At 43.3% G+C, this 288358-nt stretch overlaps 3 protein-coding genes across 16 annotated transcripts; all 3 read right to left on the bottom strand.

The window, feature by feature from the left end:
* Nucleotides 1–17460: 17460 nt before the first annotated feature.
* LOC121281814 (type-2 angiotensin II receptor-like) lies at nucleotides 17461–21041 on the bottom strand. The gene is made up of 2 exons (XM_041194828.1): nucleotides 20962–21041; nucleotides 17461–19228 (listed from the first exon to the last, which is right to left on the bottom strand). The coding sequence occupies exon 2, from the start codon at nucleotides 19214–19216 to the stop codon at nucleotides 18056–18058; it is 1161 nt and encodes a 386-aa protein (XP_041050762.1). The 5' UTR covers nucleotides 19217–19228; nucleotides 20962–21041; the 3' UTR covers nucleotides 17461–18055.
* A 23192-nt stretch (nucleotides 21042–44233) lies between these two features.
* LOC121281896 (U2 snRNP-associated SURP motif-containing protein-like) lies at nucleotides 44234–109106 on the bottom strand. Of its 10 annotated transcripts, XM_041195040.1 has the most exons (28): nucleotides 108970–109102; nucleotides 97102–97271; nucleotides 95670–95888; nucleotides 92049–92135; nucleotides 88869–88949; nucleotides 87898–88012; nucleotides 86774–86898; nucleotides 84147–84214; nucleotides 83892–84013; nucleotides 83506–83585; nucleotides 83228–83393; nucleotides 81870–82078; nucleotides 76618–76661; nucleotides 74297–74401; nucleotides 74138–74204; nucleotides 73621–73790; nucleotides 66670–66832; nucleotides 66269–66348; nucleotides 66089–66176; nucleotides 64141–64269; nucleotides 61573–61738; nucleotides 57151–57246; nucleotides 55715–55778; nucleotides 51866–52016; nucleotides 48415–48525; nucleotides 47837–48093; nucleotides 45010–45174; nucleotides 44234–44795 (listed from the first exon to the last, which is right to left on the bottom strand). In XM_041195040.1, the coding sequence occupies exons 5-28, from the start codon at nucleotides 88944–88946 to the stop codon at nucleotides 44648–44650; spliced, it is 2967 nt and encodes a 988-aa protein (XP_041050974.1). In that variant the 5' UTR covers nucleotides 88947–88949; nucleotides 92049–92135; nucleotides 95670–95888; nucleotides 97102–97271; nucleotides 108970–109102; the 3' UTR covers nucleotides 44234–44647. The 10 variants fall into 10 exon arrangements, with proteins under 10 accessions (XP_041050974.1, XP_041050977.1, XP_041050970.1 ...); XM_041195043.1 differs by lacking the exon at nucleotides 95670–95888 and having other exon boundaries at nucleotides 44234–44783; nucleotides 108970–109106; XM_041195036.1 differs by lacking the exon at nucleotides 95670–95888 and having other exon boundaries at nucleotides 108970–109101.
* A 20701-nt stretch (nucleotides 109107–129807) lies between these two features.
* Nucleotides 129808–276803, bottom strand: LOC121281903 (plastin-3-like). Of its 5 annotated transcripts, XM_041195062.1 has the most exons (17): nucleotides 276674–276761; nucleotides 245996–246070; nucleotides 210918–211029; nucleotides 209250–209413; nucleotides 199808–199937; nucleotides 189145–189277; nucleotides 184255–184336; nucleotides 180920–181085; nucleotides 176609–176751; nucleotides 174552–174647; nucleotides 157501–157696; nucleotides 154858–154936; nucleotides 152481–152595; nucleotides 152258–152391; nucleotides 133916–134039; nucleotides 131488–131612; nucleotides 129808–131085 (listed from the first exon to the last, which is right to left on the bottom strand). In XM_041195062.1, the coding sequence occupies exons 3-17, from the start codon at nucleotides 210982–210984 to the stop codon at nucleotides 130953–130955; spliced, it is 1887 nt and encodes a 628-aa protein (XP_041050996.1). In that variant the 5' UTR covers nucleotides 210985–211029; nucleotides 245996–246070; nucleotides 276674–276761; the 3' UTR covers nucleotides 129808–130952. The 5 variants fall into 5 exon arrangements, with proteins under 5 accessions (XP_041050996.1, XP_041050991.1, XP_041050992.1 ...); XM_041195057.1 differs by lacking the exon at nucleotides 245996–246070 and having other exon boundaries at nucleotides 276674–276803; XM_041195058.1 differs by lacking the exons at nucleotides 245996–246070; nucleotides 276674–276761 and adding an exon at nucleotides 276490–276644.
* Nucleotides 276804–288358: the final 11555 nt, after the last annotated feature.

The raw sequence follows: 288358 nt of genomic DNA, 5'->3' as shown, positions 1-288358 counted from the left end.
ATTGGTCAGGACCAGAATCACGGGTTTAAACAATGCAAGTTTAGGAATGATCTGTTCTGATGAAACATCATCTCGACCTGAAATACAATCTCGGTCTTCTCTACCACAGATGCTGCCTGACCTGCTGACTATTTCCCGCACTTTTTGTTTTCATTTCAGTATCTAGATTTTGTTTTAAGTTTAGAAATATAGTGGATGTTAGGCAGTTCTTTTTCCAGAATGTAATAAGGCCTTGGAATACATTGCCAGCAGGTGTGGTGGTTACTGACTCTCTGCAACCCTTTGAGGGGAAGCTGGAGCAGTTCTTGACTGGGGCAGAAACTGCATTATATGGAAGCATGTCTCTTCAAAAATAACACACGATCCACATCATCTCCCAGGCTGGCCTGATCACCTGCGGGAGTCAGAATAAATCTCCAGAATAGTTTTTCCCGAATTGTTTTTTTTCTGTTGTTTTGCCTCTCCCAGGAGATCACTAGGCTCAGTTTTTGAGGAAGGGAATGTGTTTGATGGTGATGCTACAGCCATTATGGAGTAGGTCAGGCTTGATGGACCAGTTGGTCTTTAGTTGCCCATCAATTTTGAAAGCTTGTATTGTTAGCAAAAATGACCCGAGTAAAATAACGTGGGTCCCTTTTGATCAGGGTTAAACCAATTAGCCTCAATTTGATTGGCAGGCCATTGAGCTAATGCTATTGATGAGAGCCATAGAATTAGCAGCTTTTCTGATTTTGATACAATCATTTGCATTTAGATAGCATTGTTGCTGTAGAAAAACATCCTAAGGTGCTTCACAGCACCCTAAGGAGGAGATATTAGGCAGCATGGCCAGAATTTGTTGCCATCCCTAATTGTCCTCAAGCTGAGTGGCTTTTTAGGCTATTTGAGAGGCCAGTAATCAACCACATTGCTGTGGATCTGGAGTCACATGTTGGCCAGATTAGGCAAGGACAGCAGATTTCCTTCCCTAATGGACATTAGTGAACCAGATGGGTTTTTACGACAATCGATGATAGTTTCATGGTTACCATTAGAGACTAGCTTTCAATTCCATAATTATTATTTGAATCCTAATTCCACCAGCTGCCCTGATGGGTTTGAACCCATGACCCCAGAGGATTAACCTGGGCCTTGGATTACTAAAGAAGGGTCTTGAAAGAGATGAGAAAGGTGGAGGGATTTAGGAATTGAATTTCAGAGAAGAAGGCACAGCACCCCCAATGATGCAGTAAAGACTGGGAGAATACACGTTAAAATAATGTTACTATTTCTACAATAACTGCTGCTTCCTTTTTTGGGGAGAGGGGTGGGAGGGGGAAACTGCAAGGACAATGAATGACAAGGAAACATCTTAATGGTCATTGGTAGCTATGTAACCATAACATCACAATGATAAAGTGACATCAGAGCAATTGCAATTGAGTTTTGTTATAAATATATAAAATAAAAAACTTCCAACTTATGTTAGTAAAGTGAGAAGTAGACTATAAATTGTTTGAGGAGAGTTCAATAATTGATATTAACTATAAGTAATACATACATACTATCTGGCCAACGATCAAACGATGGCACTTTGTTTCCACAGCCCACTGATGACACTTCAAAAACGTTATATACAGTTAGTATGAAAACAATGTACCTTAATATTGCTCTATAGTTGTTAAAAAAAACTTTAAAAGTTGTTTCCTATTAATTTGGGAGGGAAAATGTCACATTCCATTATAAAATTAACAGGGCTGGTGCAGAAAAGGATAGTAAGCAGCAAATGGTAAAACTCGACTTAAATTTTCTTCTGACTAAATAAAGATGGATAGAAAATCAAGTGCACATTAATCTGCTCTGAGATTTTAAAAATAAGACTCAAAAGTATTAGCTCAAACCTAAATTATCCTCCCCCCCAAAAAAAAACAATTGGAAGATTGGCTTATTCCAATTCAGCTTATTGAAAACACAATCCAAACAACACACACTACTACTAACAATTATCAGCCTGAAAAATGGCTTTAACCAAAATGGCCATCAGTCTTAATTTATGAGACTTGAGATTCCTGCAGGAACATTATAAACACCATGATAAAAGCAAAATACTGCAGTTGCTGGAAACTTGAAACAAATCTGAAGAAGAGTCATACGGACTCTAAACATTAACTCTGTTTTTTCTCTCCACAGATACTGTTAGACCTGCTGAGTTTTTCCAGCATTTTCTGTTGTTATAAACACCAAATTGGTTGATTGGCAGTGTTGGATTTTCGTATAGGTCAGATGGTATGTTTGCTCCTGACTCTAGGACCCTGCAAATGAGCACAGTTCATTCTCCATTTTGAGTACGTATTCTCATGTTCCTTTTGCTTTCTATTAACTCATATTTCTGTTCTGGCTGGATTCACATCATTGTAGTCAACTCCTGCCATTGTACTACAATTCACAAAAAAAGCTAACATTCCCACAGCACTGAGATTTCAACGCACAGGGCAATGTCCTCACTGAGTCAAGAAGGAAGAGATCAGGAACACAAAGGAAGCAAATACCTTTTGAGGCAATTCAGTAAACCAGAAAACTAAACTGCTGTGGCAAGATTTAACTTCTCCCAAAGAGATACCTTTGTGGCAAGAAGCTTATTTTGTCAGGAGTTTCTGTTGTCATAAGCACAGTAGGTGAACTGTTCTGTCATTCCAACATCACAGCTTACAAAAATCATGAGTTAATTAAGCAGCTATCCAACACTTGACCTTACTCTCCAACCCACCCACCCCCCAAAAAAACATCGAATCACAATTCCCTTCAGAGGAAGGCGCTTCTCAGCCTGTCTAAAATACCCTGGGTTTAACACAGACAAGCCCGAGTTTAAACTCAAGCTTAAAGAGAAGGGGAAAAAACTGCAGGCCATATAAATCTAAAATGAAATCAGAAAATGTTGGAAGTATAGAGCAAGGCAATGTTTGGCCCCGAAAAGAAAAGTATATTGTAGTGTCACAGGGGTTGCATCCTTCATCTCCACGTAGTGGAAGTATTTGGAGGAGTTGAATGGTATAATGTGGGGACCTAACTGGATTACCACAAACTGCCTTTTTTCCCCTCTCGCCAGACACTGACTTGAGACCTTACTGCCCTGTTCGGGTTCTGCTAGTTTGATTTCTTGTGCTACAACAGAACGTGAGGAGTTCCACCCCCTTCCCTCCTGTGGAAACACACTTACCTCCACCGTCTTCACCTGCCTTCGAATCAGGAAGAGGAAAAAAACTAACAGGCCCATGCCAGTTAACAGCATAACTCGGCCAGGCAAGAATTCGGGAGAACGATGGTTTTCGCCCGTTGAGTTTTGCTCGAAGACATTTGGCGAGCAGTATGGAGATTTAACCAACTCGTTACTTATATTGAAAGTGAGATCCATCGCCACACTGAGCAAAGTGTACCGGTCAAGCCTGTATCGCTGGGGCAAGTAGTTAAAACACGCGGCTAGTGTTAAACGGGGTTTCAGGCACATGCAACGTCACAAGTGTTGAAACTGCACAATAATAATGTCATTTGAGATCAGGTCATTTTCATGTGCTGGCTATAAGCCTTGGTTGAAGACTCTGGCTTATACGTGTTTGTTTCATACGTTTGTTGTCAATTGCTGCAAGCTAATTCTAAACCACCACCTTCCCTTCTAAATGAAACTGTATTTCTCTCCAATGAGTAAGATATTTGCAAGTAATGGAAGCATTTACAATACAGAAACATCTTCCTTTTTAAAAAAAATGTCAACCTTGGTCTGTTGTACCCAGACGGAATGCAGAAGGTGTGATTAACATCATCCAGAGTTTTGTGAAACCAGCAGAGAGACTGACATACTTTAATTGTCTCTTTAATCAAGCTGGAGCGAGAGTGGCAGGTGTCTGAACAAGTTAGCAAGGGACCAGTCAAAGAAAGCAACAAGTTTCGCCTGCCTTTATATATCCTTTGATATCCTCGGAACATCCTAAAGTGCTTCACACCCCACTGAAATACTTTTGAAACTGTTGTAATGATATTAATCAGGTCAGTCAGCCTATACACAGCACGATCTCACAACTCAGATTTTTTTTAATGATGCTGGTTCAGGGATAAATATTGTTCAGGATTCTGGGGAGAACTTGCTGCTTTTCAGGGGAAAAAACGCTACCATTGGATAATTTCTCTCTACCTGAGAAAGAAGACAAGGTCTCAGTTTACAGTCTTGTTCAAAAATGGCATCCCTGTGTTATGGTATGGCAGGTGTTATTTGTCAGGCTGACCAAACCCCAAAGCGAAACTTGGCCAAGCTATCACAATGATTTGCAGTTTGTATTTTATTACAAGAAGGTATGAGTACTGAAGTCAGAAGTAAAGATGTCCACTACCACTTTGGGAGATTTAAAATATTAAATTAAAACATTTTATTAAGAAAAGAAAACTTAAACACTCAAGATTACAGTTACACAGTTAAAGTTGGTTTTATAACATTTCTCAAAAGATTTCTACTTAGCTAGACTCACAAATGAACACCTTTTTCAGACAACGGTCTCAATAAATTCTTAATCTATAAAACATCCAGTAATATTACCATAAGGCACCCACTGTTGCTACAGCGGAGGTACAAGCTTCTCTCACCCTCTCCCCCGACAATGGGATCCCAAGGCTTGTAAACAACCCTTGCTTTCTGGAACAAGCAAGCATTTCTCTGTGGTAACTAGAAACTGCTACTTCACAATACTCTCTTCAAGATCTCACATGACCACTCATCTCATATAGCTTTCAATCTTTCCTTAAATGCATTTCTTCTCTTTCATCTTTACCCATTGTTCTTGATTGTCTTTTGAAAGTTACCTTTCCCAGAATCTAAAATCCTTCATGTTATCTTTATGGCCACTACCTTCAAGAAAAACAACCTTCATAACTTTGCTTTATTTATTTATGATCTTTGCCAGTTGTAAAACCTCCTATTATGAACTAGTCCATAAATCCAAACTCCTTTTCCATCATCCCCATAAATCCAAGAAGAATAGAAGGTGGGAGGGTGAAAGGAAGGCAAGTAGGCAGGGAAGAGAAGGAACTGTTTAGAATTTCCCAGGAAATTTCTCCTCAGACGAGAAAGGAAGGTGATGAGGGTGGAAGTGAGATTCAAAAGCCTAAGTATTCCCATTGCAACAAGGTGGGACACGTTTGGGCAGATTGTTAAAGACTAAATGGTAGACCTATTGCAGTAGTAGGAACGCTTAAGAAATCCACAGAAAAGGTTGCATCAGAAAAGGAAATGGTTGTTAAAACTGTATCAGTGTTACAGGGGAACCATGTCCCCTCAGAACAGGAAAGGGACTTATGGTTCAGGATCGTCCAGAGAATTCTTCTTTGATTACTGGTGAAGGAAGTCAGGCTATTAGAGTATCTGAATGTTTCATCTGAAAGGGAGAAGTGTGCCTACATTCCTCCAACAAAATAAGTAAACATTAAAATTTTCAGGGATACAGGGTCAGATCAATCATTGATGGTGACTGATGATACAATTTATCTTCTGGATAGTTTTATGAAAGAAAATGTATTAATAAGAGGTATTATTGGAATTTATGAACATGTTTCTTTGTGTAAAGTCAACTTACAAAGTCACTTTGTAAATGGAATTGTTATGGTAGGAAAATGGACAATTTTCAAAAGACCATTCAATACTTATAGAGAAGAGTCATTATATAATTTGTGGATTATGCAAACGAGATTCCTAGATCACCTATTGAAGAAGTGTGTTTTATTCTGGGTAATGATTTGGCTAACGGAGACAGTAATGGGGCAATGATTGTTTTGCAGCAGGCAGTTGACCATCTGATCCTAACAAACTCCAGAAAACAACTGTGGTCAAAAATGAAACACTTATTGTCAATAACAAGCAATTGAAGGAAGCCCTGACTAGCGTAGAAAACTAACTTTCACTTATGAAAGAGGAGTTTGCTTATGAAAGAAGAGAATTGGTGAGATCAGTTGAGAATCAATCATAGAAAATGGAACTCTTGACTAAGAACTTGAAATGTCTGAATGATAAATTTGTAGAAGGAAATTTAACAAAGGTCAATGTTCAGTTTAAACTTGATAAACTTCAAGCATCAGCAGTCTCGATGAAATATCATGGAAAATGCCTTGAACAAGAAAAGGAATTGTTGGTAACTCAGAATAATTGACTAAATGCAGAATTAAAAGCCAAGACTAACGAACCGATAGAACTTGGTTGGGAAAAGAGCAATGAGATTCTTGAACTTGAATGCAAACTGAAGAAGATTAAAAAGGAGATGTGTGGCATGAGTGTCACCATTCTGAAGTTGTTCCTGTGAACCAAAATTTCTTGCCGAGTTGTGCTCCAGTTGAGCAAAGAACTTATTCAAGTAATATTATTGATGTATCAGCTTCAGTAATGGACAATATGAATATGACTGAGATAAAAGTAAAATACTGCAGATGCTGGAAATCTGAAACAAAGATAGTTGGAAAAACTCAACAGGTCTGACAGCAACAGCATCTGCGGAGAGGAATACAGTTCACGTTTCAAGTCCGTATGACTCTTCATCAGAACTAAGGAAATATAGAAATGTGGCAAAATATAAGCTGGTTGCGGGGGGTGGGACAGGTAGAGCTGGATAGAGGGACAGTGATAGGTGGAGGCAAAGAAGAGATTGCCAAAGATGTCATTGACAAAAGGGCAAAGGGGTGTTGACGGTGGTGATATTATCTAAGAAATGTGCAAATGGTGACATTAAGGGTAGAAAGCAGGACAAGTAAGTGACAGATGGCCCTAGTGGGGGTGGGGTGGGGGGAAGGGATCAAAATGGGTGAAAAGGTGGAGATAAAATGATAGATCAAATTAAATTTAAAAGTAGGTGGGAAAAGAAAAATATATTTTAAAAACTATAAATTATTGGAAAAGGGGGATCCGAAAGGGGGTGGGGGTGGAGGAGAGAGTTCATGATCTGAAGTTGTTGAACTCACTGTTAAGTCCGGAAGGCTGTAGAGTGCATAGTCGGAAGATGAGATGCTGTTCTTCCAGTCCGCGTTGAGCTTCACTGGAATATTGCAGCAGGCCAAGGACGGACATGTGGGCATGAGAGCAGGGTGGTGTGTTGAAATGGCAAGCAACAGGGAGGTCTGGGTCATGCTTGCAGACAGACGGAAGGTGTTCCGCAAAGCGCTCACCCAGTCTACGTTTGGTCTCTCCAATGTAGAGGAGACCGCATTGGGAGCAGCGAATGCAGTAGACTAAATTGAGGGAAGTGCAAATGAAGTGCTGCTTCACTTGAAAGGAGTATTTGGGCCCTTGGACGGTGAGGAGGGCGTAAGTAAAGGGGCAGGTGTTACACTTTCTGCGGTTGCATGGGAAGGTGCCAGGGGAGGGGGTGGAGGTGTAGGACACTCTAAGGAAAACAACCCCAGCCTATACAGCCTTTCTTCATTGCTGAAATGCTCCAGCCCAGGCAACATCCTGGTGAATCTTCTCTGCACCCTCACCAATGCAATCACATCCTTCCTATAGTGTGGCGGCCAGAACTGCACACAGTACTCCAGCTGTGGCCGAACTAACGTTTTATACAGCTCCAACATAACCTCCCTGCTCTTATGTTCTATGCCTCAGCTATTGAAGGCCCATATGCCTTCTTAACCACCTTACCTACCTGTGCTGCTGCCTTCTGGGACCTATGGACATGTACACCAAGGTCCCTCTGATCCTCTGTACTTCCTAGGGTCCTACCATTCATTGTGTATTCCCTTGCCATGTTAGTCCTCCAAAAATGCAAGACCTCACGCATTTCAGGATGAAATTCCTTTTGCCACTGCTCTGCCCATCTGACCAGCCTATCTATATTGTCCTGTAATCTAAGGCTTTCCTCCTCACTATTTATGACAGCACCAACTTTCGTGTCATCTGCGAACTTACTAATCATACCTCCTATATTCACATCTAAACCATTAATGTACAATACAAATAGCAAGGGTCCCAATACCAATCCCTGTGATACACCACTCATCATAGGCTTCCAATCGCAAAAACAGCCTTTGACCATCACCCTCTGCCTCCTGCCACTAAGCCAATTTTGGATCCCATTTGCCAAATTGCCCTGGATCCCATGGGCTCTTACATTTTTTATCATTCTCCCATATGGGACCTTATCAAAAGCCTTACTGAAGTCCATGTAGACGACATCAACTGCACTACCCTCATCTACACAACTAGTCACCTCCTCGAAAAATTCAATCAAATTTGTTAGACATGATCTCCCCCTGATAAAGCCATGCTGACTATCCCTGATTAATCCTGTCCCTCAGAACTTTTTCCAATTGTTTCCCTACCACAGATGTTAGACTGACTGGCCTGTAATTACCTGGTTTATCCATCGAGATCTGAGCACCGTGTCACATATTACAAGCTTCCACACACAAATGTATCCATGAGGTCACAGGCACCATCTTTGCGAAGGCACACAGCTTTGTGCATTTGGCCCAGGATCAGGAAAGCCAGGAAGTAGGAGCACTAGGAATCATCCAGATCTCAGGTTTCCCACAGGTACAGGATGCCATAGACCGCACTCACATGGCAGTCAGATCTCCATGGCAATAAGCAGTCAACTACATCAACCGCAAGGCTTTTTAAAAAACTAATCCTTTATATGTGGGTGTCGCTTGCTAGGCCAGCATTTATTGCCCATCCCTAATTGCCCTCATTCAGAGGGCATTTTTAAAAGTCAACCACATTGCTGGCGGTCTGGAGTCACATAAAAGCCAGACCAGGTAAGGACAGCAGATTTCCTTCCCTAAAGGGCATTAGTGAACCAGATGGCTTTTTACGACAATTGTTTCAAGGTCAACATCAGACTTTTAATTGCAGATTTTTATCAAATTCAAATTTCACCATCTGCCATGGTGGGATTTGAACCCAGGATCCCCAGAATATTACCCTGGGTCTCTGTCTAGTCCAGTGACAATACCACTATGCCACCACTTCCACTCACTGTTCGGCTGGTGTGTGACCACCATAAATGTATCCTGCAGGTCTGCGCACAGTTCCTAGGAAGTGTCCACGACTCCTACATTCTCAGTCGGTCTCAGATCCCTGACGTCTTCCAGGATCCACAGACGCTGCAGGGTTGGCTCCTCGGGTACAAAGGCTACCCACAGAGGAAGCAGCTGATAACACACATGCGACGGCCTCAGACAGCAGCAGGGAGGAGGTACAATGAAGCTCATGCTGCAACTCTCACCTTGGTGGAGCAAACCATCGGGATGTTGCAAATGAGGTTCTGGTGCCTGGACCAGTCAGTCCATAGAGGGTATCATGCATCGTTGTCACCTTTTTATAAATTCATTTACGGGATGTGGGTGTCACTGGCTGGGCCAGCACTTATTGCCCATCCTTAATTGCCCTCAAGAAGGTGGTGGTGAGCCGCCGCCTTGAATCGCTGCAGTCCATGTGGTGTAGGTACACGCACAATGCTGTTAGTGGGGGAGTTCCAGGATTTTGACCCAGCGACAGTGAAGGAACAGTGATATATTTCCAAGTCAGGATGGTGAGTGACTTGGGGGGAACTTCCAGTAGGTGGTGTTCCCATGTATCTGCTGCCCTTGTCCTTCTAGATGGTAGTGGTCGTGGGTTAGGAAGGTGCTGTCTAAGGAGCTTTGGTGAGTTCCTGCAGTGCATCTTGTAGGTGGTACATACTGCTGCCACTGTTTGTCAGTGGTGGAGGGAGTAAATATTTGTGGAAGGGGTGCCAATCAAGTGGGCTGCTTTATCCTGGATGGTGTGAAGCTTCTTGAGTGTTGTGGGAGCTGCATTCATCCAGGCAAGTGGGGAGTATTCCATCACGCTCCTGACTTGTGCTTTGTCGACGGTGGACAGGCTTTGAGGAGTCAGGAGGTGAGTTATTCGTCGCAGGATTCTTAGCCTCTGACCTGCCCCTGTAGCCACAGTATATGGTTAGTCCAGTTCAGTTTCTGGTGAATGGTAATCCCCAGGATATTGATAGTGGGGGATTCAGCGATGGTAATGACATTGAATGTAAGGGGATGATGGTCAGATTCTCTCCTACAACCTGGCGCTGCAACGGGGAGAGGAGCTGGCTGAGGAGGAGATGGAGGAGCCGCACATCTCCTTCGATGAGGAGGACATCGAAGGGGATGAGGGTGGGAGGTCCTCAAAGGTGAGGATACTAGAGATGAAACCATCACACTAGCTAGACGAGGCAGGTGCACTCAGGAGGCCCTCACAGCTACTAGATTTGTGGAGGATGATGACAACATGCAGTGAGGTGACCCCATAAATCCTCATATTGCATCTGTGAACATTTGACTCCAGCCTGGCTTTTGGCAGCACAAATACCCTCTGTGATATGGCTCCTGTCATGGGGATGTAGCGGAGGCCCTAATAGTCACTCGTTTGCAGGAGGATATGATGGTATGCAGTGAGGACACACCGGAGATCTTCACACAGCCTTTGTGAATGTCTGACTCCTGTCTGGCTGAGGGCAGCTCACTTGCACTCTGTGATCAGGATCATATCATGGAGACACAGACGTGAAACTTAAAATGCACCTGATCCTTTGTCAGCCTTCAGCACCTGTCCCCTTCAGGAGCACAGCGTCACCAGTCACAGATGCTGAAGAAATGGGAGACCAACCCCATCTCAGAGGTACTGAGAACACACAGTGAGAATGACGGTTCTATGACACCTACCCACGTCATTCTGGCAGCAATGACAAGCACCATTGAGGTGCAGACATCACTAATGTGTCCAATGAGTGTGAGGCTGGACCAACACTTTTGTCTGAAGGTTACACAGAGCACAGGGAAGAGGCCCCGGACTGAGACACCTGCCTTTATCTTGTGCAGGAACCAAGGTTTCACATCTCAGTGAACATTGCTCATCAGAGCAAGGAGCCATAGGCAGGGAGACATTCTTGGGAGTTTATTTATAGTCGTGAATATTACGTACAAGTGATTAACACCTGTGCACAAGCTGTGCAACTCCATCTTTGGTCAAGACTTTCAGCAGGGGTGAGAACAGAATGTCTGGTCATGGTAAAACCAGAGGCAATGGGTGTGCCAAGGCCAAGACTCACTGCTCCAGAGCCGGGCTCTAGTTCCCTGTCGGCCGTAACCACTGGCTGCTGCGCAAGGGTCACTATGCTGAGTGGGTCGGGGCCGGAGCCCCTGTCTACCTGGCCGCTGTCCTCGAGTACCTGACGGCCGAGATCCTCGAGCTGGCCGGCAATGCGGCCTGGGACAACAAGAAGACCCTCTTCATCCCTCGGCACCTGCAGCTGGCCATCCGCAACGACGAGGAGCTCGACAAGCTGCTGGGCGGGGTTACCATAGCCCAGGGTGGGGTCCTGCCCAACATCCAGGCTGTGCTGCTGCCCAAGAAAACCGGTCACCCCAGCAAGGTTTACGCCGGAAGGGGCAACACCAGAAAAACATCAAATCCACCTTCTTAATGAGCTTGTTGCACTCGTTGTAGCCTCAGTTGGAGCTAGGGAGTAAGGAGAGCAGGTTGTGTGTTGCTGCTTTTCCTGCTGTTCCTGTGTCCTTCGTGTTGCTGCTGCTGCTCCTGTGGGGCCGAAGGAGAGAGAGGGAGAGGGAGAACAGCTACTGCTGTTGCAGTTTGTGCTGCTGCTGCTGCTGCTGCTACAGGACAGAAAGGCCGGAGGCCAGGACTGAGAATTACAACATCCTAGGTGGGTGTCTGGACTTTCTATTTTTTCAGGTGGGGGCTGCTAAAGACTGTTTTGTAGGGGGAGGGCAGAAGACTGCCCAAGGACATGGGGAAGAAAAAGAGGGGTGTGTGTGTGTGTGTGTGTGTGTGTGTGTGTTAAAACCATCTTGCTGCCACCCCTCCCCCACCCAGCCTTTTCCCAGTGGCCAGTTCTGACTGGTGAAGAAATCGCCCTTCCCCTACTGGAAGATCATCGAGGCCCCCACCCACCATCCATCTTCCACCCAGAGACACCCACCTAGACTTTCCCCTTTCCCTCCCTGTCCTCTACCCCTCTCCCTTCTCTCCCCTCCTCTCTTTTATTTTGAACATCTCAGAGGGGGAGGTTATTTCCACCTTTCTCCCCCTTCCACACTGCCACCCCGCACCCCCCCCCTGCCCCCCCACGTTTCCCACCCCCCCCACCACCAAACCCACCAGGGAGGAAATTTATTAAAAAAATATAAATTAAAAAACAAAAAACAAAACAACAAAGTATGTCCAATCCTTCTCGGGGTGGGTGTGGCTCAGGCCCAAAGGCCAGCTCACCATCACCCGTGGCCAGGCCCTCAGGGGCAAATGTGGAGGGGGTATTGTCACTGGTGGCGGGGCCTCCTAAAAAGTCCCTGCCTCCGCCTGCTGTGGATCAGATAGTGCGATGTGCTCACCAGATTGTGACCCTGAGGCTACTTTAGAACTAGGTCCCACCAATGTGGGTATCTGTGCTGGTTGAGGGTGTGGTTGAGCACTGTGACAGGTCTTGAATTGGAGTTTCAGCAGATTTGTCTTCCGAGGTGTCTTCAGGGCTTGAGTCGAGGACTCCCTTGGCAGTTCACTGGGACACATTGCACTGGGACATGTTATACTGGGAAACAGCCAGGTGTTCAGCACTCAGAGGACTGCTGGAGGCCAGAAATTTGCTGAGTCCAGGTCAAATGAGGAGCCCCTGGACTCGGCCATGCCTCAGCTGTTGGGCGCAAAGGCAAACTCGGCAACATCAGGAACGGATGTCTGCTGCACGCCTGGGACCACAGCCCAGGTGTGCCTATGAAAGCAATGGGAGATAATTAGTGCTTGGCAGTAGCCTGTGAAACAGGACACATCACTCACAGTATTGTCATCTGATGGATCCTCACTTGGTAGGCCACTGCTGGCCTCACCATCAGCACAGCAACGGCTGGTTGTATGACTATTTTCAGAGTCCGTGAGGACCTTGATTTCAGGCATTCCTCCACTGGTCTGTGATCTCTCCCTGTTGTGTGCCAGCTTGTTCTGCATGAATAGAGATGGAGAGAGTGTAAGCAGGATGCCTGCCAGGCCAGATGATAAGTATGCCTGGCACGTGTGGGTGATGAGTGGTACCATGGACGTGATGACGACAATGAAATAAAAACAAAAAATGCTGGAAAAACTAAGCAGGCCTGAAAGCATCTGTTGAGAGAGAAACAGTTAACTTTTCGAGTCCATATGACTGTTCTTTAGATGTACCTGACATTTTATTTCAGATTTCCAGCATCTGCGGTGTTTTGCATTTATGAGGACAATGAAGCCGTGTGTGAAAGAGTGAATGGCTTTGTCCCTTGAACCGACAGTGAGTGTTGGCCCTGTGGATGTGTGAGTTGAGAGTGATGAGAGGAGTGATTTACCCTGACAGAACAGAGGGGATCATTCATCCTCTTTCAGCGCTGGGAGGCTGTCCTCTTTTGCAGGGTATTGGCACTGACTACCACTGCCACCACCTCCCAAGCCAGACTGGTGATGTTGCTGGCCATCCTGCAGCCAGAATGGGGGTAGAGGCATGAGGAAGCGGCAAGGTGATGGCATAGGGGGCGAATGAGAGCCCGCCTGCCCTCAAAACGGCGTGTTTCCCGGGAATGCATGATTAATGAAGCAGGATTGAGATGATATAGAGTGAAAAGCTGCCTCTGCGGACGGTGGGTAAAACGTTCTTTTTCCTGCCAACTACCGCACTTAGTACAAATCTGGGATGATTCCGCCCAGAGATTGACACAGAAAGACAGACAGACATATTTCAAAAGAGATAGGGATAAACTGAGTGAGAGATTGTAGTAGAGATGAAGAGAGAAATGAAGAGAAACAGAGATAGAGATGGAGACAGTAACACAGATGGAGAGAGGCAGAGAGAGGACAGCGTAACCCACTTTCAAACAATGAGTGGAAGTTTTAACTTTGGCAGGGATGTAAAATAGACAAAATTGGATGGTTGCCCACTGTACACCAGGTCTGGATGTTCCTTTGCATTAAAGGGAAATGGAATGAGGTATCTCACAGGCAGCTGATCAGGTATTACCCATTCTATAGTTCCACTGAAATTGAAAGTAGCAGATATTATTTCTACAAATCATTGGTTGCAAACTAAGGTGCAAAGGTCAAAATAAACTGTATGTTAAATATTTTAAACCAACATGATGCAAATTATGATTTCCAGTCACAATTATTTACGATCAGATTTTTGGATCTCGTTCCTGTATCACATTTACTTGCCAAGTCATTGTGATCATGGCATTTATAGGGAAACCAAGCCAAAGCGATCATTGCTTTACTTGAGGTTTAGGCAGCGTTTCCCAAACTGTGGGTGGGGTCACAAGCCGAGATTTTGGGGTCAGGGGCTCTGAAGCAGTGCTGCTGCAGAAATAGACCTGTAAAAAGGTAAGTGTTTTTTTTTGTAGATACCTTGCCTTTTCATCAACTATCCCAGCTCATTAGCCAATGCCAACACTAAGCCATATCCTAGGGATTGAGATAACAAGCTTGCTACCTCTTCTGTCAATGTAAAGGCCAAAGCTTGTGCAAATACACATACGCAATTTTTAAAAAGTATATATTCATGCTTTCTATAAGTTTTAGGAGCCATAATATTTTTGCAGGGGAAGACTATATATCACACCGATATTTTCTGTTGTGTACAACTAAAACCTATCGTGGTGTCTACCATGAAATCTTGTTGTGCGTGTAATTTGCAGTCATGTGTATCAAATTTCCTTTACATGCAGAAATGGAACTTCAAGGTTTCATGTAGCTATGCATTATAGCAAGTTATAAAAAGAATTATAAAGAGTTTCTTATGCATGAGTCTAAGTTACGGTGAAGATTTTACACTATCAAATTTTAGTTGAGGTTATTGGAAATATTTAGCTGCTTCAAGTGCTCTGCATAATAATTGTCTGCATAATGATTGTGTAAACTGCCTGTCTGAAGCCTCCCGTCACCTGTGCACCGCATCCCACTTGCCCACCCCCCAAATTTTCACTCTGGGGTCACAGGTCACATGAATTCTGAGGCTTTAAATGGGGCAACACCAGGAAAAAGTTTGCAAATACTGGTTTAGGATGAAGAAGGCTGGCTATGCTCGCAAGAAATAGTTTCATTGATAAGTTGCTGCCAACAGCTGCTGCCCCTCTTCTGAACAGTGATACTCTCTGATTGTACTAATAGCGCCATCTAGTGGAGATTTCTATTCTTATGCTTTATTTTTCTATGAATATTAAATCTGGTTTAAAGTGAGATTTTGGCACATAAAACAAGAGCAGGTGTGAGAGGTTTCTAATCATTATCCCTGGCCATAACACTTTAACCACAATTAGAGCTGCGAAATACAAAATTAATGAAGAAAGACTTGCATTTATGGGGTGCCTTTTATGACCTCAGGAAGTCCCACAGCACTCTACAGCCAAGGAAGTACTTCTTGCAATGTCAGAATCGAACAGAGGTGTCTTCTTGTACCCCTATAACATAGACCCTTGCCAAAGCTGCCCCTTGTAACTTAATCGATTGCTCACAGGTTATTTTCGGCTACACTGCTGGACAATGATCTGACAGAGTGGATTGACCGCCTGTTGTAACAGTCATCCGATTTTCATCCCATGAGACCGATCAGGTGAAAATGGGATGGGTTCTATAATGAGCGGCTGATCCAGAGTTGCTGGCTAGGTGTCAAATTTTCCCCCACATATCTCAACAGTTTGTACCAGAGGGCAGTGAGCCTGTGAAAATAAATGATGCCTGGCATCCAAACTAACTCTCTACCAATAGATTTAAAACTCTGGCCTCTAGTCCTACAATTCTGATTTATTTCAAATACCCATCGAACTTAAGTCTAACCATCATTTTAAAATCTCAGTCGTATTCCCTGTAATCCTGTTTCTGCAAAGTAAATCGTCCCTAATTCTTGGGGCTTAGCTTCAAAACTAAGAGCTCTAAGATGTGGTGTCTTCCGGGTTGCCCTCCTCCCCAGAACCCAAATGTGCTCAACTGCTTGGATTAAAATTGAAAGCAATACTCCATGTGTGAACATAAGTGATATATGGCCCAAACACAGTTTCCTTCTATCTATATTCAACTTAATTTTGCACAAGACAACCTAAAATACTTTGGCACTATGACTGCAACAAGTGATTGGCTATTAGCCCAAGTCTCTTTCATGACCTATGTGTTCGACACTTCATAACCGAGGGCTTCCAGTCAGTGGCAATGCTGGGTGCATTTCTGCTGCTTGCAAAGGTTTTACTGACCCACTTTACTGCACACTTCTTCCGGGATCTTCAAATCTCCACTGGCAGAGAAATGGGCAGCGCTGTGTCTCTCATCCAAGTCCAACAAATCAGAGGAAGGAGGAGGCACCAGCTGCCATATTCAGATAAGTTTTTAAAGGTCCAGTCTTTTAATGAATGAGTGTGGGTAGTGAATGGGTGAGTAGATGAATGAGTGAATGGGTGAGGTGGCTAGGTGGGTGAGGTAGGTAGGCAGGCAGGTAGATGAGTTGACTGAGTGGGTAGTTGGGTGAGTGGGTAGCTCGTCAGGGGATACCTGACTGGACCAGGGGGATATCAGGTCGGGGGCGTATCTGGGTCAGATTGGCAGGTAGTTGGGCGGTTAGGGTGTTATTGGGTCAAGTCAGGGAGTAGTCAGGTGTTCAGGGTGGGGGGGGGGTAGTCAGGTCAGGTCGAGGGGGTCGGTTAATTCGGGTCAGAAGGTAGTCGGGGGTAGTTGGGTGGTTGGGGGATAGTCAGGTCAAGGAGGGTAGTCGAGTCAAGTTGGTGGGTATTCCAGTGATCTGGAGTAATCAGGTCAGAGGGTAGTTGGGGGACCAGTTGGGTGGTCGGGAAGTAGTCGGGTGGTGGGGTTGTAGTCAGGTGGTCAGTTGTGGAGTTACCTAGCTGACAGATCAGGTATTAAACGATATAACATTTCCAGGAAAAGTATGTGGGTTAAGTCCCACCTATCTGGGCCAAGTCTATACCCCAAGCTCAGGGTTTGAAACATTCATTGAGGGTCCCAGGCAGCAGGAAGTCAACCCATCTGAAGATTAAATCTCCTAGGAAATTCTCACATATGTCTGTGCATGAGGACTTCCACAAGATCCTGACAAGCATCTCCCAATGTGCATCCCATCTCTGACGAGCCACAGATAGGAAGATTTGGACCAATGTGTTCACATTAGAATGACATTTCGCTAACTTGTCTAAATTGGCCTGCAGCCAATGAAATACTAAACCCAATTTTTGTAGCATCCATAAATTTAAGAATGGCTCTATTTGAGATCTTTTCTAGATTATTAACAAAATTGTTGAACAGCAATGGTCGCAATATGGAACTTTAAGGAACTCCACTTGTTAGTTACTATGTTCCAACCAACAACCTTCTGCTCACGTGATTTCAAAGGTTAAATAATTTACAGCATTAAGAGGTGAATCCAGGCAAAAAAACAGTGAAACTTAACCTGAGGAAATGAAAGCTTTTATATAAACCTGTCTTCCTTCCTTGTGCAGTTATTAAACTCTAATTGCCCTCATCTTCTTCCTCTGTTTACTTAACATTGATTAAACTTTAATACTGCAAGGAAACAAGTTTCTCCTGAGTAACAGAATAATATTCCATGTATTACATAATGCAGCAGATCATACATTGTTAGTTACTGTCCATTACAGAGAAAAAGGAAACTTCATACAGAGGAACATCTTACAGAAATACATAAAATCAGTGAAAACAAAAGGCTCAACGCGTATGGGCCGTGATGCTGGGAATTCAGCTGCAACACAAACTTGGTGGTTGAATATTTCCTGAAAATTCCCAGTTATCATCTAAATCATCTATTATTCCATAGAAAAGTTTATAATTTTAAGCAATCTTTAAAGACAAGTTTATAATTATCATGATGCTGTATTTCCAATATAGGTGGAGGCCTTAGATTTTAACATCAGATGCACACTTTTTTGGCACCTTTACACCAATAGAAATTAAAGATTAAAATGCTATGGTTATCAGTAGAAACTTGGCTGGGAGGCAATCCTGGCTTCACTGAATCTATTTAATGCCTCATAAATTATTAAGATCAATACACCCTGTATCACAGTTCTTGTGAGAAGGGTTGCTGATTCTGGTTGATGAGCTTCCCCGGCTGTAGAGTCTGGAGGGCCCTCTCTGAGCCTTGTCGCATAGCTGTACTTGAAAGTGATCTCCCAGAAAGCAGTAAATAAAAGGGTTGATGCAGCTATTTGCAAAACCGAGGCAATTGGCGATTGGCATTGCAATTTTGATCATAGTGATAGTTTGACAATCAGCAATGAAATTCAGCCTTGACAATGCATCCATAAATGTTAATACATGAAATGGCAACCAGCAGATGAAAAAAGCCAACACGACTGCAATCACCATCCACAATGCCTTGTCTCGTTTACATTTATTTTTTTCTGGTACTTCTATTCTCATCAGATGATAGGCAACAAAACTATAGCACGTGCCTATTACTGTGAAGGGAATGAAGAAGCCCAGAGTATTTTCCATCAAAGACATGGCCGCAGACCAATGATTGGCATTACTTGGGGGGTAAACCATTTCACACACCGTGTTTCCCATCTTCTCAATATAATGGGCACTTTGAAAGTAGATGGCTGGAAAGGTTGCAACCAAAGCCAAACTCCATACAAGGATTATGACGCAGTGAACATGGCATAGAGTTCTCTTCGACTGAGATCCAAAAGGGTGCAGAATTGCCATGTAACAATCAATACTCATGCACATAATGAAATATATACTGGCGTACAAATTGAGAGACACAAGAGAGCTGCATATTTTACACATCACTGAACCAAAATGCCAACTGTACCCAGTAGCATTATAGACTGCCCAAATTGGGAGAGTGGATAAGAAAACCAGGTCAGCAATTGCTAGGTTGATGATGTATATGTTAGCAACAGTTTTCAAATGACTGCGATGACAAAGGAAGGCGATTACCACACTGTTCCCAATGTATCCCAAGATAAAGATGACACTGTAGACAGCTGGGATGAAATTGGAAATATATTGGGATGGTACAAAAAAGTTGCATTGTTGGTCAGACCCGTTATGTAGGGAGGGTGTAATAAACTGTGAATAAGATGTATCATCAACAATTTCTGTACTATTGTCAGTAGAGGGGGTAGAAAGTATTTGGTCCATCTCTGTTGAGGCAAGGTCTTGGCTGATAGTGTTTTCCATTGGTCATTGAACCTGTGAAACATTTAAACCCACACTCTTAATACAAGGAGCAAAGATTTAAAACATCTCAGCTCTGTACTCATGTTCTCATTTACAAAAACACATCTAGATGATATCTGGATTTGCAGTGAGCTATGCTCATTAAACAATGCTTAAAATATTATGTGCTCCAGTAATCTGTTTGTGAAAAGCACTTGATCCGACTAAGAATGAAACTCTAGCGAGGAGGTAGACACAAGTACAAATATGCTGTTCCAGTTTATGTTTGCATCTTTTTCACTGAAATATTTGAGGACAGGAACTTTACTCCTGAGCTGCTACAAGCAGCAGCAACATGACTCGTTGACGGATCATGGGTTGATTTTCTGATTCATGAAAATATTATTTTGGGGTTTCCTGCATGTTTAATTAAGTTGAGTGAGATGCTCAACTTAAACATAATCAGGTTATCAGAAACAAACCCCAGGCCTTTGAGCGGAGATGGGAGGGCACTATATCTGCTGTTCTCAATGCAGTGTGTGAGAAGCGGGCATGTTAGAATTACATTGTTGGCTGCATATCTTACTGTGATCAGCAATGGAGGAGCTCTCCTCCCTGTACAGACATATTTAATGCCATGAGCATGTTCACACTATGAAATTTGAAAAACCTGCTTTATCCAAATCTGTGCTGGCTGTCCTTGATTGTCCCAGGGCTCTTCTAAATTCCCGCTCATTTTATCTTGATTTATGAATCTTAAGAGTTTTACCACAACTAACATTAGACTGACTGATCTGGAATGGCCCAGTTTATTCTTCACTCCTTTCTTTAGCGGAGGCTTTACAATGATCACTCTACAGCACAGTGTGTATCTTTAAGGAGGTTCAGAGTAGTGGTCCTGAACATTTATCCCCTCTCTGACTCCTCACAACAGCCGACAGGGCAGCCAACATGATTTATCCTCTTTGATTTCTTTCCTTTCAGTTGTTCCATGAGCTGCTCCAGTATATGTATGTTCTCACTCCCACCAGTACTTTGTAAGAGCCAATGTCAAGTTTTTATTAAATATCTGCACATTTAAAAAGGAATGCCAAATTGCAAGGGTTGTCATCGAGGCTACTCATCTGCTTTTCCAGGGGAAAAGGAAAGGACAGGTTAAAAAAAGATCCCATAAACTCCAAATATAAAACACAAATGATTCTGAAATCCCATGTAATAGAAACACCATTTATCACAATCTAATATACTTAATTATAAATGAACAGACTTGTGGAATGACACCTCCAGAGAATTAGTTAAAATTGTGCAATCCCATGTAACAGAAAGGGAATTAGAGTCACCATAAAACATGAGTTCAGCGCAATATCCAATTGCTTTAAAGACCCAACTAAGATTCATTCATTACTCTGTTTCTCTCTGCAGATGCTGCCTGGCCTGTTGAGTGCTTCCAGCATTTTCTGTTTTTATTTATATATATAATTGTTTATAATTGTTCAAATGAAGCCAGACCATCGTCAGATTCGCTCTCAAAATATTGACCCTCATTTTTGTTTGTACGTTAAATATTTTGGTAAAGGCATACCCTGGCAACATGACCGATAATATTAAATTAATGGCCGATTTGAAATATGAAATTCCAGATATTTATTTTCATTATTCTATTTGTCTCAAATCTGTTGCCTAACAACTTTATGTTAAATGCTCGAACAAGATCGCTTCCAAAATCAGAACTGTTTTAAAAATCTAAACATTTTACTTAAGCTTACCAGTAACCGGGAGCTTGGATGAGAGTCGAAGCTTTGTTCTGGATTTGGTCGCAGAATCCGAGTCCAGCGTCTTTGTGTTGTCCTTTATATTCTCACAGCAGGAATCACATGGTGTCCAGATGGAATTTTACAAAGCATGAGACAGAAACTTTGGCAGCACTTATTTTGACAACAAAAATAACTTAGTCATTCTGTTCCTCCTGGAGCCTTCCCTAGTGACAAGAGTTTAGAATTTCCAAAAAAAACAATGCAGCATGTAAACACATTTAAGATAAATCCCAGCACATTGGCACAGTCATCCTATTCCATTTCAAAGCTTCTCATATGTAACTCATAGTAATTGTTCATGTTTCAATGTCCCACGATAGATTTCACTCTACAAAGTAAAGATATAACAGCTTTTGGTCGCTAGCGAACAACTCAGGCAGGTTACATTTGTTTATTATTACATTGAAAGAAAGTACAGTTAGTGTTGCATTGTTTCCTGATATACCCATCCTACACATACTCCAGTCTGTAGTTAGGTAGTTAGCTAAGCTTAACAGTATTAAATAGTAATTCTACTGAATAGAAAAAAAAACTTGCATTTATATGGAAAACACAACAGTGATGTTCAGCTCATTATGCAAATGACCGGATCATCCTGTCTATAATACTACAGCAAAGATACAAGGTCATTCAGCCCATCAGGCTTCTCCTGGATTTTTTCTCCATGGCCACCTAGTCTAAATTTTACTCTGCTGCCTACTCTTCTCACACAATATTCTTCTTTAAGAAACTATCTATTAAACCACTTCAACAATGTTTTGTGACATAGAATTGTCCCAGATTTCCACTAAGTGCGGTAACAGGTGGGGGAAAAAATCATTTTAGCTGCCATCGCACATCCACAGTTCACATTAAACAGGTCTGTTGAAGAGTCATGCGGACTCAAAATGTTAACTGTGCTTCTTTCCACAGATGCTGCCAGACCTGCTGAGTTTTTCCATGTATTTTTGTTTTTGTTTTCGATTTCCAGCATCCGCAGTTTTTTGCTTTTATCCTTCTCATTGGGCCTTACAGACATCCTGATTACACTCTCCATCTGTATTCATGCAGGACAAGCTGGCACACAACAAGAGGAAGAGGTCACTGACCGGTGGTGGAATGCCCAACATCAAGGTCTTCACAGGCTTTGAAAACAGAGCCATCTAGCTGGCCGGCAATGATCTGGACTGTTCCTGTGCTGACGGTGAAATCGACAGTGATCAACCAAGTGAGGATCCAGCAGTGCAACATCTGTCAGACAACCATGCTGTGAGTGAGTTCCCCTGTTCCGCATCCCCTGCCATGCACTAATTATCTTTTTTTGCTTTCACAGGCACATCTGGGAAGCAGCCGAGAGGGTCCATAGTCCTCAGCCCAAGCCTTGAAGGCACCTTGGAAGAAGGATCTGATGACAATTGAAGTCCTGTCATGATACTCACCTGCACCCTCCACTAGTGCAGAGTGACACACCTTGGTGGGAGCTAGTTCTAGAGTAGCCTCGGGGTCACAATCTGGTGAGCACATCACACTGTCTGATCCACAGCAGACAGCAGCAGGGTCTTCCCAAGTTTCCAGCACTCAGAGAACTGCTGGAAGCCAGAAATTTGCTGAGTCTGAGTCAGATGACGAACCTCTGGACTCGGTCATACCTCAGTTGCAGGAGCTGCAAAGGCAAGCACGGGAACATCAGGAAGGGATGTCCGCTGCACATTGCAGATTGCAAGGCATAATGGAGGAGTCTGTCCACCTTCAGTCTGAGGTGATAGCGCCGGCATACCAATGCACCAACACTGGTAGGATGGCAGCTGCCAAGGTCCCCTGGTCCAGGACATCGGTCCAGCACTGCTGTGTGGGCTAACCTCCATTGCTGGCCTCCAACAATGTCAATGCAAGAGGGTGAGGGCCAGTTGGATCTCACTCCAACATCCCCCTCTCCAAAAGGAGTCAGCCAGAGGCTATCGGGTACCCATAGGGAGGAGGACTAGCAGGTGTACACCCTGGGGCCATCTACCCTGGTGACTGCAGGAGTGTCCGGCCCATCTGAATCCCTTCCTGTGACCCCAGCAACTCCAGCTCCACAGGCCAAGGAGGGTTTGATTGCCCACCAAAATCATCACCGACAGAGCATAGCAGTCGGCTGTGGAGGTTGGGCAGACTTAGGAAGGTTCAGAAGATATGGAATTCATTACAGACTGTGGAATTCGTTACCAGAGAAAGTAGTTGAGACCAAAACATTGTATGTTTTCAAGAAAGAGTTAGATATAGCTCTTGGGGTGAAAGGGATCAAAGGGTATGAGGAGAAAGCGAGAGCAGGCTATTGAGTTGGATGATCAGCCATGATCATAATGAATGGCGGAGCAGGCTCGAAGGGCCGAATGGCCTACTCCTGCTCCTAGTTTCTATGTTTCTATGTAGTTGCACAGCCTGGGCATGGGAGTTCATTGCTTGTACATAATGTACATTATTGTAAATAAACTCCCAAGAATGTCTCCCTGCCAATGGTTCCTTGTTATGATGAGCAGTGTTTGTGTTACTCAGATGTGAAACCTTGGTTTCTGCTCAAGATAAAGACAGGTGTCTCAGCCCAGGGCCTCTTCTGTGCTCTTTGCAACCTTCAGACCAGAGGGATGGTTCAGCTTCACACTCACTGGACGGTGAGTTAGTGATGCCTGCAGCTCAATGGTGCTGGTCATTGCTGCCAGAATGTCGTGGGCAGATGTCACAGAGTTCTGTCATTCTCTCTGGTTGCTCTCAGCACCTTTGTGGTGGGGCTGGATTCCTGTCTCATCAACCCATGTGACCAATGATGCTGTGCTCCTGAGGAGGTCAGGTGCTGAAGGGTGACTAAGGGTCAGATGTATTTGAAGTTTCACGGCTGCATCTCTATGACATGACCCTGATCACTGAGTGCAAGCGAACTGCCCTCAGCCAGACATTCACAGAGCCAATTTGAAGATCGATGGAGAGTCATCACTGCATGTCACCATCATCCTCCTTGAATCGAGCAACTATTAGGGCCTCTCCTGCGGTTTCCATGACATGAGCTTGAGTACTGAGTGTATGTGTGCTGCCATCAGCCACATAGGAATCAAATGTTCACAGATACAAAGTGAGGATGTCAAGACTGTCCTCACTGCATCTTGCCATCGTTTTCCACAAATCTTACAGTTATGAGGGCCCCCCGAGCCTGCCTCCTCGTCTGGCCAGTGCGATGGCCACGTTGCTGGCACCCTCGCCTTGGAGAACCTCATCATTGTCATCCCCTTTGACGTTCTCCTCATTGGAGGAGACACACAGCTCATCCATCTCCTCCCCAGCCAGGTCCTCCCCCCATTGCAGCACCAGGTTGTGTAGCACGCAGCAAGCTACAATAATGTGCGACACCCACGATGGGCTGTATTTCAACATGTCACCAGACCTATTGAGGCACCGGAACCTCATTTTCAATATGCCTATCATTTGCTCCACCAAAGTCCAGGTCGCTGCATGAGCCTCATTCTTTCATCGCTCTGCTGCAGTCTGAGGCTGCCGCACGGGCATCACCATCCACGTCCTCTGTGGGTAGCCCTTGTCCCTGAGGAGACAACCCTGCAGCCTCTCTGGACCCTGGAAGATGTCAGAGATCTAAGACCTGCCAGGGATGTAGGAGTCGTGGACGCTCCCTAGGATTCGTGCACAGACCTATAGGATGCAATTGTGGTGATCGTGTGTGTGGAAGCTGTTGCGGTTGATGTAGTTGACTGCTTGTTGCCACAGAGATCTAAACACCATGTGAGTGCAGTTGATGGCACCTTGCACCTGTGGAAAACCAAAGATATGTGTAAATCCCAGTGCTCTTGCTTTCCGGATCCCAGGCGAAATGCACAAAATGCCTTTGCAAAGATGGTGTCCATGACCTCCTGGATGCACTTGAGGGTGAAGGCTTGTGAGATCCTGCACAGGTCACCTGTGGAGCCCTGGAAGGAACCACTGGCATAAAAATTGAGCACCACAGTCACTTTCATGGCCACTGGCAGTGGAAGACCTCGTGGTGCCAAATACTGCAGCCGTTGGCATATGTGACCGACCAGTTCCCTAGATGTGCAGAGTCTTTGGTGAAACTGGTTCTCAGTCATCTGCAGGAATGACAAATACCGTCAATAGACCCTGGGTCTAGCAAAGTACCTACGAGCAACAACTGTCTGTGGATCCTCAGCTGTAGGCGCAACAGGCCCTGCCCACCCTTCACCTTGAGGGAGGTGTTTCTCCCTTTGCCGAGCCAGGCACCTCCGCTGCGCTCTTCTTCTTCCACTCTGCTCTTTATGAGCCATGAGGCCTAATGCTCTGGGGACCTGGGTTCGAATCCCGCCAAAGCAGATGGTGGAATTTGAATTCAATAAAAATCTGGAATTAAAAGTCTAATGATGATCATGAAACCATTGTTGATTGTTTTAAAAAAACCATCTGGTTCACTGATGTCCTTTAGGGAAGGAAATCTGTCATCCTTACCTGGTTTGGTCAACATGTGACTCCAGACCCTTAAATGCCCTCTGTAATGGCCTAGCAAGCCCCTCAATTGCATCAACCACCACAAAATCACCAAAAAGGAATGAAACCAGACAGACCAACCAACATCGACCTAGGCATCGGAAACAACAACGGCAAACTCAGCCCTGTCGACCCTGCAAAGTCCTCCTTACTAACATCTGAGGGCTAGTGCAAAAATTGGGAGAACTGGCTCACAGGCTGGTCAAACAACAGCTTGACATAGTCATCCTGCGGAATCATATCTTACGGATAATGTCCCAGACACCACCATCACTATCTTTGGATATGTATTGTCCCACCGGAAGGACAGACGCAGCAGAAGTGGTTGCACAGTGGTATTCAGTCGGAAAGGAGTTGCCTTGGGAGTCCACAACATCGACTCCTGACTCCATGAAGTCTCATTACATCAGGTGAAACATGGACAAGGAAACCTCCTGCTGATTACCATGTACCGCCCTCCCTCAGCTGATGAATCAGTCCTCCTCCATGTTGAACAGCACTTGGAGGAAGCACTGAGGGTGGCAAGGGACAGAATGTACTCTTGGTGGGGGACTTCAATGTCCATCACCAAGCGTGGCTCAGTAGCACCACTACTGACTGAGCTGCCCGAGTCCTAAAAGACATTGCTGCTAGACTGGGTCTGCGGCAGGTGGTGAGGGAATCAACAAGAGGGAAAAACATACTCGACCACATCCTCACCAACCTGCCTGCCACAGGTGCATCTGTCCATGACAGTAGCTGTAGGAGTGACCACTGCACAGTCATTGTTGAGGCGAAGTCCCACCTTCACATTGAGGATACCCTCCATCATGTTATGTGACATGACCACCGTGCTAAATGGGATGGATTTTGGACAGATCTAGCAACTCAAGACTGGGCATCCATAAGGCGCTGTGGGCCATCAACAGCAGCAGAATTGTACTCGAACACTATCTATTACCTTACGGCCTGGCATATCCTCCACTCTACCATTATCATCAAGCCAGAGGATCAACCCTGGTTCATTGAAGGGTGCAGGAGGGCATGCCAGGAGCAGCACCGGGCATACCTAAAAATGAGGTGTCAACCTGGTGAAGCTATAAGAAAGGACTACTTGCATGCCCAATAGCATAAGCAGCAAGTGATAGATCTAAGCGATCCCACAACTAACGGATCAGATCTAAGCTCTGCAGTCCTGCCACATCCAGTTGTGAATGGTGGTGGACAATTAAACAACTCACTGGTGGAGGAGGCTCCACAAATATCCCCACCCCAATGATGAGGGAGCCTAGCATGTCAATGCAAAAGATAAGGCTAAAGCATTTGCAATAATCTTCAGTCAGAAGTGCCAAGTGGATGATCCATCTTGCCCTCCTCCAGAAGTCACCAGCATCATAGGTGCCAGGTCTTCAGCCAGTCTGAAGAAGGGTCATGCTTCTCAAAATATTAACTCTGTTTCTCTCTCCACAGATGCTGCAAGACCTGCTGAGTTTTTCCAGAATCTTCTGTTTTGCCAGGAGCAGCACCAGGCACACCTAAAAATGAGGTGTCAACATGGTGAAGCTATAACACAGGACTACCTGCGTGCCAAACAGCATAACAGATGCCAGTCTTCAGCCAGTTCGATTCACTCCACGTGATATCAAGAAACCGCTGAAGGCACTGGATACTGCAACGACAATGGGCCCTGACAATATTCTGGCAATAGTACTGAAGACTTGTGTTCCAGAACTTGCCACACCCTTAGCCAAGCTGTTCCAGTACAGCTACAGCACAGGCATCTACCCATCTATGTGGAAAATTTCCCAGGTATGTCCTGTACACAAAAAGCAGGACAAGTCTAACCCGGCCAATTAACCGCCCCATCAGTCTACCTTCCATCATCAGTAAAGTATGGAAGGGGACATCAACAGTGCTATCAAGCAGCACCTTCTTAGCAGTAACCTGCTCGCTGATGCTCAGTTTGGGTTGCGCCAGAGCCACTCAGCTCCTAACCTCATTATAGCCTTGGTTCAAACGTGGACAAAAGGGCTGAACTCCCGAGGTGAGGTGAGAGTGACTGCGCTTGACATCAAGGCAGCATTTGATCAAGGAGCCTTAGCAAAACTGGAGTCAATGGGAATCAGGGGAAAACTCTCCGCTGGTTGGAATCATACTTAGCACAAAGGAAGATGGTTGTGGTTGTTGGAAGTCAATCATCTGAGTTCCAGGACATCATTGCAGGAGTTCCTCAGGTTAGTGTCTTTGGCCCAACCATCTTCAGCTGCTTCATCAATGACCTTCCTTCCATCATAAGGTCAGAAGTGGAGATGTTTGCTGACGATTGCACAATGTTCAGCATCATTCGCGACTCACCAGATACTGAAGCAGTCCATGTCCAAATGCAGCAAGGCCTGGACAATATCCAGGCTTGGGTTGACAAGTGGCAAGTAACATGCGCACTACACAAGTGCCAGGCAATGACCATCTCGAGCAACAGAGAATCTAACCATCGTCCCTTGATGTTCAACAGCGTTACCATCACTGCATACCCCACTATCAACATCCTTGAGGTTACCATTAACCAGAAACTGAACTGGACTAGCAATATAAATACTGTGGCTACAAGAGCAAGCCAGAGGCTGGGACTCCTGCAATAAGTAACTCACCTCCTGACCCCCTAAAGCCTGTCTAACATCTACAAAGCACAAATCAGGAGTGTGATGGAATACTCTCCACTTGCCTGGATTAGTGTAGCTCCACCATCCAGGAGAAAGCAGCCCACTTGATTGGCACCACATCCTCAAACATTTACTCCCTCCACCACCGCCGCACAGTGGCAGCAGTGTGTACCATCTACAAGATAAACTGCAGGAACTCACCAAGCCTCCTTAGACTTCACCTTGAAAACCCATGACAACTACCACCTAGAAGGAAAGGGCAGCAGACACATGGGAACACCACATCCCATGAATGAAAAAAAAGGTTGATCTGCTGATTCCTTTACCCAAGTTTTAAAACACGTCTGTCGCACTTCAGGCGTCACACTCAGTTGCACATGTCTTACAAGTAAGAGTACATAAAATTACAAGAAATAAGATTATTTCGCGATGGTTATTTCTGACTTTGGGGATGTTCCAGAAAATTATAAGTTCTACAGAGCAACTTCTCCAGCAACAGAAAATACCCTTCATTTATCCTCAAGATTTGCCTAAGGCGTTATTTGACATCAGGCTGTGCCTATTTAAAGCACTTTGATTTGGCAGCTTTGGAGGGAAAGGCTAATTTATTCTCATATCTACCTTAGCAGCATACATTGCGCACTACATGGTGTAAACACCATTAGAGATCAATTCATTCATTACAGAAAGATTGAGCTGGTCTACAGCCGAGTGTTTACATTTCAAGTCTTGTTTGAAGATATGGGAACCAGTTCCAATTTAGAAAGAGAAAAGCAGCCAAAAAAACTGCGTGGGGTTCATGCAAAGTTGATACAATGCATGGGAAAAGCTTAATTCAGGCAAAATTCCAGAAAGTACAGTACGCTGCCTTCATATGTAAAAGCTGGTTATTTTTATATTGAATATAAATATAATAATTCTGCTTGAGAAAGGCCACATTATACCTCAGTCAAAACCTGCATTGGCATAATCCAAGCCAACCAACTCAATCAAATGCGGGAAAGAGGGGTTCCATTTCGTGGGGCACTGGCATCAATATTGGAATAGGAGGGATCTATACCATTGGGATGGTCTCCACCTGAACCGATCTGGGACCAGTGTTCTAGCGAAAAGGGTAAATAGGGTGGTCAACAGGACTTTAAACTAAAAAGTGGGGGAGGAGCAAAGGGTAAAACTCCAAGAAGTATAACTAATGGGAAATAAAGCAGCAGGTTAGAGTGTAGGGGGGTGGATTCAACTTCATGGAAAATTATGAAAAAACTGAAAAGAAAGGAGAGCCCAGGAGAGTCTATTAAAGTCTCCAGAACACAAAATAGGACAGAGTGTTTGGAAAGGGCAAGGAATCTAACTTCAAGCACATCAGATAAAGGGATGACAATGAGAAAGGGGACAGGAAATACAGGACTGAAGGTGTTTTATCTGAATGCACACAGTATACGAAATAAGGTAAATGAGCTTGTGGCGCAGATTAAAATTGGCAGGTATGATCTGGTGGGCATTACGGAGACATGGCTGCAAGGAGATCAGGACTGGGAGATAAATATCCAAGGATATACATCCTATCGAAAAGATAGGCAGGTTGGCAGAGGGGGTTGCGTTGCTTTGTTAGTAAGAAATGAAATAAATCAATAGCAAGAAATAATGTCGGGTCAGATGATATAGAATCTGTGTGGATAGAGTTGAGGAACCGAAAAGGTAAAGAAAACCATAATGGGAGTTACGTACAGGCCTCCGAACAGTAGTCAGGTTGTGGGGCACAAGGTACACCAGGAGATAGAAAAGGTGTGTAAGAAAGGCAAGATTACAGTGATCTTGGGGGATTTCAATATGCAGGTAGACTGGGAAAATCAGGTTGGTAGTGGATCCCAAGAAAAGAAATTTGTGGAATGTCTACGAGATGGCTTTTTGCAGCAGCTTGTGGTGGAGCCCACTAGGGAACAGGCAATTCTAGATTTAGTGATGTGTAATGAGACAGATTGGATAAGGAGCTTAAGGTGAAGGAACCCTTAGGAGGAAGTGACCATAATATGATAGAATTTACCCTGCAATTTAAGAGGAAAAAGCTGGAATCAGATGTAACAGTATTACAGTTGAATAAAGGCAACTACAGAGGCATGAGGGAGGAGCTGGCCAGAATTGACTGGGAGATGAGCCTAGCAGGAAAGACAGTGGAACAGCAATGGCAGGAGTTTCTGGGAGTAATTTGGGAGACACAGCAAAAATTCATCTCTAGGAAAGAAGAAGCATACTAAAGGGAGGACGAGGCAACCATGGCTGACAAGGGAAGTCAGGGACAGCATAAAAGCTAAAGAGAAAGCATACAATGTGGTGAAGAGCAGTGGGAAACCAGGAGATTGGGAAGCCTACAAAGACCAACAGAGGACAACTAAAAAAGAAATAAGGAGGGAGAAGATTAAATATGAGGGTAAACTAGCCAGTAATATAAAAGAAGATTGCAAGAAGGTTTTTTAGATATATAAAGGGTAAGAGAGAGGCAAAAGTGGACATTGGGCCGCTGGAAAATTTTGCTGGAGAAGTAGTAATGAGGAACAAAGAAGTGGCGGAGGAATTGAATAGGTACTTTGCGTCAGTCTTCATAGTGGAAGACACGAGTGACAATCCCAAAGTTCAAGAGAGTCAGGGGGCAGAGGTGAGTATGGTGGCCATTATCAAGGAGAAAGTGCTAGGAAAACTGAAAGGTCTGAAGGTGGATAAATCACCTGGACCAGGTGGATTACATCCCAGAGTTCTGAAGGAGATAGCTGAAGAGATAGTGGAGGCATTAGTGGCGATCTTTCAGGATTCACTGGAGTCAGGAAGGGTCCCAGAGAACTGGAAAATCGCTAATGTAACCCCCCTGTTTAAGTAGGGAGTGAGGCAAAAGACGGGAAATTGCAGGCTGATTAGCCTGACCTCGGTCGTTGGTAAGATTTTAGAGTCCATTATTAAGGATGAGATTTCACAATACTTGGTAGTGCATAGTAAAATCGGGCAAAGTCAGCATGGTTTCATCAAGGGGAAGTCATGCCTGACAAATCTGTTAGAATTCTTTGAGGAGGTAATGAGTAGGTTAGACAAAGGAGAGCCAATGGATGTTATCTACTTGGACTTCCAGAAGGCCTTTGACAAGGTGCCACACAGGAGGCTGCTCAGTAAGATAAGAGCCCATGGTGTTAGAGGCAAGGTACTAGCATGGATAGAAGATTGGCTGTCTGGCAGGAGGCAGAGAGTGGGGATAAGGGGGTCCTTCTCAGGATGGTGGCTGGTGACTAGTGGAGTTCCGCAGGGGTCAGTGTTGGGATCACAACTTTTCACTTTATACATTAATGATCTAGATGAAGGAACTGAGGGCATCCTGGCTAAGTTTGCAGATGATACAAAAATAGGTGGAGGGACAGGTAGTACTGAGGAGGCAGGGAGGCTGCAGAAGGATTTAGACAGGTTAGGAGAATGGGCAAAGAAGTGGCAGATGGAATACAACGTGGGGAAGTGTGAGGTCATGCACTTTGGTAGGAAGAATAGAGGCATAGAGTATTTTCTAAATGGGGAGAGAATTCAGAAATCTGGAGTGCAAAAGGACTTGGGAGTCCTAGTCCAGGATTCTCTAAAGGTTAACTTGCAGGTTGAATCGGTAGTTAGGAAGGCAAATGCAATGTTGGCGTTTATTTCGAGAGGACTAGAATATAAAAGCAGGGATGTGCTGCTGAGGCTTTATAAGGCTCTGGTCAGACCACATTTAGAATATTGTGAGCAATTTTGGGCCCCGTATCTCAGGAAGGATGTGCTGGCCTTGGAGAGGGTCCAGAGGATGTTCACAAGAATGATCCCAGGAATGAAAGGCTTAACATATGAGGAATGTTTGAGGACTCTGGGTCTATACTTGATGGGGTTTAGAAGGATGAGGTGGGGGGGGGATCTGATTGAAACTTACAGAACACTTCAAGGCCTGGATAGAGTGGACATGGGGTAAGATGTTTCCATCAGTAGGAGAGACTAGGACCCGAGGGCACAGCCTCAGAGTAAAGGGAAGACCTTTTAGAACAGAGATGAGGAGAGACTTCTTTAGCCAGAGAGTGGTGAATCTATGGAATTCATTAGCACAGAAGGCTGTGGAGTCCAGGTCATTGAGTACATTTAAGACCGAGATAGATAGGTTCTTGATTGGAAAAGGGATCAAAGGTTATGGGGAGAAGGCGGGAGAATGGGGTTGAGAAACTTATCAGCCATGATTGAATGGCGGAGCAGACTCGATGGGCCGAATGGCCTAATTTCTGCTCCTATGTCTTATGGTCTTAAATGCCTGCTGAAATAATGATGAGTTTACCTTAAGAGGGCAACACACTTAAAACCCTCACTTGTTTTAATTTGGTGCAATGATGTAAGCATTTTTTGGATCAACAAGTTTCCCATTTTCCCACAGTCTTCACTAGAAGTCGATTGGCGTTTGCACTCTCTCTCATGGAAATTCCGATTAACCACTTATGTAACATATACACAAAACTGGGTCCCTCACAGCCCCAGGCTAAAGCTTCAGAGGAACTCAAGAGGTTTGTCCCCCAGGGATGCAGTGTGCATGCCCAACAGCATGTGGACACACCCTAGCACTCATGAATTAAACTCCCAGCTATGGGCAAATCGCCCTACTGCCTTATGGATGCCATGGCAGAGTTGAAGGTTAAGGAAGTAAACCCTGACAAAAATATCTAGAGTGGAGGCCAAAGGCTAAATTGCCATCTTTCTGTCAACTCCTGCAACCAAGCTGGTGCCAAAAGTAGTGCTGTGCATTCCTTTGGACTCAACCAGGGAGGCCAAGAGGGGGACCCTGACACTAGGGCAGCCCAAGGTCTCCATTAGTTTTGCCCAGGTTTGTGCCCTGAAGAGGACACTCCAGTTTTGCTGCAGGACATTAACACAACACAGGAGACAGCAGTTACGGGCAATTAGCCCAAATTGATTGCCATAGAGAACAGGTGCTTCAGGCTGTCTCCAACTGTGGGAGGGGATATCATGTCTCACTGGTCAGCCAGCCCCTACCTCAAGTCAGGAAGCCCCTGACTAATAAGGTGCTGACTGCCATGGGTCCATCTGCTTCAGTGGGTTCTTGGAACTTAGAATCTCTGCTCAATAAGTGGATCCAATCCACCGCACAAGGCAACTAAATGAAAAGAAAATTTCTGCTTCTCAGCCCACTGCCTTCCTCTGCAGCAAATGCAGCAGAGACTGCCTTGCCACAGTGGGGTTCCTAAGCCACATTAGGTGATGCTGAACAGAGTTGACCACCACCGCGCAATCCATCATCTTATGAGATGGAAGGTTGCCATCACATGAATATTACAGCCTTAAAGCTATATATTACATTTTTGAATGTTCAGTGAACATTCCGCTGGTGTTCAGTGTCAAAAAGCAATTCAAAGTGAATCTTCACTCCCTATGTGATCTTCTACCCACAATATTTAGTGATGTAGCATTGCTCTTGGTACAGCCGTTACCTCACTGGAAACAGCACAAGCTCCCTCATGCTCTCTTTCAAGTAATAGGATAGCCACCATTATACCTCTTCTGGTGTTGTCCTTCTCTTGGTAAAATCTGCTGTCATCACCCCTCTCCTCAAAAACCAACTTTTGACCCCATCATCTTTGCAAACTATAGTCTCATCTCCAATGTCCCTTTCCTCTCCAAAGACCTTGAATGTGCTGTTGCTCAAATCTGGTTCATCGATCCTAGAGCTCCAAGTCTGAATCCCATCAATCAGATTTCTGCCCCTATCACAGTACCAGAAGAGCTCCTATCAAAGTCACAAATCACATCCTATGTGATTGTGTCAAAAGGTAAACTTCCCCTCCTCATCCTTCTTGATCTGTCTGCAATTTTTGACAAGATTGACCACACCATCCTCCTCCAACATCCCTCCACTGTCAAACAACTAGGTGGATCTGCGCTCACCTGGTTCCATCCTTATCCATCTGATCATAGCCATAGTACTATTTGCTCCCACACCATTACCCCTGGTATCCCCAGGGATATATCTGGCCCCTTCCTACATGCTGCCTCTTGGTAATATCTTACAAAAGCAGTGTGAGTTTTCATATGTTTGCTGACAACACCCAGCTCTGGCTCATCACTACCTCTCATAACTCCTTCATTGTTGCTAAACTACAAGACTGCTTATCCGACATCCAGTACTGGAAGAGCAGAAATTTCCTCCGATTAAATATTAGGAACACTGAAGCCGTTCTTTCAGTCCCCGCTCCAAACTCTGTGGCCTAGTTATCGACTTCATCCATCTCCCTGGTAACTGTGTACAACTATTCCAATGCACTCCTGGCTGGTGTCCCATATTCTACCTTCTGTAAATTTGAGGTCATTCAAAACTCTGTTGTCCATGTTTTAACTCATACCAGGTCCCATTCACCTATCACCCTTGTGTGCACTGAATTCTATTGGCTCCTGATCGACCAAAGTCTTAATTTTAAAGTTCTCTTCCTTGTTTTCAAATTGCTCCATGGCCTCTCCCCTCCCTATCTCCATAATCTCCTCCAAGCCCACAACCCTCCAAGGTATCTATGCTCCTATAATTCTGGCCTCTTGAGCATCCCCAGTTTTAATCGCTTGACCACTGGTGGCCATGCCGTCAGTTGCCTAGGCCCTAAGCTGTGGAACTCCATCCCTTCACCTCTCCATCTCTACCAACTTTCTTCCTTTAATACATTCCTTAAAACCTACTTTTGTGACCAAGATTTTCGTCATCTGTTCTATTATCTCCTTCTGTGGCTCAAGTTTTATAATGCTCCTATGAAGTGCTTTGGGATATTTTATTCTGTAAAGGTGCAATATAAATAGACATTGATGTTGTATTATCAGGCTGAGATATTCAGTCAGATTTATTGAAAGTAGAAATTAAGCAGTAGCAGAAAGTTAGTACAGTGGATTTTACATTAATGAAGTTCTTGTGTACAGAAATAGTTTAGAAGAAATTAAACTTTACTGATCTTCCCAAATAATATTAAGTATAGATCAGCACCTGTAATATAATTTATATGTTCAGTAAAAATGAGAACATGGCTACTTTTGCAGCTTCTGGCTACATTTCAGCCAGCCTCCCCCTCAGAAATAAGTCTCAAGTCCCTTTTTTAACCTTGACGTTTGGCATAATTTAATGGAAATCGACGAGATGTCTTACATTAATGCTAACTGTCAGATTTGGTCTTTGCTATGGTTGAATGGGTAGCACTCTTGCCCCAGAGTCAGAAGGTTGAGAGTTCAAATTCAACTCCAGCAATGCAAGCACAAAATCTAAGTTGACACTTCAGTATAGCACTAAGGGAGTGCTGAGCTGTTAGATGAGGCACTAAACTGAGGCACTAAACTGAGGCCCCAAAGGTGATGGTCAATATTTCATTCAGGCAGGTCCTTGGCTCGACTGTCTGCTGATGCTTCATCTGCTGCCTTTTCTTGGCTGTTTTTTTTGTCAGTGGTGGTTTGCCATTGCCTTCCGCTCTCAGGGGCAGGGCAACGAGGGAGGTCCCGAGTGCACCTCAGCAGGAACAGAAATCGAATCTGTGCTGTTGGCCTTATTCTGAACCACATTAGTCATCTAGCCAACTGAGCTAACCAGCCCCACTCAGATCAATATTTATCCCTCAATTATGATCAAAGCAGATTACCATGTTATTGTTACATTGCAGTTTGTCGGGGCTTGCTGTGTGCTATATAGCTGCTGTGTTACCTACACTGCAACAACAAATACATTGTAAAAGTATTTAATTGCTGTAAAGCACTTCGCCACATTGTGAAAGGTGCTTATATATGTAAACTTTTCTTTAAAATGGAAGTTAATTCACCAATTCTTTTACCAGCTGCATTATGGATTCTTATACTCATAGCTGAGAGGGCCTCAGTTTACCATTTCATCCAAAAGACAGCACATCTGACAGTGTAGCACTTGCCCAGCACTGTACTGAAGTGTCAAAACCTAGATTGTATGCTCAAATCTTTGAAGTTGAGCTTGAACTCATGAAGTCCTGGCTCTGAGCCAATGTTCTACCACTGAGGCAAAGCTGATATCCAAGGAAATAATTCAATTAATACAAAAATTGGCACAAAAGCTAAGGCGCTCTTCATATCAAAAAAACACAGTAGTCTCAAGATTTTGGTATTCAACTGTTACAAAAGAAAATTGGCTTCTATATTTATCTGCAAAACAAAGAAGACTACAACTTAACATGATTCATTGGCTGTAAAATATTTCAGGAACATCTTGAGATCTGAAAGTCAGTATAAAAGCAAACAGTTTCTTTTTCTCTTGATGTATATTGCAACATATCTATGCTTTTCATATCACACCAGATGCTGTGCCATGGGACTATAACTAATTGTCTTGTATTCAGCAAAATAAATATTTTTTTTGGCTTGGGAAAGTTTGTGGAAAAGCTTTTTAAAATATTATATAAAGAGCCTCAACATACTGGTATAAAAATAAAAATACTGAGTGAAAAACAGACACAAAATAAGACACCCGTGACTTCTGCAGCAACAATGCGAAGACCTGATCCAGATTCTGCAGCATGAACTCAGATTCATCATCTGTTAAGGGGATATCTCAATACAGCATTATTTAAAACAGTGAATACAACAGGGATGTATTGGAGACTTTTGTTTTGAAAAGAAGCTTAAATTTGAAGCAGTTTAAATGTAAGTTAGCTTAAGCATCTGCTCAGCTGCTGACTGGAATAAACTGTTTTTGCAGCTTTCGGCAGCTAGTTACCTCACCTGACTCTTCAACTATCTAGCCGAGACAGTTGGATGTTAAATAGGAGAATCCTCCTTGGTGCCCTGGTCAACATTTATCCTTCAAACTACATCGAAAAAAAACTTCATTATCTCATTGTTGATGTTTGTGCACAAGGTCACTTGGAAGCCAATTATGTAGATTGGCTACTATGCTTTCTCTGTTGCCACACCAAACACACTTTAAAAATACATTGGCTGCAAAAGACTTTGGGAGTGTCCTGAGGTTCTAAAAGGTGATACATAAATGCAAACTATTTCTTTCTAAGTTTTAAATAACTGGTACGTGCTATGCCAATACTTTACAATCACTAATGGGAACACAAAGGAGCATGCTTTGAAAATGATGTTTCCAAATGATGTGTCAGTTCTGACACCTCTGACATGCTGGAATTTTCAAAAGGAGGTGGGTAAGCAGGTGGGGGTGGGGGGTGGGGGGTTGGTATGGAAAAATTGCCTCCAATTACTAGCCTGCTAAGCTCCTTGAGGAGCTTGTTAACAGGCTGGGAAGGGCAAGAAGATGATTTTCAATTTGAAAATTATCAAACCTGAACATTCTAATACACATTAGTGTATCTCTCACTCTTCAAAGTGGAAAGTGCAAAGTATGGCTCAAACATCATTCGGCAAAAAAAGTTACTCAACTGAACAATACCAAAAAAGCCTGAAATATTATTGAGCAGTTAGGGAAACCATGAATAAGCAGCAAGTATAAAAATTAACAAATGGCAACATTCAATAAAACAACTAGTGAGGTGGAAAACAGGAAACAATTAAATAACTTAAATAATCTATACAATTGTTCTTGGTGAAGATTCCCTTTTTCATTCCACCTAATAGCTCAGAGTAAACACAAGTGACAATCACATCAAAAATGCAGTTCTGTGCAAACTTACCCAGAAGAGTAGAAATATTGGAAAAACATTTCCTTCAATCAGGTCTACCTTGTTTATGGCCTGAAGCTTAAACTCTGCTTCAGTCAAATGTGAGAATTTTCACCTATGCCTTATTGCTACCAGCTACCATGAACAAATTCTGTATGTGAAACAAATGCATCACTGGGGGAGGCTATCTTGACCCAGTAGAACTATAACACCCAGGGTAGAGCATCTGTGGCTCTGAAAAAAGATTTTCTATTTGTGGAATGTCAAATTTCTCCACTACATGATAGACATTCTAGTTTCTTTAAATTCTTTTTGAAGTTTATGATCTTCCAGCTTCTACCTTAATCCCATGTGTGTCCCAATCCTTACTTTGCTCTCTCTAAAATTATATAATGTAAATGATAAAACCTGCTTACCTCTTATTTGCTGTCTGAGAGAATCCTTCAATGTGATTGGCTGCTTAGCTTGTTTGATATTACTATTGCTGGATACTGGATAACTGGTGTCAGAATGAAACTAATGTTGAGAAAGATAAAATCCACAGCAGAGTTCGCTAGGAGCAGAATTTTATGGTCCTGCTGAATTCAATGGACTTTTGAATGGTTCACCACATTTTACGACCCTGCCCCCAATGCAACAGGGCCATAAAATTCCACCCTGGGTCTTTGTGGGCTAATTTACTCAAGGCGAGGGCTGACTGTAAAACTTCGATTTTTATGTGTCACTGAATTCCAACAGATGCAAGCTTTACTTAAAACCTTAAAGCTGAAAGAGGCAGAGGTCAGTTTCCTGGGTGTCTGGTAGACTCACCTTTTAAATAATGAAGACAGAATGATCCTATCTACAAAGCACCCAGTTAAGCTGCTTCCATTTTTAGTAAACATGCATTCAACCACATAACATGTGCATGTGTGAGGGACCAGACTACAAAATTATAAAGGCACAAGACATTATTCTTGCTTCATGGGATGGGAGGGAGAAAGAACTTCTTGACATTTTCCAAACAAACAGTTAATTCTGTTGATGAATTGATCCTTTTTGTTGAGCTAGTATCCGAGGTTCACGTACATGAAGCATTTGATGAACATTATTCTTTTATGCAGGGTCTTCGTTCTGTGAATTTACTGTTCACAGCAATTATTTAACCTGGAATAGATGTAGTCTCTGGAAATTTGAAATAGTAGAAGTTTTGGGATAATTAATTATCAGCCAAGTACACATACCTGGAGTTGAAACAGGCTTCTGCTTAACATAAAGATAAGCCCTGTCAGTAACAGTATAGACAAAAATCAAAACGAAAAGATATTATAAAACCAGAAATCATTTTTCACAGACTTAAAGAAGTTGAGACAAAAAAGTCAGAATTTAATAACTTCAAAAATAAATTTCAAAGTACAAAATTATAACTAGCATCAACTTGGGGTGGGGGAGAAATTAGTTGTCATGTTGAATCTTAATCTCATGTGCCAAGTGAACTGTTACTTATGCAGAAAAATAACTGAGGTACAATCTTTGTAGAAAGTCACAAATAAAATTAGTAGGGGAAAACATGACATCTATGGTTGATGATCTCAAAGGGACAATATTCCAGTGCTGATCAATTGGCCCATGCACATTACATAAATCAGGACAATCTATTAACATGGTTGCAAACTAGGATTCAAATTGACTCTAGAGAACCTCACACAACACAATCCAGCATTGGTTGAACTGTTGATTATTGCCCAGGCCCCTCTAAAGTCTCTCCACTTTGTAATCAGGACATTCATCCTAAAAATGTACCAGATCAGAGTGAAGAATATCCCCATGATATAATTGACATTCAAATGTTCAAAAACAGACAAGAATTGGGCTAGCACTAGAAGAGAATTTTAAAAGTTACTTACTCTTTTGTAACACTTAAGGATGCATAAATTAACTTTTCCCTCAAAAAAGTGGCTTGGAACTATAGACAGAAAATTAAGGTTAAAGCAGGAAAACAATTTTTTGTACAGGCTAGGAACTGCCAATGGGTCCAGGAATGATTGCAAAGGAGCAGATGCTGCCAAAAAAACTTCCTGGATGTGGCACCACATTGACTTTTACTTATAATTACTGTCACCAGAACAACAATCCTAAAATTCTGAAGTGAGGGGTTAACAAAGAAAGTAAATACAAATATGTAAATATTTGTGAATGAGATAGTAACATTTCTTTGTGATAATTCAGCTTAATACACTGCTTTGCTTATAGATGCAGCAATCCAGCGCAGTATGAAGATATTAATTTTTTTTAAAAAAGCATTCCTTTTAAAATAGACCCTGATGAACTGTTGTCGAGGAGTCACCTGACTTTTGCAACTTCAACAGCCTAGCAAGCTTTCTGGAAAGTTCCAAATTGTATTATAAGGGCAAGGGTGTCCCTTGAACGGACATGCCTAAACACTTCTGTGGAATTTCACACCTGCTATTGTCGAGGCTTATTCCAAAAACAGGGACAATAAACTCTCAGACACTGAGCGCCAACAATGAAGGGCTAAAGATCACTATCTACCTTCTATTGTATATCAATGGTGTTTGACCATGTGATTGAAACTCCATGATGAAAGACTGCCTTCCATTGTGCATCGATGGCCATTGTATCATGTGATCTAAAATCCCCTAATTTTGAAATCACTTATCCAAAATCTGAGGTCGGACAGTGTGTAGAACACGAGCGACAACATTGCAACTGCCATCTTGCCTTTTCAAGACCTGTAAGGCCTTAAGTCTTTTAAAAAGCTCCTCCAATTTGTTTTGAACAGCTCCAAGTTCACCTGTAAGGAATTGAACTTCAGCTTACAACAGCCATCAAGGCTTGTCGACACCTTTACTTTGAAGCTATCTTCTAAGGAACCCTGCAGATAATCTAAGTTTGACCCCAGCCATCTGAATTTACCAGAACTTCAATTCCAGAGTGAGAAAAGTTCCCTCCTTCACTAGACTCCCAAAGACACATGAACAGTTAATTATTCTGAAACAAAAACAGAATTACCTGGAAAAACTCAGCAGGTCCAACGGCATCGGCGGAGAAGAAAAGAGTTGACGTTTCAAGTCCTCATGACCCGTCAGCAGAACTGGGTGAATCCAAGGAGAGGGGTGAAGTATAAGCTGGTTTAAATTGGGTGGGGGGGGGGGGGGGGGGGGGTGTGTGTGTGTGTGTGCGGTGGGTGGGTTGGGTGAGGGGGAGAGAAGTGCAGGGGGTGGTGTGGTTGTAGGGACAAGCAAGCAGTGATAGGAGCAGATAATCAAAAGATGTCACAGGCAAAAGAACAAAAGAACACAGGTGTTGAAGTTGGTGATATTATCTAAACAAATGTGCTAATTAAGAATGGATGGTAGGGCACTCAAGGTACAGCTCTAGTGGGGGCATAAAAGATTTAAAAATAATGGAAATAGGTGGGAAAAGAAAAATCCATATAAATTATTGGAAAAAACAAAAGGGGGAAGAAACAGAAAGGGGGTGGGGGTGGAGGAGGGAGTTTAAGATCTAAAGTTGTTGAATTCAATATTCAGTCCGGAAGGGTGTAAAGTGCCTAGTCGGAAGATGAGCTGCTGTTCCTCCAGTTTGCGTTGGGCTTCACTGGAACAATGCAGTAAGCCAAGGACAGACATGTGGCAAGAGAGCAGGGTGGAGTGTTAAAATGGCAAGCGACAGGGAGGTTTAATTATTCTGTTTGGTTTTAATACTTGTAGAAGTGCACCACCTTTTTTAATTGTACCTTTCTTGGGTGTGAAATGTGTGATTTACATAGCATTAGACCTTTCTGGAGTGTGAGAGAGAATAAATAATAATCCTCGTTTAAATTCATGAAAGTCCACTGCTGGTGACTTAAATTGATCGCACATAAACGGGAGTTTGGGAACACACATCAGCCTTATCAAAATTAAACTACACTGATAATGAACAAAAGGGAATTAGGTGTTTCAGTCTCTCTCTCAACTCTCTGTCCGTAACGGTTTGCATTATATAAAACGATAAAAGCATGTCCTAACAGGCAGTGAAAAGATGCATGTTAAGTGAAAGGTCAGGATGCTTACATCATGTATTTACATAATTATAACTTCAAAATTGACAAATTCTGACATGACAAATAAGGTCTTCTGTAACATCAGTGGTAGATTACAATGGGAAAACATCTGTTCAATTTCTCACTCTAAGCTGCCACTGCAGTTGTACTAATATAAAAAGGGAAAGAAAGAATGGAGACGTCCCCTGGCAGTATCCTCATGAGACAAGCCTACCTGCCCTCCTTTTGGTCATAAGTGGCACATCCCAAGGCCAGGGAGAGAAATCATGGGCCCTGGTGCTCCAGTTCTGTTGAAGGGTCATGAGGACTCGAAACGTCAACTCTTTTCTTCTCCGCCGATGCTGCCAGACCTGCTGAGTTTTTCCAGGTAATTCTGTTTTTGCCCTGGTGCTTCTCCTTACCCCCCCCATCCCCTCTAACCCTATTCCTCACATACCTTGAGTGGCCAGAATTGGGAACCATCGTCACAGTGCAGTCTGTTTTATATAGGTTTAGCAAAACTTCTTGGATTTTGTATTCTATGCCTCCTATTTATAAAGCCCAGGTTTCAGTATGAGGTACACTTTACAACCACGGCTTTGTCAGAAAATTACACACAACTTGGTCATTCATATTATGCAAACGGCTCTGCTTCTTTGGGCCTGGCCCTACACACTATCCAGACAGCAACATCCAAAAGACTTGAGCCTCACAAGCAATGCAAACAACAATCCCATGTACAAATGAGGATATCTTGAATTAATAGTGACATGTTCTATTGGCACACGACTCTTGGTTTCACTTCCAAGTTTAAAAATGGCAAAATCTTCCAGAATTAGCAGCAGCCAATTCACCTGCAATAATGTGCTAATTCTATCCACACAACTGTGCTTTGTTAACAGAAAAAACACATTTTGCAATGAGTGATCAATATTTTCTCATTTAAATTGAAACTAACCACACTTACAAATGCCAGCATGGAGCACATAATAGCAGCGCAAAGTACTTCTGATTCTGGAAATATGAAATAAAAACAGAAATGCTCAGCAGGCCTGGCAGCATCTGTGGAGAAAGAAACAGAGCCAACATTTTAAGTCCACTCTGCACAGATGCTGTCAGATGAGCTGAGCATTTCCAACACTTTTGGTTTCTATTGGAGCAAAAATAACCCTTTTTGCAAGCCCTCCAAAAAACAATCAGACTTCCTGTGCATTTCATTCCTCTTTAGCAAGAAAGCCAGCCACAGTTGCCTGGGATCTGGTTTAGCACATTAAACATGAATTTCAGAAAAAAAATTGAAGAAAACACGCTGAGCAAAAAAAAAATCAATGTCAAAGCAATAAATTGAAATTTTACAAAATGAGTAATTAATAAAAAACGGCGATTAAAGTGCCAAGCAAAGCTAATAAAACCTTTTTTTGCCTTTTCACTTGAGATAGAGAGAGGCAGACAAGGCCCTAAGTGCTGGTCACCTGGGAAGGGGGAGGGGACCAGAACCAAGCTAAGGAGTTTGGTTAAACACCAACATTGTCTTCACATCTGGTGGCACACACTCCAAGCTGGTCTTGGCAAAATTCATACAAAAGCAGGGGTCAGAAGCAGGTTGCCTTTCAGCCTGAGCTTTCCTCTTTTCCCAGCCGTGTGGGGATTGGATTTTGGGGTGGCGGGCATGGGGTGCGTGCGCAGATGAGATAGTGAGCAAGAGCAATAGACCCCCCCATACCAAGCATTCTCTTGTTGGTGTGCATCAGGGTTCTCACACAGACACCCCTCACTCACTCCCCACCGAGACCGGGGGTGGTTTGAAGACTAATATCGCTGAGGAAGAGTTTGGGACAGCTGTGAAGTAGCAAAACACACTTCCTCTCTGCCCTATCGCTTCAGCTGCCTGGGCCTCGCCGCTGTGGCAACCGCTGCTCCTCCTAGCCTCCCTGGCCTGCTCTGCCATCTTGGTGTGAAAGCGACTCCTGTAGTTCGTGAGCAGGATGGTACCTGCACAGGAGGGTGAGCGTGCGGCCAAGGGCAGACTACGTCAGCCAGAATGGACTCTGGCTGTCAGAAAAAATGGCCTCACATACTCGGGCTCTCGCTCCAGGGCATTCAGATCTGGAGTGCTGGAACTTGGCTCCAGAGCAGAGACCCCATTGCACGGTTGTATGCTAGCACATGGAGGCATGAGGTGGCCAACTGAGAGAGGGGCGGTGCTACCTGTACAAGTAAAAGCAAAAGCTGCCTGGACGCCCCGAAGACACAGTCCTTGCCCACACCCTCACAGAAAGCTGGCCAGGAAAAGCAATTACTCACTGTGATAAAACTATTTGGATCCATTTAAGTCAGAAAGATTTTATTCTTTAATACAGAAAATAATCAACATCATCAAGAAAGGAGCCACAAAACTTTATTTAAATGTTGCGATAATTACAGAAACTGAACAGAGATGCTTATGGGTCACAAAACAAAACAAAAATACTGGCCCTGCAGCTCTTCATCGGTGTAAATAAAAACCACAACACTTGTACTGAAGCAAAAGCAAAACTAGGCAGGGGTGCAGAAGTGAATTCTTTACATTGACAAGAACAACAATTACACAGATTACTTCTAACTGATCACCATTTTCAGATCTGAATCACATTCCCATTTTAAACATGAGTTGCAGTTATCCAAATACAAAAGCAAATATTTATTCCATCTATAAAACAAATGGAAGAGAGTAACAAAGGGGCAAAACAAAGTACAAAAAAATGCTGCATCATCCTTTATGTACACAATAGCGCAAAAGCAAACCTAATGGATTGTCAGCGTTTGCTCTTCTTTGACTTTTTGTGAGATCGGTGAGGAGTTCTTGAGCGTGACCGCGATCGCCTTGATTTCTTCGGAGAACTCGAACGAGAATGCTTTGACTTTTTAGGTGATTTAGATCTAGACCAAGACCTACCAAAAAGACTGGGATAAATAAATGCAAGCATAAACATTTTCAACAGAATATTCAACTTGAAATTAGAATCCTGTATATTGATGGATCAATTTGAAAACAATTTTGGTGTAGATTTCCACTCCAGCCTACATGCTAAGAAAATTATATATACTTCACGGTAGTTCATCCAACCAATTGGATAATGCGCCTTTTTATATTTTCTTCATTGATAAATGTACCCACCTTTTTTTTCGTTTGCTGCTCTGTCTTGGGGAATCTTTATATGCAGGGGATGGAGACCTGGACAAGGTATTTTCTTTTAGCTGGGACCTCTCAGACCAAGGCGACACAGATATTTCACATCTGATGCTTCTCGAGGGACTTGGGGAGCTTGTACACCTCCTTTTTCTGAAACAATGCAAACATCAAGTATTTCCAAATAGACTAGTCGGGCATGGCTAAACTTGTTTTTCTAAAGGCTATGAAACATATGTGCATGTTCAACAATGCTTTCTTTTCTACGAACAAGATGAATTTGAATTAAGACAAACCATTATGTTATTGCCTGAGCTGTGAAGATGTTCCCTGGGCTAATGCTTCCCCATTCACCCTGTTTTTATTGAAAATCTTAAATGTTTGGTTTAAACTAAGAGTCAAAAAGTTCTGAGCCCCAAACTACTACTATCCGACTTCACCAACAGAATAATGTCCATGTTATACACTCTATATAAGTGCAGGTCATATCTGTACAGACCAGGCACCATGGAGATAGGATATTTGCTGTGGCAATCATTAGAAGTCTTCAACTGAGATAAAGGACAGCTTCTTCTACCCAAAGTGTTCGGATCTACCTAATTCAGTCTTCCCCAGTCTCAATGCAACTAGTGGGACAAACACCTCTCCTGCCAATGGCAGGTATTGATTCTGATAGTCACATATTTAATATATTAACTTTATGCTTACCAGAAACTAAATTGAGACTGCCCAACTTTCTTCACAGAACCACCATACAACAGAAAAGAACAGAACAACAAAGGAGCAAACTTTCATCCTATTCAGTCTAAATCCCATATCTGGTTCCACATGTGAAAGCATAGTGCTCCATGTTAGTGAGAGATTCACACTTAAAAACCTAAATTCTGTATGTTAAGTTGCATTAAGAAAATTGAGATGTCCACACTGACATGTTTAATGCAAGGCAAAGCCTCATAAGAATTGAAATCCAAACTGACTGAAATTTCATGACAGCAGCTAAACAGGAATAGGGATTGCAGGAATAGGGTTAAACGTAAAAGCAAAAAACTGCAAATACTGGAAATCCAAAACAAAAATAAAAATACCTGTAAAAACTGAGGAGGTCTGGCAACATCTGTAGAGAGGAACACAGTTAACGTTTCGAGTCCGTATGACTCTTCAACAGAACTAAGTAAATATAGAAAAGAGGTGAAATATAAGCTTTTTCTTGGACTCGAACTCAAGTTCTGTCGAAGGGTCATGAAACGTCAACTCTTTTCTTCTCCGCCGATGCTGCCAGACCTGCTGAGTTTTTCCAGGTAATTCTGTTTTTGTTTTTGATTTCCAGCATCTGCAGTTTTTTTGTTTTTATGAAATATAAGCTTGTTTTGTGTGTGTGTGTGTGTGTGTGTGTGTGTGTGGAGGAGGGGGGGTGGGTGGATAAGAGCTGGAAAGAGGGCCAGTGACAGGTGGAGATAGCCAAAAGATATCATAGACAAAAGGACAAAGGAGGTGTTGAGAGTGGTGATATTATCTAAGGAACGTACTAATTAAGGGTAGAAAGCAGGACAAGGAACAGATAACCCTAGTGGGGGTGGGGAGGGGTGAAGGGAAGGGATTGAAATAGGCTAAAAGGTAGAGATAAAACAATGGATGGAAATACATTTAAAAATAATGGAAATAGGTGGGAAAAGAAAAATCTATATAAATTATTGGGAAAAAAAGGGGGGGGATCGGGAAGGGGGTGGGGATGGAGGAGAGAGTTCATGATCTAAAATTGTTGAACTCAATATTCAGTCCAGAAGGCTGTAAAGTGCCTAGTCGGAAGATGAAGTGCTGTTCTCCCAGTTTGCGTTGAGCTTCACTGGAACAATGCAGCAGGTCAAGGACGGACATGTGGGCATGAAAGCAGGGTGGAGTGTTTTGGAGAGACCAAACACAGACTGGGTGACCACTTTGCAGAACACCTTCGGTCTGTCCGCAAGCATGACCCAGACCTCCCTGTCGCTTGCCATTTCAACACTCCACCCTGCTCATCTTCCGACTAGGCACTTTACAGCCTTCCGGACTGAATACTGAGTTCAACGACTTTAGATCATGAATTCTCTCCTCCATCTCCACCCCCTTTCCAATACCCCCCCTTTTTTTCCCAATGATTTATATAGATTTTTCTTTTCCCACCTATTTCTATTATTTTTAAATGTATTTCCATCCATTGTTTTATCTCCACCTTTTAGCCTATTTAAGTCCCTTCCCTTCACCCCACCCCCACTAGGGCTATCTGTACCTTGCTTGTCCTGCTTTCTACCCTTAATTAGCACATTCCTTAGATAATATCACCACCTTCAACACCTCTTTGTCCTTTTGTCTATGACATCTTTTGGCTATCTCCACCTATCACTGGCCTTCTATCCAGCTCTACCCCTCCCCCCCTTAAACCAGCTTATATTTCACCTCTTTTCTATTTTTACTTAGTTCTGTTGAAGAGTCATATAGACTTGAAATGTTAACTGTGTTCCTCCCCGCAGATGCTGCCAGACCTGCTGAGCTTTTCCAGGTATTTTTATTTTTGTTTAGGGTTAAACGTACATCTTTTTCATGCATCTTGCTCCATGGGCCAAAAGGTAAGAGCACCACAAAACTTTCTTGATCACTTGACTAAAGTTATGTGAAAAATTGCAGTCATTTGTAGAACGCTGTTGCAGGATTCTGAGCAGCATGTGAAATTTGACGGGAAGTGAGATGATTTGTGAATGATTTCAATTCTAGTTCAGCTTCAGATATCACCAGAATTCCAATGGTTTCTTCCATTTTACTACTCCTTATATTTGCTCACCTGGATGGTGACAAAGAATTCCCCTTTTCCTTGTGTTTCTCTTTAGTCCGTGCTCGATCCTTACTGCGCTCTTTTTCCTTGTTCTTCATCTTATTCTTGTCTTTTTCTTTGCTCTTGACTTTATCTCTGTCTCTGTCTTTGCTCCGTTCTTCAGTTCTCTCTTTTTCCTTTTTATCTTTCTCTTTGCTTATATCTTTTATTCTCTCAGGATCACCTACTTCTTTTTCTAATTCTTTATCCTGATCTTTTTCCTTTTCCTACAGAAAAAGAAAGGCTTATTTTGGCCTCATGTTTATGTAAGTATTTAGACTTTGTATAAAATGTAAACATTAAATTGCAATAACATTTTCTTTTCTGGTTACCAAATTTTATATTAATAATCATGCAAAGCTTGATAATTAAAAAAATAGTGAATGGGCAAGAACAATTGCTTTGATACATTGTCTCTGCCCTCTATCCTTGTGTCATTTACACTTCCTCATACCTTTACGATGTTACAATTGATTTACTGTGCAGAAAGCCAGTTGTTGATTCTGCTCAACCTCAGGAAACCAGCCAACTACAGTTAACTGTCTTACCTTTTGTAATAGTTTACTTCTATAATGCTCAACCTGTTGTTGAAAAGTCATTCCCGATTTCTTAGTCCTTTTACCCGATTCCAATTCATCTTGAAATTTCATTACTTTTAGCTAACAAGAAAGAAATGGAAAGCTTCAATTTAAAACAAAGTTGTCATTTAAAAAGAGGAAAACAAGTATGTTTATGGATAAAGCAGAATTTTTTTATATGGTGAAACTGGAAAATGTTGGTGGTCAGAAGAATTGAGGTATCCTTATACATGAATCAAAGTTAGTTAACCTGCAGATACAGCAAATAATCAGAAAGCTAAACGGTATGTCAGTCTTTATTATAAAAGGACAGGAGTAAAATAGGTAAGAAGTCTTACTACAATTACACAGGGCCTTGGTGAGACCACACCTGGGGTACTGTGTAGAGTTCTGGTCTCATTAACCTATTAAGAGTATATATGCCTTAGAGGGAGTGCAACAAAGGTTCATTAGACTAATTCCTGGACGAGGGGATTGTCCCATGAGGAGAGATAGAGTAGAATAGGCCTTTATTCGCTGGAACTTAGAAGAATGAGAGGTGATCTAACTGAAAAATGTAAACCTCTTAAGGATATTGATAGGGTAGGCGCTGGGAGAATGTTTCCCTTGACTGAGAGTTCAGAACTAGGGAACACAATCTCAGAAGGGGGTTAGCCATATAGGACTGAGATGAGGAGAAATTTCTTCACTCATGGGTTGTGAATCTTTGGAATTCTCTACCCCAGAGGGTTATAGATGCTCAGTCACTGGTGTATATTCAAGAGCAACATCACACAGTCAACATGATTTCACGAAAGGAAAATTATGTTTGACAAAGTTAGAGTTTTTTTTTGAGGATGTAACTAATAGGGTAGATAATGGGGAACTAGTAAATGTAGTATACTTTGATTTCCAAAAGGCATTTGATAAGGTGTCACACAAAAGGTTAATATGCAAGCTAAGGGCTCATGGAATTGGGAGGTAATATTAGCATGAACAGAGGACTTGTTAATGGAAAGGAAGCAAAGTGTGGCATTTTCAAGTTGACAGGCTGTGAATTGTGGAACGCTGCAAGGGTCAGTGCTGGGGCCTCTGTAATTTACAATCTATATTAATGCTTAAATGGAGAGAGAGTGGTGTATTTAAGTTTACTGATGATTCAAAGCTCGGTGGGAATTTAAGCTGCGGGGAGGACAAAGGGAGATTGCAAAGAGATATAGACAGGTTAAGTGAGTGGGCAACAAGGTGGCAGATGGGATATAATGTGCGGAAGTATGATGTTATTCACTTTGGCCATCCAAATAGAAAAGCAGAATATATTTTAATGTAAAACTTGAAGTGTTGATATTCAGAGGGACTTGGGTTTACTCGTACAAGGAATAAAAAGTTAGCATGCAGTACAGCAAGCAATTAGAAAGGCATATGGCATGTCAGCCTTTATTGCAAGAGGATTGGACTACAAGAATAAGGAAGCCTTGCTATAATTGTACAGGACTTGGGTGAGACCACACCCATACTATTGTAAGCAATTTTGGTGTCATATTTAAGGAAGGATATACTTGCCTTGGAGGGGGTACAGCAAAGGTTCAACAGATCGGTTCCTGGGATGAGAGGGTTGTCCTGTGATGAGAGGCCTCAGTTAACTGGGCCTATATGCTCTGGAGTTTAGAAAAATGAGAGGCGATCTCATTGAAAAATGCAAAATTCTGAACTCAAGACACGGAGATTGTTCCCTCGGCTGGAGAATCAAGAACAAGGGAACACAGTCTCAGGGTAAGGGGCTCATCATTTAGGGCTGAGAAGAAGAGAAATTTCTTCACTCAAAGTGTTGTGCGTCTTTGGAATCCTTTACTTCTGAGGGTTGCTCCATTGTTTAGTATATTTAAGGCTGAGATAGACAGATTTTTGGTCTCTCGGGGAATTAAGGGGTATGGGGAGCAGGTGAGAAAGTGAAGTTGAAGCCAAAGATCAGCATGAATGTGTTTAATGGCAGTGTTGGCTCAAGAGGTCAAATGGTCTACTCCTGCTCCTATTCTGTATGTTGCATGATTAATTTTTCAATACTAAGAGAATTAAGGAATGTGATGATCATACGGGAAGGTAGAGTTCAGGTAGATTGGCCATGATCTTATTGGATGGCAGAACAGGTACAAAGGGTCAAAAGGCCTATTCCTGCTCCTATTTCTTTTGTGCTTATTATGTTCTCTCTTCAATATTCTCGACTGGGTAAAATCACACTTTGAAAAATTATTGTAACATTCCAATTTTGTTATACTTCATCATCAATGTAATTCCTAATGAAATATAATCAAACCGGATGTGTTATCCAGAGCAAAAACAGAATTATCTGGAAAAACTCAGCAGGTCTGGCAGCATCGGCGGAGAAGAAAAGAGTTGACGTTTCGAGTCCTCATGACCCTTGAGCACTCGAAACGGCAACTCTTTTCTTCTCCGCCGATGCTGCCGGACCTGCTGAGCTTTTCCAGGTAATTCTGTTTTTGTTTTGGATTTCCAGCATCCGCAGTTTTTTTGTTTTTATCTCTGTGTTATTCAGAGCACCTGGTTCAAAAATGTTAATAGGTCTTACATTAGCATGGTGTGGCCAGACAGCTGCAGTACGAGACACCCAGAGAAATCCATGCCCCCTTACTCCTCTCCTCCACCACCAAATCTGCTACAAAGTCTCCTTCATTTGGTCACCCAATGAGGTTAGTCCATAAAATATTGTTCCTTCCTCCTGCTCTTTTACAGCATGATATATTCCAAGATGCAGCTAGGAGCCAGAGCTACAGGGCCAGTTCACAGTATGTGAAGAGCTAGGAAAGCCATGATTACAGGAGCATCTTCCAAGTTGCTCACTGTCTTAGTAAGAGGAAGCAAATGTTGTATCACAGACACACGAGGTAGAAAGAATGGGAGACATCAAACAGGAAAGATGGATAACAAAATTGATAAGATGGTTTCCTATTCCTTATTTAAAAAGCTGTCTTTTCTTTCTATGCCACCAAAAATGCACAGTGGTATTGCTAAATAATGCCGTTAACAATAGATGGTATTTCAACACTGGGCTAGCTACAACACATCTGTATGCAGTTCAGAACAGTAAACAATTGTCCCACTTCAAAGCATGTTTTCTACTTCTGCAACAGTTAAAACTATTTGACAATTCAGCAGAATACTCTTGCCTTTTAATTACTGAAATATTAGTTTCTATATTCAGGCACCTTCACAGTCTTTGCATCTCTCCATCCATTAATTCTATACCTATATAAGAGACAGCTTTAAAAAAACAAGATGACAAGCCATGAAAGACAGCACTGCAATTAATAAACTGATTCTTCAAATGAACTGCACATATTCAAATGACTTTTTTTCAATGATTTGCTGCAAAAAAGCATCTATTAAAACACACGAGATTTAGCACAAACACAGTCAATACTACCTCAATTTCTCGCAGTTTGGCACGTTTCTCTTCAGACATTTCTAACATTTTTTGAGATTTTGAATCACAGGGCTCTTCCTTCTGTCCTAATGATTCTTCAGACTCAATACCATCATCTTCCTCCTCCTCAGATTCCTCCTTTATTTCCTCCCTGCACACGAGAAACACTCAAGAGTTAACTGCTTTATGAATGTTAATTGCTACAATGCGCAGAACTGTGTTTAGGCATAAGTGTACATTGCTCCAAAATTCTGCAAAGTTACACCTATTAACATTAGACTGGCCACATTGATGTGCATATTTTCTAAGCTACTGATCAGCACATACTACAACTTAAAATGCTGTAATCAAGAAAGGCTGTATGGATTAATGTACTGTTCAAACTGATATGTTTAAAACACAATGTAATTCACATGGATGGCAAGAACCAAGATTTGGAGCATACAGCAACAGAACACAATTTTCTCCCAAGTGCATCAGTCTAAATAGCTGTAACCAGTTATGCTTTCTTTCACCATCTGCAGTTAAATTAAACTTTCAGTTGCAAACCTTAAGCAAAGTTAGATGACTTGTTTTGCTGGGTCTTCATTCAATAAAAGAAACCTGCACAGATCACAGTTCATCGAAGCCAAATGGGAAAATTACAAATGATGCAGCGACTTGAAGATTTTGACCATTTGCATTATCTAATATGGCCTTGCCTGGTCCATCCCCCACCTCCTCTCATTCATTGTATGCAAATGTTTCCTTTGCATGTTTTTCAGTTCCCTCTTTAAACCACAGAAATCAATTAATAATATTTGAAATGTTATAATATAACTAAGTAACTGCAAAGAAGCATGTCCACTTCTGAAGAACGGGAGTGATGAACTGATCAGAAGGATCAAGGCATGTGAACAAGCTTCCTTTCTATGAAGACCCTAACTACACAAGAAACCTAACATTGGTCTTCTTTATTGCATCTCCTACAAAGTACAGAGGTCTGAACTAGCAATCATTTAAAAGGAACTTGATCTAGGCAAAAGGCCTACGCAGTAAGAGTAGACATGCCAAATCACAGATCAGTCTTGGATATCAAATCCAAACAATAGCATGTGGTGAAAATAAGGTCATTGTCTAAAGACCTTTCAGCCATTGTACACTGAGGAGCTGGAAACTGGTTAAAACTACTCAGTCTGTATGTTTGACATATAACAAATCTTGTAATTATTAATTGTAATTGTAAATGTGGTGAGGGCAGTATTGGAAGAAACTGATGTGGCATTAACCTCATGTGATGTCAACTTTGAACTGTGATGTAATGTATTTTTATAAATTTTACGAATAAAATATATATTTGGAAACAAACCAATAGCACGTGCTGAAGGTATGTGAAATAGAACATCTCTCCAAGAGGTTTCATCAGGTGCTCTTATACTTCTACATCTTGGGCTAATTACATCGTGAAATCCTGACTTTTGATGAGGATTTCTTATCCAGGAGTGACAACAATGGAGAATACATTGAATACATTCTGCTTCCATTTTTAAAAACACTGGTGTTAATGGTACGACCCCATGAGTCAAAAAGCTGCCCTAGTGGTACCAGTAGGATTATTTCTGTTCCAGTAAGATAATATGTTAATTTGTCAGATATTAAATGCTCAAGGTTATGCAGTAATAAATAGAAAGCGGAATCTTTCTAGTTGTACCTGAAATTTACTGCAACCTGGAGAAAGGATTACTGCTTGGGCAGCCAGCCATAATAAGAGTTTACCTTCCTAGGATATTTCAAATGAGACCAATGATGTCAAGTCTACAACTTCCATGAAAATAATTTTATATCCATAGAATATCTACGTTTGAAATAATTATGTACATTTTATGGGAAATTAAATTCTAGTCGCAATAAAAATCATTTGAACTAGGCAAGTTCCTTTACTACCCAGGAAACTGAAAATATTCCCAAATGAATCTTTTGGAAAATAAATTAAATTGTGCACTTCAGAGCTTGATTTCAGATTCAACATATGCTGGGAAGAACTCCACAAATAACTCAGCACAGATGTCTGGATGAACACCAGAGAACAATTTTCTTCCACTTAACAGTTTAGGCCTTTCTTAATGGAAAGCTGCCTGTAAACCAGTAGCGTTTATATTAAGGGTAATAAATCTATGGCTGGAACTCTAGACCAAACAATCAAGAACAAGTTTGTCAGAAGAAATCTGTCAAAGCTTATGAGCTAAACAGACTGCTGTATTTAAAGTAGTTGAGCTATCACATCGCCCATCTAGCTTCCATATAAAGAGTCTATCACAAGTAGTTAATGTCGCAGACAATTACAAGACAAAGCAGAGTAACATCTTAAACTTTTTTCAAGAACTTTATTCAATTATTGCAGATCTGCAATAAGAAGGAAGCATCACAAAGTTTGGAACAATGAGAGTCAGGAATAAAATTATTTCCTTTCTTGACCTGCTAGAATATCCTTTCTGGTCCAAGCGAAGTAGACTGGTGAATTGGCTGACAAAGCTCCAGTACGGAGTCCCCACACGGACCATTTATCTGAATCAGCCACTCCGAAATCAAAACAGAAGTGCTTTAGCAGCTCTCCAATTCAAACAAGTGAGATTCTCATTCTTGAGGCACACAATAACTGCAATAGGTCCAGCCACTACGCAGACAAATAGCACCCTCTAATTAGAGCATAAATGAATGGCCAAAAAGCCTACTGGCATCAAAGTGGATTTTCAAGCATCCTGGCTTGCAGCACTGCAGAAACTGAGGCAAATAGGCTGGCGTACCAGATCATCAGCACGACCTCAATAGTAGAATTGCACACCTAAAACTAGGTGATTTGCTGTAGCTTACAGTGAATGAGCTGTACAAGGTTGGCACCAACGAGGCAACATCCAAGGCAAGCAAATGGCTGGCTGGACTTTATCTCAGCAGAAAGCATCGGCCCTCACTAGTTTTCCAAGTTTAAAAGCTGGTGTAAGCAGCAAGGAATGTACATTTTAGAAGGGATGATTCTGCCACTCCCAGTACTGTGAAAACAGACAACCAAAAAATAATCACCCTAATTTGGTATGACTCAACTATAGACTCCGCAAAGGTTTTCAGCCTTCAGAGCTTAACTATCAGGGATAGTGAGTTGATGTAACTCCAAACATGCTGAGAGCTCCAGGATAGAGATTCCTTAACTCTTATCAAAACTGATTCTACATCTTGCTTTTTCAAGCTAAGGTAATCTCACACCACTGTACTATTATCCTTAATTAACGGCAATACCCCACCACTTTCCTAGCTTCCCATCTTTGCAAAAGTTAAAAGTCCTTCAATATTCAGGTCCCAGCCTGGTTGGAGATGGCCACTGCCAGACACTTGCATGGTGCGAATGTGACTTGCCGCTTATCAATTAACCCTGAATGTTGTTCAGGTCCTGCTGCATATAGACATGGACTACTTCAATGCCTGAAGAGTCACAAATCACACTGAACATTGTGCAATCATCAACGAACATCCTCACTTTTGACCTTATTATGGAAGGATTAGTGCCATGGATTTCTTCATTATTGTTGCTTTGCTTATATTAATTTTGGTGAGCCACTGTCTTTGATTCATCATTGCTTTTTTTTGGGATATCAAACATGCTGACCTCTTCCTCTACCGTAAATACTGACACAAGGTAATTATTGATTGCAGTTGTGAAGGAAACAAATTTATTCATCCTAAACGATCGAAAGGTCATGTAAATTTGCACTCACAGGCACCTACTACTTTGCTCCTGAGTAACGTGGTACAGCGCACTAACATTCTTAAAGAAAGATGGTTATTAGCCCACAATAAGGGTAGTTCAAAGCAACTCACTTAATCTCAATCTTTTCTTCTGATCCTGGGTGGTCAAGAAGATCCCATTTTGACATGGTAATTGCTGCAAAATTAAAAATTATATCTCAACACTTCATTAGAAAAAACAGAATTGTTGACTGAAAGTATTAAATGCCTCAGATAGTTATTGGGAACTTAGCAATGTGTGAACTTTAAATCATTTCACTTTAGAAAAAAAAGAGAGCTGCAAGATATAATACCAATTTTTCCTCAGTTATCTATCCAGCACATTGGCCAGGATTGTCAGGTAGCAGCAGCCCCATCCACAAGCTGGAAAATTACAGGCAACCCTGCCTCAGCTGTTTCAGGGAGCTCTGACTGTACTTTATGTCCATTAGGCAGCTAATGAATTGCAGTCTGGGCTCCCATCCCTTTAAGGGTTGAAATCCTGTCTCAAAAAGCTACCGGTCTGAGAGCTGACAGCTCTTCAGTCCCGGCAGCATTACAGGAGCAGTGGCCACTGCTGACATTGCACCCAGTTGGGAGAAGCAGCATCGATGCCACACTTGGAACAAGGCAGGTGGAATCAGGGGTCGCCAGGGCCAGTCACAGAGGCCCTAACAAGGGGAGAGAGGTGCTGTCACATGGGTGGTGATTGCCACTGGAGAGGCAACCAGCAGGACCCCCATCTTGAGCTCGTAGGGAGACCACCTGGGTGTGACACGCTGTTTCATCACACAGCGAGAGCCCAAGGTGGCAGTGAGAGACCCTTAATTGTCCAGTTAATTGTCTCAATTTACCCCTGGGCAGAAGAGCCATCTACCTCCTTCCCTACCACTGGCAAAATGCAACAGGAGCAGGAAGGGAATATGAAACACCACCCCTCTTTCCTTCCTCTCAATCTTTTGACCACTGCCCCCACTGTCTCCTATCCCACTCCTAAGGCACCGCAAAATCCCACCAATTAAGTGGCAACGGCATACATACACCATGCTATTGGATCTCTGGCTACAGATTTCCATTTGCACATCAATTTCATCTTTTCTAAGCTGAAGATTAATTTGTTTTTTATGACCCAATTTATTTTCATGCATTTTTTAAACTTATAAAGTAGTCTCAGCCACATTTTCATACAACTGATAATGCACTTGTGCAGCTTTTTGGTTAAAAACTATACTATCCGCTGTTGCTTAATTACAAAATCTCCTTGAGCAATTAGCTTTGCACCATCATCTACAAACTTCAAAATTTGAGAATATCTTTAAGTTATTCAATAAGGTGGTTAGGATTACTTAAAATACACCTACTTATATTGGGATCTTAAAATAAATACTTAGCTGGGAATTTTATTCAAAAATCTAAATTTCTGATCAGACAATAGATAATCAAAATATTAACAAACGCCTGAATTGGTTCGAAATAGTGCCCAATGTAAGGTAGTGAGTATAAAAATTAAAGTCAATTGAAATTCATACCATGAGATTCCAACTCAGATTCATCCACAGTTTCCCATTTTGAAGGTGCAATCTTTAACAGTGGTTCTTCCCTTTTAATAACCACCAGTTCCTCCACTAAGAAACAAAATAAAATACATACATATTCTTCAAACTGCCATGAACAGATTAACATTGATTTATACTAAAGGCAATTTTAAAAAAAATTCATTTTTACGGGATGTGGGCATCACTAGCTAGGCCAGTATTTATTGTCCATTCTTAATTGCTCTCAAGATGGTAGTAAGCTGCCTTCCTGAACCGCTGCAGTCCACGTGGTGTAGGTACACCCACAGAGCTGTGAGGAAAATAGTTCCAGGATTTTGACCCAGCAACAGTGACGGAACGGCAATATATTTCCAAGTCAGGATGGTGAGTGGCTTGAAGGGGGACTTCCAAGTGGTGGCGTTCCCAAGTATCTGCTGCCCTTGTCCTTCTAGGTGGTAGTGGTTGTGGGTTTGGAAGGTGCTTCAAGGAGCCTTGGTGATTTTCTGCAGTGCATCTTGTAGTTGGGACACATGCTCCCACTGTTTATCAGGGAGTGAATGTTTGTGGATGGGGTGCCAATCAAGCCGGCTGCTTTGTCCTGGGTGGTGTCAGGCTTCTTGAGTGTCATTAGAGCTGCATTCATCCAGGCAAGAGGAGAGCATTCCATCACACTCCTGACTTGTGCCTTGTAGATGGTGGACAATCAGGAGTGAGTTACTCGCCGCAGGATTCCTAGCCACTGGCCTGCTCTTGTAGCTGCAGTATTTATATGGCTAATCCAGTTCAGCTTCTAGTCAATGGTAAACCCCGCAGCCCCCCCAACCCCGGGATATTCACAGTGGGGGATTCAGTGATAGTAATGCCGTTGAATGTCATGGGGTGATGGTTTAGATTCTCTTTTGTTGGAGATGGTCATTGCCTGACACTTGTGTGGCATGAATGTTACTTGCCACTTGTCAGCCTAAGCCTGGATATTGTCCAGGTCTTGCTGCATTTGGACATGGACTGCTTCAGCATCTGAGTCGTTGCAGATGGTGCTGAACATTGTGCAATCATCAACAAACATCCCCACTTCTGACCTTACGATGGAAGGAAGGTCATTGATGAAGCAGCTGAAGGTGGTTGGGCCTAGAACACTACCCTGAGGAGCTCATCCAGTCATGTCCTGGAACTGAGGTGATTGACCTCCAAAAACCATAACCATCTTCCTTTGTGCTGGGCATGATTCCAACCAGCGGAAAGCTTTCCCCTGATTCCACTGACTTCAGTTTTGCTAGGGCTCCTTGAGGGCAAGAGCAGTCACTCTCACCTCACTTCTGGAGTTCAGTTCTTTTGTCCATGTTTGAACCAAGACTGTAATGCGGTCAGAGGCTGAGTAACCCCAGCGGAACCCAAACTTGAGCGTCAGAGAGCAGGTTATTGCTAAGCAAGGGCCGCTTGAAAGCGCTGTTGATGACCCTTTCCATTACTTTACTGATGAGAGAGCAGACTGATGGGGTGGTAATTGGCCGGGTTGGATTCACAGTGCTTTTTGTGTACAGGACATACCTGGGAGATTTTCAACATTGCCAGGTAGATCCCAGTATTGTAACTGTACTGGAACAACATGGTTAGGGGCACGGCAAGTTCTGGAGCACATATCTTCAGTACGATTGCCGGAGTATTGCCAGGGCCCATAGCCTTTGCAGTATCCAGTGCCTTCAGCTGTTTCTTGATATCACGTGGAGTGAATCGAATTGGCTGAAGACTGCCATCTGTGATGCTGGGGGCTTCCAGAGGAGGCCAAGATGAATCATCCATTTTGGCACTTCTGGCTGAAGATTGTAGCAAGTGCTTCAGTCTCATATTTTGCACTGATGTGCTGGGTTCTTTCATCATTGAGGTTGGGGAGACTTGTGGAGCCTCCTCTTCCTTCAGTGAGTTGTTTAATTGCCCACCACCATTCAGGACGGGATGCAGCAGTGTATAGATCTGATCCGTTGGTTGTGGAACTGTTCTGCCTATCACTTGCTGCTTATGCTGTTTGGCATGCAAGTAGTCCTGTGTTGTAGCTTCACCAGGTTGACACCTCATTTTTAGGTATGCCTGGTGTTGCTCCGGACATGCCCTCCTGCACTCTTCATTGAATCAAGGTTGATGCCCTGGCTTGGTGATAATGGTAGAATGGGGGACATGCCAGGCCATGAGGTTACAGATTGTGGCCAAGTACAATTCTGCTGCTGATGGTCCACAGCGCCTCGTGGATGGCCTGTCTTGAGCTGCTCGATCTGTTCGAAATCCTTCCTATTTAGCACAGTGGTAGTGCCAAACATCATGAAAGAGGGTATTCTCAATGGGAAGGCGGGACTTTGTCTTCCACCGATACCGCCATGGTCAGATGCATTTGTGGCAGGCAGGTTGAGAGGATGAGGTCAAGTATCTTTTTCCCTCTTGCTAGTTCCCTCACCACCTGCCGCAGACCCAGTCTCGCAGCTATGTCCTTTAGGGCTCGGTCTGAGGTAGTGCTAGCAATCTACTCTAGGTGATGGAGAGTGAAGTCCCCCACCCAGAGTACCTTCTGCAACCCTCAGTGCTTCCTCCAAGTGGAGGTAGTACATGGTAATTAGCAGAAGGTTTCCTTGTCCATGTTTGACTTCATGGGATACGGAGTCAATGTTGAGGGCTCCCAGGGCAATTCCATCTCAACAATATATCACTCTGCCGCCACCCATGCTGTATCTGTCCTGCTGGTGGGACAGGACATACCCAGAGATAGTGGTGGTGGTGGTGTCTGGGACATGATCTGTAAAGTATGATTCCATGAGTATGACTATGTCAGGCTGTTGCTTGACCAGTCTGTGAGACAGCTCTCCCAATTTTGGCACAAAGCCTCAGCCGCAGAGTCGACAGGGCATGGCTTGCCTGTGTCGTTTCAGGTGCCTAAGTCAGTGCTACTTTTTAGCAGCCTGACACAACTGAATGGCTTGCTAGGCCATTGCAGAGGGCATGAGCCAACCACCTTGCAGTAGATCAGATGGGTTTTTACAACAATGGTTTCATGGTCATCATTAGGCTTTTAATTCTAGATTTTTACTGAATTCAAATTCAATGGTGGGATTCAAATCTGGGTCCCCAGAACATTACCAGTCCAGTGACAATGCCACTATGCCACTGCCTCTCGCCTCCCACCAAGGGGCTGTCATGATATGAATTATCATGAAGTTTTTCTCTGGCATTCGTGACTAAATTGGTAGCACACTCGCCTGAGTCAGAAGGTTCTGGGTTCACTCCAGGACTCCAACTCAAAAATCAAAGTTGACACTCCAGTACAATACTGAATGAGTGCTACACTGACAGAGATACTTTCTGTCGGATAAGGTCCTATCTGTCCTCTCAAATGGACGTAAAAGATCCCATGGTACTCTTTCAAATAAGGGCAAAGGAGTTATCTCAGTGTCCTGATCAATATTTATCCCTCAATCAACATCACAAAGATAGTTTGTGCGAGCTTGCTGTGTGCAAACTGGCTGCCTATATTACAACAGTGACTGCACTTCAACTGTTCTTCATTGGCTGTCACACATTTGGGAACGTGCTGTGGTTTTGAAGGGCATTACATAAATCTAAGTCTTTTGCTCTCTTTCTGTGTCTTATATCCCTTTTGGCACTTGCCCTGGTGGCCTATTATCTACTGGTTACCTCATTCCTATCTGTGGGACATTGTTGTGTATATATTGCCTGTGATGCTGCCTACATTACAATAGTGGCTACACTTCAAAAGTACTTAAAATACTTTATAGCCAATCGAGATGACCCAAGAAAGGTGCTATCTAAATACAAGTTATTTCTTTATTGAAAGCCAGCAACTAGAAATGAAGTCAACTTTCGAATGAGAGTATGTATGCTCCTCTAATTTGGAATGACAGAAAATGAGCTAGAATATAAGGTGGGTCCCACAGGACAAACTCCAATATTACTGAACCTTTCCTTTATGAAGCTTCCTATCAATAACATAGAAGACAGTAAATGTCCCTGAATACAAAAATGTACAAGGATTTAGTTTCTATTTGAATTTGGCTAAGCATAAAAGAGTGAGAAAATTCCAAACAAGTTTTTTACATCAACATACACTACCTGGGAGGAATCTTGAAACTTCAGTAGTAACATACCTTAGAAACATCCCTTCACTAAAATAAACTGACATAATGGCTACAAGTGCTGCTTAGTTCACGCATACAAATTATCTTAAAACAAACCTTAGGTTTTAAGTATAATAGATCACCGTGCTTTGAAAAAAAAAACTTTTCATCTTAAATTCAAATGTTTCCAACATTGGGTTAAAAAAAAAATTACCACCACTACCCTGAAAATTAAATCTGCAATTGCTAGTCTCTTGCCACTGTAAATCAGCTTTGTTAATGTTGTTAATGTGCTTACTTGGCATTCCATCAAGGTCATCCTCGACTAATTTCAAAGGAATCCCATCAATATCATCTAACGGTGCTCCGTCTAGTGGGATTCCATCAATTGGTAATCCATCGACATCATCTAATGGAGCAACTTGGTCACTGTCAATCGGTGTACCATCCACATCGTCAATTACCTGAATAAATATACAATATAGGAACACAAGGAGCAGTTAATTAAAATGTAATACTGATACATCACACACAAATATCCTAGGTGGTGCTTACAACTAAGCAGGTATATTATTTTAGGAGAACTAGGGAGTTAGTGGCAACGATCGATTCTTCAAATGCAAATTAGATAGATTTCATTCAGAAAATAATATTTTAGGATCCAATGGTAATTTGAGGCCAGAGATATAATGAATATGCTTAGGAAGAACAAATGACTTTGTACCTATGGTTGCCAAAGCTTTTCAGTACTGGGGTAAAGCTTCCTTCTGGCATGTCTGAGTCAGCTGCAGACTACTGACAGCCATTAATTTATGCAAAAGTGAAATTGTGTTTATATTAAAACATAATGGGAAATTTAATGGTATTTTCCAGGTGAAATTATGTAACTTTACTACATTCATGGACATTTTAAAATCAGTGGCTTTAACTATTACAGGTGTATTTATTTAATTAGTTTTGTTTGTTTGCTTTGTTTAAAAGCTCAGGCTTAGGATCTGATATTAAGAATAAGTTACTGGTTGATTAAAGGTTACAAGCATTTAATAGATTCATGTGGCTTGGTAATGTTGGGAGGCTGGTTAAAGGTTCTGGGAACTATGGGAGGAGGCTGTTGGGAGTGGTAACAGTACAGAAATGTTGGGGAGTGAGGGGTCCCAGTGTCTAGGGGCTGCATCTTCTGGTCGGCGAGCGGAGGGTGGGATCCACTCGCCGACACGTAAAATGACGTGGGCATTCCAACATCACCCCAGGTCATTAACATTTTCAGGTTGGCTTGGCTGCACGCCCACCAACCTATCAATGGCCACTGAAGGCCATTAATAAGGTAAAAGAATCAATGGACCTACCCCTCCAACCTTAAGGTTGGCAGACAGGCTGGGAGCCCAGGCGGGCTTCTGAGAAAACATGAACACTCATCCATGGGCAGGATGAGGTTTCATGAGGATATTAAAATTTATATTAAACATCTAAATAAAAGAAATTGACATGTCCAGCTCATGTGACAGTGGCACATGAGGGGACATCAGTAATTTTTTTTCTAATCTTTATTCAATGTTTCAAACTTGAGCCAATCTCCCTGAGGCAGCACTTTGCCGCAGGGGGGGTCTGCGTGCCCTTCTGTGCGCATGCATGAAAAAGCGTACTCCTGGTGCAGAGAATACCCCCCCCCCCCCCCACCGGAGCGCTCCCTGGTGGACATCATGCTGGGCGGGTCTTAATTGGCCCGCCCAGGTAAAATGGCAGCACGCCCCCACACAACCCCCTTCAACCGGGGAGGCGGGGGGCGGTGGGGGGGTGGAGATCCTGCCCTAGGAATACAGGAATGGTGATGGTGGGGTGCCAGAGTGTGTGGGAGATTAATCTGGGTGCAGAATCAAGATGATGATGATGACAGGGCACAGGAGCATTGGGGAAGGGATTGCTGAATGTGAGACTACTTGATTGGTAATTCGACAGATTAGAAACAGTGAAATTGGAGTTTCAGGGTTTGGCAATGATTAGAGTGGTGTGTTAGGGATCTGGGGGTAATAAGGGATGGATAGTGGGGTATAGGAGCAGCAGACAGGATAACCTAGTGGAGTATGCTACCGTCTGTGACTATTGATAAGGTGGCAGGGTTATGCATGGTTACATAATGAAGAGCTGCAGAGAAAGTGAGAGAGTTTGTGACAATTTCATACATGGCAATTCAAGTTGTGGCAGTTGCACATCAAGTCCAAGGCTCTATTACTTGAAAACTACATCACGAAACCAGGAAATAGAACTGAAAGTCTTAAATTGAAATTAGTAGAAATTAAATTTGGGACGAGTCAGGAAAAGCTCCTTTGCTTAACTGCCATTAAGGTAATAGAGGTAAAAATGCTGGAACGTTGCAAGTACAAATAATGTCACAGTGGGAGAGAACATAATAAAAGGAAGAGCTTTAGTGAATCAAATGGCAGTTTCCCATAAATTACTTATTTTATGTTCCAAACTTTCATTTTGGTTAGTTTTCCAGTATTTTCTTTTACTAACAATCTTGCCTAGTTTTTCCCATCACAGAAACCACAACAACAAAGTCAAACTACCAAGCTATCAACATCTTACTTCACAGTCACTTGCAAAATGAATCACCCACTCAGTGGTGACTGGTTGATCACAGCTGAAGTTCAAGTGTTACAATTGCCTTCAGTGTCCCAGGGTACAATATTGGGCTTAGCTGTTGTGCCACAGCATCAACCACCACTAACTAAAGTTATACCTAAAGATCCATTGCTTGTGACAGCAGCTAACATATCCAGAACTGAGAAAGCAAATTCAAACATAAAAAGCCAAGTTTTATTCGCTGTCTAATACCATTAAAGAGTTAAGTAATATTAATACATACTACAGGTCTTTCTGATAAATCGTCGTCCAGTTTCATTAGTCCAAGGAATATATTCTGCAGCCTAATAAGGAATGGTTCTGGATACACAGCCCAGTCTTCCCATGCTCTAAAACACGTCATTATCCTTTGCTAACAGAAACAAAGTAAAGCACAATTATCATTTTAAAATATGTCATGAGACATAATCAAAATCAGTTGATGTCAAACATTTTAATTCCGAGCATTGTTAAGTATGCATACAGGAAACACACAAGTTAAAGTTCATCTGTACAGAGACAAGTACTATATAAAGCACCAGATGTCTTGATAAACAGCATGCAACACAGACCTTCGGTGTACAATTATTGTAGAATAAGTAAACCAACTTAAAGGAAAATTAGAAATTCAGCAAGAAAAAGCAACAATTGTTATTCTTATCAAAGGAAACAAGCCACTGAAGGCTATTAAAAATTGATACTATGTCATAAATGTACCATAAATTGAACAATTCTGGCAAATTAGATCCCACACATAATGAACAATGCCGATGTTTGAAAGTAGGGCAGATGGCACAGAGAATTAATGCATGGTTATTCCATCTCAAACCTGGACATGAATCCAACCAAGCAATTAAAACTTCTGTTCATCAGATAGCTCTGTTAATAAAATCTGCTTGTAACTGGGATATATAGATCAGATGGGGTCAGTTTCGCAGTCTGTGCACTTAGTCTAATGCAGCCAAGCAAAAGTAAGGGGATGCTACAAATGGTCCTGGCACTGCTAGGCTACAAAATTCAATCAAGGTTCGTGCTCTGTGTCTCTCCTCAGCATTGTCAAGTCCATGTATTTGGAACAAGGCTAGAGCTCGTCCATGATATCACCCATTGTCAAATAACCTCTCAATGTTCACCGCTTAGGTTCATGCATAAAAGAACTCTAGTGAGTTATCAGAGGATAATCAGTAGTTATGGAACTGGGAGTTAGCTGGAGTCAAAACTGCCAGGAACGCAGGCAGCTCAAAATTGGTGAAAAGGCGGGTTTAAAAAAGAAATTCCTGTTCATATTTAAAGTTCTCAAGTAAAATCAATTTGTGGACTGTTAACCCAATTTCTAACAGCTCACGAAGCTGCTGCCTTGGCACTAATCTTGCTTTTAAGATAACCATGTTGACATGGAAACTTGAAAAAAATCAAATATTGGTACAATAATCGTATATGGTTGGGGTGAAGCAGATTAGAGAAATCTTAATTCAGCATCCAGCATGTGCTATTCCTAATCTCAAAGTGCTCAATCCTGACAATATATCGCAAGCAGTAGGACAACCACCAGCTTTGCTGAATGCCAAGAACAACAAGATTATATAAACCTAAGCAGCAATCAGATCTCAACAGTGAAAATTAGGTACACACAATAATGAAATCTAAACAGGTAACAAAGCAAAGCTACTGAGATTTCATGTAATGGTCCTATACTGCATGACAAGTGGTCTCAATGAAAGAAAGCCTGGTAAGGAGACCATATAATGTACTCCTCTCAATTTATAGGGCAAAATATTCATGAAATTTCCTTTCAGTTTGTTTATGAAGTTCTTTTGGAGACACTCTATTGGAACATCCTTCCCTATTTAGCCAATCCAGGGGTGTCTATTTCTCGGAACATCCTTATTCTGGGGCAAAAGGCAGTACGATAAAACTGGTCCAACAGCTGCAGCTAAGCATGCCTGCCTCAGAAATTGAGTTCCAAGGCCATCCTGCTCTCAGGGTAATTTAAAATGAAGTTGTTGCCATGTTCTGTGAAATTTAAACTACAGGAGCCATAGAGCAAATTGAAGACAGGAAGAAAATAATTTTTTTCTAAAACAGATAAATTTAGGCAAAATTTTGTTCTACAAAAAAGGGTAATGCTTTGTACAATGAGAATAATGCCCTGTACTTTCATTCAACAATAAACTCTTTGTTCAAAAACATACCTTGAACTGCTCTGCCTGAAGTCTCGCTTGAATCACTTTATGGGCCTCATGCATATCAGTAAATATTTGAGGAAGCCTGGTTTCAAAACTGTTAAAAGGAATGAAACACTTCAAATTTCACAAGCTTTGCCTTTCCAGAAATAAGTTTAAGAGTTTTATACCAAAAAGGGTGAAACTTACTATTTCCTATAATAAGATGCATTGGCTACTTTAGCACAGGAATTATACAGAATATCAGACACCAAGTATAATCTTGCTATCTACAATGAAAAGTAAATAGAAAGCATTAGTCTCAGCCTTTGGCTTTCAAAAACAGTCTCCTAATATCAGCAGTTTCTAAGTAACAAGTGCAAGCGTTAATGTTAAATTTGAGCAACGTCCCACATTATTAACCCAATATATAAAATTATATATTAACCTCGGTGGGGGGCTTTAAAAACAGCATAAAACACTATTAAACCCGACAAGATTTCACATTACACAGTTGATGGTAGACGATATCTGCACTAAACAATGACCAAACGTTTACATCTGTGATACTTTAAATTGTGTACGCACAACTTTAACTTTTGCAAGTTTACCTTTTTCTGCAGTGGAGTTTGTAAAATAGACAGTGATTCTGCAATGCAATCCACTATTTCCTCAGCAGCCTCTGCATTATTCAAACAGAAGACCATAGCGTCACCTATATCATTTCGATGAGGTGCCAAGCCTCTCAAGATATTCTCCAATTTATCTCTTTGCCTGCAAGTTTTATATTGTGTTAGTTATATATTACAACTTGTACATTAACACATCTACAGCCCAAATTGAAATTTACCAAAAAAATACCAAATGCTCAGAATTGTCCTTTCCAAACAATTTTCCTTAACACAGTCTTTGCATCAAATAAATTCCTGGTTCTGTATCACAAAATCTACAATAATAATGTCTAGCCTGCTACTCTGTTAGCAAAAGGAAAAAGGATTTGGCCTTAAATGGTCAAAAACTGGAACATTGATATAAATATAGCAATGGCCAGGATATTTTACATTTCAGGAAATGATGTTCAAGCTGCATTAATGACAATCTTTACTGTTTCACGTGGGATTTAACCTCATAATTATCATCATTGGACACTAATATTTTTGATATTTTACTGCTAAATTTTCAAGATGGTAGGGAATTTTGACTGAGCACAAGAATTATGAACTTAAATGAGCTAAAACATGTATTTCACTGAAAAAATAACGGCATCTGAATGATTCAGGCGGTTATTAATATGCAAATCCGCCACTAAGTTGTGATGAGGATATAATACTGCTTAAATTGCAAATCGCCACAAGTTCCTGGCTCATTTGCATCAGTTATCTGCCCTGTGAAAGTTGTTGTATTTTCACATTAATTGCCCATTAAACTCACCAGAGAAAGCCAATTCTAGTAATTATCAGCATAAGTATTCTTTTACAGGTGTGATAATTATTAATGACTGCCAATCAACCTCTCATGGCCAGAAAGTAAACAATTATAAGTGTGGTGTAGATCTTACTTTTCCTTTGTCATTTTTTTTTCTCGCTTAATCCAATCTTTCTTTTCCTTATCAAAGATTACTACACAAGATAAGAGCACATGGTGTAGGGGGTAACACATCAGCATGGATAAAGATTGGTTGGCTAACAGGAAGCAGAGATTAGGGATAAATGGGTCTTTTTTGGGTTGACAAGCTGTTACTAGTGTAGTGCCACAGGGAGCAGTGCTGGAGCCTCAACGATTTACAATCTATATCAACATTTGGATGAAGGGGGTAAACATAGCTAAGTTTGCCGATGATAGGTAGAAAAGAAAGCTGGCAAGAGGAAGCACGTCTGCAAATGGATATAGATAGGTTGAGTGGCAGATGGAGTATAATGTGGGTAAATGCAAACTTGCCCACTTTGGCAAGAAGAATAGAAAGGCAGTACACTATTTAAATGGAGAAAGATTGCAGAACTCGATGGTACAGAGGGATCTAGGTGTCCTGGTACACGAACCACAAACTTAGAAGGCAGAAGCAAGTGAATGGAAAGGCAAGTAGAATGCTGGCTTTTACTGCAAGAAAAACGGAACATAAAAGTAGGGAAGTTTTACTACAGCTGTACAGGGCCTTGGTGAGACCACATCTGGAGTAATGTGTAGTTTTGGTCTCCCTATTTAAAAAATATATAATTGCTTTCGAAACAGATCAGAGAAAGGGCACTGGAACAAAGGGGTTGTCTTATGAAGAAAGGTTGAACAGGTTAGGCCTATACCCATTGGAGTTTAGAAGAATAAGAGGTGATCTTATTGAAACATATAAGATCCTGAGGGGACTTGATAGGGTGGATACCTAGAGGTTGTTTCTTCTTGTGGGGGAAGACTAAAACTAGGGGACATAGCTTAAAAATTTGAGGTCTCCCTTTTAAGACAGGGATGAAAGGATTTTTTTCTCCCAAAGGGTCATTAGTGTGTGGGATTCTCTTCTCCAGAAAGTAGTGGAGGCTGGTTCTTTGAACTTATTCAGGCTGAGTTAGACAGATTTTTGTTAGGCAAGGAGTTCAAGGGATATGGGGGGCAGACTTGAAAGTGGAGCTGAGACCACAACCAGATTAGCCATGATCTGACTGAATGGTGGGGCAGGCTCGAAGAGCCAAATGACCTACTCCCGCTCTTACGTTTCTTAATAATTTCTCTTTGTGTCTGAGTTGACTTTGAATTCATCTGCACTATTCTGTCTAGTAAACACAAAGAGGTGGCTGAAACACACAATATCTTCAAGAGCTTTATAAAAATAACATATGTATCCTAAATTTAGACATTAAATAGGGCACAATTCTGCTGTGTGAATGAGGTGTATATCAAACATCTAAAAAAATTTGATTTTTGTTTTACTTGTCATCGTTACTTGGTGATGAAAAAAGTTTGAATTGAGATGGCACAGCCTATTATAATAGCTTGAATAGCCCAAAAGAATGCTTGGATCAGTCTTAAGCAACTATGCTGAATTCCAGTGTTCCTTAGAGATGCCATCTCATAGAAGCCTACAAAGTCAATAGTACACCAGTAAGCGCAAATCACTCTTTCATTGAAACTGACAGATGTCTGTTTGAAAATATGAGTTAATAGAGCCAAATATTCTCTCTTACACTTCCTGCTATTAGAGAAGAAATGTGCTGATTTTTTGCCTGTGATAGGTGTATCATTCTAAATGCACTGTTGAATAAAGTTTCCAGTTCCCACAACGACTGTTTATCCTGTGAGTAGAAAAGGCATAATTATCAGGACAATGCCAGGTTCAATCACAACTGGAGCAGTGACAAAGGTGCTACGGTGGGTCTCAGCACTCCGGTGTTAGGAAGAAGAAAATGATCCAAAATGATCCAACTCCCAATTACTAACTGGGGACTTCAGTTGGAAGCAAATATGAGAGAAAACGAAGTAAAGACAGGAATTGGTTCAGTTCTGATAATCTCTATGGACAAGCAGTCTACTAACATAACTATCCAGGTACACACATCAACATTAGTGCCTTTGCAAAGTATTATCAGTTAGTTGACACCTATGAGACTGAATTCCAGCAAAAAGTCATGGGCGTGGAGGTTCGCCTCATTCGAGGAGCTATCAAAAAATTGTGCCTAGAATGAACTCAGCACTGAGCTGGATTTGATGATGTGAAGTTATCAGCAAGTTTCCGTGCAAACTTATTAGCATAAACCCAAACACAAAATCTACCATGAATCAATGAGATCTCTCCCCCTTTTCGAGTACCATGCCCTCAGGATGGACTTCCATCTTCCCATGGAATGAGAGTGTTGTCTTATGAGGAAAGGTTGGACAGACAGGCTTGCAACTGCTGGAGTTTAGAAGAGACAGAGGTGACTTGATCGAAACACATATGATCCTGAGCAGTCTTGACAGGGTGGATGTGGAAAGGATGTTTCCTCTTGTGGGAGAATCTAGAAGTAGGGGGTCGCTGTTTAAAAGTAAGGGGTTGCCCATTTGTTAAAGGGGTGAGGAGAAATTTTTTTCTCTGAGGGTAATGAATCTTTGGAACTCGTTTCCTTGAAAGGCAGTGGGAGCAGACTCTTTGAATATTTTTAAAGCAGAGCTAGACAGATTCTTGATAAGCAAGGGGGTGAAAGGTTATCGGGAGTCAGTGGGAAATGTGGAGTTGAAGTTACAAACAGATCAGCCATGATCTTATTGAATGGCGGGGCAGGCTCAAGGGGCCAAGTGGCCTACTCTGCTCCTAATTCATATGTTAATCCTATCTCGAGACATGGATCTTCATCGTTCGTGGTACATTCATTCAATTTTCGAGGATCTTTAAAAAGAACATTCATTGTCTACCTCGATCTCTTTTACCATTGATCTTTCCCATCAGCGTCAGGCTTTATAAATCATAAGCTCTTATTACATGCCCAAAAGGTTCCAACTGCTTTTTCCTGACCTTGGTCAGCAGCGTTCTTTTGGTCTCAGATTCTGCTCGCACCCCTTCACTGGTAGTGTGACTTGCCCAAGATATGTTCATTATTCGCTTTAAAGACCACAACTTTGCAGCCTCAATTCTTCTCTGCATTGTTTCACTGATCATCTAATACTTGCTGCCATATGTCAAAATTGGTGTGACATAGTATTCCAGCTTAATTTTTGTGGCTAATTTTACATCAATCAAACTTCTTCGGTTTTTGAAATGAATGCTTGGCCATTCCAATCCTTTCGTCTTATTTCTTGTCGCACTTTCCATCCAATGTTAACATGCTTCCTAAGTAACAAAATTTGTCTACCAGTTTGATCTTTTCATTCTTTAGTGTGATCTTGCTCAAGAATACGGGCTCAATCATTATGTAACGAAGCAGGGTTAATTCGTAATGTCATAGTAAAAGATCCACAAGGAAACAGAGATCATAACACCCTTAAATTCCATGTTAAGTTTGAAAGTGACATACTCTAGTCACAAACAAGAATCTTAAACTTAAACAAAGCCAAATACATAGGTGAGGGGAGAACAGCCTAAGGTTAACTGGGTAAACAGGCTAAAATTTATGGAGTTAAACGAACAGTGGAAAATATTTAAAGAAACAATTCAAAATGTTCAACAAAAATACATTCCATTGAAAAATAGAAACTCAGCAAGACAGACCCAACCATGGCTCATTCAGTAAATTAAGCAAAATAACAGATTAAAAGAAGAGGCTTACAATATTGTAAAAAAAACAATAACAAGTCCAAGGATTGGGAGTGTTTTGGAAACCAGCAAAGAGCCACCAAAAAAAATGATAAAAAGGGGAAAAACTAGAATATGAGAGTAAACTCCAGAAATAGAAAATCAGGTTGGAGCTTTCATAAATATATTAAAAAGGAAGAGAGTAGCTAAAGTCAAGGTTGGTCCCTTAGAAGCAGAGGCTCGAGGATGAAGAACTACAGGATGGATGTTTCGCATGCTACCGCTACTCCTCCTTGCAGGGAGCCTCCTAAATATTCACCCCTTAGCGACTCCAATCTGTTGCCACTTTAAGGGATGGCCTCTCTGCAGCACAGTTATGAGTTGCCCCTTTAAATTGTGGGGACAGTACTCTGGGTTTTGAATTTCCTGCCTGAGGTTCCAACCCTCAGAACGTCAGCTCAAAAACATCTCCAAGATCAATCGAGTGCCTGTGACTCAGTCTCCTGGAAGTTCAAATGACTCTACACAGTGAGTCAAGGGAGCCACATGTAAGTCGCAGTTTTCACTGAAAGCATGAGATACTACAGGCCAAGTGCTGGAAAATGGGATTAGAGTAGATAGGGGCTTGATGACCGGCATGGACACGATGGGCCAAAGGGCCTCTTTCCATGCTGTAAAACTCTATGAAAGAGGAAATGGCAGAGGCACTGAACAAATATTTTGTGTCTGTCCTCACAGTAGAAGATACAAGCTGCATACCTGAAACAGATGTAACCTAAGGGCTAAAAAGTGAGAAATAAGGAAATTAATATCAGTAGAGAAAAAGTATTGGAGAAACTTAAGAGACTAAAATCCAACAAATTCCCAGGGCCTGATGACCTAGACTGTAGGGTTCTAAAAAAGATAACTGCAGAGGCAGTGGATGCACTAGCCATAATTTTCCAAAATTCCTTAGATTCTGAAACAGTACCATCAGATTGGAAGTTGGCAAATGTTACACTGTTTTTCAAGAGAAGGCAGAGGATTACAGGCTAGTTAGCCTAACAGTTGTTGGGAAAATGTTGGAATATGTTATTAAGGAAGTCTTAACAATGCACTTGGAAAAGCATAGTATGATTAAAGTAAGTCAACATGATTTTACTAAAGGGAAATCCTGTTTGACATATTTATTAGAGATCTTTGAGGATGTAACTAATAGGGTAGATAATGGAAAAACCAACAGATGTAGGATATCTGGATTTCTAAAAGGCATTTGGTAAGGTGCCACATAATAGGTTAATGTGCAAGATAAGGGTTAATGGAATTGTGAGTGATATATTAGCATAGATAGAGGATTGATTAACAGAAAGAAAGCAGAGAGTGGGCATAATCGAGGTTTTCTTCAAGTTGGCAGGCAGTGAATAATGGAGTGCCGCAATGATCAGTACTGGAGCCTCAGCTACTTACAATCTATTTTAATGACTTAGACGAAAATGCAGAGAGTAATGTATCTAAGTCTGCTGGTGATACCAAGCTTTGTGTAAAGGTAAGCTGTGGGCAGAACACAGAGAGGCTAAAGGGATATAGCCAGGTTAGTGAGTGGGCAACATGATGGCAAATGCAGTATAATGTAGGGAAGTTTGAAGTTATTCATTTTGGTTGTAAGGCTGTGAAAGCTGTAAATGCTGATGTTTAAAGAGTCTTGAGTGCCCTCATACAAGAAATGCAGAAAGTTAGCATGCAGGTGCAGCAAGCAATTGGGAAGGCAAACGGCATGTTGGCCTTTATTGCAAGCGGATTCGAGTACAAGAATGCAGAAGTCTTGTTACAATTGTGTAGGGTTCTGGTGAGATCACATCTGGAATAGTGTGCGCAGTTTTGGTCTCCACATTTTTAGAAAGGATATGTCTGCATAGGAGGTGGTATAGAGAAGGTTCACTAAATTGGTCCCTGGGATGTACAGGTTGTCCTATGAGAATCTGAGTAAACTGAACTTATATTCTCTCACGTTTAGAAGCATAAGAAGCGATCTCATTGAAACCTACAAAATTCTGAAAGGGCTTGACAGGGTAGACACAGATTGTTTTTGCCAGTCAGAGAATATAAACCATGGGGGCACAGTCTCAGGAAAAGGGGTTGATCACTTTGTGATTTTTTTTTTAATGCCATTTCATTCACATGAGATTTGGGGATTCCTGAAGGCACTTCCATACTAGTTATTTAGAGATCGCTGCAGGGAATTGATTCCTACAGCAGTTATATACAAGAGATTCCTGCAGGTAGTTCTAGAATAGTTATTCAGGTCTCTACAGTAGTTAAATACTTTATACTTAGAAATCCCCGCAGGCAGTAGATCAGATATTCACCACCTTATAAAGACAGTAGCACTCACTCATCCTTCAGTTGCCCTTTCTTCACTGGTTCCTCTTGTTCAACAGGTACTTCTATTTCTCCATCCTCCGGCATGCCGTGCAAATAGGGATTCATAGGTGGAGGGTGCCACACTGAACCACATTTAAATATTCGGAAATCCTCTGTTCGCCATTTAGTTGGAGAATCACCCTAAGTGCACAGAAACAGCACAAGCAATTTGGATTTCAAAACCCTATCTTGGATTAGATTTCTCAGACAATGAAGTAATTGGGCAGCACTTAAGGAAATTTTGAACAAATTAAATAACTTATCTTTTAGCATTGACAGTTTTATATTTAAATATGGCAATAGGATATAAAAACAGTAAGTAGCACAATAGCAGTGAGAATATACTACTTTTCCTGAATATAGCATCTTCAGCTGAAGATTAAGACACAGCAAATTAAGTTAACCAATTGTTAACCAGGCACACCAACACCAAAGCAAAAGCTATTAAAAGGAACGAATTAATTGAAATATTTGTAACTTTAATTTACCTGCAGAATAGAAAACAGTTTCCATCTATAGTATACATGTGCCGGGTTCTTGTTCTCAAATAGGAATCTGGCAAAGGAGTTATGAAAAGAATCATCACACCATTTTACTATATGAATAAAAAAGTTGATTAAAACCATAAATATAACATTAACTTTTACCTAAACTGGGGATTATTAATTTCTCGATTCATAATTAAAGCTTCAAAAACTGGTCCCTCACGCACCACAAATTCGATCATTCGATGAATTAGACACAATAGGTTCCTAACAGAACAAAAGAAAATTAAACATTGTTCAAAAATACCCAGTTAAGCATATCTTAAATAGTGAGGAATTACAGAAGTGCTTTCAAAAGTGAAGGCCATAATAGAATTTGAATCAACAGAAATAAGACAAGAGAAGTTGATGCTGTCCCCTTTCTCAGTGAATCCACAATCTCAAAGCAATTGGTGCAGTGTTTCAAGATACATAAAGCAGATCTCCAATCCAACAGAAAACTTGCATGACTACAACCACCTACATTTTTACTGCATTGCTTACTACTATCAGCTACTACAGGCAATATTTTTGCAATTGCATTTAGAAGTTCAAACTTTAAAAAAAATTTTGTTTGAATTTTGTACTCTTCAGTGTGAAGGATGTTGGTGTTGGCGAATGGAACATTTTTCCATTTTAGGAACCCAAAGCATCAAACACAGATAATAGGAAAAGTTAGATGTGGAGTAAAGCTCCCTCTACTCTGCTCCAACGATGGGTCTCAGCCCAAACCTCGAAAGAGCACTCCTATTAGACGAATATGATTTTTTTCCATTTCCCGCTTGAGTAAGACTGTCAGTTTTCTGTTCTAGTCCCACGTTCACTGGGAAATATATTGATACTGCCCAAATATATTTTAATTGTATCTTGATTATGGCTAATAAACAGGTGAGGCTGGGCCAGATTTAAATTCAGGTTTCTTAAGGAGAAAGGCTAGTTCTAACCCACTGCACCATCCAATCGTCCTCCCCACTCCCGATAAGTAAAAGCTAGCTATTTTTACTGCATACTTGTACATTACCAAGATTTTGGATGGTACATTTTCCTACAGTTATGCTTATTTTCACTTTATATTAAAACCGAAAAAACACAGAAATGGTACTGTGCACAAAATTCAGGAATAATGACAAATATTGATACCAAATTAGAATTCATAGTTCAATATTTTAACCTTTTAAAGCCACAATATACAGTGGGACTTTCCTTGGCACTAAGCTAGCTTGTAGAGGTGTAGCTACAAACAAGTGATGTGCAATATTTGAAAGCATTAATACATTTGTGCACTGGAAGCCTCAATTTAGCCAGTCCTTTATGATACTTGCTGCTAAGTGTATCAACTTCAACAACAATTTGTTTTACAACAGTTGCAAGTCATGAGACACATGATGTGCTTCGAGGAACATACAGGAAATGAATGGATCGATGCTCTGAAATTGAAGTTCACTAATTTTGATTGCATTTTCATTCTGGTGCATGTAGTTGTGACAAAATATTCTACTAGTGTACTAGATGTTCTTGGTGTTTTATGGACGTATATTGCAGCTTTAAAATACAACCTAACATCCACAAAGTTTTAGAATTTGTTACAACAAAATAACAATATCTGAAAATAACAAAACAATGTTATAAGTTGGGTTCACAAATCCATTGCAGCTGGTATACATAAGTATAGAAGCTATTTGTAGTGTAAGTATTACCTGAAAGTACCAAGTGTCCATAATTCAGTGGCCGAGTTGATTACTAATAGTAAAAACTACCAAAGAGTGAAGAGCTAACAGGCTCAAACCGTGGTTCGCATCCTTGTTATCCCGCGAAGCCCTGGACATTCGCACGGAACAGTGAAAACCAGCACCAGGCTCCACTCAGTTCAGCGTCCTGAGGCATCAGCAAGCCGCCACTTCAGTCCCCTGTTCCTCTGGTCCGTTCATTGTGCTGTGACTAAGGCACACTCTATCCACGAATCTATTTATTTGGGGTTTTTAAGCTATTACGTACCAAGAGTCCCCATTCCTCTGAGCAAGACATCACAGCATAAGCTCAACCAAGTTCATTACTAAGCAACAGCGAAGTATATATCAACACTTCAACTACATTTTAGTAACAAAGCGCAAAAAAACTCTGCCAAAATTAGTTTGTAAAATCCTCCACAAACTTCTAGCTCTAGTTAATTAAGAATTGTTTCAATATAGATGTAACAGTTAGCTCTAAATAGTCTGTCAGTTTATTTTAAGCCACTTCTAGGACTAAATATTGATAAGTCTACTTTCAGATCATGAATTAATGGAATATTTCTAGAACTATATGGTTGCTCGCAGAAATGGGGCCCATCCTTTAAGGCACGTAAGCACATGTGGAAAAAAATCCTTTGGTCTACTAAAAGTCTTGTCGCAAATAGGCTGCTTAGTCGTAGTAGCAGTAGTAGTAAGAATGAACTGAAAGTGTACCTTTCTGTTGGGATAACCACTTTGACTACGGCTTCGGACAGAGTCTGCACATGAAGTCACATCAAATAGTAAAAATATAAAGAATGTGAGTATTTGCTGGTGAAACACTGCAGGACATACAGCATCAAGTACAAAACAAAAGCAACAGTTGGTATTTTAATGCTATGCCTAGCTGGTGTTTAATCTGAAAACAAAGAACCTACAGAAACAGACAAAGCACTAAATACTTGAAAGCAGCTTACTCACCAGGGCATTTGGTCTAACACACAAAATCTATACATCTGGAGTATGATATAAGTTTGCTCTCCCTTGATTTTTCTGTAACCTGCACTACTGTAGCGGGTACTACTAGGTTCAATCATCAGTTGCTGGGTCTCGGTGCAGAAACACTCTAAAGTATCACTACATGGTTGAATATAGAGTATCACAAAATGCAAAATATAATAATTTTGGTGTTGTGGGGACCAGAAAGTCTATAAAAAAAAACTTAGTTTAAAGCACAAGTTCGGTTTTAACTTGCATTAAAGCAACAGCATATTGTAGATGTCAGTATTAACAGTATCCCGCAGTACTGAGGTTACCTTGTTATTTTACAACATCTCAAGACTTTAGAGGTGGGTAATAACATGTCTGCACTCCAGAACAAAGCAAAAAAAAAAGTCCACTGCAACAATGGCATATCATGACTACCTATTACAGGGACATAATGAGCTGAAACACTTGGTTCTGGAAGTTCTGTACATTATACGTTTGGCTGAATCTGTTACTGAATTAATAGTGCAGCAGACGGCCAAGATTTGCATCAATTAAAAAGGCTGGAACTGAGAAAAAGTTGTGCCTCTTCCATGTGGGAATGAATCTTAATTTTACGAATTGTAAACAAACATTTACACTACATAATTAACATATTAGAATATAGTTAAATTCTACATAGAGCGCAAAAGTTCATCAGTAAAAATACAGACTTCAATTTTGACAGTAAGGAAATTTGAAGTTTTTTTAAAAAATTGTTTGGGCTTTCAGTTAGCATCTGAGAAGATACTTATAAATAGGTTGTGATCATTGTGATTTCAAATTGTTGGCTGATTCCCTATTTTGAAAAGCTAATGTTCTTGAGGACCCGCTCACAAATCGTTGTTCCATTTTGGAGGCTGATTAGGCCGCTGGTTCCTCCAGCGAGTGCAGACAGAGCCAAGCTTCTGGCACCACAAGCAGCCTGTCTGTACAGGAAGGGAGGAAGAGAGGAAGAGCAATAGTAATAGGGGATTCTATAGTCAGGGGAACAGATAGGCACTACTGTGGCCGTCAACATGACTCCAGGATGGTGTATTGCCTCCCTGATGCCAGGATCTGAGATGTCACTAATGGCTGCAGGGCATCCTGAAGGCAGAGGTCATGGTACATGTTGGTACCAATGACATAAATGGAAAGAGGGATGAGGTCTTGCATCAAGAATTCAGGGAGTTAGGCAGTAGACTAAAAAGCAGGACTTCTAAGGTCCCAGTGCCACGTGCTAGCAAGCTCAGAAATAGGAGATTAGCACAGATGAATACGTGGCTTAAGAGTTGGTGCGGGAGGGAGGGTTTTAGATTCCTGGATCACTGGGACTGTTTATGGGGAAGGTGGGACCTGTACAAGCAGGACGGTCTACATCTGAACCAGAGTAGGACTAACATCCTAGCGGGCAGGTTTGCTAGTGCTGTTGGGAGATGTTTAAGCTAATTTGGCAGGGGGAGGGGACACAGAATGTTAGCAGAGTAGGGACACATCATAATACAGTAAAACAATTAAGTCAGAGGGAGTACAGCTGCATTAAGTTTCATGGAACTAAGGCAAGGCTGGATGGCCTCTACATTAATGCCAGGAGTATTACAGGTAAAACGGATGAGTTAAGGGTGAGGATTGACGCGTGGAATTGTGATATAGTAGCCATCGCAGAGACGTGGTTGAGGGAGGGGCAGGACTGGCAACTCAACATTCCGGGATATAGAATCTTCAGGCGAGACAGGGGAGGGGGTAAAAGAGGAGGCATTACATTATTAGTTAAGGAGTCAGCTATGGCAGTAAGGAGAGATGATATCTTGGAGGGGGCATCGAATGAAGCTTTGCGGGTAGAGCTTAGGAATAAAAAAGGGGCAGCCACATTGTTAGGTGTTTATTATAGACCTCCAGAGAGTCAGTGGGAAATTGAGGAGTAAATATGTGCACAATTCGCGGAGGTGTGTAAAAACAATAACAAGAGGGTAATTATATTAGGTGATTTCAACTTTTCCAACATTAATTAGGATAGACATAGTGTTAAGGGCTTGGATGGGGTGAATTTCTTGAAATGTGTACAGGAGAACTTTTTAGGTCAATGTGTAGAGGGTCCAATAAGGGACAGCGCAGTGCTGGACCTAATTCTGGGGAATGAAGCCGGACAGGTGGCTGAAATGGTGGTGGGGGAGCATTTTAGTGACAGCGACCACAACATGGTACAATTTAAGCTTGTTATGGACAAAGAAATAGACAAGTTGTAAAAAAATGTTATGGATTGGGGGAGAGTGGAATTTAGTAAAATAAGGCAGGATCTGGCCAAGATAGACTGGAAACAGCTACTTGTGGGGAAATCTACAGAAGAGCAATGGGGGGTGTTCAAAAAGGAAATGGAGAGGGGACAGGCTCAACATGTTCCCTCTAGGGTGATGGGAAGGAGTAACAAGCCCAGAGAACCATGGATGACCAGAGATATTCAGGATATTATGAGAAGGAAAAGAGGCTTTTAGCAGGTACATGGGGAGCAAATCAGTGGAAGCATTAGTGGAGTACAGAGAGTGCAAGGTGGAGCTTAAGAAAGCAATTTGGAAAGCAACGAGGGGATATGAGAAAGCTCTCATAAAAGTGGGGAAAATCCCAAGGTATTCGATAAGTATATCAATGGGAAGAGAATAACCAGGGAAAAAGTAAGGCCCATTAAGCACCAAGGGGGCAATCTCTGGGTGCAGCCAGAGGACATCGCTAGAGTGTTGAACGAATACTTCACATCCGTCTTCAACCAAGAGAATGAGGATGAAGGTATGGAACTCAGGGAGAGAGACCTCGAGGTTCTTGAGCAAATTGATATAGGGAGTGACAAGAGATTGGAGGTGTTGGCAGGCTTAAAAGTGGACAAACGTCCAGGTCTGGATGATTTGTGTCCCAGACTGCTGAGGGAGGCAAGGATGGAGATCACAGGGGCTCTGATCCAAATTTTTAATTCCTCTCTGGCCACAGGAGAGGTGCCAGAGTACTGGAGAACAGCTAATGTGGTTCTGCTATTTAAGAAGGGTTGTAGAGATAAGCCAGGAAACTACAGGCCAGTGAGTCTCACGTCAGTGGTAGGGAAACTATTGGAGAAAATTCTGTAGGAGGGAATCTATCTCCACTTGGAGAGGAAAAGTTTGATCAGGGATAGTCAGCATGGCTTTGTCAGAGGGAGGTCATACCTAACAAATTTGATTGAATTTTTTGAGGAGGTGACCAGGTGTGTAGCCTTTGACAAGGTCCCACATGGGAGACTTATAAAGAAGGCAAATGCACAGGGTAATTTGATAAGGTGGATTCAAAATTGGCTTAGTTGTAGGAGACAGAGGGTGATGACAGAAGGCTGCTTTTGTGATTGGAAGCTCATGTCCAATGGCGTACCACAGGGATCTGTGCTGGGTCCCCTATTATTTGTCATTTATATAAACGACATAGATGATTATGTGGGGGGTAGGATTAGTAAACTTGCGGATGACATAAAGATTGGCCGGGTGGTTAACAGTGAGGTTGAGTGTCTTGGGCTACAGAAAGATATAGACGGGGTGGTCAAATGGGCAGATAAGTGGCAGATGGAATTTAACCCTGAAAAGTGAGAGGTGATATACTTTGGAAGCAGTAATTTCACAAGTATTTAATGAACAGCATGACACTAGGAAGTTCTGAGGAACAAAGGGACCTTGGTGTGTGTCCATGGATCTCTGAAGACGGAGGGGCATGTTGGTGGGGTGGTGAAAAAGGCATATGGGACACTTGCCTTTATCAATTGAGGCATAGATTACAAAAGTAGGGAGGTCATATTGGAATTGTATAGAACCTTGGTGATGCCACAGCTGGAGTACTGTTTGCAGTTCTGGTCGCCACATTACAGGAAGGATGTGATTGCACTGGAGGGGGTGCAGAGGAGATTCACCAGGATGTTGCCTGGGATGAAACATTTAAATTATGAAAAGAGGTTGGATAGACTAGTGTTGTTTTCGCTGGGGCAGAGAAGACTAAGGGGCAACCTGATCGAGGTGTACAAGATTATGAGGGGCATGGATAGGTTGGATAGGGAGCAGCTGTTCCCCTTAGTTGAAAGGTCAGTCACGAGGTGATACAAATTCAAGGTGAGGGGCAGGAGGTTTAGGGGAGGATGTGAGGAAAAACTTTGTTACCCAGAGGGTGCTGACGGTCTGGAATGCACTGCCTGGGAGGGTGATGGAGGCGGGTTGCCTCACATCCTTTAAAAAGTACCTGGATGAGCACTTGGCATGTCATAACATTCAAGGCTATGGGCCAAGTGCTGGTAAATGGGATTAGGTAAGTAGGTCAGGTGTTTCTCATGTGTCAGTGCAAGCTCAATGGGCCGAAGGACCTCTACTGCACTGTGTGATTCTGTGATTATGAAGGACTAAAAGAATGCAGAGCACATCTGAAATGTTTCATTCCTACTATATGCATATCAAAATTGACACCTTGTCAATTTTTTTATAACCAAGAGTTCCAATTCTGCTTAAACTGGCTACTAAGTGGCTCTGCCCTTAAAAGACCACAAAAACAAAGTGCTATAGTTCCATGCATTCCAGCTTGCTCGGGAAAAAAAAGTACATAATAAATATAAAATAAAAATTAAAAATAATAAAAATAAAGTTATTCTTAGTCAGGTCATCATTCAAAACTAGAAGTGTCAAATTTGGGTTGAATTGAATTGTTAACAAGGTCCCAAACACACTTGTGCAAAACCAGTTCCAGGCTGATTTTATATACTCTTTGACATCTCATGGTGACAAGATGTTACTTGCAAGAGCCTCAAAATGTATGCATAACCTCACTACTATCTACAAAAGAAATTTAAAGAACGAGCAATGGAAGGGAAGTCAACCTTCAAACATTTAAGCAAAGACTCACAACACTAGGCCTACAGCAAGTTTTATATTCACATTTAATTTTTGATTCTCTAGCATGCACAGAAATCATTCACATCATTTTACCTTCTCAAATTCCTCCTTGGATTTTGATGGTGGCAGTGGCATATCAGGATTCCTTAGTCTCGCTCTAGGCTGTGCATTAAAAGGTAAACCCGATGGAGGAGGAGGAAGAGTCAATTCCATCATAGCTGGTGGAATGTATATAGGGTATGGAGGGGTGGGCACTGCCTTCCCCCAACCCAGCTTCATTTCATAACCCATTATAAATTTCCCTGTAAACATGACACCACACCTGATCTTTAGCACAGCGGATAATTTGGTAGCCCTTTTAAGTATTAGTCAATAAATTAATTTAAAACATATTAACAGAAAAAGCACCATAAGTGCTCAAAAGAACACAATTTCAAATTACATTACATTGAAAAAGTTGCATCTAGATAGTTTTTTGCAATTTGTTAATGTTTAATTATTTTAAGACATCATAAATATATATACTAAATCTTTACAACTAAAACAATGGTCCAGGAACTGAAAAATAATAGTGAGTTCATGGTGTCCCCATTAATCGTGCTGAAAAAGCCCACCTATTTGCAGCAAGGAAGAGAAATGCCATGAGTTATGAATCGCCACAAATTGTTGGACGATTTGCGGCACTCCACCATTAGCCTCACAAAATCAGGAACTCACCATGAGTGACAAGAAATCGTTGGATTTGTGCCATAAATATGAGTGAATTGCACAGATGTTAAGGGCTGGTCTTTCATGTTTTAAGGGCCCCAATAATAGCGTAATTTATGGCCGAGGTGAAACGCAAAAAAATGGAATAGTTGAAACCATAAAGTCTCAATCTTGCAGATGTTGTTGAGTTTTTTTGCCTTCCATATCACTTTTTTCTCTTTTTACCCTGTCTTAGTCAAATCTTTCTTTCCCCCACAATTTCTTTTTATGTATCTAATTCACCCTATTTCATTCTCTGTCGTTCCTCCTGTTTCTTGATCTCCCCCCACCCCAGATAAAATTGGTTAGTGAAATATGACCATTGGACCTATTGATCTTGAGGCGTGGTGACTCCCCACACTGTCATCAATTCGCAATTGCAAAAATAAGACCAGAAAGGTGAGGAAAAAAATACAATCCACAACACTCACCACAAGGCACCGTTCCACCAATTTCTGGGCAATAATTTATCTACTTTAACTTGTCAAATTCAAAAAAGTACTCTCTCTGAAGCTTGAAATTAAACTAATACGAGCTAGACACAAAATTTAAATTAAACTGGGTTTTTGTCAACTGCAGCTCATCATGATATAGCCTTGAAGTTAATGGCAGGTTTGCAAGAGATGACCGATATTACCCAGAGTCAGATAATATGCCTGACTACCATATCCTGCAATCTAACACCTCTACTTTGATTTACTTACCATTGAGAGATTTAAGGGCTTTATCTGCATGTTTTCTGTTCATGAAGGCAACAAAACCACAGTTCCGAAGTCTAGCTCGCTCTTCCTCTGTTCTAGGCCACATGATTTTTACGCTTGCCAAAGGGCCAAACTTGCCAAATTCCTTGCAAAGCATCTCTTCATCCATCTAAAAGTACAGAAAAATCTGTTAATGATAAACTGTCCCATTAAAAAATTAAGGCACCCAAAGTATCAAGAATACTAAAATATGACAAGCTACAATAAAAACTTGAAGATACCTGTGGGTTTATGTTTCCGACATACAAGTTTGTAGTATGAGGGTCCCCTGAATCATATGATCCTGGAGTATCATCAAGCACTGGATACAATGTAAAAATAATGAATTTATCAGAAATTTGTATTTTTGCCATGCATAAATAATTGCTCTCTCTGTGTAATCTTAAGTATATCTCACTTCTAATGCCCTTCGTGTGAACTAGGCATATATATCAGATATATTGCACCAGTTAAAAAAAGTAAAGGAGAGCAAAAGATTTTAATATCTAGAGTACAGATCTGTACAAACTAGCAAGGGATTAATAAAATCACTTTGCTTTCCAATTAATCGTTCAATGTGCACTTCGAACAGTTTATTGTGAATCAAAATGATGAAATGAATGCTTACAGACACGTCTGTTTATCTGCTGTTCCAGTTCGGCAGGCATGGGTTCAAATCTACTTGGTCTCAAGTTTCCTTCTTTATTCTTTTTTTTATTTTTATGTCTCTCTTCACGCTCTTCCTGAATCCTGTAGGAACATTAAAAAGACACCATCCTAAATAATGCACCATAAGTGCTCAATTCTATTTTTATAAGAAACCCAATTTCTGTATTAATTTAAGAAACTGTGGTCTATATTATGCACTTTGCAGTAGACTTACTGTTTGAGCTCCTCTTTGAATATTTCCAGATTACTCTTCTTTTTTTCATCTTTGACTTTTTTGATAGCCTATTTTTGGTGAAAGGAGGAGAAAAGGTTAGCCTATACAGAACAATTATGCTAAAACACACACAAACCCCCACTGCAAATTTTTTTGCCAAAAGCAATTTAAGCAATTAGTTAACTGGTATGCCCAATTAGAAACAAGCTTAAAAAAATTCCAACATATTTCCATAATTCTGACCTTGAAATGCATAATTTCTTTCAAGTTCAACAGCCATATAATTAATGCATTGGTGGAAGCTTAACCTTTTGCTTACAAACGTGCAGAGTTTAGGTCATTGACTGCTCTGAAAGTTGATATTCTTGATATACTTTCAACATATTTTCCCATCTACTTCTGTTTTAAAAAGGTGCAGAATTGTTTCTGCCACCTTACAGGAAATGGTTAAAGCTTCATGCAACTTCCCACCTTCAGAACTCCTCTATTCCAGCTCTCAACCTTCCCATAAAACTGTTATGCTGATGTCGACAATGGATCTCTCAGCAAATCAACCCATAAATCCAATGAGAAATGGAACCAATGTTTGGTCTTGAATCCTGACTGAGAAGTATCAGTGTTAAAAAACCTCAAAGATAAACACAATGTACACCAAAACAAAGACATAACTAAAAAAAACCTTTCATAGAAGCTGACAAGTTGATTTCTTGCACAGGAACACAGTTTGGTGAGCTGCAAACAATCGTATGATGAGGGCAGTGTGGTCAAAGTACTGTTTACTTTCAAAGTACTTTCAGATAAATGAGCAAACCGAATGCTTGAATTTCTTTTTAAAATACTGGAAATTCTCTATCAGGATGTCACTGGCAAGCTTCAATATTATCCCAAACTAAATTGAAGGTATACATGTTTTGAAAAATCAGGTGCAGTAGCAACATCTAAAATAGTTAGGAGATTGACCTTCCTTTAAACACAATCTAATCTCAAATCCCTTTAGGAAGTTGCTTTTAATTTAACAAGGGCCCCTCATCCAGCCCTCACTTCCTATAGGTTTCATCCTCTTCTTGGTCATAACGGTTCCTACATTCCTCCAGTATCTCAGCCTAGTAACCAGTCTCCACTTGTTAGCCAAGGCTCCTGCAGACTATTTAAATGTAAAGGCATCAAAGCCAAGGCTGATCCTGTGCTCACCAACTATTTGTATACAAATATCTATGGTAAGAATAACTGTGCAGCCATGAGGACGACTAATTTTCTTGTCCCTTTGTAGCCCAGATAACTTAATACAGATCAACTATAGAACATCGGTGAGCATAACTGTTTTAAAATTCAGATACTAGATTTTTGACACAGTGAGCTGAATTTTTAAACTGCTGCAGAAGGACAGGAGCCAATGAGCCTGCAATTTCTTGTCATGGCCGGTATACCAGTCTCCTGCCTCTGGGCTGCTTTTGATCTGGGAGAATTGGGGTGGAGCAGGAGAAGTGACGGTGCACCCGCAAATGGCAGCCTATGAGGGCCTGGAATTTTCCAGCCAGCGTTCAGAAAAGGGACTGAGGATGCCCCCACCACAGCTGCGGCTGCTGGAGTTCATTGGGAGGTTACCTATCCATTATGATCATCTGGTAGCTCTGGCCTTTTTTACTGCAAAAAGTGTTTAAAATCGCTTCAGAGGCTGCCTCCAACTTGAGGCATCCCTTCTCTCACTCCTACCTGCATCGGTAGCTCCCAGCTCTGACAGTGGGGCTGCCAACTTGAGGGTCCAGCTTCGGGTACCCGCCCCTCCAACATTAACTGAATGGGGCTCCCAGGGGTGGTCATTTAATTGATCACTTCCTCAAAAATCACCCTCTGGGCCCTCTATTTAAAGACTGAGTTCATCATTTTGAACCACTCCAACCACCCTCCTTCCTTCCCCTGCAAAATGTTCATTTCCTTGTCCACTATTCCATCGCTCTGCTTGAACAATGAACCAGGCTTCACAACCTCGTTGCCTTTTTTGAACTATGCTAAGTTTTTAATATATCCTGGACGTCATAAAGACCACCCATTTCCACCACCATAACATGGCCCATCTAAGCCCCTAACTCAACTTAGCCTATTGAAACTTAGCACTTTTGTTACCTACAGGCCTGATTATTCTTCCATAAACTTGGGCTCATCCATAACTCTCGTGCCTGTATCCTAATGTGTACCAAGTCTCGGTCACCTACAACCATTCGATCACTGATCTACATAGGCTCCCGTTTGAAAATGTCTTTATGTTCAAAACCCTTCATAGACTCACTGAACCCTATCTCTGCAACCTTCTCCAGCCCTATAATCCTCAAATAACAATGTGTTTCACCAACACTGGACTATTGCGCATCCACTGCTCCCTTCATCCCACCACTGGATGCTGAGATTTCATCCAAGTAATCGCCAAGCTCTGGAATTCCGACCCTATAGTCCCCTGCCTCTCTTCTTAAATGCCACCACTTTGACCAAGCTTTTAGCCACTCCTCTAAATATCTTTGCCTTTGGTCTGGTGTCGCTCTTTGACTGCTTACAATTCTGTGAAGGACCATCACATAAATTACAACAGCCCACTTCATATGGGTAATTATAAATTATATATCCTTACGTACAGGTTTCTTCGCTTCAGAAGGTGCAGCTGGTGTAGAAGGTACTTCTTGACGTGACGTTTTTATTTCACCAAACCTAGCTTTAGGCTTATACAGTTTAGTCCTCCGTTCATCTCTTTCCTTCTCATCTAAAAAATTAACCCAAAAGAGAACAATTACCAAAGGAGTGTAATATCCAAAAGCAAAATACTGATGCTAGAAACCTGAAATAAAAGCAGAAAATGCTGGCAGTGCTCTGCAGCTCAGGCAGCATCTGTAGGGAGAGAAACAGAGCTAACATCTGATGAAGGGTCATCAACCTGAAATGTTAACTCGGCTTTGCTCTCTACAAATGCATCCTGACCTTAAATTTAACTACCAAACTGCTAAAGTGACGTTCGGGTCTAATGCTGTAGCTATCATTAAAGCTGGGATGTGCCTTTAGAGTGGTGCACCTGGGCAGCAATAGTTGTACCAACTCTTGGCACATGACTCCCTAATCTGGGAGAAACATCTCAGAACATGCACGCTTAAAATGCACGGAGAGTCTTGTTAAACTGATTGCTAAGGTCTAGAAGAAAATTTTGCTAGAAGACAACCAAAAACGCATTAGGCTTTTCAATAACAAGAAATTTACAGGTGGTCTCTGTCTGGCAAGAAAGAATCAATCTCTAGAAGGCTAAAGTAATTTATAATTATTATTGAAGTATAGTCAGCATTCAAAACTCATAGCTATTTATGGTGATATCAGATGAAGGGGCTTGCAAATATATCTTAAAAAACTGGCAATTACAAAATAAACATGCATTGCTGGAATGAACATATATAAAATGGTTATAAGCAAGGAAGTGTATTACATTACTTTCGTCACTAGAAACCTTACAAAGCAGTACATGTTTCTTTACTGTTGCTGTATGCTTGCTACAAGAGATAATGCTCAGTTATCACGCAAAATTACAGGTAAAACTAATATTCATTATTAGAATTAAAGCACAAAGACAAATAGAATACATTTGTTATATGATCTTCAAAGTCTTAATAATTGTCTCTAACTCGCTATTTAAATATTCATATATAGTTACATTTTTAAAGAACACTATCACTACATTTTGGCACATACAATGTGAAGTACAATTTTTAAAAATTACCTTTAGCTGCATTGACAATGCCACCTCTTACAAAAGTTTTTACATTGCCTGTACCACCTGAGTCAAAGGAGGCTAAAAATTCTTCATAGATTTCAGCTGCTTTTAGTTCCTCCTCCTGTAAAAAGAGAAGTAGTTTATACTTTTGCAACTATTATTTACACAACTCAAAGCAAGAAATAAATCAATAAGTGAAACAGCTTTCTAACTGGAACTCAGAATTAAAGCTATGTTGTACTATTGCTCAAAACAACTTGTGGAACTGAAAAGATACCTACGACTGAGAGACAAATACCATTCCTCATATTGCTCCATAAAGTAATGCGTTTGAAGCAAAAACATATTAGTGGCACTCTATTTGTCCACTCACTTCACAAATTTCGTTCTTTATGCAATTTTGAGCATCTACAACTTAGACCTGCCCCACAGCAAATTGCTGGTGCTGAAGCTTTTCTTTACACTGAGTTTACAGACAAAGTATTTCAATTGCTCTTTGAATCACAAGGATGCACGCCATAAAGTTCTACTTGATCAAACTTGTTTTCCATTTGGAAAATGCTAAATATTGCTTCTACAGTTTAAAGCTGAATTACAGCACAAAAACAGCATTTAAAACTTTATCAAGCACAGGACTTTTGGCAGATTATGAAAACAATAGTTTGAAAATTATCCCTTGATTTGCAATGATTTACACAAATCATATTTTAGCTCACATATGCCATATTTGTTTTTCCTCAATATTAAATGTAATAAATGTCTCCATATTTCCCTCACCTACAAATTCAAACTCAATGTTCTTTTCCAGATAAAAGTCAACAATAGTTATTGTATCATTAATTCAAAAAGCATTCCGAATTATATGCACAAAGCCACTAAATTTCAGAGCACGTTCGATTCAAATTTCAATGCACCTCAATTCCCAGCAGACAGACAAAATCCACAAAACATTATCAAATGGAAACATAAACACAAACCTTCTTTCTTAGTTCCTCTTGCCCCTTTTTGCTTAAGGTCCTTTTTGAAGCTAAGCTCTTCAGTTTGCTTTCTGCCATTTTCTGCCGATAAATGAAAGCATAATTTAACCTGGTTCACACTTGGTTTAACTCCAGGCCAGCAAAAAGCTAAACTAGGTAGATCATCGGGTGCTCCAATTCAGTGTCCGCTGAGGTCACACTTTGGCACAGCTAAAGAAAGGCTGCAAAATAGCTCTGCCCAAAATATTATAGTTGCCCACTTTTAAGGCATCAAGCTTGCAGGGAAGAGAATTGTGGAGAAGAGGTTGAAAGATTGCAAACTAAAAATTTCCAATGCAAGTTTTTAACCATCCAAGGAACAAAACACTCAGATTAACATTTTTTTTCAGTGCTACACCACTTTATTGCAGTTATAGGAAAAGCTCAGTCTGCAGTCCTGATAGACAGATGGCAAATTGTTCATTTTGTGAACAGGGCAGGCAGGATGAACTGGATGGTCTTGCTCCATGGTGCATAATTCTAGGTACACAGAATTGGTGCATAATTCTAGGTACACAGAATTCTTAAGTAACATAATATGTTAATCATTACTATTTGTCCCATAGTGTTTATACTTGTCCTTGGCACAAAAACTATGACTGAATACACTTCAAGGCTGATCCTTGGCATGACCATACTTTCCCTAGAAGACCAAAATGGAGGCCTGCAACTTACAAGGAAAGGTTTCAAAAGAACTTATTTATTAAAAAGTACTTTTATTGATCATTAAATTAAAAAAGAACAGTTACCAATAAATTTGCAGATTTGTTTTCTGGTTAATTGATAGGTTAACAGAAAAAAATCCTTGCAAATTTGAGAAAATGTTTTTTTGTATTTTCTTACCAAAATTCAGGACTGGAGATGTGCATGCATTTGATTCATGACATCTGCACACACGTTGCATACTGAGCCTGCCTGCTGACATCACCTTTGCCTCTGCACTCAATTTGTGGCAGAAAAAGAGACAAATGCTGTGCAATCTGGATCTTTCTAGTGGTCTGAATCATCAGATCAGGTCACAGTCATAGACGTCTACTGCACAGAAAAAGGCCCTTTGGCCCACCGAGTCTGCACCAGTCAAACAAGTACCTATTCTAATCCCATTTTCCAGCACTAGGCCCATAGCCTTGTATGCCATGGCATTGCAAGTGCATATCCAAATACTTCTTAAATGTTATGAGGTTTTCTGCCTCTACCACATTTTCAGGTAGTGAGTTCCAGATTCCCACCACCCTCTGGGTGAAAAAAGTTTTCCTCACATCCCCTCTTAACCACCTGCCCTTACCTTAAATCTATGCCCCCTGGTTGTTGATCCTTCTACCAAGGGGAAAAGTTCCTTCCTGTCTACCCTATTTATTGCCCCTCATAATTTCATACACCTCAATCATGTCTCCCTTCAATCTCCTCTGCTCCAGGGAAAATAACCCCAGTCTATCCAATCTCTCCTCAGAACTAAAACTTTTCAGCCCAGGCAACATCCTGGTAAATCTCTGTACTCTCTCTGGTGCAATCACATACTTCCTATAATGCAGATTCCAGAACTACACGCAATATTCCAGCTGTGGCCTAACCAACTTTTTATACAGTTCCAGCAAAACCTCCCTGCTCTTATATTCTATGCCTCGGCTAATAAGGGCAAGTGTCCCATAAGCCTTCTTGACCACCTTATCTACCTGTTCCGCTACCTTAAGGGACCAGTGGACATGCACACCAAGGTCCCTCTGATCCTTGGTACTTCCCAGGGTCCGACCATTCATCGTGTATTCCCGTGCCCTGCCCAAGTGCATCAGCTCTCAGTTATTTGGATTAAATTCCATTTGCTATTGATCAGCCCATCTGACCAGCCTGTCTATATCCTCTTATAACCTAAGGTTATCCTCCTCACTATTTGCAACCCCACCAATTTTCATGTCATCCGCAAACTTACTGATCAACCGTCCTATATTCAAGTTTAAATCGTTTATATATACCACAAACAGCAAGGGGCCCAACACCGATCCCTGGGGAACCCTACTGGATACAGGCATCCAGTCACAAAAACACCCCTCGACCATCACCCTCTGCTCCTGCCACTCAGCCAATTCTGGATCGAATTTGTCAAATTACCTTGGGCTCTTACCTTCATTATCAGTCTCCCAGACAGGACCTTATCAAAAGCCTTGCTAAAGTCCAAGTAGACTACGTCAAATGCATTGCCCTCCTTTACACACCTGGTCACCTATTCAAAAAAGTCAACCAAATTGGTCAGACATGACCGCCCCTTAACAAAACCATGCTGACTGTCTTTGATTAATCCCTGTCTCTCCAAGTGTAGATTAATTCTCTCCATCAGAATTGTTTCCAATAGTTTCCCCCATCGCTGAGGTTAGACTGACTGGCCTGTAGTTCCCTAGCTTATCCCTTCCTCTTTTCTTGAATAATGGTACCACATTGGCTGTCCTCCGGTCCTCTGGCACCTCACCTGTGGCCAGGATAGGTACTTTATATCCACCCAAAGTCATCATATACTGCAATCTTCAGTCTTTCATTCCCTGTTAGGCAGGCAGCAATAATAGCTGTGAACTACTACAGATATACTGATAGCCCTCTGAAGGTTGAGATAATCAATCAAAGGCCAGCTCTGGCCAGACTCCAAAGGATTATTTATGAAAAGCCAAGTTTGCAACTTTTCCCCTGGGTATAATCGCAAATGTATTTGTTATTGCACCAGCATGGTCATGAGCAAGTCTCTGGAGACAACAAAAAACAGGTCCTTTTAGATTTAATTTAAAAAAACACCATCTACAGGCTCACGACACCTTCGCAAGGGCAACTAGGGATGAGCAACAAATCTGGCCTTGACAGTGATACACACATGCCATGAAAGAATTAAAAACTGATGGAATGTCCCATGTTATGCCCGTGAACTGCACAAATAAGCTTCACTATACTTTTCTCGTCAAAAAAAAAGGTTTCTTCATTGAACATTGCTGAAATGGAAGAAGCAAAGTAAAAGCTTTACCAATTTTCCTGAGTGGATTTTGGAGTTTGGTGAATTTCTCCTATTTTAAATTAAAAATAAAACCTGACAATAAAATTACAAAAATGATTTTTAAGGGTGTTCTCATGCTGTTGAACAACAAAATGCAATGAGTTCCTCACCTTGGCAGTGTCCTAAAGAAGGCCAATGATTTCAGTCCCAAACACCTCGCATCAGGGAGGATCACTTCGGTAATCCAGGTACACAATCTATTGAATAGCAATAGCAGGAAACTGAAATCAGTGTGCTTGTTCACTCTTATTGCTCAAAATACCCTAGACACAGACCAAGAAATAAATTGCCATACTGCCATAGTATATATTTTATATATTATTTTAAAAACTCAACAGTAAAATGGGTTCAGTGTAGTAATAAGATGTGCTAAATTGTTGCCACTGTCCTTTGGTTGTTAAATGAAAGCTCTACATGATAGTTAAATTGACTTGTTCAAATTTGATCTAGGATCCTATGCCATTGGTGAAGGACAAGCTCTCTTGGCCAATATTACCTCAATCAATGAATTAACTTTGCCTCATGAGTCATCCTTCTGTGCCATAATGACAATTGTTTACAGGACTTTACTGTGCACAGATTGGCTGCCACATTTCACTAAGCAATACCAGCTTCACTTCAAAAAGTAATTCTTATATTCTTTTATGGGATGTAGGCATCACTGGCCAGGCCAGCATTTGTTGCCCATCGCTAATTGCCCTCAACAACGGTGTTGGTGAACCACGTTCTTGAACTGCTGCAGTCCATCTGGTGTAGTTACACCCACAGTACTGTTCGGCAGGGAGTTCTAGGATTTTGACCCAGAGACAGTAAAGGAACAGGAAATATATTTCCAAGTCAGGGTGGTGTGTGGCTTAGAGGAGAACTTGCAGGTGGCGGTGTTCCCTTGCATCTACTGCCCTTGTCTTTCTAAGTGGTAACAGGTCATGTGTTGGGAAGGTGCTGATAAAAGAGCCTTGGTGAGTTTCTACAGTGCATCTTGTAGATGATAAACACTGCTGCCACTGTGTGGCAGTGGTAGAGGGAGCGAATGCTTAAGTTGGTGGATGGGGTGCCACTCAAGCGGCCTTTGTCCTGGATAGTGTCAAGCTTCTTGAGTGATGTTGGGGCCGCACTCACCCAGTCATGTGGAGAGTATTCCATCACACACCTGACCTGTGTCTTGGAGATAGTGGGCAGGCTTTGACAAGACAGGAAGTGTATTGCTCAAAGCTGAATTCTTAGCCTCTGACTTGCTCTTTTAGTCACAGTATTTATAGATATATAAATCAGGTATACCTGGTGCTGCTCCTGGCATGCCCTCCTGCATTCCTTATTGAACCAAGGTTGTCTACTGGTTTGATGGTTACGGCAGAGTGAGGGATATGCTGGGCCATGAGGTTACAGATTGTGCCTGAAAACAATTTTGCTGCAGCCCGGTTTTGGGCTGCTGGATCTATTCTGAATCTATCCCATTTAGCACAGTGGTAGTCCACACAACACACTGGAGAGTATTTTTAGTGTGGAGACAGAACTTTGTTGGTGCCACAAGATATACCTAGGGATGGCGATGGTGGTTTCTGGGGCATTGGCTGTAAGGTATGATTTGGTTTGTATGATTAAATCAGGCTGTTGATTGACCTATTTGTGGGACAACTCTCCCAATTTTGGCACTAGCCCCCTGATGTTAGGAAGAACAAGTCTGCAGGGTCAACAAGGTTGTGTGTGCCACTGTTGGTTCCAATGCCTAGTTCGATACCAGGTGGCCTGTCCAATTCTGTGTGTGAAGTGCTTTGGGGCACTTCTAAGATATTAAGATGCTATTTAAGTATAGGCCTTTTAATTATTTTATATTTTTTCCTCTTGTCCTAGTATATTTATATCTAGATCAATGTCCGGTGTTTCTTAACAGACTCAATAGTAACTTTTAATGGAAATTAGATACCCACTTCAAGAGGAATGACTTACACAGCTACAGGAAAAGAGCAAAGGAGTGGGATTAATTGGATAGCTCTTTCAGAAAGCCAGCACAGGCATAATGGGTTTGTGTTCTATGATTCAAAAACTTTTCAAATAGTGAACAGGCTGTGAGATTAGGCTATGATCAGCATGAAAAACAACTGGTGACCTTGATGTTGGGTTGCTGTCACATACCGGCAGCCCTAAATGAATTTTTACTAAATCATATTTTCAACTGCACAATGTACAAGGGTAAATAATATCAGTGTTTTTTTTTTGACTGTGCTCTTGAAGCTGAAGAATGTTTTTGTTCAGCATATAAATACTTTGCCATTTTGGGTGTTGAATCTCAACTTAAGGCTCCCACTCTGAGGGACAATAGCCTGCCATCTACTCCAATCTTGCATATATGGCAAATCTACATTAGCAAGATTGCTTATCCTCCAAAGATGTGGCTTGCTGAACATGCATTTGATTTGGAAACATAATGATATTAACCAGTTAGCTTTCTCAGCTTATAGAGCTGAGAAAGGAGCACAGCTGAGCATGAATACAACCAGATTGATCATTTCAGTGGGACAGCAATGGAAATTGTAAGCACCTCTAGAAATATAGTCTACAATGTATTATTTATTTGTTCACAGTGTATGGGTGTCCCTGGCTAGGACAACATTTATTGCTTGTCCCTAATTGCCCTTGAGGTGATGGTAGTGAGCCACCTTCTTGAACTGCTGCAGTCCACATGGGTACACCCGCAGTGCTGTTAGGGAGTTCCAGGATTTTGACCTAGTGACAGTGAAGGAACATCAATATTACTCCAAATCAGGATGATGAGTGACCTGGGTTGAACTTGTAGGTTGCGGTGTTCCTATGCATCTGCTACCCTTCTTCTAGGTGATAAGAGGTTGCTGGTGTGGAAGGTGCTAAAAAGGAGCCTTGGTGAGTTGCTGCAGTGCATCTTGTAGATGGTAAACACTGCTGCCACTGTGTATCAGTGATGGAGGGAGTGAAAGTTTAAGGTGGTGAATGCAGTGCCAATCAAGCAGACTGCTCTGTCCTGGATGGTGTTAAGCTTCTTGAGTCTTGTTGGAGCTGTACTCATCCAGGCAAGTGGACAGTATTCTATCACACTCCTGGCTTGTGTCTTATAGATGGTGGACAGGCTTTGGGAAGTCAGGAGGTGAGTTGCCCTCCACAGGATTCCAACCCTCTGACCTGCTCTTGTAGCCACAGCATTCTCTGGCTAGTCCAGTTCAGTTTCTGGTCAGTGGTAACCCCCAGGGTGTTGATAGTGGGGGATTCAGCGATGGTAAAGCTATTGAATGTCATGGGGCGATGGTTAGATTCTCTCTTTTTGGAGATGGTCATTGCATGGCACTTGTGCGGCACAAATGTTAATTTCCACTTACCAGCCCAAGCCTGAATATTGTCCAGGTCTTGCTTCATATGGACATGGACTGCCTCAGTATCTGGCTAGTCGTGAATTGTGCTGAACATTGCATAATCAGCAGCAAACATCTCCATTTCTGACCTTATGATGGTAGGAAGGTCATTAATGAAACAGCTGAAGATGATTGGGCCTAGGATACCATCCTGAGAAACTCCTGCAACGATGTCCTGGGACTGAGGACAACTGACCTCCAACAACTACAATCATCTTCCTTTGTGTTAGGTATGACTCTCAACCAGTGGACAGCTTCCCCCCACCTGCCAAAAATTCCCATTGACTTCAGCTGTTCTTGATGCCACACTCGGTCAAATGCTGCCTTGATATCAATGGTGATCACTCTCACCTCTTGAGTTCAGCTCTTTTGTCCATGTTTAGACAAAGATAAACTTTTGGGCTGGATCTTGCTTCAGTAGGGCATTGGGCAGGGGCGATGTTTCAGACCTTTTCCTGCAATCTGCAGCTCAATATCTTTTAGCACCCCAGCTTGCTGGAAGTGGCACTGCGAGGACAACAGGGCACCCAAGCTTCACCTTGATGAACAGCAAGGCCAACGGTCCATTTCCTTAACATTAGATTTAATTGAGAAATAAACAGATGAATAACTGAGATGCAAGGGAGAATTAGTCAAATTGGGTATAGAAAGAGAAATAAAAAGGGAAAGAAAGATTGGATTAAAAAGTGATACTTAAAATTTAACAGTTTAAAATCTTCAACAATTTACGATCTGAAGGAATGATGCTCCACAGTTTGAATTGTTCATGTTCTGGGTCAGAGAGGTGGCCAACAGTCATGGTCACATCGTTGAAAAGTTACTACACTACAAAACTACTAGACCTAACTTTCTACAGCAAGCTTCATGAGCAATTGATGTGCAAATAGGAAATTCTTTAAAATAATGGCAAGGCTAAGAACAAGATGCTATTTGTGTGAAGCAAACAGCAAAGCAGCATAAATCATCCTAATGAGTTCTGCAGACTTGTAACTCTCACTGCATCTCTTCTTCCCCTGAATTTGCTGCCCTATTTGTACATTAATAACAACATGCACATTTACACACTGTTATTTTTCAGCAAGTGTCACTCTATTATTACTAGTTTCTGATTGACAATAACTGGGGCTACCAAAGCAATAGCCTGTGTTTGCATTAACTTGAAATCAGCTGAGCTTACAGTACTATTTAAAAGCTTACATCAGTAGCTTATAACTTTTGAGTGCGCATTTTCAGTTAGCACCAGTTGAAATTCATTTTAAATAGAAGCAATTAAGGGTTAACGTAAACACAGTCTACATCAGTGATGTAAGATCACATGACAACAGAGTACACAGAGATAGTTCTATGTGAAGCTTGATGCTAAGCCTTATCCTGTACATATTTAGAAGAATGTTTAATAAAAGTTAAAGCTTACCAACAGCCCTTCCTCCAGCAGTTCCTATCACAGAATCACAGTGCAAAACAGGCCCTTCAGCCCATCGAGTCTACACCGACACGTGAGAAACACCTGACCTACCTACCTACCTAATCCCATTTACCAGCACTTGGCCCATAGCCTTGAATGTTATGACGTGTCAAGGGCTCAATCCTAATCAAGGACAACCTAAGCTAAGATTCACAACAGCTATAACAGATGGTGACAGCGGTAAGGACAATGGAAAAAGCACCAAGTAAACAGCCCAGCAGGCAAAACAACTGCAAGGAAAGGACTGTGTGGGAACAAATGCCAACAAAACGCAAAGGCTAGAGAGAAGAAAAACTATTGAGAAAATCTTACCCTTACCAGAATGCTTTTAACAGCTAGAAGGATCAAGCCAAGGAGTGGCAGAATTGGTGTTGTCAGGTGACCGGATACAGAACCGCTTCTGGGCTAGCAAAGAAGCCTGGCAAGGAACAAGAACCCTTCTTTATATCATAGGCAGTAGTGCAGGTAACATGATGGTCAGACAGGGCCTAATTGAAGAAACGGCAACATACAAAGATGTTATAAAACTTTTTGATACATATTTCAGCCTTAGAGAGAACACAATCATAGAAAGGTGAAAATCAATAGGCGTACCCAAAGATTGGGAGGGAGCACAGATTCCTTCATTAATGATTCCTATCAACGAGCTAAGAATGCACTGTTGTGGCAGTCTTAGATGAGGCTCACTCAGATTTTCTACAGTCAAGGAAGAATTTAACACTATACAGGCTGTGTAGTTAACAAGGCAGGTAGAAGTGAGAAAGTAAAATTATGTATTTATTTGAGGCGACAGTGAAATTTTGTGGAGAAAAACAACTGAGAGTGCAGTTTGTAGGACACAGAAGTAGCAGCATACCTACTCAAAAGCAGTGAAAAGGCAAAGAGGGTGCAGGGTGCTCGCTGTGGTGAGAAAAGGCTACATCTGCATGAAGAATGCCTCACCAAAAATGTGGAGTGCCATTCCTCGAACAGGAGAGGACATTTTACAGCTGCATGCCACAGCAAAAAGCCCCTAACACAGAAATTTGAGAAACCAATTAAAGCTGTAACATTCAAGAAACTTTTTTTATATGGGATGTGGGCTGCACTTGTTAGGCCAGCATTTATTGCCCAACCCTAACTGCCCTTGTTCAGTGGGCATTTAAGAGTCAACCACATTGCTGTGGGTCTGGAGTCACATGTAGGCCAGACCAGGTAAGGACGGCAGATTCCTTCCTTAAAGGTTATTAGTGAACCAGGTGGGTTTTTGCGATAATCGGCAATGGTTTCATTGACATTATTAGACTTTTAATTCCAGATTTTTGAGTCCAAATTTCCCCATCTGCTGTGGTGGGATTTGAACCCAGGTCCCCAGAGAATTACCCTGGGTCTCTGAGAGTACCAGTAACAATACCACTATGCCACATCCTCCCCATAATTGAAGATGTAAAAGGCAATGAAGACGTAAAAGACATGGGTGAAATTACAGGATATAATGGGAACTATTGGAGCGCAGACATTGTGGTCAATGCACACAAAACAAACTTGAGATTAGACACTGGAGCAGGGGCTTCAGTTCTTTCAGACACAGAAGTGGATAAAGCAAGACCATCTCCAGCTAACGACCATACAACTCCATGGCCCAGGAGACATTCAACTGAAGGTCAAGTGACAGTTCAGCACAACACTACAGTACAAAGGAAGAGAAATCACAGAAACTTTGTACATGCTCCAGAACCATGAATGTTCACCATTATTTGGCTGGAAAGCTTGCGTAGATGTACAACTCATCTATAAAGTAGACGAATTGGGGAGCCAAGACAAACCAAAAGAATTTAGGACAGAATTTCCCAACTTATTTAGGGCTTCTGGGAAGCTGAAAAAAAGCCTATCACATCACACCAGATGCCAAACCAATGTGCTTGTTCATCCCAAGGAAAGTTCCACACCCACCTTTACAGAAGGTGAAGTAAGAATTGAGTAAATGCTGCATCAGGGAGTAATCTCACCTGTAACGATACCTACAAGTTGGTGTTTAGGCATGGTTCCAATACTGCAACCAAATGGCTCACTGCAAATCCATGTTGACCTCACACAGTTAAACATAGCTGTAGAAAGGGAGGTCCACCCAATAACAGCTGTGGGTGAGAATCTGGAAAAGCTAGCAAAAAGTACCATTTTTACCAGACTAGATGCAAACAGTGGCTTTTGGCAAACTACCTTTGGACCAGGAATCTAAATTATTGACAATATTCATCACACTGCTTGGGAGATATTGCTTCAATCGACTATCCTTTGGTATTATTTCAGCACCAGAGATTTTACAGAGGACAATAATGGGCATTTTACAAGGATTAGAAGGGGTCACCTACCACATGGATGACAACCTGAGCCACAAGTTCACTACATCGGAGCATGATGCTAGAGTGGGAACGATGTTGCAATGCTTGCAAGGAGCAGGACTAACTCATTACAATAAATGTGAGTTCTTGCCACCAACCATTAACTTACTGGGACACGCCATTCTTGCATCAGAGCTAATTCTCAAAAAAGCCAAGGCAAACAAAAATTTTCCACTATCTCGCAATGTCACTTCATGGGAATGGTCAATCAAATAGGAAAATTCTTACCTGTAAAGATGTAAATAAACCACCTTGACAACTGCTTAGGCAATCAACAAATTTCATTCAAAAGGAAAGAGATGCCCATTTCACCAGACACAATGGCTCACTATGATCCAGAACTGCCTATGATAGTTGCCACAGATGCATCATCGACTAGACTAGGAGTAGTACTCTTTCAAATTCAGAGAGACAGCAAACACAGACCAGTGTATTACACATTTCGATCACTGACTGAAATGGAGCAAAGGCGTGCTGTAGTTGAAAAAGAAGCACTGGCAACCACATGGGTTTGTGAGATGTTTGCCAACTATGTTTTAGGTCTAAAGTTTACTTTTGAGACTGACCACAAGCCATTGGTTATAATTTTAAATGCTAAAGAATCAGCAAACATGCCACCAGTCCAGAGATTTCACTTGAGATTGATGAGATTTGATGCAACAACCGAGTATCTCCAAGGAAAACAAGATGTTTTATCACACATTCCTGCTGACAAGCCTGAACAAAAGGACATATATTTTGCTGAAGATGTGGAGTTCTATACCTCATTAGCCACAAAATTTCTAGCTGCAACAACAGAGAAACTAAATGAAATTCGAAAGGCATTATAAGCAAATGAAGAATGTGCTCAAATTCAGAAATATTGCAAAGCATGGCCAAGACACATTCCAAATAATCTTATCCTGATGCAACACTTCGAGCAACGAAGACAAACTGAACAGCGAGTTGGTAGTCTCTGATGATTCACATACCACTCTGCATTCGAGAGAAAACATGGAGAACTTGAATCCTATACATCCTCCGAGAGAGCGAAGAACAAGGTTAGGGTGACTGGTGAAACCACCATAACTGTGAACCAGGGATGAAGGCAGAAACTTCAGGGGGTGATGCAGAATAATGTAAGTAATGTATCTGTTGGAGTGAGGGGCTGAGGGAAGATGTAGTTTAACGGGTTAATGTAAATAGACAGTCAACACCATCAGGGATGTAAGATCACATGACAGTCAGCTGAAATAATTCTAGGTGAAGCCTCGTACTAAGCCTTATCCTGTATACATTTAGAATGTTTAATAAAAGTTGTTTACCAACAGCCTTGCCTCCAGCAGTCTCTATCAATCCTAATCAAGGCCAACTAAGCTAAGACCCAACACCAATAATAACAGAATATTTATTTTCATTTGAAAAATATATTGAGGAATAGCTTAAATGTGGTAACATACTGACTGGAACTACTGTGCTTAATTAAAATTTAAGGAAAATCATCCACTTTGAGGATGTTCACACATTCTTTCCAAGGAGCAATATATAACACATACAGCCATGCTTCATAATTTATTCATTCCCAACCCCATTTGATCCTAAGTCACCTCCATATTCTCTCCATCACAAAGATAGCCAACTTCCATCTCTATAACGCTATGCTCGTCTTAACACATCTGCTGCTGAAACCTCAACCATAGCTTTGTTATCTCTAGATTCCATAATTCCACAGCTCAACTGTTCAGCACCACATCCACTGCCTCTCAACTTTCACTGAGCCAAAATTCTAGTTGCTGTATTTTATCTAGTGCCAGGTTCCACTCGCCCATTATTACTAACCTGGCCATCCTGACCTACATTCACTTCAGGTCCCCCAATTCCTCAAGACTTAACATTCTCATCCAGTTCTGAATTCCTTCATGGCTTCATTATTCCATCCCCAGTCTCTTCCAGTGCTAAAACCGGATATATCAAATTCTTCACCCTTCTAATTTGGGCCTTTTGTGTACTCCCCTTCTCTTTGACCCAGCACTGATGACCACACATACCGTCAACCGTCTAGGTCCCACACTCTCAGTTCCCGAAACTGTGCATCCTTTAACACCCTCCTTAAACCCACTGGTTTGGCAATCTTTTGGATATCATCCTAACATCCTCTTTGGCTTAATGTCCATTTTTTGTATGGGAAATGCCTGAGGCATGTTTCAATTTGTTTACTGCTGATATCCCTATGTCAGTTTTGGGATGTTAGTGGCTTTGTATGTGTGCTAACAAATGTCACATCATTTGGCAGGTTCAATTTGGCATTACCAGACAGTGGTCAGGATCAGCTTTACAGAAACTGCAGTTTGATGCTAAAACAGCAGTTTGATGCTATAAAAATCTTTGCAATCAATATAGACAGTAAGTGACTAAATGCTACAGTTACAAGATTTATTTTTAAAAGTCAAATGCCATACTGTATTAAGACCTTTCCAGCTCACTAACCACATGCCCTTTGCACCTCACCTGTGGCTATTATTCATGCATGAAGCTCAACATTGAGTACAACAAGACTGGTCAATCATGGATGGCATAATAATCAAGCCCAAGCCAGATGGCTCAGGAACAAAACTACTGTACTGCTACTAAGCAGTACAGAACATTCCAACACAATACACTGGGTAGTGAAAAGCAGTGGAAAAACTGAACTTTCCCAATTCCTACTACTAAAGAAGCCAACTACAGCAGCTATACTATAGATCTAATTTGTTAAAAGTAAACCATGTTTGATTGAGTTAATTAAATAAGAGAGAGGGTTGGCGGATAGCGGGGTTAATGTATATATGGACTTTCAAAAGGCATTAGATAAATTATGAAATAATAGTCTTGTGAGCAAAATTGATGCCCCTGTGAAATTGGCTAAGGGACAGAAAGCAGAGAAGCAGCTGTTTTTCAGTCTAGAGGGTAGTATACAGTATTGTCATACATGGGTCAGTGCTGGCATCACTATGCTTTCTGATATATATTAAAGAGCCAGGTTTGGTATAAATCACTGGTCAGGCCCCAACTGCAGTATGTGCAATTCTGGGGACCAGCAAGGATGCCAAGCTCTTAGAGGTTGCTGAAGACCAGAAAGGTACATGGACTTCAGTTACATGGAGAAAGAAAAGTTTGAATTGTTTGCTTTCAAAAAGTTTCAGAGGAGATTTCATACAGGTTTTCAAAATCGTGAACAGTTTTGATAGCGTAAATAAGGAAAAACTTTTCAGGGGCAGAGGGTCAGCAACAAGAGGACACAGATTTAAGGAACTGTCAAAAGAACCAAAGGTGACATGAGGGAAACTATTTACAATCTGGAATACACTGTCTGAAACAGCACAGTCAATAATAACTTGCAAGTGATAAATACTTAGGATTGGGAAAATTTGCAGGGTTACAGGGAAAGGGACTAATTGGATAGTTCTACCAAAGAGCCATTACAGACACAATGTGACAAACAGCCACTTCCAGTGTTGTACCATTTTATGATTCTATACCACTGGAAATTGTGAAAAGAGATCAGTCTAACTCTAGCCTTAAGAGCATAAGAAATAGGAGTAGGTTGTTAAATAAATGCTTCAAGCCTGGTCCACTAGGGCAATCTTCTGGGGAGGTGGTGGCATAGTATATTGTCACTGGGCTAGTAATCCAGAAACCCAGGGTAATGCTTTGGGGACCGAAGTTCGAATCCCACCATGGCAGATGGTGAAATTGAATTAAATTAAAATCTGGAATTAAAATTCTAATGATGACCATGAAACCATTGTCATAAAAACCCATCTGGTTCGCTAATGTCCTCAATAGGCCATCATTAACTGGTCTGGCCAACGTTTGACTCAAGACCCAATGTGGTTGACTCAAATGCCCTCAAGCCACTCAGTTGAATCAAAACGCTAAAAAGTCACGAAGGAATGAAACCAGAGGGACCACCCGGCATCGACATGAGCACCGGTAACGACAGCCCTCCTTACGAACATATGGGGCTTTGTGCCAAAATTGGGAAAGCTGTCGCACAGACTAGTCAAGTAACACCCTGACATAGTCATACTCACGGAATCATAATGTACAGACAACGTACCAGACACCACCATTCCTGGGTATGTCCTGTCCCACCAGCAGAGGTGGTAGCACAGTGGTATACATTTGGGAGTTGCCCTGGGAGTCCTCAACATCAACTCCAGACCCCATGAAGTCCCACGACATCAGGTCAAACATGGGCAAGGAAACTTCCTGCTGATTACCACACAATACCTTCCCTCAGCTGATGAGTCAGTACTCCTTCATATCGAACACACTTGGAGGAAGCACTGAGGGTGGCTAGGGCGCAGAATATATTCTGTGTGGGAGCTTCACTGTCCATCACCAAGAGTGGCTTGGTAGCACCGCTACAGACCAAGCTGGTGTAGTCCTAAAGGACTGGGTCTGTGGCAGGTGGTGAGGGAACCAACAAGAGGGAAAAACATACTTGACCTCATCCTTACCAATCTGCCTGCCGCAGATGCATCTGTCTATGACAGTATCGGTAGGAGTGACCACCACACAGTCCTTGTGGAGATGAAGTCCCGTCTTCACATTGAGGATACCCTCCATCATGTTGTGTGGCACTACCACCGTGCCAAATGGGATAGATTTTAAACAGATCTAGCAACTCAAGACTAGGCATCCACGAGGTGCTGTGGGTCATCAGCGGCAGCAGAATTGTACTCGACCACAATCTGTAATCTCGTGGCCTGGCATGTTCCCCACTTGACCATTACCACCAACCCAAGTTCAATGAAGATTGCAAGAAGGCATGCCAGGAGCAGCACCAGGCATACCTAAAAATGAGGTGTCAATGTAGTGAAGCTACAACACAGGGCTACTTGCCTGCCAAACATCATAAGCAGCAAGTGATAGGCAGAGCTAAGTGATTCCACAACCAACGGATCGGATCAGAACTCTCCAGTCCTGCCACATCCAGTTGTGAATGGTGGGTGGACAATTAAACAACTCACTGGAGGAGGCTCCATAAATATCCCCATCCTCAATGATGGGGGAGCCCAGCACATCAGTGCAAAAGACAAGGCTGAAGCACTTGCTCCAATCTTCAGCCAGAAATGCTAAGGGTAGCACATCTCTGCCTCATCCAGAGATCCCCAGCATCACAGATGCCGGTCTTCAGCCAATTCAATTCACTCTATGTGATATCAAGAAACGGCTGAAGGCACTGACAATATTCCAGCAATAGTACTGAAGACTTGTGCTCCAAGAAGTGCCATGCCCCTAGCTAACAACACTGGCATCTACCCAGCAATGTGGAAATTTGCCCAGTTCTGTTCCGTACACAATAAAGCCAGACAATTCCAATCCAGCCAATTACAGCCCCATCAGTCTACTCTCCATCATCAATAAAGTGATGGAAGGGGTCATCAATAGTGCTATCAAGCAGCACTTGCTTATCAACAAACTGCTCACTGACGCCGAGTTTGGGTTACGCCAGGACCACTCAACTCCTGACCTCATTACAGCCTCGGTTCAAACATGGATAAAGGAGCTGAACTCCAGAGATGAAGTGAGAGTGACTGCCCTTGACACCAAGGCAGCATTTGACTGAGTGTAGCATCAAGGAGCCCTAGCAAAATTGGAATCAATGGGAATCAGGAGGAAAACTCTCCACTGTTTGCAATCATATCTAGCACAAAGGAAGATGGTTGTGGTTGTTGGAAGTCAGTCATCTCAGCTCCAGGACATCTTTGCAGGAGTTCCTCAGGGTAGTATCCGAAGTCCAAACATCTTCAGCTGCTTCACCAATGACCTTCCTTCCATCATAAGGTCAGACGGTCGCACAATGTTCAGCAACATTCGCAACTCCTCAGAAAATGAGACAGTCCATGTCCAAATGCAGCAAGACCTGGACAACTCTCCAACAAGAGAGAATCTAACCATCGTCGCATGACATTCAATGGCATTACCATCACTGAATCCCCACTATCAATAGCCTGGAGGTTACCATTGACCAGAAACTGAACTGGACAACCATATAAATACTGTGGTTACAAGAGCAGGTCAGAGCCTAGGAATCCTGCAGTGAGTAACTCACCTCCTGACTCCCCAAAGCCTGTCCACCATCTACAAAGCATAGGTGATGAAATACTCTCCCCTAGCCTGGATGAGTGCAGCTCCAATAACACTGAAGAAGCTTGACACCATCCAGGACAAAGCAGCCCGCCTGACAAACATTCACTCCCTCCACCAACAACACACAGTAGCAGCAGTGTGTACCATCTACAAGATGCACTGCAGAAACTCTCCAAGACTTCTTCGACAGCACCTCCCAAACCCATTCCCACCACCATCTAGAAGGGCAAGGGTAGTAGATACATGAGAACACCACCACCTGGGAGTTCCCCTCCAAGTCTCTCACCATCCTGACTTGGAAATATATCGCCGTTCCTTCACTGTCACTGGGTCAAAATCCTGGCACTCCCTCCCTAACAGCACTGTGGGTGTACCTACGCCATATGGACTGCAGTGGTTCAAGAAGGCAGCTCACCACCACCTTCTCTAGGGCAACTGGAGATGGGCAATAAATACTGGCCTAGCCAGCGAAGCCCACATCCCTTAACTGAATAAAAACTCCACTTTCCCACCTGCTCCCCATGTCCCTCGATTACCTCTAACCCCAAAATAACCTATCAATCGCAGTCTTGAATATACTCAATGACTGACCTTCCACAACCCTCCAGTGTAGAGGTTCACGACTCGAAAAGAAATTTCTTCTCTTCTCAATCCTAAATGGCCAACTCCCAACCTAAGACAATGCTCCCTAATTCTCAGAATCTTGTATAGTTTGTTAAGGTCACCTCCCTTTCTTATAAATCTCAGAGTACAGAACCATTCTACTCAATGTTTCCTCATAGAACAGATTTCTCACCCATTGAGTGAACCTTTGTTTCACCCCCTCCAAGGTTTTGATAGAAGGGATAAAGAGAATGTTGCCCCTAGGGGGAAAGAGCATAAACAGAGACCATCAATATAGGACAGTCACCTAGAAATCAAATAGGGAATTCAGAAGAAAGGTCCAGACCTAAAAGGTGGCGAGAATGTGGAACTCGCTACCACAGGGACTGGTTGAAGGGAATGGTATCAAAGCATTTAAGGGGAAGCTAGACAAGCGTATGAGGGAGAAGGGAATAGAGAGTTACGCAGAAAGTTTTAGATAAGGAAAGATGAGAGGAGGCTCGGGTGGCATATAAACATCAGTGTGAACTGGTTTCACTCAACTCATTCCTGGCATGAAGGGCTTATCTTATGAAGAAAGGTTGACCAGATCGGCGCATACCCAGTAGAGTTTACAAGAATGAGAGGTGATCTTATTGAAACATAGAAGATCCTGAGGGGAATTGATAGGGTGGATACCAGGAGGATGTTTCCTCAGGTGGAAGAGTATGAACAATGGGACTCTCTTTTAAGATGCAGATGAGAAGAATCTTTTTCTTTCAGAGTCTTTAGTCTGTGGAATTCTCTTCCCCAGAAAGCAGTAGAGGCTGGGTCACTGAACGTACTCAAGGCTGAGTTAGCTAGATTTCTGATAGACAAAGGAGTCAAGATTATGGTGGGCAAACGGGAAGGTGAAATTGAGACCACAACCAGGTCAGCCACAATCTTATTGAATGATGGAGCAGTTTTGAAGGGCCAAATGGCCTTCTCTTGCTTCTAAGTCTTACATTCCCACGTTCTGGCTCTTGAACTCCAACTCCTTTGCAATAAAGGCCAACATTCCATTTACCTTTCTAATTATTTGCTGTACCTGCATGTTAACATTCTGTTTTGTGTACAAGAACACCTAAATCTCTGAACATTTAATAGTTTTTCGTCATTTAAAAAAAACTCTGCCTTTCTACTCTTCCTAATGAAGTGAATAACCTAATTTTTCCCCACATTATACTCTGTCACCTACTTGCCCACTGACTTAGCATGTTTATAGTACACCTACCGAATCATCAGAAAACTTGATTGCATTACACTTGTTCCCTTCCTCTCAGTTATTAACTGAGATTGTAAACAGCAGAAGCCTAAGTGCTGTTCCTTGTGATACCCGCACTTGTAAAAGTCTACCAACTTGAAAATGACCCTTTTATTCTTATTCTCTGTTTCTATTCTTTAGCTGTCTAAAACAGGCTGGGAAAATAGATTAAGGGGAAGTCAGTGGATGAGCACTGGCAGACATTTAAGCAGATATTTCATAATGTTCAGCAAAAATTTATCCCAGACAAAAAGGAGGACTTGATGAGAAGGATGAACTACCCCTGGTCAACAAAGATGTTCAAGGAGAGTATCTAATCAAAAACTAAGGCATATAAAGCGATGAAAACTAGAGGCAGGCCAGGGGATTGGGAATTTTTTTTTAGGAACCAGCAGTGGGTTACTAAAAAACTAAAAAAGGGGGAAAAATTTATGAAAGTAAATTGGCAAGAAATATAAAAACAAACAGCAAGAGCTTCTATGGGTATATAAAAAGAGAGTGGCTAAAGTGAGCAGGACCCTTGGAGGATGCGAATGGAGAATTGATAACAGGGAACAGGGAAATGGTAGATAATTTAAACCAATATTTTCCATCGGTCTTTACAGTGAAGGACACTATAAACACCCCACAGCTATCAGATAAGCAAAGAGCTAATGGAGGAAATATCTTGTAACAGTCTCTGTCACGAGAGACAAAGTATTTGACAAACTAATGGGACTAAAGGCAGACAAGTCGCCAGGACCTGATGGCCTTACATCCAAGGGTATTTAAAGCAGCTGCAGAGATAGTGGAGGCATTGGTTGAAATATTCCAGAACTCACTGGATTGAGGGAAGCTCCAGAGAATTGGAAAACCGCTAATGTGATGCTCCAGTTCAAGAAGGGAGGGAGACAAAAAGCAGGCAACTGTACGCCAGTTAGCCTAACATCTGTCTTGCGATGGTGTGTCAGCACAAGTGGTGGCGATAGGGGCTCAGTGGGAGCAGGGGTGACGGGGGATCAGCGGGGGCAACGGGGGGGGTCAGAGGGAGAGGGGGCAAGGGGAGTGTCAGAGGGAGAGGGGGGCCAGGGGGAGTCAGAGGGGGTGAGGGGGGATCAGCAGGAGGGGGGGAGCGAGGGGGGATCAGTGGGAGGGGTTGCGAGGGGGGATCAGCAGGAGGGGATCAGCGGGAGGGGGGCGAGGGGGGATCAGCAAGAGGGGGGGCGAGGGGCGATCAGCGGGAGGGGGGGGCGAGGGGCGATCAGCAGGAGGGGGACGAGGGGGGTTAGTGGGAGGGGGGTCAGCAGAAGGGCCGAGAGTGGTCAGCGGGAGGGTGGGGGTGAGGGGGAGCCTGCAGGAGGGAGGGGGGTCCTGCGGGAAGGGGGGAGGGCCAGTGGGTGGGGGGCGTGGGGGAGGGGGAGGTCAATGGTTGAGGGGGAGGTCAGTGGGTGGGGGGGCGAGGGGTGTCAGTGGGGGGTCTGTGGGAGGGGGGCGAAGGAGGAGAGAGCGAATGGGGGGGTGCGCCGGGGGTGGTGGGGGGGGGGGGGGCGGGTGCGCCGGGAGTGGAGGGGAGAAGGGTTGTTATTGAGTCAGTAGTTTTCTTGACTGTTTCCTCCAGGGTTCCCGATCGCCCACCTGCCGCCCAGGCGCTCGCAGTGGCGGCGCGGCCCGGCCTCGGCACACAGGCCTCCGGGGAGTCCGAATGGTATCCGCTCACTTTTCCTGCGTCAGGAAACGCTCAGGCACGGTTCCAGGCCTGAGCGGCAACCGATCCTAGCCCGGCTGGGCCACTCACCCCCACTGCACCACACAGGGCCTCACCGTTCCTCGGTCTCCAAGAAGCCGCTGAGAAGTCTCTGGGTAAATGCCGATGGCGGTGCTGCTCCCGCTCGGGCCTCAGGATCCGACTACCCAGCCGCGCGCTGGGCCGCCTCACTGCGCCTGCGCCTCCCCCGCCGCCAGCGCGCATGCGCAGCCACCTTTTGCTTACGCCATCTTGCAGCTTGACAAGTCGGACAGCTAAGTCCAGGCGTTGTGTGTCGTTTTGGTTGGATTGATGCAAAAATTTGGTGAGCATTCTCATCCGGGTGACCGCAGTCACGTAATGGCTAAATCCATCTGGGGAGGAGGTGTGATGTATTTGTACGGAGAGTACTGATCCTTTTGAGTGTAGACCACTATTTTTGAGGGAAGTCAAAAGTTGGAGGCTCTACTGTTGGATCATTCACATCATCGCTGTGGGCAATACTGGTATTGTAGTATGAGGGAAAACTAAAACAAAAGTACCTGGAAAAACTCAGCAGGTCTGGCAGCATCTGTGGAGAGGAGCACAGTTAACGTTTCGAGTCTGAATGACCCTTCAACCGAACTTTTTGCTTTTATCTTGCAGTATGAAGGTATCTGCCATAGCAAGGGTTAATGTGTAACTCGGAAACAGTGCTGCCCACAGTGTGATGTAAAGAGACACATGATCTGAGAGGAGGGTCAGTTATCAACTAGATAGAGACCTGCATGATAGCCAGCATGGAGTTAGCTCATAGCTTGGGCTATACCCTGTATATATGTACATAGTTACTTGTAATCAGTAAACACTTAATGTTCAATCATACAAGACTCAGAACCTCTTTGTGTGACCTACTGAACACACAACATGGTGGCAGCTAATGGAAAAACCCAGAACCTCAGCGAAGCTGGAGCAGAAATTCAGAAGCTGGAACATTAAAGGAGTAGCACTCTGATCTGACCGAAAGCACCTGAAGTAAAGCCACAGGAGGATCACCTCAGAGAAGCTCCATTGCAAAATTGAAAGCAGAAAGGCAGAAGAAAAAAACTCCACTCTGCAGCTGAGGAAGCCACAAGATCTTGTGAAGGTCCATTGTGAATGCCTACAGAGTGCAGAGTCAAAGGACCTAGCAGCAGTGAGCAAAAACTTCTGTCTAAGCCAGGATTAATTTAAAATGCTTCAGAGTTGTATAAAAGTCAGATCAGCCAGGAAGAGACCCAACCATGCTCTTTGGGTAAGGTAAGGGATCTCAGATTCTCTTTTTGGAATGCAGACATCTCACTAAACAGTTACCTCACCAACTTCAAATTGGACACAGAAGTTACAGTCCTCTTGGAAAAAGAACCGTAGCTAAGAGACTTCTGGCTACAAATAACAGGCACACACACCACTCTTCAGGCCTGGAGGAATCTGATTTTCGGTCATAAGCATGATCCTTGGATCACTAAGGTATGGCGATAAGCAGATATTTGAAGTCATCAACCAAGACCAATCTTTTTCTCTCGAGCAGAGATGCCTGTGTTGCCCTTAATCTTCTTAAAATGGCAGAAGATGTCAAGACAACTACACGGAACTGCAAGTTCCCGAGAGGCCCACCAGTAAAGAGACTCTTGACCTGGACTTCAGCTCTGAGATGTCTCCAATTTTCACAGAACCAGTTTGTCCAATTTTTGCAGGCATCAGAAGCTCTTCTTTGGTCAGACCAACCAAACCTTCAGATAATTACCACTGTTTCTTGAGTGGAAGACAGACAGGAAAATGACCAGCAACGGAAGAATGAGCCCTAACCCCAAGTTCCAATGGTTGCAGTCACAATACTTGTCAACACCACGACACAGACACTGCAGCCTCCAGCCAACATGCAAAGCTAAAAAAACAATGCAGGAGCAAGGAGCTAGTGACCATCAACTCGGCAGAGCACATCTCATTGAGGTACAGAGACACGAGGAAGAACAAAGTGTCGCGATAAAATCCAAACTGCAAGGTGAGCCCACTGATGAGGGGCATTCAAACAAGAGGGAAAGACACCTTCAACTGCCTCAAAGATCACAGCGGACCACATGGAAAAACTGTGTTCGTACCACGAATGAACAGAGTGAACACTCTGTGGAAAGAACAGTACAAGTATTGGTCCCCAAGCAGTGCAGGTAGGGAGTTGACAAAGAGAAGTTCAATTCCACAGTGCAGAAGAAGCGTGTCAGAAGAATACAACCTAGTGCTAGAAACACAGACTACAATTTAAACTCCAAATCAACAAATGTTGCCCAAGTCAACCGAGCCTACCACTCCTCCGAATGTAACCAGATTGAGATCTGGAAGAATCATCAAGCCTCCAAACCATCTGAATTTATAAAGTCAGAGACATGAAGGAGAGAGAAGGGGTAGCACAATTGTAATGTAAATATGTTGGGTAAAGACTTGGGGGTGTAGTATAAAGTTATCTGACATAGCAAAAGTTAATATAGGATTGGGAAATAGTACCATCTACAGTGTGATATAAAGAGACACATAATCTAAGATTAGGATCAGTTGTGGCCTGGTCAGAGACCTCTGTACAAGCAAGCATGGAGTTAGCGCATAGTTTGGGCTATACCCTGTATATATGTACATAGTTATGTGTTATCAATAAACACTTAATGTTCAACCATACAAAACTCAAAACCTCTGCAAGACCCACCAAACATGCTATAACTATCAGCCCAGAGGTTGTGGCATTTGTCCTTTTTGTCAAAATCCACATCACTCAAAGCATTGGCGCAGTTGAGGAAAGGTTTGCATGGTTTGAGTCATATACTCAGTAGGTTCTGGAGGTCTTCATGGATGAGCAGTTCTGAGTTGGCTTCAATGTGGTCAAACTCTTTCATTCTTTGAATAATGCCACATCATCCAAAAAGGTATTCTGGAACTCAGAAAATGCTATCATCAATAATGTAGCACTCAGTACTGCGCTGAGTCATCAACCTGCATTATGTGCTCAAACTTCTGAAGTGGGATTGAAAGTACACTAATTTCAGATTGGCGAATCATTCATATATGTTTCAAAACTTATTTTTATTTAAAGAAAAGTGGAAAAATATTGAACATTTGTCAGTCATTGGTAGTAGCACTTTTGTCTTTCAGTCAAAAGATCGCAAATTCCAGCTTTGCTCCAGAGTCCTGAACCCGTAATCCAGACTGACAATTAAAGCCTAGAATTTCCTGTCTTGTTTTGGAATAACTATAGTGTAAGAGTAGCAATGCATAATTTTTCACAAGAAAGTACACAATTGATTTATGCAAATTTTGCACCGATACATTGTGCGAACTTGCTCCATTGGTTTCACCGCTTCTAACACTACCACTGAAACTCTCCGAACCCTCGCTTGCATTGCTCTAATTTTTATGTAAAAGACTGGTTCTTACAAGTTTCCTGTATTTAGTTAATAATGCGATGGATGCCTCGACCTACACTCATATTTCCTGATATTAGCATAACAGATTTCTGTAGCGATTTTCTTTGCAATTTTACTTCTATTACTTACTGAGACTGGCACTATATGTAACCAAAGTGCTCTCAGTTAGTGTCAACTTAGATGTCGCTTCCGGGCATGTGATCCAGAAAAGTTGAGGCTTTTAGTCTCACATTGCATAATCAGAGATGCTGGAATTAATGTGAGTTTTTTTTTTATTATTCATTCACGGGATGTGAGCTTCACTGGCCGGGCCAGCATTTATTGCCGGTCCCTAGTTGCCCTTGAGAAGGTGGTGGTGAGCTGCCGTTTTGAGCCACTGCAGTCCATTTGCTGGAGGTACACCCACAGTGCTGTTAGGGAGGGAGTTCCAGGATTTTGACCCAACGGCAATGAAGGAACAGCGATATATTTCCAAGTCAGGATGGTGAGTAACTTGGAGGGGAACTTCCAGGTGGTGGTGTTCCCATCTATCTGCTGCCCTTGTCCTTCTAGATGGTCATGGTTGTGGGTTTGGAAGGTGCTGTTGAAGGAGTCTTGGTGAATTCCTGTGTTGCACCTTGTAAATGGTACACACTGCTGCTCCTGTGCATCAGTGGTGGTAGTGAATATTTGTGGATGTGATGCCAATCAATCGGGCTGCTTTGTCCTGGATGATGTCAAGCTTCTTGAGTGTAGTGGGAGATGCACTCATCCAGGCAAGTGTGGAGTATTCCATCATACTCCTGACTTATGCCTTGTAGATGGTGGACAGGCTTTTGGGAGTCAGGTGGTGAGCTATTCGTTGCACGATTTTAGCCTCCGACCTGCTCTTGTAGCCACAGCATTTATATGGCTATTCCAGTTCAGTTCCTGGTCAATGGCAACCCCCAGGATGTTGATAGTGGGGTATTCAGTGATGAGAATGCCAGTTGAACATCAAAGGGTAATGGTTGGATTCTCTCTTGTTGGACATGGTCATTGCCTGACACTTGTGTGGCTCAAATGTTACTTGCCAGTTGTCAGCCCAAGCCTGGATATTGTCCAGGTCTTGCTGCATTTGCACATGGACTGCTTCAGTATCTGAGGAGTCAAGAATGGTGCTGAACGTTGTGCAATCATCAGCAAACATTCCCACTTCTGACCTTATGGAAGAAAGGGCATTGATGAAACAGCTGAAGATGGTTGGGCTGAAGACACAACCCTGAGGAACTCCTACAGTGACGTCCTGGAGCTGAGATTACTGACCTCCAACAACGACATCCATCTTCCTTTGTGCTAGGTATGACTCCAACCAGTGGAGAGTTTTCACCTGATTTCCATTGGCTCCAGTTTTGCTAGGGCTCCTTGATGCCACACTCGGTCAAATGCTGCCTTAGTGTCAAGGGCAGTCACTCTCATCACACCTTGGGAGTTCAGCTCTTTTGTCCATGTTTGAACCAAGGCTATAATGAGGTCAGGAGCTGAGTGGCCCTGGCGGAAACAACCTGGGCATCAATGAGCAGGTTATTGCTAAGCAAGTGCCACTTGATAGCACTGTTGATGACCCATTCCATTACTTTACTGATGATCGAGAGTAGACTGATGGGGTGGTAATTGGCTGGGGTGGATTTATCCTGCTTTTTGTGTACAGGACATACCTGGGCAATTTTCCACATAGCCAGATAGATGCCAGTTTTGTAGCTGTACTGGAACAGCTTGGCTAGGGGCATGGCAAGTTCTGGAGCACAAGTCTTCAGTACAATTGCTGGAATATTGTCAGGGTCCAGAGCCTTTGCAGTATCCAGTGCCTTCAGCCATTTCTTGATATCACGTGGAGTGAATCAAATTGGCTGAAGACTGGCATCTGCGATTCTAGGGACCTCTCGAGTAGGCTGAGATGGATCGTCCTTGGCACTCTGGCAGAAGATTGTAGCAAATGCTTCAGCCTTATCTTTTGTACTGATGTTTTGGGCTCCTCCATCATTAAGGTTGGGAATATTTGTGGAGCCTCTTCCTCCAGTGAGTTGTTTAATTGTCCACCACCATTCACAAATGGATGCGGCAGGACTGCAGAACTTAGATTTCATCCATTGGTTGTGGAATCGCTTAGCGCTGTCTATCACTTACTGCTTATGCCGTTTGGCATGCAAATAGTCCTGTGTTTTAGCTTCACCAGTTTGAAGAATGGGGGATACGCCGGGCTATGAGGTTACAGATTGTGTTTGAGTATAATTGTGCTGCAGCTGATGGGCCACAGGGCCTCATGGATGCCCAGTCTTGAGTTGCTAGATCTGGTCGAAATCTATCCCATTTAGCATGGTGGAGGGTATCCTCAATGTGAGGCCAGGACTTCATCTCCACAAGGACTGTGTGGTGGTCACTCCTACCAATACTGCCATGGACAGTCTGTGGCAGGTAAGTTGGTGAGGATGAGGTCAAGTATGTTTTTCCCTCTTGTTGGTTCCCTCACCACCTGCTGCAGACCCAGTCTAGCAGCTATGTCCTTTAGGGCTCGGCCAGCTGGGTCAGTAGTGGTGCTACCAAGCCGCTCCTGGTGGATATTGAATTCCCCCACCCAGAGTACATTCTGCACCCTTGCCACCCTCAGAGCTTCCACTAAGTGGTGTTCAACATTGAGCAGCACTGATTCATTAGCTGAGGGAGGGCAGTATGTTGTAATCAGCAGGAGGTTTCCTTGCTCATGTTTGGCCAGATTTCATGGGGTCCAGACTTGATGTTGAGGACTCCCAGGGCAACTCCCTCCCATCTGTATACCACTGTGCCGCCTGCCGATAGGACAGGACATACCCAGGGATGGTGATGGTGGTGTCTGCAAGGTATCATTCCGTGAGAATGACTATGTCAGGGCAATTACAAGGGTACGAAGCTAGCGTTAGCTAAAGTGGACTGTGAAAATAGGTTAAAATGTAAGACAGTGAAGTAGTTGCAAACACAAAGCAAACTAGTGCAGTTTTGGAACTCAGTGTATACCTGGGAGTATGGTGAGTAGGGGAGTTTAAAGCATTAATTTTGTTCTTGAAAAATGTATCTTTCTTTCTTCCAGCCTTAGCCATGGTAAACACACTCTGCTGAGAGAGCTGAATAGTTAATTAGCTAACTGGTTGAATCTGATTTCTCTAGCTTCAGTTAAGTTTACAATAAATTTAGGGTTCTTTAGTGCAGCTAATGCAAACAAGTGCAGCTTTGGAACTGAGTGCATACCTGGAAGTTTGGTAAATGGGAGAGTTCGGTGAGGAGGGGAAGGAAGTATTCCTTTTGTTTTTTCTACTTTTTTCACCCTGTGGAATGGGTTCTTACTCTACTACAGGGAAAGGATCTAGCTGTTTGAGTGTATCTGGTAAGCATTTAAGGTCTTTTCCAGTCCCTAAGTTTAAAATTGTATACAAACTGCTGGTTATAGTAAATAAAACGTATGAAAAAGGAAAATAAATAAGTGAATAATATAATTAAGTAATTAATTAAAACATATTGAAACGGCAGGACAGATAATGTGTCAAGGCTGCAGCACGTGGGAGCTCCTGGAAGCCAGTGTGATGCAGAGCAAATATGTCTGCAGTAAGTGTTTGCAGCTTGAGGAGCGTCAGCACAGAGTCATTGAGCTGCAGGCTGAGCTGCAGACATTGCAACACATATTGGAAGGGGAAATTTACCTGGATGCTTTGTACCAGGAGGCAGTCACACCACTTAGTATAGGGTCTTCTGATTTGATCAGTGGTCAGGAACAGGAGGGTGTCACTCCGAGTGAGGCAGGTAAGGGGACCCAGATTGCAGGAGCCTCGGCCTTTGGAATTGTCCAGTAGGTCTGAGATTCTCTCAGCTTGTTTGGATGAAAGTGGGGGCTGCAGGGTGAATGAGCTGACTGACCGTGGTACTGTGGTACAGGAAGCTAGTCAAGTGGGAGGGAGCAAAAACAAATGTAGTGGTAGTAGGGGACAGAATAGTGAGGGGGATTGACACTATTCTCTGCAGCAAAGAGAGACCAGATGGCTGTGTTGCCTGCCCAGTGCCAGGGTTCAGGACATCTACTCAGGGCTGGAGCGGATCTTGCAGTGGAAGGGAGAAGGATCCAGTTGTTGTGGTCCACGTACGTAGCAATGACATAGGCAGAACTAGGAAAGAAGTTCTGCATAGAGGGTGCGAGGAGCTAGGCAGTAAATTAAAAAGCACAACCTCTAAGATGATAATCTGTGGATTATTACCTGAGTCACGTGCAAATTGGCATAGGGTACATTAAATTAGAGAGATGAATACATGGCTCAAAGACTGGTGTGGGAGAACTGCCAGTTTGTGGGGCACTAGCACCAGTACTGGGGAAAGTGGGGGCTGTATTGTTGGGACGGTTTCCACCTGAACCATGCTGGGACCAGTGCTCTCGCAAGCTGCATCGCGAGCAAAGTAGAGAGAGTTTTAAACTAAATAGTGAGGGCAAGGGATCAAATTTGGGAAGATGTAAATAAGAGAGTAGAGAAAAGACAACAGAGAAAGGTATTAATGTGGGAAATCAAAACAGTTAAGTGACAGGAAGGGACAGAGAGTACAAATCTAAGAGTAAATCAGCAAATGCTAGAGGTTACAAGAATAAAAAAAAGGACAATCTGAATGCACGTAGCATTCAAAACAAAACAGATGAACTAAGAGTACAAATAGAAATAAATAAGTACAATCTGTTAGCCATTACAGAGACATGGCTGCAGGATGACATAAACTGGTACCTGAATGTTTAAGGGTTTGTGGTTTGTGACATTAGGAAGGACAGGAGGCTGGGAAAAGATGGAGGCATGGCTCTATTAATTAATGATGGTGTTAGCACGTTAGAGAGGGATGATCTAAGTTCAGGAAACCAGGATGTAGAAACGGTTTAAGTAGAGATGAGAAATGGTAAAAGCAAGAAGCAGGTTGTGGGAGTGGTGAACAGTCACCATAACCATACAGTAGGATGGGGTATAAAGGAAGAATGGGAGCTTTTCAGGAAGGTACAGCAATAATCATGGAGGATTTTAATCTGCATATAGACTAGGAAAATCAGATGAGCACAGTTAGCCCAGATGAGGAATTCATAGAATGTTTTTGGGATAGTTTCTTGGAACAGCACGTTCTGGCACCAACCAGCGAGCAGGCTATATTAGACTTGGTATTGTGTAATGAGATAGGATTAATTAATGACCTCATAGTGAATGTACCCCTAGGTAGCAGCGATCATAATATGCTTTTTTACATTCAGTTTGAGGGAGAGAAGATTGGGTCCAACACTAGTATTTTAACCCTAAATAAGGACAATTATGAGGGCATGAAAGGACAGCTAGCTAAAGTGAACTGGCAAAAGTGAATTCACCAAGGCTCCTCAGACATCACTTACTAAACCCACAGCCGCTGCCATCTAGAAGGAGAAGGGCAGTGGACACATGGAAACACCACCACCTGGAAGTTCCCCTCCAAATGATTCGCCACCCTGACTTGGAAATACATCGCTGTTCCTTCACTGTCGTTGGGTCAAAATCCTGGAATTCCCTCCCTAACAGCATGGTGAGTGTACCTACACCACATGTACTGCCGTGGTTCAAGAAGGCAGCTCACCACCACCTTCTCAAGGGCAACTAGGGGGGGCAATAAATAATGGCCCAGCCAGCGAAGCCGACTTCCCGTGAATGAATTTTTAAAAAATTAGGTTAAGGGATAGATCAATAGAGATGCAGTGGCAGACATTTAAGGGGATATTTCAGAACACACAGGATACATTCCAACGAGAAAGAAAAATTCCAAGGGGAGGACCCACCATCAGTAGTTAACTAAACAAGTTAAAGATAGTTTCCAACTTAAAGAAAAAAACAAATAATTGTGCAAAGATGGGTAGCAGATCAGAAGGATATGGATATGAAAAACTGCAAAGAATGACCAAAAGATTGATAGGGAAGGAAAAATTAAGAGTACAAGAGAAAGCTAGCTAGAAATATAAAAGCAGATCGGAAGAGTTTCTGTGGATATTTAAAAAAGAGTTAACCAATTGAGCGTTGGCCCTATAGAAAGTGAATCTGGAGAATTAATAATGGAAAATAATGAGATGGCAGATTCATTGAACCGGTATTTTTCATTAGGCTTCACTATCGAGGATGCAAGTAACATCTCAGAAATAGCCGTAAATAAGAAAATGGAAGAGAGGGAGGAACTCGGGAAAATTACAATCACCAGACAAGTGGTACCAAGAAAATTGTTGGAGCTGCAGGCTGACAATGGACTGATGGACTTCATCCTAGGATCTTAAAATAAGTGGCTAGTGAGATAGTTGATGCATGGGTTTTAATTTCCAAAATTTCCCAGATTCAGGGAAAGTTCCATCAGATTGCAAAATAGCAAATGTAACTCCTTTATTCAAAAAAGGAGGGAGACAGAAAGCAGGAAATTACAGACCAGTTAGCTTACTATCTATGAAGGGAAAAGTGTTAGAAGCTATTATTAAAGATGTTATAGTGGGGCACTTGGAAAAATTCCGGGTAATCAGGTAGAGTTTTGTGAAAGGGAGGTCATGGCCAGGATTTTACGGCCCTTCCCGCCCAGCCGGATATTACAGTCCTGCCGAACTGAATGGAGATTTAAATAGCTCACCACATCCACCAGGGGGAGAAACACTGCAACAGGACTGTAAAATCCTGGCCTATGTTCAACCAATTTATTGGAGTTCTTGGAGTAACAGCGGCAAGTAACTCACCTCCTGATTCCCCAAAGCCTGTCCATCATCTACAAGGTACAAGTCAGGAGTGTGGTGGAATATTCTCCACTTGCTTGGATGAGTGTAACTCTTTCGAGTACAAACATTTTTTTTTCCCATCTGTTCCTATTCAGATGAAGTTACATTGTTTCATAGTTTGCTATTGTGAGATTTGAACTCTTGATCTTGGGGTTATAAGCCCAGTACCATAACCACTTGGCTATTTGTCCCAGGCCCTTGGATGAGTGTAGCTCTAACAACACTCAAGAAGCTTAACACCAACCAGAACAAAGCAGCCCACTTGATTGGCATCCCATTCACAAGCAGTCACTCTGCCCACCACCAATGCACCGTGGCAGCACTGTGTACCATCTACAAGATGCACTGTAGGAACTCATCAAGGCTCCTTAGACAGCACCTTCAAAACCCACAACCACTACCATCTAAAAGGACAAGGGCAGCAGACAGGTAGGAAAACCACCACCTGGAAGTTCACCTCCAATCCACTCACCATCCTGACTTGGAAATATATTGCCATTCCTTCGCTGTTGCAGGGTCAAAATCCTCGAACTCCCTCCGTAATAGCACTGTGGGTGTACCGACACCATACTGACTGCAGCAGTTCAAGAAGGCAGCTCACCACTACCTTCTCAAGAGCAATTGGGAATGGGCAATAATCGTTGACCTAGCCAGCAATGCCCACATCCCATGAATGAATTAAAAAAAAACAAATGTTGTGGACAAAGAGGAACCGGTGGGTGTACTCTATTTAGATTGCCACAAAGAATTTTATAAGGTGCGCATCAAAGGTTATTGCGAAAAATTAAAGTTTGCCATGTAGGAGGTAACATATTGACATGGATAGTAGATTGGCTAGCTAAGAGGAAAGAGAGAGTAGGCATAAATGGGTCTTCTTTCCGGTTGGCAAAATGTAACAAGTAGTGTCACAGGGATCAGTACTGGGGGCTCAAGTTTTTACAATTTGCATAAATAGCTTGGCTGAAAGGACTGAAGGTATGTTTGCTAAATTTGCTGATGACATAAAGATAGGTAGGATAGTAAGATGTGAAGAGGACGCAAGGAGACTACAAAGGACTATAATGTAGGAAAGTATGAAATTGTCAATTTTGGCAGGAAAATTTAAAAAAAAACATCTTATCTAAATGGTGAGAGATTGCAGAACTCTGATTTGCAGAGGGATCCAAGGGTCTTGGTGCATGACTCACAAAAAACTAGCATGCAGGTACAGCAAGTAGTTAGGAAAGCTAATAGAATGTTATCATTTATTGTGAGAGGGATTGAATACAAAGTAGGGAGGTTATGCTTCAGAATTACAGGGCACTGGTTAGACCACATCTGGAGTACGGTGTACAGCATTGGTCTCCTTAATTAAGGAAGCAGTTCAGAGAAGGTTTACTAAACTAATACCTGGATTGAGCAGGTTGTCTTATGAAGGAAGGTTGGACAGGCTAGGCTTATATGTGCTGGAGTTTGGAAGAGTAAGAGGCGACTTGATTGAAGCATACAACATCCTGAGGGCTCTTGAAAGGGTCAATGTGGAGAGGATGTTTCCTCTTGTAAGAGAATCTAGAACTAGGGGCCACTGATAAAAAAATTAGGGTTGCCCATTTAGGACAGAGATGAGGAGAAATTTTTCTCTCAGAGGGTAGTGCATCTTTGGAACTCTCTTCCTGAAAAGACGGTGGAAGAAGATTCTTTGAATATTTTTAAGGCAGAGGTAGATAGATTCTTGATAAGAAGAGGTGAAAGGTTATCGGGAGTAGGCGGGAATGTGGAGTTGAGGTTACAATCAGATCAGCCATGATCTCATTGAATGGTGAAGCAGGCTCAAAGGGCCGAGTGGCCTACTTCTGCTCCTAACTCGTGTTCATATGTAGGTTCGTATATAAGGATTAGTCTCAACAAAGATATATTTCATTGAGAAAGGAAGACTCTACGAGAAGAGTGCATCATCCGTGGCTAACTAAGGAAGTGAAGGATGGTGTCAAGTTGAAAGAAAAGATGCTGCAAAGATGAGTGGTTGAACACAAGATTGGAAAAGGTGAAAGACAGGGGTAGATGCTGGGGCCTCAACTATATACGATCTACATTAATGACTTGGATGAATGGACCAACAGATTTGTTTCTAAGAACAATTTATTTGGATTCCACAGCAAACCCAAAAGCTGTGCACTGACTTGAAAATAGCATTTGGGAATAGACAAGCCCCTTGGAATAAACTCCTTAAAGAGCTTAAGAGCCATTAATTGCAGCCAGCATGTTCTCCGCTTCCTTCCCCCTCTGGCTCGTTCAAAATTCGAAACTGTCCCAGATGCATTGGGATCACGAGACTTTTCATAGGGTGATGGCACCCAGTCCCAACCAGTGGTCCTTTGAAAATCCCAACCATAATGTCTCCAATGCCTCAAATAAAACATGACCTGTATCTGATACTGAAGGCTCCTGACTTTGGCATTATGAGGTCAAAGGTAGTCCAGGTCTATTGTGACACATTCCGAGGCCAAGGAACAAGAGGAACAAGAACCAAAAAGAGGTGCGGCCCAGAGAGAGATTAGAGAACGACTGCAACTGCAAAGCATTCCATTGGTGGCAAAGACTGAGTGGACGCAACTGCAATAGGAGGAACTTGTGTTGTAAAGTGTGTCATGGTGCTAGATGACTAGCAAATGGTTCAGAATAACACCGAAAGCTCGAGCTCAATTTCCATTCCAGCTGAGGTAGACTTGGAACCTGCCTCCATACCCTGCCTGAGAGTGGAAGGCAATGGCAAGCCACCACGTACAAAAACTGCCAAGATAATTGCTCAGGATGAAGCAGCAGTAGACAATGAGCCAAGGACTGGCCTTTCTGAAGATGTTGAAGCTGGAATGCCATTTTCCCTATTGGATTAAAATCCATTTTTATGCAGAACAGAGCTTGGATTGTCATAACAAACTATTTCCCATCCTCTCAAGAAGAGAGAAGAATTTTCAAATCACGTCAGAGGCAGGACCAGAGGTGACAGAGCCAGAAAACTGCTGTCGGAAAGCGGCATGCCGGTTTGGCAACACCTTCACATCTTCAGCTTATTTTGTAAGAAACAGGTTCAGGAAGCAGAGGGACTGATGGCTACCTGCCAACAGCAGTGGGAAGCCTATTAAGACCAATCGTTTGAGGTCACTCCAGCATCATTTTAAACCTACCAAACCCCACCCCCTCCCCATCCCCTGACTACCCACACAACAGACAAACTGAGATGGTCACAGTTGTTCCTGCAAGTTGCCCTTGTGGAGGGTACCCCCTTCCACAAAGAATAGCAGTGACTAACTTTTGTTTTGAAAAAAAGTGTGCTGTTTCTCTCCTACACACATTGGCACCTCTTAGCTCTGACAATGGGAACTGCTGCTCTCTCAGCACTACAGGCCCTCCAATGTCAGGGACCCACTCACTGTCCTTAAGTCGACAGTGAACACACCGCCACTGATTGGCTCCCTCCTTCAAAATGGCATCATGTGTTTGATGCTGATGTGGTGTGGCATCAGAACCTGGAAATGCTCCTGCTATCAAGGCCCCAACCCCAAAATGAAAATTCAGCCTGAGGTGTCTGCCAGAAAACTGACTCCAGGTGTAACAAGCTTTGGATAGTGCAATGGTTGTGGCGATGGCAGAGTCATATTGTTGCTGGACTAGTAATCCAGAGACCCTGGGTTTGAATCCCACCATGGCAGAATTCAATAAGAATCTGGAATTAGAAGTCTAATGATGACCATGGAACCATTGTTGTAGAAACCCATCTGGTTTACTAATGCCCTTTAGGGAAGGAAATATGTCGTCCTTACCTGGTCTGACCTACCTATGACTCCAAACCCACAGTAATGTGGTTGACTCTTTAATACCCCCTGAAGTGGCCTAGTAAGCCACTCAGTTGTGTCAAACCACTACAAAGTCACAAAAAAGGAATGAAACCAGATGGATCGACCTAGACACCCGAAATGACAATGGCAATCTCAGCCCTGTCAATTCCTACTAACATCTGGGGGCGAGTGCCAAAATTGGGAGAGCTGTCTCACATACTAGTCAAGCAACAGTCTAATATGGTTATCTTCACGGCAACATACCTTACAGATAATGTCCCATACTGACGAAGGGTCATACAGACTTGAAACATCAACTGTATCCCTCTCCGCAGATGCTGTCAGGCCTGCTGAGTTTTTCCAGGTATTTTTGTTTTTGTACCACCATCACAATCCCTGGGTATGCCCTGTTCCACCAGATGTGGCGGCACAGAGGTATACAAACAGGAGGGAGGTGCCCTGGGAGTCCTCAACATCGACTCTGGACCACATGAAGTCTCATGGCACCAAGTCAAACATGGGCAAGGAAACTTCCTGCTGATTATTGCATACCGTCCTCCCTCAGCTGATGAATCAGTACTCCTCCACATTGAACACCACTTGGAGGAAGCACTGAGGGCGGCAAGGGCACAGAATGTACTCTGGGTGGGGGTGAGAACATACTCAACGTTTATTACCAAGAGTGGCTTGTTAGCACCACTACTGACCAAACTGGCCAAGTCCTAAAGGACAAGGCTGCTAGACTGGGTCTGCGGCTGGTGGTGAAGGAACCAACAAGAGGGAAAAACATACTTGACCTCATCCTCACCAAACTGCCTGCCAGAGATGCATCTGTCCTTGACAGCATCAGTAGGAACGATCACAGTACAGTCGTTGAGGAGATGAAGTCCCACCTTCACATTGAGGATACCCTTCATCGTGTTGCGTGGCACTACCACCGTGCTAAATGGGATAGATTTCGAACAGATATAGCAACTCAAGACTGGGCATCCATGAGGCGCTGTGGGCCATCAGCAGCAGCAGAATTGTACACAAACACAATCAGTAACCTCATGGCCTGGCATATCCCCCACTCTACCATTAACATCAAGCCAGGGGATCAATGAAGAGTGCAGGACGGCATGCCAGGTGCAGCACCAGGCATACCCAAAAATGAGGTGCCAACCTGGTGAAGCTATAACACAGGACTACTTGCATGCCAAACAGCATAAACAGCAGGAGATAGACAGTACTAAGCGGTCCCACAACCGATGGATCAGATCTGAGCTCTGCAGTCCTGCCACATCCAGTCATGAATGATGGTGAACAATTGAACAACTCACTGGAGGAGGAGGCTCCATAAATATCCCCATCCTTAATGATGGAGGAGCCCAGCACATCAGTGCAAAAGATAAGGCAATTGCTACAATCTTCAGCCAGAAGTGCCGAGTGGATGATCCACCTCAGCCTCCTCCGGAGGTCCCCAGCATCACAGATGCCAGTGTTCAGCCAATTCTGTTCATTCCACGTGAAATCAAGAAACGGCTGAAGGCACTGGATACTGCAAAGGTTATGGGCCCTGACAATATTCCGGCAATTGTACTGAAGACTTGTACTCAAGAACTTTCCGCGCCCTGACCCAAGTGTTCCAGTAGAGCTACAACACTGGCATCTACCCGGCTATGTGGAAAATTGCCCAGCTTTGTCCTGTATACAAAAAGCAGGACAAATCCAACCCAGTCAATTACCGCCCCATCATTCTACTCTCGATCATCAGTAAAGTGATGAAAGGGGGTCATCAACAGTGCTATCAAGCAGCTCTTGCTTAGCAATAACCTGTTCACTAATGCCCAGTTTGGGTTCTGCCAGGGGCACTCAGCTCCTGACCTTATTACAATCTTGGTTCAAACATGTACAAAACAGCAGAACTCCCTAGGTGAGGTGAGAGTGACAGCCCTTGACAACAAGGCAGCATTTAACCGAGTGGGACATCAAGGAGCCCTAGCAAACCTGGAGTCAATGGGAATCGTGGGGAAAGCTCTCCGCTGGTTCGAGTCATACCTAGCGCAAAGGAAAATGGTTGTGGTTGTTGGAGGTCAGTCATCTCAGTTCCAGGACATCACTGCAGGAGTTCCTCAGGATAGTGTTCTTTTGCTTCATCAATGACTTTCCTTCCAACATAAGGTCAGAAGTGGGGGTGTTTGATGATGATTGCACAATGTTCAGCACCATTCGTGACTCCTCAGATACTGAAGCAGTCCATGTTCAAATGCAGCAAGACCTGGACAATATCCAGGCTTGGGCTGAAGTGGCAAATAACTGTCGCGCCATACAAGTGTCAGACAATGACCATCTCCAACAAGATAGAATCCAACCATCGCCCCTTGATGTTCAAAAACATTACCATTGCTGTATCCCCCATTATCCCCCACCAGAAACTGAACTGGAATAGCCAGATAAATACTGTGGCTACAAGAGCATGTCAGAGGCTAGGAATCGTGCAACGAATAACTAACCTTCTGACGCCCCCCCCCCCCCCCCCCCCCCACAAAGTCTATCCACCATCTACAAGGCACAAGTCAGGAGTGTGATGGAATACTCCCCACCTGCCTGGATGAGTGCAGCTCCCACAATGCTCAAGAAGCTTGACACCATCAAGAAAAGCAACCCACTTGATTGGCACCAGATCCACAAATATTCACTCCCTCCACCACCAATGCACAGAAGCAGCAGTGTGAACCATCTACAAGATGCACTGCAGGAATTCAACAAGGCTCCTTCAACAGCACCTTCCAGGCCCATGACCACTACCATCTAGAAGGACAAGAGCAGCAGATATATGGGAACACCACCACCTGGAAGTTCCCCTCCAAGTCACTCACCAACCTAACTTGGGAATATATCACGTTCCTTCACTGCCGCTGGGTCAAAACCTGGAACTTCCTCTCTAACAGCACTGTGGGTGTACCTACACCACATGGATTGCAGCAGTTCAAGAAGGCAGCTCACCATCACCTTCTCAACTAGGGATGGGCAATAAATGCTGGCCCAGCCAACAAAGCCCACATCCCATGGATGAATTTAATAAATAAATAAATGCTGGCCTAGCCAGCAACACTCAAATTCCATGAAAGAATTAAAACAAAATCTGCTCAAATGACTTCCCCCTGAGATTTGCAATTCAAATTCAAATTAGCATTTTGCAAATTATTATTAAAAGATTCAGCTCCAAAACAAGACCAATCAAGTATGCATTTGAATCTTTACATGTAATGACATTTTTCCAGACAGCAGTTGATCCACAGTTTAGGTAATGCTTTAAACCATGGGTTTTCGTACAGGGTTTCTTGAACCCTAGAAAGTCTGTCAGGGGAAGGGAAGCTGAGGGTTACAATTTATATTAATAAATTAAATACTTGAATCGCTAAATGTAGCAATGCATGTTGAAAATGCCATAACACAGCAAACTATTCACTAGGGTTTATTTCTAGAAGGATAGAAAAATAGAGGTGTGCTAAACTTGTTATGAAACCTTGGTTAAACCACATTTGGAGTAATGTGTACAATTCCGGGCACCATATAAAGGTCTTGAAAACAAGATTTACAAGGATGAAACCAGAATGCAAGTTTACACTATTGGAAAGGATGGATGGGCTGCGTCTCTTCTCTCTTGAAACGAGAAGGCTGAGAGGTGACCTAATGGAGGTCTTCAGAATTATGAAAGGTCCTGATAAAGTAGACACAGAGTGTATGTTTACACTTGCAGAAAAGAGCAAAACTTGAGGCAGAAATGAGCAGAATCATGATTTAACCAGCCAGAAATATGAACAGAGATTATTTGTCCCCGCATCTTTGCTTCTTGGGGACTTTTGGACCGGAATACCTCAATACAAAGGCAGGCCGAGTCAACAAAGCAGGCAGTCTCCGCAGCCTGGATCTTTCTGGAGGAGAGGAATAACAGGATTTTAAGGGTGGCTAAGTGTCTGCTGATGGACTGTGTCTATCCAGTATTGGAGAACTTCCCAAAACTCTGCATTTTGCCTCGTTTTCATTCCCAATACCTGATACAGGAAACATTTTGGAGCACATCAACACATTATGTATCCATTAGTTGTATCTGTACCGCAGAAGGAGCATGAAGACCCAAGATTCTTTCTCTATTTCTCTATGTTCATTTGATGTTTATTCCATTTTTCAGCTGGGATGTTGGTGCTGTACTGTAGTGACACAAGTTTGTGTTATTGCTGATGTAATTTGCTTTTTTTCCTTTTGGTTATGCATAAGCAATTGTACCCGCAGTGAATTTCCAGAAGCACAGTAGAAGTGTATCGAGTATTGGTGGAGTATAATGCACATGATGTGCATTTAAAAAAATGGGCAAATACTGGTAATTTCAGTTGTAAGATGGCTAGTTTTAATTTAATGTTATAATGAATGGGAAAAGATATCACTTCATTATTGTAACAACTCAGTTGTGATGTCACCAATATTATACAATGGGTCACTGTCACTATGTCCTCATAATAGTGGGTAGATGTGACATCACGTTTCTTCAATGTTACAGTGGATTGGATGTGACATCACTACAATAATATAATGGATCAGGTATGACAACATTCAATGGTGACGATTCTCCATTGGGAATATGCAAGTATATCCCCCTTCCCAGATCACCCACATAAAATGGTGTGTGAGGCTTCACTTTTGAACAGGGGAATGTTTTTAACTTCAGGTTTCTGGCCCTTCTGAAGCACTGAAACTGCCCAAATCAACATCATAAATGACTTCTTCTATCACTATGACCATGATGCATTATTCCTCCTTGGGCTCAGTCGACCACACCATCTTCCTCCAATGCCTCTACCACACCATCCTCCTCCAATACCTCTCCGCTTTCCAATTCAGTTGGACCACCCTCGCTTATTTTCAAATATTTACTCTCTCAACCGTAGCCAGAGCATCTCCAGCAGCAGCCTCTCTTACCCAGATTATATATTTATATAATTTTAAATAGCTTGGTTAAGAAATCAAAGACTCCAATTGCTGCTTCTAAAAATGTCAGGAATAAAATCCAAATACTGCATTACCCTAGCACACCCTTCAACTTTCCCAGTCGACTGCTCCCAGGGTTTTTTTTTTGGGGGGGGGGGGCGTGCGGAGGGGCTTGGAATTACACTGGAGTAATTAGATATATTATCAACACTGGCAGGATATACTGAATAGACATAACCATTGTGATTATGATATTCATGGTGCTGTTCTGCCTCAGGCATATCAATGATTGGTTAACTCTTTTCATTTCTTCTTGTGAAGCTGAAACCAGAGTGGGAAATCAAGTAAAATCAGTATACATACAACTAATGTGAAGGGGCGACTTGCACTGATAAACTTGAGGCAACTCAGTGATCACACTTTCAACTATTTGTGAGATAATCAAACTAACGTGTCAGAAACAAAAATAAGTTGAGAAAGAAGTATTGATGAGAACTGGGTACAGTTCCTATGGGCGGGATTTTCTGCATCTGCCCACCACTGTGATCTTCCGGTCCTGCTGCAAGTCAATGGACTTATGGCTGGTCCCACCTGCGACGGGGTTGGAAAATCCCGGTCTATATATTTTCATATCAATAAACTGTACATTTGACTATTTTGGGACATTAGACATTAAAACAGTTTGCATATGCTTTGGTGTTTGTTGCTTAAGATTCTGGGGCTAGTACCCTGGACTGGTGGGTAGGTGTGGTGGTGGAAGAGGGGCTGATTACTGTAGTATAAGGGTTATTGGCATAGCAAGGGTTGATGTGGGACTGGGAAACAGTACTGCCCACTTTGTGATGTAAAGAGACACATGACCTGAGATGAGAGTCAGTTGTGAAGTGGACAGACCTGTCTAGAGAAGTATGGAGTTAGCCCAAACCTTGGCCTTTACCCTGTGTTACGGGTTATCGATAAGCAGTTAATGTTCAACCATACAAGACTCAGAACCTCTTCATGAGACTTACTAAACGTACAACATACAAAAATTACCATGTGACGGGGAGGGGAGATGGGCTAGTGTTTGTGTGTGTGTGTTTGGGGGAGTAGGATTGGGAGAGATGCTGATTATATGTGCATGGGGAGGGAAGGGGAAGAGAGGAGCTTCACTGAGTCTTCTGTTACCTGGGAACATGGAGAAATTGACTTAAAGCAACAGGAGTACATAAAGCAATAACATTTTATAAAGTACTTTAAAAACACAGGTTTTTGTATTTATATGATGTATTATTATTTGTTGATCTATAGTGCACAAACTTTAATAATTATATACTTGATGTTACTATGTTCCTTTATTGCTGCTTTGTTTTGTTGGTGTCTAGGGTCATGTTAATTTTCAAGTGTTAAAATGGGAAAATAATTTGGGAAGCACTGCGCTAGGTTAAAAGAAAGAATATAAGAAATAAGATGAGTAGGCCATTTGGTTCCTCAAACCAGCTCCACCATGCAATAAGATCATGGCTGAACTTCTACATAATCTTCATTTTACTACCCCATCACCATATCCCTTTGATTCCCTGACTGTCCAAGAATTTATCAATCTCAATCTTGAATACACACAATAACTGAGCATCCACAGCTCTGGGGTCAAGAACTTCAAAGATACACAACCCTCTGAAAGAAGAAATTTCTCTTCTCAATCATAATTGGCTGACCCTTTATCCTAAAACTATGACTCGCTAGATGAGATACTTTAGGATTGCCCAAGGCCCTAGTGGTTGTCAAGTTTGTGAAATGGGCATCAGGTCAGACAATCTGAAAATGAATAGACACTGGAGATTAAATCTGCTGGATTGTCTGTTGCTTTTCTGCTTAAGCTGGAATATTTGCAACATTGTACACATCGGGGGGAAAAAAAACACAAAAAGCATCACATACGTATCAAAACTTTTATTTTCATCAACCATTTGCCACCATTTCCATACTATATTAATGAAAGCTTTGCTGAGCAATTAAAATCTTAGATTAGTAAACTCTGAATCCCAGGATTTAAAACACACCCCAAAGATCTCGGGATTTTCTGCTTTGTGAACCCGGTGATGAGCCAAAGCACCTTCAAGGTCCTACTTTCCCAACACATTTCAGTCTGATGCAGTTTTCTAAACACAAGAACTTTGGCACTTTCCTGCATATAATGATTGCATAATATTTTTAAATAACATGTATGATCTCTCATGCGATTGTTTTTTAGAAAAGCAAATTTTAAAAGATATCAAGATACATAGTAAAACGATTCATAATTACTTGGACTATGGAATGTACTGAAGACTATATCTGGAATGGAGAGTTAGAAGGGCTACATAATCTTTACCAAAAATAAAATACATACAGAAAATGCATATGTCGGTCATTACTAAAGAGAGGAAAAATAACAAGTGAATGTTTTTGGCCTAAAACCTTCATTGAAACTTTTATTTTAAACAAAAAGGGAACTTTTATACTGCAAATTGTCTTGAAACACTGAAAAGTAGCAGTGTTGGGTTAGATTATACACAATGAACAGTGCACATACAACATTGGGAAAAAAAAATCACAAGTTAGTTATGTGGAATATAACAAAGAACAGTGATTGTTAATATCTGTAAAAGTGAGATCTTTAGCTTTCGTTCAAAATTTAGTTCCATCTGATAAACCTCAAATGCAACAGCGATCACCTCAAAGCCAATCTAAAAGTAACTTAAAATGAAAGCCCAGCATAATCCATATCCAATGACAATATATGACCAGTACTTTAACTGAGGGGGGAAAAAACCTGTTGGTGATGATATAATGCAGTAGGTCGGCATCTTCTGTGTTAATATATATGAATGCATTTCATTGTGTACCTTGCTAAATTAATGGATTACCACATCAGGGAAAAGTAATATATGCAATTCTCTCCTCTCCAAGCACCTTGTTCTAGTTTTGGAAAGCAGAAAAACAAAACTAGTTCTGCCAACAGCATATTTCAACCTGGAAATATCTGAAAGGCCAATCACTTGCTTGTGGTGACATTTGTCTTTATAATTCAGCATGTTATTTTACACTCTCTTCATTCCTCTGCCCATCAAGCAGGCAAATACAGTCATAACCATCTTAGACTTCACTTCAACCAGGTCCTCTGGAAGGGCGTATACACGAGCTCCAATTTTTCTAGCCATTGACACAGCATATCTGTTGAGAAAGGCAATGCGTCACTCCGTTGTTCAGTTTTCATCTACATCACTCTCTGCACTTACACATAGCTCTTATCCATTTGTCAACTAATGCAAAGAAAACAATAAATGGTTTGCGTTTAAGCCAATTTTCACAGATCATGCAAATTCCAAGTGTAGATATTGCATGCAGAAACTATGCAAGATTTGCTATTGTGCAGCGCCAGCTGTTTTTTTAAATGCTCTGTATGCATTTAGATTGTAAAGTTGTTTATATAGTCTTTTTCCATTAACATGACATTTATTTAATAATTTCCAACTAAAATCTAATTTACTACCAAATACATTCACTTCCCACACAAGATTACAAGAGAAATGCTTTATGCTCACATAAAGTAGGAATAAAGTACAGGCGACATACTTGGCATTTTCTTGCTTATCCTCATCAGAAAGGACCCCAGTCTTCACCAGCTCATAGTTAATAGAGTTAGGTTGAATCGCATCAATCAAATCCAGTATGGGTAAACTTGAACTTAAATTCTTGTCCTATGTAAAATAGTTTTCACAGGAGGTTATGAATTTGCAGCAACGTTCCTGTTTCCCTTGTGCTTCTTTGACACCCTTTGTGACATTTTTGCATCTTAAAAGGTGCTATATAAATGCAAGCTTGTTTTGTTACAGACAGCATAAAAAGACAGGTTTGCATTTATATAATAGCTTTCACATTTCAGGACATCCCAAAGTACTTTGTAGCTAAGGAACCATCTTCTGACATGCACCAACTGTTGTATAGGTAAACATGGCAGCCAATTTCTACGCAAGCAGCTCTGGCAAACTCTAAATAAGTTAAATCTTAAAACAGTCTGTTCTGATTGTGCTAGTTAAGAGGTAACTCCTGTCAGGACACCATTAGAACACCTGGTTCTTTGTAGAGTAGAGATGTGGGATAGTGAAGGGAGTGCAGAGAGAAATGGAAAGAAAATGAGAATGAGAGAGAGGCACACATAGAGTGTAGCAGTTGCTGACTTGCAACATTGTACTGTTTACTATTAAACACTAACGGACCCGCAAAACATTTGTGGTCAAGTTAGCACCTTACTGCAACCTCTTTAAAAACAGGATTTCTAGTTATTCTTTCACCAAAGACTTGAATAGATTCAAAACATTTTACTTTGCAAGAAGCTTAATAAAGCTGTCCACATATAAAGACAAGTTTAGAAATATAAAGAGTCCAATCGTAGAATATGAAAGTCTAATTGAGAGCAGTTGTCTCTTAAGTTGAAAAATAGGTTTACATCAGATGGGTTCAATATTACTTAAGAAATAAACACTATTTCCTCAAGATCTGTCTGTTATGATTTCAGCATCTGTCAAAGAAAACAGCTTCCAAGTGACTAATCTTGTTCCATTACAAAATTCTTGTTTAGGACTCAAGTTTCATAGCAACATTATAATTGCTCCTTCCTTGAATCCAAGTTTGCGTGGTGGCGTGCCCATCGGAATTAGACTTTGTAGAAACTCTGAAGAGGTTTAGTGGCGCAGTGGTAGCATCCCTACCCATGGGCCAGGAGTTCCAGATTCAAGTCCCACTTCAGGATTTGATGGCCTCGGAAGGCGTGCGCATATAACATGGCCAAACAGGTTGATTACCAGCGGGTAAATCCTTCCAAGATGCCAGATGGCAGGTGTTAAAAAGTTGATGAGTTTCCTGGTCAGCCATACTGCAGAAGGCAATAGCAAACCACTGCAGTACTTTGCCAAGCATAATCATGGACCAATGCCATGGTTGCCAATATCCTCTTAGGGCATGGCACCTTAAAGAGGAGGAGGAGAAGAAACTCTGGGGGGTGTTATCATCTTCCTCATCTTTAGAATCAAAGCTGATGTATTCTCTTAAATCACTTGACCATTTTTCTATAAAAACATTTTCATTCAAATCCAGCGAATCCTCTTTCTTAGCACAAAGAATAGATTTTGAATAATAAGTTGTATCAGATATATGACCCTACCATTTTTCCACACTTAACAACCAACTTCATCAAAATACCACACCTCCCGTTCCATTCCCTCCCTCCAATGCCATCCCCACCCCTCCCACCAATCTCATTCCATCCCACAGGCAAACAGCCTCTCCAGCAAAAGTAATTTTGTTGTTGGACTTTCCTTACCTTCTGCTGTTTTTGTTCTCCATCAACTCTGTCACCACAACCAACTGTTGACACTCACATGCATCACATACTCCAGTCCTCTGCATGCCCCGCCTGCCTCTGACCTTCCATCAAATAAACCCATTAACAGGTATGCCCCTTAAACTGGCCAATCAAGACAGCCTGGACAGACAGAAACTGACTATTACTAAAGGTACTTGTTCCAAATACATGAATGTGTTTGAGTTTGTTTGGAGGAAGCTGAAGACACTACAACCACACCAACCCCCTCCACTTCTCTCCCCCCACCCCGCCCCCACAACACACCTTAAACCAGCTTATATTTCACCCCTTTCTTGGATTCACTCAAGTTCTGTCGAAGGGTCATGAGGACTCGAAACGTAAACTCTTTTCTTCTCCGCCGATGCTGCCAGACCTGCTGAGTTTTTCCAGGTAATTCTGTTTTTGACACTGTTAACCTGTTGTTCCCATGGGTCTTCAGAGCAAGCCCACAACAATGGGCCAGCTGTTCACCAACTCAGGTCAGAGGTTCACTAATAATTTGTCCAGAGGTATATTATAGCACCTTGCAGCCACTCGCTGAGAAAACCTCCACTGTTAGCAAATAATTCATTCACACGCGCAACTTTTGGGCTGGTACATGGAAAGATACTACAGTGGATTTTTTAAAAAACTGCTTACCTTAAAACTCTGGATAGTAGTTTTCTTGCCTGCCTCTTTCAATGTCTTATTTACCCACTTGACAATGATATCATCATTGACTTTTTGACCATCACCCAGTTCTTCAAGAACATTCAACGTATACCTATTAACACACAACTATAACTTCAGAACAGCCACAGAAATAATTAACACTTGACTTAAAAGTCTAGACTTCCCTACAGACATTGTGTTATTGTTTTAACAAAAGACAGTAACCCATTTGTTTTAAGTTGGAAGTAATACCAACTTGAAAATCCAGGCAACAATGTATTCAAATACATCACAATGATGCCACCCATATCTTACTGACACATCATCAAATCAAAGTGAAACAATAAAATACAGTAAGTGCTCACTTTAAGTCACCCTTCTTAAAGATGTTTCGCTTTAATGTTGCTTATTCTTTAGGGCACAGTTTTTCAATTTGCATCGCCATTTTCAGTTTTATGAAAATGCACTCCGGCTCTGCTCCACCAACACAGAACTCTGGGCCAGCTGCCGCCACCATCACCAGAAGCCTAGGCTGCAGGGAGAGAGCGAGGCCCCAAGATCTGGGAGCAAGAGCGGAAGGCAGAGACAGAGTGGGAAAGGAGAGCGAGGGAGGGAGGGGCAGAGAAAGGAGAGAGAGCGTGAGAGAAAGGAGAGAGAGAGGGGAAAAGGAGAGAGAGAGGGGTGGGGAAAAGAGAGGGGGAAAGGGGAGAGAGAGAGAGAGAGGGGGGGGAAAAGCAGAGACAGAGAGGGGGAAAGGAGAGACTGTGGTGGGGGTTAAAGGGGAGAGACACACACGGATTGGGAAAGTAGTGAACAAGAGAGAGACAAAGAGGGAAAGGAGAGAGAGATAGAAACAGAGTGGGAAAGGAAATAGAGAAGGGTGGCAGGGCAGGTTACAAAATGGTTAAACAGGGAGAGAGAGAGAGAAAGGAGGGAGGGGGGAGCGCGAAAGGAAACAGAGGGGGGTGCGAAAGGAAACAGAGGGGGGCGCGAAAGGAGAGGGGGGGGCGCGAAAGGAGAGGGGGGGGGCGCGAAAGGAGAGAGGGGGGCGCGAAAGGAGAGAGGGGGAGCGAAAGGAGAGAGGGGGCGCGGAAGAAGGAGAGAGGGGGGCGCGAAGGAGAGAGGGGGGCGCGGAAGGAGAGAGGGGGGCGCGGAAGGAGAGAGGGGGGCGCGGAAGGAGAGAGGGGGGCGCGGAAAGGAGAGAGGGGGGCGCGGAAGGAGAGAGGGGGGCGCGGAAGGAGAGAGGGGGGCGCGGAAGGAGAGAGGGGGGCGCGGAAGGAGAGAGGGGGGCGCGGAAGGAGAGAGGGGGGCGCGAAAGGAGAGAGGGGGGCGCGAAAGGAGAGAGGGGGGCGCGAAAGGAGAGAGGGGGGCGCGAAAGGAGAGAGGGGGGCGCGAAAGGAGAGAGGGGGGCGCGGAAGGAGAGAGGGGGGGCGCGAAAGGAGAGAGGGGGGCGCGGAAGGAGAGAGGGGGGCGCGAAGGAGAGAGGGGGGGCGCGAAAGGAGAGAGGGGGGCGCGGAAGGAGAGAGGGGGGGCGCGGAAGGAGAGAGGGGGGCGCGGAAGGAGAGAGGGGGGCGCGGAAGGAGAGAGGGGGGGCGCGGAAGGAGAGAGGGGGGCGCGGAAGGAGAGAGGGGGGCGCGGAAGGAGAGGGGGGGCGCGGAAGGAGAGAGGGGGGCGCGGAAGGAGAGAGGGGGGCGCGGAAGGAGAGAGGGGGGCGCGGAAAGGAGAGAGGGGGGCGCGGAAGGAGAGAGGGGGGGCGCGGAAGGAGAGAGGGGGGCGCGGAAGGAGAGAGGGGGGCGCGGAAGGAGAGAGGGGGGCGCGGAAGGAGAGAGGGGGGCGCGGAAGGAGAGAGGGGGGCGCGGAAGGAGAGAGGGGGGCGCGAAGGAGAGAGGGGGGCGCGAAAGGAGAGAGGGGGGCGCGGAAGGAGAGAGGGGGGCGCGAAAGGAGAGAGGGGGGCGCGAAAGGAGAGAGGGGGGCGCGAAAGGAGAGAGGGGGGCGCGAAAGGAGAGAGGGGGCGCGAAAGGAGAGAGGGGGGCGCGAAAGGAGAGAGGGGGCGCGAAAGGAGAGAGGGGGGCGCGAAAGGAGAGAGGGGGGCGCGAAAGGAGAGAGGGGGGGCGCGAAAGGAGAGAGGGGGGCGCGAAAGGAGAGAGGGGGGCGCGAAAGGAGAGAGGGGGGCGCGAAAGGAGAGAGGGGGGCGCGAAAGGAGAGAGGGGGGCGCGAAAGGAGAGAGGGGGGCGCGAAAGGAGAGAGGGGGGCGCGAAAGGAGAGAGGGGGGCGCGAAAGGAGAGAGGGGGGCGCGAAAGGAGAGAGGGGGGCGCGAAAGGAGAGAGGGGGGCGCGAAAGGAGAGAGGGGGGCGCGAAAGGAGAGAGGGGGGCGCGAAAGGAGAGAGGGGGGCGCGAAAGGAGAGAGGGGGGCGCGAAAGGAGAGAGGGGGGGCGCGAAAGGAGAGAGGGGGGCGCGAAAGGAGAGAGGGGGGGCGCGAAAGGAGAGAGGGGGGCGCGAAAGGAGAGAGGGGGGGCGCGAAAGGAGAGAGGGGGGCGCGAAAGGAGAGAGGGGGGGCGCGAAAGGAGAGAGGGGGGCGCGAAAGGAGAGAGGGGGGCGCGAAAGGAGAGAGGGGGGCGCGAAAGGAGAGAGGGGGGCGCGAAAGGAGAGAGGGGGGGCGCGAAAGGAGAGAGGGGGGCGCGAAAGGAGAGAGGGGGGGCGCGAAAGGAGAGAGGGGGGCGCGAAAGGAGAGAGGGGGGGCGCGAAAGGAGAGAGGGGGGCGCGAAAGGAGAGAGGGGGGCGCGAAAGGAGAGAGGGGGGCGCGAAAGGAGAGAGGGGGGCGCGAAAGGAGAGAGGGGGGCGCGAAAGGAGAGAGGGGGGCGCGAAAGGAGAGAGGGGGGCGCGAAAGGAGAGAGGGGGGCGCGAAAGGAGAGAGGGGGGCGCGGAAGGAGAGAGGGGGGCGCGGAAGGAGAGAGGGGGGCGCGGAAGGAGAGAGGGGGGCGCGGAAGGAGAGAGGGGGGCGCGGAAGGAGAGAGGGGGGCGCGGAAGGAGAGAGGGGGGCGCGGAAGGAGAGAGGGGGGCGCGGAAGGAGAGAGGGGGGCGCGGAAGGAGAGAGGGGGGCGCGGAAGGAGAGAGGGGGGCGCGGAAGGAGAGAGGGGGGCGCGGAAGGAGAGAGGGGGGCGCGGAAGGAGAGAGGGGGGGCGCGGAAGGAGAGAGGGGGGCGCGGAAGGAGAGAGGGGGGCGCGGAAGGAGAGAGGGGGGCGCGGAAGGAGAGAGGGGGGCGCGGAAGGAGAGAGGGGGGCGCGGAAGGAGAGAGGGGGGCGCGGAAGGAGAGAGGGGGGCGCGGAAGGAGAGAGGGGGGGCGCGGAAGGAGAGAGGGGGGCGCGGAAGGAGAGAGGGGGGCGCGGAAGGAGAGAGGGGGGCGCGGAAGGAGAGAGGGGGGGCGCGGAAGGAGAGAGGGGGGCGCGGAAGGAGAGAGGGGGGCGCGGAAGGAGAGAGGGGGGCGCGGAAGGAGAGAGGGGGGCGCGGAAGGAGAGAGGGGGGGCGCGGAAGGAGAGAGGGGGGCGCGGAAGGAGAGAGGGGGGGCGCGGAAGGAGAGAGGGGGGCGCGGAAGGAGAGAGGGGGGCGCGGAAGGAGAGAGGGGGGCGCGGAAGGAGAGAGGGGGGCGCGGAAGGAGAGAGGGGGGCGCGGAAGGAGAGAGGGGGGCGCGGAAGGAGAGAGGGGGGGCGCGGAAGGAGAGAGGGGGGCGCGGAAGGAGAGAGGGGGGCGCGGAAGGAGAGAGGGGGGCGCGGAAGGAGAGAGGGGGGCGCGGAAGGAGAGAGGGGGGCGCGGAAGGAGAGAGGGGGGGCGCGGAAGGAGAGAGGGGGGCGCGGAAGGAGAGAGGGGGGCGCGGAAGGAGAGAGGGGGGCGCGGAAGGAGAGAGGGGGGCGCGGAAGGAGAGAGGGGGGCGCGGAAGGAGAGAGGGGGGCGCGGAAGGAGAGAGGGGGGCGCGGAAGGAGAGAGGGGGGCGCGGAAGGAGAGAGGGGGGCGCGGAAGGAGAGAGGGGGGCGCGGAAGGAGAGAGGGGGGCGCGGAAGGAGAGAGGGGGGCGCGGAAGGAGAGAGGGGGGCGCGGAAGGAGAGAGGGGGGCGCGAAAGGAGAGAGGGGGGCGCGAAAGGAGAGAGGGGGGCGCGAAAGGAGAGAGGGGGGCGCGAAAGGAGAGAGGGGGGCGCGAAAGGAGAGAGGGGGGCGCGAAAGGAGAGAGGGGGGCGCGAAAGGAGAGAGGGGGGCGCGAAAGGAGAGAGGGGGGCGCGAAAGGAGAGAGGGGGGCGCGAAAGGAGAGAGGGGGGCGCGAAAGGAGAGAGGGGGGCGCGAAAGGAGAGAGGGGGGCGCGAAAGGAGAGAGGGGGCGCGAAAGGAGAGAGGGGGCGCGAAAGGAGAGAGGGGGCGCGAAAGGAGAGAGGGGGGCGCGAAAGGAGAGAGGGGGGCGCGAAAGGAGAGAGGGGGGCGCGAAAGGAGAGAGGGGGGCGCGAAAGGAGAGAGGGGGGCGCGAAAGGAGAGAGGGGGGCGCGAAAGGAGAGAGGGGGGCGCGAAAGGAGAGAGGGGGGCGCGAAAGGAGAGAGGGGGGCGCGAAAGGAGAGAGGGGGGCGCGAAAGGAGAGAGGGGGGCGCGAAAGGAGAGAGGGGGGCGCGAAAGGAGAGAGGGGGGCGCGAAAGGAGAGAGGGGGGCGCGAAAGGAGAGAGGGGGGCGCGGAAGGAGAGAGGGGGGCGCGGAAGGAGAGAGGGGGGCGCGGAAGGAGAGAGGGGGGCGCGGAAGGAGAGAGGGGGGCGCGGAAGGAGAGAGGGGGGCGCGGAAGGAGAGAGGGGGGCGCGGAAGGAGAGAGGGGGGCGCGAAAGGAGAGAGGAGGCGCGAAAGGAGAGAGGGGGCGCGAAAGGAGAGAGGGGGCGCGAAAGGAGAGAGGGGGCGCGAAAGAGAGGGGGCGCGAAAGGAGAGAGGGGGGCGCGAAAGGAGAGAGGGGGCGCGAAAGGAGAGAGTGGGGGTGCGAAAGGAGAGAGGAGGGAAGGAGAGAGAAAGGAAAGAGAGAAAGAGAAAGTAAAGAGAGCGCGAGAAGGAGAAAGAGGGGGAAAGGATAGAGAGATAAGGAGAGAGGGGGGTAGAGAGAGAGAGAAACAAAAAAGAGAGAAAGGAAAGAGAGAGAGAAAGGAAAGAGAGAGAGAAAGGAAAGAGAGAGAGAAAGGAAAGAGAGAGAGAAAGGAAAGAGAGAGAGAAAGGACAGAGAGAGAGAAAGGACAGAGAGAGAGAAAGGACAGAGAGAGAGAAAGGACAGAGAGAGAGAAAGGACAGAGAGAGAGAAAGGACAGAGAGAGAGAAAGGACAGAGAGAGAGGAGGGAAAGGGGAGAGAGAGGAGGGAAAGGGGGAGAGAGAGGAGGGAAAGGGGAGAGAGAGGAGGGAAAGGGGAGAGAGAGGAGGGAAAGGGGAGAGAGAGGAGGGAAAGGGGAGAGAGAGGAGGGAAAGGGGAGAGAGAGGAGGGAAAGGGGGAGAGAGAGGAGGGAAAGGAGAGAGGGGAGGGAAAGGAGAGAGAGGAGGGAAAGGAGAGAGGAGAGGGAAAGGAGAGAGGAGAGGGAGAGGAGAGAGAGGAGGGAAAGGAGAGAGAGGAGGGAAAGGGAGAGAGGCAAAGAGGGAGAGAGGAAAAGCAGAGCCAGAGAGACGGAGAAAGGAGAGAGAGAGACACAGGATTGGGAAAGTAGTGAACGAGAGACAAAGTGGGAAAGGAGAGAGAGAGATAGAAACATACTGGGAAAGGAGATAGAAAAGGGTAGCAGGGCAGGTTGACAAAGTGGTTAATGAGGGAGAGAGAGAGGGGGGAAAAGGAGAGAGGGGGAAAAGGAGAGAGGGGGTGAGAAGGAGTGAGGGGGGAGAAGGAGAGAGGGGGGAGAAGGAGAGAGGGGGGGAGAAGGAGAGAGGGGGGGAGAAGGAGAGAGGGGGGGAGAAGGAGAGAGGGGGGAGGAGAGAAGGGGGGAGAAGGAGAGAGGGGGGGAGAAGGAGAGAGGGGGGGAGAAGGAGAGAGGGGGGGAGAAGGAGAGAGGGGGGGAGAAGGAGAGAGGGGGGGAGAAGGAGAGAGGGGGGGAGAAGGAGCGGGGGGGGAGAAGGAGAGAGGGGGGGAAGAAGGAGAGAGGGGGGGGAGAAGGAGAGAGGGGGGGAGAAGGAGAGAGGGGGGGAGAAGGAGAGAGGGGGGGAGAAGGAGAGAGGGGGGGAGAAGGAGAGATGGGGGGAGAAGGAGAGAGGGGGGGAGAAGGAGAGAGGGGGGGGAGAAGGAGAGAGGGGTGGGAGAAGGAGAGAGAGGGAGGAAAGGAGAGAGAGGGAGGAAAGGAGAGAGAGGGGGGAAAGGAAAAAGGGGGTGAAAGGAGAGAGGGGGAAAGGAGAGAGAGCGAGAGAGGGGGAAAAGACGGAGAGAGGGAAAGAGAGAGGAGGGAAAGAGAGAGGAGGGAAAGAGAGAGGAGGGAAAGAGAGAGGAGGGAAAGAGAGAGGAGGGAAAGAGAGAGGAGGGAAAGAGAGAGAGGAGGGAAAGAGAGAGAGGAGGGAAAGAGAGAGGAGGGAAAGAGAGAGGAGGGAAAGAGAGAGGAGGGAAAGAGAGAGGAGGGAAAGAGAGAGGAGGGAAAGAGAGAGAGGAGGGAAAGAGAGAGAGGAGGGAAAGAGAGAGAGGAGGGAAAGAGAGAGAGGAGGGAAAGAGAGAGAGGAGGGAAAGAGAGAGAGGAGGGAAAGCAGAGACAGAGACGGGGAAAGGAGAGAGAGAGACACAGGATTGGGAAAGTAGTGAACGAGAGAGAGACAAAGTGGGAAGGAGAGAGAGATAGAAACATACTGGGAAAGGAGATAGAGAAGGGTAGCAGGGCAGGTTGACAAAGTGGTTAATGATGGAGAGAGAGAAAGAGAGAGAGAGCGGGGGAAAAGGAGAGAGAGCGGGGGAAAAGGAGAGAGAGCGGGGGAAAAGGAGAGAGAGCGGGGGAAAAGGAGAGAGAGGAGGGGAAAAGGAGAGAGAGAGGGGGAAAAGGAGAGAGAGAGCGGGAAAAGGAGAGAGAGAGGGGGAAAAGGAGAGAGAGAGGGGGAAAAGGAGAGAGAGAGGGAGAAAAGGAGAGAGAGAGGGGAAAAGGAGAGAGAGAGGGGGAAAAGGAGAGAGAAGGGTAAAAGGAGAGAGAGAGGGGGAAAAGGAGAGAGAGAGGCAGAAAAGGAGAGAGAGAGGCGGAAAAGGAGAGAGAGAGGTGGAAAAGGAGAGAGAACGGGGGAAAAGGAGAGAGAGCGTGGGGAAAGAAGAGAGAGCGGGGGAAAAGAAGAGAGAGCAGGGGAAAAGAAGAGAGAGCGGGGGAAAAGAAGAGAGAGCGGGGGAAAAGAAGAGAGAGCGGGGGAAAAGAAGAGAGAGCGGGGGAAAAGAAGAGAGAAAGGAAAGAGAGCGAGAGAGAGAAAGGAAAGAGAGCGAGAGAGAGAAAGGAAAGAGAGCGAGAGAGAGAAAGGAAAGAGAGCGAGAGAGAGAAAGGAAAGAGAGCGAGAGAGAGAGTGAGAAAGAGAGAGGAAGGAAAGGGGGGGAGGAGAGAGGAAGGAAGGAGTGAGAGAGAGAGGGGTAAAGCAGAGACAGAGCGGGGGGGAAAGGAGAGACTGTGTTGGGGGTAAAATGGGAGAGACACACATGGATTGGGAAAGTAGTGAACAAGAGAGAGACAAAGTGGGAAAGGAGAGAGAGATAGAAACAGTGTGGGAAAGGAGATAGAGAAGGGTGGCAGGGCAGGTTGACAAAGTGGTTAACCAGAGAGAGAAAGGAAAGAGAAAGCAAGAGAGAGAGAGAGAGAAAAAGGAAAGAGAGAGCGAGAGAGAAATGAAAGAGAGCGAGGGGGGTTGAAAGGATGGGGGGGCGGTTGAAAGGAGAGGGGGGGGTGAAAGGAGGGAGGGAGGGGTGAAAGGAGGGAGGGAGGGGTGAAAGGAGGGAGGAGGGGGAAAGGAGAGAGAGGGGGAAAGTAGAGACAGAGCGGGGGGGAAAGGAGAGACTGTGTTGGGGGTAAAATGGGAGAGACACACATGGATTGGGAAAGTAGTGAACAAGAGAGAGACAAAGTGGGAAAGGAGAGAGAGACAGAAACAGTGTGGGAAAAGAGATAGAGAAGGGTGGCAGGGCAGGTTGACAAAGTGGTTAACCAGAGAGAGAAAGGAAAGAGAAAGCAAGAAAGAGAGAGAGAGAGAGAGTGAAAGGAGAGAGGGGGGGTGAAAGGAGAGAGGGAGGGGTGAAAGGAGAGAGGGAGGGAGGGGTGAAAGGAGAGAGGTGGGGTGAAAGGAGAGAGGTGGGTGAAAGGAGAGAGGGGGGTGAAAGGAGAGAGGGGGGGTGAAAGGAGAGAGAGAGGGTGAAAGGAAAGGGGGGTGAAAGGAGAGGGGGGGGAAGGAGAGGGGGGGGGAAGGAGAGGGGGAAAGGAGAGGGAGGGGGGAAAGGATAGAGAGATAAGGGGGAAAGTAGAGAGGGGCGTAGAGAGAGAGAGAGAGAGAAAGGAAAGAGAGATAGAAAGGAAAGAGAGAAAGGGTAGAGAAAGGAAAGAGAGAGAGAGAGAAAGGAAAGAGAGCAAGATAGGGGGAAAGGACAGAGAGAGAAGAGGGGAAAGGAGAGAGAGAGGAGCGAAAGAGAGAGAGGGGGAAAGAGGGAGAGAGAGGAAAAGCAGAGACAGAGAGATGGGGAAAGGAGAGAGAGACAGGATTGGGAAAGTAGTGAACGAGAGAGAAACAAAGTGGGAAAGGAGAGAGAGAGAGATAGAAACATACTGGGAAACGAGATAGAGAAGGGTAGCAGGGCAGGTTGACAAAGTGGTTAACAAGAAAGAAAGAGAGGACGGGGAAAGGAGAGAGGAGGGGGACAGGAGAGAGGAGGGGGAAAGGAGAGAGGAGGGGGAAAGGAGAGAGGAGGGGGAAAGGAGAGAGGAGGGGGAAGGGGAGGGGGAAAGGGGAGGGGAAAGGGGAGGGGGGAAGGGGAGGGGGGGAAGGGGAGGGGAGGAGGGGAAGGGGAGGGGAGGAGGGGAAGGGGAGGGGAGGAGGGGAAGGGGAGGGGAGGAGGGGAGGGGGAGGGGAGGAGGGGAAGGGGAGGGGGGGAAGGGGAGGAGGGGAAGGGGAGGGGGAGAAGGGGAGGGGGGAAGGGGAGGGGGGGAAAGAGAGAGAGGGAGGGGGGAAAGGAGAGAGGGATATAGAGAGAGAGAAAGGAAAGAGAGAGAAAGGATAGAGAGAAAGGAAAGCAAGAGAGAGAAAGCAAGATCGGGGGAAAGGACAGAGAGAGAAGGAAAGTGAGAGAGGAGGGAAAAGGAGAGAGGAGGGAATGAGAGAGAGGGGGAAAGAGGGAGGAAAAGCAGAGACAGAGAGACGGGGAAAGGAGAGAGAGACAGGATTGGGAAAGAAGTGAATGAGAGAGAGACAAAGTGGGAAAGGAGAGAGAGATAGAAACATACTGGGAAAGGAGATAGAGAAGGGTAGCAGAGCAGGTTGACAAAGTGGTTAACGAGACAGCAACAGAGGAGGAGGGGGAAAGGAGAGAGGAGGGGGAAAGGAGAGAGGAGGGGGAAAGGAGAGGGGGGGAAAGGAGAGGGGGGGAAAGGAGAGGGGGGGAAAGGAGAGGGGGGGAAAAGGAGAGGGGGGGAAAGGAGAGGGGGGGAAAGGAGAGGGGGGGAAAGGAGAGGGGGGAAAAGGAGAGGGGGGGAAAGGAGAGGGGGGAAAGGAGAGGGGGGAAAGGAGAGGGGGGGAAAGGAGAGCGGGGGAAAGGAGAGCGGGGGAAAGGAGAGCGGGGAAAGGAGAGCGGGGGAAAGGAGAGCGGGGGAAAGGAGAGCGGGGGGAAAGGAGAGCGGGGGGGAAGGAGAGCGGGGGGGGAAAGGAGATAGGGGGGGAAAGGAGATAGGGGGGAAAAGGAGAGAGAGGGGGGAAAGGAGAGAGAGGGGGGAAAGGAGAGGGACAGCGAGAGAAAGAGAAAGGAAAGAGCGAGAAAGAGAGAGAAATGAACGAGGGGGGAAGGGATGGGGAAGGGGAGAGAGAGAGAGAGAGAGAGGGGAAAAGCAGAGACAGAGTTGGGGGGAAAGGAGAGACTGTGTTGGGGGTTAAAGGGGAGAGACAAACATGGATTGGGAAAGTAGTGAACGAGAGAGAGAGACAGAAACAGTGGGAAAGGAGATAGAGAAGGGTGGCAGGGCAGATTGACAAAGTGGTTAACCAGAGAGAGAGAAAGGAAAGAGAGCGAGGGAGAGAGAGAGAAAGGAAAGAGAGCGAGGGAGAGAGAGAGAAAGGAAAGAGAGCGAGGGAGAGAGAGAGAAAGGAAAGAGAGCGAGGGAGAGAGAGAGAAAGGAAAGAGAGCGAGGGAGAGAGAGAGAAAGGAAAGAGAGCGAGGGAGAGAGAGAGAAAGGAAAGAGAGCGAGGGAGAGAGAGAGAAAGGAAAGAGAGCGAGGGAGAGAGAGAGAAAGGAAAGAGAGCGAGGGAGAGAGAGAGAAAGAAAGAGAGCGAGGGAGAGAGAGAGAAAGGAAAGAGAGCGAGGGAGAGAGAGAGAAAGGAAGAGAGCGAGGGAGAGAGAGAGAAAGGAAAGAGAGCGAGGGAGAGAGAGAGAAAGGAAAGAGAGCGAGGGAGAGAGAGAGAAAGGAAAGAGCAGAAGAGAGAGTGGGGGGGAAAGCAGAGAGTGGGGGGGAAAGCAGAGAGTGGGGGGGAAAGCAGAGAGTGGGGGGGAGGAAAGCAGAGAGTGGGGGGGGAAAGCAGAGAGTGGGGGGGAAAGCAGAGAGTGGGGGGGAAAGCAGAGAGTGGGGGGGAAAGCAGAGAGTGGGGGGGAAAGCAGAGAGTGGGGGGGAAAGCAGAGAGTGGGGGGGGAAAGCAGAGAGTGGGGGGGAAAGCAGAGAGTGGGGGGGAAAGCAGAGAGTGGGGGGGAAAGCAGAGAGTGGGGGGGAAAGCAGAGAGTGGGGGGGAAAGCAGAGAGTGGGGGGGAAAGCAGAGAGTGGGGGGGAAAGCAGAGAGTGGGGGGGAAAGCAGAGAGTGGGGGGGAAAGCAGAGAGTGGGGGGGAAAGCAGAGAGTGGGGGGGAAAGCAGAGAGTGGGGGGGAAAGCAGAGAGTGGGGGGGAAAGCAGAGAGTGGGGGGGAAAGCAGAGAGTGGGGGGGGAAAGCAGAGAGTGGGGGGGAAAGCAGAGAGTGGGGGGGAAAGCAGAGAGTGGGGGGGGAAAGCAGAGAGTGGGGGGGAAAGCAGAGAGTGGGGGGGGAAAGCAGAGAGTGGGGGGGAAAGCAGAGAGTGGGGGGGAAAGCAGAGAGTGGGGGGGAAAGCAGAGAGTGGGGGGGAAAGCAGAGAGTGGGGGGGGAAAGCAGAGAGTGGGGGGGAAAGCAGAGAGTGGGGGGGAAAGCAGAGAGTGGGGGGGAAAGCAGAGAGTGGGGGAAAGCAGAGAGTGGGGGGGAAAGCAGAGAGGGGGGGAAAGCAGAGAGTGGGGGGGAAAGCAGAGAGTGGGGGGGAAAGCAGAGAGTGGGGGGAAGCAGAGAGTGGGGGGGAAAGCAGAGAGTGGGGGGGGAAAGCAGAGAGTGGGGGGGGAAAGCAGAGAGTGGGGGGGAAAGCAGAGAGTGGGGGGAAGCAGAGAGTGGGGGGGAAAGCAGAGAGTGGGGGGGAAAGCAGAGAGTGGGGGGGAAAGCAGAGAGTGGGGGGGAAAGCAGAGAGTGGGGGGGAAAGCAGGAGAGTGGGGGGGAAGCAGAGAGTGGGGGGGAAGCAGAGAGTGGGGGGAAGCAGAGAGTGGGGGGGAAAGCAGAGAGTGGGGGGGGAAAGCAGAGAGTGGGGGGGAAAGCAGAGAGTGGGGGGGAAGCAGAGAGTGGGGGGGAAAGCAGAGAGTGGGGGGGAAAGCAGAGAGTGGGGGGGAAAGCAGAGAGTGGGGGGAAAGCAGAGAGTGGGGGGGAAAAGCAGAGAGGGGGGGGGAAAGCAGAGAGTGGGGGGGAAAGCAGAGAGTGGGGGGGAAAGCAGAGAGTGGGGGGAAAGCAGAGAAGGGGGGGGAAAGCAGAGAGGGGGGGGAAAGCAGAGAGTGGGGGGGAAAGCAGAGAGTGGGGGGGGAAAGCAGAGAGTGGGTGGGGGGAAAGCAGAGAGTGGGGGGGAAAGCAGAGGGGGGGGGGGAAAGCAGAGAGTGGGGGGGAAAGGCAGAGAGTGGGGGGGAAGAAAGCAGAGAGTGGGGGGGAAAGCAGAGAGTGGGGGGGAAAGCAGAGAGTGGGGGGGAAAGCAGAGAGTGGGGGGGAAAGCAGAGAGTGGGGGGGAAAGCAGAGAGTGGGGGGAAAGCAGAGAGTGGGGGGGAAAGCAGAGAGTTGGGGGGGAAAGCAGGAGGTGGGGGGGAAAGCAGAGAGTGGGGGGGGAAAGCAGAGAGTGGGGGGGAAAGCAGAGAGTGGGGGGGAAAGCAGAGAGTGGGGGGGAAAGCAGAGAGTGGGGGGGAAAGCAGAGAGTGGGGGGGAAAGCAGAGAGTGGGGGGGAAAGCAGAGAGTGGGGGGGAAAGCAGAGAGTGGGGGGGAAAGCAGAGAGTGGGGGGGAAAGCAGAGAGTGGGGGGGGAAAGCAGAGAGTGGGGGGGAAGCAGAGAGTGGGGGGGAAAGCAGAGAGTGGGGGGGAAGCAGAGAGTGGGGGGGAAAGCAGAGAGTGGGGGGGAAGCAGAGAGTGGGGGGGAAAGCAGAGAGTGGGGGGGAAAGCAGAGAGTGGGGGGGGAAAGCAGAGAGTGGGGGGAAGCAGAGAGTGGGGGGGAAAGCAGAGAGTGGGGGGGAAAGCAGAGAGTGGGGGGGAAAGCAGAGAGTGGGGGGGAAAGCAGAGAGTGGGGGGGAAAGCAGAGAGTGGGGGGGAAAGCAGAGAGTGGGGGGAGAAAGCAGAGCGTGGGGGGGAAGAAAGCAGAGAGTGGGGGGAAAGCAGAGAGTGGGGGGGAAAGCAGAGAGTGGGGGGGAAAGCAGAGAGTGGGGGGGAAAGCAGAGAGTGGGGGGGAAAGCAGAGAGTGGGGGGGAAAGCAGAGAGTGGGGGGGAAAGCAGAGAGTGGGGGGGGAAAGCAGAGAGTGGGGGGAAGCAGAGAGTGGGGGGGAAAGCAGAGAGTGGGGGGGGAAGCAGAGAGTGGGGGGGAAAGCAGAGAGTGGGGGGGAAAGCAGAGAGTGGGGGGAAAGCAGGAGAGTGGGGGGGGAAAGCAGAGATTGGGGGGGAAAGCAGAGAGTGGGGGGGAAAGCAGAGAGTGGGGGGAAAGCAGAGAGTGGGGGGGGAAAGCAGAGAGTGGGGGGAAAGCAGAGAGTGGGGGGGAAGCAGAGTGTGGGGGGAAAGCAGAGAGTGGGGGGGAAAGCAGAGAGTGGGGGGAAAGAGAGAGTGGGGGGAAAGCAGAGAGTGGGGGGGAAAGCAGAGAGTGGGGGGGAAAGCAGAGAGTGGGGGGGAAAGCAGAGAGTGGGGGGGAAAGCAGAGAGTGGGGGGGAAAGCAGAGAGTGGGGGGGAAAGCAGAGAGTGGGGGGGAAAGCAGAGAGTGGGGGGAAAGCAGAGAGTGGGGGGGAAAGCAGAGAGTGGGGGGGGAAAGCAGAGAGTGGGGGGGAAAGCAGAGAGTGGGGGGGGAAAGCAGAGAGTGGGGGGGAAAGCAGAGAGTGGGGGGGAAAGCAGAGAGTGGGGGGGAAAGCAGAGAGTGGGGGGGAAAGCAGAGAGTGGGGGGGAAAGCAGAGAGTGGGGGGGAAAGCAGAGAGTGGGGGGGAAAGCAGAGAGTGGGGGGGAAAGCAGAGAGTGGGGGGGAAAGCAGAGAGTGGGGGGGAAAGCAGAGAGTGGGGGGGAAAGCAGAGAGTGGGGGGGAAAGCAGAGAGTGGGGGGGAAAGCAGAGAGTGGGGGGGAAAGCAGAGAGTGGGGGGGGAAAGCAGAGAGTGGGGGGAAAGCAGAGAGTGGGGGGGAAAGCAGAGAGTGGGGGGGAAAGCAGAGAGTGGGGGGGAAAGCAGAGAGTGGGGGGGAAAGCAGAGAGTGGGGGGGGAAAGCAGAGAGTGGGGGGGGAAAGCAGAGAGTGGGGGGGAAGAAAGCAGAGAGTGGGGGGGAAAGCAGAGAGTGGGGGGGAAAGCAGAGAGTGGGGGGGAAAGCAGAGAGTGGGGGGGGAAAGCAGGAGAGTGGGGGGAAAGCAGAGAGTGGGGGGGAAAGCAGAGAGTGGGGGGGAAGCAGAGAGTGGGGGGGAAAGCAGAGAGTGGGGGGGAAAGCAGAGAGTGGGGGGGAAAGCAGAGAGTGGGGGGGAAAGCAGAGAGTGGGGGGGAAAGCAGAGAGTGGGGGGGGAAAGCAGAGAGTGGGGGGGAAAGCAGAGAGTGGGGGGGGAAAGCAGAGAGTGGGGGGGAAAGCAGAGAGTGGGGGGGAAAGCAGAGAGTGGGGGGGAAAGCAGAGAGTGGGGGGAAAGCAGAGAGTGGGGGGGAAAGCAGAGAGTGGGGGGGAAAGCAGAGAGTGGGGGGGGAAAGCAGAGAGTGGGGGGGAAAGCAGAGAGTGGGGGGGAAAGCAGAGAGTGGGGGGGAAAGCAGAGAGTGGGGGGAAAGCAGAGAGTGGGGGGGAAAGCAGAGAGTGGGGGGGAAAGCAGAGAGTGGGGGGGGAAAGCAGAGAGTGGGGGGGAAAGCAGAGAGTGGGGGGGAAAGCAGAGAGTGGGGGGGAAAGCAGAGAGTGGGGGGGAAAGCAGAGAGTGGGGGGGAAAGCAGAGAGTGGGGGGGGAAAGCAGAGAGTGGGGGGGAAAGCAGAGAGTGGGGGGGAAAGCAGAGAGTGGGGGGGAAGCAGAGAGTGGGGGGAAAGCAGAGAGTGGGGGGGGAAAGCAGAGAGTGGGGGGGAAAGCAGAGAGTGGGGGGGGAAGCAGAGAGTGGGGGGGGAAGCAGAGAGTGGGGGGGGAAAGCAGAGAGTGGGGGGGAAAGCAGAGAGTGGGGGGGAAAGCAGAGAGTGGGGGGGAAAGCAGAGAGTGGGGGGGAAAGCAGAGAGTGGGGGGGAAAGCAGAGAGTGGGGGGGAAAGCAGAGAGTGGGGGGGGAAAGCAGAGAGTGGGGGGGAAAGCAGAGAGTGGGGGGGGAAAGCAGAGAGTGGGGGGGAAAGCAGAGAGTGGGGGGGGAAGCAGAGAGTGGGGGGGAAAGCAGAGAGTGGGGGGGAAAGCAGAGAGTGGGGGGGGGAAGCAGAGAGTGGGGGGGAAGCAGAGAGTGGGGGGGAAGCAGAGAGTGGGGGGGGAAGCAGAGAGTGGGGGGGGAAGCAGAGAGTGGGGGGGGAAGCAGAGAGTGGGGGGGGAAGCAGAGAGTGGGGGGGGAAGCAGAGAGTGGGGGGGGAAGCAGAGAGTGGGGGGGGAAGCAGAGAGTGGGGGGGGAAGCAGAGAGTGGGGGGGGAAGCAGAGAGTGGGGGGGGAAGCAGAGAGTGGGGGGGGAAGCAGAGAGTGGGGGGGGAAGCAGAGAGTGGGGGGGGGAAGCAGAGAGTGGGGGGGAAGCAGAGAGTGGGGGGGGAAGCAGAGAGTGGGGGGGAAGCAGAGAGTGGGGGGGGAAGCAGAGAGTGGGGGGGGGAAGCAGAGAGTGGGGGGGGGAAGCAGAGAGTGGGGGGGGGAAGCAGAGAGTGGGGGGGGGGAAGCAGAGAGTGGGGGGGGGAAGCAGAGAGTGGGGGGGGGAAGCAGAGAGTGGGGGGGGAAGCAGAGAGTGGGGGGGGGAAGCAGAGAGTGGGGGGGGAAGCAGAGAGTGGGGGGGGAAGCAGAGATGGGGGGAAGCAGAGATTGGGGGGGGAAGCACAGAGAGGGGGGGGAAGCACAGAGAGGGGGGGGAAGCACAGAGAGGGGGGGGAAGCACAGAGAGGGGGGGGAAGCACAGAGAGGGGGGGGAAGCACAGAGAGGGGGGGGAAGGAGAGGGGGGGGAAGCACAGAGAGGGGGGGGAAGGAGAGAGAGGGGGGGAGGAGAGAGAGGGGGGGAGGAGAGAGGGGGGGGAAGGGAGAGAGAGGGGGGAAGGGAGAGGGCGGGGGGGAACGGAGGGAGAGGGCGGGGGGGAACGGAGGGAGAGGGCGGGGGGGAACGGAGGGAGAGGGCGGGGGGGAACGGAGGGAGAGGGCGGGGGGGAACGGAGGGAGAGGGCGGGGGGGAACGGAGGGAGAGGGCGGGGGGGAACGGAGGGAGAGGGCGGGGGGGAACGGAGGGAGAGGGCGGGGGGGAACGGAGGGAGAGGGCGGGGGGGAACGGAGGGAGAGGGCGGGGGGGAACGGAGGGAGAGGGCGGGGGGGAACGGAGGGAGAGGGCGCGGAGGGAACGGAGGGAGAGGGCGGGGGGGAACGGAGGGAGAGGGCGGGGGGGAACGGAGGGAGAGGGCGGGGGGGAACGGAGGGAGAGGGCGGGGGGGAACGGAGGGAGAGGGCGGGGGGGAACGGAGGGAGAGGGCGGGGGGGAACGGAGGGAGAGGGCGGGGGGGACGGAGGGAGAGGGCGGGGGGGACGGAGGGAGAGGGCGGGGGGACGGAGAGGGCGGGGGAACGGAGGGAGAGGGCGGGGGGGGCGGAGGGAGAGGGCGGGGGGGCGGAGGGAGAGGGCGGGGGGGAAGGAGGGAGAGGGCGGGGGGGGCGGAGGGAGAGGGCGGGGGGGCGGAGGGAGAGGGCGGGGGGGCGGAGGGAGAGGGCGGGGGGGCGGAGGGAGCGGGCGGGGGGGCGGAGGGAGCGGGCGGGGGGGCGGAGGGAGCGGGCGGGGGGACGGAGGGAGAGGGCGGGGGGACGGAGGGAGAGGGCGGGGGGACGGAGGGCGGGGGGACGGAGAGAGGGGGGAAGGAGAGAGAGGGGGGGAAGGAGAGAGGGGGGGGGAAGAGAGAGAGGGGGGGAAGGAGAGAGGGGGGGAAGAGAGAGAGGGGGGGAAGGAGAGAGAGGGGGAAGGAGATAGAGGGGGGGAAGAGAGAGGGGGGGGAAGGAGAGAGGGGGGGAAGGAGAGAGGGGGGGAAGGAGAGAGGGGGGGAAGGAGAGAGGGGGGGAAGGAAGGGGGGAAGGGGAGAGGGAGAGAGATAAAGGAAAGGGAGAGAGAGAAAGGAAAGAGAGAGAAAGAGAAAGGAAATAGAGAGAGAAAGGAAAGAGGGCGAGAAAGAGAGAGAGGAGGGGGAAGGAGAGAAAGAGAGAGGGTGAAAGAGAGGGGTAAAGGAGAGAGAGAGTGAGGGAAATGGAAAGAGAAAGAGAGAGGGGGAAAGGAGAGAGAGAAGGAGAGAGAGGGGAAAAGGGAGAGAGAGAGGGGAGAAGGAGAGAAAGAAAGGGGAGAAAGAGAGAGAGAGGGGGAGAAGGAGAGAGAGAGGGGGGAGAAGGAGAGAGAGAGAGAGAGAGGGGAGAACGAGAGAGAGAGGGGGGAGAAGGAGAGGGGGGAAGGAGAGAGGGGGAAGGGAAAGGAGAGAGAGAGAGAGAGAAAGAAGAGAGAGAGAGAGAGGTGTGGGGGAAAGGAGAGACAGAGAGGGGAAAGGAGAGACTGTGTCGGGGGGAAAGGGGAGAGAGACACATGGATTGGGAGAGTAGTAAAAGAGAGAGAGATAAAGTGGGAAAGAAGAGAGAGAGAGATAGTGAGAGGGAGCGCAAAGGAGACAGGCAGACACGAAATGGGAAAGGAGTGAGAGAGATAGTGGGAAAGGAGAGATAGGGGTGAGGGAAAGAAGAAAGAGAGCGTGGGAAAGGAGAGACAGAGTAAAAGAAAGACTGGGAATGGTGAGAGAGACAGAGAGTGGGAAATGAAAGGGAGAGACAGACAGAGTGGGAAGAGAGAGAGAGAAACAGAGTGAGAAAGGAGATAGGGAAGGGGGCAGGGCAGGTTGACAAAGTGGTTAACCAGAGAGAGAGACACAGTGAGAAAGGAAAGAGAGACAGAGTGAGAAAGAAGAGAGAGACAGGCTGGGAATGGAGAGAGAAATTGGCAATGGAAAGAGAGACAGACAGAGTGGGAAAGGCAAGAGAGAGCGAGAGAGAGAAAAGGGAGAGTGTGCGGGAAGGGGAGGGGAAGAGAGAGCGAGAGAAGGAATGGAAAGAGAGCGAGAGTGTGGGAAAGTAGAGGGAGAGAGAGAGAGACACTCACAGCAGGACAGCAACACAAAATTGAATTGAGTTTTCACTAGTGCTGTGTATGGGCACAGAAGCTATGCTACACAGGACTTGTATGGGTGATTTAGAATTTATATAGTATTTCTGTTATAGTCAGTGATTTATTCCAAGTTATTCCAGCTAGGAATGCAGTGCTGCACTTGTATGTTAGTGTTTCAACTTGTACATTAGTTTTTCTAGGCAAGAAATGTACGAAGGAACCAAACCCCAGTTTTAGCAACGTGTCACTTAAAGAGTTTTAGGAATGCAACCACAACTTTAAGTGAGAACTTACTAATAAGCATGTTATTGAAAACCCTTTTAATAGCATTTTGTGACTCTCAGTGTTAGTACCTTCTCATCAACTGCCAGACCAAGGCTAAAGTTAGTGTTGAATTTCCATCATTCAGATCCTTTCCATCAATACCGACAAGAGAAAACTTTGCTCGATCCTTTCCCAAGTCAACTGCATAATTGCAGTTTTCCAGCTAAATAAAAAGAACATGTTTTTAGAGGTAATAATGCAATTAACTTTGCCAAACGTTCTCCTATGTCTTTAGGGCAAGAACTGACTTACCTTTTTCATGTTAGCACCTAGTTTGGGATATGGTGGCTTGTTCACTTTGTTCCAGTCAACTGGGACCTTGATTTTTTCGTACAATTGTAATATCACGAGGGCATCTTCCAAGTCACTGTAACAGGGACAAAATCCACACAATATTTCAAAAAAAGCCAAGACACGCCCAAAAGGCAAAAAAAGCTTTACAGAATCTGAGAAAAATTCAATTTCAACCAAATCTCTTACCCAATCACATTAAGGAATCACAACTTAATACTAAAAATTCCAGGTTTTGTATGTTGAAACAGATATACCATTCGCACAGCCCTGCAGAAAGGTTCAACTATTTGTATTTACATAGCTCCTTTAACCTAGTCAGCATTTGTAGATAGATTGGATATTAAAGACCACATTTTCTTTTTATAAACTCTACCCTATCTTAGCTTCCCATAAAATGTGTTGCATATTCACTGTAAAGGCACTGTTATACAAGTACTAGTTTAAAACTGTTCAGTGAGCCATGAAGCCAGCGAACTGGAACTATACTGCTGGTTTATGTTGCTCTTTGATCAGTGCACAAACACAAGCATGGCACACATGCATGGATGGAATTCAACCTAGCTATATCTGAAGTCTGGCCAAAAGATCAATGAGACAGACACAGCTCTGTGAACATCATAAAGCAGGAGAATGAAGCTTAAGGAAAAGATCCAGGGTGATCTGCTGGGATCTTCTTTAAAGGGGCTACTTTGTAACAGTTGCAGTTACACTACAGCTAATCCAAGGTTGCAGTTACAAGAGGTCATTCAGAAATAGTGTTATATTTGCTTGGCTCAGTTCATATTGGGAGACTTGATTTCTGATTGGGAGGCTGTGACATACTGGTAACATCACTGGGGTAGCAATCCAGAGGCCAAGGCTGGGGACATGGGTTCAAATCCCACCATGGTAGCTGTGGAATTTGAATTCAATTAACAAATCTGGAATTAAAAGCTAGTCTTGGTAATAGTGACCATGAAACCCATCTGGTTCACTAATATCCTTTAGGGAAGGAAATCTGCTGTCCTTACCCAGTCTGGCTTACATGTGACTCCTGACCCACAGAAATGCGGTCGACTCCTAACTGCCCTCTGAAATGGCTTAGCAATCCACTCAGTTCGAGGGCAATTAGGAATGGGCAACATATGCTGGCCTTGCTAACGACGCCTACATTCCTTGAAAGAATTTTTTAAAAAGCTATTTTCAGGAGACCCAAAGCCTAAATTAGATCACCATCATACATCCATGCGCTACCCATTCAGGACATGCATAAGTTAACATTACACATCATTACAAAGATTCCTGCTTTGTATCAGCACAAAATTGGCCAGCATAACTGGTCTACTAACGGAACTGAACTTTGATAAAGAGAATATCACATTGAACCTTAGGCAAGATTGCAATGACTGTCCCAATGCTAGTTTTTGAAATGCATTTTGAATGAATGCTCATGTCTCAAGCAGTCCAGTCACAGATTAATCCAGGTGTGACTGTGTTAGGAAACATCATTTCAGAAAGGACTGAGGGCTGTAAAGGGTTGAGGGGAAATGTAACGCTTTACTTTTCAAAAATCAACTCCAAAAGTTTTTGCTCACAGCCAAATATATTTCAGCTCATCAATTGTAATGCAAAAAACGTACCTTTAACTGAAAATTCAGGTGTCATATATCAGATGCCACACATTAAACATTGCGGTTAGACAAGGCAACATCTTTCACTTTTTAAAAAAAAGAATTAAAAGTCTCTGCTGATCTTTTTCCTGACCTTGGCAATAACCTGAACAGCTGTTTATCCACAGAAGTACTTCTTCAATACATGTGATTACTTTCTGATTGACCTCAGATTGGTCCAAAAGCAATTAGTCTATAAGCAATTCCTGGAGAGAGGCTGGAAGTATAACACTCTGACTAACCAGCACATAACTGTTTTTGCTTCTTCTGGGCTCATTGAAAGAAGTTGGTTATTTCCTGGGCTTCTTTCTGAATGGCCTCCCAGCAGTCCCTTCAAAACCGCTGCTTCAGCCATCCAGTACAAAACAGCAAAACATTTGCGGCACTTGCTTTGTCTGCTTGCATCTCAAAATAGCAAACACTGTCCTGTGTACGTCATGAGATTCCAATTTACATAATTTAACAAGATTCCCAGGTGAGCCTCTGGCCCAGCCTCAAAAAGGCCTTGGGCAAGACGTGTATGTTCATCGTTTCGATTTCAGGGTAAATGTTTCCGCCTGACAATGAGTTAAAATTGATCCCATTCACTCCAATATTAACACTTGTAACTGATAGTTTTTATCGCTCCATTAAACCAAAATTACATGAATCATCTATTCATTTTTGGTGAAACTATTCCTTCTTACCTATACAGATGATTCACTGCTGGATTTACACCTTGCGAATTCATCCAATTGCGGAAGGTTCTTTCTTCACGTGTTTCACCTAAAATGCAAAAGCACGTGTGCTTTTTACCAAGAGAAAAATGTTGCAGAGGAATTCATGATTTCCATTTGAGAAAAACTTGGTACATGAAGATAATATTCCCCACTACCACCTCCAGCACCATTAGTGGAAATTTAATGAAATTTATGCTTGAAGAATTACAATGAAACCCTTAAGTTTCGTACTAGTAGACATTCTGTGGCATTGTTCAGGGGTAGTCTGGAAGTCACAATGTCCTTCTGCTAAAGTGGAATTATCCCTTTAAAGTTGCTCCTCATGCACTCGCTGTGTGGATATTGTCTCAATAAGCAAATACAGGTAAAGGTAGTTTCTTCTTAAAATCTTGTGATCAGATACAAGGTAATGGTAAATTTCTGGCTCCAGGTCAGAATGACCCAGAAATGCCTGGCTTTTCCTGTTTATTTTAAAATTTGAAAAAGAGTTTTGGATTTGGAACTTGGTTGAACATGTTGCAGAATATTGAGTACACGCAAGACGTAAAGCTTTTAGACAAATAGATAACTTAAGGACAAATGCTGACCAACAAGTTCACTGGTCAATTTTCCTTCCCCCAATGAATTAGGCATCTCCATGTTACAACCCAATTTCTCAACTTTTGATGCTCAGATAATTCTCCAATCTAGGTGATAAAATGTTATTTTTGTTTCTGTGATGTCAAGACAACGGCCTTTGATTTCCACCCCAGGTGCTTGGTAAAGAGTGGTGAGCCTTCTACTTGAAGCATTGTAATCCTTGCAGAGAATGCACTCTTATAATCATGTTAGGTTACGTTATTCAAGTATTTTCCAGTCAATAATAATAAGGAGTCAGCAATATGAAAGCATGCACGATGTGAAGATGATATCTTACCCACGATGTTGCCGCTTGTCTCTCTCTGGTAAAGATCACAAAACCTAGAGGAGCTATCAAGGAGGTCAACCATACAGCCACTTGTAATAGACTATGGCCAGTGTAGATGTAACTGGTCCAATTAGCTTCTGGTCAATGTTGAACCCCAAAGATGCCTTGTTAATAGTGGAGACACTAAAGGTCAATGATGACATTATTGGGCTTTTTTTTAAACTGTAGATGATCAATGCTTGGCACTTGCATTGCACAAATGTTACTTGCCATTTTTCAAACCAAGCCTAGGACCTGAATTTTTCTCTCTTCGGGCGCGCCCAGAAGCGGACACGAAGCGCACTTCCGCCTGGGATTGGCCCCCAACCGTGATCTCACGCTGGCTGGTCAATTAACGGTCAGTCAGCGTGAAACATGCCCGGACAAAAGGTTCGGCACTGCCATTGGGGGTGGGAAGAGGGAGGGTGCCAACGTCATCCCAGGTGCTGGTGAGCGCTTCCACAGAGCTCCCTGAAGGCAGACAGATGCCTCAGGGAGCTGCAGACCTCCACAAAATAAACAAAGCAACAAAAATTCTGCAAAAAATGCAGCAAAATCAAGCATCTGAAAGCAGACCTCATTAAAAAAAAGTCTCCAGATATTTCTTTTTATTTTAAATGCTAGTGGAGATTTCATCCCGCTCTTGGATGAGGTTTCAACAAAAACGTAAAGCCTGCCTGACTGATATGGTTTACTTGGATGTGCCACAAAAAAAATCATTGACAATTGGGCCGTTAATGGGCTTAATCACCCGATAATTTTTGGCTGGAGCTCTTCTGACTTTCGCATGTGCCCGCTGAGCGAAATACCACATAAGCGCACGATGACGTCAGGACACTCATCCAATGTCATCTCGCACAATTTCACGCACCTGCCCCCGAGGCGTAAAATTCTGGCCTAGGTGTTGTTCAAGTTCTGCTTTGGCCAGAATGAGCTTTCTCATCAACAAAGAAGTTAATGTTGTCAAATTGTGAACCAACAGCCTCATTTCTTTGTTTCAATTATGACCCCAGCCATTGGAGACTGTTCCCATTAATCTTGGTTATACTAGGGCTGTTTAAAGTCATAATCAGTGGAATGTTGCCTTGATATCAAGGGTAGTCAATCTCACTTTTGCCTCTGGCTTTCAACTCTAGGGTTTAGCTTTGGATCAATGTTATGCCTTGTAGATATCTGAATGTGACCCCCTTCTGAGGCAGCAGCTGCGACAGCTCCAGGAATCTCCTGACAATTCAGCATGAGACTGGAAACTTGCATGAATCCAGAGGAATAATGTTAACTTATGCCACCCAGTGGAAAACTGAAAGGCTTGGAACTGGCCACCCATTTACTCCTGCCTGACTTAATTGCACATTGAATTCAATGGAAAATAAAATTGGGTGGGATGAAAAATAGATGACCCAACCAAATCCATCCATTTCCCACTGAGCTAGTTAGATTCAAATTATGTCCCCCCTCTCCCTCCCAATGTTCTCATTTTTGAGGTGCTGAGATAACAAATATATCCATGCTGTGACTCAGCAGCCTTAAATTACCCTGCAGAATAATCAAAATTCCCTTAAATATTTTGTTTTAAAAATTGCTCAAGCTCTAGAGGTTTCAGGTGTCGACATCAGGTTCAGTCACTTTGCAGAAATGCACAAGATTCATCTTTGTAATTTTACCTTCCAGCAGACTCCAATCAATGTCTTGATTTACAGGCTTCTGAAGCGCTGGATATTTGTTGAACAGATTAGCTACAAAAGCCAAGTTCAGTTTAGGGTTCCCTTGGACAACATCTGCTGGCGTGACAAACTGTCTGCAGGCCAGTTTGTCTGCCTCCTGCAACATGTACTCAGCCCGCTTCAGGTCATCTTTCTCCTACAAGAATTAAAACAGCAATGTAAGTGATAATAGAGTGAATCTACTGCTTAACAGTATTTATCATCATTTGCCAATCTGGCAATTTAAAAATAACATATTAGGACCACCTTCAACTGTTTTTTTTAAAGTTGTCAGATCTCCTGTGGCATTGCTGATCAGTTAAGGGTTTAAGCTGTTGAAAGGGCTGAGTGTTGCATATCACCACTGTACAGACTTGGATAGAAACTTATAAAACATTTCTCCAGAAAGAGTAAAGTGGATTTAGAATGATCCCTAGGAAGTAAGTAAATAGTTTTCTGTTAATCACAAACAAAAGTTAGATAAATAAGCTTGTCCAATTTACATAAGCAAAGTAAGGCATTTCTGATGAAGTAATAGGCAGCTGTCCTTCAGTTTTACTGTCCATTGGTTTAGGCAGTGGTTTTAAAATACTGAAGTCAAGAAATATTGGAAAAATTAAAAGATTCAACTACTTTACATCTTTGATTCTTTATAAAAAGCTCTACATCAATAAATGTTAATGGTCAGAAGTTTGCATTCAGAACTTTTCCACAAACTTGAATAATAACCCTGAATATTTCCAAAAACAAAGCCAGCCCAGAACTGGTTACTGTTTGCAATAACAATGTTGTTCCTGAGATCCAAGTATAATCTATCAGTTATACATTAGAAAGGCTACGTGATCACAACATTCTAATGACTTTGTGCCTGTAGGTGGTGCTATGGGCACAACATTGTGCTGCCAAATGTTATGTGGCTATCAATCAACTGAACTCATTCTTAATATCAATTCTAATTGTAGCATTTAATATTCACCACACAATGGCACTGTGACATTTCCAAGAGGACACCAGACATATTCTTAAAGGTATTGTACCGAAGCTTGCTGGAAAAATAACAAGCGCTAGCGACGCACAGTGTCAGCGATGTGGTAATCAACCAGCAAGTTCAAGGTATCAAGAGATAGTGTCCAACCTCCAGAAATTGCTGGTCAGTTTATATCACTACACCATTTGCTTTGCACAAATGGCAACTCATCCTTCTTTTCTCTTTGTCTTTCAGCTTTTCCCACATTACATGGAATTACCACAATGTTGGTTGATCACCCGTCATATCAATCTTTGTTTTTAGGATTTTGCAAGTGGTTTTACAGCCAGATGCCCTTCCTACCTCCAACCTTTCCCACTTATCTGGGCTGGTGACCAGCATCGATATACGCTGGCTTGCCTGTGCAATGGCTGGGTTACAAATAGCATCTCATCCTCCCTGTTATTGTCAAGAGCTTGCTGCACTTGTAAATTAATTGCCCATTAATTACCAGACATAACTTTCTGCAGCGAGTTTAACTGTGCTGGCACCTTTTTGACAAAATGAACTTTTTGTTTTCATCCTTGGCATGTGAGTGCTGCTGGCTAGGCCAGCATTTATTGCCCATCCCTAATTGCACTTGAGGTGGTGATGGTATGCCACCTTCTTGAAATGCTGGAGTCCATGTGGCGTAGAGCTGTTAGAGGAGTTGTTCCAGGTTTTGACCCAGCAGCAGTGAAGTAATGATGATAGAGTTTCACATCAGGAGGGTGTGTGGTTTGGAGGGGAGCTTGTGGGTGGTGGTGTTCCCATGCATCTGCTGCTCTGGCTCTTCCAGGAAATAGGAGACCATGGGTTTGGAAGGTGCTGGTTGAAGGAGTCTTGGTGAGTTGCTGCAGTGCATCATGTTTATGGTACACATTGCTGCTGCCGCTGTGCATCGGTGTTGAAGGGAGTGAATAATTAAGGTGGTGGATGGGATACTGATCATGTGGGCTGCTTTGTCCTGGGTACTGTCAAGCTTCTTGAGTGTTATTTGAGCTGCACACAATCAGGCAAGTGGAGAATATTCCATCAGACTCCTGATTTGAGCCTTGGCAGATGGTGGATTTGGGGAATCAGAAGTGAGTTACTTCTGTAGAATTCCCAGCCTCTGTCCTTGTTCTTGTGGCCATAGTATTTATTTGGTTGGTCCAGTTAAGTTTCTGGCCAATGGTGACCACCCACCAGGATGTTGATGGTGGGGGACTCAGTGATGGTAATGCCACTGAATGTCAAAGGAGGTGGCTAGATTCTATCTTGTGGGATAAGGTTATTGCCTGACACTTGTGTGGCTCGAATGTTACTTGCCATTTGTCAGTCCAAGCCTGGATATTGTCCTGGTCTTGCTGCATTTGGACATGGACTGCTTCAGTATCTGAGGCATAGCGGATGGTGCTCAACATAGAAAATAGGAACAGGAACAGGTCATTTCATTCTGCAGGTCATTCAAGCCTGCTCTACCATTCAATATGATCATGGCTGATCCTCTATCTCAATTCAATTCTCCCGCTCTCTTCCCATACCCCTTGACTCCTTTAGTGTCTAGAAATCTATTTCCTTCTTAAACGTATTCAGTGACTTGGCCTCAACCGCCTTCTGTGGTAGAGAATTCCGCAGGTTGACCACCCACTGAATGAAGAGGTTTCTCCTCATCCCAGTCCTAAATGGCCTACCCTGTATCCTGAGACTGTGACCCCTTGTTCTTGGCCATCCAGCCTGAAGAAACATCATCCCTGCATCCTGTCTGTCCAGCCCTGTCAAAATGAGATCCCCTCTCATTCTTCTAAACTCCAGTGAAAACAGGCCTAGTCAACCAAATCTCTCCTCATATGACAGTCCTGCCATCCAAGGAATCAGTCTGGTGAACCTTCGCAGCACTCTCTCCATGGCAAGTATATCCTTTCTTAGGTAAGATAGTAATTGTTCTTGGAGATTTTTAAAGAAATGTTCATCTTTTTCCAAACTTTTCCATTTTGTCTTTCATTTTTCTCTCTCTGCACATGATTTGACTGTAATTCACTATATTTCCTTCTCAGTTGTTCCTCTGTTTATTTCCCAATCCTTAACATCTCACTAGTTCGGGTGATGCACTGTTGGTCCTGTCATTCACTGAGGTCCTAGATGCCCTGTTGCCCTCGTTGTGCTGTTTTCACCTCGCAGTTCAATCAAGTTGCAACATAAAAATTTTTTTGAGCTGAAGGGAACAGAAAAACAGTCAAACTGAAGAGACATGTTGTGTAGTGCCCCATTCCAGCAAGGTCTGGCCCACTGAGGTTAAATCCATCATCATCTTCTCGTGGTTCACAGAAATCCAGGTTTCCATGCTCCTGTCTTAACCAAGTACCACGAGTTCGGCTCCTTGGATCTGTTCCACTGGTCAATCCCTTCCATTTAACAGCAGTGTTGCTGTTGCTTCTTCCACAAGTGTGTTAAAATAACTAATAAAATCGAAATGCTGAAAATACTCAGCAGGCCAGGCAACATCTGTGAAGAGAAACATAGTTAATATTTCAAGTCAATGACCTTTTACTAGAAACGTTCTAACAACAAATCACTGACCTGAAACATTAACTCTGTTTCTCTCTCCACAGATGCTGTTGGGCCTGTTGAGTATTTCCGGCATTTTCTGTTTATGTTTCAGATTTTCAGCATCCGCAGTATATTGCTTGTGTATTAAAATAGCAATCCTGGCCACTGACCATTCTGCCTGCTGCTTAACTGCCCTTGTTGATGATTTATTAGCCGGCCTTGTTGCTCACTACAACCACCCCATGACAACCATGTGCTTACTGCAGATTAAAGTCAGCTATCCTTGTTGCATTTCCCTGTCCCCACCTTTGTAACTGATGCGCAAGCCTTGTAGTTAATTCATTTTCCCCAGAGAACCTGCTGCCTTTCATTAATTTTACTGACACAAGTTGGGTCTTCAGTTAATGAAATGTTGATGTCTAACGTCCTGTTTATTAACCCCATATCTTTATTTCATTTTGTGTTTTTCTCCAACTTGTTTCAGGCCACATAAATGTACACTGAATTAATTAACACAGGACACTGTCACCTATATAGTTGGTGCCAATTCTCCCCATTCTAAGGCCACTGTATATTTATGAATGATTAATCCTTTATTTTATTATTTTTTTTCCAGTTTCGCTTTTATTTCCAGCTGCTCCTTGTTCCTTCCTTTCCCCTCATCGAAAGAACATAAAACCATAAGTAGGAGCAGGAGTGGGCTTGGATTGAGCCTGACTCAGCATTCAATAAGATCACAGCTGATCTTCTACTTCAGCTGCACCTTGCTGCATCACCCCCATATTGGGTTGGTAAAATAGCAAAGTAGAGGTTTGACTCTTAGTCAGCAAAAATCTATGAATCTTTGTCTTGAATATGCTCATGACTCAGCATCCACAACCCTCACAAGGATCATGACCCATTGAGTGAAGAAATTCCTCATCTTACTTCTAAATGGCTGACCCCTTTATTCTGAGACTACAACCCAGTGTTCAAGACTCTCCAGCCAGTGGAAACATCCTCCTAGTATCTAGCCTGTCAAGTCCGTTAGGAATTTTATATGTTTCAAATGAGATCACCTCACATTCTTCTAAATTCAAAGGACTGTAGATCAAGTTTACACATTCTTTTCTTACAATCCTCTCACCCCAGGAATCTAGTGAACCTTTGTTGCACTCCTTTTACGGCACGTACATCCTTCCTTAGATAAGGAGACCAACACTGTACACAGTGACCCAGCTGTAGTGCCATCAAGTCTTATCCTCTCCTATTCTCCCCTCCCATAAAGTCATTGAGCTCTACAGGCTAGAAAAAGGCCCTTTGGCCCATCGAGTCTGCACCGGTCAAACAAGTACCGAACTATTCTAATCCCATTTTCCAGCTCTAGGCCCATACCTCTGTATGCCATGGCATCGCAAGTGCACATTCAGATACTTCTTAAATGTTATGAGGGTTTCTGCCTCTACCACCTTTTCAAGCAGAGTTCCAGATTCCCACCACCCTTTGGGTGAAAAAATTCTTCCTCATATCCCCTCCAAACCTCCTGCCCCTTAAATTTATGCCCCCTGGGGAGAAGTTCCTTCCTGTCTACTCTATCTATCCCCCTCAATTTTATACGCCTCAATCATGTCTCCCCTCAATCTCCTCTGCTCCAAGGAAAATAGCTCCAGTCTATCCAATCTCTCCTCATAACTAAAACTCTCCAACACAGGCAACATCTGGTAAACCTCCTCTGCACTCTCTCTAGTGCAATCACATCCTTCCTATAATGAGGATTCCAGAACTGCATGCAATACTCTAGCTCTGGCCTATCCAGCATTTTATACAGTTCCAGCATAACCTCCCTGCTCTTGTATTCTATGCCTCGGCTAACAAGGCAAGTATCCCAAGTGGTCTCCTCTACGTTGGAGAGACCAAACGTAAACTGGGCGACCGCTTTGCAGAACACCTGCGGTCTGTCCGCAAGAATGACCCAAACCTCCCTGTCGCTTGCCATTTTAACACTCCACCCTGCTCTCTTGCCCACATGTCTGTCCTTGGCTTGCTGCATTGTTCCAGTGAAGCCCAACGCAAACTGGAGGAACAACACCTCATCTTCCGACTAGGCACTTTACAGCCTTCCGGACTGAATATTGAATTCAACAACTTTAGGTCGTGAGCTCCCTCCCCCATCCCCACCCCCTTTCTGTTTCCCCCTTCCTTTTTTTTCCAATAAATTATAAAGATTTTCCTTTTCCCACCTACTTCCATTATTTAAAAAAAAAAACCCCACTAGAGCTATACCTTGAGTGCCCTACCATCCATTCTTAATTAGCACATTCGTTTAGATAATATCACCAACTTTAACACCTATGTGTTCTATTGTACTATTGTCGTTGACATCTTTTGATGATCTGCTTCTATCACTGCTTGTTTGTCCCTACAACCACACCCCCCCCTCCACCTCTCTCTCTCTCTATCTCTCCGCCCCCCACACACACACCTTAAACCAGCTTATATTTCAACTCTTTCTTGGACTCGAACTCAAGTTCTGTCAAAGGGTCATGAGGACTCGAAACGTCAACTCTTTTCTTCTCCGCCGATGCTGCCAGACCTGCTGAGTTTTTCCAGGTAATTCTGTTTTTGTCAAGTATCCCATATGCCTTCTTAACCACCTTAACTACCTGTCCCACTACCTTAAGGGGCTGGAGGACATGCACACCAAGGTCCCTCTGATCCTCAGTATTTCCCAGGGTCCTACCATCCATCATGTATTCCTGTGCCTTGTTTACCCTGCCCAAGTGCATCATCTCACACTTGTCCGGATTAAATTCCATTTGCCACTGATCAGCTCATCTGACCAGCCAGTCTGTATTCTCCTGTAATCTAAGGCTATCCTCCTCACTATTTACCACCCCACCAATTTTTGTGTCATTCGCAAACTTACTGATCAACCCTCCTACATTCAAGTCTAAATCGTTTATATATACCACAAACAGCAAGGGACCCAACACTGATCCCTGTGGAACCCCACTGGACACAGGCATCCAGCCACAAAAACACCCCTCGACCATCACTGCTTCTTGCCACTCAGCCAATTCTGGATCCAATTTGCCAAATTGCCTTGGATCCCATGGGCTCTTACCTTCATTATCAGTCTCCCACGTGGGACCTTATGAAAAGCTGAAATCCAAGTAGGCTACGTCAAATGCATTGCCCTCATCTACACACCTGATCACCTCTTCGAAAAATTCAATCAAACTGGTCAGACATGGCCTCCCCTTAACAAAACCATGCTGACTGTCCTTGATTCATCCCTGCCTCTCCAAGTGTTAATTAATTCTGTCCCTCAGAATTGCTTCCAATAGTTTCCCCACCACTGAGGTTAGTCTGACTGGCCTGTAGTTCCCTGGTTTATCCCTTCCTCCCTTCTTGAATAATGGTACCACATTGGCTATCCTCCAGTCCTCTGGCACTTCTCCTGTGGCCAGAGAGGTATTGAAAATTATTGCAAGTTCCCCTGCTATCTCTCCCCTTGCCTCACTCAACAGCCTGGGGTACATTTCATCCGGGTCTGGAGATTTATCTACTTTTAAGCCTGCCAGGCCACTTAAAACCTCCTCCCTTTCTATGCTAATTTCTTTAATTATATCACAGTCCTTCTACCTGAGTTCCATAACCACGTCGTGTCTCTCACTTGTGAACACTGACAAAGTATTCATTTAGAATCCTACCTACTTCTTCTGGTTCCACACCCAAATTACAACTATGGTCCTTAATGGGCCCTAATCTTTCCCCAGTTATCCTCTTATTCTTAATGTACTTGTAAAATAACTTTGGATTTTCCTTTAGTTTACCTGCCAATGTTTTTTCATGCCCTCTTTTTGCTCTCCTAATTTTCTTTTTAAGTTCCCCCGCCCACACATTCTATATTCCTATAGGGCTTCCACTGTTTTAAGCTCTCTGTATCTGTCATAAGCCTCCCTTTTTCTCTTTATCCAATCCTGTATATCCCTGGATTTGTTGGTCCCATCCTTCATCTTTACTGGAATATGTTGGCCCTGTACTCTCCCTATTTCCTTCTTAAATGAGTCCCACTGCTCTGACACAGATTTACCTAAAAGTAGCTGCTCCCAGTCCACTCGGGCCAAATCATATCTGATCTTATTAAAATCGGCCTTCCCCCAATTGAGAACTCTGATTTCTTGCCCATCCTTGTCCTTTTCCATAACAACCTTGAATCTAACAGAGTTAAGATCACTAAATGCAAAATGCTCCCCACTGATACCTCTACCACTTGTCCGGCTTCATTCCCTAAAATTAAGTCCAGGATGACCCCCTCTCTTGTAGGGCCTTCTACGTACTGGCTTAAAAAGCTTACCTGGATGCATTTTAAGAATTCCGCTCCCTCTAAACCTATCACATTATAACTACCCAGTTAATGTTGGGGAAGTTGAAACCCACCACTATTATTTTACATTTCTCTGAAATTTGCCTACATATCTGCTCTTCTATTTCTCTCCGACTGTTTGGGGCCTATAGTACACTCCCAGCAATGTGACTGCTCCTTTATTGTTTTTCAGCTCTACCCATATGGCTTCATTTGTGGAGCCTTCTAAGATGTCATCGCTCCTTACTGCTGTAATTGATTCCTTCATCAATATTGCGATACCCCCTCCTCTTTTACCTCCTTCCCTGTCTCACCTGAGGACCCTATATCCTGGAATATTGAGCTACCACTCCTGCCCCTCTCTCAACCATGTCTCTGTGACATCATACTCCCATGTGTTAATGTGTGCCCTCAACTCATCTGCCTTATTCGTCAGATTTCTTGCGTCAAAATAAATACCATCCAACCTTGCCAAACTCCCTTGTGCCTTAACTGGCCTATAATTTCTGCGCCTTCCAGGCTCACTTGTTCTCTCTCCTAATTTTGGCTATGCATCTCCCCCTGCTGAACCTCTTCTCAGGATCCCATCCCCCTGCCAAGTTAGTTTCAACCCTCCCCAGCTGTACTCGCAAACCTCCTCACAAGGTTGTTGGTCCCATTCCGGTTCAAGTGCAACCCATCCACCTTGTACAGGTCCCAATGCCCCCAGAAATGGTCCCAATGCCCCAGAAATCCCCCTCACATCTTCATCCATCACTTTTCTCCTACTCCATCCATCTTACAGTGCATGTGTCACTGGTTCCAATCGTGCAGCTCCTTCATTTAACTCCTACTCTCACTGACCTTGCGATTCTTTCCCCCCATGATGTTCTAACTCTCCGACTTTACTCACCCTCGAACCCTGTTCTGCTTACCTCTTCTCCAAATGGCCAACCTCTCCTCTACCCTATTCAACCTTCAAGTTAATACCCACCCAGCTATACTTCTCCTTCTGCCCTATTTTTATCACCATCTTTGCAATCCTACATCAGCCCCTGTCCAATTATTTTCCACCCTTTAACCTTCTTTGACTCAAATCTGCATTTCATCGCAACTGCAACGGCACAGTAAATCGACTAGTCATCAATATAAATTCCATTGGCAATAGAGTATGTGTTCTCGAGTTATTCCTATTTGAGACCCAAATAGTTGCCATTTCTTCCCAACCTGCATCCGTGTTACATTGGCCAGAATCTTTGGGTCAGTGTGCGGAGGCGGGCCCCGCTCGACAACGCGTAAAATGACACACGTGACATGTGGCGTGCGTCCTGACATCTCCATGCATCATTCAAATCTTCAGTTCGGTGGGCGCGCACCGGAGTCGACTGTGTGCCCGCCAAACTGTCAAAGGCCTATTAAGGCCATTTAAAAACTAAAGTAATTAACTGAGCTGCCTGACCAACCTTAAGATTGGCGGGTAGGCGAAGAGCTCAGAAGGCCTTCGCATTTTTCATGGAACCTCATCCACTGGCGGGATGAGGTTTCATGAAGTATTTATAAATTGAATAAAACTTTTTATTACAGCTCATTGACATGTCCCAGCTTATGTGACACTGTCACATGAGGGGACATGTCTTAAATTTACTTTCTTCTTTATTAAAGTTTTTGACAATCAAACTAATCTCCCTGAGGCAGCTCTGTGCTTCCAGGTGCGTGACACGCTGGGCGGGCCTTAATTAGCCCACCCACGTAAAATGGCTGAGTGTCTGCCCATGCCTGCTCCTACTCAGCCCCCCTGACAGGGAGAAAATCCTCCCCATTATTTTAATGCACTTGTCCACCATCATTGTGGGAGATCAGCTTGTACACACTATATATAGCTTTTACTTTCAGAGCTATGGGAAAAGTTCATTCTGTAAGCAAAAATAAAAAACAAACATCTGCTGACTTACACTAGTTCTAAAAATGGTTTCTACATGGGTTTAATCCTTGGTTATCTTTCACTGGAAGGTTGTAGCTTACAAACTGCAAGTCCAGGCACAATTTAAGAATGGTGTGTCTTTCCGTCAATCAGACGGTCATACAAAATTTGACACCTAACCTCAAAGGGTGATATTAGGGCAGGTGACCAAAATTTTGATTAAAGGGGTAGGTTTTAAGGAATCTCTTACAGGGACAGAGAGAGATAGAGGCAGAGAGGTTTAGAGAGGGTATTCCAGAGTTGAGGGCCTAGGCAGCTGAAGGCATGGCCACCAATGGTGCAGCAAAAGAAACTAGGGATGCACAAGAGGCCAGAATCAGAGGAATACATGAGACCTCGATGGGTTGCAGAACTGGAGGAGATTACGGAGATAGAAAGGATCAAAATACTAGAGGGATTTCAAAATGAGATTGAGAATTCCAAATTCAGCCAGATTCAGGGTTCTAAGGATTAATTCCCAATTGTCCAACATCAGTTTCCAACTTTACAAAGAAAAAAGAGACTTGAAGTATTAGAATATAGGGTATCTGCAGTACTTTGATAAGTTCTCCCAATACAAGATAGGAGTCTGCCCTGGAGTGCTACTTTGGGCTGCATTAGAGTGCTTAAGTTGGAATTTGGTGAGAGAGGGAGTTCAGTGAAGAAGGGATCCTTTCAATTCCTACTTTTCCTCAGCAAGAAGAGTGGCGGCCTTGGTAAGTAGGACCTGGTGACTATTTCTTCTGTACTTAATATTCTCTAAACTAGAAGAATCAAAAATAAAGGGAGTAATTTCAGGGTAAGTCATGGCAGGGCAGCTCAGCCACGTGGAATACTCCACCTCTCCACCTGTGCAATTTGGGAAGTCAGGGACACTTCCAGTGTCCAGGGTGACCACGTATGCAGGAAATGTCTCCAGCTGCAGCTACTCAAAATCCACATTTTGGAGTTGGAATGCAGCTGGAGTCACTGTGGAGTATTCGCAAGGATGAGATCTTCTTGGATAGTGTGTACAGTGAGGTGGTCACACCGCAAGCAAAGAGTGCACAGGCAAAAGGGGAATGGGTGAACGCCAGGCAGCATAAAAGCACTGAGCAGGTAGTGCAGGAGTGCCGAGTCCATCTTCTTCTCTAACAGATTTTGTGTTTTGGATACTGCTGGGGGAGACGGCTTCTCAGGGGACTGCAGCAAGAGACAAGTCCATGGCACCACCAGTGGCTCAGCTGCACAGAGTGTGGGAAAAAAAGAGTGGGAGAGCAACAGTGATAGGAAGTTCTATGGTAAGGGTCTCAGATAGACCTTTCTGCAGCCACAGACGTGACACCAGGATGGTATGTTGCCTCCATGGTGCCAGGGTCAAGGATGTCACTGAGCGGCTGCAGGACATTCTGAAGGGGGAGGGCGAACAGTCAGAGGTCGTGATCCATATTGGTACCAGCAACATAAATAAAAAGAGGGATGAGGTCCTGAAAACAGGATATAGGGAGCTAGGAAATAAATTAAAAGGCAGGACCTCAAAGATAGTAATCTCAGGCATTCTCCCAGTGCCAAGTGCTAGCGAGATCAGGAATAGGAGAATAGACCAGATGACTGCGTGGCTGTAGAGATGGTGTAGGAAGGATTTAGATTCCTGATACATTGGGACCGATTCTGGGGACGATAGGACCTTCAAAAACTGGACAGGTTGCACCCTGGCAGGACCAGAGCCAATATTCTCACAGGCGTATTTGCTAGAACTGTGCGGAGAGTTTAAACTAGAGTGGCAGTGGGGTTGAGAACCTGAGCGGGGAGACACAAGGGAGGGAAACAAAGTAGGAATAAAAGACAGAAACGTAAAAAGCAAAAGGGAAGGCAGAGGAAACAAGGGCTAGCAGCAAATCGGGCTATAGTACAAAAAAATGTTAAAGAGACGTCTAAAGGCACTGTATCTGAATGCACGTAGCATTTGCAATAAGGTAAACAAATTAACAGCACAAATAGATGTAAACGGATACAATATGATTGCAATTACGGAGTCATGACTGCAGGGTGACCAAGGCTGGGAACTGAATATCCCAAGGGTACTCGATATTTAGGAAGGACAGGCAAAAAGGAAAAGGAGGTAGGGTGGTATTGTTAGTTAATGATGAAATCAGTGCAATAGACAGAGAGGATATTGGCTCTGAAAATCTAGATGTAGAATTAGCCAGGGTGGAGCTAAGAAGCAACAAGAGGCAGAAAACATGAGTGGGGGTTGTTTATAGGTCTCCAAACAGCAGTGGAAAGGTAGGGGATAGCATTAAACAGGAAATTAGAGATGCATGTAACATGGGTGCTACAATAATCATGGGTGACTTTAATCTACAAACTAAATTAGCAATAATACTGTGGAGGATGAACTCCTAGAGTGTGTACAGGATGGTTTTTAAAAGCAGTGTGTTGAGGAACTGACTAGGGAACAGGCTACCCTAGATTTGGTATTATGCAATGAGAAGGGATTAATTAATAGCCATGTTGTGCGGGATCCTTTAGGGAACAGTGACCATAACATTATAGAATTTTTCATTAGGATAGAAAGTGAAGTCCAATCCGAAACTAGGATCCTAAATCTAAACAAAGGAAACTATGAAGGTATGAGGTGCAAGTTGGCTAGATTAGGGAACCTCATTAAAAGGCATGATGGTGGATAGATAACGGCTAATATTTAAGAAACATGTATGCATTGCAACAGTTACACATTCCGTTCTGGTGCAAAAACACAACAGGCAAAGCGGCCCAACCATGGCTAACAAGAGAAATTAAGGATAGTATTAGATCCAAAAAGGAGTCATATGAAGTTGCTAGAAAAGATAGCAAGCCTGAGGGTTGGGAGCAGTTTAGAATTCAGCTAAGGTTGACCAAGAGATTGATTAAGAGGGGAAAATAGAGTATGAGAGTAAACTTGCAAGGAACATAAAAGACTGTAGAAGCTTCTGTAAGTATATAAATGAAAAGATTAGTGAAGACAAATGCAGGTCCCTTACAGTCCAAAACGGGAGAACTTATAATAGAGAACAAAGAAATGGCGGAGCAATTAAACAACTACTTTAGTTCCATCTTTACGGGGGAAAACATAAATAACTTCCCAGAAATTGTAGGCAGCCAAGGGTCTCATGAGAGGAGGAATTGAAGGAAATTGGCATTAATAAAACAATAGTGCTGGAGAAATCAATGGGACTGAAAGCCAATAAATCCCCAGGGTCTGATAATCTACATCTCAGTGTACTGAGGATCCTTGTACTGAAGGAGGTGGCCATGGAAATAATGGATGCGTTGCTTGTCATCTTCCAAATTTCTGTAGATTCTGGAACAGTCCTGGCACACTGCAGGGTGGCACTTGTATCCCTGCTATTTAAAAAAAAGAGGGAGGGAGAAAACAGGGAATTACAGACCGGTTAACCTAACATTAGTAGGAGGGAAAATGCTAGAGTCTATTGTAAAGTATGTGATAACAGGACACTTAGAAAAGATCAGCAGGATTAGACAAAGTCAACATGAATTTATGAAAGGGAAATCATGTTTTATGAACGAACTGAGGTTTTTTGAGGATGTAATCAGCAGCATTGATAAGGGAGAACCAATGGATGTGCTGTATTTAGATTTTCAGAAAGCCTTTGATAAAGTCCCACATAAGAAGTTAGTATGTAAAATTAAAGCACATGGAATTGGGGATAATATATTGGCATGGATTGAGAACTGATTAGCAGTCAGGAAACAGAGTAGGAATAAATGCGTTTTCTTTTTAAGGAGTGGCAGGTAGTGACTAGTGGTGTACTGCAATGATCAGCACTTGGGCCCCAATTATTCACAATATATATCAATGATTTGGGTGAGGGAACCAAATGTAATATTTCTAAATTTGCTGACGATACAAAACTTGGTGGGAATGTTAATGATGAGGAAGATGTTTAGAGGCTTCAAAGCAATTTAGACAGGTTGAGTGAGTGGACAAATACATGGCAGATGCAGTATAATGTGGATAAGTGTGAAGTTATCCACTTCGGTAGGAAAAACAGAAAGGCAGAGTATTATTTGAATGATGATAGTTTGGAAATGTTGATGGACAAAGGGACCTGGGTGTCCTTGTACACCAATCACTGAAAGCAAGCATGCTGGTGCAGCAAGCAGTTAAGAAGGCAAATAGTATGTTGGCCTCCATTGTGAGAGGACTTGAGTACAGGAGCAAGGATGTCTTACTGCAGCTGTACAGCGTCTTGGTGAGACCATACCTAGAGTGTTGTATGCAGTTTTGGTCTCCTTACCCAACAAAGGATATACTTGCCTTAGAGGGAGTGCAGCGAAGGTTCACCAGACTGATTTCTAGAATGGTAGGATTGTCTTACGAGGAGAGACTGGGTCAACTAGGTCTGTACGCACCAGAGTTTAGAAGCATCTCATTGAAACATATAACATTCTGACAGGGCTGGACAGACTGAATGCAGCGATGATGTTTCCTCTGGCTGGGGGGGGGGTGTCTAGAACAAGGGGTCACAGTCTCAGGATACAGGGTAGGCCATTTAGGACAGAGATGAGGAGAAACTTCTTCACTCAGACGGTGGTGAACATGTAGAATTCTCTACCGCGGAAGGAAGGCTGTGGAAACCAAGTCACTGAATATATTTAACACAGAAATTCTGTCAGTAATTTCCTGCTTCTCCACCGGGTGCACTGTTGAAGTTGCTGCTTGTGGAAATCTTTAGAAATCAATTGAATTGATGTGAACTTCCACTTTTTATATTCACCTCGCTGTTAACCCCCGAAAAAGTTACACCTTGTTGAATGAGGTGTAATTGGGTTTTTAAACAGCATACTTTCTGCTGTCATCATTATGTCTAACAACCGCTCTGGCCCTGAAAAATAATTCTATATTGTGGAATGCTGAACGTTTCCATTCTTATAAAGATTCCATAGATTTTTTATTTTAAAAGCTAATGATATTTCAGCTTCTGCATTAATCCCATGTATATGCCCCAATCTTTATTTCACTCTTTTTAAGTGATTAAAAACTGAAAGACGCTTAATGCATTTTACTTTCTGGTTTGCTATCTGATAATTATTCAATGTGATTCACTGCCTTGGCTGCTTGATGACATCACTGTTGCTCAATGTCAGAGGTCATGTGTAGCTGGTGCCAGATTCAAATGTATAGCGATCACTAGACCTTTGTGAGCTGTTTTCCTTAGAGTGACATCACTTCACCTCTGACCACAAAATCTGAGCCATTATACTCTTTCCTGATATCGTCTATCCAGCTGTCAAGAACCACTGTACCAACACAGTGATGAAGGATGACCAAGCCGCTGGCTCTCCTCTCTTATCCAGCTCTGTGATATTGTCATCTCGTGGTTCCCCTCACAATGCAGTCACTTCCAATTGCTTCTCCTTCGTTGTTTGCCTGTGACACAGGGGTCCATTCTTAGTCCTCTAATGCTCATTTATATCCTAAACATTTATATGAAAAAGCATGGGATCGTCTTCCACATGTATACCTGTGGCACCTAATTCCAACCATCTGCCTCTTGTATTGATTGTTAGGATACTGCTATAGAGTCTTGGGTCCCGATAGTTATGGAGAGAGTGCAGGAAAATCTCGATGAGGCCAGGGATGTGGAAATACTGCCAAATTTAACAAAGGGGCCACATTATATTTTTTCTTTCCATCTCTCACCTCAGCCAGCAACATTGCAGCTGGGCAGGAAAACCAGCATCAGGAGTTCACACCAAGTATAAGCCCCACCAATTGAGGTGTGGGTGTGGGGGAGTAGGGGGCAAGTGGAAGAGGAAGGGAGCGAGCAATGGGGTGCCAGGCTTGGTGGGGATGTGAGAAGAAAGAGGGTAGCATTGGCAGGAAGAGGAGGGAAGGAATAATTGATCAGGGCAAGCGAAGAGATTGTTGATCAAGGGGGCAGGATTAGCAAATGGGAGACCAAAGGCTTCCTCGAGTAGTCAGGAGGAACACTCGCCTAACCTACGAGAAGCACTGTAAAAAGCATTTATCTTCTCATGTAAGCTACGTAACAAGGTAAACTCTACACAAAGTCTATGTATGACATTCAGTAGAGTGGAGTAAGTAGTGTCTTCACTCTTAGACCAAAGATTACAGTGCATCGAAATTACACTTCCCAGCCAATCATCACTTAAATATCCTGGTCTTTGTACATCTCCCAAGTTCATTCTCAATCTTAAAAGGAAGCTACAGAAATGAGTTTTAAAACTTTCTCTCTGCCTCGTTTCAAAGTGAGGCCATACAGCACATGTAATTCGCTTGTGAAAGATGGCTAAATGTGGTTTCCCAAGCTCTAAATCAGTGTGGGTGCATTAGCAAGACAAGTTGATGGCTCTGACACAAGTAATGTTAAAATGTTCAAGCACAAAGCTATCCATTTTTATGGTTATTTCGCCTTTCTAGGAGGCCCATTTCAGGAATGCTTGCTCTGCTGGGATCCATTCCACCATCAGCCTTGGCTACATTTGTAGGAAGCCAAGTCCATAAGCATTAGGCCAATTTCCAATGATGATGCAGCTCAGCTTCAAATATTCAGAGGCAGCTGACTTATGAGCTTGTGTGTGCTCAACTCATTCCTATGGGGAAGAACTATCCTGTTTTAAGATGAGGCCTATCCGGTTCTGGGATACTGATCACCGGTGACATTCCTCATACCCGCTGAGTACTGCAGCTCTCTGCAGAGGGGAATCTCGCTCAGCAGTACAATAGGAACCAAAAACATTACTTACAAGATTATTCTAAACTGCTAAAAATAAATTGGAATTGAAGAAACGTTTCCTTCTGCACTTACACTTCATAAGAAAACAAAATGATTCCAACAGCTCTTATAGGAAAGATTTTGTAAATTTGTTCATGGTATCAGGGCGTTTTCTCCATTCGGATGTTACAATCTTAACTCTAGAGGTTTTAATTACCTAATCAGATAAGCAAACCTTCTAAGATGACTGAATGCCTTAAAGTTTTGTACAAGTATTGTACTCTATGGAGCTTTATTCCAAGTCCAATCAACAAAACATGAGTTATTAAACTGTATATTTGTTTAATTGAGTACAACGCAATTTATTTAAGGGCTGCAATTAAAAATATTAGAAGTTTCATCAGATCTTTGGAAATGATTTTTCATGTGTTCTTTACATTAAAATAAAGATCCACTGGTACTTACATTCAAGCCCCACATGTTGATGTCAATACATGATTCTCCTTCTTTATTGCCTTTTGGTGAAATCTGATTCAGAAGATGATAGTAAGCCCTCGAATCCTGAAAACAAACAAAATAGATCAGATACAAAGCTCAACAAAAACAAATGTACTAAAATGGTAGCAATAAGATTTAAAATGATGCCATTTATTAAATTATGAAATAAGCTACAAAGAAATTGCATATGTTCAGCGCCAATCATGTCCTCAGGGCATCCCAAAGGGCTTCGCAACCAATGAAGTACATCAAAGTGTATTCACTGGTTTAACGTAAGCAACACAACAGCCAATTTGCACACAGCTAGCTCCCACAAACAACAATGTGTTTTAACAACCAGATAATTTGTATTATGGATGCTGGTTGAAGGATTTTTTTTTGGTTCGGTCATGGGATTTGTCTGGATACCTGAGAGGATTCCCTTGCACTTATTAGGCTAATGTTATGGGATATTTTAAGTCTACCTGAGGGGGCAATCAGGACCTCAGTTAAATGTCTCATCCAAAATACTCCCTCAGTATTGTCCTTAAGCATCAGCACCCTGAAATGAGATGGGCTTTTTTTTAATGAAATAGTTATTTTAGTTAGGGAACTATACAGAGGGAATGGTTCAAGAATTGCAGGTGCAATGAAGAGTAATGGGAGGTGACCATCATGTACAATATATACTGGTGGCAACTTAGTTACTGAGGGCCAAATAATCACGGGAAGTAAATGATCACAAATCCGGAGAAAACATTTAAAGCAATGAATTGCAACCAGTACCACTTTTACTGATGACAGGGTTGCTTTCCTTTTAAACCAAAACTCTGCAACACGATAACAACTGCAAAAGGTTCAACCTTTAATCAAAGATATCTCTGCTGATACTTATATAATAATCATAGAAATTGGATATAATGGTCACTAATTCACTGATACATCAGCAAGAAAAACATTTAATAATGGTTGACACAGTCAGATACTAGAGGCAACAATTATTTTGAGATGTAGATCGCAGGCCCCGTGATGGGGGTATGGAGGGGAAGAAATTGTAGAGGGTTTTGATGGAGCTTAACTGTTTCTGCAGGGAGGGTTTTTAACTGGAGGATATAGATTTAAGATAATTGGCAAAAGAATCAGAGGGGAAAATATGAATTATTTTAACAGTGCGTAATTTGCCCGTTATCTTAAATCTGTGTCCTCTGGTTACTGGCCCTCCCACCAAAGGAAACAGTTTCTTCCCATCTACTCTATCAAAGTCATTCACTGTTGATTATCAGTGGCTGTGGAGAAACGGTTTAGATTATGTGTACGCGGTCGCACAGATGCTCTTAAGAAATACCGCTAAGAGAGAAAAAGTAGACCTAAATATTATAATTTGGCACTGTCTTAATGATGTACATTTAGAACGACATCTAATCTGCAAAATGTCTGCATTTCACTCCAGTGTTTAAGCATTACATGTAGAAGGGTTTTCTGTGCGTAATATAATTGCAAACTTGTTAACGAGAACGAGTTTATGACATTTTGTTCACGATTATCACCTCCCACTGCTTTTTCCTTGCACCTGCAATTTTTGAACTATTCCCTGTATGGTTCCCCAATAACCATTTCATAAAAAAAAGCCCACCTCATTTCAGGGTCCCAACTCCTGCACGCACCCCCCCACCCCAATCCTCCAGCCACTGTCAAAACATCATTAAATGAGTCACAACCAGCATTGTTTTACTGACCTCAAGACAGCACTACTTCTATTTTAAATCTAATCAAATAACTCTGCGAGCACGACAACTGCAAAAGGTTCGACGTTTAATCAAAGATGTCCCTGCTGATATTCATAACAATATTCATAACATACATCAGCAAAAAATACATTATTCTGTTGTAAAATCTACATCCCAAATATTACTTCAGCTAAGTTTGGAGTGCTAACCTTCAGATTAGCACCTGCCTCTTACACAAGAGGTTGATTCCAATCTGCACATTACTAAACCCAAAGTGGGATCATTTTCCGCTTTAACATCATCCGCAGGTGCCAGTACCTTGATATCCGAGTGGAAGTTGTTGATTTTCTGGCAGCCTGCATTCTCCAAATGGTAATTAGCCCATCGTAACAGCAGCTCTTCAGGGGACAGCTTCATCAGATCCTCCAGACTCTCCCCATCACGAAGCAAAGCAACCAGCGCTAAGAAAGCAGATTCCAATTAATCGAGAGACTCATTCCCCATAGATTTCATATGGGTTCCAAATATTAACGTATAAACTTCAGTGTTACAATGGAGGCAATTTTCTACTTCAACATCTGAGAAAGTCAGGATTGCTAGCAATATTCCCCCTAATTTTTGTTTTCTGTGCATGACCTACTTATTGCAGTGTAAGGTATCTTTAAAATTGCTGTGTGGCCACACACACACACACATTTTAAAGGGAACATAGGCTGTGCACAGCCTGTTTATTGGCTGTGCGCTACGCTGGGATTGCTGCACAGTGGCACACCCATGCAGCTTAAAGGAAACTTTGATTGCTGGACAAAAAAAAGACCAAGGTCCATCTCCTTCATTTTTAACCTAACCAATCAGTATCACATGACAACAGTAATGGAGTTGTTAACTAATCATGTCAATCTAGTTCTACCAATTAGCCCACAACAGACCCAGCACGAGGCAAGGAAATTTCCAGTGGTGGAATGTTTGTGGAGACCTGGGCAGTAGCTTGGCAGAGTGGATCATATGTCCTTTAACGAACCTGCCCAATTTCAATGCCATTCATTTTGAAGGGGCTGCGTGTAATTCGCTAGGTCACTGCCCAGATGACCATATTAAAAATTACCCCCAATATGACTTCACACTACAATTAATATCCTATTGTTCCATATCATACACTACCGCACCTCTAGGCTTTTGTCACCTACACTAAGAACAATTAACTTTTTCTGAACAGTAAATGCCGCGTCTCAGCACCTCTTCCATTTGAAAGGTTTCAAATCTGGGCCTTTTGAGCTTATGCTGGAGAAACTAGAGAGTGGATTTTTGTCCTTTGTTTATTTACTAGCACATATTTCTCTTGCTGAACACTAATCAGAAATAAAAACAAAAAAACTGCGGATGCTGGAAATCCAAAACAAAAACAGAATTACCTGGAAAAACTCAGCAGATCTGGCAGCATCGGCGGAGAAGAAAAGAGTTGACGTTTCGAGTCCTCACGTTGGGCTTCTCCTCTTGGAGAGACCAAACGTAAACTGGGCGACCGCTTTGCAGAACACCTGCGGTCTGTCCGCAAGAATGACCCAAACCTCCCTGTCGCTTGCCATTTTAACACTCCACCCTGCTCTCTTGCCCACATGTCTGTCCTTGGCTTGCTGCATTGTTCCAGTGAAGCCCAACGCAAACTGGAGGAACAACACCTCATCTTCCGACTAGGCACTTTACAGCCTTCCGGACTGAATATTGAATTCAACAACTTTAGGTCGTGAGCTCCCTCCCCCATCCCCACCCCCTTTCTGTTTCCCCCTTCCTTTTTTTTCCAATAAATTATATAGATTTTTCTTTTCCCACCTATTTCCATTATTTTTAAATATCTTAAAATCTTTTATGCTCTCCCCACCCCCACTAGAGCTATATCTTGAGTGCCCTACCATCCATTCTTAATTAGCACATTCATTTAGATAATATCACCAACTTTAACACCTATGTGTTCTATTGTTGTTGACATCTTTTGATGATCTGCTTCTATCACTGCTTGTTTGTCCCAACAACCACACACCCCCTCCACTTCTCTCTCTCTCTCTCTCTCTCCGCCCCCCCCCACACACCTTAAACCAGCTTATATTTCAACTCTTTCTTGAACACGAACTCAAGTTCTGTCGAAGGGTCATGAGGACTCGAAACATCAACTCTTCTTCCCCGCCGATGCTGCCAGACCTGCTGAGTTTTTCCAGGTAATTCTAATCAGAAATGTTCTCTGTGATGCTACCACTGCTATCCTGTGGGGTACTGGCACTGTCTTTTGTGATTGAGTCAGAGAAGCCCCAGGAAGATGTCAATATTTCCAGGGATTGCTTCACATGGGTAAAATTGCCACTGTAATCTGAGCAACGCACTGTTAGTCAATTTTTTGGCATTCTTAATTTTCAAATGAGGATATCACTTACGATTTAACCTAAGCCCTTGTCCAAACTCCACATACCAAAATAATAAGGTGGCAGTGACAAAAATACACTGGCAGCAAAAATAGTCTAATTAATCGTTCAACAGTGCTGCAGTTCTGGCTTGTTAATAAAATGGATGAGCTGCATCAATCATATTTAATAATCATTTCAGATGCACTTCAAGGCTCAAATTTGTGCAAAACTGAACTATTTTACAGCAATAGCATGGCCTCATCCTCTCTCTCATCTCCTCCAGCCCCATAATCCTCCTAGATATCTGCACTCCTTCAATTATGGCCTCTTGTGCATCCCGATTTTAATATCTCCGCCAGCAGCACCCATGTTTTTAGCTGCCTTAGCCCTAAGCTCTAGAATTCCCTCCCTACCTTTATTTCCTCCTTTAAGATACTCCTTAAAATCTATTTCCTTCACCAAGCTTTGGTTAACTGTGCTAATACTTCCTAAAGTGGTTCAGTGACTAATTTTGTTTGATAATGACTTGGGGCTACATAGAAGCTTTGATATAAATGCATGCTATTGTTGCAAACAAGTCTGAGATAGCAGCTCATGTTCCAGGCGTTTGCTGCAGTGATTCTCATTTGCCTTTATGAAAAAACTAATATTTTAAAATCAAAACAAAGGATCACGCACCCCAAAAACATGTGAGTCAAGTTTCATAAAGCTGAATATCTGAAGTTGCAGCTACCATTACAAACCCCAGGATCTTATTACATTCAATGCTGTGGCACAAATTATTCAAAGTCGAGATTCTCTACTGAAAACAATGAATGCCACGGCTAGTGAATCACTAGCTGAAGAGCAATCAATAACTGTTGCATTTGCCCCATGATGACACTTAATTGGCCATAATGCAATGTAAGAAGCACCAGATCCAGCCATGCGTCCAAGTGTCTGGTTGAACAATATAGAAACAGAACTGTTCAAACCAGGCAGCCTTTCAGCACTGAAATGAAAACTAATGGTGCAGTTATTTTGTTCTCACAGCACTATATCTTCTCTCATTTCCAACACATGCTACAGGCCTCTTAAGCTAAGTGACTATTGCATATGCTTCTTCTACGCTTACACTTGAACATGGGAGCCCAAATGGAGTCAGCATCAGAGTCCCCGCTCTCATACCAAGCATAATTCCAATAGAATCCTAGCTATGATGGATTGAAATACAAAGGGCAGAATTTTCTGCCTGTCGGGTGGGCAGGAAGGGAGCAGGTGCGCCCCCGGTTGGGTACAACGCTGCCATTTTATGTGGGCGGGCCAGTTAAGGCCCGCCCAGCGTGACACACACCTGGAAGTGCTCAGCGCTCCCTGTGCAGGCAGGGGCGGGGTGAGTTGCCTGAGTCGGGAGTGCACTCTTTCGTGTATGCGTGCGAAAGAGCGCAGAAATCTCCCTGAGACACAGAGCTGCCTCAGGGAGATTAATTTGAGTGTCAAAAACTGAAAGAAAGATTTTTAAAAAATATTCGGACACATCCCTCAAGTGAAACTATCACACAGGCTGGGACATGTGCATTAATTTCAATAAAAATTTTTCTCAAAATTTAAAATCATTCATGAAACCTCATTCTGCCAGTGGATGAGGTTCCATGAAAAATGCGAAGGCTGGCTGGGCTCTTCACCTGCCCACCAACCTTAAGGTTGGACGGACAGCTCCATTAATTACTTTAATTGACAGTTAAATGGCCTTAATAGCCCTTTGACAGTTCAGCGGGCGTGCAGCCAACTCGGGTATACGCCCGCCGAACTGAAAGTCTGAATGACGCACCGGGAACCATGCCCAGCGTCATTTTACGGCTTGGCAAGCGGGCCATAACCCCGCTCGCCAAGCCAAAGATTCTGCCCAAAGTTCTCAAATGGCATGTTGTTGCTCATTCCAACTCGTTTATCTGTTTTGTTTCACTCTCAAGTCTTGCAATTGTCAATTTATACCATATATCATGACTGACCCCCATCATTTGCTTCTCACCTCCCCAGAACTGGGTAGCATTGGAGATAACGATTATTAAAAATACAAACATCGCCTTCATACTGGAGACTGCTCAGTTAAAATATCTCAACTTCGTATTTGGAGATTATTTACATAGAAAACAAGATGCATTGTAAAATCATGTTGAAGCTTAGGCTGACATCTTAGGTTGGATTGTGAACTAAAGTCAACTGCCCCTTTAATTTACTAATTGGTTCTTACCTTCATTTTTACTGAGTTCGATGTCAGCAAACAGCCCAATCTTGATAATCTGCCACAGAAGTCCGAGGACCAAATGGGGCTTTCCTTCTCTCAGGTCTTGTGCACCAATGTTGACAACATGACAGCCAATGGCAGAGGCAGAGTTCAGAGCAAGATTCAGGTTTTCCTATGTAAAAGAAAATGTTCATATATCTTTACTAGGGTGAACGTTAAATCCAGAACACAGTTCAGTCTTTAACTGTTCTGAAGTTAGACACGTCACAGAGATGCACACCTGTGCAGTATAGCGTGATGGTGGGACACAGTTTGTGCTCACAATCTGCAAGACCATACTGGGTCAATTCCAGTTTCATTGCTATGGATAGGAGCCAAGTGGAGGACAGTTCCTGGTTTTAGAAACCTCAAAGAGCCTGAACAGAACTACAGGGCTGGGTGAAGGGTGGAACTATCCTCAATGTCATAGTTGGTGAATGATCTGGGTGGACTGCACTTAGGTCATTTTTATCTTCCAGTCAATACCTCTTGCTGACAATAATTCACATGCTTGAGATTGCCCACAAACAAAATGGCCCAAAATGTTATTACATAGCACAAGAGTACAGCCTTCCTCAAATTGTTACTCAATGTTTTACCCTTGCAGTGGTGGATCACAGTAAGAAATGGTTCCAGGGACTTTGCCAGTCCTCCAGTAACTTTCCCTAACTATTTGAACATAAGGGGCATAGAATTCAAGCTCTTAGACCATCTCACACACATCATTGAAAACACCAAACAGAATTGGTGAGTGTTAACTTTCTTCACATGTTTTCCTTCCATGAATCGAGTCACCAGAGGGCACACCTTGGATAAAATCCAGGATTTAGCCTTGGTCTCCCATATCTTCCAGCTTCAAGAAGGCTGCATGGGGTACTCAGTAGAAAGCCTTAAGAAATTTGATGAAAGCAACATAAATTGGTTTCCCACAAAATAGCTTGGGGAAATAGCATATTCGGAATATGCTATTCCAAAATCTTGTTTGAAGCCACATTCTGCCCCACACATTCCTTACAAAATTAAAACCCAGCCAAGATCTCAAGGCATTGAAAGGATGTTTCTTGGGAGCCGTGTTCTCTACACCAGTGCACTCCTGAAGCAGGATTGTAATAAAATTTTACGTACATCACACTCTGGTATATTGAACAGCAATAACAACTTGCATTTATATAGCATCTTTAACATAGTAAAATGTCTCAAAGTGCTTCACAGGAATGTAACCAGATAAAACTCGAAACCAAGCCAAAACAGGTGCTATTAGGAGGGTTGGCTAAAAATTTGCTCCACAAGCATATGGGATCTTTTGTTTTATTAATAGAGGAATGGAATACAGAAGCAAGGAATTTAGGTTAATCCTCTATACAACGTTGGTTAGGCCCCACTCATGAGACTATTGTGTTCCATCTGGACACTTCATTTTAGGATGGGTGTCAAGTTCTTGGCAAGGATGTAAATCAGATTTACTAGATTAATACCAGTGAAGGGGGATGTCAAATCTATGGAGATACTGGAAAGTCTGGGGCTGTTCTCATTAAGCAGAGATGGTTAAGAGGCGATTTTATAGAGGTGTTCAGTCAATAATTGTTTTGATAGAATAAATAAGGAGAAACCATTTCCAGTGGCAGAAGGGTCGATAAGCAGATGACATGGATTTAAGGTGACTGTCAGAAGGACCACAGACAACATGAGGAAACCTTTTTTTTGTTACACCGCGAGACATTGCAATCCAGACCTGCATTGCCTGAAATGGGTGACGGATACATCTTCATTAATAACATTCGAAAGGGAATTGCACAAATACTTAAGGAAAAGATATACAAAGCTATTGATTAGGAGCAGGGGAGTGGGATTAATTGGATAGCTCTACCACAGAGTGGGTGCAGGCACAATGGATTGAGCAGCCTCCTTCTGTGCCATATCATTCGCCAATACTATGATTCTAAGACACAGGTTTTTAGCTTCCTGAAGACAAAAGGTGAGGAGGTTTAAGGAAGGAATTCCAGAGCATAGGGTCTAGACAACTGAAGGCATAGCCACCAAATGCAGGACAAAGGAAGAGGAGAATGCACAGGTGGCCAGAATTCAGGGGACAAAGTTTACGGAGGGTAGTAGCATTGGTGGGGTGGTTACAAAAATAAGGTGGGATTAACCATGGTTTCAGTGGCTCAACGCCTTCAAGAATGAAACTTCAAGGTTGCTGCACAATTGCTGTCTTAGCATGGAAAACTTTGTTTAAAAAAGTTGCCTCTTTGTTCCTGGCAGGCATCAATCCCAAACAGGCTGGTCTTCCAGAGCTTTGACACTACAGTATTGGTACAGGCAATGGTTGATCCAAGGACAATTTCAGCACTATCCAAAACAAAGAAGCCCATCCGTTCCCACAATCTGAGGGAAACTGTCTTTCTGAAAAAATGAGACTTTTTTCATCTTTAAAGGGGAAAAAGGAGAAGTGAACAATGGAAAGGTTCTCAAAACAGAAACTCATTCCAGCCCCAGGACTCCGGTCTGGGCAGAATGCATACCTCATCTGATGTGTAGAATTTGGGGATAGACTCCTTAGTTGAGCATCCAGCATTGACATGCCTGTAAAAACATCTTCCCTCCATCTGAGGAAGGGGGGCCAGAAGATTGGGAGGTGGGGTAGGTAATAAGAACATGGAAAGAGATGGGGCCTCATATAACTGAACATGTGGCTGTGGATCTTGATGTATACCTTGGATGGGTTTCTCCATGGTCGAGCTAGGTCACAGCAAGCTGCTGCTGAAAGTGGAAATTGATTATCAAAAGTATTTGCAAATCAGGCTCTGAAGACCTATGAAACAAGTTGATTTGAACTTTACCTTGTGTGATAAGAGTATTCATAGAAACTTACAGCACAGAAGGAAGCCATTCATCCCACCACGCCTGTGTCAACTCTTTGAAAGAACTATCCAATTAGACCCATTTTTCCCCACAGTCCCGAAAACCTTTGTTTTGAATTTACTGTTACTGAGAAAAAGAACTAAGAGTGCCCCCCCCCAACTAGGCAAGCAAAGTGACTGCACAAAGTGGACCCCAAAGATCTTTTTGATCAGTGAGAGAATTCCTTGATGTGGCCATGTCCCAGGTGAATCTGTTCTCTACCTACCTTCCAAAAATGAGTAAGCCAATTTCTATTTGGAAATGGAAGCTGAACAAACTGAGAAAAATCAACTTTTCTAGTAAAGAAGTAAGTTGTTTCCAGAATACTACTCTAAGTACTACAAACACAGCATTCAATTGTCGCTGAGATTATTTAACATTGGCAATCATTAATCTGTTACCTGAATAGTAAATGCTGTGAGCTTTTTCTTGTTAATAGTCCTTTCATCAATTGTATCCGGCACAGAGAGGTTGATCATTTTGCTGGAAGTGAAGCAAGGGAACATTATTAATGATAGACCAAACTGCCCAACATCTGATCTTTAAACAACACTGCAACTTATAGTAGCTGACAGAGGCAACCACATATCGTCTTAATCCACATGTCTATTATGCCTACCAATTCAAACTTTCAAAACCACCCACATATTAGGGCCCACACCATCTCAGTTCCCTCAGTTCATATGAAGTATTCACTTAGAACCTCTGTGGTTGGTGAGAAGTTCTGATGCTAAAGTCAATAAATTTTGTCACTTGTGGGCTAAAACTAGAAAAAAATTGACCATAAAAACTGCCTTATGTCTTCCAGGGAAGGCAACCTGTCAGTCTAGCCTATATGTGATTGCAGTCCCATATAGTGCTGCTCTTAATGCCCTCTGAAGCAATTCACTCACTTCTGAAAGCCAGTCGCTACTGAAAAGGCTCACTAACACTTGCACGGACGGGGCAATTGACAGCAATGTGCACATCTTGAGGACAAGTAAATAATTTTTTAATGAAAGCTCATCTTAGGTCAGATTGAATGTCTGTTTTCCAAATTTAATTGGTACAAGAGGCAAGAAGCTTGAATTTTCGAAGGCTATGATCACAATTCTGCAGCAACTTACACAATTATCTTAATACGAGACTGACCGACAATTAGAACCAAGGCACTCAAATTACAATTGTCGATGCCAATTATAGTATTTGAATAAATCTGAGCTGCTACTCTACCTTTATCAACCAGTTCACTAGGCTACAAAGTACAATTTACTTTGAAAGTTTGTCAACAAACTAGATAAACATGCTGCAACAGGTCCCAATGTTGCAATATTTCATTGATGACTACTTTGGTCAGGTTTTGCGTCTGTTTGAACCAGAATGAAATTTGCTGCAATTTTCACAGTGAGCATGAATCAAAAAATCATAATATAATGTGGCACACTTTCACTTTCTCTAGGTATTTTCAGCAAATTACTCCATTAATTGCCAGCTTTACAAATTTTCATCTGAGGTACATGAATATTGACTTTTGTACCGTAATTTTACCAAATCTTATGTACGACTTGGGATACTAAATGCTTAACTTTCAAATAGCATTCTAAATTGACCTTAGTTGATCCATAACCCAGATCAATTCCAAAACTGAACAATTATTCAGAGAATTAAACAGGTTGGTGAGGATCAGGGTCAGAATTTCAAGTTATGTAAATACCAGAGATAGTTAAATGTCAGGAGATGGCTCTTTTCCTAGAGAATAATGGACTCGAGGACAGCTGGTACAGTAGGCACCGATTCCCAGAATTCCTTCAAGTGAGAACTGAACATGTTTCTTGGTTGGGGGTTGGGCGGTGGTGTGGTGGGCAGAGATCATCTTGTGCAAATGATAAGTATTGCAGGGCATTAAAATCAGGGTCAGAGTGGTCACCTGGATTTCCTGTCCATCATTGTTCTTATATTCACAAAATTGTAGCGAGTGAACAGGCACATAGGGATGTGTTCGAAATCTCTCTCACACCACAATAAAAAGGCAGATATTGACGCTAACCGCTCTTATTTTACTCTCACATAGCAGCATGCTGAGAAACAAAGGAGCAACTGAAATCGAAAAGGACCCTTCTCCACAACTACACAATGGTCTAGCACCTTGGTTATGTTAACTGTTATGAACGTAAAACTTTATAAGACATTTGTGCTTTAAATTGCCTCTTAATTTGAGGCAAAACAGAATTTCCTGGAATGGGGAATAGTGATCATATTGAAATCTACCTGGAGAGAGGCCCATGTGGTTTGGTTGCCATAGGGACAGAAGCCCAGGTCGAAACTCAAGTGCCAGCTTTTACAACTTGACACAAGAGAGTCTGGTCTTGCTAAACATAGACTCAGACTCCAACAAACAGAGAAGCCTGGAGCGGAAAAAAAGCTGCTGCTGTGCCAGAGGGAAAGAATGGGTGGGATTTTTCCCCCTCAGGTGGGCGTGTGCCCAACCCAAATGGAAGAAAAACAGTGCACAATAACATCGAGCAAGTGTCCAACATCATTGCGCGCACTCGCAATATTTCACTCGGAAAGTGCACGCAACAGGCAGCAGCGTGCCTGCCAACAATTAAGAGGCCTATTAAGGCCCTTAATCAATTAATTAAATGGAATTTTTTGCTGCCTGTCCAACTCTTTGGTTGGTGGGTGGGCGAATAGGCCAAGCAGCCTTTGCATTTTTTGCGAAGCCACATCCACAGGCGGGATGAATCTTTGACCAGTGATTAAATTAAAAAATTCAAAAACTCATTTTTAACAAGTCAGCATGCGCTGAATTACGCACTCGCCCTCCTCCCACTGCCCCACCCAGGCAGCGTTCAGCATTGCAGTGTGCGATTTAGGCTGGCTGGCTGTTAATTGGCCAGCCAGTGTGAAATCGCGGTCGGGGCCCGGGCCCGCCCACCACACCCGCCTCATGAGGTAAAAGTCCTGCCCAACGTTTTTGCGTTAACCACCAAGTAGAATGCTGGTGAGAACAGGTTCCCTATTTGAAGAGATTTAAAAACCATGGAGACACCAGAGGGTGCCTTGCCAATGGAAGTGTGTTCAATGGTGCTCAGGCAATTGAGTACAGGGATTGATAAAAGTGCATTGGAAGACTTGCACTGCTGTGGCAGGGAGAAGGGAAGAAAGAAGGAGGAATCTGAAACTTCATCTACAAGGCTGCATATCTGCTGAGAGTGTGGCATAATGTATAAATGTGCCGTGGGATTTTTGGTTGTATTAGTTAACTGGTATCTTTTTTGTAGTCTAGTGTATTAGTTGCTGACTAAGTAATGTTTCGTGGATGTTGATTTTAGTTTGTTGGTTACAATGTCTTAAAACGTGAAATTGTGTTGTGCCATTATTTCTGTCAATTGCTGGGAAATGCATATTTCTTTGGTCTCTACAGAGGGCCTGACATAACTTAGTGAAACTTCCTCTCAAAGTTGTAACAGGTGGGGAATAAAGAGTTTAACAGTGCCGAGTCAACCTCAAACAGGTTTCCTCCCGTATGGAAAACTCAAGCCACAGAATGACACCAGAACTTTGAGGCTTAAATTCTGAGGATAGGTTACTTAAACTAGGCCTATGTTACCTTGAATTTAGAAGGTTGAAGAATAATCTAATTGAGGGGTTTAAAATGATAAAAGGAATTTGATAGATACTCTTTCTACCCTATTTCTTCTGATAGGGGAACCTGAACAAGAGGAAACAATCAAAATCAGAACCAGTCATCTTTTGAAGTGAAACCAGAAGCACTTTCTCACAAAAGGATTATTGGAAATCTGGAACTACCACCCTTCCCCACCCCAAAAACAAAAGATTATGGATGCTGGAGGTCAACTGAAGTTTAAGATTTTTTATTAGGTAAGGGATTGAAGGAATATAGAGCAAAGGAGGTAATCGAAGTTGAAATGCAGATCAACCATGATCTATGAAAACTGTTGGAACAAGTTGAATGGGATAAGAATGTAGAAACAGGATTATGCCAATGAAAAAAATTAGTGCCAACAATTTTAAGATAACTGATAAATTTAAGATAACTAGCAAAAGAGCCAAAAGGGATAATTAGTAAATATTTTTTATGCAGGGAGTTATCATCTTCTGGAATGCACTGTTTGATCAGTTGATGACTTCAGATTCAATAGTAATTTTTGAAAGGGAATTAGGTGTCTAAGTGAAAAATTTTCATAACTTTGAGGAATGAGCAGGAGTGTGGGACTCATTGGACAATTCTTTCAAAGAGCTGTCACAGGCACAATGGCCAAATGATCGTCTGTGCTGTCTGATTCTAAAAACAGACATTAAGGAAATTTGTTGGGAAGGATTTGAGGCTCATTGGCATTTTTTTTTAAAACAACCAGCAAGCTGCAGCGGAGATTCAACAGGGTTGGGCCACTACTGCACCAAATCACACATTAAACTACAAAGTAAACTCAGCCTATAACGTAAAACTTCCTTTCCAGTAACCCGAAGCTACAAAAAGAAGTTCAAAGCTTTACTGCTGTGGGAGACAAAAAAGCCTGCTGCTAGCAATGGCTGATGAAAAACTAAAGGGTGCTGCCAAAAGCAGAGTTGGGAGATAGATTACCTGACAGCCTAGGTGACAGTTTGCTTGCAGTGTTGTTTCCCATGGGATTAATTTCTGTTCTATATGTTAGAATGAACAAAACATCCCAGGAAACCAAATGCCAATAATAGATTAAACATTTACGCTCATCAATTCCATTAATCTTCTGACAGTAATTATAGGAGTGGAGATTCAATGAAAGAAATTCTATCCATTCAATTGCCCAAAGCTTTGTGCTTACATCATAATTTATTGATAAATTTGATTTTTAATCAAGGAGTTAGGCTGTTTTAAGCAGCTGTGCATAGCGAAAGCTATTACTTTAAAAAATATATACATTTGAGTATGAATCATAACCCTTCCCAATATCAATTGAGTTTAATATTAAAGGTTTGATGAGCAACCAGGAGAGTGGGATAGACTGCATGGCTGATGCGGAAAAACATCCCATCTTGGTCATGTATCTAACTACAATTCCAAAGCCTCCTCAACGTACATTTTTAAAATGGGAACAATTATGAGTTCAAACAAAAAAGGTGACAAAAATAAGGTGGGAGGAATATTATTATTGTGCACTGCAAAATAGCCTAGAGTTATTCCACACTTTTGTGTTATTAAGCAGAACATAAAAAGATCAATAGTTGTCAGAGGCACGCTGGGTAACTCTGGAGGAAATAAAGTCTACCGTACTAATTGCATTACTAGTAGAAATAATGACACTCACCAGAGTACAATGCCATTATCAACAGCTGTAAACAAAGCATCTGTATTGGGATCCATAGGCAGCATACTGTTACAATCAGGATCACTCTCCAAGGCTTTATTTATCCAGTTAACAAATGCATATTTTTCTTCCTCTATCAAAAAAATCAGTTCATAGATAAATGAGATGATCGTATTTCACAATTCCATATATGATGCTAAACTCAAATTATTCAAAGTAAATCAGCCTAGCTAGCAATTAGATATTAACATTCATGTATCTAATCAGGAAGCTACACATCACAAGTATATGAAAACATTTTGGGCTTAACAAAAAAATGGATCTGTTAATACGTTTAACTTGGAAATGCTGTCTTTTTTACTTTCACAAGGCAAGGTTGAGAAAGATAGCTTGTATTCACTAAGGTGAAAGATGTCAGGCATGGACTTGGAAATATTCGACATCCAGTGAAGGCATCAATTATTCCCCACTTTACAGCTGAGCCAAATGCACAAAGTGGCAATTATCCAACCTGATGCACAGCAGCTGAATGGTAAGCCCTGCTCATGCACATTTCCCCACTGCCAACAGCTATCCCCATGACCTGAGCAAGGCTGCAAGTTGGGAAAGTTGGTCCTATGGGCCGCAGCATTAGAAAACGAGTGACTGTTTGTTCAGCCTGACCTGGATATAAGCTCATGTGGTGGAATCTTCCCGGTTGACTCACATACTCGAGATCAATCTCAATTCTGGGTTGGGAACCTGGAAGTGGGCATGGCGGGAAGTTGGTCATGATCTTCTCAGAGGCAGACAATGAAGAAGCTGCATTGGGGAGCCTCGTCCAATTAAGGATTGCAGCCATACCAATAAGAGGGCCCACAGTGATGTCTGGCTGGCAGCCCCACCAGGAGAGGTGGGTGCTGCTGAGACAGGCAGGTCACCGTGAGGGCACCTCAAAACAAAGTTGTTCTCTATTCCAGCAATTAGAAAAATTGAAAATCATGTATGGCCACAGCTGTCAATCCATCAGTGTGGACGGGTGACCCTGCATGGGGTAGCCTGCAACCACAGCTGAGATTCCAGTTTGTGCTGGGGTGAGAGAGAGGGGTGTCAATGGTCCTCAGGTTTGCCACCAGGAGTGTGTCTCAACTTAAATGCCGGCCTTCACCCTCATTGGGGTGCCCACCCACCGTTGGGATCATCCTGGCAGCACTATCACCCTTCCTTCAATTTGCCAATTAGTGAGCCTAATTGGCTATCCAGTTACTAGGCAAATAGCCTTTACCGCGTTGACCCACCTTCAGTGAGGTAGCTTGGGTGGTGGGATTGCATCAGATATGCAAGGCGCTTTCATATCACTTTGGTCCCAGTCCCCACTCCTAACTCACCTCTGCAGGACCAAGCACAGGGAAGATGGTTGTGGTTGTTGAAGCCCAATCATTTCGGCCCCAAGATATTATGCACAAGTTCCTCAGGGTACTGTCCCGAGCCCAACCATCTTCAGGTGCTTCATCAATGGCATCACTCTCAACATAAAGGTCAGAAGTACGGGAGTTCGCTGATGATTGCATAGTGTTCAGTACCATTCGAAACTCCTCAGATACTGAAGAAGTCTGTGCCCACTTGCAGCAAGACCAGGACAACATTCCAGCTTGGCAAGTAACATTTGTGCCATACAAGTGCCAGTTAATGACCATCTCCAACAAGAGAGAATCTACCCACTTCCCTCACCATTCAATAGCATTACGATACTGAATTCCCATAATCAACATCCTGCAGGATCACCACTGACCAGAAACTTCACTGGACCAGCCATATAAAATAGTGTAGCTATAAGAGCAGGTCTGAGGCTAGAAAATCTGCCACAAGTAACTCACTTCCTAACCACCCACCACTCTTCCCCAACCCCAAGGTCCCAAGTACCAGTCAGGCGCATGATGGAATATTCCCCAGTTTCCTGCACAAGTGCAGCTACAACAATACTAAAAAATCTCAACACCATCCAGGAAAAAGTAGCCCACTTGACTGGCTTCCCATCCACCACCTTAAACATTCACTCCCTCCTCCACTGGCACCAGTGTGCACCATATACAAAAAGCATAGCAGCAACTTCATCGTCAACATCTTCCAAACATGTGAATTCTACCACCTAGAAGGACAAGGGCTTCAGACACATGGGAACCCAAAAGGAAGAACTTGCAGTGTTACGAGGAGAAGGCAGGGTAAGTGGCACTAAGTGAATTGCTCATTCGGAGAGCAGATGCAGACACACTGGGCCAAATGGCCTCCTTCTGTGCTGGATGGGAACCAGAGGGTGAATTCAGATGGGACGAAAATCATAAATGGAAATGGAAGGCAAAAGGTTAGTGAATGAGTCTGGAAGCAGAGGAAACAAAAGTTAGAAAGTAGAAAAAGAGTTTGCCAGTGCTGCAATGCAAGCAGTATAACAAATAAAGCCAAGGGCACAGATAGAAACATTGCATTATGATATCATAGCTATTACAGGAACATGGCTTAAAGAGGGATAGGATTAGTTACAGGGTTTTCAGGCCGAGATAGCGAGGGGGATAAAAAAAGGAGGGGGGGGGGTGGCAATTTTGGTCAAAATGCGATTACAGTTGTGAGGAGGGATGGTATGCTGGAAGGGTCATCAAATGAGGCCACATGGATTGAGCTAAGGAACAAAAAGGAGGTACTGGGAGCGTACCATGTGTTCTGGGACATCACTGCAGCTGTTCCTCAGGATAGTGCCCTCAGCCCAACTTCAGTTGCTTCATCAATGTCCTTCCTTCCATCATATGGTCAGAATTGGGGATGTTCCCTGATGATTGCACAATGTTCAGCACCATTCGCAACACCTCAGGTACTGAAGTCCATGTCCAAATGCAGCAAGACCTGGACAATATCCAGGCTTGGGCTGACAAGTGCCAAGTAACATCCATGCCTCACAGGTGTCAGGCAATGACCACCACCAACAAGAGAGAACCTAACCATCGCCCCTTGATGTTCAATGGTATTGTCATCACCGAGTCCCACACTAACAACATCACTGGTGTACCGTTGACAAGAAACTGAGCTGGCATAGCCATATAAATACTGTGGCTACAAGGCCAGATCAGAGGCTAGGAATCCATTGGCAAGTAATTCACCTCCTGACTCCCCAGAACCTATCCACCATCTACAAGGCACAAGTCAGGAGTGTGATAGGATATTCTCCCCTTTCCTGGATGAATGCAGCTCTAACAACACTCAAGTAACTCGACATCATCCATGACAAAGCAGCCCACTTGACTGGCACCCCAGTCAGAAACATTCACTCCCTCCACCACCAGTCGACATACAGGAACACCACCACCTAGAAGTTACCTTCCAAGCCACATACCATCCTGAATTGGAAATGTATTGCCATTTCTTCACTGTCGCTGGGACTCCCTCCCTAACAACACTGTGGTTGTACCTACACCACATGGACTGCAGTGGTTCAAGAAGGCAGTTTATCACCACCTTCTCAAGGGCAATTAGGGATAGGCAATAAACGCTGACCTCACTAGCGATGCCCACATCCCATGAATGAATAAAAACAAGCTATTGACCCCCAAACAGTCAAAGGGAGATGGAAGAGCAAATGTGTACGCAAATCTTTGAGTAGTGCAAAAACAATGGGGCAGTAATCATTGGGGATTTTAACTACCCCAATATTAACTGGAATAATTTTAGTGTGAAACGAATGGAGGGAACAGAATCCTTTTAGGAGAACTTTTTTGGCCAGTATGTAGCAAGTCCAACAAGAGAGGGTGCGGTTCTGGACTTATTTTAGGAAAGGAAGCGTGGCACGTTGAAGGAGTGACAGTGCAAGAGCATTTTGATGGTAGTGATCATAATTCAGTTAGTTTTAACATAATCATGGAAAAGGACAAAGGTAGAACAGGAGTCAAAGTTCTAAATTGGGGTAAGGTCAATTTTACTAAGCTAAGGAATGATTTAGCAAAAGTGGACTTCAAGGTAAATCAGTGTTAGAGCAGTGGGAGGCAAAGAGGAAATTCAAGGGGTTCAGAGTAAACATGTTCCCACAAAGAAAAAGGGTAGGGCAGCCAAATCTAGAGCCCCCTGGATGTCGAGAAGCATATAGGATAGGATAAGGCAGAAAAAGAAAGCTTATGTCAGACACCAAGAACTCAATGCTACAGAAAGCCGAGAGGATAGTGGAGGGGAGATATTGAAATCAAAAAATAAATTAGGAAAGCAAAGAGAGGGCATGAAAAGATATTGGCAAGTAAAATCAAGGAGAACCCAAAAATGTTTTATCAATATATTAAGAGTACAAGGATAACTAAAGAAAGAGTAGGGCCCATAAAAGGCCAAAAAGGTAACCTGTGTGTAGAGGTGGAAAACATGGGTATGTTTCTTAATGAGTACTTTGCATCTGTCTTCACAAAAGATGGGACAGTGCAGGCCAAGAAGTATGAAATATTGGATGTGATAAACACAGGAAGAGAGGATGAATTAAAGGATTAGCATTCTTGAAAGTGGGTTAGTCACCAGGGCCGGATGAAATGTGCCCCAGGCTTTTAAAAGAAGCCACGGACGAAATAGCGGAAGGTCTGACCGTCATTTTCCAATCCTCAATGGATGCAGGTGTGGTGCTGGAGGATTGGAGGGCTGCTAATGTTCTACCTTTGTTTAAAAAGGAACAAGGGATAGACCAAATAATTACAGAGCCAGTCAGTCTAATCTTGGTAGTAAGCAAATTACTGGAATCAATTCTGAGAGACAGGGTAAACTGTCACTTAGAAAGGCACAGAGTATTCAGGGGCCATCAGCATGGATTTGTTTAGGGAAGATTGTGCCTGAGTAACTTGATTGAATTTTTTGAGGAGGTAACAAGGAGGGTTGATGAAGGTAGTGCAGTTGATGTGGTCTACATAAATTTTAGCACAGCTTTTGATAAGGCCCCACATAGCAGATTAGTTATAGTAAAAAATAAAAATTCATGAGATCAGGGGAATGTAGCAAGCTGGATACAAAATTGGCTCAGTGGCTGGAAACAGAGGGTAATGGTGAACAGCTCTTTTTGTGACTCGAAGGCTGTTTCCATTGGGGTTCCGCAGGGCTCAGTTCCAGTTCCTCTACTTCTTGTGGCATATATTAATGATTTAGACGTAAATGTAGGGGGAATGATCAAGAAGTTTGCAGACGATACAAAAATTGGCTCTGTGGTCCTCACTGAGGGAGTTGCTGCAGATTGCAGGAAAATATCAGTGTACAGGTCACGTGGATGGAAAATTGGCAAATGGAATTCAACCCAGAGAAGTATGAGGTGATGAATTTTGTCATGGAGCTATTAATGTACATAATATTATTGAAAAATATTTTTCTTTTAAAATAGAGGTTTAGTCTGTGGGTGTGTCTTAATTGGATTAAAGCCAGCTAGTCCTTGTGCTTTGATGTGTACTCGTTTTGAGATGTAAACAGAGAAGTAAAGGTGCATTTGCATTTGTTGAATAGTGCATTCAAGTAGTGGGATGAAATCTGGCACCTAGCTAGCAGAGACCAAGCAATGTTTATATTACTAATTAAATTGGTACTATGAAAGGGGTTTTATTGTTAGAAGAGGTGGAGTTCAAAGAGGCTGATGATACAATGAGAATTTATATTCAATGAGCTGTGCTAGGTATAACAGGCAGCAGCTTTGTGTGTGCAGTGCAGAGGCAATGTAAAATCAAAGTAGCTGTAAGCCTACAACTGTCTCCATAGGAACCAAAGTGAGAGGAGCCTTATTTTGAATGTGTAAGGTGAAAATGCTTTGCTTGGTGTCTGGTTAAGTCTATAGGTGTTGTTGCCTTAATGGAGATTAGTTCGGGGATTTGTTAAAAGTTATGATAGTAGTAATTTGTAGCCATGTGTATATATTTAACTTGTGTAAATAAATGAAATGTTTCATTTAGTTTAATATAAAACCTCTCAAGAACTGTTGGTCTGATTCCTGAATTCAGAGTTGCCTCTCAAACATACCACTTAAAAATATAGGTGATGACAGTTGTTTAAAGTTTCCCCTGGAATTTTTAAATAACTCAGCTTTATCAACTGCTGTGTCGTAACAATTTGAGAAGGTCAAACAAGGCAAAGGAATAGATAATAAATGGGAGGATACTGAGAGGAGTAGAGGAAGTGAAAGACCTTGGAGCACAAGTCCCCAGCAGGACAGGTCAATAAAGTGGCTAAGAGGCAAATGGAATCCTTTCCTTTATTAGCTGAGGCACAGAACATAAGGGCAGGGAGGTTATGCTGGAACTATATAAACACTAGTTAGGCCACAACTTGAGTACTATGCGCAGGTCTGGTCACTTCATTACAGAAAGGATGTAATTGCACTAAAGAGGGTACAGAGGAGATTGACAAGCCTGTTGCCAGGACTGGAAAATTGTAGCTATGAGGAAAGACTAGATAGGCTGGGGCTGTTCTCCTTGGAACCTAACAGGTTAAGGGGAGATTTGATTGAGGTATACAAGTTTATGAGGGGCTTGGATAGAGTGGATGGAAGGTAACTATTTCCCTCTGCAGAGAGGTCAGTGAACTAGGAGGCAAAGATTTAAAGTAATAGAAGGGTTAGAATGGAGATGAGGAAATTTTTTTTCACCAGATGGTAGTGGTCTGGATTTCACTGCCTGAAAGGGTAATAACGGCAGAAACCCTCAACTCATTTAAAAAGGTGTCTGGATGTGCATCTAAAGTCCCGTAACCTGCAGAGCTATGGACCAAGTGCTGGAAAATGAGACCAGGCTGTGTGGCTCACTTCTCGGCTTGCTCAGACAAGATGGGCAGAGTGGCCTTCTTCTGTGCTGTAGTTTTTACTACATTTTCTAAATGTGTGAAATGAAGAATGTGCAGGGATGTTGTTGGTGGGGGGGGGGGGGTGGTGTGGAGCGGCAGTATAAGAATTGCTCCAGCACGGACACGATGGGCTGAATGGTCTTCTTCTGTGATGTAATGATTCTAACAATTCTGTCATTCTGCGAACATATCTTCCCTCCTCCAAAATATAGGAACAAATCATGATTTCAATATAAATTGACTGGAAGCCCTAAACAAACTGAACAGTTTTAAAATAAACAAACCCCTAGGGGTAAGGTGATGTTTATTCAAGTGTTGCGAGGAGACTTTTGAGACACTGACAACCATAATGAGCAAATCACTGGGCACTGGGGATGTATGCACAGTCAAATGGAAACAGGCTGACGTGTTGCCCATGTTCAATAAACAGACACTGGCAAGTACAGGCCTACTGGTCTTAATTCAGCTCAATGAATCAATTATCAGGAATAAAGTTGAGGATTATCCGAATATCAGCAGCCAGTAATCAGTGTCAACATTGAAAGTAAGGTCAGCCTGACCAAACTCCTCCAAGGGCTGACATCAGGAGCTTCTCCCTTGCACACAGAGTGATCAACATTTGGAATTAATTTTCAATCAGACAATAATGCCTGGAATCAATTAAATGAAGCAATGGTAAGAATAGAATTTTTTTGGATGGATGAATTAAGAATGGATTGAATGCCTTCTTAACCAAGTCCAATCACTTCCCTTTGGCATTTAATGACATTCCCCACTGAATCACTCAATCAATCTCCTAGGGGACATCATTGGTCAGAAACATAACTCTACTAGCCATATAAATATTATGACTATTAGTGCATTTCAAACACTGGGTATTGTGTGGTGAGTGACCCACCTCCCAACTCCCAAGCTGTCCACAAGTCAGGAATGTGATGGAATACTCTCCGCTTGCCTGAATGAGTGCTGCTCCAACAACACTCAAAGGCAGAACCTGGATTAAAGATGCCTGGTTGATTGGCACCTCATCTACCATCTTAAATATTCACTTCTGCCACACCGGCAGACCATAGCTACTGTGTGTGCTATCTGCAAGATACACTGCAGCAATTCACCAAGGCTTCTTTGGCAAACGTGCCACCCCTACCATCTAGAAAAACAAGGAGAGCAGGGACATGCGAACACCACAAACTACCAATTTCCCTCCACGTCACAGACCACCCTGGCATGGGCAAACATCCTGAGATTCCCTACTTAGCAGCAGTGTGAGTGAACCCTCACATACAGACTGCAGCAGTTCAGGAAAGTGGCTCATCACCATCTCAGAAAGGAAATTAGGGATAGGCATTAAATGCTGGGCTTTCCAGCAACACCCACATCCCACGAATGAATGATTTAAAAGCACTTACGCCCTACTGGACAAGTTATAAATATGTATTAAATTGAGTACGTTTTGGCACATTCTGTTGTATCACTCTTATACTAGTGTCGAGATGCATTCCAACACCTAACCTTACCCAAATAAATAGTAGTAAGGGATTAATTATAAGGGGAGCTGCAGTTTATGTCTATTAGATTTAGGAAAGGATAAGTACTTTTAGTACATTCCATCACTTTGTAGCACTTCAAACAAAACTGAGCCAGACAGATTAACCTTTTAGAAATATTACATTTTCATTTTCTTTAAGCACTATCATTTTGGAACATTGAAAAGGGCTAATGAATGCAGGAGGCAGAGAGAACATTTTGAAATAGCTCAATATTCTCCTGTTCCATCAGAAATCAGTTCATTGATTTGCAATTATTAATGCCTAGACTTTCTTTCAATCAGCAGAGATATACTAGAATGGTTTTAGGGATGATGGACTTATGTTACTTGCAAAGATATGCTGGTGTTCTCTTTATCGTAGAGAAGGCTAAGAAACGATTTAATAGAGTTGTTCAAAATTGTGAAGGAATTTGATAGAATAAATGAGGAACTGTTTGCAATGGCTGAAAAGTTGGTAACCAGATTTTTAAGATAATTGGCAAAAAAAGAGGAAGATGAGGAGTAAATTTTTATAAACACAGTGAGTTATGATCTGGAACATACAGCCTGAAAAGGAAGCAGGTTCAATAATAACTTTCAAATTTGGATAAATACTTGAAGAGGAAAACTTGAATGGGGAAAGAGATAGGGAGTGAGATTAATTGGACAGCTCTTTCAAAGAGTCAGTACAAAATGAATAAATAGGCTAAAGAACTTATATATGACTTATATACCTTTGGAATGTTTTTTAAAAATTTCTGGACAATTCAACCATCACATACGTGAACAGGCAAACAGTCAATCAAAGAACACCACTGAGACACCGCGCTTTGCAAAGCCTGGTGTTGTACATCGAGTATTTCGTCTTGGCACACCCTACTCCCGAAAAGATGAGTCTTGTTTTGGAATCATGCCTCAATTCTTAAGTATGGTTGTAACAGGGATTACCAAAAAAGCAAGTAGGTTTACCGATGGCTAAATTTAGTATAAAGAATGAGGAATAATAACTAACATTCTTTAGATTAAGATTGATTAAGTAATGGTTTATATTCCAGAAAGTCAGCTGACGGAGGATAGAACTGGAACCATTCTTTACTCAGTCTAACATTTATGGAGTTAAGCATTACAAGCATACACCTCCTAACTCAACGACACCCCAGTTTCAGTGAGTGTCTCTTTATATCTGCTCAAGTGAACTCCAGTCAATGTCCTGCACCTGCATATAATTAAACACAATTGATAAACAACTAACAAATTGGTGGGATTACAGCAGGCACAAGAGCTTGGCCTAAACAGCCAAGTGGTTATGGTACTGGGTTTGTACCCCAAGATCAAGAGTTCAAATCTCACAATGGCAAACTATGAAACAATGTAACTTCATCTGAATAGGAACAGATGGAAACGTGTTTGTACTCGAAAGAGTTACCCTTTATCAGGCTGGGAACCCTAGCCAAGTGATTATGGTACTGGGCTTGTAACCCCAAGATCAAGAGTTCAAATCTCACAATGGCAAACTATGAAACAATGTAACTTCATCTGAAACAGATGGAAACAGGTTTACTCAAAAAAAAGAGTATCAAGAGTTCAAATCTCCCAATAGCAAAACTATGAAATGGAAGAGACATTAAGAGTTCAAATCTCACAATGGCAAACTATGAAACAATGTAACTTCATCTGAAACAGATGGAAACGGGTTTGTACTCGAAAGAGTTACAGCAGGCACGAGCTTGGCCTAAATAGCCAAGTGGTTATGGTACTGGGTTTGTAACCCCAAGATCAAGAGTTCAAATCTCACAATGGTAAACAATGTAACTTCATCTGAATAGGAACAGATGGAAACATGTTTTAGCTTGGCCTAAATAGCCAAGTGGTTATGGTACTGGGTTTGTAACCCTAAGATTAAGAGATCAAGAGTTCAAATCTCACAATGGCAAACTATGAAACAATGTAACTTCATCTGAAACAGATGGAAACAGGTTTACTCAAAAGAGTATCAAGAGTTCAAATCTCACAATGGCAAACTATGAAACAATGTAACTTCATCTGAATAGGAACAGATGGAAACGTGTTTGTACTCGAAAGAGTTACCCTTTATTACATTCAACTGTGCCTGCTGTGAGATAATACAAGATGAAAACACATGTATGAGTAGAGCAGCATTGACAATAGGGGGAGAAAAGGGATTTGGGGTCCAGATAAAGTCACTCACATGTGCAAGAAGTTATCAAAAAATACTTTAATTCATTCTCAGGATATGAATTTCTTGGAAAAAAAATTGTCATTCATACAAAAAGGAACTGGGCTATGTATCTGAGTAGAGACTACCTGAATAAGAATGCTGGGTTCCTTCACTGGACTGAAGAGATGTTCCACCAATGGCACAGATGCCCTCTCTCCTGTTGATGGCCATTCTGAACGTTTTAGCAACATGGCTACTTTTCAAATCTTGAACAATCTGTGAATTGAGCAGTTACATGGAATCATTTCAGTTTAAATTAACACTATGATTCATGTTTTTGAACTTCACTGGCTTAGCATCCATTAAAATGTTTCAGTTGTAGCATAAGTACAATCGTGCTGTGACATGCCATTTAATATACTATATAATAATCAGCGTACCTCCGTGTCAGGATAATTTCACCACACTCAGCTGACTTATGTTGAAGTTAAAGCAATAGCCAAACAGATTTTATGCCAATTATTTTAATTCATGCCCATCAGCATCAAATTTCCAATCTGAATGCTGAGTTTTTCTACATTCACCCAACCATTAAACAACAGTCTGTGAGTGAGCTGTTTTACAGACATATCTCAATGGCCAGCAAGGAATGCACGTCTCAAGAAACAGAATCCTCCCAAAGATTTTTTTTGGCTCAGACAACCATTCAATTGTGCACCTAAACCTTTAGCAGATGCGTGCGAATCAAAGAGCATGAAAAGACCAGGTTGCAAATATTTTACACAAATATTACACTGAAATGGATGCACAGTTAATAACATCTTAACTTCAATAAAATAAACATGAAGTGGACCGACATTTACACCCTTCCAATTCTAATGCATTGTGTGTGACTTGTTCCTGTTCTGGTGCATTAACAGAAGCATTTGTGCACATTAAACAGCCTGTGTTTATACAAAGACTTGGCAAAGAAAGCTTTGTGTCAAAATTAAAAGGCAAGCAACACCACCACATCAATGTAATTTCAGTACCTGTAATGGGATCCACGTCCTTACTAAATCTGTTACAAGCAGAGAATGATAACTCACATGACACAGATATATAAAATTTAGACGTAAGTGTAATAGTGAGTGCATATTTCCCAAAATCCAGTCTTATTACAGGAAATTCCAATGAAATTGACAGACAGTTGTTGTGTTTCTCTGTGCTTTACTTGTTCAGTAATCCCAATGGTCTTGCTTGGATCATAGTTTTCCATTTAATATCTTTAGGAACCACCAGTGGAAGCTAACATCCTCTAGTTTATTGGACCTGTCCATCCTATAGCATATCTTTGTGGATCAGGAAACAAACATGAATGCATGCTCTCAACCACTCTAAACACAGTTTTACCTTTGAGCTCATCCCATGAAAATGAAGACTCAGTAGACAGTCATCCACCTGGCATTCTCTTACAATACTTTAAAATTGTGGCTCCCTCAAAAACTAATCTTGACATGATCCAATCAGTTAAGTGATTTATCCTGCTATTTTCGAGCATTGTGGTGTCCAGCTTTGCCCATTAATCTCCACTGGGAAGTTTTGCAAGGAGTATTCTATATATATATATCACTCATGCCAAAAAGGAAAAAAAAAAATCACTGGATACCAACCACTCAGATTTGCGATAGGATAATGCTGGATGTCTGCACCTTCCTTCTAATAAAATGCAAATTGAAACAAGATACTTACTGACCAAATTAGCCTTTTGTTCTACAAAGGCAAACATTATGTTGTGGATCAGATCAGGTTTAATGCACACTTGGGTCTGTATAACGTTCTCATCTGCCAGCTACTGGATTGCTTTTGGTGGTGGTGGTGGTGGGGGTGGGGGAGCCTGGCTATCCACTAAGTCGCCACAGATCCCACGGTTTTGCACAATGTTTATTACAAGCTGTCCCATCTCCTACAGCCATCTGCTGTTATCACTCTTCCATTCAGATTTTCTTAAAAATTAAACCAGTGCATCTCTGCACTTAATATGTGCAGTTTCATCTCATAGTCCTGCCTTGGCACATTATTTTCCGGCCCAAGCGTCTTGTACAGGAAGACCAATGTAGAGCAGATGCAGTATCTGAAGACCACTGGTCACAATCAGTTCACTGGGTGGATATCTACAGCATTGCATTAGAAGGACAAAAGGCAGGTGTAATGTAAGTCCAGCAGATCAAATAAATGAAATACAGAGGTGATGAACCCAAAAACAGAAAATCCAAGGGATTTAAAATAGCATATCAATGCTACTATGGAAAAGATATAAAAATAGGTTCAGTGCATAAACAGAGCATTTCACACATCTAAACTCTCCTGATTTAGAATTGTCCTCTTGGATTAGAAAATCACCATTAGTTAAGAATGATGGGAGAGGAAAATAAACACAGGAAATAACAGATCTGTTAGTCTAAAAGTCAGGTGTGGGTAGTTACTTGAATTTGTTGTTAAGAACACAGCGATAGCACTTGGACAAAAATGAACTGAATAGAGCGGTAGCCCGTTTTTAAAAAATGCCTCCTCATCTCCATTTTAAATGGGAGACCCAATATTTTGAAACTGTGCCCCCCTAGTTCTAGATTCCTCCACGAGGGGAAACATCCTCTCAGCATTTAGCCTTTTACTCAAAAGCCCAAGAAAATCCTGTGGGGAGCTGTAAGCATAATGAACAGTGTTCACTATAGGCTGGTTGTCATAAGACTGACTTTTAAAGAGCCCCACGACTTATCTTGCTGTTTTCGCACCATTCTTTAAGTGGCAAGTTTTATGAAACCTGGGAACCCTTACAAATTACTAACATAATAGAAAAGGGAGTGTCTAAGAATGTTATTTTGTTATTAGTTAGCTAATAGGAAACTGAAAGCATGCGTAAATGGGCCACTTTCTGTTTGGCAAGATGTAACAAGTAGAGTGCCACAGGGATCAGTGCTGGGACCTCAACTATTTACAATCTATATCAATGACTTGGATGAAGGGGCTGAATGTATGGCTGCTAAATTTGATGATGACACGAAGATAGGTAGGAAAGTGAATTGTGAAGAGGACATAGGGAATCTGCAAAGGAGTTGAGGTAGGTTAAGTGAGTGGGCAAAAATTTGGCAGTTGGAGCATAAGGTGGAAAAATGTGAACGCGTCCATTTTGGCAGGTAGAATAGAAAAGCAACATATTATCTAATTGCAGAACTCTGAGGTACATGGGGTTCTGGGTGTCTTGATACATGAATCACAAGTTAGTATGCAGATACATCAAGTAATCAGGAAGGCAAATGGAATGTTGTTGTTTGCAAGGGGAATGGAATATAAAAGTAGGGATACTTTGCTATAGTTATACAAGGCATTGGTGAGACCACATCTGGAGTACAGTGGAAAAACCCAGCAGGTCTGGCAGCATCTGTGGAAAGAAAAGCAGAGTTAACGTTTCCAGCCTGTGTGACTCTTCTTCAGAGCTCTGAAGAGCCATATTGGCTTCAAAACATTAACTCTTTTTCTCTCTCCACAGATGCTGCCAGACCTGCTGAGTTTTTCAAGCATTTTGTTTTTTTTTCAGATTTACAACTTTCGTAGTATTTTGCTTTTATCTGGAGTACGGTGTACAGTTTTGGTCTCCTTATTTAAGAACAAACATAATTGCATTAGAAGCAGTTCAGGGAAGGTTCACTCGACTGGTTCCTGGGATGAGGGATTATCTTATGAGGAAAGATTGGATAGGTTGTGCCTGTGTGGAGTTTAGAAGAATGAGGGGTGATCTGATTGAAACAGAAGATCCTGATGGCACTTGACAGGCAGGGTGATGGTGAAAGGATGATTCCCCTTGTGGGAGAGACCAGAACTAGGGGACACAGTTTAAAAACAAGGGCTCCCATTTAAGACGGAGATGAGGAGAATTTCTTTTCTCTGAGGATTGAGAGCCTGTGGAACACTCTTCTCCAGAGAGTGGTTGAGGCAGGGTCACTGAATATTTTTAAGGCAGAGGAGATAGAGTATCAGGGGTAGGCAGGAAAGTGGTGTTTAGGCCAAAATCAGATCAACTTATTGAATGGTGGAGCAGGCTCGGGGGCCCAAATGACCTACTCCTGTTCCTAATTCTGTAAGTTCATATGTATGTTATTTACATGGACTTCCAGGAAGCATTTAATAAACTTGTCAGCAAAAATGAAAGCACTTCAAATTGGAGGCAACCTATTGACATGGGCAAGGAATTGTTAGCAGGTAGGAAAAAAAAGTTGGATAATTGCGACTTAGACCGATTGGCAGATGTGACAAATGGTGCGCCCTGGGATCTGTAAGGAGGTTCAGCTTTCAATCATATTTACCAAGCACTTAAATGAAGAATAGGGAGGCATATATCCAAGTTTGCTGATGACACTAAGCTAAATGGCACATTAGATGGTGTCGTTTAGTGTAATTTATGTAGATGGGAACAGAAATTTGCAAAGGGACATTGATGGATTAAGTGTTTGGGCAAAAACTGTGGCAGACTTGTTCACTGAGAAATTGAGAGGTCATCCACTGATGGAAGCCATCAACTTTTGTCAGCTCAAAGCTAGAAGTAACTCACCCCTGACTAAATGCTAAATGGAATAAATCCGCTTTAATTGACATAGATTTGAGTGCTACTGGCACAAGGAGTTTCAGTCTGGATAGCAAAAGGGGTCATTTGTACTTTGCAGTTTTGTGCTTGTCCAATGTCAACCTCAACGAACAAGTCCACTCTAATTAAGTTTGCGGCAATGTTTTCTATTTATTACCTCACTAAGTAAATCATTGGGAATTAACATGAACAATTACCATCTCAGCTTTTTATGACGGGTTTTCTAAATACTTTTGAGCATATTTTCTTTATCTGTTCCACAAGTTTTGTCCAACGTACAGTAAAGCCAGGGAGGGAGGGAAATTACCAATAACGGTTGCCTAAAGTTTTGATGAAACGTAGATATCGAAGCTTTCTCTGCAAGTTCATTGGAGTCGTGCAAACAGAATGGCATTCACTGATGGGCAAGCTTGAGATCTGGCAATCTGGAGACACTTCTTTCATAGAAAAGGAAAACCATCTGTGTGGAAGCATGGGATTCCATGAATATTGCTTTCCAAATAGTGTCCAAAAGGATTTCATAGTAATGTTGTGAGATGGAACATCTTTCCCACGTCTATCAGCCAGTGTTAGTGCCAAGTGCAAACAGATGAAGGACTGACTCTTTGTTCTAATAATGCATCTTAACCCAACCTCATGCTTTACTGCACAGATTTCCACTGCAAACACTTTTGTGTCTCTTTTGCTAACAAATTTTATTCCGCAAGCCCAGACTCACAAGAGACAGGTTTGAAACTGCTCAAACTCATTTCCTCTCCGGCCAACAGAGGAGACTCATCATTGCTTCAGTATGGACTAGAAAGAAACTTGACTTTAAGATGTGAATTGACATGATGCCAGCTTGCAGTGCCACCCAGTTTCCTACCAGTCAGTATGAAAAGGAAATTGCCAAATTTCCTCTATTTGTAACTTACTGATGTTGGCAGGATATATGTGGGGAGTGAATGATAAATGTTTTTGTGCTACAGGATTATTAAACTGCATTTAGAAACAATATAACTTGCAGAGAGATGGAAAATTATGTGCTAGTGGCTTGAAGTTCATTGTAACAATTTGCTTTTGGGACTTAGTGCCCTTCTTCACAGCCAGCACTAGAAATTCTGTATTTTAAATTGTTTTAAGTCGGTATTAGATCCTTGTGCTTTTAAGATAGAAGCAAGTTTCTAACTGTAAGCCAAGAACACTAAAGAGAAATCCTATCCATATGTTACTTCGGTTACATGGCCTAACGTAAGCCTCCAGAAGACTTTGGCTACATATTTGAAAAATGGTAAAGCATTGTGCCATCTGACTTTATTTTAGACTTGAATAGCAAGTGAAAGTACTGTGCAAAAGTTGCAGTGAATATGTAACTGAGGTCTAAACTTATCATACGCATCTTTCTATGAAGGCTTCAACTGACTGGACACAATCAAATCAGATGGTTCCCCGCTCCAGCTTTTTAATTACCTTGAAAACTGGGCTTCCTGGGCTTAAATAACTTAGAAAGCTTAAGGGCAGAGTCAGTTAAACAAAAGTTGCAGTTGCTTTGAAAACTCTTTTAACCTTGAGTTTCCTGTTAGGGCACAACATTATTGCACAGGGAAATCTCCTAACCAAATACAGAGCTTGCAAACCCAGCATAGGGAAATTTAAATTTTTAAAAAACCATTTGGCACATTTAAACTAAACAAGAGACCATGGATTCAAATCAACCTGATTCGACATTGGATAATGATGCAGACCTGATATTTTGGTTCTTTGGTGAATTTTCCCGGTATCTTTCAGTAACCAAGGTAACAATGATGTTCAATTGAAATAAAAACAGAAAATTCTTGAGAGCTCTGAAGAAGGGTCTTACAGACTCTAAACATTAACTCTGTTTCACTCTCCACAAATGTCAGACCTGCGTTTTTCCAGCATTTCTACTTTTATTTTAGATTTCCAGCATCTGCAGTATTTTGCTTTATCTAAATGTTCAATTGAACTTTTCTGCACAGTATGGCTGCTTCAGTCCCTCATACCTTTTAGATAGGTGCTTTGCTGACAATATCTGAACATGGAGCTTTACATTTATCTTCACAAACAAAATAAAATGGCTGCCCAGGACTTTAAATTAATGGGCTAAAGCTGCAAGGCCTGGTACAGTACTGGTACAAAGCAAGGTACTGTGGAAATCCTAACATATCAGAAGTCTCCTCTCTAGCCTTGAGTGAAGACAGATTAGTGTCCAACTTGTCTTAGACTGACCCAAGAAACAGCTGCTGCTGAAATTCCATTTTCATTCAGACTTGGAAGTGCTCCTCCAATGAACTGGAACCTAAGGTTTCTCTCCAATGAGTACTAAGCCAGAGCATTTAACTGATCTGAATGATCGCTTGTAATGAATTAATCTGAACCTTGGTACCTAGTTTACTAAGGACTGTACACTATGGAAATCACATGATACCCGCAGACCACAATTAAGGGTTTTGCCATGTAGAAGAATTCCTGAATGTGAATCTCGAAATCTTGGTCATGGAGAAGAACATTTGCAGGGTCTAACCATCTTTTAAGGAACATTATAATAGAGATGGTCAAATAAACAAGACAATTCAGGTTACTTTTTGCATAATAAAAGAAAGGGTATATAAAATAAAATTGGGTAAATGATTTTTATTAATTCCTAATTAACAGAATTCCTTTACACACTGAATTAATATATTGAACTGCTTGACCATTCTGATTTCTCATTAAGAAGGTAGACAGGTTCTGAGCCCTGGATCTCAAATGGCCTGAAGCAACTGCCTTGAAAATGCTGGGACTACTTGTTGTGTTGGCAAACAAATTAAACCATCTCAATAGAAATCCTAGCAATGTCACAAGTAATACTTCTACAATTCCTTTAAGTATCTACAAAACCTAAATATAAATAAAAATTTTTGCGTATGTATGCACTTTTTATCCAAAAGAGTAGATGGGATGAAACCGTTCCCTTTGGCGGAGGGATCGAGAATCAGGGGACACAGATTTAAGGTGATTCGCAAAAGAGGCAATGGCAATATGTGAGGAAAAAAAATTTTACGCAGCCAGTGGTTAGGATCTGGAATGCACTGCCCGAGAGTGTGAGGGAGGCAAATTCAATCAAGACCTACAAAAGAGATTTGGATAAGTATCTAGAAAGAAAAAAAATTGCAAGGCTACAGGAAAAAGGTGAAGGACTGGGACTAGCTGAGTTCCTCTTACAGACAGTGACACAAACATAATGGGCTGCATGGCTCCTTTTGTGCTGTGGCCATTCCACGATTACAATTTTCTTGCATCAGTTTTTGGTCATGCTTTTATGCGGCATTTAACATCGAAACTGTCTATGTAAACATCTAGGCCTAGAAATCAGATTGCACAGCACCTGATTTTTGGGTAGAAAGATGAGCACTGAAGGGTTCACTATACCGAAATGGTTAAGGCACCCTGGGAGTTGTCAGCTAGTGTACAATTCAGTCCCCTTTGGGAAATTGGCCAGTTTTTGTGGGCGTAAAGCAAACAAACAAGTGGTTCTGCGAAGGCTGTGTCATGATTATATGGACCACTGGAGACTGCCATCAATAAGATACATAATTTGAATGGGGAACTAGGAAAAACCATAGTACTTGATATTGAAACTGCAAGCCCTTGCTGGCCACAGCTCCACAGCTGACCATCCCTTCCCCTCCTCTGCACACCACCAAATGCCCCCCCTCTCCCCATACTTACCACAGACCCAGTACCAACATCCTTCCTTTTCTTGGGGTATAGTGCACCGCCTCAGCACTCCGATCTTGTTCTAATGATGGAAAAGGACCAATTCTGCATGGTCTATGTTCTGTAATTTCACTGTTCTGATTGTTGCTCAGTTTCTGCCAGAATTTGGACCCGATCCAATGTTTAGGGCTTAGGGTGGGAATCCAAGGTATGTGAACAGTTGCCTATAACAGTACAGTTTCAGGCTCTTGTCTAGAGGTGGCAGCAATTCAGAGTTTCTGTTGTCTCTCTTCCTAATGATATTTATTAAATAACTACAGACAACTGCTAGTTTGAGTGAAACATGCAGCAGTGAGTTCAGTAACCTTTAGCTATCTTAATAAGACAGGAACTAAAGGTACAACAATTTTAGTGAAGTAAAACAAAAGGAAAGAAGAAAATTCCTCACCCCACTCATCACCAGCATAAAAGATTTGATATTCACATTGCTCTGTAACAGAACACAATCCAAGCATTCCATAAACATATTGGAACATGTTGTAAAACATGCAAGTACTGCTTAAAGTAAGGCAATCACAAACCACTAACATGCAAGAGCTGCTGAAGAAGAAGAAAATAAGACCTACTACACAACCAAACAAAATCAAAAGGGGCTTAAAAAAAGACTAAGTGAAAATGAAAATGTGAAGAGGTCATGTACAAATATAGAATCTGCTGAAAAAAAGATAAAGTAAGAATGCCTTTTGATCAACAATATTCATTCATGGCAACAGGCCTTCATGCATACATTTAAGGAATAAATTTTAACGAACATGCATCAGCAGTTTAATATTCCACAATTTTTCAAGCTTTTCTCACTTCAATTTTCAACTTCAATTACTATTCACTTAAAGTTCAAATTTTGTTGTTGGGTCCATGAAAATATATAAATTGTCTTCATCAAGCTTGCTAGCATATTTACAGCACATGATGCTGATTAAGTAAATCTTTATCAACAGACGTCCCACACTTTTACTCCAGGACTCTCAGATAACTTGATAAATCACATGCTCTGCAGCTGAACACAAGCATTCTAAAAAAAAATCAAAGCAAGGACAATTAATGGTGGGTAAGTTGCTAAGGAAAGAATCTTAGCTCTTGACTTGTTTTATGGGTGCTGTGGGGATTCATTACTGTCCAATAGGTAGGACACAGTACATCAGGAACATGGGGCCAACAATGATGCTAAGTTCTGGGCTACAACAGCTTACATACACAAGGGCACTTACGGAAACAAACTCGTCAAAGCTGATCCTGCAATCTTTGTCTTTGTCCCCTTCGGTCATGAGGTTCTCAACGATTTCTCTTATTTTGTAGCCAGGTAATGAAACATTGGCTTCACGGAAAAGATCATGGAGTTCGGAGTCATTAATGTAGCCATTGCTGTTGAGATCTAGCCAGATAAACAGAAGTTTTTTTTTATTTAAAGTAAATCAGAGCAATGACAACTAATGTCTGCCAATTTGGAAAAAAATTTATCTACTCAATTTCAATCTTTGAATGCATCTAACAAATTAGGGCCTCTGCCTGTAACTTAAGGTTTAAACATTAAGGCCAATATGAACAAAATAAGTCACTAACCTCAAGTTGTGCAAGTTCAACTTCTGTCTGACTATCTGTAAGGAATCACCGTAAATTTGCTCACACTGTTAAACTAGAAACTGACATATCAGTATCAAAGTGGATAACTTGGAGATGGTCTCAGGTTACGAATGCAAATGCAAACGGATATACGTAATTATCAAATGAAGTTCTATCTCTCCTCATTCCAAAATTTCCACACGAATGAAAGTAAATATAAAAATCAGATAAATTACATCATAAGACCATGTTCTTTTCAGTAAAAAGCCCCTGACTTGTATAAATGGGAAGAAAAATGTATCAGTGTGATAGACAGGCTGGGTTTGACGTATCACTCAAAAGCGCAAGTTGCATTTGTAATGGAGAAATAAACTGAAGAACCACAAGATTTTCAAAACCAGAAGAATTTCCCCAGAAAATGTAGAAAATGTAAAAAGGGGGTGAAAGGTTATTTGGGGGTAGGCAAGGATGTGAAGTTGAGGTTAAAATCAGGTCAGCCATCTTATTGAATGGAGGAGCGGGCTTGAGGGATCGACTGGCCTACTGCTGCTCCTAATTCTTATGTTCTATGCGTGCCACGCAGCTGCATGCATGCACACACACATTAGCATGAGTGTGCACAAGATAGCATACATGTGTATGTGAGCATGAATGAGCATGACAGAGCTCCCATTGACTGATGGCAAAAGCGAGAACAATGTCCTCCCCCATAACTCTGCCAAACAGAAGGAAAGGAATTACCAATGCATACTAACCCGTACTCTCAGTCGACTCACCTAGTGCAACAATATCACTAAAATATACCAGCCAAAATAGCAAATGGCCACACTGAAAAGTAAGTTTACAACAACTTGTATTTATATACCAGTAAGCCACACTGATATTAAAAGAAACACAGACAGGTTTGATTTTGTCAATTTTGTCCTTTTGGGGGAGGAGGCGGTAGTGGGGACTGTTGATATTATGCAGTGGATATGCCACCCTAGCTGTGGTGTCCAAAGATAAAGGGAGGTGAACAATTCTATCAATTGACAGTGTCAAGAAAAAAAAAACAGGGATATTGATTTGGAAGTGAGTGAGCCAAACAACTGGTTCATCTTCACAGCTCAAGCAGCTAGAGCATGGAAATTTCATAGGTCTACCATTATTCTTCACTAAAATCTTAAGAGGCATCACCAAATGATTAGAAGATATAGAACCTCATAGCACCATAGCTAAATTTTCCACAATGAATGGCTATGTTTATGTAGGTTACAAGACCACAGTTTGCTTTGTACAGTTGATCAGGAGGCAACAACTGTCCAAGGACTACTCACCAACTTTTTTAAAAGCCTCATGGAGCTCTTCTAACTCATCCTTGGCAATGTGTGTTACAGTGTCCATTTCCTTAACACGGATATAATCCAACTTCAGGTTACTGATTCAAAGCTGAAGGGAAAAAGAAAGAAGAAAAATAATTAAATGTCAGACCATAAACATCAAACCATTTCTTATCCTTGCATTGTTATGCCTTATGAAGCAGTGTGGGGTGTGGGAATTTGCTAAAAATCTCTTATTATGTCTAAGATGTCATCTCCCAACATTGCTCTGCTCTGGAAACCACAACTGCTGTGTGACACAACTGTCCTATGGGGAAGTCAAGGGTTAACTACCCCCGGAACAGACGCTCTGAACTGAGGCTCGGGACTGCATTAGAAAAAGGATCCTACAAAATGAAAAAAAAAAGACAGTGATCTGTTAGAACTTAATTCAATTGCCACATGTGAAAATTTTGGTGTCACAATTCTTAAAATATTAAAAACACACAATTACTTCCAATCTCCAGAAAAAAGTCAGAGCAATAGAAAATATTTAATCAACATCAGGACTTGCATTTAATAAGTAAAATCAATCTGACTTCTAATTAATCCAAAGATGTGCCTAAGAACAACTGGCCTCCAATTGTCTTAGGAAAGTATAGCCACTACGGGTGAAGTTACACACAGCTTCACCTCCTCATATTGGAATAGCGTATCCTCCTTTTTTCATGAACAGCGCCACAGAGGTTCTACTGATATATGTAAACCCATTCACACTGCATCCTTCCTGATGCCACATCTACCCCATCAATGGCACAATGCTTTCAAGTAATCTCTACCCCTGTCCCTTGCCACACCAACTGAGGCAGGATTGCAGGCAGACACCTGGGACAAAACCGATTCCATTCCTCAGACAGCTATATGGAAAATTCAAACATACAAAAATGTTTCCTCACCAAAACCCTTCATAGGTTAGAATAAAACCAATTCAACAACAACAAAGTGAATAGGTCAACTACTGGGTTTGAGGGTCATGCCAAGTCATCTTCCACTTGTTCCATTTTAAATCTCATGCAAATAGCTCAATGAGACCACAACAATCCCCATCCAAAATGTGCTGATACTTGGGCAATTTCCAATTATTTGGTTTCACTGCAGTGAGGAGATGGAAGTTGCATTGCTACTCTAAGTAACCATATTGTTTCCTTTGACTCTTGTGTGATCAAGATTCTTGCCAAACTCTAACAAAAGCTTTCAAAATCCAATGGCATGAGAAAGTAAATTTGGGATGTGTACATATCTTGCAAAAGCTAGCAATCACTGAACTTCCTCAGGTTGCGACCACTTACCCAAATTCTTAGCAAAAACCAAGCCTGCCATTAATCTAAGTGTTCACCAAAAAGGCAATAGTTGACAAGCTTTGACTGGGCTGAGGGGATGGGGAGATTTAACCTATACTGCCAATTCTGAAGTTCCAAAATAATTTGTGTGACAAAGGATCGTACCACAAAATATATATCTAATTATGCTGCCACCAATCATAAGAAGTTTTCAAAGAATCCACAGGCACCATGTACCAGTCTTTCAGTCACACATATCTATGATCTCCTTAAAGTAGTAGAACTAATTCTACCAACAAATGATCAAAATTGCTCAAGTAGAAGACTTCAGAAGGCAACACTAAAAACCATATGGTAATGATGGATTAAGTCAGCACTTTTGAGATAAAGGCAAATTTAAGAGTTAATAGCAGCTTCTACAACTCTGCCCCTTAATGAGGCAAGGATAATAGGGTGTGGCTAGAGGGCAAGAGGTCTCCCCTTCATTAGTTAGTGTTCACCCTATCTCTAAACACTCACGCTGGTGGTGAGGAAGAGTTCAGAGAGCTGACGTGGTCAGGTAATTCTGGAGGGACACATTTTAAGAATGGTGAGAGGGATATTGGAACTTGGGATCTCAATGAAGTCAAGAGTGGGGAAGATCAGACAGACCCAGTGGGGATAAAACCTGGCTGGTTAATGATACAACAGAATAGATCAATGAAAGGAAAGTCTTTACAATGATCAATTAAAGTTGAAGGAGGAGTACAAAAAGGTCAGCTCTCTCTAGAAGAGCAAATGTTTGTCAGGTTATCTGCTTATTGGCAAAGAAAGGTTATACGCCAGCTATGCAAGGTGAACACCAGGAGAGTAGGTCATTGCCTCCAGGTGTGGACTGTTTGATGGAAAAGCACATCAAGCTGGCAAGAGAAGTAGAAACAGTCAGAGAACAATGAGTTACTTACCTGCAGAACAACATGACTGGTATTGTTTGTGTTGTACACATCTAAGCCTACTCCAGCACAAGCTGCAAGGGAGCTTGAAAGGAGAGGCATCTGCCCTCACACTTTCCTCTCCCTCCCAGAAACATGATAGGGTCCCCCTTGTCCTCACTTATCACCCCACCAGCCTCTTCATTCAAAGGACCATCCTCCGCCAACTCCAGGATGATACCACCACCAAACACATCTTCCCTTCACCCCCCCCGGCGGCATTCCGCAGAGATCGTGCCCTCCGGGACATCCTGGTCCACTCCTCCATCACCTGCTATACCTCAACCCCCTCCCACGGCACCTTCCCATGCAACCACAGAAGGTGTAACACCTGCATCTACACTTCCCCTCTCCTCACCGTCCAAGGGCCCAAACACTCCTTTCAAGTGAAGCAGTATTTCACTTGCACTTCCCTCAATTTAGTCTACTGCATTCGTTGCTCCCAATGCGGTTTCCTCTACATTGGAAAGACCAAACGCAGAATAGGTGACCGCTTTGCAGAACACCTTCGGTCTGTCTGCAAGCATTACCCAGACCTCCTTGTCGCTTGCCATTTCAACACTCTACCCTGCTCTCATGTCCACATGTCCGTCCTTGGCCTGCAGCATCGTTCCAGTGAAGCTCAACACAAACTGGAAGAACAGCACCTCATCTTCCAACTAGGCACTTTACAGCCTTCTGGTCTGAATATTGAGTTCAACAATTTTAGATCATGAACTCTCTCCTCCATCCCCACCCCTTTCCGATTCCCCCCCTTTTTTCCCCAATAATTTATACAGATTTTTCTTTTCCCACCTATTTCCATTATTTTTAAATCCATTGTTTTATCTCTACCTTTTAGCCTTTTTTGATTCCTTCACCCCACCCCACCCCCACTAGGGCTATCTGTACCTTGCTTGTCCTGCTTTTTACCCTTAATTAGCACATTCCTTAGATAATATCACCACCTTCAACACCTCTTTGTCCTTTTGTCTGTGACATATTTTGGTTATCTCCACCTATCACTGGCCCTTTATCCAGCTCTACTTGTCCCAACCCGCCTTAAATCAGCTTATATTTCACCTCTCTTCTATTTTTACTTAGTTCTGTGAAGGGTCATTCGGACTCGAAACGTTAACTGTGTTCCTCTCCGCAGATGCTGTCAGACCTGCTGAGTTTTTCCAGGTATTTTTGTTTTTGGTTTGGATTTCCAGCATCTGCAGTTTTTTGCTTTTATCTTTGAGGTTGAAAGGAAGATTCACAAGAGTTATACAAGAGTAGGAAGGAGTAGCTACTAAAGGAGCAGAAACATTGCAGTTGACACTTAGGCCTGGATTTTCACTCCAGAAGCAGGAAATTTCCAAAGTTGGGAATATCAAGCTGTCAGAGGGTTGTAGGGCTGGAGGAAGTTACAGAGAGAGGGACTGATGTACCGAGTGTAATTTTTTTTTTAAATGGGTAGAATTTGAGAACAGGGTTCTTTTCCCCTTCTCCACAGTCCCCCATGCCTGATGCTCCTACCAAGCCACATGGTTGAGGAGAATGTCATGGTTTGATCGCCAGTGATCTCAATGGTGCACAAAAATTGAAAATGGCAGGATGGGAAGAGAGAGATTTAAGTCTGCAGTCCTGTGTCAGATCATGTTACATCGACTTCACCCAATCTTACCCTCCCTTTCTTGGTGGTTGGCTTTAGCACCCACTTGCCTAATTGTCAAACAAAAAGAATGACCACTCAGGAAAGGGCAACTATTGGTAACAATGGAACTAGCCAATATCCTAAGGCACTGCCTGTAAGAGAACGAAGGCAGAGAAACGGGGAAGTCAAGCTGAGAGCTAATAACATTCATATTTAGTGAAGTGTAACTGCCCTAATGCATTACTCCTGTGTGCATGATATCGTGGCATACAAAGTCTGAGCTGAAGATTGCTGCTGGTGATCATAATCCATTATTAATGTTGATACGTCAGAGGTCAACTTCAGGAGTGCAGTTTATGTACACACACTGCTGCTCTCTGCATCTGGGATTTTCTGCTGAGGCAGAGGTCAAAGCAAAGGGTCTCGAGGTCAGCATGTACGTACACGAAGTGCTATTCCATTGTACAAAAAGCAAATTCTTTTTGGAAAGGTTTTAAACTCATAATCCTTCAGCTGTTAGCAACATGCAAGAAATAACTAGTCAACATCCTCTGGTGCTGCTTGCAGGTTATCTGGGTCAGGAGTGCAGATTTCAATGTTCATCACTGTCTAACTATATCCGTACGATGGCCAAAAATTCACCCATCACCACTTACTATTAGCAAACCTCTAGACCTGCTGCCAATTTACAAAATTGATTAAAAGTGCAAGCAACTTTGAATGTTCTTTTTCTCTACCTCCCACTGATGATTTGCAAACACAAAAAATGTATAAATTACAACATCTAATACCTTGCCAGATGAACATTCAAAACGGAGTTAAGTCCCTTAGAGTTTCTCCTCACTCTCTTCCCCCTTCCAAAATATGGTGTGCATTAGATTCAGTTTTACATCGGTTTTTGCAAGCTTCACTTAAAGCACTATGCCCTTCAGTCATTGAAAACGAAATGACAGATGAAAAAGTAGTGATAGAAAATTGTTACAGATATTTATACCTATAGGAAGTGCATGCTATATGCAAGATTTTAGTGTCAAACAATCCATCAGTCATTTTTAAAAATTCTTCCATGGGATGTGCACAATTACTGGTATTTGCTGCCCATTGCAAGTGTTCTCGAGGCGGTGGTAGTGAGCCATCTTGAACTGCAACAGTCCATGTAGTGCAGGTACACCCACAGTGCTGTTATGAAGGGAGTTCCGGGATTCTGATTCAGTGACAATGGCAATAGTTTCAAGACAGGATGATGAGTGGCTTGGATGAGAACGTGCAGGTCATGGTGTTCCCATGCACCTGCTGCCCTTGTCCTTCAAGGTGGCAGGTCATATCAGGCTGATAAAAGGCCTAAAGGGCATGAAACTGAACATACCTAGGCAATGGAAAGGACAACAGCAAACTCAATCCTTTCAACCCTGCAAAGTCCTCCTGACTAACATTTGGAAGAGCTGCCTCACAGACCAGTCAAGCAACAGCCTAACAGTCATATCATGGAATCATACATTAGCGATAATGTCCCAGGCACCAACATCATCATTCCTGTCCTGTCCCACTGGCAGGACAGAGCCAGCAGAGGTGGCGGCACATTTGGGAGGGATTGCTTCGGAAGTCCTCAACATCGACTCCAGACCCCAGGACGTCTCATGGCATCAGCTCAAACATGAGCAAAGAAACTTCCTGCTGAAGAATCAGTACTCCTCTATGTTAAATACCGCTTGGAGGAAGCACTGAGGCTGGCAAGGGCACAGAATGCACACTGAGAGGATTTCAATGTCCATCACCAAAAGTGGCTCAGTAACACCACTACAGACCAAACTGGCTGAATCGTAAATGACATAGCTGCTAGACTAGGTCTGCAGCAGTTGGTGAGGGAACCAACAAGAGAGAAAAACATCCTTGACCTCATCCTCACCAACCTGCCCCTCGCAGATGCACCTGTCCATGGCAGTATCGGTAGCAGTGACCACCGCACAGTCTTTGTGGAGATGAAGTCTCACCTTCACATTTCTGATACCCTCCATCGTGTTTTGTGGCACTACCACTGTGCTAAGTGGGATAGATTTCAAACAGATCTAGCAACTCAAAACAGGGCATCCATGAGGTGCTGTTGGCCATTAGCAGCAGCAGCAGAATTGTACTCAACCACAACCTGTAACCTCATGGTCCAGCATATCCCCCATTTTATCATTACCATCAAGCCAGGGGATCAATGCTTGTTCAATGAAGAATGCAGGAGGGCATGCCAGGAGCAGCACCAGGCATACCTAAAAATGAGGTGTCAACCTGGTGAAGATATAACTCAAAACTACTTGGTGTCAAATAACACAAGCAGCAAGTGACAGACAGAGCTAAGTGATTCCACAAGCAAGAGATCAGATCTAAGCTCTGCAGTCCTGCCACATCCAGTCATGAATGGTGGAGGGCAATTAAGCAACTCATTGGAGGAGGACGCTCCACAAATATCTCCATCCTCAATGGTGGAGGAGCCCAGCACATCAGTGCAAAAGACAAGGCTGAAGCATTTGAAACAATCTTCAGCCAGATGTGCCGAGTGGATGGTCCATCGCAGCCTCCTCCAGAGGTCCCTAGCATCACACATGCCAATCTTCAGCCAATTTGATTCACTCCACATGATATCAAGAAATGGCTGAAGGCACTGGATACTGCAAAGGCTATGGGACCTGACAATAATCCGGCAACAGTACTGAAGACTTGTACTCCAGAGCTTGCTGCGCCCCTAGCCAAGCTGTTCCAGTAAAGCTAAGTCAGGAGTGTGATAGAATATTCTCCACTTGCCTGGATAAGTACAGCTCCAACAACACTCAAGAAGCTTGAAACCACCCAGGACAAAGCAGCCCGCTTGATTGACACCACATCCACAAACATTCACTTCCTCCACCACCGAAGCATAGTGTCAGCAGTGTGCACCATCTGCAAGATGCAGTGCAGGAACTCACCAAGCCTCTTTAGGCAGCACCTGCCAAACCCACGACCACCACCATCTAGAAGGACAAGGGCAGCAGGCACATGGGAACACCACCACTTGGGAGGACCCCTCCAAGCCACTCACCATCCTGACCTGGAAATACCTTGCCGTTCCCTCATCGAGTCAATATCCTGGAACTCCCTCCCTAACAGCACTGTGGATGTACCTATACCACATGGACGGCAGCGGTTCAAGAAGGCAGCTCACCACTACCTTCTCCAGGGCAACTAGAGATAGGCAATAAATGCTTGCTTAGCCAGTGAAGCCCAAATCCTGTGAATGAATTTTTAAAAACAGTGGAGAGTTTCCCCCATCACCCCTGCAACCCCGTTTATTCCCAGTGATTTCAATTTTGCTTGTGTTATATATGATGTATTAAAAAATCTTACACAACAGGCAATTTCAATTTTACTTCCTGTCACTACATTTCGGTCAAACTTTTCAATCAGCCTTTCTCCTCTTCCAATATAAATTTCTATGCTCACATTTATACTGAAAACTGCCTGTGCAAACCTATCCCATCAATGGTGCCATGGTAACGCTTCAATTTTTCTTAACTGCTCACCTTGCTTAAAGAAGCTTGTCCACACCTCCTCAGACATATCTTTCGCTTCTTTACTCATCCCATTACCAGTCCCTTGGCATTGCTCCATGAAACCTTGTGCCATTTAATCTCTCCTGCCTTCCATCCCATCACAGATGTTCTCTTTTATGTTTCTAAACATTACTGCAGCCATCTTAAGTTCACAACACAGCCCTAAAGCCTTTGCAACTGACAGTCAAGATCTGTGTAACAAAGACAGTAATTATTGTTGTGATGTAGTGAAATACAGCAGCCATTTTGTTCACAACATACTCCAAAAAATGGTGAAATAATGACCTGACAATATATTTATAGTGTTGGTTGAGGGCACTGATGAGAATCCCCAACAAGCCACCCAACTCCACTTCACACAGAGTCTTAGAATCTTTTGCATCCAGCTGTGGGCAGATAAAACCTTGGTTTCGTCTCATTGAGAAAACAGCACCTCTGACAGTGCAGCACTCTCTCAGTAATGCACTGCAGTGACAACCTGGATTGTGTGCTCAAGTTTCTAGAGTGGGACATCTGTCTTAGAGGCGAGAATGCTATCCGAGAAGTAGACCAAGCCTGGAGTTCAGGTTTTTGACTTTTGCTGTGGACTAACTGCGGCCTAAAGTCTGACAGCAGTCTACAATTACTGTAATAAAAATTACATTTAACGAAGTAATAGATCACTAACAAATACAAGTTAAAATGTCTCACAGCTCATCTGAAGGAAAACAAATTATAGGCCTTACCAGTACATTATTTGCAATACTATTTACCTAACACGTTACAAAATTTGCTCAGAATATCAAATCATCTTAAAATAATAAGAACAGAAAATATTGTAAATACTCAGCAGGTCTGGCAGCATCTGTGGCAAGAAAAACAGCTTTAATGTTTCAGGTCATGATCTTTCATCAACCAATCACTTTTGCTCGTTCCTCGTTTCTCAAGTTTCTGACTCCCAGTTAATATCTAAAATATTATTTTGCCCTCTTTCAGGATAGATTCCAACAATCTGTTTCAGGTACAACATATAGCAGAGATATTAAACTATTTTGCATCACTTTTTACAATTGATGGTAGAAATGAGAATACCCGGTGCTCTAAAGCACGAGAAACCCTAGGCAGCATACAAGGTAGCTTAATATAGGGAGATAGTTCTTCCACCTGAATATAATAATATAATTCCATTGGAGCAGAGAAGCCTAAAAGGAAACTTGGAGCCTTTTACAATTGTGCATGGCTTGAAAAGGTGATTAGGAAAAGGCTTCTTCCAAGTTGGTGATGAAGATGATCAATCTCAAATAGTCATTAAGAGACAAGGTATGCTATTCTTGGGAGAGCTTTTATATATAAAATAACAGACTGAATCTTCAACTACAGCACCTAAAAAAAAGAGGAAATTGATTGTTCGACTTTTCTGCTAAGGGCTTGCTCCTCATTTGGTAGCTGTTCCTATCTTTTGATTCAATTGCATTTAGTCAGCCAGGTATTGGCACCTTAACAGTTAAGTGGCCTCTTGCCTGAGGGGACATGCTGCCCTTTCAGGTGTGACACATCTGTGGCCATAATCGCTGGCTTTTTGACATGATAGATGTGAGACTTTTCATTTTCACAATCCAAATGCACTAATGACATGAGGAAATGGGGCGTGGAGAATGAATTCAGCTCACCGGTAAAAGGCGATTATCACCAGCAATCTGACCAGATCCAAGATGCACTGCCTCACTCCGGCCCTGCTTGGCAATTTATCTCATTTACAATCTCAGGCTAAATTCAAACAAGAATCATTCAAAACATGTGTCATTCAATTTTTCCCAAATGAAGTCATCAACACACCTAATTTCAAAGTGAAATGGCAGAAAGTTAAAAATAAAGTTACACTCTTTCAAAAAAGCTAAGAAAAATAAGAGACTGACCAATGAGGAACCTCAGTCACTGAAGTGAATCCTATGATTGAGCAATTGGATGTGATGTTTAACAGAAAGATGTTCCCTTTTATTTCCATTTGGTTAAAAAACTTCAATCCAACTCATTCCCTTGTAGACAGTGCAAGTCTTGCATATTCCCTTCCCCCAACCACTCCGCCTGTTGGGAGTTTGAACCAAAGGTGCCACCCATATATGTGCCTAAAGCCCCTTCATTTTATTTTATTTTGTTGCTGTCGACAATATTGCACATAGATCTGAATGAGCAGGCGCATCAGAGGATTCACTGTACCACTGCACCTAGTCTCTTAGTGACCCGTCATCACCGACTCCACAAGCAAGTCAAATAACTTATCCCTTTTCACCCCATCAAAATCCTTCATCGTTGGCTAGATTTTTCCCCAAGATTATATAGAGTCTGCAAAGGAACCCACTGCCCCCACCCACCGCTCCACCCCTACACACCCCCCACCCCATCTTAAATTCCAAACAACTCCCAGCTACAAAAAGACGGCAGCACAGATACAGCAAATGACTGTTTTTTTAAATCTGAGAGGGTAAGGTAAGAAAATACTGAAAGATTGGTGCTTGCTGGGGCTTTCAGTTTACATACGGAAACTCTACGTGATCCAATAGTATCCAGCCTTCCTACTGTGTCCCCAGCAATCTACTTCATACAGGGTTTCAGTTTTAAGACTCCACAGTTGTGTGCGGAATAACTTAGAGCTTTGAAATTTATAAGCAAGAATCCTGCCTAAAGAGTTTTTCCTTTCGAACTAGTTTAATAAAACAATAGACATCATTGGACCTCTATCCAGCTCTACTTGTCCCACCCCCCACTTAAACCAGCTTATATTTCACCTCTTTTCTATTTTTTTTTAGTTCTGTTGAAGAGTCATACAGATTCGAAACGTTAACTGTGTTCCTCTCCACAGATGCTGTCAGACCTACTGGGTTTTTCCAGGTATTTTTGTTTGTGTTTTGAATTTCCAGCATCCGCAGTTTTTTGCTTTTATCTTAGACATCATAAAGTATTGCTTAAGTGAGGCATCATCTCAAACTTGGCAAAATACATGAAGTTAAATTGCTCTGTGAGACAATGAGCATCAGGCTTGGAAAGAAGTACAGACAAAATCTTTAAAAGGGTCAAGTTCTCCAATGCTTAGAAAACTAGTCAACATTCCACTGACCCAGGCAACCTGATAAACAAAAGTATTTAATCACTGATTGTTAACTTACCAGGACTATTCTTTCTAACAAACAGCAGAATATCTTTGTTAAAAACAGCAGAATATCTTTGTTAAAAACAGCAGAATATCTTTGTTAAAAACAGCAGAATATCTTTGTTAAAAACAGCAGAATATCTTTGTTAAAAACAGCAGAATATCTTTGTTAAAAACAGCAGAATATCTTTGTTAAAAACAGCCTCCAGTTTAAAGTAACAGCTGGTAGAATACTCTTCCACACCCAACTGGCTCATTGTACAACATTCCAAACTGCTGCGCACAGAACATTAAATAACATGCCACAACATACCTAGGATGTTAGGAACAAGCACTTTTTGTTGCACAATCATTTCAAAGAGATCTCTTCCATCTAGTGCTTTGGGCCAACTTTATATAATGAATGGGCATTAAATCCAATTCCACTCCCTGCCCCCCCCCCCACCCCCAACAGTGCCCCAAATCTCTTCTCAGAGACGAAGATCCCTGGCTAGGATATAGCTCCATAGTTGCCATATACTTTGTTGAGGTGGTCATTATCCAGTCCATGAGTGTTAGCTGACTATTCAACTCTGGACGGCATCACAGCAAGCCCATTAGCCCTGCTTTTTTTGTTTCACCAGGTAGTTTTGGTTCCCTTCAGCCCATCTTCCTAGGATACCTACTCCAGTATCATTCCATTACAGACTAATTGTTTGCTAAGTGAGCCTGGTTTTCAGGCCCCAATCATTCTTTCTGGAAACCCATTCCAACCCTCTTCTTTTCACTGTGAAGAAGAGTGCAGAAGTATTCCCTGATGTCACCTTGAATCTTCCTTTGCCTTCTCGGTCCAGTGTGTCTGAAAGTGCTGTTTTGGGTTTGCTTTCTCTATCCCATTAAACATTATACATCTCTGTCAAGTCCCCTGTGAGATGTTGCTTCAGGGTTGATTGCAATTTGTCAGGGTTCCTGCTTCCAATTACGATGGCGTAGTGGGATTGTCGCTGGACTAGTAATCCAGAGACCCAGGGTAATGCTCTGGGGACCTGGATTCAAATCCATATTCAATAAAAATCTGGAATTAAAAGTCTAATAATGACCATGGAACCATTGTTGATGGTTGTAAAAACCCATCTGGTTCACTAATGTCCTTCAGGGAAGGAAATCTGTCATCCTTACCTGGTCTAGCCTACATATGACTCCAGACCCATAGCATTGTGGTTGACTCTTGAACGCCCTCTGAAATGGCCTAGCAAGCCAATCAATTGTAATAAATCACTACAAAGTCACAAAAAAGGAGTGAAACCGGACAGACCACCCAGCATCGACCTCGGCTCCGGAAACAACGACGGCAATCTCAGACCTGTTGACCCTGCAAAGTCCTCCTTACGAACATCTGGGAGCTAGTGTCAAAATCCAGAGAGCTTCTCACAGACTAGTCAAGTAACAGCCTACCATCGCCATCCTCATGGAATCATATCTTACAGATAATGTCCTACACACCACTATCACCATCCCTGGCTACATCCTGTCCCACCGGCAGGACAGACCCAGCAGAAGTGGCAGCACAGTGGTATACAGTCAGGAGGGAGTTGCCCTGGGAGTCCTCAACTTCGACTCCAGACCCTATGAAGTCTCATGGCATCAGGTCAAACATGGGCAAGAAAAGCTCCTGCTGATTACCACATACTGCCCTCCTTCAGCTGATAAGTCAGTGCTCCTCCATGTTGAACACCAGTTGGAGGAAGCACTGAGGGTGGCAAGGATGCAGAATGTACTCTAGGTGGGGGACTTCAATGACCATAGCCTAGAGTGGCTCGGTAGCACCACTACTGACCGAGCTGGCCAATGACATAGTGGCTAGACTGGGTCTGTAACAGGTGGTGAGGGAACCAACAGGAGGGAACAACATATTTGACCTCATCCTTGCCAATCTGACTGCCACAGATGCATCAGTCCATGACAGCATCGGTAGGAATGACCACCACAAAGTCGTTGTGGAACAAAGTCCTTCCTTCAAATTGAGAAAAGCCTCCATCGTGTTGTGTGGCACTACCATTGTGCTAAATGGGATAGATTTCGAACAGATCCAGCAACTCAAGACTGGACATCCACGAGACACTGTGGGCCATCAGCAGCAGAATTGTACTCAAACACAATCTGTAACCTCATGGCCCAGCATATCCCCCACTCTACCATTACCATCAAGCCAGGGGATCAACCCTGGTTCAATGAAGAGTGCAGGGGGGGCATGCCAGGAGCAGCATCAGGCGTACTTAAAAATGAGGTGTCAACCTGGAGAAGTTTTAACACAGGACTGCTTGTTTGCCAAACAACATAAGCAGCGAATGATGGAAAGACTAAGCGATTCCACAGCCAACAGATCAGATCTAAGCTCTGCAGTCCTGCCACATCCAGTCATGAATGCTGCTGGATAATTAAACAACTCATTGGAGGAGGCGGCTCCACAAATATCCCCATCCTCAATGATGAAGGAGCCCAGCACATCAGTGCAAAAGATAAGGCTGAAGCATTCGCAATAATCTTCAGCCAGAAGTGCCGAGTGGATGATCCACCTCGGCCTCCTCCAGAGGTCCCCAGCATCAGAGGTGCCAGTCTTCAGCCCATTCTGTTCACTCCATGTGAAATCAAGAAACAGCTGAAGGCACTGGATACTGCAAAGGCTATGGGCTTTGACAAAAATCTGGCAACTGTACTGAAGACTTGTGCTCCAGAACTTGCCACGTCCCTAGCCAAGCTATTCCAGCGTGGCTATAACACTGACTTCTACCCGGCTATGTGGAAAATTGTCCAGGTATGTCCTGTACACAAAAAAACAGGACAAATCCAACCTGGCCAATTACCACACCAACACTTTATTCTCGATCATTGTAAAGTAATAGAAGGGGTTATTAACATTGCTATCATGTGGCACTTGCTTAGCAACAACCTGTGCACTGACGCCCAGTTTGGGTTCTGCCAGGGCCACTCAGCTCCTGACCTTATTACACTGCCTTGTTTCAAACATGGACAAAAGAGCTTAACTCCCGAGGTGAGGTGAGAGTGACTGCCCTTGACTACCAAGGCAGCATTTGACCGAGTATGGCATCAAGGAGCCCTAGCAAAACTGGAGCTAACGGGTATCGGGGGAAAACTCTCCGATGGTTGGTGTCATACCTAGCACAAAGGAAGATGGTTGTGGTTGTTGGAGGTCAGTTATCTCAGTTCCAGGACATCACTGCAGGAGTTCCTCAAGATTCTGTCCTCGGCCCAACCATCTTCAGCTGCTTCATCAATGACCTTCCTTCCATCAAAAGGTCACAAGTGGGGATGTTTGCTGATGATTGCACAATGTTCAGCACTATTCGTGACTCCTCAGATACTGAAGCAGTCCATATCTAAATGAAGCAAGACCTGGACAATATCCAGGCTGACAAGTGTCAAGTAACATTCGTGCCACACAAGTGTCAGGCAATGGTTATCTCCAACAAGAGGGAATCCAACCATCACCCCTTTACATTCAATGGCATTACCATCACTGAATCCCCCACTATCAACATCCTAGGGGGTACCATTGACCAGAAACTGAACTGGAATAGTCATATAAATACTGTGGCTACAAAAGCAGGTCAGAGGCTAGGAATCGTGTGACGAGTAACTCACCCCCTGACTCCCCAAAGCCTGTCCACCATCTACAAGGCACAAGTCAGGAGTGTGATGGAATACTGCCCACCTGCCTGGATGAGTGCAGCTCCCACAAAACTCAGGAAGCTTGACCTTATCCAGGACAAAGCAGCCCGCTTGATTGGCACCACATCCACAAACATTCACTCCCTCCACCACTGACGCACAGTAGCAGCAGTGTGAACCATCTACAAGACGCACTGCAGGAATTTACCAAGGCTCCTTCAACAGCACCTTCCAAACCCACGACCACTACCATCTAGAAGGACAAGGGCAGCAGACAGATGGGAATACCACTACCTAGAAGTTCCCCTCCAAATCATTCACCATCCTGACTTAGAAATATATTGCCATTCCTTCACTGTCATTTGGTCAAAATCCTGGAACTCCCTAACAGCACTGTGGGTGTATCTACACCACGGACTGCAGCTGTTCAAGAAGACAGCTCACCACCACCTTCTCAAGGGCAACTAGGATTGGGCAATAAATGCTGGCCCAGCCAGCGAATCCCACATCCCGTGAATCAATAAAAAAAAAATACCCACCCCATCCTATTCCAGGACTCCTGAGTTCAATAGTAGCATATCTACCACAACCCACCTGAGATTAGCTAACTTAAATAAAGACCGGAAATTGAACTTGGGTCATTCTGGTCTGTTTGACTTGGAGATTTTGAACACATTGCTGCTGTTGGGCTTTACAACATATTAAATAAAATGTTGCTATTTCTCAGTACAAGTAACAAACAAATTGCTGCAGGGAATAAAAAATGGGTTCAAAATCAGAGGAGATGGGTCAATCAGCATCTGTAGAGAGGGTAGCATGTGCTTCAGGTGCCCACCCTTCATTGCAACATTTGCACCAAAACCCATCCCAAGTAAACAGTATACTGGCACTATATGTAGGCTCATCTGAAGAATGGTAATTTGAGCGAAGTATCAGGGATGTCCTCACCCCGTCGAAAGATAGGTCTCTGCTTTCTGAAGTATAGAAGTGGAAACTAGTTCGATATTAGGCTGCACACAAAAATAGTCACAGTGATGAGATCTCTCTCCTTCAAGGTTACAAACACTTGGCTTTGGTCCTCATCAAAATTACCTTTCCCTAGCCACCGGCTTCATCCCTCTCCTTGGCAACTTTTGAGCCTGAGACAGACTGCTTGCAACCTTGGTGTTGCAACTGACCGAGGTGAGCTTCTGACTACACATCTACTCCATCACTTAGGCCACTTATTTCCACCTCCATGACACTGCTTGGCTCCACCCCATCTCACCTCACTGCTGCTGAAACCCTCACCCATGTCTTTGTTCCCTCTAGATTTGACTATTTAATGCACTCCTGACTAACCTCCTATCTCCCATTCTTCGTAAACTTGACATCATCCAAAACCCTACAGCCCATATCCGAACTCTCACCAGTTCAATTCACCATCACCCCTGTGCTCGCTGACCTACAATGGCTCCCGGTGAAGCAGTGCCTCGATGCTAAAATTCTCAACCTCATCTTCAAATCCCTGCATGGCTTGGCTCCCTCCAGCTCCCATCTCTAACCTCCTCCAGCCATTCAACCCAGAGATATCTGTGCTCTTTCAATTCTGATCTCTTGTGTATTCTTCTTGGTGGCTGTGCCTTCAGCTGCCCACATTCTAAGCTCTGGAATTCCCTCCCTAAACCTCTCCATCTCTCTCTCTCCTCCTTCAAAGGCTTCTTAAAATCCACCTCTTTGGACAAGCTTTTGGTCAAGTGCCCTGACACCTCCTTATGGTGTCAAATTTTGTTTAATAATTCTCCTGTGAAGTGCCCTGGGACACTTTACTACATTAAAGGCACAAAATATAAATACAAGTTGTGACTTCACCTGCTTGGATGATGTATCTACAATAGGGAAGTCACATGTATTAGGTCCTTCTATCTTCTTAACGTGATATAGATGCAGATGAGGAAAGCCATTAAGCCATCCATGCAGAAAAAGCCTACACTCCACCCCTCCCAAATCACAGCATTGAACGTTTTGAGCTGAATCTGGAGCTTTTGCCTTCCACACCCTCTAAAGTGAGACATGCTGCTACTGTGTTCAGTGAAAATAACACAAATATAGAATATGAATTGCTTCACATTGAACCTGCAACCCTCAATAATAATGACTTTAAAACTAACCTTAACAAGAGCAGCCAGAAAGCAACACAAGGGCGAAAGTCTCTAAATACATTAATTGGCACAAGTTGTTTCCTGTGATGGAGGGAAAAAATATTTACAGAGCCAGACTTCCTCAAGCAAGCTCATCCTGTGGTTAACTCAAACCACTTAAACTTTAAAGGACTCAAAGAAAGTCATTATACATCTAGTTTTTCTTATGTGTTTCAAATCACATTTCATTTTGCATTAAAGCTTTCAGTACAGGCCGCAATAATGGCTCATGAAGGTGGGTCAGCTTTCAATCGTTTTGGGCCAAATCCTGGATATAGGAGGTATTTTAACACTGCGTATAATACAGATTGACATCAATCCTTACCCTGATGTACAGACCAGCATCAATCCTTACCCTGGCATACAGACCAGCATCAATTCTTACCCTAGCATACAGACTAACAGCAATCCTTACCCTGTTATACCAACTGGTGTCGATCCTTATCTTTTCATCAGGTTGTGCCAATGCGCTTTACAGCTACATAATTACTTCTTGTAGAGCAAACTGTTGCAATGTAGGATGGCTGTGATTCCTTCCAGTACCATTTGGTGTCAGATGACGAATGGCCATTTTTAAGTAAGGTTCCAGAGGACGATTGCTATTCATAGTGTCAAACTCCAATAGGAGGTCTTCAAAGGGGGGGCAAACTGGAGGAAATAAGAGCTTGCCTCACTGAATGTGAGAAGGAGATGTGCTTTGGCAGGCACCCTGCCAGAAATAAAGAAAGCCACTGCCACTGAATGGCAGTATGGGAAAGGGAACAAAATGTCACACTGGTGTAGTAAGGAGCACTGTTCTGGGGTTGGGGGCAAAATAAAGGGAGTTTTTAATAAGGGCTGACCTGGGAGCGCTTGGGCCTAGGTGCCCGAAATGAAAAAATTCTCCATGTGTCCAAGAGGTTCTAAACAGTTTCCATCCCCTTTGTCTGCTATGGCTGAAAAGGCCTTAGACAGCGATCTTTCCCCATCGCGCCTCTGTGGTAGCTGCCTTATGCTTTAGCGCATCGCTCAGCACTTGGTCCAGGACCTTGGAATGTAGTAGTCTCCAGCACTTGGTCAAGGATAACTCTTTGCACTGGAAGAGCAACAAGTTTTGAGCGAGCCAAAGAGCGTCATTCACCAAACTGATGGTCCTCTAGCCATAATTGGTGTTTATCTTGGTGTCCCCCCGCTAGAAACACCCTGTAGAGCACAGAGTCCTGACAGAGTCCTGAGTCACGAACTGTTTGGAATGAACCTCCACAAAAACCACTGCATCTCTCTCCAGACTTTCTTTGCAAAGGCACATTCCACAAGAAGGTGGAAACAGTCTCTTCCCCACCACAGATACCTTAAAGGCAATACATGGAGGCATTGAAACTCCAGGCATGTAGAAAGGGCCTCAGTGTAGAGCATGCTGTATAGAGAAAATTGAATTGTATTACAATTTCTGTCATCTTGAAATGTTTTGTCCTCAGTTTGCATGCCTGACACGGAATGTATATTGTAAATATCAAGAGTATTAAAATTTTGAGGCACCTCAGAATGGAACATGCTGTATGGAAAATAAGTTGAATTTTATTGCACTTTCTGTAAGTTCCAAGTCAAAATGTTTTGTAATGTACTTTCATAATTTTTACAAATAAAGTATATTTTCGGAAATAAATTTCTCTACATGTCCATCACTAACATCCCCACCCTAACGAGTGCCTGAGCTACAATTACTCGCTCACAACCACACACAACCACTGAGCAGGCAGCAACATTAAATTTGCGTTAAATCCTCAACCGAATTGTCCCCAAATGGCAGAAAGTGTGTACATAAACCTTGCACAAACGTTCTAACATAAACTTCATCCAACTTGTGTCAGCTTTGATTGAATGTAGCACTCACAACTCTACGTCAGGAGGTTGTGGGGTCAGGTCCCACTTGAGACTTGACCTTGTAATCCAAGCTGGCTCTTCAGTGCAGTGCTGAGGGAGTGCCACACCGTCTGAGATGCAGTCTTTCAGATGAGAAGCTAAACCGAGACTTCATCTGGATGTAACAGGCCCATGGCACTTTTATGTAGAAGAGCAGAGGCATTATCCCTGGTATCCTGGCCCATATTCAACCCTCAATCAACACCACCTAAAAAACTGATTATATGGTCATTATCTCACTGCTGGCTGTTGGAGTTTGCTGTATGAAAATTGGCGTTAACATTTCCTATAGCACAACAGGAGCTACACTTCAAAAGTACAGAGGTCATGAAAGGTATATGAATACTTCCTTTCTCTGGAAAAGTCCAAAACAACCTTCAAGTCTTTTTGATATGTGGAGACCCCTCCAAGTGCCACTTCCAAGTAGCACTTGCAATAAAACTCAGTGACACATGCTCAGTTTGTACTGAGTTGGCTGTCAGCAGGTGCTGGAAGTGGCATGATACAGCAGTCCCTGGTTTAGGAATGAATCAAGAAACAGGCACAATTCTAACTCCTATGAAAAATATGCACATTGGGTAGGTGAGAAGTGAATCAGGAATTCTTGCAACAAGCCTTGCGGTTGAAAAAGCCGAGGACAAGTCACCATCGAAGCTTGCATATGAACAACTACTTCTGAGGGGTTCCAGGTGGCACTGGAATCTGTAGGAGGGTACTCCATGATATACTGCATAACAAATTTTGCAGTGCAATAGCTGAACTAAAAACTCATCTATTTCAACATAAGGAACTAATTTGTTCCATCCCTTTGTCAGTCTGATTTTGTGAATCCAAAGAGCAAAAGGATTAAAGGCAAACAAATGGAAAGTTCTGGACATCTACAGCACAATAGCAATTCTAGTGACGCCAGCTCAGGGGCAACAAATGTTTGAACAAATGTGTTCTAATGACAAAAACTGTCAACAGTGCATTTATTCTTCCATGATGGAATGATATTGAACAGAATTAAAGAAAAGCTGCCGGCAAACACAAATACTGGATAGTCTAGTTAATGTGTGTCACCATGTTTATCTAAAACAATTTGGCTGAATATTAAAATAAAACTGCCCATTTGTTCATTTTCAAGATCACAATCTGACCCATCTCAAGGGATCCAAGTGTGTCTGAGTGCAGCATCTAACTGTTTCTTAAAGAACTCTGGGGTTCACTGCTCTACGTGAAACACCTTGATAAATCCTTACGTGAAGAAGAATTCACTGATAAAATAGAAGGAAAGAAGGAAATTGTACATTATATATACATACACACACGGGTCCTCAGGAAATTCCAAAGCACTTTACAGCCACTAAAATACTTGAAGTTTAGTCACTTCTTTAATGTTGGGAAATGGGGTAGCCAATTTTTGCACTGCACAGTGCCATGAATAACTGCAATTTGAATTATTTTTAAAGTGATGGTTGAGTGATACATTTTGTCCAGATGCCAGGGAGAAACCGCCTGCCCTCCTTTGAATGATACGAGATCTTTTACGTCCAGCTAAGAGAGCAGGCGGGGCTTTTGATGATGGCAACTCCAACAGTGTCACATTCCATCAGTGCCACACTGAAGTGCCAGCTTGGATTGTGTGCTCAAGTCTCAAGTGGGGCTTAAATCCACAACCTCATGATTCATAGGTAAAAGTGATTTTTTTTTTGTTAATCATTCAGGGGATATGGGCGTCGCTGGCTAGGCCAACGTTTATTGCCCATCCCTAATTGCCCTTGAGAAGGTGGTGGTGAGCCACTGCCTTGAATCGCTGCAGTCCATGTGGTGCAGGAACACCCAGTGCTGTTAGGAAAGGAGTTCCAGGATTTTGATCCAGCGACAGTGAAGGAAGGGTGCTATATTTCCAAGTCACGATGGTGTATTGCTTAGAGGGGAACTTCCAGGTGGTGGTGTTCCCATGTGTCCGCTGCCCTTATGCTTCTAGATAGTAGCAGTCACATATTTGGAAGGTGCTGTCAAAAAAGCTTTGGTGAGTTGCTGCATCTTGTAGATGGTACACACTATTGCCACTGTGCATCGGTGGTGAAGGGAGTGAATGTTTGTGGGTGGGGTGCCAACCAAGCGGGCTGCTGCGTCCTGGATGGTGTCAAGCTTCTTAAGTGTTGTTGGAGCTGTACTCAAACAGACAAGTGGGGAGTATTCCATCACACTCTTGACTTGTGCCTTACAGATGCCAACTGACACTACTGTCATCATTGCTGACACATGAAGATTTGTGAAAGCAGATACTATTTTGTAATGGAAACTGTTCTAAAAAAAATTACTGAATCAATCCAAAATCTACATGATTTAATAACAGAAACATCTGGCAAATATTCAGTAATGTGATAATTTTAAACAAACACTGTAAAACAAATATCAATCCTAAATTTAACCTTCACTCATCTGAAACTTGGTTGTCTTTTCCTGCTCTTTCAGTTTCTTTTGAAAGGTCTTGCTCATTTATCAGGGTCCCTTCAATGGCTTTTAAAAATACCACTTGAAAAGGTGGAGAGGCTAATGCAGCAGCAATTCTGTTGGACATGATCCATTTGTTGTGTGCTGCGAGGAAAATGAGGTCAGGCAGCTGCAGATCAGTTTAGAGCAGCAGTTGGGACTCTGAAGAGTAAGGTCCTGCACCCCCTGCTTGATATCTGTTCTGTAATCAGACTATCTACAGGAATACAAACATGACACACAAAGTCAATGCTGAAAACTTTTAACTATTAATACAGAGAATAAAAACTGTAATAGTTTTGGTTTTAATTTTTTTTTAAATCACCAGACCTCATGATTATACACAATGGTCTCAGCCTGGCTGGCACTGAGGTGTAGCAACAACACAAGTTTATTCAATGGAAGTTTTAACACAGAAACAGGCCATTCGGTCCAACTAGCCTGTGTGGCAGGTAAACAATGGCACTCTAGGCCTAGGTGTGAACAGACATAACAATGATATCAGAGCACCAGTTCACTCAGGAGATGTAATTTGTCTGCCTAGAATTGTGGCAAAGCTAACTCTTTTAATGCTTTACTGACAGTAAGAAATAAACATTACCAGAAAACAGCATTCCGTTCATTCACATATTTCAAGAAAAACAAACAAATTTGTTGGCTTAGAATGAGCCACGATGTGCCTTTCAATCTGCCTTCAAACAAGGCTCAGAAAGTGAAGGTGCAAGATTATGGGAAGAATTTTTCCCCCTGGTGGGGTGGGGAGTTCAGGAGTGGGCGCGCCTCCAATCGGGGGCACACCGCCATTTTATGTGGGTTGGCCAATTAAGGCCCGGCCAGCGTGACGTCCGCTCTGGCGGCCGGGGGGTGGATTCCCTCAGCCGGGCGTGTGTGCGAAAGAGTGCACTGATCTCCGAGTCTAGTGCTGCCTCAAGGAGATTGGCGCCAAATTCAAAAATGTGAAATATAGAAAAATAACATTTCCCTGACAAGTCCCCTCCTGTGACACTTTCACATGGGTTGGGACAGGTCCATGACCTTTAATTAAACTTTTATTAAATTTTTTAAAACCTACATGAAACCTCAAGCCCGTGGATGAGGTTTCATGATTTTTCTGAAGCCCGCCAACCTTAAGGTTGGACAGGCAGGTTCTTTAACTACTTCAATTAGTTTTTAAATGGCCTCAATTGGCTGTTGACAAGTTGGTTGGCGCACAGCTGATTCAGCTGCACCCCGGCCGACCTGAAAACTGAAATGAGGCAGGGTGATGTCAGGAATTCTGTCCGATGTCATCTCGTGTCATTTTATGCGTCGGCGAGCAGGGGGTGGGACCCGCTTGCCAAACTCAATGTCCTGCCCTATGTTTTCCAATACACACAGCAAAAGGTCATGACGGCAGGCAGATACTGTTGTCTAACTGGTCACTGGGCAGTAAAGGTGTGTACACAGCAGGAGACGTGAGGTCCCTGCTTATGGGAGAGGCTTCTCAAACCACTTTTGAACTGGACAGGGACAGTGCACCTCCAATCTTTACCCATGACAACTGCAACTGCCCTTGCAAATACAAACTGTGATGAACCATGTCCATTAACTTAGTGATCTGGTGGTCAGTGCACTTGGAATATTGGTAATGGCTACATTCCAATAATGGTTGGAATCATTCTCCTGGTACACAAGCACTTAATAAAGTGGCTGAGAGGGAGCACATACACTGACCGGCTATGACAAACTATTCACAGGCCAACTGCCTCATGACACCAATAACCAGTCGCATCAGGGTATGCAAAACATATATGGGAAGGCGGTAAATTGTTTTAGTTGTATTGGCACCACAGACTAATATCCATATTCCACCAACATTTATATGGGTAGAGCTAGCTAAATCAGGCATGGCCTGCTGAGATGATAGTCCTGACAATGAAAACTTGTAAATGGAAATAATCTAAAGATGGGTCTTGAAGATTTCAAGTGATGGCGCTGTAACTATTTCCTTTGACATTTTGTTCCATTGTGAGATTGTCCTTGGGGAGAAAGATCATTGAGATACACTGTCTTGGAAACAAATGGTCTTTTTAGTTTGTGTGGATGACTAGCTCATGTTTTGTCATTGCCATAGGGTACCAGATACTTGTTTCTGTCAATTCCCGCCAGTCCATTCCATATTTTATAGAACATGGTCGGTCTACTGTTCTCCCTCCTTTGCTGTAGTGATTCCCATTCCAAATCTTTGATCCAGGATGTGACAGTGCTGCATTTTCCATACCGATTCATGTAGCACATCTTTGGATTGCTTCAATCTTATTTATTATCTCTCACACTGTATAAAGATCCCACACATATATTTGCATATCCAGGATTGGATAGACAAATGTTTGGTAAGCGATAAATGACATTTTTGTTGCAATACCAAAGATTCCTCCTCAGGAATCCAAGAACCTGTTTTGTGAGGATATTATCTGCTGAATGTGGAATCCCCACTGAAGGTTGTTTTTAATGAGCCCCTAGATATCGTTGTTGGAGAAGAGGAGTCATACGGACTCAAAACGTTAACTCTGTCTTTCTCTCCATAGATGCTGTCAGACCCAAGTTTTTCCAGCATTTTTGTTTTTGTTATCGTTGTTGGAGAATATGATTACAGAACTTAAAGCTATCTGTTGGTGGATCCTTTTTGTTGGTGATGTACACTACATAGCAATTTTTGGTATTGAATGAATGCCATCTCCCAATTGTCCTACTATTTTTGCAATTCCAGAAGATCATCTAGCAGTGAATTGATGTGATCTTGAGTTTTCCCCGATATGTAAACCATGTAGTCATCTGCAAATAGTCAAATCCTGCTTTTTACCTTGTTGGGAAGGTTGTTTGTGTATGTCAAGAAGAATAAAGGTCCCAATACAGTTCTCTGGGTTACTCTGGAGGAGAGGATGATTCCCCATCTTACCCCTTTGTCTTCTGTGGTAAGGAAGTGCCAGAGCCAATTTAATGATTCCACAGTAGTGAAGTTTAGACAAGGGCTTTTCTTGAAGAACTTTGTCAAAGGCTTTTGAGAAATCTAGTACAGCCACATAAGTAGTTTCATCTCTTTTGCGACTTGAAGCTAAGTCATCAACAGTCTGTATTTTGGTCAATCTTTTCACCCAAAAACCATGCTTAGTATCTACCAGGATATTGTGAGTTTCAAATTGCTTCATGACATGAAAATGAGCAATATATACAAGCAATTTACAAATTAAACTGATGAGAGATACCGGTCAGTAATTTTCTGGCTGATTTTTGTCTCGTTTTTGAATATGCCACTGATATTAGCTTGTCACCAATGGTCTGGTAAGTTATTATTGGCTTTCCCTCAACAGCAAGGATGATTGTCTTCCATAAGTCTAAAGATGGCTGATGAGGCCGATTCTGGATCTGCAGACTTTATGGCATGTAGGACATTTGTTGTCATGTGGGTTGTTTGGTCAGGTATTATGATTTCAGGTCAAGGCGCGTTCTTTTCACCACACTCGCTTTTCTCCTTACTTTTGTCGTTGCTGGGCCGTAAAGTGCTGGGATCCTTCCCACAGTCCCTGCTGCCATCTGGCTCGGTCCAAGGCGATGGTAGTAGTCCAGTGTTGATTGACTCTTGAAAGCAATAGCTTTACGATAAGACACATCAGGCAGAGATAGAGATTGGGTTTTTTTGGCTGCCAGTTTAATTAAATTCAGCACTTTTGACTTCATCTTGCCCCCAGCTGCAGAGAGTCTTGGGTTACAGGCAGTGCAGAATGTGACGCAGCTATCGCTGCTCTCGTAACCAAACTGACCTTTGAAATCGTTGCGATTGTTGCTCACTCCCATTTAAATTGAAGACTCCTTCCTCACTGCCAGGAACCTATTAAAGGTTTTAACAACGGTTCTATTCACATTACCCATAATTACTCCCCGCAAAAACCAATTTGGAATTTGAGTAAAACTGAATTTACTACTGTGTTCTAACATTACCACCAGCCTCTTCCTGCTGCTTATAAACATGTCCTATTAATATGGCTCACACCAAGTACAACATGCTACTCTCTAAGAAGTGATGTTATGCAGTGATATAGTAAAAGATAATTGATTGTGACCATTTTGAGTTTAGTTAAATACAGAAGTAAAGTTGCTACCAAAGAATCCTTAAACTTTTGGCTTGGACAAAAAAAAATTATTCAAACCATAAATACACAGATGGTTCACTTGCCAAATTAGTCCTGAACAGCTAAGGTCGAAGCAGTGATCTTTTAAAGCAGCTTAAGTAACAATCAATCACACTGGGCTGCTTGGAGCTACATTGATCAACAAAATTGATCTGAGCCGTGTCTAACAATTCATACAACCTAGCCAAAAATAGTTTACCTTCATAAGAAGGAACACATAATAGAATATCTGATTAGAAACAGACTTGAAGTTATTAAAATGAATTAAGAGATGACTTACACTAACACTCACGAGTAGCCAGATCACAGAATGTACGGTCTGTACATGGGTGTGTGTTGTTGTTCGGTGGGGAGTGGTTTCAGTGAAATTGGATGACTCTCAGAGGGACTAATACCTGGGTGATTTCTTGAGAAATGCATTGGTTGCATCTGTCATTTACTCTGTAGCGTGGTGTGTTTGACCACAGTTTGTTAATTTCACATATACTCTAACATTCAGGGTAAGTATGAGGTACAAGATACATAGTGTAAATTATTTAATCTTTCTGAACTTGCACATTAAATTTTGTTTTTCTTTGATCAAAACCCGTGGAATCTTGTGGCTTTATTCCAAAAGCAGGTGTCTTGAATCTCAACCTTTAACTGCTTTAAATAAAACGTTATTACTCCCTAACTGCATCTCCCCCAGCGTCTCGGCATCTGGCCAAGGATCGTAACTTAAATTGGGGGCTCTTGCAGGGTCTCAGATTCACAGACAAATACGAGGGCCAATACCTGCTGAGATTAACGTTAATAAGATTTCCACGGTGAATTTTACTATACTGTTTGAAAAGCAGAATGACTTTGTCAATTGTTACAACTTTTCTGGAGAGGGAAGATTTATTCCAGAGTGATATGCAACAATTAACCAAGGATAGGCTAATTTCATTAGCAGAAAAGTTAGAATTAGAATTAAAAGCAAGGGCTAAGAAAGCAGAAATAATTGAGATAATAGCACAGCATCTGGAATTGAAAGAAGCAAAAGTGAATCCAAATGACAATTCAGTTGAATTAGCTGGAATACAGTTGCAGATGAAGCAACCCGAGATGAAAAAGAAATGGAAATGCGAAAGCTTGAGCTTCAAGTTTCAAAGCAAGAAATAGATCAGGCAGCATGAACTAGCTAGAGAAAAGCTAAGAGTACAGAGTGAAAGAGACTCTAGTAGTTCTGATGAGGGATGAAGTCCATTCCGAACTTAGATATAACAAAGAATCTTTGTCTATTGCCTAAATTCACTGAAGAGGGAGTTGAGAGATATTTTATCTAATTTGGAAAGGTTATCTAAACAACTAAAGTGACCAACGGACACGTGAATTCTCATTTTGCAAAGTGTTTTGGTTGGGAAGGCTATCTATGTGTATTCTAGTCTTTCAGAAGAACAACGTTCAGATTGAGATAGTTAAGGCTGCAGTACTCAATGCTTACAAACTTAACCCTGAAGCATATCAGTTGAAATTTCAGACTTTAAAGAAAAGACCAGATGAGACATTTGCAGAATTTGCTAGGGAAAAAGAAATACCATGGGACCGGTGGTTTTGATCCCTGAAGTTAGAACAAAATTTTGAGAAAACAAGGGAGCTAATGGTAATGCAAAAATTTCAAACCAGCATCCCAATAGCTATTAGGTAATACCTGGAACACCATAAGGTTTCTAAGTTACGAGAAGCAGCATTACTGGTAGATGGGCATGGCATATCACATAGACAGCTAGAGGGTAGTGGATCTCCATCTGTAAACCAACAGGGAAACTGGAGGAACAGAAAAAAGTCCAGCTTTATGGAGAAAGCAGAAGAGGCTACAGATAAGAAAAATGACGGTGTAAAAGAATTGAGGGGGTGAAAATAAACTTATATGCTTTTATTGCTTGTCAAAGCCCATTGTTGGAAGCTGAAAGGTAAAACAGTGGAAGTTATAAGAACGCTTAAAGAATCCTCAGAAAGGGCTGTACCAGAAGTGGTAATGGATACTAAAGCCAAAGCAGTGGTAGAGGTGAAATGTATTCCCTCAGAATACACTAGAAAGCGGGAGATGGCTCAGGACAGTCAAGAGAATTCTTCCTTGACTACTGTTAAAGTGAGTCAGGCTATTGGAGTTTCTAAATGTTTTATCTTGAAGGAAGAAGTGTTCCCTTACTCCTCCAACAAAATAAGTAAACCAATCAAAATTTTGAGAGGTACTGGAGCAGATCAGTCATTGGTGATGGCTGATGATACAATTTGTGTTCCAGACAGTTTGATGAAAGAAAGTGTATTAATAAAAGATATTCATGGAGTTTATAAACCCATTCCTTTGTGTAAAGTTAATTTACAAAGTGACTTAGTAAACAGAATTGTTACAGTGGGAATTGTTCCAAGTTTACCTGTTGAAGGAGTGGATGTTTTATTGGGTAATGATTTGGCTAATGGAGACAGGAACATGGGAATGACAGTATTGCAACAGGCACTTGATCATGCTGATCTTACTAAACTCCTAAAAATTACTGCAGTCAACCATGAGAAGCTTAGTGCTGATAACGAGCAATTGAAAGAAAAGCTGATCAGTATAGAGAACCAACTTTCACACGCAAAAGATGAGTTTGCAAGTGAAAAATGAAAACATAAGAACACTGGAGTGTCAGTCACGGGAAGTAAATGCTTGAAAGAAGCTTGAAATGCCTAAATGATTGAAGCGTATTCAATAAAGGTAGATCTTCAGTTGAAACTTGATGAACCTCAAACATCAGAAGCCTCCATGAAGTATCGCCTTGAACAGGAAAATAAATTGCTGATGAATGAGAACAGTTGGTTGAATGCAGAGTTAAGAGCAAAGACTGATGAACTGTTAAAAATTCATTGTGAAATGAGCTTAGAGATAGAATTACACCTGCAGTTGGTGAAGGAATGACAATTGGGCTGTGGACTTAAGCGAAACATTCTTTGCTGAGTTAAAGACTAAGAATAAGAGGAAGAAACACAAGTATTGAGCTATGACAATTCTGTGACATTTAACTCTTGCTAATCCTACTTGTTACATATATTGAATTTTATTCTGGTTAAACCTTTGTGGATTGTATAATATGACATGTGTAGCTGCAAAACAAAATGTATCAGTATAGTTATGTAATAAAGTATTTGTTAAAAGTTATGGTGTTAAATACTTCTTGTAAAGAAACTTAAGCCATTGTAGAGAAATCTTCACTGTAGTGAAGCTTTCTTTCTTCCAAAAGTTAAGGTGTTATGAATTCAATTCATTACGTCTGCATGCGTTAAATTTGCAGTACATGGACATTGTAACATTTAAAGGTACAGGGTGTTCCAATGCTGTCAACAGTGTTCCTGCCAAGTAACACGTGTAGAACCTTCTGGAAGTACTTTGATAGTGTCCCATCCAGAAGACAGAAAGGAACATATCTACGTCAAGCTGGCTATTTTATAAAATTATTTTATTTTTAAAAATGAACAAAAACTTTGTCCTGACATGCCTGACTAGCCATGGTTCATACCAGAAGAACTTCTACCCTTCAGAAACCAGCAGGGACCTTGTTACCTTTAAAGAGGTGCTAATGTCCCATGACTGCAGAAAATCAAATTTCATAGAAATGCACCAACACCCTTTATATTCTAAGGCAAAGCTGTGGCCAATGGAGGCCGTATGTCTGCAAGGACAAAAGGGACCCTGACTCCTCTCTTAAACCTCTCAAGATTCCAGACCTGGAAAAATACATCCTTTGTCCAACACCCAGGAAATGATGTGTGAGGTATGTCACATGACCTTCCCCAAGCTGCTAGAACCTGTAATATTGCCGTGTGGAACTGAACCCAGGCAATCTACCATTTTACCACCCAACAGGTAGCAGGAGAAAGAGCTCTGTTCAGGTACGTTGCCTGGCTTTCATCTACACTGTGTATTACTGGAACATCAGAACTCCTGTATCTGTACCTATAAGATTCATTCATCTCTACATGCATTCTTTCACAGGGGAAGGTCATCGATTCCGGGAAGACAGATCACCCTGCAACAGTATCAGCCTAATCTCTGAGGGAATACCCCATTGGACTTTTGATTCTGGACCATGAAACCATAACTCTTATTTTTTTGATCTTGCCCTGTACCTATTTCTTTCCCTCATCCCTCTTTTAGTGTAGGAGTGCAAAAAAGGAGCAGGCGTTGCAAAACCCCTTCCCCTGTTTAGTGTTTGTGTAAAATAAACCAACCCTCTTATTTTACCTTATCTCAAGTTTGCTGTGGGGTTATTAATAGAGGATTGGATCACTCCAAACTGAAGGGCTAGGGAAACTACGCCACAAGTTATGAAGTGGGAAATCAGATATCAAAAATACCTACTTACTGACGGTGGTCAGAGGAGAAATCAGGGCTGCTTAAATTAGTTCCTCCCTCCACTACCCACCAACCACCCCCCCATCCACCTCCCACCGCCTGCCCACACCCCCGCCCCATCCCCCCGCCCTCCAATAGGTTACCCAGATCAGTTCAAAGGTCAGTGGACAACTCTTCGCAGGGAGTCAATTTGAGGCAGTCTGCTAGCCAGGAAGTGTCACAGGCACAGAGACAGGAATAGGCCCTGTTATGTAAGTGTTATGCACACTAGAGAGTAAATGACAGATGCAACCAATGGATTTCAAGAAATCACCCAGAAATTAAGCCCCTCTGTGAGTCATCCAATTTCACTGAAACTGTCTTCCTCACAAAACTTTCCAATCTCTATCTTCTAAGATCCTGCCTTGGAATTCGCTCCATACACCTCTCCCGCTCGAACGGTTTTAACAACGGTCCACCTCGCAGGGATTCCATCTCACCTTCCGTTATTTTTTCTCCCTGGATTCTGGAGTGACTCAACACTAGCTCACAAGCACACTTTCAGACCCATGGCTGTGCCAAGCAGCACACCACTGCTCCAAAGGAGTATCTTTGCCCCAGTGGCTCACAGTACAGAGTCAGTCTGCAAATTGCAGCTCTTTCTTTAATTTGGAGCCTATTTCTTTGATCCCTTCTTTTAACTTTCTCTCATGATCAGACACAGGAAAATATATATCTATATCATTCTGGTTACTTTATAAACTTATTACTTTTTTAAAAATGGACAAATGGTTAGATTGACAAAATAGCCACAGTAACCACATGGTGGCAGTTCTGGAAGCTTCTGAGCAGTTTAAACATTGTCAAAGGCTAACTAATCAAACTCCTGGAATGTAACAGTTCTTGCATTGTATAATCGCTCCAGCCAAGCCAACACAAAGGGTTAGTAGATGAGGAGTCTGCACTAGCCAATGCTGAACAAAGGCAAAGCTATTGGGATCATCCTGTCCCACATTGTGATAATGGTTCTACAGTTACCTGCTCAAAACACAATGGGTTGCAACAAGGGGCCTTGTTAGCTGACGAGCTCGACCCTGTCACATGACCAAGGCTTGCACTGTTAGAATTCCTTTAACTATACAGCTTTTGAGTTTTATCTTCAGTTGTGGTTTAACCTCAGAAGAGAAAACCAGCAGGACTCCAGGCTAGCAGCCCGTCTCTGACCCCCATCTCTCCGAGACTGATCCCCAGAAAGAACCCTGTTTTTCATCTACAACGTGAACCAATACCCAGGATAAAAGAATACTTTGCTGCATCTTCAACAGACTCAACCGGCAACCGAGTTCCTGGGACCAAGACCAAGAATTCCGCCAGACAAAACCACCTAAAAGAACCTGCTTTGTACGTTGACTCAAACCACAGTTTGTTTGTAAATTCACATCTACCATATATTTATCCTGAATGTTAGAGTATAGGATACATCATGTAAATTGTTTAATCTTTCTAAGCTTCTTTGTAAATTTTGTTTTTGCTGGAATCTCAACCTTAATCTACTTTAAACAAGATATTATCGGTCCCTAACCGGACCTCCCCCACCACGTCCCAGTGTCTGGCCAAAGATCATAACAAGATCTAGAAGCTCAAAACTGGGCAGCCATGAGGTTCTGTGGGTCATCTGCAACAGCGGAATTATATTCAATCATAATATGTAATCTCATGGCCTGACATATCCCTCACTCTACCATTATCCTCAAGCCAGCCCTGGCACAATGATGCTTGGAGCAATAAGAAGCAAACCTAAAAATGAGGTACCAAACTACTGAAGCTAGAACACAGGACTACACAGATGTTCAAAAGTGGAAGTAGCATGCTGTAGACAGAGCTAAGCGATTCCCACAACCAACGGGTCTACGCTCTGCAGTCCTGCAACATCCAGTAATGTACAGTACAGTGGTGACAATTAAAAAACTAGCCAGAGGAGGAGGCTCTACAAACATCCCCAGCCTCTCCCAGCCTCAAGGATGAGGGATCCAGCATGTCAGTACAAAATACAAGACTGAAGCATTTGTAGTCATTAGCCAGAAGTGCCAATTAGATGATCCAACTCAGTCTCCTCCTCAGGTTCCCAGCATCACGGGTGTCAGTCTTCAGCTAATTCGATTTACTCCACATGAAGGCACTGGATACAGCAATGGGTAAGGCCTTGACAACATCCCAGCTATAGTACTAAAGACGTGCTCCAGAACTATCTGCACACCTAGCCAAGCTGTTCCAGTACAGCTGCAACACTGGCATCAATGTGGAAAACTGCCATGGTATGTCATGTCCAATTGCCGCCCCATCAGTCTACTCTCGGTTATCAGCAAAGTAGTGGAAAGTAATGGATAGTGCAATATTATCAAGTAGCACTTTCTCAGCAATACTGTAACCTACTCACCAATGCTCAATTTGAGTTCTGCCAGGACCAATCAACTCCAGATCTCATTACTCCCTTGGTACAAGCATGGACAAAAGAACTGAATTCAGAGGTGAGGTGAGAGTACCTGCCCTTGACATCAAGGCAGCATTTGATCAAATGTAGCATAAAGGAATTGGAATCAATGGGAATCAGGTGGAAAACTCTCCACTGGTTGGAGTCATTTCTAACACAAAGGAAGATAGTTGTGGTTGTTGGAAGACAGTCATCTCAGTCCCAGGACATCACTGCAGGAGTTTCACAGGGTAGTGTCTTCGGCCCAACTATCTTCAGCTGCTTCATCAATGTCCTTCCCTTCAACATAAGGTCAGCAGTGGGGATGTTCATTGATGACTGCAGTGTTCAGTACCACTCAACTCCTCAGATAATGAAGCAGACTGTGCCTGTATACAGCAAGACCTGGACAACCTTCAGGGTGAAAGGACTAATAAGTGGCAAATAACATTTGCGCCACAAAAGGGCCAGGCAACAAACATCTCCTTTAAGGGGGGTCTAATCATCTTCCCTTGAAATTAAACGGTATTACCATCGCTGAATCCCCCAAAATTAATATCCTGGGGTTACCATTGACCAGAAACTAAACTGGGCTAGCCATATAAGTACTGTGGCTACAAGAGCAGGTCAAAGGCTAGGGATTTTGGGGTGAGTAACTCACCTCCTGACTCCCCAAAGCTTGTCCACCATCTAAAAGGCACAAGTCAGGGCTGTGATGGAATAATCTCCACTTGCCTGGATGAGTGCAGCTCCAACAACACTCAAGGAGCTCAATGTTATCCAGGACAAAGCAGCCCACTTGACTGACACCCCATCCACTACCTTAAAACATTCACTTCCTCCACCACTAACGCACAAGTGGTAGCAGTGTGTAATATTTTTGAGATGCACTGCAGCAACATACCAAGACTCTTTGACAGCACCTTCCAAACCCATGACCTCTACTAACTAAAAGGACAAAGGCAACAGGTACATGGCAACACCACTACCTGCAAATACCCTTCCATGTCACAACTATCTCGATTTGAAACTATTTCGGCACTGCTTCACTGTCAATAGGTCAAAATCCTGGAACTCCCTCTCTAATAGCACCTGCATCACATGGAGTGCAACTGTTCAAGAAGGCAGCCCACCAAAGCTTTCTCTAGGGTAATAAATCTGGTCTTTCTGGAGATGCTCACATTCCATGAATGAATAAAAATAAAATTTTAAAAAACTGTTTTGATTCTCCTGGGATCATGAGAACATTTTGCATGGAATGCAGCTACGCAGGACTGAATAACAGGTTTGGTCAGCAATAACCTGAAAATTTTTGTTGCGTTATCACCAGGCCAGAAAGGAATTTAATTTAGCCAAAATTACTCACGTTTCACTTTGGGTTTCACCATCGAGTGAAATATACAACAGCCATTGGCAGGCTGGAGGCTATTCCCTCCATATTTACTCTTAGCAAAACCTGAATAATCTGCGCAACTCATAATTTGAACTGTTTGGGAGATAATTTCATAAATTGACGGTCTGAAACATGCTCCCTTTTAGACATTTTAATTATTTGACAAGGAGGAATTTCAAGCAATTTATAAAGAAAGACTTGCACTGTCCAGTTACTTTCACAACTTCAGGACATTTCCTTCAGGACAGACAATGAAGCAGATTTAAAGTACAGCCACTGTTGGAATATGGCAAACCCAGCAGCCAATTTGTGCACGGCAAAATCCCTCAAACAGCAAAGTAGTAGTGGTTATGGGATAAATATTGGCCAGGACCCTGGGAGAACAACCAAGCTCTTCTTCACAATAGTGCATAAGATCTTTTACATCCCCCGATCTAGTCTTTCTGAAAGCAGGCACCTCTGACTAGAGCAGCATTCCTCTGTACTGCACTGAAGTGACTACCTGCATTTTGTGCTCAAAACTCTGCAGTGAGACTTGAACTCAAACTTTCGGACTCAGGAAAAAATTCTACCACCTCAACTGAACCACAGCTAACAGCAGTAAGGTATTGATATTCTATTCAAGTAAATTCAAGAAACGTTAAATCCACAATCTACAGCTTTTGCAGAAGTAGATATGGAATTTAGAATACAAGGGATTTGATGTCGATTAACAAATGACATTTCCTACATACATCAGCCTGAGACAATTAAAATCATTAAATTTGGAATTAAATAGCTAGTCTCAGTAATAGTGACCATGAAACCATTGCTAACTGTCATAAAAACCCATCTGGTTCACTCATGTCCTTTAGGGAAGGAAATTTGCCATCCTTACCTGGTCTGACCAACAAGTGACTCCAGACCCACAGCGATGTGGTTGACCCTTAAATTCCCTCTGAAATGGCCTAGCAAACCATTCAGTTGTATCAATCCACCACAGAAAAGTCGATAAGGAATGAAACCACCAGGAAATGACAATGGCAGACCAGCTTTGTAACTCCCTTCCTACCTACACCACATGGGCTGCAGTGATTCAAGATGGCAGTTCACCACCACATTCTCAAGGGCAATTAGGAATGGGTAACCACCACATTCTCAAGGGCAATTAGGGATGGGCAATAAATGTTGGCCCACATCCTATGAAAGAATAAAATCTTTCCAGTAAACTTCATTTGTGATGTTAGAATGCCTCCTTTTCAGTCAGCACATCAGAAACTTAGTAGAAAGGGCTATATGGGTGTTTTGCATGGGTGAGATTCTTGATTCAAGGTGGTAGATTTAATTGGCAGCCCAACCCAATCTATACCCAGGCCAACTGGAAGCAGGTCAGGGGTCAAAGCTTTGGCTTCCTCTTCAGCTAAGGATGAACACAGAAAATCAAGGGAGGCTGAGTAATGGGATCAGTCATAGGAAAGTGAGAAAGCAAAAACAGAATTACCTGGAAAAACTCAGCAGGTCTGGCAGCATCTGCGGAGAAGAAAAGAGTTGACGTTTCAAGTCCTCAAGACCCTTCAGCAGAACTTCAGTTCTGTTGAAGGGTCATGAGGACTCAAAACGTCAACTCTTTTCTTCTCCACAGATGCTGCCAGACCTGCTGAGTTTTTCCAGGTAATCCTGTTTTTGTTTTGGATTTCCAGCATCCGCAGTTTTTTGTTTTTATAACAGGAAAGTGAGGATTCCTTGCTTAAGTGTAGCGACAACCACTTTTGGAGAAATTACCTGTCAGCAAAATGTAGTTAGCCCATTTATAGAGATAATATGGAAGATAACAAAACACACTATATTATGAGGAACATTACAAAATGAGTTAAAATTAACGTTACCCAGTTCATTCTTTACAAAGTAAAATCAGCCTGTTGGTTTACAACTGGCCTCATCTCACAGGAGTGTTCTTCAATCTGCCTTTGGAAAAGGGAGAGAAATACATGCAAGAGCACTTAAGAGCTTACAGTATCCAACGTCAAAAGAAAATAAAAAATTATCAAAACAGAACTGGCACAATAACAAATACACATATATTTTGCTTACCACTAAATTAAGGGTCCATATAACAGGGCCACCTCTGTCCCTTCTCTGCTCAGTTTGTATATGAGTAATTCAACTATAGTGCATGGAAAAGACTTTCTATATTTTAAGTGCTCTTTGATGACACAAACATTGTCTGGATCTTATAACAGGGGTTCCCTGCTGTTTCTAATCAGTCACCAAGTTGTGACTGATGAGGGTTCAAACTTAGGTGGTTTCTGTCAGAACAAAATTACCAAAATTCATTCGGCTTGTGCACAAAAATTACACAGAATATCAAGTGTTTTTTGAACTTCTGTCAAAGCCGAGTCTGGGGCAATTGCTTGCATGCATTAGAACACCATTGATTTGAAAATATAACCAACATGTAGCAGTGGCACTGCTCCACTTCACTTCATAACCTGCACTTTGTAAAGGCTGGAATGATCATTTGTATGGTCAGAGAACAGTAGCTGCAATTCAGGCATTAGCCAGGCTGCATCTTGCTACATTGTTTAAAAAGTGCTGAAGACTTTCACCCAATCAGCACTAAAATCAAAATTCTTCACTGCATCAAAACAGCAATGCAAGACTACTCACTCCTTCAGGTCAGATTTACACCATGACATTGCGTTGGTATGAAACAGATGTAAATGGTGTACTGTAGTGCACCTTCTGGAATTGAAGAAACCAACTAGTTAACTATAGCTGTGGAATGTGAAGCATTAGCAAAGTCTGAACTTTCAAATTTACTTGATAACTTATACGCTTCGAACCATGATTTGCTAATAAGTTGGCTTATGATATCTCCATAACAGATGAATATTCTCCCAATCTTACACCAGACATTTCTGACACCACTGTTGCCTAGTAGTAGTTCTAATACTACCTTGTCTTCAGCATATAGGGACATCATCACCCATTTATTTTGAAGGTTTATTCATTCCTACCTTACTGATATACTGAAAATGAAGTGTAAAAGATTACAAGAACAAATTATATTTATTTAACATCTATAACATAATCTAATGTCCCAAGGTGCTTCACAGGAGCATTATAAAAAAGTATGACACCGAGCATAAAAGGACATATTAAGTCAGATGACCAAAAGCTTGGTCAAAGAGGTCTTAAAAAGTGTCTTAAAGGAGGGAAGCAAGGTAGAGAGGTGTAGGAAAGAAATTTCAAACGGTGGGGACCTTTTCAACTGAAGGTGCGGCCACCAAAGGTGGAGCAATCACTGAAGTGTACACAATTATAAATTTTTACTTAGAGCTTTTCACAAAGTTCAGCACAGATCAGTACAGAGCAGGAAAGTCTCAGATTCCATCCCTTGTCTTGGCTGAGTCACCATCACTAAAGGTAGTAGCTGGGATCACTACAAATCATTATATTATCCCAATTCTCTAGCAAGGCAATAACTTCACCCAGGATTCCCAGTCAGCAGTACAACGAGCCTTGTTTATGTCAAGTTGATTTCCTTGAGGGGGAACACAGTCTTTGACTCTCTTTGCCATTTGGAGGGGTGCAGCGCAGATTCACCAGAAAGACACTGGAGATTAGAAGCTTAAGTTAGATGGACAAATGCATGAACATAGCACATATTCTATTAAGTGTAAAAGATTGAAGACAGGGCGATCTGACCGGGGTGTTTAAAATGTTAAATGTCAGAAGGGTAGATACAGAGAAAGTATTTCTGCTGGTTTGGAAATCTACCACAAGGGGACATAGTCTTAAACTTGGACCTGGACCATTTAAGAGAGAAATCAAGAGGCACTTCTTCACAAAAGGATAGTGAAAGTCAGGAATCCTCTTCCCAAAAGGCTGTGGATGCTAGGTCAATTGGAATGTTCAAGACAGAGGTTTTTATTCATCAAGGGCATCAAGGTATTTGGAACAAAAGTGGGTAAATCTAATCAAATGATAGAACAAATTCCAGAGGCCGAATGGCCAATTCCTCTTAGGCCAGGTTACTAGAGAACTTACAGAAGCCACAGAATTTGTGACAGAGAGTTAACAACTTTACAGCACTGGTGATGTCATTTGCTATCTGGGCCAGTGCTCAGACTTCGAGTGGAGAAGTCTACCCTACTTCATGTTCTGCTGTAAACTTTATTGACTAGAGTTAATTTTTTTATCTTGCTCAGTTACATGAATTTTAAAACATTCCAGTCATAACTCTTGTGACTTTACAAAGTACACCAAGCAGGTCATTTGAAAGTGAGCTATTAAAATCCCACTCTGGCTGCAAGTCACGAACAATCTATTCCATTGATGAATGTGGTAAAACTAAGTATTTCTATCTGTAGCTCAAGGATTCTCTCAGCAACATATTTCTCAAATGAAGAGTAGGTTCTTTTAAACTAGATACTAATAAAAGATGGCTTTTGCAAATGTGTCCTGGAAAATGGCTCCTATCTTATCTCATTTTCCCTGATGAACCAGTTATTGGGTCATTCAAGAACACCACCTAGCAGAGCAGTTAAGCACCATGGTTGGAATTTTACGCCGTCCCCTGGGGACAGGTTGGCAGGCAGAAGGGGGCAAAATTGGGCCCCATGGCTTTGGCACCATGCCCACCACCTATCTGCCACCCTCGAGGTGGCTAAAGTGAACTTGGTGAACAGGTTAAAAAAAGGCAGAGCAGTGGCAGGCATTTAAGGAGACGTTTCATGAGTCTCAAAGATACATTCCATTGAGAAAGAAAGGCTCGTGAGAAGGCTGCACCATCTCTGGCTAATGAGTGGAGGATGGTATCAAATTGAAACAAAAGGTATGAAAATTAATGGGAGGCCAGAAGATTGGGTAAATTTTATAAACTAGCAATTGATGACTAAAAAAAAGGGAGAAATCAGAATATGAGAGAAAACTAGCAAGAAATATAAAAACAAGACAACAAAAGCCTCTACATGTATTAAAAAAAGGGAAAAGAGTAGCTATAGGGAGCACTGGTCCTTTCGAGGGCGAACAGGGGAATTAATAGTGGGACACAAGGAAGTGGCAAAGACTTTGAACAAGTATTTTATATCTGCCTTCATAGTAGAAGACGACACAAAAAACATGCCAGGACAAGCAGAAAATCAAGAGCAAAGGGGAGGGAGGAGCTTAATACAATCACTGGAGAAAAAGTACCGGGAAAACAAATGGAACCAAAGGCTGTTAAATCCCCTGGACCTGATGGCCTGCTTCCTAGGATCTGACTACAGAGATAGTTGGTTGTAAACTTCCAAAATTCCCTAGATTCTGGAAAGGTCCCAGCAGATCAGAAAACTGCATATGTCATATCATGATTCAAGGAAGGAGGGGGAGACAGAAAGCAAGAAACTATAAGCCTGTTAGCCTAACATCTGTCATTGGGAAAGTGCTCTATTTTTACTTAGTTCTGTTGAAGGATCATTCGGACTCGAAACATTAACTGTATTCCTCTCCGCAGATGCTGTCAGACCTGCTGAGTTTTTTTCTTCTATTTTTACTCAGTTCTGTTGAATGGTCATTCGGACTCGAAATGTTAACTGTGAGCCTCTCCGCAGATGCTGCCAGACCTGCTGAGTTTTTCCAGGTATTTTGGTTTTTGTTTTTGTTTTGGATTTCCAGCATCTGCAGTTTTTTGCTTTTATATTAACAAAATCACAATGCAATCAGGCAGACTCAACATGCTTTGTGAAAGGGAAATCATGTTTGATAAATTTATTAGAGTTCTTTGAGGTTGTAACAACCAGGGTAGATAAAGGGGAACCAGTAGGTGTATTGTATTTAGATTGCCAAATTGCATTGAATAAGGTGCCACATAAAAGAGCTCATGGTGTTGGGGGTGATATATTAGCACGGACAGAGGGTTAGCTAACTAACAGGAAACAATTGGTCAGGGTAAACAGCTCATTTCAGGTTAGCAAACTATAACTAGTGGAGTGCCGTAGGGGTCAGTATCGGGGCCTCAACTACTTATAAACCGTACAAATGATTTGAAGGGGCCAACTGTACAGCAGCCAAATTTGCTGACGATACAAAGATTGGAAGGAAAACAAGTTGCAAGGAGGATACAAAGAGTCTGCAAAAGGATATAGACTGGTTAAGTGAGGGGGAAAAGTTTGGCAGATGCAGTGTAATGTAGGAAAACATGAGATTGTCCACTTTACCAGGAAGAATAGGAAAACAGATTATGTAAATGGAAAGAGAATGCTGCAGTACAGTGGGATTTGGGTGTACTTGCACAGGAAACTTATAAAGTTAGCACGTAGGTGCGGCAAGTAATTAGGAAGACAAGTGGAATATTGGCCTTTATTGTAGGAGGCATGGAGTAACGAAGTAGGTAAGTCTTGCTGAAACTGTACAGGGCATTGATGAGACCACACCTAAAGTACTGTGCACAGCTTGGTCTCCTTACCCAAGAAGGGATGCACATGCATTGAAAGAAGTTCAGAGAAGGTTCACTAGGCTAATTACTCTGATGAAGGGATTACCTTATGAGGAAAGGTTGAGCAGGGTAGGCCGACACATTGGAATTTGAAAGAATGAGAGGTGATCTTATTGAAACTTCTAAGAATCTGAGGAGTTTTGACAGGGTAGAAGCTCTGCAGATGTTTCCCGTCGTTGGGGAATCTAGAACTCTTGGACATAGTTTTGTGGTAACTTTACAGGACAGAAAGGAGACTGTGTGTAGCACATGGAGTTCAAAATACCCAAATGAAAACTAGTTTATTCCGGTTTGACTATATAGACATACATACACAAATGGCCAAAAGAGGGTGCTATTAGAAGTTTAAAAATAAGGGATCTCCCAATAATGTCAGAGATGAGAAGAAATGTCTTCTCTCAGAGGGTTGTTAATCCTTGGAATTATCTTCGCCCAAGGACGGTGGAAGCAGGGTGATTGAATGTACTCAAGACTGAGTTGGACAGGTTTTTGGTCTACAAGAAAGTCAAGGGTTATGTGGGCCAGGCAGGAAAGTGGAGTTAAGGTCACAAACCAGATCAGCCATGATCTTACGGAATGATGGAGCAGCCTTGAGGGGCTGAATGGCCTGCTCTTATTCCTATTTTTTAGGATCTTTTTGAGAATGACTTCTTAAAACTGCATACGGGAGATATTGCCTCTACTTCTTGGGCATGAAGTATATAAATAAAAAGCCAGTCAAGTTATGACAATGGATCACAAACACGTACACATCTGGTTAACTATCACCAAAAAATATCCATTGTTGGAAATGAAAAACATGCATCACCAGGCTTTTCACTGAAAACAAAATCTAAATCAGGATAAACTCAAAAGCAGCATTTTTCAAACACCACAAGCATTCATCAGTATCTTCTAAATACACACACACCTTAAACCAGCTTATATTTCAACTCTTTCTTGGACTCGAACGCAAGTTCTGTCGAAGGGTCATGAGGACTCGAAACGTCAACTCTTTTCTTCTCCGCCGATGCTGCCAGACCTGCTGAGTTTTTCCAGGTAATTCTGTTTTTGTTTTGGATTTCCAGCATCCGCAGTTTTTTTGTTTTTATCTTCTTAATATCCATTGTTTGAGTTAAGCATTTCAGACTAACTCCAAAGAGCTTTACAGACACAATAATCCAACAATTCTGATGTACCAGATAGTTAGTTTTTACTTAGTCATAATAGATGTGTAAGCACACACATCTCCCTAGTTAGGACAGGCTACACAATTCCAAGACAGACGATATTTGTTTGGGATCCTCTCGTGAAGAATTTGTACATTTCTCTTCAGAAAAATCTGCAAGAAACAGCAATCAAAAGAACTTAAAACAAAAACAGAATTACCTGGAAAAACTCAGCAGGTCTGGCAGCATCGGCGGAGAAGAAAAGAGTTGACGTTTCGAGTCCTCATGACCCTTCGACAGAACTTGCGTTCGAGTCCAAGAAAGAGTTGAAATATAAGCTGGTTTAAGGTGTGTGTGTTGGGGGCGGAGAGATAGAGAGACAAAGAGGTGGAGGGGGGGGGGTGGGGGTGTGTGGTTGTAGGGACAAACAAGCAGTGATAGAAGCAGATCATCAAAAGATGTCAACGACAATAGTACAATAGAACACATAGGTGTTAAAATTAAAGTTGGTGATATTATCTAAACGAATGTGCTAATTAAGAATGGATGGTAGGGCACTCAAGGTATAGCTCTAGTGGGTTTTTTTTATATATAATGGAAATAGGCGGGAAAAGGAAAATCTTTATAATTTATTGGAAAAAAAAAGGGAAGGGGGAAACAGAAAGGGGGTGGAGATGGGGGAGGGAGCTTACGACTTAAAGTTGTTGAATTCAATATTCAGTCCAGAAGGCTGTAAAGTCCCTAGTCGGAAGATGAGGTGTTGTTCCTCCAGTTTGCGTTGGGCTTCACTGGAACAATGCAGCAAGCCAAGGGCAGACATGTGGGCAAGAGAGCAGGGTGGAGTGTTGAAATGGCAAGCGACAGGGAGGTTTGGGTCATTCTTGCGGACAGACCGCAGGTGTTCTGCAAAGCGGTCGCCCAGTTTACGTTTGGTCTCTCCAATGTAGAGGAGACCACATTGGGAGCAACGGATGCAGTAGACTAAGTTGGGGGAAATGCAAGTGAAATGCTGCTTCACTTGAAAGGAGTGTTTGGGTCCTTGGACGGTGAGGAGAGAGGAAGTGAAGGGGCAGGTGTTGCATTTTTTGCGTGGGCATAGGGTGGTGCCATAGGAGGGGGTTGAGGAGTAGGGGGTGATGGAGGAGTGGACCAGGGTGTCCCGGAGGGAGCGATCCCTACGGAATGCCGATAAGGGGGGTGAAGGGAAGATGTGTTTGGTGGTGGCATCATGCTGGAGTTGGCGGAAATGGCGGAGGATGATCCTTTGAATGCGGAGGCTGGTGGGGTGATAAGTGAGGACAAGGGGGACCCTATCATGTTTCTGGGAGGGAGGAGAAGGCGTGAGGGCGGATGCGCGGGAGATGGGCCGGACACGGTTGAGGGCCCTGTCAACGACCGTGGGTGGAAAACCTTGGTTAAGGAAGAAGGAGGACATGTCAGAGGAACTGTTGTTGAATGTAGCATCATCGGAACAGATGCGACGGAGGCGAAGGAATTGAGAGAATGGGATGGAGTCCTTACAGGAAGCAGGGTGTGAGGAGCTGTAGTCGAGATAGCTGTGGGAGTCGGTGGGTTTGTAATGGATATTGGTGGACAGTCTATCACCAGAGATTGAGACAGAGAGGTCAAGGAAGGGAAGGGAAGTGTCAGAGATGGACCACGTGAAAATGATGGAGGGGTGGAGATTGGAAGCAAAATTAATAAATTTTTCCAAGTCCTGACGAGAGCATGAAGCGGCACCGAAGTAATCATCGATGTACCGGAGAAAGAGTTGTGGAAGGGGGCCGGAGTAGGACTGCAACAAGGAATGTTCCACATATCCCATAAAGAGACAGGCATAGCTGGGGCCCATGCGGGTACCCACAGCCACACCTTTTATTTGGAGGAAGTGAGAGGAGTTGAAGGAGAAATTGTTCAGTGTGAGAACAAGTTCAGCCAGACGGAGGAGAGTACTGGTGGATGGGGATTGTTCGGGCCTCTGTTCGAGGAAGAAGCTAAGGGCCCTCAGACCATCCTGGTGGGGGATGGAGGTGTAGAGGGATTGGACGTCCATGGTGAAGAGTAAGCGGTTGGGGCCAGGGAACTGGAAATTGTTGATGTGACGTAAGGTGTCAGAGGAATCGTGGATGTAGGTGGGAAGGGACTGGACAAGGGGAGAGAGAAGGGAGTCAAGATAACGAGAAATGATTTCTGTGGGGCAGGAGCAAGCTGAGACGATCGGTCTACCGGGGCAGTTCTGTTTGTGGATTTTGGGTAGGAGATAGAAGCGGGCCGTCCGAGGTTGGGCAACTATCAGGTTGGAAGCTGTGGGAGGGAGATCCCCAGAGGAGATGAGGTCAGTGACAGTCCTGGAAACAATGGCTTGATGTTCAGTGGTGGGGTCATGGTCCAGGGAGAGGTAGGAGGAAGTGTCTGCGAGTTGACGCTCAGCCTCCGCGAGGTAGAGGTCAGTGCGCCAGACAACAACAGCACCACCCTTGTCAGCGGGTTTGATGACAATGTCAGGGTTGGACCTGAGAGAATGGAGTGCAGTAAGATCAGAGAGAGACAGGTTAGAATGGGTGAGAGGAGCAGAGAAATTGAGACAACTAATGTCGTGCCGACAGTTCTCAATGAAAAGATCGAGAGAAGGTAAGAATCCAGAGGGAGGGGTCCAGGTGGAGGGAGAATATTGGAGATGGGTAAAAGGATCCGTTGAACTGGGAGAGGACTCCTGCCCAAAGAAGTGAGCCCGGAGACGAAGACGGCGGAAGAAGAGTTCAGTATCATGCCGAGCCCGAAATTCATTGAGGTGAGGGCGTAAGGGTATGAAACTAAGTCCTTTGCTGAGCACTGAACGTTCAGCATCGGAGAGGGGAAGGTCAGGGGGTATAGTGAATACACGGCTGGGGTTGGGATTGGAAGAAAGGGTGGGGACAGGCAGGGGTGGGGTGTCCTAGATGGGTGTTGGTGTCGATGAGTTGTTGTAGCTTGCATTCCTTAGCACTTGAGAGAAAGAAAAAGTTTCTTGTTGAGGCGTCGGATGAGCCGAAGGATAAAATGAAACTGGGGGCACGCGCAGCTTTGAAAAAGGGTACGGCGGTGCTGCTGGAGGGAGAGGTCGAGTGTGTTCATATGGCGGCGCATGGCACTGAGTGTGGATTTCAGAATGTGACGGGAACAGCAGTCCGAGAAACATTTTATGTCCCGGAGATACCTGTAATCCTGGGTGGGTTCGAAACATGAGGGGTGGAATTTCAGTTGAAATCCACGTGGGGTAAGTCGGAGACGGAGACAGTCACTGAGAAAGGAGATATGGCTGTGAAAGCGGGTTTTAGTAAACACCTTGTCAAACACTAGGAGGGAAATGGAAAGCAAAGAAGGTGAGCAAGACAACAGAGAGATACGGAAATCTTGTCGCAGAGAGGAACAGAACTTCTTCAAGGAGGTAGGCATTTCTTGAAGAGCAGTGGCAGTCAATTAAACACAGAGATAAAAACAAAAAAACTGCGGATGCTGGAAATCCAAAACAAAAATAGAATTACCTGGAAAAACTCAGCAGGTCTGGCAGCATCGGCGGAGAAGAAAAGAGTTGACGTTTCGAGTCCTCATGACCCTTCGACAGAACTTGCGTTCGAGTCCAAGAAAGAGTTGAAATATAGAACTTCAAAGAACTTCATTGGCGGGCTTGAGTTTAGCCTTTTCATGAATGGATTTAAACCTTCTGGGATATTTGAACTGGCTTCATCAACTCACTTTTACTACCTGTATGTACAAATGACTCCATGAAGAGACAATCACCATCTTCCTCTCAGGTGGGCCTAACAGATCCCATGATACTATTCCTAAGAGCAGGGGAATCCTCTCCAGTCTGCTGGCCAATATTTATCCTTTACTCAGCATCACTAAAAGACAGATTATCTGGTCATTATTGTTGTTTATGGGTCCTTGCTGTGCACAAATTGACTTCCTCATTCCCTGCGTTACAACAGTGACTACGCTTCAAAAGTGGTTATAAATTGCATTGGTACACTCAGAGGTCATGAAAGGTGCTATATAAATGCAAGTATTTCTTTTAGACACTTGTGAACCAGATTAGTCTGTTCTGAAAGGACCTGAAATGAATTTTCATGCTTGTCCTCCAAGTGTCATGGGTATGTACTGCAAATCTTATGTGTAATCAAAAGACAATAAATATTTCTCATCTTTTTCCACTGCACACTTTCCGATCGTTACTTGAAATACAATGCCTCGATTTAATTCACAGGGCATGTGACTCTGCCTTTGGAGCTGGCTTCTGTATTCGGCACAAGTAACTTTATCTGGAGAAGCCTGTATCTTAGCAATGGACTCTATCAAACCCTCTTAATATCCTGTGCAGTCTCTTCACCTTTCCCAAGGAGAAAATCCAATGAAAGCCCAGGGTATCTGCCAACTCTCAAGAATGACTGCACTCAAAGCAATTTTTTCTGTCAGATACAGAGCGCCTTTTCTACATTTAATGGAAATTTCCAGCATTCAATTTCTCTTGCACAAATTCATCACCCAATTGGTCACTATTAATTCATGACAATATGATCCCAATCTCTGAAACATCTCTCTGCACTTACACCTAAACTCCTTAGTTCTATTTCTTCTTCTTGTTTCTCAGGCATCTAGGGATCAGCAATAAATGCTAACATTTCCAGCCATGCCCATATCCCAAAAACATTTTCTTTTAAATATCAGCTGTTTTTATAGACTGTTAGTTGGCACAGTAACTCAAATCCCAATTCACACTGCATGTTTTTACATTTGTTCATGGGTTGTGCATGGCCACACTTAGCATTTACTCTGCATTGAAAAGTACAACTGTGAACCTCTCAGTCTCAAAACTTACTCTTCAAGCCAGCCCCTGCTAAACAGTGCTCTCTTGAAGGCAAAATTGCACCAATATTTCTTATGTTGCCTCACTAACTCTCTACACCATGTGAGAATAACTTGCTGAGAGATTGAAATGGAGATGCAAACTGTTGCCACTGAAGCAACATACATTTTTGAAAAATGCAGTAAGGAACTGAATTGCCTCCTGCTGTTGCTATTTTAATGCCAGAACAGTTAAATCCATTAGCCCTTTGAAACTAAATCATGGCTGTGGCAGGTTGCAGCAACTGAGACTGAAACACACAGAGGGGGAGTGGAGAGTTATCGCCAAAATAAACAGCACTTCAGTATGAGCTGATTTCATATGTTTACCTTCTACACACAGGCTTCAACAATCATGCTGGATAAAGTTTCCAAAATGCAACATGATGGTAGATCACAATCTAATGCTAAAATCACAAATCGCCAGCACATATCCAACAAGTGCTCAAAAAAATTACTTTAATGAAACTCAGGGGCTATAATGGAATACAATTGGCAGTGACGCTACTGGCCCTGGGTTGCATAGCCCACCAATAAATAGCTTCATTACTCAACCAATTACCTACACAGTGCTGAATATCAGGAATTCTGTTTGTGGGAACAATGTGTTATCACGTAACTGAAGGCTTGCATCCGAGACTGTCTAATGCTGAAACTATTCAGTCCTAAGGGAGAACTTACAGCACTTACACTGGCTCCATCACTCTTCAAACTCGATCAGTGGTATTTAATTACCCGGCACAAAACACTTTTGAAAATTGCTACAATTCATGAAAAAACAATGGGCAAAATACAGTCATGATTTAAAAAGGGCCTAACGTACTGAATTTTCAAATGAGAAAGTTTTCTTTGCCAATCAGGTTTGGTTTTTTGTGGGAAATCATAATTCTCCAAATGATTTACTTGCACTGCATGAACACAAACCACACACCTTATCCAGCGGACAAACTCATACAAATGAGTACAGATTTACTCAATACTCGCATTCCAAAGCAACGGTTATATAAATAAGTGGAGGGACGGGCAGCTAGCAAATCTGCATCAATCTAAAATAAATCACTTCACCTGCAAAGAGCTAACACTGCACAAATTGATATACTGCTGTAGATCAGACAGAGGCCAACAGTATCATAGTCAACTTTCCAGTGTCCTATGTCCTTTAACTCCTTGCTTTTTTTTCTATTGGTGGGCATGGCCTGCTCTGAGAGGTCTGATTGCTGCTGCAAAAGCAAAAGCCGATGAAAAGGTGTTGTTTTGTAGAAACCCTGCCTTTTCATCAACTCCCCCCAACTCATTAGTTAATTCCAAACCAACACTAACCCATATGCTGGACATTAAGATAGCTGCAACCAGCTTGCTACCTTTTCTGTCATTGTAAAGGCCAAAGCTTCTGCAAATCAATCTAAATTTGAGATATACACATACGCAGTTTTAAACAGTATCTATTCATGCTTCCTAAAAGTTTTATGAGCCATAATAGTTTTGTAGAGGGAGAAAAACGTTTATGACTGTATATCACAGATATTTTCTTTTGTGTAAAACTAAAACCCTAACATGGTGACTATCATAAAATCTGGTTGTGTGTGTAATCGGCAATCATGTATATCAAATGTCCTACACATGCTGAAATGGAACTTCAAGATTCCATGTAGCTGAGCATTGTAGTGAAGTAGTGAATTATAAAGAGATTATAAAGAACTTCTTACGCATGAGTCCAAGTTATAGTATAGATTTTACGATATCAAATTTTAGTTCTGGTTATTGCAAATATTTAAGCTGCTTCAAATGTTTGCACGATAATGATTGCACAAGCTGTCTGTCTGAAACCTCCCACCACCACCACCCCTTCCCTCCGACACGTCCCCCTCCATCCAGTGCCCCCAGCTGAACAGCTCTCTTACTCCCGCCAAATTTTCACTCTGGGGTCACATGAAGTTTGAGGCATTAAAATGGGGTCACACTGGGAAACAGCTTGGGAAGTACTGGTCCATGTTGTTAACATCCAACTTATGAACTAATAGTAGCAGAGACTGAGCTATGCACAAAATTGAACTTTTTTTTTCTTATTTTGAAAGTGAAAAGGCAAAGAGCTTGCATCTACATGTTACCTTATCATGACTTCAGGCTGTGCTCATAACCAATTGATTTTGTAATCTGATTAGAGCGGAGTCAAAATGGTTTTATGAAAGAGAAATCCTGTTTGCCAAACCTGTTCGAAGTTTTTTTTGAGGGTGAAACCAGCAGGGTAGATAAAACAGTAAATGTAGTGTATTTGATTGTCTGGAGGCATTCGATAACATGCCACACAAGAAATGGTCAAACAACGTTAGGGTTTATGGGGTTGGGCATAATATATTAGAAAGGATTGAAGATTTGGTAATGGACAGAAAGCGGAGAATAGGAAATGACAGGGTGTAACTATAAAGGAGTGCCATAAGGATCAAACTCAAGGAAAAAGCACATAACTTTTTTATTCATTCATGGGATGTGGGCTTCGCTGGCTGGGCCAGCATTTACTGCGCAAAGATGAGTGGCAGGACAGAATATAAAGAACTGCAATGACGAAAAGGTTAATCAGGAGAAACTGAGAGTGAGAATGGGGAGCTAACAGTAGATAATAAGGAAATGGTGGATAAACTGAACAAATATTTTGCTTCTGTCTTCACTATAGAGGATACAAAAAACATTCCAGTAATAGCTGTAAGTCAGGAGGTGGAAGGGTGGGGGCAACTTGGTAAAATTATAATCACTAGGGAAATGGTACTGAGCAAACTGATGGAGCTGTAGGCTAACAAGTCTCTAATTTAATTTCTGCTCCTATGTCTTATGGTCTTATCGGGGAGAAGGCAGGAGAATGGGGTTGAGAAACTTATCAGCCATGACTGAAGAGCAGACTTGATGGGCCGAATGACCTAATTTCTGCTCCTATGTCTTATGGTCTCTGGGTCCTGATAGACTTTACCCTAGGGTCTTAAGAGGTGGCTAATGATGTAGTCGACGTATTGGTGTTAATTTTCCAAAATTTGCTAGATTCTGGAAAGGTTCCATCAGACTGGAAAGGAACAAATATAGCCCCTCTATTCAAGAAGGGAGGGAGGCAGAAAACAGGAAACTATAGGTCAGTTAGCTTGACGTCTGTCATGGGGAAGATGTTAGAATCAGTCATTAAGGAGGTTATAGCTGGTCACTGAGAGAAACTCAAAGTAAACAGGAAGAGTCAACATGGTTTTGTGAAAGGGAAATCATGTTTAAGCAATTTATTGGAGTTCATTGAAGAAGTAACATGTGCTGTGGATAATGGGGAGTACTGTACTTGGTTTTCCAGAAGGCATTTGATAAGGTGTCACATCAAAGGTTATTGTGGAAAATAAAAGCTCAGTGTAGTGGGTAACATAATAGCATGGACAGAAGATTGGCTGGCTGGCAGAAAACAGAGAGAATGCATAAATAGGTCTTTTTCTGATTGGCAGGATGTGATGAGTGGAGTCCTGCAGGGGAATGTGCCGGGACCTCAATTTTTTACAATTTATATCAATGACTTAGATCAGGGGAATAAAGGCATGATAGCTAAATTTGCAGATGACACAAAGTTAGTCGGAAAGTATGTTGTGAAGAGGACATAAGGAAGTTGTGGATGGATATAGATAGGTTGAGTGAGTGGGCAAAGATCTGGCAGATGGAGTACAATGTAGGAAAATGTGAAGTTGTTCACTTTGCAGGAAGGATAAAAAAAAGAGTATTATTTAAATAGAGAACGGCTGCAGAATTCCGAGGTGCAGAGGGACCTAGGTGTTATAGTGCATGAGTCACAAAAAGTTAGTATGCAGGTACAGCAAGTAATTAAGAAGGCTAATGGAATACTATCCTTTATTACAAGAGAAATTGAACATAAAAGTAAGGGATGCTTCAGTTATACAGGGTATTGGTGAGACCACATCTCGAATAGTGTGTGCAGTGTTGGTCTCCTTATTTAAGGAAGCTTGTAAATGAGTTGGAGGCGGTACAGAGGAGGTTTACTAGATTGATACCTGGAATGAGTGGGTTGACTTACGAGGAAAGATTAGACAGACTGGGCTTGTTTTCATTGGAGGTAAGTGTGGGTGACTTGATTGAAGTATCCTGAACAGTATTGACAAGGCGGACATGGAAAGGATGTTTCCTCTTATGGGTGAGTCCAGAACTCGGGGGCACTGTTTTAAAATTATTAAGTGTTTCCCTTTTAGGACAGAAACAAGTAGGTTTTTTGCTCTCAGAGGGTTGCACAACTTTGGAACTCACTGCCTCCAAAGGTGGGGTCATCGAATATTTTTAAGGTAAAGATAGATAGATTCTTGTTAGGCAAAGGAATCAAAGGTTAATGGGGTAGATGGGAATGTGGAATTCAAAACACAAACAGATCAGCCATGATCTTACTGAATGGAGGAGCAGGTTCGAGGGGCCGAATGGCCTACTTCTGCTCCTTGTTCGTATGCTTGGGCCTCAGCTATATTCAGTATGTATCAATGACTTAGGTGAGGGGACTGAGTTTGCTGATAACACAGATGTAGGTAGCAAAGTGAGGACGACGGAAAAAGGCTGTAGAGGGATTGTAGACTAATTAAATGACTGGGCAAGGTGGGAGCAGATGGAGTATATTGTGGGGAAATGGGAAGTTATTCATTTATGTAGCTATTAATAGGAAAAATACCAACTTTTTTTTTAAACGGTGAGAACTATTAAATATTGGTGTTCAGGGAGATTTGGCTGTCCTTGTACACAAAACAAAGTTAACAAATAGCTACAATACGCAACTACAAAGATAGTTAGCCTTTATTGCAAGGGGATTGGAATACAAGAGTAAGGAAATCTTGCTGCAATTACAGAATTTTGGAGACCACACCGGAAGCACTGTGGACAGTTTTGGTCACCTTACCTAAAGAAGTACATACCTGCCTTAGGAAGGATGCAACAAAGCTTCACAAGATTGATTCCTGGAATAAGGGGGCTTCCCTATGAGGAGAGATTGAGTAGATTGTATCTACATTCACTGTAGTTTAGAAGAACGAGTGAACCCTTTGAAATGCATGGAAGCCTGAGGGGCTTGACGGTTTAGATGCCAAGGCTGTTTTCCCCACCTGGAGTGTCTAGAAATAAATGGTCATAGTTTCAGGATAAGAGGCTGGCCATTTTGGATTGATGAGAAACTTCTTCATTCAGAGGGTTGTGAATCTTTGGAATTCTCTACCCCAGAGTACTGTGGTCAATCAGTATATTCAAGATTGAAATCATTGGTTATTCTGGCACTAAGGAAATTGAAGGATATGGAGATAGGGCAGGAAAGTGGAATTGAGATGGAAGTTCTGTCACGATCTTACCGAATGGTGGAGCAGTCTTGAAATGTCATGGGGGTTACTCCTGCTCCTATGCATAGTGCAATGATTGATGGAGACAAGCATGGCAGTCAGTTTGCATTTAGCAAAGTGCCAGTGAGCAGATCACACGGTTTTGCTGTTGTTTGGAAGAATATATGGCAAAACACCAGCCCTCCTGCTCTTCTGCAAACAGTGTTGTGACATTTTACACGTCTATCTGAACATGTCTCATCCAAATGAGTGCACCTCCAACTATGCAATATTGCTCCAGTGCTGTACTGTGTCAGCCGAGATTACCTGCTCAAGTCTTGAAGTGGAGTTTAAGCACAATGCCTTTTAACTCAAAAAGGTAAGCATTCTACTTAAAGGAACCAAGCTAACACAGTTGGATACAAACATGCCAAGCAGCTTCCAATCATCTCAAGTTTGATGGTGTGGCCTGCAAGGGGCCGAAAAGATAATTCAGAGACACTGACATCACAAGTGCACATGGAATGCAATTGATAGCAACAAATACATTTCCCATGGTTATTTCTTCCCATCTCCATACAGCATTTTACTAAATTGACAAGCTTTAGATTATTTTTATTGAATATCCCATCAGCTTCTTGTGATGTCAGACCATTGCAAGGTTGTGGAGACTTCTCTTGCTAGTAGGCAGTAACTTTTCACTCTAGGGAAAACAAACCCAAGTGTACTGTGCTCTTCCTTCCCCACATCATGTTACATAAATTCACATTTCAAATTTCAGACTGCTTCAAGGTGAAACAAGTTTTTTTTTATTCATGGGATGTGGGCATTGCTGGCATTTACTGCACATCCCAGCTGTGCTTGAGAAGGTGATACTGAGCCACATTCTTGAACCGCTGCAGTCCACATGGTGACCACCAGAGTGTTGTTAGGGAGGGAATTCCAAGATTTTGACCCAGTGATAGTGATAATGAAGGAACAGCGATAGACTTCCAAGAAAAGACGGTGAGTGATTTGGAGGGCAATCTGCAGATGGTGTTCCTGAGCACCCACTGTTCCTGCCCTTCACAGTGGTAGAGGTGACGGGTTGGAAGTTGTTGTCAAAGGAGGCTTGGCAACTTGCCACAATACATCTTTTAAATGGTGCAAACTACAGCCATTCTGCACCAGTGGTGCAGAGTAACTGTTCAAGGTGGTGGATGGGGCTTCAAGCAAGTGGGTTGCTTTGTCCTGGATGGTATCAAGCTTCTTGAGTGTCGTTGGAGCTGCACTCATCCAGGCAAGGAGAGAGCATTCCATCACGTTCCTGACTTGTGCCTTGTAGATGGTGTAAAGGCTTTGGAGAGTTGGGAGGCAAGTTACACACCACAGAACTCCCAGCCTTTGATCTGCAATGAGGTCTGGGACAACTGGAACAATGGCTAGGTTATTGGTGAGAAGTGCTGTTTGAGGGCACTGTTGATGCCATCACATCCATCACACTGCTGACAATTGAGAATAAACTGATGGGGCAGTAATTGGCCTCAATGGATCTGTCATCCTTCTTTTTTTGGACAGGACATACCTCACAATTTTCCACATTGTTGGGTCGCTGCCAGTATTGCAGCTGTGCTGGAACAGCAAGGCTAGCTCTGCAATGCAAGTCAACAGCACTACAGATAAATTTCCTTCATATCCTTCAGGACTTCTAGTCAAAAGTGGTGCTACCAAGCCACTCATGGTGATGGACATTGAAGTCTCCCACCCAGAGTATATTCTGCACCCTTGCTATTCACAATGCTTTTTCATTGTGGAGGGGTACTGATATGTCAACTGAGGGATGGCAGTAGGTGGTAATCAGCAGAAGGTTTCCTTACCCATGTTTGATCTCAAGCCATGAGATTTCATGGAATCTGGAGTCAATGTTGAGTATTCCCAGGACCACTCCCTCCTGACTGTATATCACTGCGCCACCACCGCTAAGGTGTCTATGCTGCTGGTGGGACAGGGCATACCAAGAGAGATGGTGATGGCAGAGTCTGGGGCATTGGTTGAAAGGTATGATTTGTATGATTTGAGGGTACGAGTCAGAAACTGCCAACCCGACCCCCAAATGTAACACGAGGAGCTAAAAAGTATTTTTATTACTGAATTATTTATAAATAAATAACCTCCATGGGGATAGACATGAATTTGTGTACATTAAATTCATCAAATTCATAAAAAACATATATAATGTATACAATTTCATTCCGTTTTTCTCATCACCAGTTGTCTTCATTAACACTGTTTTCCCTCCAACTTGGCTTACTGTTTGACCAGCTGCCATGTCAAAATTCACGGGAGTCTCCTTCATGTTCCCAATACAGGCCAAACTGTACCTGTTCTTTTGTCGATGTTTGATTATAAACTGCTGAAATATGTTAAGCCTGTCATCATGTTCTGCTGGGAGATGCTGTGAAATCTTAGTCATCCGTCGCAGTACAAAATCCTTTCTCATCATTAACCAGGTACATCATGACAGCTGACTTTGAAATCTGCAATGCTTAATTTTCTTGTTTCAGGGTGAAAATTTAGATAGATTGTCTAGGAACTGAGAGTCCAATCTGGGGATTTTCATTGACCTATTTTGCAACTTCATTTTCCAACTGCAGCCACATGCTAGGTTTCCACTGTTTGCACATTTATTCTTCAGCATTTGCCTAAGCTGTGTAGAGAGCTTTCTCCAGTCTCTAGCGTTCTTCCCCGATATCTTGCACTCTCTAGCTGCTTCACAATTATTAGTCTGCTCTGATTTTTAACTTTGAACTGGGCTGTGTACCTGCAATTCCTTCGTGATACCATGTTAAAAGACAGGTTTGGCAGGAACACAGCACACACTAGTGAGGCAGTGGTCTTGGCGACACACGTTGACAAAAGTCAACTTTTACACAGTAGGTCAGGAGTCCTATCCGACAACGGCTTTCACCTTCAAGTTTCAGGGGAATGATTATCATTAGAAAGGCACACTTCTATGGAACCTCTCTCCCTCAGGTCCAACCAATTACACTCCAGTTCACGGTTCGGCCACTTCAGGGAAAACACCCAGCTCTTTAGTGTCTTCGAGTTATTCACACAGCTTTCCAGGTTCAGACATTTTTAGCCAGCTCACGCAGGGTGTCCAAGAGCTCCTGTCTCATTTTCTGCCAAACAGAAAGACTGACCTCTTCCACAAGAGTGATTTGCTCCTTCTCCTTATAAGAATTCTGTGTTCCTCTTTCTGTTTCTGTCTGCTTTCTTTGAGTCCGCATCTGTGCACTGATCACTTTTACCATCCAGCTCCTCTGCTTGCAGCTCTCTTTTGTGTCTGCAGCGCTCCTTTGTGTCTGCCAGCCATAAAGCTTCTTCCTTAACTTCCTTCCTAGTAGTACTGCTTCCAGGTCAAGGGTCATCAAGTCACATGGACCAATATTTCTTATTAGTCAAGAAGATTATAATTGATCCCTTTCCAACCGATAGTTGTAAAAACCCAATGGTTCATTCAAGTCCTTTAGGGAAGGAAATCTGCCGTCCTTACCTGGCCTACATGTGACTCCAGATCCACAGGAATGTGGTTGACCCTTAAATGCCCTCTGAAATAGCCTAGCAAGCAACTCAGTTCTCAAGGGCAATTAGGGATGGGCAATAAATGCTGGCCTAGCCTGCGATGCCCACATCCCATGAATGAATAAAAAATCTCTTTAGAAGTCCTTTCTAAACATTTTTTAAACAATTATAGATTCCTTGGACATTTTAAAGATTTACAAATTTTGCTTACTGTACTGCTTCCAGGTCAAAGGTCGTCACATATGTGATAACAAGCACTGATTTTGTTGTTACACCACTGGCAAATCAGTGACAACCTTACTTCAAGCCAATATTGAATCTTAAAAGTAACACTTTGAATCAAAACACATGCAAATGAGATTCCAACTTAAGTCACCTCCCATGTTAAGGAAATGTATGTTTGAATGCATGAGCAAAAATTACATTTGAATTTTCCAATCCATATCCCCCAGCCACCAACTGAGCTCTGCAATTTCTGGGCTGCATCCAGATCATTCTGGAGAAGACAAAGAACAAAATCATACTGCTTGAAGCATATGTTTGAGAATTCTATTACAACAATTCTATTGCACTGATCGAGGTGTACAAGATTATGAGGGGCATGGACAGGGTGGATAGGGAGCAGCTGTTCCCCTTAGTTGAAGGGTCAATCACGATGGAACAGAAGTTCAAGGTGAGGGGCAGGAGGTTTAGGGAGGGATGTGAGGAAAAGCCTTTTTACCCAGAGGGCGGTGACGGTCTGGAATGCACTGCCTGGGAGGATGGTGGAGGCGGGTTGCTTCACATCCTTTAAAAAGTACCTGGATGAGCACTTGGCACGTCATAACATTCAAGGCTATGGAACAAAAGCTGGTAAATAGGATTAGGTAGATAGGTCAGGTGTTTCTCATCTGCGGTTGCAGACTCTTCTGCACTGTGTGATTCTGTGACGAGACAAGGACATCCAAAGACAGAAGCTGCTCTAGGTGTGAATAGCTCTTTGGTTGGAATTTTTTGTGTCAGATCTTCGCTCTGGTTGAAATCCACACCAGCTCATGCATTGCCCGACATACAGTGGAGGAGTTCAGAGGGAAATCTGAGCTATTTACACAAGGCTTCCTTTCACATATCCCAGAGTCAAATTTCAAGGCCGTTCCTTTAATTGTACTTGCAGTTGTGTCACAAGGAATAAAGTGTGCTCTGTTTTATGACATATTACATTCCCACTTAAGATCGATTTGTGGATACTATGGACTTTTCACAAACTGGAATGAGAGGGTGTAACTGGAGGGAGAAGAAACAATGTTCAAGCCTTTTGCTCAACTTGGGCTTAAGCACAGAAAATCAAGACAGATACTCCAGTGCAGTGTTGAGGGATTATTGCACCATTGGAGGTGCCATCTTTCAGATGAGACGTTAAACCAAGTCCCCATTGGCCTGCTCGGGTGGATGTAAACGATCCCATGGGACTCTTTGGATGAAGAGCAGAGGAGTTATCCCCAGTGTCCTGGCCAATATTTATCCCTCAATCGACCTCACAAAAACAAATAATTTGGTCATCATCACAGCACTGTTTGTGGGAGCTTTTCATATGCAAACATTACAACAGTGACTACACTTCAAAAGTGCATCACGGGCTGAAAAACTTTGAGATGGCTGGTGGTCCTGAAAAGCACAATGTGAATCCAAGTCTTTTTTTTAAAAAGAAACAGGTGGTGGAGAGAATTTGTTTCAGCAAAACATCACAACGAACCCAACTATTTTCTTCATTCCCCCACAGCAACCTCCTTTAGTCTCAGAATCAATTTACTGGAGGCTAAATGTCCTAAGGAGCTTTCTCCAAACACCACCTAAAATAGATATCTGTGCACTTTAACTTGCAGTTTGTTGGAGCATTCTATGCACCAATTAGGTGCCACGGTCCCTACATTAGTACAGTGATCAAACAACGAAAGCACATATTTGGCTGTCAAGTGCTTTGAGATGTCCCAAGATTGCAAAAGGCACAATATAAAAACAAGCTTTTCTTTTTCTTTATATGTGGAGTTATTAAAAAGCATTTTACATCTAGTTTCTAGCTGTGGTTCTCTTCACACTGACTGTGGAGATTATGCATCGACTAAGAGGATGAGGAACATCTTGAGGTTGCAAGAGGCATCACATAGATACAAATCTTTCTTTAGCTCTTTGTTATTCTCCCAAGTACTTTGGCTGGACATTCACAGTGTAGGGAAACTGTAGGAGCGAAGAGGTACCAACCAACACAGACACATGTTACTCTCAACTCAGACAGGTGGTGACAAAAACAGTGAAGGAGATTTGCCATGTTAAGAGATTGTGGAAGATTCTTTAACTCAGTCATTAGAAGTTAAAAAAATAGCTGCAGTCAGAATCTTATTCCAAGCTTAACTTAATACAAACATTCCAAAATTCATCTGTAGTATGTTAAACCAGAGGAAGTTGCCAGCCAATTTTTGAAGAAGAGCATCTGTTTTGTTCAAGTATTTGTACAGTTATTTTCAAAATGTGGCCAACAGTTCCTCAAATCCAGAAACTCCCAGTAACCCATTTTAGGGACATTTAGGTGTTAGCTGTGATCCAATGGTAGCATTCACACCTCCAAGTCAGCAGGATGTGAGTCGAGTCCCAAATCAGAGTCTGAAGCACAAAACCTAGCTTAACACTAGATTACTGCAGCACTCCCTAAGTACTGCAGTAGAGTCTTTTGGATGAGACATTAAACTAAGGTTCTGTCTGCCTCCTCAGGCGGACCTTAGAAGATCTCATGCTCCTGTAAGAAGACCAGGGGTGTGGCTTCTCCAGTCCTAGCCAATGTTTATCCCACAACCAACATTACTAAAACTAATTATCTGATCATTTATTTCATTTGTTTGTAGGATCCTACTGTGCACAAATTGGCTGCCACGTTTCCTATATTAGAACCGTGACGACACTTCAAAACTACTTCATTCGTTGTAAAGTGCTGTTGGGCATCCTCAGTTGGAAGTCTTTCTTTTATTTGACCACACAGCTCTCCCAGTTGAACCTGTCCTCTGGTGATAACAAAACGTGTACTGTCCAGGAAGAAGACAGCTGATGCCTTTCCCTTCCGCAACAATCATGCAGGTTGAGGCCAATCACAGCCATCAGAGCTAGAGTCAGGTCAATGGGGAGTTTGGATCTGGAACCTTCTCATCTGCACAACACAAGCACAGGGCAACATTTTTAAAAAGAATTGGGAGGACATCATCATTTGGTCAGACATCAACTGCAGAAATTTCAACCATGCCACCTGGAGTTCACTGGACAACCCAAATTGCTTATAATTTGGTAAAAGGTGGTTCACAACCTCAGTGTTGAACTTGACCTTAAGTTGAGCGGCTCATCTCATTTCTTCATCACAAAGACTGCCTACTTTCACCAGTATAATATTAGCTGCAACCCTCATTCATACATTTGTCACCTCGTAATTCGACAGTTCCTATACTTTCCTGGCCAGTCTCCCATCCTCCACCCTCTAAACTTCAATGCATCCAGTGTTCTGCAGCTTAAAAATAAGGGGTCTCCCATTTAAGACAGAGATGAGGAGAAATTTTCTCTCTGACGGTCATGAATCTTTGGAACTCTCTTCCCCAGAAAGCCATGGAGGCAGGGTCAATGAATACTTTTTAAGGCAGAGGTAGAATGATTCTTGACTAACAAGGAGTCAATGTGGAGTTGAGGCCAAAGTCAGGTTACTTATTGAATGGTGGAGCAGGCTGCAGGGGCTGAATGACCTACTTCTGCTCCTAATTTGCATGCTCGTATGTATGAAAATATGTTTACAGTCTGTACCTTCCCCCAAACCAAGTCCACTTCTTCATCATTCATTCCCATTGATCTAAAACGTCACCCAGTCCCTCAACACCTAAAAACTTGAATTCCCATTCCTGCTCTTCATGACCTCAATCCCTTCCTATCTTAGTTGCTTCCTCTCACAGAAATCTCTAGAACTCTCCATTCCTCTGACTCTGGCCTCGTGCATCTCTCCTCACTTCATTCACCATCAGTGGCCATGCTATCAGCCCCCAAGGCACCACACGCTGGAATTCCCTCTCTCTCTCCTTCAACTTCTCCTCCCTTAAAGCCCTGCATAAAACCTCTCTCTTTTGCCAAATTATTGGCCGCTCCTCTGTAAATCTCCACTTTTGGCCCTGTGCCCATTTTCTTTCGATTACCTGCCTGTCAAATACCTTGCGAAGTTTTTCTACCAGAGCAGTGCGAGATGAAAAAACACACACAGTTGTTTGCTAGCAGTCTGAATATTTGCCACACCAACCCAAAAGACATCCTAGAAAAGTGAGGAGGGTGTAGCCTGAACACAATATTAGTCACTGCTCAAAATTGCAAGTTTAAAATTTAAACCACAGTTAGGACACAGAAGATCGAACGTGCATAATTTATACATTTTACAAAATGTATGTCCAATAGAACATGTATAATTTGCAGTCTAATTGGAGGATGATAAAGAGGTAGCTGCTCCTTAGAAACAGTCCTGCTTGAAGTGCAGCAAATTGAAGTAAATGTATAGAGTTACAGATTAACTGCTACGTATATTTAAACAAAGGTCCCCTTTCATCCCTCTGTCTAACACAGTAGCTAAACTAGTCAACTGGAAATGTACAGCGCACAACAAATTCAGAGTAACAACTGTTTCATAAAGTACTTATTTCGTATCAGGCAGAGTGGACATAATTCAAACTTCTCATTTATCAAAACTGTGAAACGCACAAACAACAGCTATAAATAAGTAAATTAAGCATGACTTGAAATACTTTAATACAGCCCAATGCGAATAGTCAAGTTGAAAACATTCAATTAACAGCACCATCATTAGGTAAAACATCAAAGGACAACGGGACTGAACTTCTTGTTCTGTTGAAGGGTCATGAGGACTTGAAACGTCAACTGTACTCTTCTCTGCCGATCTGCCAGACCTGCTGAGTTTTTCCAGGTATTTGTTCTTGTTATTTCCACAGACCTGGGACAGTGGCGTAAATCATTCCTTGTAACAGGCCAAACTGATATTTCAGAAAATTAGAATACACCGAGTACATCAGAATGCAATGCAGATCCGCCCTCCAATTCAGAACATTAGTAAGTAGCACATAGAATTGCAGCCACACCAGACACCAAGCATCTAATTAACAAAGGAGCATTATTGTACAACAATGCACGGATCCAACTGTACACATTTAATGCAATCTAAATTGTTACAGGAAAGAAAGGCTTTTCAAAAACAAACTGGAGCCATCCACAATGTGTAAGATTAAAAGAAATGATTAATTCAGTTTGCACGCAGCACATGAGGACCAAGCAACAACTGAGTTCTATGAATATTTAGAAACAAATTTACATTAGCAGGGGAGGCAGTGGCGTAGTGGCATTGTCACTGGACTGGTAATCCAGGAACCCAGGGTAATGCTCTGGGGACCTGGGTTCGAATCCCACCACAGCAGATGGTGGAATTTGAATTCAAAAAAATATCTGGAATTAAAAGTCTAATGATGACCATGAAATCATTGTTGGTTTTCATAAAAACACCCATCTAGTTCACTAATGCCCTTTAGAGAAGGAAATCTGCTGTCCTTACCTGGTCTGGCCTACATACAACACCAGACCCACAGTAATGCAGTTAACTCTTAAAAATGCCCTTTTAACAAGGGCAATTAGGGATGGGTAATAAATGCTGCGCTATCCACTGACTCCTACATCCCACGAACAAATAAAAAAAAATTGACCTTGTCTTCAATGCTAGGCACATATGAAATAGCTTGTGTGGAAAACAGGTCAGATCACTCTGGTATTTTAAGCTTTTTTTATATCAAGCAAAAGTAACATAGCAAGGAGGTTAAGGATTCAAACCCCACTCCAGAGGTTGAACACACAATTTAGGCTGAGGGAGTGCTGCACTGTCAGAGGGGTCACCTTTCAGATGAGATGATAAACCAAGGAATGATTTACCCTCTCACTCACCTTTCAGATGAGATGATAAACCAAGGAATGATTTACCCTCTCACGTCCATTGCACTATTCAAAGAGGAGCAAAGGCGTCTTGCTGAATATTTGTCCTACTAGAACAGATTGGCTATATATCTTTTTATTGTATGTGGATCTAACTGTGTGCAATTTGGCTGCTGAATTTCCCTGTAACACTGACTACACTTCAAAAGAACTTCTTCAGTTTTTTTTTTAAATGTGTACTTTGTTTCAATGGACAAAGCCAAAGGGTCTATCAGAAACCCTCACAAGGGTAGGTGCATGTGACAGCAAAGAATTAAAAAACTTTGCAAACCAAACCAGTCTGTCAATGTCATTAAAATGAGAATAAATTGTTGAAACCTGTTACTGAGCCTAATTTGCATCATCTTATGATGCATAGTTTAAAAAAAAGGGTGTAATCTGTCAGGGCCACAGGTTTCCCAACTCGTACAGGCACCCACACCCTCATGATGTGCATTCGACTAGGGCAAGTAGTTGATTAATTACTGAGGTGGATCAATCTCAATTCCTCCACAACTCCCCCCACCAATAGTGCAAAGGGTGACTTTTTTAAAAATATATAAAAAGGAGCAACTTTCTCACTCAGAAACATGCTGTGATTAAAACTGCAATACACAGCATCTGCAACATTTGGCCACATCAGTCCCTTCCACAGCCTTTACCTGTGGTCTCCATGCCACAGCCTCACAATATGCTACTCTTGACATGCCCCAACATAAAAAAATACCTTTTGCCAAATCCATAGAATGACCTCCAGGGTGTGCCCAAAAGTCCTGACCCTTCTTCACTTCATAAACTCTGCACTGTCACTCAACAACATACATAAGTACAGGGGCAGCATCCATATATGTGTGTGATACCCAGATCAAACTCTTCCCCCATCTTAGATTCTGCACCTGTCCACCATCAATTTGTGAAGCGACAATTACTTCCTGTAGTTTAACACTGATTATTGCTGGAGACTTTGCACCAATTTCCCAATTTCATCCCGCTTACAAATTGTTCACTCAGACTAAACCTAACAGTTCACAGCCTTAGCAACCTATTTCACCCCCATAATCAGAGCTGTGCTGTCAGAAAGCCGACATGATGTTCAGTCAGGATGAGCTACAATATCCTCCAACTGAATACCAGGACAAGATTGAGTCATTGTTTTGACCCCTGCAAAACACTAGCTGCTGACTCCATCCTCCTCCCTTGCTGCTCAGTTGAGCTGAACCAACCCCAAATCATTGCAGAGGCTGCCCTTCAACTCACCTTCCACACAACACCTACTCCACACCTTCCCCACCCTTCCACAGTCAAATACTTTCAGCACCTCTATATTCCTCCAAAGCTCATCACTCCTTCACATACACCAACTTGTCTGTAACTCAGCTCTTCATATCCCTTAATGCACTAAGTCCTAATCATCTCCCGTCCCCTCACTCTTGCCTAGGTTCGAGTGCCACTTGTCAAAGCATCTGCTACTGATATAAATGCACGTTGTTGCTGAACACCAGGTTAGGCCAAACAGAATATGAGATCACTTGTCAACTGCAAGAATGCAGCTATGCAAGAATTGAGTTATGCAAGAATGTTTTAGATACATGGAAAAACTGTAGTTACCACTATCATTGATCTTAAACAAGAATAAAAACTAAAAATGCTGGAAAAACTCAGCAGGTCTGGCAGCATCTGTGGAGAGAGAAACAGAGTTAACGTTTCAAGTCCATATAACTCTTCAGGGATGAAGAGAAGCAGAAATATGATGGATTTTATACTGTTTAAGAGGAGATGGAGCAAGATATAAGGTCAGAGATAGGTGGGAGCTAAAGAGAGAGTAACAAAGACGTCATGGACACAGAACAAAGGGAGTGTTAACAAGAGTGGTGAAGTGTAATAGTGCTGAGAGTGACATAAAAATAAGAGCAGAATGTGCTAATAGCAGAACAAGGATCAGCGCTCTGTGAAAGCACAACATAGAAACCAGTGACAGATGGCCCTGTAAGGGGGTGGGGGGGGGGTTGAGAAAAAAGGATTTTAAAAATGAATAAATAACTAAAATTAAAATTAAAAAAACAATTGGATTAAAAAAGGGGTGGGGGTGGAGGAGAGAGTTCATGGTCTGAAGTTGTTGAACTCAATGTTAAGTCCGGAAGGCTGTAAAGTGTCTAATCAGAAGCTGAGGTGCTGTTCCTCCAGTTTGCATTGGGCTTCACTGGAACATTGCAGCAGGCCAAGGACAGACATGTGGGCATTGAGAGAAAGATGGTGTGCTGAAATGGCAAGCAACAGGAAGGTCTGGGTCATGCTTGCGGTCTGAGCGAAGGTGTTCCACACAGTGGTCACCCAGCCTGCATTTAGTCTCCCCAGTGTAAAGGAGACTATCCTTTTTCCCCAACCTCCCCTCGCACCCCCAAAGCCAGCTGTTACTAGTTTCTATGTTGTGCTTTCACAAAGCAGTGACCCTTGTTCAGCTATTAACACATTTTGCTCTCTTACTTTTATGCAACTCTCAGCATCTTCTTTATTCTTTACCACTGCCATTAACACTCCCTTTGTCTTGTGCCCATGACATCTTTGTCAATCTCTCCTTAGCTCCCACCTATCCCTGACCTTCTATTCTGCTCCACCCCCTCAAACAGAATATCATCACATTTCTACTTCTCTTTAGCTCTGAAGAGTCATACAGACTCGAAACAGTAACTGTTTCTCTCTCCACAGATGCTGCCAGACCTGCTGACTTTTTCCAGCATTTTTTGTTTTTCAGATTTCCAGCATCCACAGTATTTTGCTTTCATTTTAACCAAGATTATGATCAAACCTCCTCTCTGATTCATTTTTAAAATCATATTTACATAATTCTTTACCACAACTTTTAAGGCAGCCCCAAATACTTGACATTTAAAGCTTATTTTGAAGCAAACTCCAGGTTGCTAATCATTAGGGTTGCCAACACTCTAGAATTCCATGCAGGTCTCCAGGATTTAAACATCAATCGCCTGAGCCGCAGCAAGAAACCCAGGGGAAAAGTAAATGACAGGACCATTAATAGAAATGCTTGTTTTCTTTTTCCATTTCCTTTGAACGCTTTTGTTTATTAGTTACAAAAACACTGGACATATAGTAAATCTACAGTTTGATTGGCAGTCTTGATTCATCAAATCAGGTAATGAAGAACCTGCTCGCTTTGCAAACTCGTATGGGATTGGCACTGTTAATACAGGCATGGGGTTGGGGGGGTGGTAGTTAGAGGCAGGTCATGTGGTAGAACCTTAACAGGTTAAGTCCAACCAAATTGGCAACCCCATGCAAGGTTCCCTCCAGACTAATTGCTCAACAAATGGTTAATTTGGGAACAGCGATTCAGGGAATTGAGTTAGCCAGGGAACTCCACTTCTCTGATCAAAAATGAGAATGTTTGGATAGTGCACAAGATCTTTAACAGACAGAACTTCAACTTAACAACTCATCTGAAACACATCACCTCTGATAATAAAGCAGCCCCTCACAGGTGCTGAAGCCAAATTGTGTGCTTAAGCTTCAGTGTGGGATGCAAACCCATGATCTCCTGCCTTCGAGACAAGAGTCCAACCCACTAATGCCATTTGTTACCTATTTATCCCCTTTTCATCCCAGCTTGTCATCTAGACGGCCCAAGGAAAATGTGGCCACTTGCTCCACAAGCGGAAGATGAGGAACAATTCAAACCATGACTGTGGCCATCCAAGTCAGACCGTTGCTCACATACTGAACTCGTGCCCTGAAATCCATTCCTAGTAGCATCTCGACCATTCACATGATGTCAGCTGAAGCCGTTGAATGGATTGTTAACCCTGACATCGAACTATAACTGCTTCTCCAGCAATACAAAATATATCTCCTCCCCACAAAACAAATTTCACTATCTCCATTAAACAATGGCTGGTTCTCTTTGAGTAATGGCAATGCTGAGTTATATCACAACCCACACTCTCCCCATTAGTACCATTAAACAAAATATCCCTCTGCAAAACATCCGACAGCAGTTTACACAGTAGCAATTTACACAGGAAAATGAGACTGTTGGACACAATAAGGTGCTACCTCACTTTATGTTAAAACAATTTTCTAAGCACAGTAACTCTTAAGAATTCTGAGAGGCTACCATTCAAAAACAGCATTACTTAAAAAGCTGAGTAATGGTCTGGCCTGCCTCACTTGTCTTCCCAAATTCAAATACTACAATCTACCAACAACTATTCGTTTCCCTAGAGAGGGCTGCTTAAATTCAACACAAAGCACCACACACAGTTAAGAGTTAATGCCCCATTGGCAGGCAAATGCCAGGTCCAGCCCTCAGTTCTCCTTGTCCTGTGACTGATGGCTTTGAACTGGTAGTTGAGAATCAGCCGCAGAGGAATCTCAACCATTTCCTCTCTAATCACAAGCTTAACTCACTACATTTAAATACCCAATAATTACATTGGTGGCTGCAAGAAAAGCAAACGAGGCTGAAAACAAAAGGTGTAGCTTCACAGATCCCAAAGTAGCAAAAACAAACTATTGATGAAAACACTTGATTTAAAATTTGTAAGAATTCTTGTTTAAAAAAAAGGGTGAGAAGAAGAAAGATTGAATGGAACCCAAATCTGAGTGAAGATTTTTGTTCCAGATTATTGCTCAACATCCAGATTTTGTTTTTCAATTTACATTTTAAAAAGTTTAACGTCAGAATGTTTTGTTTTTAGTTCAGGGTGAGAAAAATCCACTTTCATCTGCAATACGTGGCAGACAAGATACTGATCACAGGCGCCTTATGCACTCATTTCTGACACTGGGGGATGGGGGTGGGCCGAGGGGGGCGGGGAGCCTCGACTTTTGTGAGCAACTAAACTCAAAAGTATTCCAGGGTATTTTGGAAGTTGGGGACTGGCCTTTTTCCCAGCAGTTTGAGGCAAGAGTTACAGAGACACAAACACACACGGAGCTTCTCTTCAAACCTGGCTGGATCCCGCGCTCTTCATCACGTCCCTTTAGGGGGTCCCTCCATCCCCAGCTCCTTCCTTCCTGCCTCACTCCGACTCAGCACAGAGACCCTCCGCAGAGGTGACAGACTCCAAGGCTGCCGACACCCACCCTCAGGCTGAGAGTTTAAAAAGAGGCAGCGGGAGCCCGGCTACTTACAACTTTGCTCGGCGTTGTCTGCAGCCCGCTGCCAGTCCACAGGGGAAAGGGAAGACACCGCACCGGGAGCCGCCGAGATCCAGATGCTGCTCCGTGCGCTACCCCCGGGGGCCAAGCCGGGACAGGGAGTCCCGCCTCCCAACGCCGCTCATTGGAGAGCGAACCCCCGAATTCACCAATCGCCTGGCGAGAACCCCAGAGTGATTGGTCAATAGGGCTGTCTATCACAGTGGAGTTACCTGCGGAGGGTAAATCCAGGTTGGGGAAAGTGAGCAGCTGGGGGGGTCCAGTGTGTGTCTCAAACCCTTCCCAAATAAGCACTTTGTTTTTAATAAAAACAAAGTGTTGGAAAAACTCAGCAGGCCTGGCAGCATCTGTGAAGAGAGAAACAGAGTTTCGTGTCCAATATGATTCAACTTCATATTGTTTTTGCTTCTTTCAATAAGAAGACACTAGCTTGTCCCAAAGTAATTAAACAAAAAAGCACTATTGCTGAAAAAAGAGACGTGTAAAAGCTTTTTGCCTTGTACTCATCAGGACATTGACAAGAATACCAAATGTAAAGGGAGCAACAATTTATAATTCAGGAGAGTGCTGATTGGTTGGCAAGTGGACTCTGGTTGGTTGAGGTGTTGCCATGGCGAATGGAGCAGTTAACCAGTAAAAAAGCAGTTTAAAAAATCCCGTTTTAGAGTGTGCACAACTAATAAAACCTTACACCATAAGAAAACTAACAATTTAAATAATAATGTTTTCATCTGCATCAACCACACATTCCAGTTTCTGTGATGCCCACCATTGCAGAAATAGGGTTGCCAACTGTGATTAAATGTATTCATGGGGATTTCATCACATGACTTACCCCCACACTCCAGCTATTAGTTGGCCAACACATCAGAGATCAGTATATTAGTAAGAGAGGATCTTAGATCAAAGGATCAAGATGTAGAATCAGTTTGTGTGGAGGTAAGAAGCAGCAAACATTGGTAGGAGTTGTTTATAGGCCACCAAACTGTAGTGTTAATGTTGGGCGTGGTATAAATCAGAAAATTAGAGATGTATGTAATGTGGGTAATAGAGTAATAAAGGGTGACTTCAATTTACACATAGACTGGGTTAACCAAATCAGCACTAATGCTCTGGAGGAGGAATTCCTGGAGTGTGTGCAAGATGGGTTTCTGGAGCAGTATGTTGATGAGCCCGCAAGGGATTGGGCTATTTTAGATTTAGTGTTCTGTTTTGAGAAAGGGCTAATTAATAACAGCTGTAAAGGCACATAAAGGGAAAGGTAAATCAACTGTAGTTAATAAAATAATTTAAAGATTGCATTGGATCAAAGGAAGTGGCTTATAAGAATGCCAGAAAAAACTGGTAAGCCTGAGGATTGGGAGCAATTTCGAACCCAGTAAAGGAGGCCTAAGAAACTGATAAAGAAAGGGAAAAGAGAATATGAATGCAAACAAGTGAGGAACATAAAGGCAAACTGTAAAAGCTTCTTTAGGTTTGTGAAAAGAAAAGGAATAAATTAATCATTCTCTGGAGGGCAGGCTGTTACTAGTGGGTACTGCAGGGATCAGTGCTAGGTTAACAGCTGTTCACAATCTATATAAATGATTTGGATGTGGGGACCAATTGTAATATTTCCAAATTTGCTGATGACACCAAACTGGATGGGAACATAAGTTGTGAGGAGGATGCAAGGAGGCTTCAAGAGAACTTGGACAGGCTAAGTGAATGGGCTAGAACATGGCAGATGGAATATAATGTGAATAAGTGTGAAGTTATTCACATTGATAGAAAAAAAAAGGCAGAATATTTCTTAAATGGTGAGATTTTGGGAAGTAGTGATGTTCAAAGGGACCTGGGTGTCCTTGTTCATAAGTCACTGAAAGCTAGCATGCAGCTGCAGCAAGCAATTAGGAAGGCAAATAGTATGTTGGCCTTCATCACAAGGAAATGTGAATACAGGATTAAAGACGTCTTGCTCCAGTTGTATAGATAGCCTTGGTGAGACTTCACCTGGAGGATTATGCACCGTTTTGGTCCCCTTATCTAAGGACGGATATACTTGTCATAGAGAGACTGCAACAGAGTTTCACTAGGTTAATCCCTGGGATGGTGGAATTGTCTTATGAGAAGAAATTGAGGAGACTGGGTCTGTATTCCCTAGAGTTTCGAAGAATGAGGGGTGACCTCATTGAGGCTGACAAAATTTTTACAGCGTGTGACAGTATGGGTGTAGATAAGATGTTCCCCCTGGCTGGTGAGTCTAAAACCAAGAGACATACTCTCAGAATAAGGGGTAGGCCATTTAAAACTGAGATGAGGAGGAACTTCTTCACTCAGAAAGTGGTGAATTCTTGGAATTCTCTACCCCAGAGGGCTGTGGAAGTTCAATCATTGAGCATATTCAAAACAGAAATTGATAGATTTCTGGAGACTAATGACATCGGGGATATGGAGATAGCGCAGGAAAGCAGTGTTGAGGTAGATGTTCAGCATAATCTAATTGAATGGTGGAGCAGGCTTGACAGGCTGAATGGCCTACTCCTGTTCCTATGTTCCTAAAACATACATCCTTGTGATGCATTGCCCTCCTACATCAATTAGAAAGCAAAAAGACTTATTACCAAGTTGGATGATGCTTGACTATCACCAAAGAGTCTTTTTCCCCACTTTCAATACTTTTTATATCTGGCAAAGAAAAACGTTCAAAGAAAATGACAAAGAAAAACATTTTTTTAAATGCCCTGATGATTTTTCTCCAGGGTTGCACATAGCAGTGTCCTGGAGATTGATCTTCAATTCCTGGAAACTCCAGACCAATCCTGGTGGGTTGACAACCCTACGTGGAGGCCTCAAGCATATTAGCACACATCCCTACACCCATTCTCCATGAGCCACATAGGCACAGACAAGTCATGGAAGAGAAACAAAAAGCTGTTTGTTTTTGCTTTCTCCTAAATTTTGGAAATCTTCAGAGTTTTGCCTAGCCTCCACTGGCAGAATTGCCACTTCCGTCAAATTTGTTGGTACACATCTGTCAAACCATGCTATAAGGACTTTCATAACCCTGTAAGTTGTAAATGAAATGCCTTTACCACCATTAACTTGTTACAATATCAGTTTTCTCTTTTAATTTCTCAATGGTTCAATCATGCACTTTTTTCACAAGATGGCTGGGAATGAGGAAAACTTAGCTTTCCAGAAGAATTCAGTTTCCACACCACAATATTGAATTTAAATGATTCCTGGAATTGTTCCTCCATTACATCACCCAAAAAATTCACATAAGAACATAAGAAAAAGGAGCAGGAGTAGGCCATTTGGTCCCTCGAGCCTGCTTCACCATTCAATTAGATCGTGGCTGATTTGATTAGCTCAACTTTCCTATCTGGCCCAATAACCCTTGACTCCTTTGGCAATCAAAAATCTGTCTAAATCAGCCTTGAATATATTCAATGACCTAGCATCCAGTGCTTGCTTGGGAAGAGAATTCCAAACACTAATGGCCCTCTGTGGGAAGATCCTCATCTCAAATGTAAGATCTTCCTCTTAAATGGGAGAGCACCTGTTTTGAAATGGTGTCCCCTAGGTTTTAGATTCCCTTATGAGGGGAAACATCTTCTTAGCATCAAGCCCCTTCAGAATCTTTTGGACAGAATTTTGCCATCGACGAGCAGGGAGAGGGTCTTACTTGCCGATGTGTAAAATGATGCGAGATGATGTCGGGCAGAACCCCTGAGGTCATCCCGCCCCATTTAAATTTTCAGGAAGGCAGGGGCACAGCAAAATCAGCTGTGCGCCCGCCGCCCTGTCAATGGCCAATTGAGGCCATTGACAGGATCATTTAAACAATTAAAGGACCTGCCCATCCAACCTTAAGGTTGGCGGGCAAGCCAGGAGCCTTGGTGGCAAATAGAGAAAGCGTGAAACCTCATCCACCGGCGGGATGAGGTTTCATGCAGAGTTCTAAAATGTTTAATAAAGTTTTATTGTAATTTATGAACATGTCCCGTCTGGGACATGTTAGGGAGTTTTTCTTTCTATTTTTAATCTTTTTAAAAGAGTAAGCGATCTCCCTGAGGCAGCACTTAGCTTCAGGGAGATGCGCACTCTTTCTTGCACATGCACGAAAGAGTGCACTCTCGCTTTTGGGGAATTCCACCCCCCCCCACCCGCACAGGAAGCGCATAGCGCTTCCTGGCTGACGTCACACTGGGCGGGCCTTAATTGGCCCACCCACGTAAAATGGCGGCGTGGCCCGCTTCTCCGGCAGGCGGCAGGGATCAGCTCCCCGCCCATCAGAGATTGGATCGGGCCCGCCCGCCCAACAAGCAGAAAATTCTGCCCTATGTGTTTCAATAAATCACCTCTCATTCTTCTAAACTCCAATGAGTGTAGGTCCAACCTGCTCAACCTCACAATATAAACCACTCATTACAGGAATCAGTCTAGTGAACCTTCTCTGAACTGCTTCCAACTGGTCCCTCTTTAAGTAAGGTGACCAAAACTGTAACAATAATCTGGTCTCACCAGTTGTAGCCAGATTTCCCTACTTTTATTCTGCACTCTATCCCCGTTAAATTAAAGGCCAACATTCAGTTTGCCTTCCTAATTACTTGCTTTGCTTTCATGCTGACTGTTTGTGATTCATGTACAAGGACACCCAGATCCCTCTATACTGCAGCATTCTGCAGTCTCTCTCTATTTAAATAATATTCTGCTTTTCTATTCTTCCTGCCAAAGTGGATAACCTGACATATTCCCACATTATACTCCATATGGCAAATTTTTATCCATTTATTTAACCTATCTATATCCATTTGCAGACTCTTTGTATCCTCCTCACAACTTGCTTTCCTACCTATCTTCATATCATCAACAATATGATTGCTATAATACACGTGGTATCTTCATCTAAGTCATTAATATAGATCATAAATTGTTGAGGCCCCAGCATTGGTCCCTGTGACACTCCACTAGTTGCATTTGCCATTCTGAAAATGACCACTTATCCCAAGCCTCAGTTTCCTGTTAGTTAGCCAGTGTTCTATTCATGTTAATATATCATCCCCAATATCATTTGTTTCCTGTTGGTTAGCTAACCCTCTATCAATGCTAATGCACTACCCCCAATACCATAAGCTCTTATCTTATATAGTAACATTTTATGTGACACCTTATTGAATGCCTTTTGAAAATCCAAATATACTACATCAGCTGGGTCTCCTTTATCCACCCTGCTTGATACATCCTCAAAGAACTTCAATAAATTTGTTAAACATGATTTCTGTTTCACAAAACCATGTTGACTCTGCCTGATCGCATTAAGATTTTCTAAATGTCCTGCTTCTTCTTCTTTAATCATGGAATCTAGCATTTTCCCAATGACAGCATTAGGCTAACTGGCCTACAGTTTCCTGCTTTCTGTCTCCCTCCTTTCCTGAACTGAGGTGTTACATTTGCGATTTTCTAGTCCACTGGGAACTTTCCAGAATCTAGGGAATTTTGGAAGATTACAACCAATGAATCTATTTTCTCTTGTAAGATCCTTCTTGTAAGACCCTGGGATGTAGTCCATCGTATCCAGAGGACATGGTAGCCTTAAGTCCCATTAATATTCCCAATACTTGTTCTCTAGTGATAGTGACTGTTTTAAGTCCCTCCCTCCATTTGGCTTCTTGATTTTCTACTATTTTTGGGATGCCTTTTGTGTCTTCAACATGAAGACAGATACAAAATGCCATTCCCTGTTTCCCATTATTAATTCCATAGTATCACCCTTTAAGGGACCAATGCTCAATTTAGTTACTGTTTGCCTTTTTATATGCTTATAGAAATTTTTATTGTTTGTTTTTATATTTCGTGCTAGTTTTTTTCTCAAACTCCAATTTCTCCCTCTTTATTTTTTAGACACCATTTGCTGGTTTCTAAAATTTTTCTACCATTCATCTTTGCTTTCTTTCATTTTGATGCCATCATTAACTTCCGAAGTTAGTCACAGATGATCTGCTCTTCTCGTAGAGGTGCTCTTTCCCAGTGAAATATATCTTTGCTGAGAGTTATGAAAAATCTCCACTGTTTCTCTATTATGTTACCTTTTAACATTTTTACCAAGTCTACTTTAGTTCATCATCCACAAACATTCACTCCCTCTACCACCGACGCACAATGGCAGTAGTGTGTACCATCTATAAGGTGCACTGCAGGAACTCACCAAGCCTCCTTAGACAGCACCTTCCAAGCCCATGACCATTACCTTCTAGAAGGAGAAGGACAGCAGAGGCATAGGAACACCACCATCTGGAAGTTCCCCTCCAAGCCACGCACCATCCTGACTTGGAAATATCTTGCCGTTCCTTCACTGTCGCTGGATCAAAATCCTGGAACTCTCTTCCCAACAGCACTGTGGGTGTACCTACACCACGTAGACTGCAGCAGTTTAAAAAGGCAGCTCACCACCACCTTCTCAAGGGCAACTAGGAATGGGCAATAAATGCTGGCCCAGCCAATGAAGCCCACAGCCCATGAATACCAGCCAATGAAGCCCACATCCCATGAATACATTTTTTAAAAGTGTTCCGAATACACTTTGTGAATTCACCCTCCAGGCCACCTTTAGTTAGATTTGCCTATTCGATGTGAAGATTATAGTCACCCACGATTACTGCAGCATCCTGCTTGCAAGTCTCCATTATTTCTTTATGTATACTCTGTCATACTATGTAGCTACTGTCCAGGGAGCAACTAGCATAACATCTTTGCTATGGAAAAATGGCCCAGGGCACTTAACACGGGAGAGATTGAAAGAAAGACTTGCATTTTTATCATTCTTTTCTTGACCTCAGGATATCACAAAATACTTTACAACCAACTAAATGCATTTAAAGTACATTCACTAATATAGTGTAGGAAAACCAGCAGCCAATTTACAGAGAGCAAGGTCCCACAAAGAGCAATGAGACATTGACAAGTGTAAATAATGGTGCCTTTAAGAATATTATAGAATTAGCAGGTATTGTGTTGTAAACCCTTAGCAGAAGTTGTATGCTTTCTGTTTCTGTCTCTCTTCAGAAAAAAACATTTTTAGTGGCCAGGGACTGAGGCAAATGTACACATTCCAGAACTGATAGTAGGGAGTCTTCTGGTGCCTTGTGTACCCTTTTATCTGTATGAGTATATGGTAAGAGCAAGCAACTTACCCTCAGCATCAGGTAAACTAAAAAGTGACTTCAAGCTAAGTAATGGACAGGGTACATAAGATGTAATTTGTGTCTTTGTTTTAGTGCATGGACACAGCTGTACCACATCTTGGGTACCTGTCCTGAATTCATTGGTTAGAAAGGTTCAAACAAATGATTAACATAGGATAAACTACCAGCCCCTGGGATCAGGAAACCACTCTCGACTGTCACAGGTTATATAATTTTCCTGCCTATTTAGCTAATGCATCATATCCAAACTGTTGCTTCTTAATAAACTAACTTAAAATTACTTACAAATACTTGGCTGCCTATTTTAGGCATCTGTGGCTCCCAAACCCAAAACCTTACATGAGAAAATCTGTTTTCGCGATGTTGGCTAAGGCATAAATGTTGGCCTGGACATCAGGGTGAACTCCCTTGAACTTCTACATCCTCCTGAGAGGGCAGATAGTGCCTCAGTTAACATTACATCTGAAGCACAGTGCCTCACCCCCTCAGTGTTAGCCTAGTTTTTGAATTCAAGATGCATGGGGTCAGATTTAAATCCACAACCTACTGACTCAGATGCAAGACCATTACCACTGACCCACAGCTATGGTCAGCACCCTTTTGGGAAAAACCTTCATGATATCATACTCACATTTGACTTTCATTGGTTTGACCGTCTAACCCTACTGCCAAAAGATAAACCTGAAGTTGTTTTCCAGATTTACTCTTCTATACCATTTGCGAGGTCTGAGACCCTGAAATGTCCAGTTTCCTCCAGTCTTACCCCATAACTCAGTTATCTGACTGATTAATCTTCTGGTTCTTCTCGAGATGGTATCTGGAGTTTAAATGTCTATAATGTAACACAGTATTGAAAATGTGCAATTAAGTCATAAAGTCCTCCAATATACAATCTATTTTGACTATGTGTTTAAGCAATGTTTGCTTTGCTAATTGGACCTGTTGAGCAAATAGACCAGATAATAGTCTTAAAGCTTGAGCAACTCCACCTTTAATTATTTCTGTACCAATTTTCAAGCACATTTTATTCTGTTTTTCACATCTCTTGGCTCTATTTTTGTTGCTGTATATATTTTCGACTTTTGTTTATCAGACTCCTCCCAAGGTGCCAGGGATCTTGTTTTCATTTGCTCAGATATCTAGGTTAATACATCTACAGGAGCTATCTGACCCTACAATCGCTTTCAGAAAGTTATAGACTCTTTTATGTGAGAAAGACAGGCCTTAACCTCGAAAACAATGGTTGAGACCAAGTAAATTCAAATAACTGTGTTTCCTTCAAAAACCCAAAAAGAGCTACAGGTTTAAGTGAATTGATCCTTCCCTCAGTCGTGGGCAAATTAACAATTGTCTGACATGAAACCAAAATAAGCTGATTTTTAACTGCTTTATGCCATATCAGCAAGAAGGAAAGAAAAACCAACCTAAATCATAGACAAAATGTTTCATTTTTCCATATCTTTTTTACCTAGATTTTCTTTCCTTGTTGAATCCATATTCAATTTTCTCTACCATTAACTTAGCCACTGACATATTTTATTGGATTAATAGCCAATGAAGCACTTTAGGATATCCTGAGAAAATATAAGAGATTCCCTATCTGCAAGTTCTTTCTTGCAATCATTTTGTAGTTTCCTGGCTACCTCCTCAGATTCAAATACTCTCCTCGTTCGATATAGTCAGCAAATTTTGTCAGTTTTCATTCATAATTCAAATGTTTAGTGTAATATCGAACAATCGTGACCCCATCATTGATCCAAGGCCACTTCACTCAGCGCTTGCTCCACCTGGGATCGCTTCCCTAACTTCCAAGCCTTGAGCCAATCACAACTCGAATTTCAAATTCCCCACAATCTAAAGATTAAATAAAGGAGAGGCATCGGATGAGGACAGATCAACCATGTCTAAAGCTCCAGAAAGGTTGAGAAGAAAGAAGAGAAATAGTTCCCCACAGTCACAGTTGCATAGAGTGTAATTCGTGTCTTTGGTTAACATTGTTTTTGTGTTGTGGTGAATAGAACCAATTGTTCAAGCACACAATTGAATGAAAGATGGATTTGGGAGATGGCAACACTTTCAAGGACTTTGGAGAGGAAGGGGGGATTGAAAATGAGGCGGTAGTGTGCATGGATAAAGGGATCAAGCAAGAGGCTTTTTGAGGAGGGGATGATGACATTCAGATTTGAATGCAAGGGGAATGGTACCAGAGGAGTGGGAACCATTAGCAATATTAGTTAACATGGTAGCCAGGAAGGGAGGTTAGGTGGTCAGCAGGTTCTGAGGAATAGGGTCAAAAGAGCAGGAAGTGTTCATGGCAAGATAAACTTGGAAAGGGAATGAGGTGAGATGGGGAACAAACTAGAGAGAGATGAAAGCTCATGGTTACGGTATCCTCCCCAATTTTATGATTCTATGATTCAGTAAGGAACAACCAATGAATGATTTTATTTTAAGTGTGGTCATTATTGTTTTGTCCGAGAGAAAGATAATTTTTTTCCCCAAGCAAGGCTGTGATTCATTAATGGCAGATATGTTTTTAGGCTTCTGAAATTGCTGAAACTAAAATAACTAAAGGTCAAGATACCTGAGAATTTCCACTGAGCAAATTTTTTTTGACCCTGTTATCTCGGATGTGATCAAAAAGACAATAAGCTGAATATTTATAACTGAAGGAAAGCTTCAGAGCCTCGTTCACAGAGTAAATCTTTTAAGACAAAAAGAATCTTCAGAAAGGTTTATCAAAAATACAATGTTCATGTAACACGAGAATTTAATCTTACTTGCAAAATTTCTTCTAATAAAGCAAATTTTATAAAATTGTATAAGCATTTTTACAATAAGTTGGAACCATAATTTTACTAAATTTATTTCACAATGATTCACCTCAATATTTATTTAGCACTGTCAAAGTTTGAAAGTGGATGGACAGCTTAACAGTACAGGTAAAGACAATTGAGCTGAGCACAGTGAATTCTTCATTTGAAGGACCAGCATTCCCATGGCATGTCTACACAAGTTATTCAAAAATGTGCCGTTCTGTTTTAAACTATACGACTTTTACCAATAAAAACTGTTTATGTTAAAGCTACTTCGAGGGGACAGAATTGCAAAGTTCCTTACTTAATATAGTACAAACACCAAAAAGCTGGAACATAGGCTGGATTCGTCCACTCCCATTGGCGGTGGGCGTCATGGCAGGTGTGAGTGGACAATATGGTGAGAAGACCAAACATCAGGGTTATGCCATCGTGAAACCAGTTTGTGATCATCTGCTCCGTCCATCAATGGCGGCTGCATTTCCCACTATCCAACGTCAGGAACTCAATTTTAACGCATTTGCATCTCATCATTGTGGCCTCATGCTGGAATCATCCCCCCCTCGTCAAGTTTACCTCCCACATTGGCGTAACTCCAGAACGGCATGATTTACAACCACCTTTAAAAGGCTTGCACCTGGTGAGCTGAACTTCAAGGGGAACTTGGAGATGAGTACACACAGCCTTGCACAGTGCACACGAAGATCACCTGTAGGACATCGAGGAAGAGGCACCGTGCATTTGTTGGGGGGCACAGGCATGTCACCTTTTCCCAGCTGGTTTTCAGTGCGGTACTGAGCCAAGGGCTCCAGTGCAGGTTGGGCAGGGGGGTGGGGGCAAGGCAGCACCGACTGAAAGAAGTACACAAGCACATGCTGGGATGGTGGGGACGGGTTATGGGATGAGTGGGAGGGTGAGGGAATTGACCACACTACTGGAAAACCTTGTTAAAAATGAGCATTCTTCCGCAGCTGAGACCATTCAGCAGCAGCTCCATTGTCATGCTTGGAGTCGGGCTGCTGAAGCATTTCTGCTGACTCAAGCAAAGCACAAGCATGAAAGTGCCACCAAATGCTCCAGAACTTTTCACCCCTTGGGCACAGACTGCAAATTAACGTACGTTTTAGGAGGCGGAAAAACAAGTGGAAGACTAAGCAAGTTGTAGAATCCCCTTGCAAAAGGTGACCATGGCGCAGTCACTGGTGGAAGCACTCAGAGCCCCTCGCAATGTCTTTCTTATGGTTTGGACCAGTATCCCTCATGGTTCAAGCTAACAGCGCAGCCTTGCAGTTTGGGTTAGGAGAATGCCTGCGTCTGAGCTGAGAGCACAGCATGCAGTCCAGTATGAAAAGCTGCTATCAAGTGGATTGGTGGGGAGGTGGTTGGGGTTTTGGACAGCCCATGAAGTGCACTACACACTAGCCATCCAAGTGGTGGCCAGCACTTTCCTGTATGTGTGAAGGGGCCTTCGGGCTTAACCAAGAGAGATCCTTAGGGCACATATACTAACCCACGTGTCTCTTTCTTTGATCTTGTAGGAGGTGAACATCAGGATCATGGAGCCTGGTGATCTAGCGGTATGCCTCATGGCTTACAGGGAACAGAGATGAAGGAGAAGAGTGCGACAAAGGCTTCTGGCTCGCCAATGGGAG

This window comes from Carcharodon carcharias, chromosome 9, assembly GCF_017639515.1.
Source record: "Carcharodon carcharias isolate sCarCar2 chromosome 9, sCarCar2.pri, whole genome shotgun sequence".
NCBI lineage: Eukaryota > Metazoa > Chordata > Chondrichthyes > Lamniformes > Lamnidae > Carcharodon > Carcharodon carcharias.
Note: the sequence above shows the minus strand (reverse complement) of the source record. Positions and strands in the feature narration are given on the sequence as shown.

Excerpts from the sequence above, each read along its gene's own strand:
- LOC121281903 (XM_041195057.1), bottom strand. The coding sequence starts at position 210,984 with ATGGACACTGTAACACACATTGCCAAGGATGAGTTAGAAGAGCTCCAT. Across the intron at positions 189,278-199,807 it reads AACCCAGCATTCTTATTCAG|AGGAAGAAAAATATGCATTT; the intron begins GTAGTCTCTACT and ends TTTTTTTGATAG. Across the intron at positions 134,040-152,257 it reads GTCTGGCAGTTGATGAGAAG|GTATACGTTGAATGTTCTTG; the intron begins GTACTAACACTG and ends GTGTGTTAATAG.
- LOC121281896 (XM_041195040.1), bottom strand. The coding sequence starts at position 88,946 with ATGGCAGAAAGCAAACTGAAGAGCTTAGCTTCAAAAAGGACCTTAAGC. Across the intron at positions 84,014-84,146 it reads TTCAAAGAGGAGCTCAAACA|GATTCAGGAAGAGCGTGAAG; the intron begins GTAAGTCTACTG and ends ATGTTCCTACAG. Across the intron at positions 82,079-83,227 it reads AGCCCTTAAATCTCTCAATG|GGAAATTTATAATGGGTTAT; the intron begins GTAAGTAAATCA and ends TCATGTTTACAG.
- LOC121281814 (XM_041194828.1), bottom strand. The coding sequence starts at position 19,216 with ATGGAAAACACTATCAGCCAAGACCTTGCCTCAACAGAGATGGACCAA.